Below are 243,793 nucleotides of genomic sequence, written 5' to 3' on the forward strand. Positions count from 1 at the left end.
TGTCTGTGAGGAGTTTGCACATTCTCCCCGTGTCTGCGTGGGTTTCGCCCCCACAACCCAAAGATGTGCAGGTTAGGTGGATTGGCCACTCTAAATTGCCCCTTAATTGGAAAAAATAATTGGGTACTCTAAATTTATTAAAAAAAAGAAATCCAGTTGTTGGGTTTGTACAAAAATTCCCAGATGATCGGGGGAGGGCACCCCTGTGCGATCTATCCCATTCACCATTAACAAGGTGGCAGAATGGGCTCTAAGACAAAATAGTGCAGGACGTGGTGAAGATACACAGCATATGTTAGATTGGAAATCAGCCGGATACGATATGAATAGGTTTGAGAGATGGTGGTGGCCTAGGTTTAATGTAACATGCCAACCCCCCTGTTTGATCCTTCCCAATTATACTGGAGTCCCAAAAGGAAGTATATGCGTTAAGAATCATAAAACATATGGGACCCACTCAGTAGGCACGGGTCAGTGTGATCAGACCTTGAATTGGCAACCCCCTATGTTCCACCTTACAGCTAAAGGATTATTCATCTTCGATTGGTCAGGAGTTGAAAATCTAACTAGTGGAGGCTCCTGGGAAGGGGATCCAATTGGAATAATGATGACTGATAGTAAAGGAAACCTGACACAAATAATGGCACATATTTTATTACCAGAAAATTGGGAAGGCTCCTGCTATTTGGGATATGTAGCCCCTTATGTGCATCACGTTCAGCAATTGCAGGACCATCCCCATCACAGGACGACACAGAATATTGTGACATGGGCACAAATGCTGGGAATAATGATACCATTGTTAGGAATAGCCACTAATGCACACGAACTACGTGAACTACAAGACATCCTTGAGCAGGTAGCTAATGATACTGCAGAAGCTGTTAACCAGATAGAAACTGAGATGGTTGCTATAAGAGCAGTTACCCTGCAGAATAGAATGGCCCTTGATTTCTTGTTAGCTGAAAAGGGAGGCACTTGTGCCCTGATTGGAAGTGACTGTTGCACGTACATCCCTGATAACTCAGGGAAAATTGATAATCTAGTGGATCACATTCATGGAGAGGTAACAAGATTGCATGAAAATGAGGGATGGGACTTTGGCTTTGGGTGGTTAGGATCATTAGGACAGAAGATTGTGTTCTGGATTATAATCGGCATTATAATTTTAATTGTCATATGGTTGCTGTTTAAATGGTGCACCGGGTATTGTACAAACATGGGAACAGCCCTAGCTGCATTGCCTCTTTGGCAACAGCCTCATAACATGCAGGGAACTGTCATACGGCCGTCCCCCTTACATTATAAACCACCCTTCTCTATGGAGGACACGATAATGTACTAAAAGGTGTTGATCAAAAGTTCAATAAAGAGGGAACTGTGGAAGAGAAATTAATGAGTTACCCACTTAGAAGCATGCTGGGAAATGCTTGACTATAGTTTAACACTGCTTTTGAACGAAAATAAGTACGTCAGGTAACGTAACCAAATATTGCTTAATATTTTGGACTCGCCTTTATTATGATAAGTTGTTCTTCTGAAGGACAACAAAACCTGTCCCTCTACATATTTTTGTATCATCAAACTTAGCAACAATGTCCTCAGTCCTCAGTTCCTTCTTCCAGATCATTAATGTATAATTGCAACAGGATGTTTTGTGAGAACAGTTGAGATGGTGTAATCTCTTCCAGCATTTTGCCAACCTTCTGCGGATTATGGCAGCCTACAAGAGACTGCAGTAACACTGAAATCTCTAAAATCTGGGGATTGCTCTAATCTCCATTATAATGCTTAAATAAATTACATTGTCAGAATGAGTTGGTAGGGAATGATAGGGTGGGGGGGGGGGGGGGGGGGGGGGAGGGACCTGACCTGCAGTTCCTGACCAGCTACAGTCCACTCTAGTAAAAGTTATCACCAAGTTTTGCAATTTGTGAAGTGTTTTAACTTTGTACTCACTACAATTAACAAGGTAGTGAACCAGTTCATTCATTCTGGAATACCAGCCCTTGACCTCCAGTTGACCGTCCCTTCTCCTGTTATCGAAGTCTATCTTTTTTTTTCCATATTGCTTTGCATAACTTGCTGCTGAAAAGTTGTTCCTTAACCCTTGCTCGCAATTGCCACTTTGCATGGTCAGCTGTATCCGTTTTTAGTTCTGATTAGCCAATATAGCGCATATATTAATCTTTATCATTGTCACAAGTAGACTTACATTAACACTGCAATGAAGTTACTGTGAAAATCCCCTAGTCGCCACACTCCGGCGCCTGTTTGGGTACACAGAGGGAAAATTCAGAATGTCCAATTCACCTAACAAGCACGTCTTTCGGGACTTGTGGGAGGAAACCAGAGCACCCGGAGAAAACCCACGCAGACATGGGGAGAATGTGCAAACTCCGCAGACAGTGAGCCAAGCGGGAATCAAAACTGGGACCCTGGTGCTGTGTTGCGCGCCGCCCCTAATCTGTCCCTGATTAGTTAATGGTGCATGATCAATGTCTGATTTGTCTTCAGGGTGATGGTCATCTTTTTGTCACTTCCAGCGCCTATTTGGGTCACTGAAACGTCATTCACTTGTGGGAGCATCTTTTTCCTCTCGTGGAAGTTACAATAGTGACAAGGCACCACAAGGTAATTTAAATTAAGAGAATGTTTGGTGTTACTTCCCAGCCCTGACAAGTTCAGCTGGCCTCAATACTAAAACTCACAGAAATTACAAAATCTGTTGTCCATTTTTTCTTTAAAGGCATAGCTTTAGCCCTCAAACTACAAATTCAATTTAATTTTACATGACAAAAGAATACAGCATAAATGTCCAAGCTCTACAACATTTGTGTTCACAATTAAATATGTATCCTCTAATCAAGCCATAAAATGTAATAATGATTCTCTTCAACAGTTGGCTTGTGGTAAGACCATAAAACGTCACCCTACTTTGGCCTCCAGCAATATGGCATGCATCATTTGTCAAGTAGAAATGTACTTAAAGCTCGAGACTCGCATACCCCTTACATACTCAGCTAATTTATTCATACACTTTAGTTTCTTGAAGATTGAACATAACTAAAACTATTAAAATAATTCAACCTGGACTACCTATGCGCGTACGGCAAAATGCTTGCATTCATTGAGACAAGGTGCTCACTGAGGTCAATTTTCACTCAGTGGATATTACCTCCAGGTGAGGTTGATTCTGAATCCACACAACCAATTGTTCATCTAAGACAAGTGGTAAGGTCTCTTCATTATACTCAGCATGACATCCATCCTCAGGACAAAGCCACCTCTAGATTTAAGGAGTGCTTTTAAAGAGGGGAAAAGAGATAGAGGGCAAAAATCCTGAAATGTTAACTCTGTTTTTCTTTCCACATATGCTACCCGGCCTGCTGAATATTTCCAGCAAGTTTTTATTTTGAGTTCCAGAATCTGCAGTATTTTGTGCTTTTGTAAGGGAGATAGTGAGGTGGGGAGGTTTACAGAGGAATTCTGAAGATTAGGGAAGGTGAAGAAATGGCCACCAACGATGGAACAATAAAATGGGGGAATGCTCAACAGACCAGAATTAGAGGGGCACAATTATCCCGGAAATATGTGAGCTGGGGGAGATTAGAGATAGGAAGGGGTGAGGATGTGCATGGATTTGAAACCAGGGTGAATAAAATTCCATCAATCTCCGTTTTGACATTTTCAATTGATTTAGCTTAAACAGAGGGTGACATGGTGGTACAGTGGTTAGCACTACTGCCCCACTGTGCCGTGGATTTAGGTTCAACCCCAGCCCCAGTTCACTGTCCATGTGGAGTTTGCACATTCTCCCCGTGTCGGCATGGGTCTCACCCTCACAACCCAAAGATATGCAGGGTAGGTGGATTGGCCATGTAAACTTGCCCCTTAATATGGGGAAAAGAAGAATTGGGTACTCTAATTTTTTTTTTTAAGATTTAGCTTCAACAGCATTTAGGCGGAAAGCACAGAGATTCAGATTTCCACCAACTCTTGTGTGAGGAAATGGTTTCTGAAATTACTCCCAAATATCCAGCTCTAATTCTATGGGTTGTCCCCCTTTTTGCTCTGGGAATTTCCCGCCAGAGGAATTAGCGTTGTTCCATCTAGCCTCTCAAATCCTTTAAACATCTTAAACACTTCAATTAGATTACCCTTAATTTTCTATATTAAAGAGAATACAAGCCTACTACAAGCAACTTATCCTCAAAAATTAACCCTTTTAAGTCAGGTCCCACCTCCTCCCTTTGGTACCACCATCATTCAGTCCCCACTATCAACAATTTGGACTTTTCTAAACTGGATCACCCTTTACAAACATCATAGTTAAAAGAAAGTAGGGTTGGAGGTCGGGTACTCTGCGACAAATAGATCACTTCCTGAAACCTCAGAGCCTCCAAGTACAAGCCAGGTGTGTATTAGAATGCTTATCACTTGCCTGGATAGCACAGTGGTTAGTACTGTTGTTTCACAACGCCAGGGTCCCAGGTTCGATTCCCTGCTTGGGTCACTGTCTGTCCAGAGTCTGCACGTTCTCCCCATGTCTGCGTGGGTTTGCTCTGGTTTCCTCCCATAAGTCCCAAAAGATGTGCTTGTTAGGTAATTTGGACATTCTGAATTCTCCCTCTGTGTACCTGAACAGGCGCAGGAGTGTGATGACTAGGGGCTTTTCACAGTAACTTTATTGCAGTGTTAATGTAATCCTACTTGTGACTATAAAGATTACTATTATTATTATTATTATTACAGCTTCAGAAGCACTGAAGGAGGTGCGCCCCAACCATGGCAACAGTACCCCGCCACAGCAACAGCTGTCACCAGAATGGTAAAAGCCACAATGTTGTGGGAACAAGATTGCTTTCAAATGATACATCCTGACTTGGACATACATCATTGCTTCTTCATTATCACTGTGCCAGAATCCTTGGATTCCCTATCAGCATGGTGAGAATTTCCTTGTCACAAAGACTTCAGGAATTCAAGAAGCCCTCCTACAATATCTCAGGACAACTCAGGACAGGTAATGAATGTAGCCTTGTTCATTTCACCCACAACCCAAGGACAAAAAACAGCGAAATGAGGGTATCACAAGCAAAAGAAAAAGCCCTACACCTGGAGTGACCACTAGATGGCGGTATTGTGATAATATTGTAAAGTAGTCTGTGGTGTGAATTTGTCATGATATTAGCATAACGTGCAAATGATACATCAATTCTGTGGTAACTCAGTGATGTGTTTCAACATGGATTGTGTCACTACATGAGTGCTTGATAATGATCTGTAAAGGCTGTCTGAGACTTTTGAAGTAGAATGTTCCTTGAAAACAGTCCAAGCCAACCTTGACTGCATAACGTCAGTTTTCTGGAGGATGCATCTCGTAATTAATTAAACAGCTCTCTAATTGTCTGAATTTGGGTTTTTTGTGTCTGAAACAGTGTATTTGCTGTTAAAATCATAATGTAATCATACCAGGCACCATTTACTGAATCATATCACGAATGCAATGCTGAAATTCTTCAAATGTGTGAGATTGTTAAAAGAGACACCATCAACAGTTCTGCCACCAAATTATATTTTTTTTAATATTCGTTCATGGGACGTGTGAGTCACAGACTTGGCCAGCATTTCTTCCCCAACCCTTATTGCCCTTGAGAGGGCAATTTTTGCATTCCTTTAGATTTGTGGTGCCTTCCTGACCCTGTGCTATTTTTGTCTGACCTCTTTGTAGGTCAGAAAGCCTTGGGTCGCAACCATTATGTCCACCTCTTCTGAAGTCCAGGTTGCTATTCCCAAAAGGAAATTTGAATTTCCTCCCCACTCCCGGCTGTTTTTGTGTGCTCATGTGAGTTTTGGATGTCCTAAAAGAAAAATTGCCTCCTTCTAGAATTAATGACCACTAGGGCAAGTCTGCTCAGAAATCAGAAACATTCTGACAGCAATGTTTGATATTTTTTGATAACGTCAGAAGTCACTATTCGATGTGTTTCAACTGCAGTGATGTCCTAAAAAAGATAAATTGACCATTACATTGACCAGCAATTAAGTGTTGAGATGCTTTTCTATTGGAAGAAAGTGCCTCAAAACTGTAGAAAAATATGCAGTAAAACTCTCCCCTCATGTTTTAGACTGTGATTTAAAATTTACCTTTGTAAAAACTTGTCCTGCTGTTGAAAGTTTAAAAAAAATCTAACAACCAGCTCCACTCCATTTATTGACAGACAATTTGCTTTGAAATGCAAAAGACACTCCTTGGTTTTTCAGTTTAATCATTTGTTTTGATAGTTGTGGCCATTAATGAATAGATCACTGAGTTTCAAAAGCAACTACTGGCCTGAGCACAGAAGCTGGCCTATTGATTGTTCGAGGGTGTCAGAGCATGGTTTGATTGACAGTTTTAGGAGGTTGTAATAACATTATCAGTCTTCGATATGGTTTAAGAAGAGATATTTGCTTGTTTTCAATGTTTAATCATCACTTATGGGGATGTACAATTTGTTTGGTGGAAATAAAGTTTTTATTTCACTAAAAATGGCCCTGTATACGAATGACAGGTTTTTCTTAGATTCATGGAGGCTTTTTTTTCAACTGCCTTAAAATAATTCATATTGCTATTCCATGGGTCCTGAGGATAGGGTACTAGGAGTGGCTAGGGAGGATATATAGGGATCATGCTTTAGCATGGGGGCATGAAGGGAGCATGGGAGATATGAGGCAGCATGGAGGAAGCAAAGGAATGGGTGCGCGTTGGTGGTGTGGACGTTGGGTGTGAGATTTAGATGGAAATAAAATGATGTTTGAAGCTTGACTGCTGTTCTTGAGAGCCATGGTAGGCCTTATAACCAACCCACCTCCACACCCACATTCCTCCTGCACTACATGATGGCTTGCAAAACCCGGCCCGTCCCCACATCTCTGAGTCAAAAGTATGGCAATAATGGGTCACAGTTCCTGAGCCCAAGACAAAAATCCTCACGGTTTTACAATTAGTTCACTTCATAATTAAATAACTGGAAAATTCATGGTATAAAGCAATAAACTCATTCACCATGTCTTGAAATGAAATGAAAATTGCTTATTGTCACGCGTAGGCTTCAATGAAGTTACTGTGAAAAGCCCCTAGACGCCACATTCCGGTGAGGCTGGTATGGGAATCAAACCGTGCTGCTGGCCTGCTTGGTCTGCTTTAAAAGCCAGTGATTTAGCGCAGTGAGCTAAACCAGCCCCTTATGAGAATTGATAGCAGATAGTACCTAAAAATTCCATATAGTTAAAGCTGCAAAGTTCAGTTGTGTAGTTCCTGTATTTCTGTCCCTATGGCTACCATTTTGCCCCAAAATGACATCCACATCATATATACTAAAAGGACTGGCCATGTCAGATGCCATTCTAGCAGGTCATGAGCACAGGAATTGGGTGCATACGTGGAAAGCACGCAGAGTTGGCAATCCGTGACATCAGTCAGTTTGACTCTTGTACTGCATTTTCAACCTCAAATTCCGAAGGACATGCTTGTTAGGTGAATTGGACATTCTGAATTCTCCTTCAGTGTACTCGAACAGGCGCTGTAGTGTGGCGACTAGGGGATTTTCACAGTAACTTCTTTGCACTGTAAATGTAAGCATCCTTGTGACACCAATAATAATAATAATACTCACTTATTGTCACAAGTAGACTTCAATGAAGTTACTGTGAAAAGCCCCTAGTCGCCACATTCCAGCACCTGTTCGGGGATTGAACCCATGCTGCTGTCTTGTCCTGCATTACAAGTCAGCTGTTTAGTCCACTGTGCTAAACCAGCAATTGTCATTATTGATTGCTGTCTCTTAACCCGATGCATTCAGAGCAGGAAGGATCAGCTACAAGCTCAATTTAAAAGAATCATCAATTACTTCCAGGTTAATTGTTGATTGATTTCCATTGGCTGTAATTAAGATAGTACACGTGTTTGGAGGTTTACACCATTACTTTAAGTTTTTAGCACATGGTGAAGACTTGCGGCGGGATTCTCCCTTCTGGGGACTAAGACCCATGCCCGCCGGAAGACGGGCAAGAATCACTTTGGATTTTTTCCTTGAAGGTTCCACGAGGCTAGCAGGGCCCCGGCGTGCGTCCCGCAGCTCTGGCTCCTGGCGGGACCCTGCTAGCCAGAGCACGCGGCCGCGCATGATCGGCAGCCTCAAGCGGGTCCGTGCATGCGTGCAGCTGCCCACCTTGGCGCAGGTGCCGCCGACATGGCGGAGCCACAAAACGGGCCCGCGCGGAGGAAGGTAGGTCCCTCCCAGATCGCGATGGTCCGTCGATCGGTGGCCCCCGATCGCGGGCATGGCCACCGCCGAGGCCCCCCTTGGAGTCAGATACCCCCATCAGGTCCACCACCGCGGGTCCCAGCTCCCGCCAGGTGGTACCACATGTAAACCACGCTGGCAGGACTTTGGCCGGTCAATCGCAGAGAATCGCTGCGGGGGACTGTTTCAATGGCCCCCGAGCAGAGTCGCGTCGACTGCGCTCGCAGGACTGGCGGGTCCGCGGAGAATCGCGGAAGCACCGTCGCGCTAGATTTCCGGCATGAACGGCTATTTTCCGCCCTGCTCCGGGCTCGATTCCGACCTGGAGGGTCGGAGAATCTCATCAGGATCTCCAGGGAATAACTGTCCTTTTTCTGCCTCAGTGAGGAACAATATGCCTGGCATCACCGTTTGACAAAAGAGGTGCTCCAAGAAATCTGCTATCCCTGCTGGAGACAGACTTGCTGCCTCACTGGATGATGAGGATGGCATTGCCATTGGCTGTGACGGTGACTGTGGTCATGAACTTCTTTGCGTAAGACTCCTTCCTGATTGATGAAAGTGACATCTCCAATATCTCCCAGTTTGCCAGAAGGAAGTTGGAAGAGTGAGCATGCAGTTTCACCAGGATAACAGGTCTCCCATGGTGCAGGGTGCCATTGTTTGCACACATGTCACATTGCAGGTACTGCATTTAAATTCTGAAATGTATCACAGCTGCAAATGGTTTCACTGCCTCAATGTGTCCAGCTAGTATGCAAGTAAACTCAGGATCATGCAGGTCAATGTCTAATATTCTGCGCCAGTCGATGGTATCATCTGCCTTTGGGTCATTCTGATTAATCAGACAGTGCCTCTGCTGTCCTTGTCCTTCTAGAATAATTTCAAATCATAGAACTCTTACAATGCAGAAGGAGGCCATTTGATCCATCAAGTCTGCACTGACCCTTCGAAAGAGCACCCTAACCTATCCCCCGCCCTATTCCCGTAACCCCACCTAACCTACGCTTTTTTGCAACATTAAAGGGCAATTTAGCATGGCCAATCCACTTAAACTGCGCATCTTTGGAATGTGGGAAGAAACCAGAACACCCGGAGGAAACCCACGCAAACATGGGGAGAACATGCAGACACCACACAATCACCCAAGACTGGAATTGAATCCGGATCCCTGGTGCTGTGAGGCAGTAGTACTAACCAGGTAGGTAGCTGACATTGAAGAAATCTGCGTACGTTACTGCAATGCATCTTGTATACAATAAGGACTACCATTATGTGCTGGTGGAGGTGGGAGTGTGGTGGATTGGTTGTCAATAAAGTTGGTTCCTTTGTCTTGGATGGTGCAGAGCTTCTTTAGTGTTGTAGCTGCACTCATCCAGGCCAATAGGGTACTCAAAATGCAAGGAGATTTGATGAGTGTTCCATTAAATTTTATCTTGTGTCTTGGGCAGCACGGTAGCACAGTGGGTAGTACTGTTGTTTCACAGCACCAGGGTCCCAGGTTCGATTTCTGGCTTGGATCACTGTCTGTACGGAGTCTGCACGTTCCCCCTGTGTGGGTTTCCTCCGGGTGCTCCAGTTTCCTCCCACAAGTCCTGAAAGATGTGCTTGTTAATTGAATTGGACATTCTGAATTCTACCTCTGTATACCCGAACAGGCACCGGAATGTGGCGACTAAGGGCTTTTCACAGCAACTTCATTGCACTGTTAATGTAAGCCTACTTGTGAAAATAAAGATTATTATTAAAGATGGTGGACAGATGTGGAGCCTCGGCCCCTGAAAGCACAGCTGCCAATCCTGTGCTCAAAGTATGGGAGGACACACAAGAAGAAAAAAATCAGAGGAAGAATCTGCGCCAGGAGGGGTGGGGTACTGGGGGGGGGGGGGGGGGGGGGGGGGGGGGGGTACCAGATATTAGTGCTGTTGAACTGCTGAACCTGACAGGCATTGGAAGTGGAATGGCAGGGATAATATTTAGATGCCAGAATGATCATTTCCAATTTGTGGTGTTGAGAGAACAGTAAGTTAATGCAGTCAGCAGGGACAGGAACGATGGGCAAATGGGCTCCTGGACAAAATTTCAGTAATGTTGAAGTTTACAGACAGTAGAAGCTTTTTCCTCAGGTCCATTGCTTCTTTTGCCAGTTACCTTAAATCTGTGCCCTCTTATTCGTTATCCTTCCAACAGAAACAGTTTCTCCCTGTCTAGGTTTCTCCCTGCCTCACGGTAGCATGGTGGTTAGCATCAATGCTTCACAGCTCCAGGGTCCCAGGTTCGATTCCCGGCTGGGTCACTGTCTGTGTGGAGTCTGCACGTCCTCCCCGTGTGTGCGTGGGTTTCCTCCGGGTGCTCCGGTTTCCTCCCACAGTCCAAAGATGTGCGGGTTAGGTGGATTGGCCATGCTAAATTGCCCGTAGTGTAAGGTTAATGGGGGGGTTGTTGGGTTACGGGTATACGGATTATGTGGGTTTAAGTAGGGTGATCATTGCTCGGCACAACATCGAGGGCCGAAGGGCCTGTTCTGTGCTGTACTGTTCTATGTTCTAGTCTGCCCAAACCCCTCATGATATTGAACACCTCTATCAAAGCTCCTTGTAACATTCTTTCCACCAAGTAGAACAGTCTCAACTTCTCCAGTCAATGTACAAACTGAACTTACTTATCTCCAAGACATTTTTTGTGAATATTTTTTGCATTCCCTTGAATGCCTTCTCACCCTTCCTGTGGTGTCCAGGGCTGGATACAATATCTCAGTTGAGGCTGTGAACCAGTGTTCTATACAAGTTTAACATAGCCTCCTTACCTTTCTACCCTGACCTGTTAATAAAGCCTGGGATACTATATGCTTTATTAATCGTGCTTTCAACCTGCCCTGCCACCTTCAATGACGTAGGCCCAGATTTTTCCAGGTCCCTTTCCTCCTGCACTGCTTTTAGAATTACATATTTTATGTTAAATTGTCTCTCCACATTCTTCCTGCCAACATGAATCACTTTATCCTTCTCTGTGTCAGGCAGCACAGTGGCGAGGTGGTTAGCACTGCTGCCTCACGGTGCCAAGGTCCCAGGCTCGATGTCGGATCTGGGTCACTGCCCATGTGGAGTTTACACATTCTCCCCGTGTTTGCGTGGGTTTCGCTCCCGCAACCCAAAGATGTGCAGGGTAGGTGGATTGGCCACACTAAATTGCCCCTTAATTAAACTAAATGAAATGGGTACTCTTAAAAAAAAACCTTCTCTGAGTCAAATTCCATCTGCTAATTGTCTGCCTATTCCACCAAGTTCTCTATATCCACCACATCAAAAGTGTTATCCTCATGAACCTTCTCTGTTACTTCATCAAAAAACAGGTTAGTTGGATATGATTTGCTCTTTGAAGGTTTTCTTCGTGGTTTGTCTGAGATACAGAAGCGACACGACAGAACGGGAAATAGGCAATCCTTGTGACGGGCGATGGTGGGGCACGAGGACAGTGTGGTGGAAATTATATCAGAAGATCAGCTTAGGGATTTATAAGAAGGATGCAAAAAATTGAGCTTAACTTGAGACACAGGCTAGTGAAGAGAATGGAGTTGTACGGAATTCTTGTCTTGGCTCTCGTACTTCACTTTGCTCTCTGCTTGCAAACTGAGCGGTTGATTTTTAAAATACTTCCTTTGTTTGGAGTATAAACATTTTGGTTTCCTGGAAGCAGTTGGCCTTGGAGAATTACATGCTGGCAAAACAGCCTGGATCCATCTACCCATGGCCTCTGTCACTGATCCCACCAAAGCTCATTGTGTTGGGAGGGAGGATTAGCTGATCTCTGACTTCAACCTGCAAAGCAATTCCAGAAATGTTGTTCTGTGACAAGGGCCTGGGTGTATTATTTTACCGGTGAGCTTGCACTGTTCTGATGAACACTTGGCAAAGCTATAACCCGAGAATGACAAAACAGTGATACAGTCTCAAAGCTGCCAGCTTTTTATTTGTAAACGTTCTTCAGGGAAAATTCCATAAGTCTCTGCTCAGGTAAATTGGATTGTCTGGCACAGCAAGTATTGGAAAACAAAGCAGGAATAAATCGAAAGAAAATTTACATTTTTATTTCCCCCTTTTACTAAACTATGTACAATACAGACCTAGCACGAGGCTGTACATAGAACTACCTTTCTTCGTGCTTTATTGTGATGAGAGATAAACATTGTAGTGATTTCACCAATCATGTGTTCTCAGTTCTCTCAAAGGTTGCACAGGAGTCAAGTTCTTAGTTTTCTCCCTTAATCTCTGAAAGTGTTTGTTGTTCTGTCCTGAATTCTGTTGATTTTTCTGAGCTTCCCATTTCATCGGCTACAAAGGTGAGTTGTAGAGATCTGTGCAATTTTTATACTTAATAGTGAATATTCTTGCTTGTGGATCACATACAAAGTTTCAGTACTTTCTCTTCCCCTTGTACTAGACTTTCGCAGTCAACTTGGTAATTCCTGGACCATGATGTCAATGGCTGGAGGAAGTCTAGTTTTAATCATTTTGACCTGGACTCGAAACGTTCGCTCTTTTCTCTCCCTACAGATGCTGCCAGACCTGCTGAGATTTTCCAGCATTTTCTCTTTGGTTTTATCTAGTTTTAATCAATGTTCTGTATCTGAATATAATCTCCTGCTCCACTGTCTAATCTGAATTTTATTTTGGGCTGCATTTTTTGGCCATGCTGCCTTAACATCGCCATGGACAGGACGGGGACCATGCAAAGGTCCATTGACCTCGGGCAGGAATTTCCACTTGCCGGCCAAAAAAATCCCGCCCTTTATATCTGTTGACCATAATTTCTGCACTCCAATAGTTTGCATTTGATCGAGTAATTTCTCCCAAGAATGGCACTTCATTGTCTTTTTCATCTTCAACTTCTTGAACGGTGGATGACCTCAGTTATTTCTCCTTTAAGCTTTTGATGTTCGGAGCATTTGCTGAGGCATACCAATTTAAAATGGAATAGCGTTCTGCATTTTTGGCTGGGCATTCTTTGCGCAAATGCAACCTTTTTCTGGCTCAGGGAGGACAGTGAATAATAGTATGGGGCTACCTTCATGTTTGCCTTGTTTTGAATTAGGTACTCTGCTACTTCTGTGAGCTTCAAATAGAAATCTACCAGCTGCGTTTCTCCATGAGTTTATTTCTTGCCTCGAATATCGACTGGAGAAAATCTGATAAAGCCTCTACTCAGATTCCTACAGCACAACTTTGAATGAATTAATGTTTCAGGACTCCATATTCACAAATATCAAATAAACAAATAAATTATTGATGATGGAATCTACACACTCTCCTGCTCTTTGAGTGTGTCTATTGAGCTTTGCCCTCTCTGTAATGGTGTATCTTTGAGGTTTTGATGACAGGATGCAGAAAGTAGGCTGGAATGGATCTTTTTCAAGTTGGCAAGATGTGATGAGTGGTTTGCAGTAGGGATCAGTGCTGGGGCCTCAGCTGTTTACAACTTACATAAATGACTTGAATGACGAGATGGATGGGACAGTCACCAAATTTGCTGATGACACAAAGGTAAGGAAGTAAGTTGTGCAGAAAACATAAGGACACCACAAATAGATAGGTTAAGTGTTGGCAAAGATCTGGCAAATGGAATATAATATGGAAAATATGGAATTGTCCATTTTGGCAGGAAGAATAAAAGAGCAGCATATTACCTAATGGTCAGAGATTGCAGAGCTTAGTCCATGAATCACAAAAAGCTTGGGAATTTTCACAGTAACTTCATTGCAGTGTTAATGTAAGCCTACTTGTGACACTAATAAAGATTATTATAGTGTGACGGTACAGCAAGTAATTAGGAAAGCTAATAGAATTCAACCATTTATTGCGAGGCGAATTGAATACAAAAGTGGTAAGGTTATGCTTCAGTTCTACAGGGCTCTAAGAGACCACATCTGAAGTATTGTGTACATTACTGATCACCTTATTTAAGTAAAGAGGTAGTTCAGAATAGGTTTACCAGACTAATACTTGGAATGGGTGGGTTGTTTTATGAGGAAGGGTAGGCATGGAAGAGTAAGAAATGACTTGATTGAAACATACAAGATCCTGAGGTGTCTTGACAGGGTTGATGTGGAGAGGATGTCTCCTCTTGTGGGAAGATCTAGAACTAGGGGATCAATGTTAAAAATAAATGGCCGCCCATTTAAAATGGAGATGAGGCAAATATTATTCCCTCAGAGGGTTATGAGCCTTTGGAACCTCCTTCCTGAAAAGGTGGTGCAAGCAAAGTCAGTGAATATTCTTCAGGCAGAGATGGATATATTCTTGATAAGCAAGCCAGTAAGCAAAGGATAACTGGGTAGATGGAATGCAGATTTGAGGTTAGTATCAAATCAGCCATGATCTTATTAAATGGCAGAACAGACTGGAAGTGCCAAATTACCTACTCATGCTCCTTATTTGTAAATCTCCAATTAATGCCCCCCCCCCCCCCCCCCCCCCCCCCCCCCCCCCCCCCCCCCCCCCCCCCACCCCTGCTGTGGCGTTCCAGGATCCAGGTTGCAGACGGCCTCTGTCCTGAACTCCGGAGTCAGCCCCAGGCATTGTTCGGATGAGTGCCAACATGTGCATGTCACATTGTTCCAAATGTGTTTTGCACCGGCATGTTTCCCACCAGAATCATGGAGAATCTATCATGGACCCTCGGGACTTCATCTGCATCCCATTAATAGGATGCAACTCAGGTTCAAGCCATCCTCTGATGGGTTTTCTGAACCATCATGGCAGGCACAAGTGGAAGATCCTCCTGTAAATTCACACCTGCGTGAAACTGATTTCTGACCCTCCCGCCTTATTCTCCCACTGTGCTCACCAGCAAACAAGTCAGCGAGCTCTCGGCAGAATTCTGCCCAATGTGATTGGGTCAATCTCTCATCTTGAATCTGATTTTCCCCTGATGTGAAGATGTTACACTTTGGAATGTGAGGAAATGGTCAATCATCAAGGGACAAGCGCTCAGAGAATTCTGTAAGCACATTTGATGAATATCAGCTCCGGTAGAGATTCCTTGTAACCGATAAGTAAACACAATTCCTCGAGCATGGAGAAGTTATAGTAGTTCACACAGCTTCCTGGGAAGGCTTGCAGCCATGTATGAGCTATAACACAGGCATTTCATGAATACTTGGCAAAACCAAAGACAATTTTGTGTGATCATTTCAACCTCAGCAGGATATTTAAGGAACCTTTCCTTTTCATAATGCAGGTGAATGACCTCACATGTGGGAGGATGCTCAAGGTCAAATTGTTTCCTGGCCAAATTGCTTAGATTGGGCAACACGGTAGCACAAGTGGCTAGCACTGTGGCTTCATAGCGCCAGTGTCCCAGGTTCAATTCCCCGCTGGGTCACTGTCTATGCGGAGTCTGCACATTCTCCCCATGTCTGCATGGGTTTCCTCCAGGTGCTCCGGTTTCCTCCCACAGTCCAAAGACGTGCATGTAAGGAGGATTGGCCATGCTAAATTGCCCTGAGAGTCCAAAAAGGTTAGATGGGGTTATTGGGTTACGGGGATAGGGTGGAAGTGAGGGTTTAAGTGGGTCGGTGCAGACCCGATAGGCCGAATGGCCTCCTTATGCACTATATGTTCTATAATTTGCGGTCGTGAAATTAAAGCCAAAAGGAAAAGAAGAGAAAAGATGGCTGGTTAGAAAGCATGAGAAAGTCGGAATGTTTTGAAACATAATTGTTCCAAAAAAGACAATTGTCTGAGGCCATCTAACACAGTCAAACTGCGAGGAGAAATGGTCAATGATCTGAAAGCTTAACTTGGAATATAAATTCATTCACAGGTTAGTCGTGGACATTGTATTTGGTTGGATTTGAGAGCTCCTGTCTTATTATAAAGCAGTCTGGGTGATATCATAAAACCATGTAAATGTACAAATGGAGAAATGGTGTGTGTGTGTTTTTCTTTTCAACATTTAAAAGTAGATTAGGGTTGCCAACTCTGGTTGGATGTATTGCTGGAGGTTTGATCACATAACGTCTCCAATGGCCTTGACCCATCATTGGTTGCCGAACAAACCCATTCGCACAGGACAGGACCTCTCTGTACTTTAATTGGAAAGTGGACAGGCTCTTCATTATCTGATTGAATGACCCTCGACTGTCAAAATTCCAATATCTCCAATATTTTTAACTAATCAATGGAAGTTTCCAAAGAAAATGAAGGGAGCATCCAATTTATTTAAGTCCTCAATTATTTTTCTACCATATTTCTCACTGCAGTGTCTTGGAAGTGAATCGTTAATTCCCAAAGACCCCAGGGCAATCCAAGAGGATTGACAACCCTCATGTAAATTCTGTAAATATGCAAGAAAATAACTGAGCTCCAGCTTCAGTTTTTTTTAATAATGCTCTTCAAGTCAGTTCTACCAGTAGGACTAATGCATGAAAATAGAAACAGCATGATCAAGACTTTGTTTTGGTTTCTTTGGTGAACCACAGCATGTAAAAAAGTAACAAAAGATTTTCAGTATTTCAGTCACAAATACTCAAACATTCACATTATACACTATACAAGTTAAAATATAAATACAATATTGTTCGGTGTGCATTGTAAAGATTAAAAATCATAGAGTAATTTTTTTTGCTGCTTATAAAGAGAAAGAGAAGACTGGAGTTGGTGGAGTAAGCAGCATATTTTCTTTTAGAAATGAATTTATTGTAATAAAAAAAAATTGCTGCTGACCAGACTGGTTCTCATTTTTAGAAGAGGTCTTTGTTCTTACTGCACCGTAACCACGGGATTATTCAATTGATTTCTGTCCCCTCGAAATCTCTCCATGATTGAATTTAAATCAGTGAGATTTGATTACTCTCATTATAGTTTGTAAATGACTTTTACGCAAACTTGCCACATATATCGAGAAATCTGAATGAAAATCAGACCTTGAGAATAAAAAATACATTGTCTTAAAATTCGAATCAAAATGGCATACTGAGATCTATTCCCACAGTGCAAATTGTAAAAGCCTGTGGCACTTGACAGATTCCCAAGGGTTAACAGCAGAAATGTTACAAAAATATATAGTTCTGTTTGTCTCTATCCCGTCCTTTCAAAGCAAATAAAAAAATCCCAAGAATTAAACTAAGTTGCCATACGTTATCGCCAACATATGCTATACAGCTGCCACATTCAGACATAAACATTCATTTAAAAAATGCACTAAGATGGTTATATATACAAAAATTAATTTATTTTTTTGTTTTTTTTTACAAACAAAAGTAGGTTTATATTCACCCTTAGAAAAAGGCAGCTCCATATTGTAGTGTGGTTAGTGAGGGCTGCAAAAAGCTGCCATGTCTGACAAAGTTAATACATTAGCACTTTGACCTCAGAAAGAACCAAATGGCTTTGGAAAGGTCATGTAGCGTCCTTTTGCACTTGCTATTCTGATTGCTTGTATCCAGGTGAGTTAAAGAGCAGCTTCACAATGCAGTCTCTGGGCTTGATCCCACCTTGCATCCTTAGAAATACAATACACAGGAGTCTTGTAGCTGCAGAAGTGAAAGATCGATTGAGGAACGTAGTGTTGAATGTTTTTTGAATCAGACAATTAATCATCCAGGCTCTGCAAAAACAGTTTCCACTCACATTAATGCGCCATAACCTTTTCCATTCTCTGGTTACGTAAAACTGCTTATTATAGAGATCAAAATAGTGTATTTGGAGCAGCAATCAAAATGGTGTTCATGCAGCCACCAGATTACTACAAAGCAGCATGTTAACACCTTCTTTTCCTTCATACACATACTTGCAACAACGTAAAATGTGGCAAGAAAGTAAATTAAAATATCCACTAGGGGGCACTGAAAGAACAGTGAATCATTTGATCATATACCTGAAATGAATGCAATAAATAGTGAAATGTGTTTTGTTTTTAATTTTAAAAATATATTTCAAAATTAGCTCGACAAGATGAATAGGTATGACTGACATGTCAATCTATATTGGTTGGCAGGAATTGCTGAAAGAAACGTAACTACTTGCACATGCTGTAATAAACAGAAAACTAATGACATTGAAAGGTGGTGAAAAAGGTGCAAAAACACTCTAAAAATACTTTTTAGTGTTAAAATTCTCCTGCAAACGGATGTGTAGTAAATGCACATATAAATAAAATGTTTGTCCTATATTTGCAAGACAACAGCGGCAAGGAGATTTGTTGAACTGTAAAATGCTGAATATTGGAGCTATGAAATGGATGAAGATACAACAGGGCTTCAGTTTCCTTCAGCGTAAACTTAGTCAGCTCACTTTGAAATGAATGCTTTGCATTTCTTTTAACCATCACATTTTTTAAGACACTGCTGTTTGATCTTTCCCTATGTGTTTTTTAAAGAAACACTCCCCACCCCATTGTGTTACTATAGGCACTGTTTGGCTCGAATTGCAAGGAACAGTTTCCCACCATTCAGTGGTGTGGTCAGTGCCCTGAATGGAATTTCCTGATCCAGCGATGGTGGTGTCTGATGGGGTCTTGTGAGCTTTTCATTCCTTTTCGGTACAATCCGTGAATATACCTTCGAGAGTTTCTTTGATATGTGGAAGCTATCAAGCAGAAGAGAGAAAATAGAAAATTAATATGCGGTTATGTAAAACTGACCATAGAACTTGAACTTCAAACAGCTGGGGTTAAAATCCAGAAAAATCAAGAGGTTAAAGCGCCACCTGTGCAAGCTATGATCAAGTCCCATGTGCAGTCCTTGACTTGTACAGAGCTCACGAGATAGTTGGGATGCTGTGGTTGGCTTTGGCGCCTTTAAACAATGGAACAGAAAAACAGTCAAAGGGATTTCAGCTGAGGAACGGGATTGTGAGGAGGGTGATTTCAGCTGAGGAACAGGGTTATGATGAGGGTGATATCAGCTGTGGAATGGGGTTGTGAGGAGGGAGATTTCAGCTGAGGAATGGGGTTGTGAGGAGGGAGATTTCAGCTGTGGAACGGGGTTGTGAGGAGGGTGATTTCAGAATGTGGAACGGGGTTGTGAGGAGGGAGATTTCAGCTGAGGAACAGGGTTGTGAGGAGCGTGATTTCAGCTGAGGAACAGGATTGTGAGGAGGTTGATATCAGCTGTGGAATGGGGTTGTGAGGAGGGAGATTTCAGCTGAGGAACAGGGTTGAGGGGGTGATTTCAGCTGTGGAATGGGGTTGTGAGGAGGGAGATTTCAGCTGAGGAACAGGGTTGAGGGGGTGATTTCAGCTGTGGAATGGGGTTGTGAGAAGGGTGATTTCAGTTGAGGAATGGGGTTGCGAGGAGGGTGATTTCAGTTGAGGAATGGGGTTACGAGGAGGGTGATTTCAGTTGAGGAATGGGGTCGTGAGGAGGTTGATTTCAGGTGAGGAACGGGGTTGTGAGGCGGTTGATATCAGCTGAGGAATGGGGTCGCAAGGAGGGTGATTCCAACTGAGGAACAGGGTTGTGAGGGGGTGATTTCAGTTGAGGAACGGGGTTGTGAGGCGGGTGATATCAGCTGTGGAATGGGGTTGTGAGGAGGTTGATTAGCCAATGTGAATAGCCAATGTTGTTCCTTTGTAGATAAGCCAATGTTGTTCCGTTGTTTAAGAAGGGTTGCAAGGAAAATCCAGGTAATTACAGGCCAGTGAGCCTTGCGTCTGTGGTAGGAAAATTATTGGAGGGGGTGCGTCAAGACAGCATTTACTCCCACTTGGAAATAAGTGGGCATATTAACGAGAGGCAACATGGTTTTGTGAAGGGGAGGTTGTGTCTCACTAACTTAATCGAGTTTTTCGAGAAGATGATTGATGAGAGTAGGGCTGTGGATGTTGTCTACATGCTCTTCAGTAAGGCCTTTGACAAGGTCACTCATGGCAAGCTGGTAGAGAAGGTGAAGTCGCACGGGATCAGAGGTGAACCGGCAAGATGGATACAGAACTGGCTCGGTCAGAGAAGACAGGGGGTAGTAGTGGAAGGAGGCCTTTCTAAATGGAGGGCTGTGACTAGTGGTGTTTCTCATTGATCAGTGCTGGGACCTTTGCTGTTTGTAATATATTTATATAAATGATTTGGCGGAAAATGCAACTAGTTTGATTAGTACATTTGCGGATGACACAAAGGTTGATCGAATTGCGGATAGCGATGAGGACCGTCAGAGGATACAGCAGGATACAGATCGGTTGGCGACATGGGCGGAGAGATGACAGATGGAGTTTCATCTGGACAAATGTGGGGTAATGAATTTTGGAAGGTCTAATACAAATGGGAAACACACAGTAAATAGCAGAACCCTTAAGGGTATTGACAGGCAGAGGGATTTGGATGTACAGGTCCATAGGTCACTGAAAGGGGCAATACAGGTGGAGAAGGTAGTCAAGAAGGCAAACTACATGCTTGCCTTCATTGGCCGGGGCACTGAATTTAAGAATTGGCAAGTCATGTTGCAGCTTTATAGAACCTTAGTTCGGCCGCACTTGGAGTATAGTGTTCAATTCTGGTCACTACACTGCCAGAAGAATGTGAAGGCTTTGGAGGGGGTACAGAAAAGATTTACCAGGATGTTGCCTGGTAAGGAGGGCATTAGCTATGAGGAGAGGTTGGAGAAACTTGGTTTGTTCTCACTGGAATGACGTAAGTTGACGGGCGACCTGTTAGAAGTCTACAAGATTATGAGGGGCATGGACAGAGTGGCTAGTCACAAGCTTTTTCCCAGGGTTGAAGAGTCAAGTACTAGGGGGCATAGATTAAGGTGCGAGGGGCAAGATTTAAAGGGGTTGTACGAGGCAGGTATTTTACCCAGAGGGTGGTGGGAGCCTGGAACTCGCTGCCGGGGGAGGTAGTGGAAGCAGATACACTAGTGACATTTAAGGGGCATCTTGTCAAATACAGGAACAGAATGGGAAGAGGCATATGGTCCCCGGACGGGTAGAGGGTTTTAGTTCAGACGGGTAGCATGGTTGATGCAGTCTTGGAGGGCTGAAGGGCCTATTCCTGTGCTGTAATTTTCTTTGTTCTTTGTTACTTATTTCAGCTGAGGAACGGAGTTGTGAGGAGTTTGATGTCAGCTGTGGAACGGGACTGTGAGGAGAGTGATTTCAGTTGGGGAACGCCATGTGGAGAGGGCAGTGAGGGCATGGTGGGAAGTGTTTAAACTGCAAGAGTATTTTTAAAGTTTTTTTGCGGCAGGATTCAGGCCTCAGATAATCGTACATGAGGTCTACTGAAATGAGATTCATGCCTGTCGTTGCTGCCGAGAGACGTGGAAAATTGGGAAACACGATCTCTCTGAAGAGAATCCCATTTCCCTATTCTCTCTAGAATTTCCGCCCAGATTGCCGATCCCGCACACGGCTAGTCTGGGTTTAAAATCACCCCATGATTAATTAATATTAGACTTTTTTTGTATTTCCCAATCTTCACTGAGTCACTTTCGTCAAGTTAAATGCAAATAATCCACACATTTAAAAGACCTTTACTGAAATATTTCAACCAACTTCTATCGATGCATTAGAGAATATTTTTTGTTGTTTCAACATTTTGACCGACCACAATGCTTAGTTAGGCTTTTTAAAAATAATTAAATACAATATTATTGTTGAAGTATTTTTGGTTCCCTTATGCCAAATTAGATTATCAATGAGTCTTACTTAGGTCAAATTATTCATGGAAGCCCCCCAGAGATAATCATTCAACTATTCTTCTCCATGGTTAATCTTCCAAACCAGCATTTAATTTTTTAATAAACTTTATTGTGTCATGAGAATGTCACTTTAAGAAATGTTTGGCTGCTCATGTTACTGCAGTGATGTCAGAATGTGGGTGGAGCTGAGCTCTGGTTCTGCTTTTTAGTTTCACTTTGAGAAAAGCTTGGGTGTGTCTGTCTTTTTGGTTTCATTTTTCAGTGTATTGCAGCTGAAGTCAGACAAAGCAGCTGTACTGTTTGAGCTCCCTGCCATGAAGGACTATCTCTTGATCATTTGGTGAATTCAGAATTATAAATGTTTTCAGTAGTGAATGTAAACCCTGATGTGCTTCTGTTTAAAGGTTTGTTAAGTCTTCTGGGTGTTAAAAGAACAGCATACAGATTACTGAGTGTTGTATTCTTTGAAGGGTATATTTGATTTACTGGTTGCTAAGATGTTCATTGTTTGTTTTAGAAAGGTTAACTTGAGTTCATAGAATAAATATTGTTTTGCTTTAAAAAAATACTTTTCCATTTCTGCTGTACCACACCTGTCGAGTGGGCCATGTGCTCCCCATACCACAATCTATTAAAAGTTGTGGGTCAGGTGAACTTCATGATACTTTTTGGGGTTCTCTAAACCCTGGCCCATAGCAATTGTCACAAATAGGCTTACATTAACACTGCACTAAAGTTACTGTGAAAAGCCCCTAGTCGCCACATTCTGGCACCTGTTCGGGTACACAGAGAGAGAATTCAGAATATGCAATTCACCCAACAACACATCTTTCGGGACTCGTGGGAGAAAACCGGAGCACCCAGAGGAAACCCACGCAGACACGGGGAGAACGTGCAAACTCCGCACAGACACAGTGACCCAAGCCAGGAATCGAACCTGGGACCCTAGAGCTGTGAAGCAACAGTGCTATCCACTGTGCTACCGTGCCACATTTGCAACTCTAACAGCTAAAATGAATGCAGTGAAAGGAAAATTAGGGTGAGGTGTAGCTGATCTGGTCTTCCGTCAGCCCTGAGTATTCCATTCGTGCATGGCTTGAAAAATCATCTTTGTATTCGGCAATAATTTATTTTCTGCCAGGTCAGACAAAATAAAATCTCCTTGTGTGAACTAATAACACAACAGCAGAAGGAGATTTAACAATCCTCAAAGAACTGGCAACTTCCACATATTTAAATATTGAAAATTCCATCTACCAAGGTGGCATATTTGGTACATGAATTACTTGCCATTTCAAGACCTGAGCCCAAATCAAAGCATCAACTGACAAGTGTGGTATTGGCTGTTATGTGAACTGGTTGCTCAGTATTAGACATCTGGGATAAGAAGAACATTACCTCAGTGGAGGAAATCTATCTAGTCATAAGCTGTTAAAACACATTTTTATTTTCAACTGGACCCAAAGCAGAACTAACCACTGCCCTGTACAAGTAATGCTCCAGAAGACCTCACTGCAGAAGGGCATGCAGCTGTAAACGGGAGGAATTGATAAATATAAAAATAGTTGGTGTACTCAAAGCTGACACTGTTCCAGAAAACTAACAGTCAAATGTAGGCTGATGAAGCATCTTTTCTGGAAATGCTTGCAAGTATTTGTTCAAATATTTCAAACATGACATAGACCTTATCACCTTTTCTATCTTTCCTTCTCTCTGTCCCTCACCTTCTCCCAACTCGCACAACATTGACAAAACTTACGTGTTAAGCAGGCAACTTTTGGTTTATCCCAGTATCCATTGGTTCGACACTTAATGATTGGAAAGTGGCGTTGGATAAAGCCAGCACTGCAGTGGTATCTGATCATAGAATTTATTTCATATCGAGGCTTCATCTTTCCGAACGTTCTAGCATTTTTCACAACCGGAGGTTGGCCGCAGGCAACTAAACACAAGAAAAATGGATGTTAACTTCATTGAAGGTGACTTACTTACATGTGGAAATGTGCTTCTTATTGTGCAAAGTAATGGCAATCTCTTTCTAGTCTATTCGATCCAAGAATTACTCGCAGACTGGTGTATTAAATTTCAATTCTAAACATCATGGACAGACATAGGTTCATGTCATGTTCTGCTCAATTCATGATTAGAACTGCTTCAGCTCTGGAGTAGCCTAACAAAGGTTGTGGCATCTGCCAGAGATACAATCAGAGGAGATTTTCATGTGCGACAGTCCTTTCAGCTCCAAGATGTGAGGCCAAGCAGATGAGAAGCACAGAACAAGTGAAGAGGGTATTCAATAGAGTGCATACCTCTGCCATGCTGTGTTAACTCAACATTAAAATCCATTATAACATTTATGCACTTCTAGCTGATCTTTTATCCCATAAAACATTTCAGTAGAATTGGCAATCAGGACTATTCACAGATATATCACAGATTTTGTAAGAGAACAAATGAGTGGACTTCGTCACTGCTGTTTCTTTATTACAATCATACAGCTCTACCTTGAGCCTTTACCTTGAAACACACAGGTCAAAATTATTCAGAGTAAAAACAAAAAATGAACACAAAAATGTCACCGTTCATACTCTCAATCATTAATTCCAACTTCAAAATGACCATACATGTCAAGGGAGGACAGGGCCAGTTCAGCTGCAATGCCCTCCACAGTTGAATAACCCACTAACCCTCTGCTGAGGCTCAAAACATGGGAATAATCAATTGGTTGAAGTACTGAAACGACTGCCAGTGTCCCAGGGAACTGTGCTATATCGAGGGAATGAAGAGAAAGGAGTTGAATCTTGTGAGGGAGCGAGGATGGAGTATCGAGTGCAAAAATATTTGAGACATAATAAGACATAATAATAGGATCAATTTTCCACTTTTGCATTCCAAGGGCACACCCAAATTGCACAGCAGGAAATTATGCACACCTGCTAATCCATGAATTCCATCCATTAGAAAACAAAGCTTGCAGTTCACTGGTGAGTGTTTTGACTACACATAGCCAGTGCAGAAGCAGGGAATGTAGCTTCATACCGCTTTCTCCTGTTATCCCCAGCTTTAGTCCACTGGTGAGGCTTTACGGACATATTCAAGGGAGAAGTGAGAATTAGAAAGGGGTGGGGTCAATCACATACAGTAAGTGCCAGACCTCACCTGTGCCTTTTTTGCATGTGTATGTGAGGTGGTAGTTACATGGAACATCATTCCACTGGCCATCCTCATGCCAGATCATAACGACACAGTCTTCTCCAGAATGAAAGAAACTGTCGGGCTGGTGTGGGCGCCAGTTTTCATATTGCTGTATGAGAAACAGAAATGGCAGACATTGAGCAGACTCATCTGGTTTATCCATAGCTATACTCCTCTCAGGGTCAGATTGACTGTGCAACAGGGTGTTCAGAACTGACATGACATTTTCAGCATTGTGGTACAGAAGAACTAAAGCTTCAAAGCCCAGAAAGTACAATTAGGCATTTTTATTCCATGTTTTTGGGCATGATTTAACAGGACAAAACAGAGTCCCCTTTTGGTGCATTTAGCAGGGTGTTTCTTGGTGCTGCAGTGCCGCTATTTAATTACACCGCTATTTAATAAAACTTTGCTGATTTTTGTCCTCAGCAATGAATGGCCGAATGAGGCCGCACTTATCTCATTTTCTTTGCTGACGAGCTCAGTTCACCAGTGTAGGAAGAGCAGCTGCGGATCAAGGCACCAAATTTAAATGCCGCCCCAATCTTTTGACCCCCCCTCAGTCACCCCACCGTGGCCTCCGGACCCCCCACCGCACCAAACTTACCTCTTAGGGGTCCTCGAGCCCCCACCCCCACCTCACCCCACATCTTAAGGACAAGGCATCCTTGGTCCTGATTCCTGGCACGGGCAACCTGGCGCCAGGCACCTTGGCACTGCTAGCCTGGCAGTGCCAAGGGACCAGGCTGGATGTACCAAGGTAGCTAGGTGCTAGCAGGAGTGCCGTTATGCTTGGTCCGCGTTTGTGCAAACCAGTGCTTAATGGCACCCTGGCAAAGTCTCCAAGGTGAGGACGTTAATCCCAGACCTCAGGAGAATACGGCGCAGACAAATTTAAATGCGCCATTAGTATCATTTACGTATGTTAATCTGGATCTGGCCCAGCGAGGGTGAAATCCAGATCGCAATGTCTTGCAAGATCTTGTTAAGTCTCACGAGGCATTTTGAGCATCTGCAATCTCGCGAGAGGCCTCTCACGGGATTCAATGGCCTTGTCTTTTCACCAAGTAGGGCACAAAGAGGCCATTAAATCATGCCCATTGTTCCTATGATGTTGATATTGGTGTCATACATATGCCTAATGTTGGTGCAATGGTGTGTAAATTATAATAAACTGTTGCACTCAAAGCAGAATTTAAGTGTAAGGAGATGAGGTAATGCCAACATAATAGTATTTTGTTCGGAAAGATAGTGTCATTTCATTCAGAATTAAAATATGGATTGTAAGAAAAGGTTTAATAAATTGAACCATTCTGGATTCAATGGGCGTGTCCTAACCAAATGGGAACAGAGTACCATAACAAGCACGTTTAGCCGGGTGTTCCCGGAGCTCTCAGCGCCATCTGCCAGGACTCTGGTTATATTCGGGGCCTCAACAGAAAACACCTCGAAAAGGCTGCAGTTAGTCCCTGTTCCTGCACTGAGGTGCTCCTCTTCTCAGAATTCCAGTGCAGGAGAATGCCGGCCCGATCTCTCAGCCCCACCTCCCATGACGTGACCCGTGAACCCCCCTGAAGTCCCAACTCACCTATGAGGGGATCCTTGGGCCCCCCTGCACCCACACAGTGTACCCTGGGCACGATGCCCAGTGCAGGAAAAATACCAGCCTGACATCTTGGCAGTGCCAAACTGACACCCAGGTGTCAATGACAGAGTGCCAGGCTGGCACTGTCAAGGTGCCACCCTGCCCAGAAGGCAAGGACCTGAGGGCCTCGAATCCCTTGGGAGAACCCCACAAGTGCTGCCCCTCTGGTGCCCGTTTGTGGCGACCAGCACTGAACACAGCTCGCCCAAGGTCTTTAAGGCGAGGTGTTTAGATCGCATGTCTCAGGCAGGTCATGGAAATGTATATTAGTGTAAAACCAGCTGTCTCCCTCTAATATGCAGATTTGCAATACAGTGATCCTACCCACAATAGGCAGGACTCGTGACATCTCGCAAAATCACTTGAGATCTTGGGAGGCATGCAGCGAGATTCTCCCGAATCCCCACGATGGCCCGACGCCGGCGTAAAAAATAGCGCGAACCACTCCCGCATCGGGCCGACTGGACGTTGTGGAATCCTCTGCACGTCCGGGGGCTAGGCCGGCGCGAGTTAGCACATGCGCAGAACCGTCGGCGTGATTCCGCGCATGTGCAGACCGGCTGGCGTTTTCTAGCGCATGCGCAGGGGGTGTCTTCTCTGCGCCGTCCACGACGGAGCACTACAGTGGCCGTCGTGGAAGGAAGAAGTGTCCCCATGGCACAGGCCCGCCCGTAGATCGGTGGGTCCCGATCGCGGGCCAGGCCACCATGGAACCCTCCCCGCGCCCCCCCCCCTCCCCCCTCCAAGGACCGCACCAGATGGCCTACCAGCCTGCCCCCTCTGTGTGGGACCATGTCCAATCCACGCCAGTCGCTAGGCCCATCGGGACCTGGAGAATTGCCGGGGGGTGGCCGCTGCCCCCGACTGGCGTGGCGTGATCCTCGCCCCCGCCCAAAAACCAGCGCCGGAGAATACGGCAGCCGGTGTCGAAGCAGTGGGGCGGGTTTCACGCCGCCCCCAGGGATTCTCCGACCCGGCAGAGGGTTGGGGAATCCCGCCCCTGGTGAGCCGTGTAGATACCGGAAGAGGGATCTCCTTTTTGTTATGCATTTTGAGTATGGCCGGAGTGTGGAGGCTAGGGGCTTTTCACAGTAACTTAATTGCTGTGTTAATGTAAGCCTACCTGTGACACTAATAAAGATTATTTTTTTTGCAATTAAAGGGCAATTTAGCTTGGCCAATCCACCTACCCTGCATGTCTTTGGGTTGTGGGGGTGAGACCACGCAGTCACGCGGTGAATGTGCAAACTCCGCACGGACAGTGGCCCAGGGCCAGGATCGAACCTGGGACCTCAGTGATGAGAGGCACCAGAGCTAACCACTGTGCCACCATGCCGCCTAAAAGAGAGATCTTGGGCAGCACGGTGGCACAGTAGTTAACATTGCTGCCTCACAGCGCCGAGGTCCCAGGTTCGATCCCTCCTCTGGGTCACTGTCTGTATGGAGTTTGCACATTCTCCCCGTGTTTGCGTGGGTTTCGCCCCCACAACCCAAAGACATGAAGGGTAGGTGGATTGGTCATGCTAAATTTCCCTTTAATTGGAAAAATTAAATTGGGTACTCTACAATTATATTACAAAAAATGAAAAAAAGAAAAATAAAGGGAGATCTCCTGCCATCTATTGACCTTGCCGCATTACCTTTTGGACGCAACGTAGCCGGTAAATCATGTCCAATGTCTAATTGTTCCAAGAGCCTGCATTGCAGACATTCAGAGCACGACTGCCACATGCTCTTGTGCTATAAGGTTTAATACCTCACAGGTCCTGTGCTGTAATGTCTCAGCATCTGTTCCTAGCTTTAAGAATACAAAGCCTGATGCCCCAAGTTCTTGTACGATAATGATTTGGGGCCTGATTTACATCCTGTGAAATAAGATTCAGTGCACATCTCAGACATTTTAGCATAGGATTCAGTTTCTAACTGCCCTCTATCCTTAAGCAAGTGATCGCATTTTTTAGGAATGCTTTCCCTCATGTGATTTCAATGGATGTCTGCCATTGCCAAGAACCAGCTTTCTTGTTTCTGAGTTGCACATAGGCCCTTCAAAAGAAACAGAATATATTTTATGAAATTCATGAAGTTCTAAAAATAAAATGCTATTTGGACAACTCCAAAATATCATTGCACATTGGGTGTTGGTTAAGAGACTCCGTTTTTACCTTTGTACGTGGTACAATATTATAAGAGAACTGATAAAACAGACAAAATGCAAATCTGCCAAGAAGTAATAATTCACTCCATGAGCAATTTGGTCTGAATTTTATTCCTTTGGCTTGCTTCAGCATGAATGTCTGTTTTCTCATTTTGCGATCAAACAAATAATGCTGAATGTGATGCTAAATAAATATTCTCAATTTGGTCTCTCAACTTCCGCGCTTTCTCGCCAAAATTCAAGTTTCGATCCTTACCATAAAGAGGCTGACTTTCAAAAAAATATTTGCAGTTCAAAATATATTTTCAGTTCATAAATTATCAATAAATGTATTCATTTAAATCAGGGCTGAAAAGGACATCAGTTGGATATTCTTGGACCCCTCCCCCCCATCAAAAAACAAGTCGCATTGATTTACACCCTAGCATCATGTTATGTGCCCTATCTGCATTTCAAGGTAAAATTTAAATAAGTGTTTAAATTAAAATAGAAAATGCTGAGAATTTGCAAGTCATCAGTTCAGCAAAAATCAAAAGAGAAGTTAACAGTTTGGTCAAAACCTGATCTAATATTTCCAGCGGCTTTTTCATTTAACTTTGAATAAAACCTCTTTATATTTTGGTTCGGTCCCCTATCTTGCAAAAGTTGGACACAACGTCGGTTGTGAGGCGGCACGGTGGCACCGTGGTTACCACTGTTGCTTCACAGAACCAGGGAAGTAGGTTAAATTCCGACCTCAGGTGACCGCCTGTGTGAAGTTTGTACATTCTCCCTGTGTGTGCATGGGTTTTCTCCGGGTGCTCTGGATTGGCCTTGCTAAATTGCTCCTCAATGTCCTTCACCATCAAAATCCTACGGTCGCCATAGGCCAGAATCAAAATTGGACCAGCACATAAATTCTGTGGCTGCAGGAACAGGTGAGAGGCCGGATATTCTATTTTAACTCGCCTCCTGGTTCCACAAAGCATCTTTTCCACTTCCAAACCACAAGTCAGGATTCACAAGTAATAGAACACTCTCTATTTTCCCTGGATGAGTGCAACACCAACAACACTCAAGCAACTAGTAGACTACTTGCTGGCACCCATCTTAAACGTTCTCTCCCGCCACCACTGGCCCACCGTGGCTGCAGTGTGCACCATATACAAGACGCACTGCAGCAACCCACAAAACCTCTCCAAGTGTACCCTCCAAATTCGCAATCTCTACCACCAAGAAGAACGTGGGCGGTGGGCACATTGGAACACCATCTCTTGTAAATTTCCCTTCAACTCACACTATGCTGACTTGGAAATATATCAGCATTCTTTCACTGTCACTCGGTGCCTAACTAACATACCTACATCATACTGTTAACAGTCGATTAAGAAGGGCAATTAGGGATGGACAAGAGATTCTGGCCTTGCCAAAAATGCCCACATCCCAAGAATAAAAGGAATAACAAACATATGGGCCTGGATTCTTCCCTACCCGGCGGGGCGGGGTGTCCTGGCGTGATGGAGTGGCGTGAACCACTCCGGCGTCGGGCGGCCCCAAAGGTGCGGATGTCTCTGCAAATTTAGAGGCCAAGCCCTCACATTGAGGGACTAGGCCTGCGCCGGAGTGGTTGGCGCTCCACCGGCTGGCGTGGACGGCCTTTGGCGCCATGCCATCCGGGGCCGAAAGGACTTCGCCGGCCGACGTAAGTCCACGCATGCGCCGGAGCGTCAGCGGCTGGTGACGTCATCCCCACGCCTGCGCAGGGGAGGGGGTCACTTCCGCCACCGCCATGGTGAAGACCATGGTGAACGTGGAAGGAAAAGAGTGCCCCCACGGCACAGGCCCGCCCGCCGATCGGTGGGCCCCGATGGCGGGCCAGGCCACCGTGGGGGCACCCCCCCCCCGGGGCCAGATCGCACCGTGCCCCCCCCAGGACCCCGGAGCCCGCCCGCGCTGCCAGTCCCGCCGGTCAGATAGGTGTTTTGATTCCCGCCGGCGGGAGAGGCTTGACAGCGGCGGGACTTTGGCCCATCGCGGGCCCCCGGGGGGGGCGCCGACCGGAGAATTCGGGACACGGCGAGGGCGGGTTTGTCGCCGGCCCCCGGCGATTCTCCGACCTGGCAGGGGGTCGGAGAACCCCGCCCATGAAAACGGTTATGATTGGGGTTGAAAATGAATGAGTCTTCATATTGATTATGAAGTATAAGTAATATTCTAGATTGAGTATTTAAATTAATCAAACACGTTGTTAAAATATCCTTCATTACCTATTTAACCTCTGCTTCCACTGTAAGGGGCTGGTTTAGCACAAGGCCAAATCACTTGTTTTGAAAGGAAATCAAGGCAGGCCAGCAGCACGGTTCAATTCCCATACCAGCCTCCCTGAACAGGCACCGGAATGTGACGACTAGAGGCTTTTCACAGTAATTTCATTTGAAGCCTACTTGTGACAATAAGTGATTTTCATTTCATTTCATTTTCATCCCAACTTGATTTCTATGTAGGAGAAGATATACTGACATTGGAAGCAATCCAGAGAAGGTTCACTCAGTTGATACCAGGTATGGAGGGATTTTCTTTTGAGGAGAGGTAGGGTGGTTTGGGCCTATACTCACTGGAGTTTAGAAGAATGAGAGGTGACGTTATTGAGACATATAGGGTTGGATTCTCTGTCAGCCCACGCCGATATCATAGAATCACGCTGAGGACCCTGGTTCGATCCCGGCCCGGGTCACTGTCTGTGTGGAGTTTGCACATTCTCCCCGTATCTGTGTGGGTTTCACCCCCCACAACCCAAAGATGTGCAGGATAGGTGGATTGGCCAAGCTAAATAGCTCCTTAATTGGAAAAAAATAATTGGGTACTCTAAATTTACTTTTAAAAATCACAGAATCATAGAATTAAAGTGCAGAAGTCAGCCATTTAGCCCATCGAGTGCACCTTCCCTTGGAAAGAGCCCCCTACTTAAGCCCATGCCTTCATCCGGTAACCCAGTAACACCACCTAAACTTCTAGACAATAAAGGGAAATTTAGCATGACCAATCCACCTAACATGCACATCTTTGGACTGTGGAAGGAAACCGGAGCACCCAGAGAAAACCCAAGCAGACACGGAGAGGATGTGCAAACTCCTGAGGTCGGAATTGAACCCAGGACCCTGGAACTGTGATGTAGCAATGCTAACCACTGAGCCACCGTGCTGCCTATTGGGGTCCACGATAGGGCAGAGAATCGTGGGTTCGGCACTGATCCAAACACAATATTCCGATCCCCTGCTGGCATCAGGATCGGGGTCCACATCTGCGCGCCGTCGGGGGGGAATACAAATGAGTGCAACTAGGTCTTAATGACCCATTTGCATCCATTTAGTGGGCCCAGCACCCTATGATCTGGCCCTCCGTGATTCTCTGGTCCCCGGCGCTAGGAATAACGTGGACGCGGATCACTTGTGGTCTCTATCAGCATGACCCTGGCATGGTGGACCTCGTGCGGGGGCCCAGGAGCTAATTCCTTAGGAGATTTGGCCCAGAGACCACCCAAGGACCACCCTCCCCTCCCCACAATGCACTGCCCCTTCGATACCAGACCCCTCCCCACAGACTCCCTTTAGAGGAAGAAACCCCAGGGATCTCATGAATAGGAAGACCCCCACTACCCTTCCAGGGACCCCTGTAAAAGGGAGAACCCCCAGGGACACTTGCAATAGGGAGACCCCGCCAGCACCCCTAACTAAGGGGTTAGTTAGACCCCTTAACTAAAGGGAACCCCCTCCCCTCTTCGCGCCGCTCTGCCTTTCGGGTGTAAGGAGGCCAGTAGATCATGCCCAAAATGTGAAATGATCTTTTTTCTATCACAATTTGTTTTATTGATTTGCAGCAGCTCATTATTTTAACTAGCTTACAAAAAAATAATTTAAAATGTACATCGTGTGTAGAAAAAATTTTTAAATGACGACACCAGCATTGAGATATTCTGGTAATATTTCAAACATGGGTTCTGAATGGTCTTGGCAATGCTGCTTTGTGTGGCCGTTGCTAGACTGTACTAAGTGCCAGAACACTGAATCAGACTGGAACGCCTTGTCGAAATTGGGCCAAATCTGATAAAGCAACTCATTAAAATGTTATTTCAGCCAAGTTGCTTAAATTAAGCATGATTGTGCCGTTTGAATCACTTATGTAGATAAAATGTAGGATTCACTGCATAACAGTAACTTCCCTTCACTTTTTACTTTTCAAGACGACATGGTGGCACAGTGGTTAGCACTGCGGCCTGACAGAGCCAGGGACGCGGGTTCAATTCCAGCCATGGGTGACTGACTGAAAGTTTGCACTTTCTTCCCATGCCTGTGTGGGTTTCCTCCGGGTGCTCTGGTTTCCTCCCACAGTACAAAAATATACAGGTTTGGTGAATTGGTCATGCTAAATTGGCCCTTAGTGTCTAAAAGGTTAGGTTGGGCTGCGGGGATATGGTGGGGGCAAGTGCCTAGGTAGCGTGTTCCTTCAGGGGGTTGGTTCAGACTTGACAGGCCGAATGGCCTCCTTCTGCACTGTAGGGATTCTATGATTCCCCTAAGTATGTTTCTTACACAAAATATATTTCATGGAATGTACTGTACCTTAAAAGTATCCCTTTACAATGTTTATCCCATGAACTGTAGTACAAAATATATTAATACTGTTGTACATAAAATAATTTTCTTTGCCAGTAATGAACCTCATCATCAAAATAGAGACAAAACCATGAGCCACAGGCCAACAACGTTGACTGTTTTTCTCTTCGCAGATGCTGTTGGACCTGCTGAGTACATATTACCAACATTTCTTTGCTTTTATTTGTCATCTCCAGCATTGGCAGTATTTAGCTTGAATCAATGCTGGCTGTAAAATACACGTCGAGTGTTTTCATAATATGCGTAAGGCTTCAAAAATGTTAACAGTTTGAAAATTACTGTAGCATTTTCCCCTCTTAAAGGCTTAAACGTTTGAAATTTTTTTTTAAAAAATGGAATTAGTAGTCATTGCAAACTACTGCATATTCACACCAAACGTTACTGACAGCTTTTGAAATGCTTCATCTACCTTGTTCTATTCATCCAAATTGGGAAGTAGATATACAACATGAAAATGTCAAAGCTACAACAATTACATGTATAATATTTAACTTCTAACTTGAAGCCTTAGGAAAAAAGGCAAGTAATGTCTACAACCATAACATCTGAAAAGCTATCAAAACAGATTATATCTCCTCATGAGCCTTGCTATTTCCTAAACTGACGCAAACTGTGAAATAAGGCCAAACTAAACCATTTGACGAAGATAAATTGGGTGACGTGTCCATATTTGACCACTGCTCATGATAACGCAAGACTTCCACTGTGAATTAGCAGCAAAGCCAACTTGCAGAATGATTTCAAAAGCTGTACTGTCGCTGGTTTACAAACATTTATAATGCTAGATATGTTTAAGGGGAATCTAGATAAGTATGCGAGAGAAAAGGATAGAACAATATGTCACAGGGTGAGATATGTAATAGGGTTGTGTGGAACATAAACACTGGCATAGACCTATGGTAGCATAGTGGTTAGCACAATTGCTTCACAGCTCCAGGGTCCCAGGTTAGATTCCCGGCTTGTGTCACTGTCTGTGCGGAGCTCTCCCCGTGTCTGCATGGGTTTCCTCCGGGTGCTCCGGTTTCCTCCCACAGTCCAAAGATGTGCAGGTTAGGTGGATTGGCCATGCTAAATTGCCCTTAGTGTCCAAAATTGCCCATTGTGTCAGGTGGGGTTACTGGGTTATGGGAATAGAGTGGAGGTGTGGGCTTGGGTAGGGTGCTCTTTCCAAGAGCCGGTGCAGACTCGATTGGCCGAATGGCCTCCTTCTGCACTGTAAATTCTATGATCTATGACCTGTTGGGCCAAATGTCTAGTTTCCGTGTTGTACATTCTAAATACTTCTCTGGACGGGATTTTCCGACCCTGCTGAAAGTAAAAGGACCTTTGGCTGGGCCACCAATTCTCCCATGGCGGGTCCCACTACAGCAGGAGTGGAAAATCCTGGCCTATGCAATGTCACAGCAGTAATGTACAAAGGAAATACTACATTATACAGATTTAATTTTAGCTTTTATACTCTGGGTTTTGGATCACACTAGCAACATGAGTCATTAACATATATGTAAGATGTCAAGTTACATGTGGCATGGATGAATTTCCGACACATCGTTTAGTCACCATATGAATGAAATGAGTGCCATAAAGTTGTCAAAAGGGATGTGTATTTAAGACAATAAGATCATAAGACATAGGAGAAGAATTAGGCCACTTAGCCCATCGAGTCTGCTCTGCCATTCAATTATGGCTGATATTTTTCTCATCCCCATTCTCCTGCCTTCTCCCCATCACCCTTGATCCCCTTATCAATCAAGAACCTATCTAGTTCTGTCTCAAAGACACTCAGTGATTTAAAGTGTAGAGTATGGGTGTCTAATGGTAAATCAAAAAGGTTAAGTTTTATCTTTGAGGGCACCTTGAGCCACCTATCCCGCTTTTTGAAAATCTGGGCGTGATTTTTCGGATCCATTTGTTACGAGCGCATGTCGCATTATGGTCGCTGAATCTCGCGAGAGAGCCATTGAGGGATTTGTGCCAACGAGATCTCGGATTGAGGTCTCCCCCACCAGTCACCTGGCCCCCCTCCCCCACCGATGACATGATCAGGTTCATGAATCTGCATGCATTTTAATATCATTAGAGGGCTTTACGCCGTACCTTCCAGCCCCGTGTAATGCGTTCTCCCCCGGAGGCGTGCCAAAAATGGAAACCAGTTATGATGACCACGCTGGGGTTGGGAAGGTGCCTTGGGGCCCCTGGGTTGTGGGCTGAGGCTGGGAAGTGCCCCCTGGCAACCTGGCAGTGCCCCAGGGGCAATCAGAGGGGGCAAACCCTTTTCCATTGAGGGAGGGATCTTCACATTATATGTGGTGGTAGGGAGAAGGGCGTACACTGGCAAACACACGGGGTGCAGAGAGAGGGGAAGACTGCCGCCCAATACTCCAATGATGGGGGTGGGGTGGGGGGCCCAAAGCTTATGGAGAGGGTCCTCTATGACCATGGGATGAGGGGTTTGCAGTGTGGAAGGGAGTTAATTTATCTTGTACAACAGGGTGCTCTTTAAAGTTGGTGCCCCGATCTCTGTGTAGCCGAGCTTCCCGGCTCTATCAGGCCTCACGTTGGCAGAATGACGGCGCAAACGCCACCCCCGGTTTTTGTTGACAGAGTGTCAGAAGATCTTGTCAGAAAACCTGGGTGTGTTTCTGGAGAGAAACATGCCTGTTTTCAGTCATTGTTTTGGAAAATTCTATCCTCTATTTCGAAAGCACCAAAAGATTCAAACACATTCAATTGTACCAATCATTCAGTAACAACTGTTGCAGACTGCAACAATGTTGGAAGAAAAACAGCTGAAGGTGTTTGGGCCGAGGGCACTACCCCGAGCAGCTCCTGCAGAGATGACTTAAATAGTCCCCAGCACATCTTGGGTACTCCCCAAATCCAATGTTGGGGAGCGAGGAAGTTATGGGTCAATGTCTCAGCCCCAGGACATCACCACACAAAATCCTCAAGGTAGCTTTGACAAAGAGTCATCGGACTCGAAACGTTAGCTCTTTTCTCTCCCTACAAATACTGCCAGACTTGCTGAGATTTTCCAGCATTTTCCCTTTCGCCTCAAGGTAGTGTCCTGGACCAACAATCTTCAGCTGCTTCATCTGTCATGGTTGCGTCAGATGCCTATAAAATCTATGAGGAAAATGGGAACTTTAATTACTTAAAAAAAGGCACAAGTCAGGAGTGTGATGGGATACTCTCCAATTGCCTTGATCAGTGCATTCCAACAACACTCATGAAGCTTTACCACATTCAGGACAGGATAGTCTGCTTGGTCAGAACCCCATCAACTACCTTAAGCATTCAATCCCTCAACCACTGGAGCACCATTACTACAGTGCACCATCTATTAGATGTACTGCACAAACTCACCAATACTCCTTCAGCAGCACCTTCCAAATCCATGAGCTCTATCACATTGAATACCTAGGGCAGCACATGCATGGGAAATCATTGCCCACAAATTCCCCCCCCCCCCCAACCCCCCCCCCCAAGAATCACACCATCCTGACTTGGAAATCTATTGGCATTCCGACCGGCTGGACAGACCCAGCAAAGGTGGCAGCAGAGTGGGTTGTAGTCTCAAGAGAGCTGGTCTGGAAGTGCTTAATGTTGACTCTGGACTCTGTGAGGTCTCATAGTATCAAGTCAAACATGGGCAAGGAAGCCTCTTGCTGTACTATCTACTGCCCCCCCCCCCCCCTCCCCTCCAACTTAATAAACATCCCAAAGAGATTTTACTAATGACAGCTTTTAGCGTTGATGTTACAAAAACGAAAAAAAGAACAGGAAAATGGCAAGTTGACCGAAGTGTGTTTTGGGAGAAAACTGGTCCTTACAACTTTAAAAGGTTTAGTACTAAATGTGAAACATCCCCAGGTTGTTTCATGGACCAAATTAATTCACAACACAGGTTCACACCAAAATGGATTACACGACACACAGTGTGGGTGGGGAAGAGGCACTCAAACCTCCCAACATCAGTGTGTTTGGCAATCAGGATCTGATTTACTAGTTATACTGCTGCTTTTGATTTACTGTGGACCTGAAACTTCTTGTACCATTGGAAGACTGGCAGTATAACAGCAACCACAACCTAGCGGGCTGCAGTTAATCCATCAAAGTGTGCTGCAAATTTTTTAATGATCTAGCGTCCAGACTGAGAAGTTTATAAACGTCCAGATTGAGAAGTTTCCTTTCTCTTTTAGCACCTGACTTGGCACAACCACATATCTTGTGGCCATTGAACAGGCTGGGAGTAAATTGATTCACACCTAATGATAAATAAAGTGAAAATCTGATATCATCTGGCGACTGGAACTTCAGAAAAATATGTGAAGTGGGCCATCCTAATGTCACCAGTTGCAGTTTTCATAAAGGCTGTGCCAATTATTCAGTCACTAAGGATCGAGTTCTATCTGCGTCTGGTCTCGGCTGTCATCCATAGATTTTCATAACTTCATAAAATATGTATTGTTTTCAGGAGAGAGCAGTGAGTGTTTCAAGTGTATTCTTTAATTATGTATAAATTATATTTTTATATGAAATAAGAATAATTAGAAATGTTCAACTTTTAACAGCGTGGTTTGGCGAAGGGGCCTGTGAACCAATTGTGGATTCCCCAAAGATTTTCTTTCAGGAATTATTTTTTTCTTCTACGTTTCTTCGAATGAAGACAGATAATTGTTTAGTGATACACAGAAAAAAATGGAGAGAAACTGAATCTTAAGTGAATTCCAAGTTAGTGAAAAAATCCAAGTGTATTTTGTAATTAAACGTAAAAGATTGTTCTGGGTAACAGCAGAAAGCTACAGGAAACAGTCTAATTTAAATTGCTATGAACAACAGCGTGGTGTAGTTGATAGGAGGCCATAGCAGCAGTGATGTGACAGAGACAGCTCCCGCTGTTATAATGAGAATCATGCCAATAAATATCGCTACCATTAACACCTGTCCTTACTTGGGAATGAACATTAATTAGGGGCAATCTATTTTTTCTGTTCGGCACCAGGATCCTATCGCAATTTAATTGTGCACTCCTGTCCTTCACTGTGAGTAATATTCACTAGGGAGGCCATGTCAATGCAGATTGCCTGCTTTCCAGTCAGATGTTGACAGATTCAAGTGGCAGAGCTGTCAATTGTTGGAACGTGGCTGTCTCCATTGAAAGAAATGCATGAATTCTCAGCTGGTCTGGCGGACAATAACCTGGCTACATAGGATGATCCATCAGAGGAGGTGAAAACAGAATAGGTTGACTGCAAATGCAACTAAAATGACACTGAAAATAGCTATGGTGAAACCTTCTTTCCTCATTCACCCATCAAAGAGCGGGAAGGGAAAAAGTAACCAGGACCGTCACCTAAAAAAACAAATCAATATTTAACTTTTGTGCAAATTTTTTGTTTCTTAACTAATTCTCGACAATCAGGGCCATTATATCTCAGACAGAAGATGCTACATGCCTGATTAGCTCTTGACCTCCCTGGGGTCTCCTTGACACATTGGAGGTATTTATCACCTCCACGGAATACACTGAAATTTGATTTTGTTGAAAGCAATTCTATTGTTCACTGTGATTGTGGAAGGAAAGAGGTTGCCTTCCCCAAATATTTTGCTTTGTGAGTGATCTGCCTACAATTAAGACTGAACATGACCCTTTGTGATATAGGGTTGATTTCTATCTCAAAATGTACAATTTAAAGGCTATGATACACATTCCCTGACTCCTCCTTAGAGAACTCATAAAATGAACTGTACAGAAAACTCATTGTTGTCTGGAGCGTGACTCCAATTTTGGGATGCACAAGTGATTCCATATTTTGTTTCATTTATTTTTTTACTTTGCTGCATTTCTGACTTGTAAATGAGATTATTGTGGTGATTTTGAGGTTTCTTTGTTCTATACAAGCGCCATCTAAGCTTTTTTTTCAGTGCAGCATTGCTGATGGGTTCCACCAGGTGGAGCCATTTACCAACCCCTCCCCGTGTTTGCTGGAACCTGCAGCCAGAAAACCTTACACCATTTAGGTCATTTCAGATTGTGAACTAACAATAAGAAGAATCATTATTAGTGTCACCAAAGGGAGGTGGTGAAACTTTCTCTTGTTTTTAAATTAATAATAATCTTTATTGTCACAATAGGCTTACACTACCAATGCAACAGAGTTACTGTCAAAATCCCCTAATCGCCACATCCCGGCGCTTGTTCGGGTATTTATAGAACAGAACATGCATACAGTGCAGAAGGAGGCCATTTGGCCCATCGGGTCTGCACCGACCCGTAACCCAATAACCCCTCTGAACTTTTTGGGTCACTAAGGGCAATTTATCATGGCCAATCCACCTAACCTGCACGTCTTTGGACTGTGGGAGGAAACCGGGTACACGAAGAGAGAATTCAGAATGTCCAATTCACCTAACAAACACGTCTTTCGGGACTTGTGGGAGGAAACCAGAGCACCTGGAGGAAACTCACGCAGATACAGGGAGAACATGCAGACTCCACACAATGACCCAAGCAGGAATCGAACCCAGGACCCTGGCACTGTGAAGCAACAGTGTTAACCACTGTGTTACCGTGACGCTCTACCAGCATACCAGGGAATAATTACTCCATGAAAAATGGGTGTTGTGGATTTATACACGCTGATAGCTGATGCTTCTCAACTACCTGATGTCTAAACATTTAGAAGAATGAGAGGGGATCTTATAGGAATTTATAAAATTCCAGCAGAATTAAACAGGGTAGATTCAGAAAGAATGTTCCCGATGGTGGGGGAGTTCAGAACTAGGGGTCGTACTTTGAGAAGAAACATTTTAGGACTGAGGTGAGGAGAAATTTCTTCACCCTGAGAATGGCAAATCTATGGAATTCACTACCACAGAAAGTAGTTGAGGTGAAAACATTGTGTAATTTCAAGAAGAAATTAGCTCTTGGGGCTAAAAGGATCAAGGAATATGGGGGGAAGGCGGGATTCAGGATATTGAACTTGATGATCATAATCAATGCAAAAGTCACATCAAATTTGGAATTTATTGCAGTGATTTATTTACTGACAAATATGCTTTGAACAAAACGCAGGTTCTTAGTTGAAACTGCCAGGTTAGAAATTAACATGTGATTTGTTGAAGAATGGTCAGTATTCCAATGGGTTATTTTTATCTGTCTGGGAAATATTTTTAGCCAGACAGGTTCAGTTCCTAGAACAGACTGAAATGAAAGAGTATGATACACATATCGAATGATCCTGGGCCTTTTGGGTTCATGCATAATCTGCAATATCTGTTCTTTGCAGACTTTTGTGTTCTCAGCCAGGCAATAGCTGGACTGCTGGGTTCCAAAGGGCTCTAGTTTCTGGGTGTGATTAGTGATTGGGAGCACAAGAGGGAGAGTGAGGTGAACTCAGCTATGATGCTCTCATTGGGTAACGGGTTTGCTGACTCTCACCGTCAAGGTCCAGGTGTGAAGAATGGCTGCTTAAGCCAAATGCCAGAAACCTGTTGGAACCCCAAGTCAGATATCTGTAGGCAGGCACAGGGAACACAGCTGATGACATCTTGTCACATCAAGTACATTTTTGCGAGCACATTCAATTGTCTGAGAAGCAGGGTTAAGAAGATAATGCTGTTTGACAAGGTCATGTTGTACTTGGAGAACAAATCACCAAATGTGTGTTTGAACAATTATGATATCATGGATCTGGCCATGAGGAACAGCAGAACTAACTGAGCTACTGCTGTCCAGCAGCCTGGACATTGTTTGCCTTTACTATACTTCCTTAACAATCAGTGTTCATCGGATGGTTATAATACTCCTCTCTGGTTAGGCTGGTAAAAACCCGACAAGATGTGACACTGAACTGCACAGTTCCAAAACTGCTGTCCTTTGCTGGGAAGCTGCAGAGTGCCGGCTCCATAAACCCACCCCTGCTAAAATAATTTGTGTTGGGTAAGGACCGGATTGGGGCACCTCTGCAATAGCTAAAATTGTGCAGAGCCTATGACATAGGAAATGGTCCTAGGGCAGCATGGTTGCACAGTGGTTAGTACTGCTGCCTCACACCGCCACGGACCCGGGTTCAATTCCTGCCTTGGAGGAATTTTCTGCGTGAAGTTTGCACGTTCTCCCTGTGTTTGTGAGGGTTTCCTCCCACAGTTCAAAGATGTGCAGGTTAGGTGGGTTGGCCATGCTAAATTGCCCCTTAGTGTCCAAAGATGTGCAGGGTAGGGAGGGTTATGGGGTTACAGGGATACAGTGGAGGCAGTAAACCTACGTAGGGTGCTCTTTCAGAGGGTCGGTGCAGACCCCAAGGGCTGAATGGTCTCTTTCTGTGCTGTAGTGGTTCTATGGTTCTAAGATGCTTCACAGGATCATTGTGAAACAAATTTGATAGTGAGCCACATAAAGAGAAAAAAGGAAAGATGGCCAAAAGCTTGGACAAAGAGACATGTTTTTAGGGGTGTCTTAAAGGAGGAAAGGGATGTTAAGAGGCAGAGAGATTGAGAAAGCAATATGCAAAGCTTAGGGCCTCAACAGTTGGAAGCAAAAGGCCAAGAATTGGGGGTTGGAATTGGGGGGGGTTCTCAGATGTTTGTAGCGCTGGAGGATGTTACAGAAATGGTTAGGGGTCAGGCCACGGAGTGGATTTGCAAACAAGGATAATAATTTTAAAATCTAGGCATTACTTAACCAGGAGCCAATACAAGTCTTGAGGTGATGGGTGAAGGGAATTGATGTGAATTTGGATACCAACAGCAGTGTTTTGGAGAACCTTGTTTATATAGCCAGGATGCTTTGCAATAGTCAAATCTAGATGTTAGGGGTGACACGGTAGCACAGTGGTTAGCACTGCTGCCTCATGGCGCTGAGGATTCGGGTTTGATCCCAGCCCCGGGTCACTGTCCATGTGGAGTTTGCACATTCTCCCCGTGTCTGTGTGGGTCTCACCCCCACAACCCAAAGATGTGCAGGATAGGTGGATTGGTCACGCTAAATTGCCCCTTAATTGTGAAAAAAAAAGAATTGGGTACATCAAATTTAAAACATTGTTAAAGTCTAGATGTTACAAAGACACGGAGGATAAACCTTAGGCATGAGGAGAGGCTGGAGAAATTGGGACTCTTCACTTAAACAAAGAAAGTCGAGGAGATCCCTTTTTGTGTTCAAAATTACTACTCTGTTTTAAAGATAAATAGGAATAAACAATTTCCACTGATCAGGCAGTAACCAGGGGGGTATAAATTTTAGATCATTCCCCAAGGGAATGAAAGGGGGGTTAAGATGATTATCATTATGTGGTTGTAGAAATACTGATGGAAGCAAAATCAACATTAACTTTTAAAATGGAAGTAGATACATGTTTCAAAAAAAAAATTAATAATAATAATCTTTATTGTCACAAGTAGGCTTACATTAACACTGCAATGAAGTTACTGTGAAAATCTCCTAGATGCCACATTCTGCCGCCTGTTCAGGTATAGAGTGGGAGAATTTAGAATGTCCAATTCAGCTCACAGCACTTTCGGGACTTATGGAAGGAAACCGGAGCACCCAGAGGAAACCCACGTAGACACGCGGAGAACGTGCAGACTTCACACAGACAGTAATCCAAGATGGGAATTGAACCTGGGACCCTGGAACTGTGAAGTAACAGTGCTAACGGGCTGCCCAATTGCGAGTGTGCAGGAGCAGGGGCTGATGGAGTGGGAATTAAATCAAGTCATTACTCCAACGATCCGGACAGCTAAATCGAATGGTCTCCTGCTGTCTTGGAACAAACTATTATACAGTTTACGTCATAATTGTGGCACCGAATAATATTATTTAAAAAAGAGTTAGAAACTGTGCTGAAAACCAAGGATGTTAAACGATTTCTGCTAGCGTAAAAACACTCTTTTTATCGCCCCCCCCCAACCACTGACTCAATCACGTAATACAAATCAGAGGATCTCTTGACTAATTTTCCATGCAGTCATCATTACACAATGCTCAAACTGGCCAACCACACTAGACCAATTATGCTGCATCGAAAGCAAACATATCGTCAAGGAGGTTTTTCTTCTCTGAGAGAACCAACTGAGAACCTCTCCCACTGGGTTTCGTCTCAGAGTGGGTAAACCTGTCTGTCACATATGCCAGGGTTCTGTGCAATGCCGAGGGAATTCAGTGTCTCAATTTACACTTGCAGTATTGGTGATCTAAACGATTTTACCACATGTGAGTCACCCCTGCATAAAAGCTCAATTGTATCGGCGACTGCTTCTGGAGCACATTGTACACCTCGGCAGCAGGCCCTGGGAATGGCTCAGTGCAGAAAATCTATAAATATCTCTGCCAGATCACTAATAGTATTTGGCAGAGAGGACTGAACGTTTTTTTGGGTTGCACTCAGAAACAGGCTTGAAAGGAAAGTGGCATTTTTTTACACTGAAATACCTTATATAGTCAAACAATGCTGATAATTCAAACAGCGCAATGTGTAAAGTCAGCCTTTCATATGGATGTGCAAAGATTTTTTAAGGAAAAGAATTATGTTCTAAACGTATGTCCGCCAAGTTGTTAATAATGGGAACTGTTTGATGTTTTACCCTGCCACAGGAAACTCCTTTTTAAGTAACATGTTAAAGTGTCAACGGTGGAGTTTCTTTTGGCTCTTCATTACTCGGTTAAGCTATAATTCTTAGTGTCTATCTATTTTGGTATAGTAGTTTGAATTCAAATTCAAGGATGAACAGCGATGAAGACCATTCTGATTCACAACATTGTTGTACTAATCACAATGATGCAGCTTAGCAACTCGGCATGAACACAAAATATTGTTCAAACTCAGCCCCCCTACACGAGTTAAGAACATTATTTAGCCAATTTATTTTCAGAGGTAGGGTGTCACTTTACACATGTTAAGAGTGCTGTGTGAATTCCTTCCCCCCCCCCCCCTATAATAGTTTTCTTGTTTTTTTAAATCCTTGATAGTCTGGGGATGTGAAGGTAGCGACAGCCTCATGCTGGGCATATGGCCCTCAGACGTTAGCAAGGATGTCGAGCCGTTGTGGATATATATCTGATTAATTTCTGGTACTGTAATATATTATATGGCTGTAGTGAGAATGGGACATGTTATTATTAACATTGAAGCATGCATGTCTGCCTAAACCATTGTCATCAATTAGACATAAATATGGGCTCTTATTTTTGCTTATGTACTCAAACCAGTCTATAGTAATTTCAGTTCTTCAAAGCATGCAGTAAAGAAGTAATGAAATAATGACTACCACAAGTCATAACTACCTTTACTAGGATGTGTACCAGTTCTTGACAGTGGCACGGTGGCACAGTGGTTAGCACTGCTACCTCACACGCCAGAGACCCGGGTTCAATTCCAGCTTTGGGTGACTATCTGTGTGGAGTTTGCACATCCTCCCTGTGTCTGCGTGGGTTTCCTCTGGGTGCTCCGGTTTCCTCCGGCAGTCCAAAAATGTGCAGGTTAGGTGGATTAGCTATGATAAATGGTCCCTTAGTATCCAAAGATGTGAACGTTAGGTGGGGTTATGGGGAGAGGGTAGAGGAGTGGGCCTTGGAAGGGTGTTCTTTCAGAGAGTCGGTGTAGACTTGATAGGCCGAATGGCCTCCATCTGCACTGTAGGGATTCTATGAACAGACGCCCATTTTTTAATGTGGTTTTACAATTCCTTCTCTGGATGACTCAAATTTCTGTTCAAAGTACAATCCAAACCAGAGTTGGAGTTTACATGAACTCTCTTTCTGAGTTACTATCGTTTCACAATTACACTTTATTATATTACCATGCAAATGTATTATGTAATCTTAAGCAATTATTTTATGCGCTTATATTATTGAAGACACTCACCCATCTGTGGAAAAAATCTGACAGTGCAGTTTTCATAACAATCATGTAGTTAACAGTACTAACATTTGTCTAGAACCTTGTGGTTAGCCCACACTGCCTGCTCACAGATCCCTTAGGGGTTTCTCATTTGAAAGATATGAAAGTGAAGAAATCTTTTAAAGACTGACCAGAGGGCTCCCATCGGTCCAACGGAAATCATGTTCAAACATTTTGTCATTTAGGCCAATCCATTGGTAGTCCTGGCCAATACCTATGGGGCAGATAGAATAAGGAAGGATGTATTTAATAGCAATTCCACGTATGGCAATGATTAATCTTGCAAAATCAGGAAGTCTATATATATATATATTGCATTTCCTGCTCTGTAGATTTTAAACAAAAATCTAAATGACTGAAGTCTTTCATCCAATCTTTCTGGCATTTCTATCTTAATACATGTGAACTTCTTTCTTCATAGTTTATTCTCTTACCTCTTTTCCTCCCCTCCTCTTCTTCTGATGGTAAAACGTTCTTACTATCACCACAATTGCAGTAGTTCAGTTATTTCACATTACTGGTCATCAGAACCATTCTAAATCTATTACTGAGGTACTTTTACCAGGGCCTTGTTACCTCCTTTATCCAGGTCCTGGGTATCAGGGCCGTGTTAACTCTACAATTCCGGCACTGTTATCAGGATTGTGCCAACTCTGGTTTTTTTGGTACTGTAATCCGTGTTGTGCTAAAGTTAGAACGTAGAACACACAGTGCAGAAGGAGGCCATTTGGCCCATCAAGTTGTTAGTTAATTTTTAGAACATTTTTTGAGGTGCATTGTCCACCCTTATTCACAAAAAAATCACTCCTGACTTCTGTCAGCTGCAGGCATTGAGAAAATTAAAATAAGTATGTGCTTGGGATTGGATTTTAAAAGGAAATGAATCAAATACATGTGACGCCCTCTCACAGGTATTTGGCACACCATTAGCCTGATTGACATATCCATTCACAAAAGGTTTACCTATTGGGAACTAAAATTACACTTGTTGAGAATTTTATCCGTGCATTAACTTAAGCACTGAATGAAGGGTTTTCAGTGGAATTTCAAGGCCTATATATTTACAGTGAAGTAGATATATAGACTCTCAAAACCATAGACTGGTTAATCGTACCAAACAAAATCTATTCTGGTCCATGGGTGATTTGAGTCTCTGGGACTTTAGATATGCACACCTCAATCGGTTTGAGTTTCATTATGTCTCCACTGGGCTGCCAGAAGCATATGTGGAAGTGTGATGGTCCCCTTCTGGAGGGGGTAAAGATCATTGACATGCTCCAGCTGGTCCCACCTCCTGCTGGCTAACAATGAAGTTCCACTGACAGCAGTCATGAGGAAGGCAGTGACCCAGAGTCTGTGTCATGCTGATAAAAGGAGAGGTGTGCTGGCAAGCCACCTCTGAAAGAACAGGGCTAAAATATCTTCACAGATCTTGTACGTGTCAAGACAATTTTGCATGCTATTTTCTTTTTTTTTAGTACTTTCACGTTTGAGCTTTATCAGGGTGTGGCCATGAATCTATTTCTTCGTTGCATGGTGGATCCATAATATTAGGAGTTGGTTCTTGTTGTTCTTACTAATAACATCGAATTACTTTACTCAAAAGGAAAAAAAGAGAAAGAATCCTCTTTTAGCTAAAGATAGAAATACTGCAAATGCTCAGTAGGTCGGTTTGAAAGATATTGGATACGATTGGCCATTATAACTGGCCAGAACATTAACTTTCTCTTCCTGAACTGTTTGCATTTTCCCTTTCTTCTCCTTCAGATTTTCAGCATTTAAGAATTATCCTTTCTTAGTTTTGCTTTCTGCTCTAATACACAGCTGAGTCCTGCTGATGCGTAACAACCAGATTTAATTGTTTCCCTTTTCCATTTGATGCATGGATACAGAACCCACATTCATGATTTCACTCTTTGCAGTCAGGCTCAATATGCTAACTCTGTTACTGGGTGAAAACACACTCAGTTCTCCTGTGCATATCTTTTTTTTGGAAAAATCCATTTCAAAATTGTCATGGTACATACGGTTCACAAAAAGTTGCTCCTCATGGGTGAGGATACTGGACAAGTGGGCACCCTGCAGCCGGCATTCCTTCTCCGCGTCTTCCCAAGCTCGTCGGTGGCCAAAGTATTTGTAGCAGTGTCCTTGGAATTTGTGCCAGCCAAAGTCGCAGACCTCCGTATCTGACAATCAAAGCAAAATCCCACCAATCAACAGCAATACATTTCCAGACTGTTTCAATAACCCAAAGTGCAACAAATACTTTTCAGAAGATACAAATCACTGAAGTACTGAGGGGCAATGTACATAATGAAATAAATTAAGTTGAGTTATTTAAATGTCCCACAGTCCGACCTGGCAGAGTTAAAATGTGACAGAAAAAAATACATTTTCTGTCGTAAGGAGCAATCTCATGAGTCTGTAAAGCCTTGTAACATGGAAAGGTGAAAACCAATAGGGTAACAGTTGCTTCTGAAGTCCAGTATGGTTCGTTTCTACAAGGGGGGGGAGGAAAGAAGAGGTGGGTGTGTAGTGGTAATGGCGCCAGATGAGTAATTCAGACATCCATGGTGATGTTCTGGATTTAAATCTCCACCACAGCAGATGATAGAATTTGAATTTAATAAAAATCTGGATTTAAAAGCCATTGTCATAAAAACCTATCTAGTTCACGAAATGTCCTTATCTAGCCTGGCCTACATGACTCCAAACTCACAGCAATTCAAGCAAACCATTCAGTTCAAGGGCAATTAGGGATGGGCAACAAATGCTGGCCCTACCAGCAGCACCCACATCCCATGAAAGAATTTTTAAAAACTTTTATTTCGTAAAAGGCTTGCATGATACACAAGTTACTGTTTCTTTCATTGAATTACTTTCAACTTTAACCAAAACTGGTAAAATACTGATTTTAAGAATATATGAATTGCATATGAAATTGTGCTGCTTCAACTTTTGTGACTAAATGCTTAACATATTCATATCCATTCTTTAAGCTAGATTAAATAGACTGCTAACCTGTTTAGTTATGAATGAATATTCACATTGTATCATTACAAGGAGAACCAGTTTTAGGTCAAAACTGAGACGGTTGATTAAAGATGCAATGAGCTTCATCTTACTTATGAGGAATGTGCTGCTCTGAGTACAGTATTTGTGTCTGCAAAGCTTCAAACAGCACAAGTATTCGGTCACCAACATCAATTTCAATGATACATTTGGAGAGATACGTCTAAACTGGGCCACCAAGGAGGCCAAGAGCGGAGCAGCAGCGGCCCGGACCGAAGCGGGGCCGAACCTGCAGAGAGGAGGGAATGGAGGAGCGACCAACGACCCTGCCACCCCCACCAGGAGAGCGCGGGGTGCGACGAGCGGCGGCCCAGACCAAGCAGCGGGGACAGAGCAGCAGGGACAGAGCAGCAGGGACCGACACCCCCAACCGGCAGTGACCACCACGAGGCAAGAACAAAGAGGCCTCTCTCTCTCTCTCTCTCTCTCTCTCGACCCTGGGTGAGTGAGGGAAAAGGAAGGAAAAATAACTTTTGCAAAAACAAAACTCTGAAAAGAAAACTTTTAGAGAGAGGGGGGATATTATTTTTTCTCTTTTTGCACTCTTTTTTTCTCACCCAAAACAAGCCCACCTGAGAAGAGTTTTATAAAAGAGAAAAAATAAAGTGGTAAAGGAAAGAAGGGAGGAAAGAAGAAAAAGGGAAGAAACAAAAAAAAATATAGGGTGCGGAAAAGGGGGGAAAAGAAAAACAAGGGGAGAAGAAAAGAAGAAAGGGAAGGGGGAGAAAAAATGCCAGAAGGCAGCCAAAGCAGAGGGAGAAGGGGCACCAAAGGCAGACGGGGCAATGGGTGAGCCAGTTCAGACGAGCAAATCAGCGCACAAAGTGGCAGAACGGAAGTATCGCCGTATCAAAAAGAGCTGGACAGACAGGCGCACTCGCCCCTGGGGCCAGGGGGGAGCTGGAACTGGAAGGCAGCCTTTGCCGAGGCGCTGAGGGAGCATCAGCAGGTAAACAAGGCAGAGGCGAAGACAGACATAGAGGCCGCAGTGCAGGCAGCAGTGGCCAGGGCCATGTCACGGGTGCAGCAGGCCCTGGCCAGACTTGAGGAGAAAGTGGATGCCCAATGGGAGAAACTGGAAGCCCAGGGGGCGACCATTAAGGAGCTGGAGAAAGCAGTGACTGCATGAGCGACCGGGTCACGGCCCTGGAGAGGGAGGTGATGAGACTGGGCGCAACACAGGGGAACCTGAAGGGCAGAGTAGACGACCAGGAAAACCGCTCGAGAAGGCAAAATGTCAGGATAGTGGGCCTGCCAGAGGGGATCGAGGGTAGAAACCCCACAGCATACGCGGCCGAGATGCTGGGCAACATAGTGGGGAGGAAAACTTTCCCAACCCACCAGAAATGGACAGAGCACATCGGTCGCTGCGCCCGAAGCCCAAGGCAAGAGACCACCCAAGAGCAGTCATAGCTAAACTGCACCGGTACCAAGATAGGGAAACGATCCTGCGCTGGGCCAGGAATAATAGAGCCTGCAAATGGGAAGGACACGCCATCAGAATTTATGAGGATGTTGGGGCAGATATAGCCAGGAGATGGGCAGAGTTCAATAGAGCGAAAACAGCTCTTCACAGGAGCAACGTGTGTTTTGGTATGCTGTACCCAGCGAAACTCTGGTTCACATACCAAGAAAGAGAATACTTCTTTACAGCCCCCGCTGAGGCAAACAAGTTTGTCGAGGAGCACGGGCTGGAAAACCACCACCAGGAAAGCAGTGCACCAACTCCGCCAGGCGCATGGGATCCTGTACGAACACGGAGACAAAGCCAGCCGCCTGTTTGCACACCAGCTGAGAAAGCAGGCAGCCACCAGAGAAATTGCACAAATCAGGGGTACCAGAGGCACGAAGAAACGGAACCAGAAAAGATTAACAAAACCTTCAAGGCCTTCTACCAAGAGCTGTACACCTCAGAGCCCCCAAGGGGGGAGTCTGGGATGAAACGGTTCCTTGATGGACTGGACAGTCCAGTCGTTGGAGAAGGCAAAAAACGGGGCCTGGAAGCACCACTAGCACTGGGAGAGATCATTGTCAGCATTAGCTCCATGCAGGCGGGTAAGGCGCCGGGACCAGACGGATTCCCGGCAGACTTCTACAAAACATTTGCAACAGCGCTGGCCCCGCACCTGCGGGAGATGTTCACAGACTCGCTAGCTAGGGGCACACTGCCACCCACGCTAGCACAGGTCTCAATCTCGCTGATACCTAAGAAAGACAAAGACCCAACGGAATGTGGGTCATACAGACCCATCTCACTGCTGAACGCAGACGCCAAAATACTGGCCAAAATCCTAGTCAAAAGGCTAGAAGACTGTGTACCTGAGGTGGTCACAGAGGACCAGACGGGCTTCGTCAAAGGTAGACAGCTTACCTCGAACATCAGGCGCCTGCTAACCGTGATAATGACCCCCTCCGGGGAGAGAACACAAGAGGTGATCGTCTCCCTGGACGCAGAAAAGGCCTTTGACAGAGTCGAATGGAAAACCTCATAGAGGTACTGGAGCGGTTCGGGGTTGGAACAGGGTTCACCTCCTGGGTAAAGCTCCTATACAACGCTCCCATGGCGAGCATACGGGCCAACAACACCAACTCCCAATACTTCCAACATAACAGGGGCACCAGACAAGGATGCCCACTGTCCCCGCTGCTGTTCACCCGAGCGATCGAACCACTAGCAATCGCGCTCAGAGCAGCAAAAAGCTGGAGGGGGATCCGAAATGGAGGCAGAGAGCACAGAGTCTCACTCTATGCGGGTGACCTGCTCCTCTACATTTCGGACCCACAGAGGAGCATGGACGGAATCATTACGCTCCTGAAAGAGTTTGGAGCCTTCTCGGGCTACAAACTCAACATGAGCAAAAGCGAGATCTTCCCAGTACACCCGCAAGTGGGGGGGGCAGCACTAAAAGGGCTGCCGTTTAAACAAGCCCGACACAAATTCCGCTACCTGGGGATCCAAATAGCCCATGACTGGAAAGGGATCCACAAATGGAACCTCACCAGTCTGACGGAGGAAGTAAAAAAGGACCTGCAAAGATGGAACACACTCCCACTCTCCCTTGCGGGGAGAGTCCAGACGATCAAAATAAACATACTGCGGCAGCACGGTGGCGCAGTGGGTTAGCCCTGCAGCCTCACGGCGCCGAGGTCCCAGGTTCGATCCCGGCTCTGGGTCACTGTCCGTGTGGAGTTTGCACATTCTCCCCGTGTTTGCGTGGGTCTCGCCCCCACAACCCAAAAGGTGTGCAGGCTAGGTGGATTGGCCACACTAAATTGCCCCTTAATTGGAAAAAATGATTTGGGTACTCTAAATTTAAAAAAAAAGAAAAACAAATTTTAAATAAAAGAAATGAACGTATTGCCCAGGTTCCTCTTCCTGTTTAGATCCATTCCGATCTACATCCCCAAGGCCTTTTTCAAAGTGCTGGACAAACTAATCATGGAGTTCGTATGGGGGGGTAAAAATGCTAGGATCCCAAAGAAGGTCCTACAAAAAACAAAATCCAGTGGGGGGCTAGCCCTCCCAAACCTACAATTCTACTACTGGGCGGCAACAGCCAAGCGAGTAAGGGGATGGATCCAGGAGCCAGAGGACGATTGGGTGCGTGTGGAGGAGGCCTCCTGCATGGGGACCTCCCTCCGGGCCCTCGCCATGGCAGCACTCCCATCCCCACCCAAAAAACACTCCAGCAGCCCAGTGGTAACAACCACCCTCCAATCCTGGAACCAACTGCGGCAGCAATTTGGCCTGACCAAAATGTCGGACAAAGCTCCCATCTGCAACAACCATAGGTTCACACCAGCACTGACTGACGCCACCTTCAAAAGGTGGGGGCAGGACGGAGGGACACTGACAGTCAGGGACCTATACATGGACGGCAGGATCGCAACACTGGACGAACTGGCAGAGAAATTTCAGCTAGCCAGGGGGAACGAGCTAAGGTGTCTGCAGCTTAAAAACTTCCTACGAAAGGAGACAAGAACGTACCCACAACCGCCGCGTCAGACACTACTGGAAGAACTAATGGACGCAAGCATACTAGACAAAGGAAACTGTAGTGACATTTATGACCGACTGATAGAAAGGGCTGACACCGTACTGGATGCGACAAGAAAGAAATGGGAGGAAATGAAAATGAAAATCGCTTATTGTCACAAGTAGGCTTCAATGAAGTTACTGTGAAAAGCCCCTAGACGCCACATTCCGGCACCTGTCCGGGGAGGCTGGTACGGGATTCGAACTGTGCTGCTGGCCTGCTTGGTCTGCTTTAAAAGCCAGCGATTTAGCCCAATGAGCTAAACCAGCACCTGGGGATTGAGATAGGGTGGGGACTCTGGAGCGAAGCACTGCATAGGGTCAACTCCACCTCCACGTGTGCAAGGCTCAGCCTGACGCAACTAAAAGTGGTACATAGAGCCCACTTAATAAGAACCCGTATGAGTAGGTTTTTCCCGGAGGTGGAGGATAGATGTGAGCGGTGCCAAGTAGGCCCGGCCAACCACGCCCACATGTTCTGGTCTTGCCCCAGACTTGTGGAGTACTGGACAGCCTTCTTCGAGGCTATGTCCAAAGTGGTGGGGGTGAGGGTGGAGCCATGCCCGAAAGTGGCGGTCTTCGGGGTCTCGGACCAGCCAGATCTATTCCTGGGGAGGATGGCGGACGCCCTTGCCTTTGCATCCCTGATCGCCCGCCGTAGAATCCTGTTTGGCTGGCGGTCAGCAGCATCACCCAGAGCTGCAGACTGGCTGTCCGACCTCTCGGAATCTCTCCAAATGGAGAAAATCAAATTCGCCATCCGAGGGTCGGACGACGGCTTCCACAGAACGTGGGAGCCATTCATGCAACTGTTCCGGGACCTGTTTGTGGCCAACGAGCAAGAGGAAGAATAGCCAGGTAGCCAAAAATCAGTAAAAGTAGTCAAGAATCAGGGGAAAGTAGCCAAGGCATGAAAAGGAGAGATAGACCGGGAGGGAGGGGGGGGGGGGGGCAGCTAAACCTGAGGAAAGAAAGGTGAACCACGGGGGAGGGGGGGGGGAGAGGGAGGCGGGGGGAGACAGCTAAACCTGAGGAAAGAAAGGCGAACCGTGGAGCGGGGGGGGGGGAACAAGAGAGGAGAACCAGCGAGGTGGGGGGGGGGACAGGGAAATGGGAGCCGGAAGGAAGGCACAGGATACCAAAACGTGCATGACATCTCCAGGAGCGGGAAATGAGGAAAATAAAGACAGAGGACGGGAGGAGCAGCAGAAGCGGAGGCGAGCGCGAGACGGCAGCGAGATCCGTCCAGGAGAAGCAGGCGACAACAACACAAAACACAGCCAAGTATCGCACACTGTAATTACCTCCCCGGCACCCAAATGTATATTTGCCTCCCCAATCCACCCCCCCCCCCCACCCCCCCCCCCCCCCCACCCCCCCCCCCCCCCCCCCCCCCACCCCTGCCCCGCAAACAGTCACCTACTTACGTGGTGTCAATAATTTTTGCCAGGTGTACAGAGCTGCCTCTGTCGAGCTGGTGCACAATACCCTACCAGTTATTCTATTTCATTTTTTATTGTATTTTTTTTTACTACGTATTATTTTCTTCACTTTGGTATGTTGGGGTGTGCCCTTCTCTTCTATATATGTGTGTGTGTATATATATATATATATGTTTCTTATCTTGTGGACATAACGGTAATTACACCTTGTTCAAAAACCCAATAAAAAAACATTTATTTTTTAAAAACTGGGCCACCAAGGAGAATCATGGGCCCAAGCAGTGCGGCCCAAATGCAATTTAATTTTAACTGTGACATTTATTTTGTTAAGCAAAGATATTAAGAGATACGGAGTTAAGCCACAGATCAGCCATGATCTCGTGAAATGGCTGGACAGGTTTGAGATGTTGAATGGCCTACTCTTGTTTCTCTGTTCTTAATAAAAAAGATAAGGAGATATTTGCAGGGAAAACATCCGAGTTGTCAGTTTCAAATAGGTCTTGGCAGGCATGGCAATATTTGCACAGTTCTTTTCTTCTGAAACTTCTTCAGTGGCTACTGCGGGAAAGTCATTGCGCAGACAGACATCTGATAAGGAAAGGACCAGGGTCAAAGGTGGTGCCTCCTTTGGTCACATCTGCCACTGAAACTCATCTGTTCAGATTCATGCGTAAAAAACATCTGACGAGAAATTGCTGAGGACACGGGGCACCCAAACTGCAGAATGAACCAATACAAAGTAAGAGAGAAAATTGGGTTTGTTAACACCTCCAACGCCTGTGCCTCCAGCTATACTTCAATAGAGAATACATACAATATATCAATGACAAGACAGAGTGCAGCTCAGTCTATTTCTTTTGTGTCATGAAATAATTAAATGTATGCTGAACTTCAACAACCCTACATGAGAAAAACCGGAAACTCTCCCTGGGACAATAACGCAATAACGAATTAACAGCCAACTAGTTAAAGCAATTCGCACTCCTTGTATATAAGGAGATATATATATCCTTATAACTCGGTATAACTTGAGTTATATCGAGTTTCATATAACTCAATGGTTTTCTAGGTCATGCTTGAGCACCAAGTAAAAACCAGCCATATATTTGTATTAAAGTTTTGCAAAATGTTTCATAATAAAATAGTAATAATCCTAACACAACAAAATAGACTGAACATAGTGCAGAAAGAGAATATACAATAGCAATTAACTAGACGTTACTCCATCCGCCTCAGTCTTCCCATACCCTCCAAACGGAGCACTCATTTCCCCCCCCCCCCCCCCCCCCCCCGGCCATGGATCGCTGCTGCTGCTGACGTTTTAACTTTCCCCAAGAAGTCAACGGATGGTATTATGCCCCCGCTCAACAGCGGCAGCTCTGTACACTTGGCAAAATTATTTACACACATAAGTAGGCATCTGTTTGTGGTGTTGTCTCTTGATTCTCCCGGACGGAGTTTCCTGCCGTTGTCGTCTTGTGCGCACTTTGACTTCTGCGGCCCTCCCGCCTTCCCCGTTTTCTCTGTTCTTGTGGATGCCAAGTTTGTTAACGTTTCCCCCCCCTCCCCCCTGTGGTTCGCGTTTCCTTCCTCTTAGATTTAGCTGTCCCTCCCTCCCCTCTCCCGGTCTATCTCTACCTCTCATGCTTTGGCTACTTTCCCCTGTTTCTTGGCCAGCCACGTAAATGAGCTATTAAGAAAGAAATGCTCCTGACTGATGAGAATTCCATGTGGTGAGACTGTTACCTGTTCATTGCTATAATAGCAGAGTAGATTTTCTCTTCAGTAATTAGCAGTTTCTAACTCAGCAGAACTCCGGGAGGCATTCACCTATCATCACCCCAATTACAAGCAGGTGCCCCAGCTGTTAAAAATGGCCGAGTACACAGCAGAGCGTCGAGGGCCTGTAATTGAACAATGACCACTTCCTGAGGGGCTTCTGCTTGCCTATGCAAATCAGCATCTTTCTTGGACTGGAAGATTTTATTTGCAATTTTAAAGTACAACATTTTATAGAGGCAATAAATGCACCATCCACCACACCAATTATGGGTTTATGTTTAATATCAGCCTTTGGAATCCTCAGTTACCAATGTGAGTGAAGACATTATTCATACCAGGTTAAAGTCAACTCAGACAGGGCAGCATGGTGACGCAGTGGTAGCACTGCAGTCTCATGGCGCCGAGGTCTCAGGTTCGATCCTGGCTCTGGGTCACTGTCCATTTGGAGTTTGCACATTCTTCCCGTGTTTGCGTGGGTTTTGGCCCACAACCCAAAGATGTGCAAGGTAGATGAATTGAACATGCTAAATTTCCCCTTAATTGGAAAAAATGAATTGGGTACTCTAAATTTTAAAAAATAAAGAAAAAAAAGTCAACTCAGACAGTTCAGTGCAGAGCAAAGTCTACCCTTTCCACCACCAGCTGAGCACATGTTGAAGTTTACTCTGCTTTCAGACCTATGTCAAGAGCTGTAATACTAGCTGTAATATAAAAGAAGCTCTCAAAGCAGGAGGATTTTAATGACAGCAATTTAAGGGGCAACAAAGTGGCGAGTGGTTAGCACTGCTGCCTCACGGCACTGAGGATCTGGGTTCGATCCCGGTCCCGGGTCACTGTCTGTATGGCGTTTCCACATTCTCCCCATGTTTGCATGGGTCTTACTTCCACAACCCATAGATATGCATGGTAGGTGGATTAGCCACGCTAAATTGCCCCATACATGGGGGGAAAAATTAATTCCACTTTTGGAAGCAACAGTAAGTTTGAATTATAAACAACAGAAGTACCCCAGATCTTTAACAAGTAGTGCAGTGAAGGATACAGTGCACACCCTTAGCCCCCTCACACAACTGCATAAAGTAATTAAAACATATAATGGGCAGGATCTTCCAGCATTGCTGGTGCCACCTGGCACTGTGGCACTGCCAGCATGGCACCCTTACAGTGCCAGCCTGGCACCCTGGCAGTGCCACCTGCATACCAGCCGGCATTGCCATGGGAGGCACTGCTAATTTGCAGAGGCACTACCAGGATGCCAGGCTGGGACTGCCAAGGTGCCAAGCTGGTATTTTTTTGCAAGGCAGTGATTGGGCCGGGGTATGCCTTGCACAAGTGTGGAGGGGAAGCGGAGGGCCTGAGGACCCCTTATACTGAGTTGGGGATTTGGGGGTTGCATTGGGGGCTCGAGATATTAAAAATGGCGTCCCAATCTATCGCTGCACTGAGGAGTTCCGGCAAGCAGAACTCCTCAGTATAGAAAACAGGGCTAAGTGCTGCCTCGCTGGGGAGTTCCCCGCTGAGGATCCCAATCAATCCAGGCGGCCGTTAGATAGCAGGGTGTTTCTCGGTGCTCCGAGGCTGAGAGACACCCGGTTAATCTTGAGCTTTGGGAACCTGTCCTCATTCTGGTAGATCACGTCCAATATTTCAACACTGGCAAAGTGGTTGTTGTCAAATGAAAAAAAAATTTTAATTAATAAAATAAATGGTAGCAGAAATAATTCTAAAGGCTTGTTTCTGCCAATAAAATGCTCCCATCAGTTTCTCCTCAAAGGCCAAGAATTCCTAATTTTTTTATAGCTCGATTTTATGCATATCGCTTTCAATGTAAAATATTTGAGGAACATTTTTCTGCTGCCCAAATAAAATATTTCCCAATGTGTTTGAAACTGTTTTGCCCTTTTATCTCGAATCACACAGTAATTCCTAAGAACAGATCATTCTCCCCTCCCCAACAGTCGTTTCAGATTTATTGCCAGACAACGTTTAGAGACGTCTTCATCATCTCACAGGAAGGAAGTGGAGTGTAACAATAAAGCCTGTGGTAACTCTGAGAAACCAGACGCCATGTCTAAAGCGGGCATGCTACCAACTACGCACTGGGGAAGAGAGGCAGGCTAAAGATGCCTGCGAGAATTCTGAAAAAACTTTTAGGCTATGGTGTTCTTGTTTGCTAACATGCAAAAATAAATAGATTAGACAGGAATTAAAACATGTGGGAAGGGAATTTTCAGAATGTAATGTCATCCAGACCAAATGCAGCTTCCAGATTAAACTCATATTCCATACAAAAAGAATGAGAGATATTAGCCCCAACATTAAGGGAGTGGAGATATTCCCTTTTGTGCTGTAAAACTGCAAACCTACTTCTAAAGATTGGGCTTTAAATTTTGTTTAACGGCAGCACACAGTTAATTTACTGTTATATTACTGAAAAATGCTATACTGAACTTAGATTCATAGATCCATAAACATTTGCAGCATGGAAGGAGGACATTTAGCCCATCATGTCCATGTCGGCCAACAAAGATCTGATTTACACTAATCCTGTTTTCAGGCGCATGATCCAGGAGGTTGTGGCAGCACAAATGAATATCTGAATACTTCTTCAATGTTATGAGAGTTCCTGCCTCAACCACCCTTTCAAACAGTGAATCTTAGTCTCTCACCACACTCTGGGTTAAAAATTTACTCCTCAATTCCCCTCTTAGCCTTCTACCTCTCATCATGGGCGAAGTTCTCCGAACCCCAACAGGGTCAGAGAATCGTCTGGGGCCGCCGAAAATCCGGCCCCCGCCGTGGCAAAGATTCTCCGCCACCCGGGAGGTGGCGGCGGCCGGAATCACGCCACTCCGATCGGCGAGGCCCCTGCGGCGATTCTCTGGCCCACGATGGGCCGAAGTCCCGTCGCTGGGAGGCCTCTCCCGCCGCCGAGGTTTGAACCACCTCTGGTGGGCGGCGGGATCAGCGGCGCGAGCAGGCCCCGGGATCCTGGGGGGGGGCGGGGAGCGATCGGACCCCGGGGGGTGCCCCCACGGTGGCCAGGCCCGCGATCGGGACCCCCCGCTCAGACTCCAGGCCAGTGCCCTGGGTACACTCTTTCTCTTCCGCGGCCGCCACGGCCTCCGCCATGGCGGAAGCGGAAGAGAAACCCACATCGCACATGCGCTAGTGGTGATGTCAGCAGCAGCTGGCCGCTGACGTCACCGCCGGCGCATGCGCCGACCGGCGAAAACCTTTCGGCCAGCCCCGCTGCCGGGTGCGCCAGTTTTTTGTGCCAGTCTTCTGGTGCCAACCGCTCCGGCGCGGGGCTAGCCCCCAAAGGTGCGGAGAATTCCCCACCTTTGGGGAGGCCCGACCCCGGAGTGGTTGGCGCCACTCCCCTATGCCAGGACCCCCTGTCACGCCGGGTAGGGGAGAATCCCGCCCCATAAATCTATGCCCCCTGGTTATTGACCCTTCTACTTATGGAAAAGGTGCTTTCCTATCTATTCCATCTATGCCCCTCATAATCTTTTATACGCTATCATGTCCCCTCTAAACCTTCGCTGCTCCAAGGAAAACAGCCCCAGCCTACCCAATGTTTCCACATAGCTCAGGGCCTCCAGCCCAGGCAACATCCTGGTGAATCTCCTCTGCACCTTCTCCAGTGTATTAACATACTTCCAGAACTGCATCCAGTATTCAAATTGTGGCCGAACCAGCTTTTTCTTTTAAAAGAGTTCCAGCATGACCTCCCTGCTTTTGTACTCTATGCCTCGGTTAATAAACGCAAGTATCCCATATGCCTTCTTTACCACCCATATACCTGTTCTGGCACCTTCAGCGATCTGCTTTCACAACACAAATCAATCTTTCCAATACCTGTGATTTCCCTGGTTTTTAAATAAAATTGCCTTTATGCTGGTGGACTGATAATGGTATATTTGGTGAATAAATGATATTGTTTGAATTTGATCAGAACTCAGCACTCGGCAGTCACATTTGTTAAGAGTCAACAACAACTTATATTAATATAGGTCTTTGGACATTGCAAAATGTCCCAAGTCACTTTGTGAGCACCAATGTAAATAAGCCGTCTCCAAGTACTGTTGGGCTGAAATTAGTGCTCGTGCCCAACACTGTGATTGGCTGCCCACCAAGAGTGGCGGTCAACTGGAGGGCTAGCCGCTCAGCAGCCTCAGCAGTGGTGACCCTACTGGGATTCTGGTCAAGATGCCCGTACGCCACCTTCCTCACCACTGCCAAGGTGACATGACAATGGAAAGATGATGTACACACAACCCCCTGTCATTTTCCTTACCTCCCACCTCCCAGCCTGTTCCAGAGGGCTCGTTAAATCCAGCCCACGGTCTCAGACATATGTCGATGTTTGTCACCACTGGAAAACACTTTTTCATCAGGTGGTATGTTTTTGGAACGTGCCTGACTGTTTCTGTGGGGTCAGTTTTGTTTACTTACTACTAGTCCATTGCCACCCTGACACCGGAAGTTCACTCCCAACAGGCACATGCACAGCAAAATTAGTTTTGGATAATTATGGTGCTGGTGCTCTCGGCTCCTTCAAAAAGCTGATCTTAGTACGCCTGTCCTCCCAGCTGATGCGGAGAATCCGTTTCAGACAGCATTTACGGTACCTTTCCAGGGCATTGAGGTGCCTCTATACATAATCCACGTTTCTGAGCCATAAAGAAGAATTGGGAGGATGATTACTTTGTACTCCAGGATCTTGGTGTCAGCATGGATGTCACGGTCATCAAAGACTCTAATCCTTAGGTATCGGAGGGAGGCACGTGCGGATTGGATATGATGCTCCATCTCCGCATCAATGTCAGCCTTAGATGAGAGGTCATTCCCCAGATAGGGGAAACATTCCACTTTTGTTAGGATTTCCTCATTGAGGTTGATGGAGGAAGAGACTGGATGTTGCCCTGGCGCAGGTTATCAATGGACTCACTATTCACCTGATGAGTATAGTATTGGGAGCAAGAGATTTGCAACATCCCAAAGTCAATGCCTCATCAATGCCTCTGAACTCAATATCCACCCTCTTCACCAATGTACAATACACAGTATGTGCTACAGTAACTCATCAAGTGTTCCAAGACAGCACCTCCATGTCCTGTGACCAGCAAGACAACGAATGTCATGGGATCACATGCACCTTCAGGTTCCTTCCAAGTCACACAATACTTCTTCAGGTCAAAATTCTGGAATTCCTTACCTAGCATCATGGCAACCCCCATCATCACATGTCCACCGCTGTTTAGTTAGAACTACAGGAGATGAGCAATAAATGACCATTTTCCAACTCCCAGAAAAGTTTATTTAAGAAATAACCGATAAAACGGTATAAAAAAAGATTAATAACTATCAACAACTTCTAATGGCCTGTTTGCAGCACCAACAGGCACATTTCCAAATATTTATTTTTGGATGTCTTTGCCCTAGTTGTTGCAACGTGGATGTGAGTCATTTATACAATACACAATCTCGAACACAGGTTTAAGAGGTTTAACACAGGCTAGTCAAAAAAGACCAGGCTCCATCTATTTCACCTTTGCCATCCTGGTGCTTGCTTACTACAATAATAATGGGAGTTGTTGACTAATCACAGCAATCAATCTTTATCAAATATCCTCCAACAGAACCAGAAATAATACAAGGAAAACACAAAGGGTGGAGAGCTATGAGAGCGTAGCCCCAAAGTCACCTTTTCCCTACCAAGCAAGTTGCACTCACCACGCGTCATGTCTCAAGTGGGAATGGGTGGCGTAGTGGTAATGTCACTGGATGAGTAATGAGAATGAGAGAGGACAGGGGTTCAAATCCTACCATGGTAGCTTGTGGAATTTAATTGATGAAAAATCTGGAATTGGAAGCTAGACTATTGTGATCATTGTTGTGAAAACCCACCTGGTTCACTAATGTCCTTCAAGGAAGGAAATCTGCCTTCCGTACCCGCTCTGGCCTACATGTGATTCCACAGCAATTTGGTTGACTCTGAAATGTCCACTGATATAGTGTGGCAAGCCACATAGTTCAAGGAGAATTAGGGATGGGCAATAAATGCTGGCCTTGCCAACGATGCCCACGTCCCAAAAAATAATGAGGTAACAAGATATACTCACATACTCCACCCCAAAATACAATTTTAAAAGATGTATCTCAGTTTCATTTGAATGAATCAGTACTTGTACCATCTCCCAAGGGAGTCTGTTCCATGTTTGAACACTTACTTATTGAAATAATTTCCACAGATTTCAACAAAAATGAATGATTCTGTATGACTAATTTGGCAAAACATTTATTACTTGGGTTCTTCATTTTTAAACATAAAAATGGTGCAACTCTTCCTGTCATTTCTCAAAAATAGCAAATGATTAATTCATTAGGGCAGAGCGACCAGTTCTTTCAGGTTCGCTTTAAAGGATTTTTAAAATGACAGCGAGCTGCGTGCTTGAATATGTAGACTGTTCTATTTAAAGATTGAACGATTGTAGAACATCACCCAAGGTTTTTCATTGGGATTCAAAATCTTCCCCGTTGCAAAGTGAAAGAAGACAAAAATATTTAACAATGCAAATCTCACCGAGTTTTACCCATTTGGTTCCTTCATTATTGGAAAAAGATAATGGAAAGGAATCCACTCATTATATACAAGAATAAGAGGGAAAGTTCTCCTTCTTTGAAGAAAGTGAGATGCAGCTGTGAGAAAACCTTTGCTTAATCAAGATGTCAGTTTGTTGGCAGTGGGTCCTCAGCACACAGCTGTATTGTTAATGAAAGTTAGTGTGATTTGATGTTCTGTGAACATTAATAAAGTTTGGTCAGCCCTGTCTCACACACACAAGCTTGTTTAGGTAATGCCAGAAGGTCGCCAAGGCCACCATTTAATTTAAGATGAACTGACAGACCATGTGGGTCCAATCAAGCCAGGCAGGAAACTCATTATGATAGTTGAAACAGACAATTAGTTAAAAGTAACCAATTACTTGTAACAACTGCATATAAGAATGAATTTTATATAGGTAAAAATAAGGCTGGTGAATAAAGCTTATTTCAAGGAATAGCGGGTAAGGTGATATAGTCTTCCAAGCTTAATCATGTAAAGACAGGCACAAATTAACTGTTTCCCTGAAGTTCTTGGGTTGACACCATGTCATCAATGTCCAAACATAGATTTACCAATAATGTCACAGAAGAAAGGAACTACGTGCAATGTAGTGTCTCGCCTCAGTCATTTATTTTTCTGTTTCACGGTTTAGGAGTTTATTGCTGGGCAGATTTAACATGCACATCAGGGATGCCCTTTCTTTAAGCACAAGACTGTATGGTTGGCTGCTAATGAAAGACTAAGCACAAAGGGGAGAGCAGCCCCTCCCACCACTCCCAACTGGCTTACTCACTCTTCCAACTTCTTCCATCGAGCAGGAGATATAAAAGTCTGAGAGCACGCACTAACAGATTTTAAAACAGCTTCTTCCCCGCAGTTACCAGACTAAATGACCCTCTTATGGACTGATGGACTGATCTGATCTCTTGACACATCTTCACCCGATGCCTGTGTCTATGTATTTGTATTTACATTGTGTACTTCATGTTGCCCTATTGTGTATTTTCTTTTCATGTACGGAATGATCTGTTGGAGCTGCAAGCAGAACAATATTTTTCACTGTACCTCGGAACATGTGACAATAAACCAATCCAATCTAATCTGACCTATAGTCCTCAGGGTTTGTGACAATATTTACATTTTTAAAAATATTTTATTCAAGGCGTTTTTATACAAACAAACAGAAGAACAACCAAACAACTCCATAAACAACCAACACCCACTCTCCCCCGCTACCCTGACTCCACCCCCTTCTCACATCCACCTTTCCCATTTTAACCCCCTTACTCCCCGCTGACCCCTCAATCCTTCTTAAAGAAATCAATAAACGGCTTCCACCTCAGGGTGAACACATCCGGCGACCCCTCAAGATGAACTTATCCTTCTCCAACCGCAAGGATTCTGCTTGGTCACTCACCCACGCCTCCGCTTTCAGTGGCTCTGAGTCCCGCTACCTAAGCAACAGGCTATCAAGAAGGAAAAGGCCAAAATATTGGCGTCTCGCATCCTCTGGACTCCCGGGTCTTCCGACACCTCAAATATTGCCACCTCTGAACTCAGGACCACCTCCACACACAGCATCTCGGACATCACATCCGCAAACCCCTACCAGAACTCCCTCAACCTTGGACACGCCCAGAACATGTGTACAAGATTTGCTGGCCTCCCCCTTGCACCCCCCCAACACCTACCCTCCACCCTCTTTAAGAACCTACTACCCATTGTAACCATCATATGCGCCCGATCTACCACTTTGAACTGGATGAGGATAAGCCTCACATGCAACGAGGGTGCTTTCACATTCTGCAAGTCCTCTGCCGACGTCTCATCATAGAATTTCATCATAGAATTTACAGTGCAGAAGGAGGCCATTCGGCCCATCGAGTCTGCACTGGCTCTTGGAAAGAGCACCCTACCCAAGGTCAGCACCTCCACCCTATCCCCATAACCCAGTAACCCCACCCAACACTAAGGGCAATTTATCATGGCCAATCCACCTAACCTGCACATCTTTGGACTGTGGGAGGAAACCGGAGCACCCGGAGGAAACCCACGCACACACGGGGAGGATGTGCAGACTCCGCACAGACAGTGACCCAATCAAGAATCGAACCTGGGACCCTGGAGCTGTGAAGCGTTTGTGCTATCCACAATGCTACCGTCTCGGTCCCCACCTCCCCGCCCCCCCAGTTCCTCATCCCACTTACGCTTAATGTCCCCAACCAGGGCTCCCTCCCACTCCATCAACTCCTTATAGATATCCGCACGTTCTTCATGTCTGTGTGGGTTTCCTCAGGGTGCTCCGATTTCCTCCCACAAGTCCCGAAAGACATGGAGCGGGATTCTGCGGGAATCGGCGGAGCGGGCAACAACGGCGCAAAGGAGTAGTGTGAACCACTCTGGCGTCGGGCTGCCTCAAAGGTGCGGAATCCTCCACACCTTCACAGTCTAGGCCGGCGTCGTAGTCGTTTACGCCTCGCTGGACGGCGGGGAAGAGGCTTGGCGCCACGTCAACCGGTGCCGAAGGGCATCTGCCAGCCGGCGTGTGTTGGCACATGCACGGGAGTGCCAGCGTGTGCTGGCGTCATCCCAGCACATGCGCAGGGGGGGGGGTTCAACTCCGCGTCGGCCATCGCGGAGGACCACAGCGGCCGAAGTGGAAGAGTAGAGTGCCCCCAGGCACAGGACCGTCGACGAATCAGTGAGCCCCAATCGTGGGCCAGATGCCCCCACGCACTCCCGAGGACCCCGGAGACCTCCGACCCCTGCGCGCAGTCAGGTCCCGCTGGCAAATACCTGGTGTAATATATGCCGTTGGGACTGGACGAAAATGGGCGGCCACTCGGCACATCGGGGGCCGGAGAATCACCGGGGGGGGGGGCGCTGTTAGCGCCCGCGACCGGCGCGGCGCGATTCCCACCCCCGCCAAAACCCCGGCGCCGGAGAATTCTTCCTCAATGTACCCCAACAGGTGCTGGAATGTGGCGAGTAGAGGCTTTTCACAGTTACTTCATTGTAGTGTTAATGTAAGCCTACTTATGACAATAAAGATTATTATTATTATAACCTCCTCCCCTGTCTCGTACCTCGACAGCACCTTGTCTTGTAACGCCAGGAGTGGCAAACCAGGAAAGGAAGGCACCTCTCTCCTTACAAAGTCTCGAACCTGCAGGTATCTAAAGCCATTCCCCCTGGGCATCTTGTACTCTTCCTCCAGGTCCTCCTTTGTAAATTTAGTCCCTATAAATAGATTGTAAAATCTCTCAATCCTTTCCTGTCGCCTCTCCCGAAACCTCGCATCCAGCCCCGTTGGCTCAAACCTATGGTTATCGCAGATTGGTGCCCAAACCGAGGCACCCTCCAACCCCAAGTGCTGCCACACCCTCAGGGTCGACACCACCACTGGGGTCACAGGGTACCTGGCTGGCGAGAACGGTAGAGGCATCGACAACAATGCCCTTCAACCTGATGCCCTCTACGATGTCGCCTCCATCCAACCCCATGCCTATCCCTCTCTCACAGCCTATTTCCTAACCAGAGCGATACTCGCCGCCCAGTAGTAATTCATCATATTTGGCAGCTCCAGCCACCCCCTCGCCCCTACTCCAAGAAAGCCTTCCTAACCCACCCTACACGAATCTGGCAATCAGTGTATTAACCTTCTTAAAAAACACCTAAGGGCGAAGATCTGGAGGTTCTGAAACTCAAACAGAAATCTTGGCAGCACCATCATTTTTATTGTCTGCACCCGCCGCGCCAGCGCCAGCACATCCCACCTCCTTAAATCTGCTTTCATCCGCTCCACCAACCGAGCCAGGTTCAACTTATGCAACTGGGTCCAACTCCGCATCACCATTAGATACCCAAGTACCTAAATATCGTCCCCACCACCCTAAACGGCAACTCTCCTAACCTCCTTTCCTGTCCTCTAGTCTCAATGGGGAACACCTCCTCTTCCCGATATTCAACTTGTCTCCCGCGAACTTGCTAAATTCCTCCAATATCCCCATTTTGGCTCCTATACTGCTCAACGGGTCTAAAATATACTGCAACAGGTCATTCGCATACAATGAGACCCTGCGCTCGCTGCCTCCTGCGTGATCCCTCTCCAGCCCCTCAACGCCCGAAGCACCTTTGCCAGCAGCTTTATCAACAAAGAGAATCATAGAATCATAGAATTTACAGTGCAAAAGAAGGCCATTTGGCCCATCCAGTCTGCACCGGCACTTTGAAAGAGCATCCTACCCAATCCCACACCTCCACCCTATCCCCATAACCCAGTAACCCGACCCAACACTAAGGGCAATTTTGGCCACTAAGGGCAATTTTAGCATGACCAATCAGCTCACCTGCACATCTTTGGACAGTGGGAGGAAACCAGAGCACCCGGCGGAAACCCACGCACACACGGGGAGAACGTGCAGACCCCGCACAGTGAACCAAGCCGGGAATCAAACCTGGGACCCTGGAGCTGCGAAGCAATTGTGCTAACCACCATGCCACCGTGATGCCCAAGAAGAGCAATGGGGAGGACAGGCACCCCAGCCTCATCCTACAATGCAGCCCAAAGTACCCCAAACTCACTTGGTTCGATGCACACACATGACCGGTGCCTTATACAACAACCGGACCCAATCGATAAATCCCTGCCACATCCCAAATCGCCCTGCACCTCCAGCAGATACTCCCACTCCACCCGATCAAACGCCTTCTCCGCATCCATCGCCACCACTACCCCCAGCTCCTGCCCCTCTGAAGGCATCACGATTATATTAAGCAACCTCCTCACTCATGTTCGGCGAAACCCGTTCGATCTTCGCCTACACCCCCGGGATGCAGTCCATGATTCGTATGGCCAAGACCTTCGCCAACAGCTTGCAACTGCATTCAGTAGTGATAGCGAGTGGTATGACCTGCACTGCTCTGAGTCCTACTCCTACTTTAAAATCAGGGAGACGGAACCCTGCGACAATGTGGGGGTTTGGGGGGGGGGGGGGGTTTGCTTCAGTATATGCCCTCACCAGCAGCGGCCCCAGGTCTACCCCAAGCCTTTTATAGAACTCCACTGGAAACCTGTCCAGCCTGGGGCCATCCTGCCTGTATCGCCCCCATACTCTCCATCACCTCCCTCAACCCAATTGAGGCCCCCAATCCCTGAACCAGCCCCTCCTCCACTTTGGGAAATTCCAACCCATCCAGAAACTGCCGCATCCCCTCCCCCCTGGCCAGGGGCTATAACTCATATAACTTTCTATAAAACGAATCAAACACCCCATTCACCCCCTCCGGTTCCATCACCAACTTGCCCTTATCATCCCTCAGTCTGCGAATCTCCCTCGTCACCTCCCGCTTTCTGAACTGATGGGCCATCATCCTGCTCGCCTTCTCCACGTACTCATACACTGCCCCTCTGGCCCTCTCCGTAACTGCCTTACCACCTTTCCCGTAGACACTAACCCAAACTCCATCTGGAGCCTCTGCCTCTCCTTCAACAGCCCTGCCTTTGGCGCCTTTGATTATCTCCTGTCTACCCTCAAAATCTCATCCACCAGTCTTGCCAACTCTTCCTGCTTTCTCCCTAGCGCCCGAATTGAAATAACCTCCCCACTAGACACCGCCTTCAGTGCCTCCCACAGTGTGTAACAATCATGCCTGAGTTGGGCACAACCCTTATTTCTTTACTCATATCCATTACCACAATCTTTGGCTGTTGCATTATGAAATTCATTGTTATTTGATCTCCCCTGGCCTCCATCCTATCACAGACCTTCCCCTTTGTTCTTCCCAGTGGCTTAAAAATGCTTATATTTCTATCTTTCTTCAGTTCTGTTGAAAGACCATTGAACTGAAAAGTTAACTCTTCACAGATGCTGCCAGCCCGCTGAGTTTTCACAGCATTTTGTGTTCTTTTTTCAGATTCCTAGCATATGTAACATTTTGCTCCCATGAAGCAATTAGGATTGGGAATGCACCAGCGACCAGAATTAAAGCAGCATGGATATCTGAGATATCCTCATGGGGGTTGGAGGAGATTAGAGAGATAGGAAAGGGTGGATTTGAAGATGAGAATTTTAAAATCAAGACGTTGCTTCATTAATGGCTAATGAAGGTTGCCGATTGCAGGGATGATATGGCAAACAGGACTTGCTGCAAGATAAGAAATGGGCAGCAAAGTTTTGGAACCAAAAGAAAATATGCTGGAAAATCTTAGCAGGTCTGGCAGCATCTGTAAGGAGAGAAAAGAGCTCACGTTTCAAGTCCAGATGACCCTTTGTCAAAGCCCTTTTTTCCAGAGTTTTGGATGACTTCATGTTTGCGGAGTGATTAATGTGGGATATCAGTTCTGAGTGTGTTGGAATAGTCAACTCTAAAGGTAACGACGACAAGGGTGAGGGTTCAGGAGCAGATAAGCTGAGACGGGGTGAAGTCGAGCAATGTTATGGAGGTGGCGCGATTATGAGGTCTCAGGATCAAATGTGACACCAAGGTTGCGAACAGATTGGCTTAATTTCTGACTGTTACCGGTGGGAGGAATGGAGTTGGTAGTTAGGGAACAGAATCTGGGGCAGTGGCAGAAATCAATGCTTTCATTCTTCCCAATATTTAATTGGAGGAAATGTCTGCTCATCCAGCACCGCACGTCAGAAACGTAATTTGTTAATTTAGCAACAGTGGAGGAGTCAAGAGAGGTGGTGGTGACGTAGAGCTGGATGTCATCATCACATGCGTGAAAACTAGCGCTGCGCTTTGTTATGGTGTCACCAAAGGGTAGCACATAAATGAAAAATAGAGAGGGCCAACGATTGATTCTTTGGGAACACCTGGTGTCACATATCAGCAACGCACTTTGAAGTATAAGAGTAACAATTTTACCAAAAAAACTATTAACACAATTTAACACATCAATGTGAGTTGCAGGTAGAGTTATTAATATTTTGATCACATTGCTAACTCAAGAGTTATCTTCCCCTTTAAGATAAGTGAACCAACATATTGTAATGTCTTTACACAGCACTGCCATAAAAGGATTTCTACATATTTAAAACTCCTACAGTTCTGAATCACATGTGACTAACAGATTTAGCATGTATTTCCGAGATAAGCATCTGCAGACACAATTCAAATTTGGAAATCTACAGTTCTTCTGAACCATAACCTCCAAAGCTCTTTTATCACAATCTATGTGGCACTGAGGATAGATTCAGTTGTATTTTGTGATGACTTCCACTCCTGTGGTCGTATCCTTGCATCAGACAGCTACGTCTGTGCTTTGAAATACATTTTTGTCTGATGTGGTGGAAATCTGGCATGTAATGCTTTGCCCAGGAAGTTCTGCTGGGTCCTAATGTCTGAGCTTTTTTACATACCAAGGCTCCAGGCAATAAACAGAGTCTACAGTCTCAAGCCTGATTTATGGCTGAGAAAACAGAAACTTCTCAGGTGAGAAGTTACTTTAAAAAAAATGGACCAGGAAGCACAGATTATCCGATGAATATAAAACATATTCCGTGTGGAGTTGGCACATTCTCCCCGTGTCTGTGTGGGCTCACCCCCACAACCCATGAATTGGCCATGCTAAATTGCCCCTTTATTGGGAAAAAAATTGGACACTCTAAATTTATTTTAAAATATATAAAACATATATACAGGCATATTTATTTTGCAGCCATATCCGTAGATACCATTCAGATCACTCTTTGACTAAGAAGTGCACTTATACAATGTGACACGGGATCCTCCCCTCACTCGACGTGCTTCCCCTCCAGGGACTACCCATGGGAAGATGGAAATCCTGATGCATCACTGTATCCATGATTTCATTAGATTAATGGATGCTTAACCCTCTGAAAATATGGAAAATTGTATTTTTAAAAACATGTGTAGCAGTGAGTGTGGAGCACACAATTCTGAACACAAGGGTTCAAAAAGATGAACCCACACAGATGGGTTTCCTCAAAAGCAAGAGGCTCTCAGTTATACTTTTTTTAAAGTATCAAACACATTTCCTGTCTGCAGATGTTATGCTTTATCAGTCTGTGTGTTGGCTGCATAGCCACTCTCACTGAACTCAGTTGTGTTGTCTGCTGTACGTGGGATAATTCGGCTCATTGTTTACATTTTAAGGCCTAAATCTATAACCACTTTCTAATATAAGTACGAGAGGGGATTTTTGAGCATAAGCCATTACTTTGCATTGCCACATGTCTGTTGGCACCACAACATAACTACACTGAAGAGAATGACTTCAACTGCTGCCTGCAAATTTGGCACAGGTTCATTTAACAGCTCACATATTGCTGAATAATCCAGCTGCAGCTAGCAAAGAATGCAGAGACTTAACCATAGTATGGTGTTCAGATCTCAGTTAACATTGCAGAAACATTAAGATTCAAATATAAAATGCCATGGCCTCAAACGTAGTTTATTGGCTTTATCTTTTTGTGAGATTTTGTAGGCAATCGTAAAAGGCCTCATCCAAGGCCTCATCCAGTGTAAGCCGAGACAGCTAGTGTCAGTAGACAATTTGATTGTGGGGCAAATCACTGCGAGTAGGTCACTAACATCAATAGAGCCAACTTGCTCATACAGCAAGTTCCAACAAACAACAATAGTTAGATCAGGTAAGGATGGAAAACATCCTCCCCTATAAGATATTTTTTTTTTAATTTTCTTGGATGTGAGTTTCTCTGGCAAAACCAGCATTTGTTACCCATACCTAATTGCCCTTGAGAAGGATGTAACGCTTCAGTAGATACGCACATAGTGCTGTTAGGGAAGACGGCACAGTACTTCGCACTGCTGCCTCACAGCGCCAGGGACCCGGGTTCAATTCCAGCCTTGGGTGACTGTGTGGAATTTGCATGTTCTCCATGTGGATTTCCTCTCAGTGCTCCGGTTTTCTCCCACAGTCCAACGATGTGCAGGTTAGATGGATTGACAAAGCTAAATTGGCCCTTAGTGTCCAAAGATGCGCAGGTTAGTTGGGGTTACAGGGATAAGGCGGAGGAATGGATCTAGATAGGGTGCTCTTTCAGAGGGTCAGTGCAGAAGCAATGGGCTGAATGGCCTCCTTCTGCACTGGAGGGATTCTATGGATTTCCAGGATTTTGACCCAGTGACCATGAAGGAATGGTGATATACCTTCAAGTCAGAATGGTGTGCTCCTTTGAGGGGAACCTACAGGTTGGGGTGTTCCTACTTGTATGCTGCCCTTGTACTTCTAGGTATTAGAGGTCGTAGATTTGGAAGGTACGGCCAAAAGGGGTTTGACAAATTGCTACAGTGTATCTTCGATGTTGTGCACATTGCTGCAACAGTGTGGTGCAGTGTGGTGGAGGAAATCAATGTTCAAGGTGGCAGATAGGTTTTTTCAGAAATCCAGCAATTTCATGGCCACCATTACTGATACCAACATTTTATTTGAGATTTTATTTAATTAATTGAATTTAAATTTCTCAGTTGCTGTGGCGGGACTCATGTCTCTAAATATTTGTCAGGCCTCTGGATAACTAATTCAGTAACACAACAGTTATTCCACTATACCCTCTCTTTTATAATGACTAAATCATCTTCATATTTTGGTGATATTGATTCAGAAATAAATATTTACCATAGTGAATTGACTTAAGATGTTGACCCGTGACTGAGACAAATTGGATTCCAGGATCTTTACTGATGTTTTTGGAATGGCATTCCATGATTCTGTCCATTTATGATTGGAATCACTGGCTTTGGGTGACTGAATAAGTCAAATGTATAGGGGGAGATGGTGGCATAGTGGTATTGGCACTGGACCAGTGTTTCTTTACCTTACCTGGTCTGGCCTACAAGTGACTCCAGGTCCACAGCAATGTGATTGATTCTTGACTGCCCCTTCAAGGGAAATTAGGAATGGCGAAAAATGCTGGCCCAGCCAGCTACGCCCCACATCCCATGAATTTATTGAAAAAAGACTCTCTCACATGGAATTCCAGGATTTTTGATGACTTTCAGAGGATCACAGACCATCGTCTATTCCACTTTCTGCAAATGTCACTCGAGAACAATCAGGAGCAGGAAACCAATCTGATTATTTATCCTTCCAAGTTTCGGTGCACTGAGGCAATGATAGAACCCAAGCAAAACACACTTGAGATCAGTCAATTCAGTAGAGCTTGAGGATCAAATTTGGGGCCTTCTGAGTATGTATGATGCAGGTCTGGTTGTGTTGTAATTCACCGACTGACCACTAGGAGTCTCATTAGTATATAAGTGAATGTTAGAATCAGGTGACCAGAGACTGACTGGAGAACTGGAAGAGAGGTTGATTGTGCTTGTTAATACTGTTATTCATCTGGTGTTTTGTATATAGTTGACCCACAGTTAACGTTAATAAATTGTTTATAGCTTCAGCTACAAGTGTTCTTGTAATATAAATTAGGACATCCGACAAGAATAATACAAGTTCCACAGTTCTTCAAAAACTAAGCTATTGGAGAAACTGAATGGATACTCTCTGGACCAGGGATCAGGCTTTATCTAAGGCACATATTGTACAATTGCGATGATGACTTAATGATGTGTACCTACCTCAGGCTTAAAGTGGTATGTTCCTCATTGTAAAACATATGGCGGGCTAATTTTGCTTGCTTGCTTGCCAAGCGCTTATGCAGGATGTTGCAATTTGCGTTAAAGACATGCCATGGTGTAAAAAAAATCATGATGAAAATGAAGAGTAAATTGATGTTTAGCAGTGGTTTCCCCACCCCAATTATTACAATATAATAATATTGTTATTAATCATCAACACTTCCCTAAAGTAGAAGGATAATGGATTAATTTGGCAGATGTGATGAATTCTGGTCCGTTGACTTCACTTCAGCAGTGCAAGCAATGATATATTTTAACTAGTATATCTTTGGGCTTACCTTGTTCACACAGAGCACCGCCATAGCTTGGCAAACAAATACAACTGAAACAATTGGCACCATCAATGCATGTGGCTCCATTACGGCAAGGGTTAGATTGGCATTCATCAATATCTGCAGGAAATAATGCATTTCATCGGTTAGTGGTTAATTAAACCAAGCATTGCTTTCACAATTGCTATCTTGTTGTGCCTGCCAGAACTAAAGCAGCCAGTAATTAAAGCAAACTATTTGATTTGCCACGCTTCTTCAAAGAGCAAACCAGGAAGTGGCTTCTTTGAAGGTTTAGCCTAATTTCCAAAAAAATTGAAAGCAGCCTTAATTAATCAAGCTGGCATTCCAGTTCAAAGCTTTACTGAATCGTCCTGTGTCTTCATATAAACAAACAGTAGCACTTGAAGTATCTTAAAAATTAGTGCCATGACCGACTGATAGAATTCTAAAGATTGAAGGTTCAGGAGCGGAATGTTACTTTGGTAGGATTTAATGGCCCTGCCGAAGTCAGTGGACATTTGATTGGCCCGCCACATTTTACGGCTCCACTCCTGCCGCGATGGGGAGGAACATTCCCCTGCAGGTTTATTTGGGTCAATTCTGAAATGCAAAGCAAATACAATAACTAACAAAGTTCAGAGTACCAGAAACAAATTTGAGACAACCAGGGCTTCATTTGGATATTTGACACTCCCATGGAAAGAACACTTCACAGACAGCCTCCAAATACCATTATTGAAAGGATATCTTCAGCAAACAATCACGATCTTGGTACAGAAATAGATCCAGATCTCAATTTGTTTTTTATTCATTTGAATTGGATCTTTTTACATAAATAGAGCAAATATATAGCTGTCCTCATAGAGTTATAGGCCCATGGAGTTTCATGCCTCAGTCCATGTCAGCATGGGGGGGATTTAAAATTGGCAGACAGGGCCTGATTCCATGTTCCTGCCCTTATTTCCATCATGTGGGATTTTAATAGTCCATGATACAGGTGCAGGTAGGCCACACACGGCAATCCTGTCCTTGCCTACTCCAGTGTGGAAGTGACATTTCAGATCCCCATCTATTCTCATGGAGTTGGGCATGTTTTAGTCGGCGATGTGGTTCATGGCACCTCAGAAGAGTTCATGAACCACAGGGGAAGCCGACCCCAATGGTGAATCAAAACAATCCAGTCCCCTGCTCTTTCATTCTTTCACTGACGGGCTTTGAAATGCAACACAAAAAAAAATATTTCAGTTTATAAAGGCTAAGGAGGCCTGAGAAGGTAAGTTAAGCTGCACTTAGTAACCAACATAAAGTAAAAGCTGCAATGCAGCTTACAGCTCAAAGGTCCCAACCGGGACTACCAATCATACTGGTCCTAGTTGGGCCAGCTTTGAGAAAGTGAATTTACAAGCCCTAGCTGGCGGGCCTCTACCCATTAGTGGGGGAGCTCATTTTCCACGAGTCCCAAGGTGAGCTCAATTGCGGTGTCCCCGTAGGTCTTGTGACTGCTTTTACAGTTTCAACAGTTATCTGCTGTAATGTAAGTCAGATGTATTTGAACTGCAGTGTTTGATTATTGTGCTCTGCCCTGCACTGGTAAGGTGACCATTATATCTCCACCATTATCTAATTGCCTACATGTATTACAGTATTTTTCACGATGGAGGAAGTCCAATAATGTATCTAAAATTGTAGAAATTGTACAGGTGAAATTCTATAGCCATGTTTGGACTGAGATTGAAATGTTCAGTGATCTTCAAAAAGAAAATGATCCTGCTGTTGATAATTGAAAAAAAAACTCAGCTCCTGCTACATTCCATTGATTAACAGAAAAACTGTTTCGAAATGGAAAAAAAAGCAGCTTTTTTACCTTAAAAAATGGTCATCTCCTTTTCAGTTTTCATAGACTCCATTGTTGATATTACCCAGGATTTGGTTTGATAGCTGGAGTTTTATGAATGTTTGGCTGAGTTTCAAATGGCCTATAATTCCTTATCCTAGTGCGCGTTGGGGCGGGTGGGCTGTGTTTCTATTTTGATTGTCAGTTTTAAAATTATCTGTCTACGGTGTTGTAAGTGGATGTCTGTTTATTTTCATAACAGATTGATCACTTGAGGAAATTTACATTTTTGAATGGGTTTTATGGATGAGAGGTATTTTCAGAAGGAAGTGTATTTTAATGTGACAGCTCTGTTAGATTGTTAGGTTTGTTTGAATGTCCATTTCGAAGTTATCCTGAGACTCCCATGCTAGATGTTGGGTGAATGGCTATGGAGGCTACATGGGGAGCACGGATGGTGTGGGGGCATGAGTGGCAAGGGGATATGGAAGTTGCATGTCGGGTAGTCCAGGCATGTGGAGTGTGTGGGAGCAGACTGGTGAGGGTTTGTTGGCCTGCCGGTCATCATTAAAATTGGGCTTCTATCCTGGAAAACAGGGGCAGACATTCCTGTCTGCCGGTCTGGGCATCCACCCACCTCCCTAGAATGAAAATATAATGGTAAGAGCCTCTTTAAAGGAGACAGATCTGCCAAATTGGAAAGGTTCTCCACTATACCTTCCCATGTGCTCCATGCATATTAAGGCCATAGAGTAATTACAGGACACGAGGAAGCCATTCAGCTTACTGAGTCTATGGGAGCCTTCTTTAGAACAATACAATCAGACCCATTACCCCCTCAATCCCTGGAGTTTTATTTCCTTCAAATGCCCATCCAATTTCCTTTTGAAATCATTCATCAGCTCCACTTCCATCATCCTTGTCGGCAGCTTTGACCATTATCATTCTGTAGGTAAAAAAAGTACTTCCTCACAGCCTCCCCTGCATCTCTTAATCTGTGTCCCCTGGACCTGTAACAGCACCTAATGGAAAGAATATCTGAAATACAACTTGGCTGGATTCTCCGTCGGCACGATCCTCCATTTCTCTGGCAGCGTACTCACGTCCCCGGATCTCTCAACGATGTGGGGGTGCCCACAATGGGAAACCCAATTGGCTGGCTGCCGGGACGGAGACACCACTGCCGGTGGGGACCCACGCACCAGAAAATGGGTGTGACGAGGCAGAGAACCCGCCCATCTATATTTTATAGAAAAACTGTGAGGTGGCAATAGCGGAATGTCCTCTGCCCTCTCACTCACAGTCCATTGCTTCCTGCAGGGGTGGTAGCACCTTAAAAAATGCTATTCTTAGTTCTTCCAGATGATAGTGCTGTTATGTTTTAAGATTATTTATGTGGCCCTGTTATTTGTGTTTGCTTCCAGACTGGTTGCCCAGCCTCTCAGTCAGTTGCTGGTTGCCAGTGCCTCTGACTATCTATCAGCAATGTAATAATACACTGATCGGCAAATTAAAGAAAATTCAATTAGACACCCAATACTAAATTCATTCGGAAAGAACAGCAGGCTGTTATTGCATTGTTGCGGAGATATTAATATTAATGTGATTTTTCTACATATAGTGACCTAGTAGTCTTCAAAGTGTGACTTGCCATTTTGGTGAAAGGGCAGCATGGAGAATCTATCCCTTTCCAAATTGGCTGCCATACACATTTATGGAATATTCCGGATTGGACTAATTATAACATTTTGAATATTTCCAAAATGGTATTAGGGGGCCTCACGGTAGCATGGGGGCCTCACGGTAGCATGGTGGTTAGCATCAATGCTTCACAGCTCCAGGGTCCCAGGTTCGATTCCCGGCTGGGTCACTGTCTTTGTGGAGTCTGCACGTCCTACCCGTGTGCGCGTGGGTTTCCTCCGGGTGCTCCGGTTTCCTCCCACAGTCCAAAGATGTGCGGGTTAGGTGGATTGGCCAGGCTAAATTGCCCATAGTGTAAGGTTAATGGGGGGATTGTTGGGTTACGGGTATACCGGTTACGTGGGTTAAGTAGAGTGATCATTGCTCGGCACAACATCGAGGGCCGAAGGGCCTGTTCTGTGCTGTACTGTTCTATGTTCTATGTGCTATGTATTCCGGTCTGTGCTGAGCAGCCTGCCTTGAGTGGGCTATAAAATGGCTGGTTACAAACTTTGGGTGACTGCATCAGTGTAACGGAGGTGGTTGCCTCTGGGGAAATGTATAGCGAAAGGTGGGGAAGAGAGCAGCAAAAGTTTGTTATAATTCCTAAGTGCATGCAAGTGCGATCTATTGGCCTGTGAATTTCCTCCGCTGCACCTCGACACATGAGACATATTTTGCCATTCCTCGTGCCTCACACCGCTCTGACAAAAAGATAGAAAATGAGAGGTCTGGCATCACTGTGTCATTGGTGTACAATCTGCATTTTAAGGATGTACTCAATGACCTGACATCACTTCCTGTGACAGCAATCAATGGCAAGGTGACACCTTGGCTGATTGCCCACCCTCATCTATCACCGATTCATCAGGACTTGGGTTGAAACAAAAAATCCTGCTTAAACATAAGGGGTGTATTTGTGAGGATTGTCATCACGATAGTGAGCACTGCATTAATGGCTGGAGGAACAGAATTCTAAATTCATCAAAACATATATTTTTGAACAGACCAGCAGGTTTATATATCTTTTGAAACCAAAGAGAAAATGTTGGAAAATCTCAGCAGGTCTCGCAGCATCTGTAGGGAGAGAAAAGAGCTAACATTTCAAGTCCAGATGACCTTTTGTCAAAATATATTTTTTGAGATGTGTTCAATTGGCTCCCATGATCAAGGTTTGTAGCATCTGTTATTAAACCTGCATCTAGCTCAGCGTTTGAATGCTCGCAATTTCAGATAACATTAGCAGAGCGTGCACAAAGTGTACTGGAGAAGTTCCTCGTGTTTTGTTGGAAACAGAATCAGATTGCTGGCGTTATGTGTGGCAGCCCATCTACTGAAACTCTGATTATAGCATGACATTCCTATAATACTGGCATTCCAAGACTTAATCTAAATCATTTCCAGTAAAAATAGTTGAAAGCATTGTGTACCACTCAACAAACACAGTGTCTATTTATGCTCTTACCTATGTCACAGTTCTCCCCAGTGTATCCTGGCAAACAGGTGCAAATATAACTATTTCCTCGTGGGTAACAACTGCCTCCATTTTGGCAAGGGTATTCTTCACATAGGTGAACTTCTGGTATCATAACTGAAAGCATGAAGGGCAGGATAAGCAAGGTTACTTTTCAGCCTCAGTATTTCCTTCTTGTTGCAGATGGGGCTGAGAAAAATCATAATGTGAATAATCACAGCCATATGCCACCGTTCGTTCCAATGCTATGGCTTGGATGGAATTCAATTCACTGAACTTTTTACAAGATAGTTTCTTAATTTCTACTTCACTTATTGGAGTTGCACTTCTGCAAATCAGTACCGCATTTCCTTCCCTTAGAAGGAGAGCCAGCCTTCAAACTGGAGAAAAAGCTTCAGCCAACCTATCATTGAAGGGTTAACATCTTCACATACTGTTTGACAATGTTTCAGAACTTCAGAGCATTTTCTCTCATAAATGACTGTCTTTTTTTGTGTATTTAGATAGTTATTAATAACAGATGTCTCTTAAAAATAGCTTGAGTGCTCATGTGTAATGGCAAGTGTGCTGGCGCAGAAACTCCAACAGTGGGCACGAGTGATTTTATGGGTCCGAATGCCTCAGCTACTATTTTACTCTTGCCAAGGCATAAAAAGTTCTGTCCTCAGAACTCAAAAGTCAGAAAGTTTGAGCAGAAGTGAAAGAAAATACATTTGAGAAGAGCAGAAGGTTAAGGATTGAATGCTTTGGTACCGGCAGCAATGGGAATCGTGGCAGGTTGTGGCTCCAATTTGACAGGAGCCAAAAACAATCTGTTTCCCGACTGCGGGTTAAACTGTTTAAATTCTGTCCTTTGGGCTTTCGAGGAAGGTTAAAGGTGGATAAATTTTCCCGAAAAACAATATTGTGAACCTCATTTGCATGAATGTATATCTTAGGTATGCTCATTACAGGGCCATCTCCCCGGAATTACGTTTGCCCTCCAAATTGAGTTGTGCACCAACAAGAATTTGGAACATTTAGATTTACGCCTGTATATAAGATTAATTTTTTCCAATTAAGGGGCAATTTAACGTGTTCAATCTGCCTACCTTGTGCATCTTTGGGTTGTAGGGGCGAAACCCACGCAAACACGGGGAGAATGTGTAAACTCCACACGGACAGTGACCCAGAGCAGGGATCGAACCTGGGACCTCGACGCCTGTATATAAGTGACACGTGCTTTGCGAATTTGAAGTCTGGAGGTGCTGCTTTTGCTTTCTTGGGGAATGCGCACAACTTCACTCAGGTCTAGTGATAAATGCTTCACCAAAGCTGGGCATGGGAGCCAGGCGAAGGCTGAAAGGGCAAGGTAGAGTGGAGCAAAGGCTGGACAGGAGAAACAGCTAAGTGAGGAAGGCTGCCATTCAGTCTGTGCCATTTGCCATCTACTCTTACAGAGCAATGGATGAAAAGAGGAAGGGAGATGATTGCCTGCAAGAGGAACAGCTGGTGGACGGCAGCCAACTCGCGACTCTAGATGGCATAGTACCCTTGCATGATATTTCTGTTGGCAGGCGCGTACAGGAGTCAAAAGCACACCCACCGACAATTGAAAGAGCAATTAAGCCCATTCAGCATGCAATTCGCCCTAATTTCACGTTGCAAGTGTGCTTCTACGCTTGGCGCACAGGCTATCGATCAGGAGGCATTCACATTTTTTTTACCATTCCCGATCCAGGGTGGAATAAAATCTTTGGGATGAAATAAAATAAAATGATTGAGGGCTGAAGTGTTATGTATCATGCTGCCAGTTGCTTGATTCTGCATGATGGAGAGTTTGCAACATTCGCTTGATACAAATATAATTGGAACAATGCTGCAGCTCCCTGAGGCATCTGTTAGCCTTCCGGAAACCCATTGGAAAAGCCGTCCACCCCCTTCTCACTGTCCCCAGCAGGGCCTATTAATTAGCCAATCAGGGCGAAGTCACGCTCATGGGGCCGATTGTGGCTGGAAGTGCATTTCGCACCCACTTCCAGGTCCACCGACTGCACGCACCTGGCAGGTGAAAAATTCAAGCCATTATCTAGGAGGGGAGGGGGGCATCATAGAGGACAGGATCAATGATGTCAACAGTGGGGTCCTGAAGGGTGAACTGAGGGTACTGGTAATAGGAGGAAACAGTCCCAGTCAGTGGCAGGTATAGGGTGGGGGATTGGTAGGTGAAGGTCTCATGGAAGGTCAGGGAGCTGGACTAGGCAGGTGACTCGAATAATGGGAGGGGGCAGGGTCAGCACGGGCATGGGGACCCATGTCAGGTCAGGATGGGGAGTGAAGGCATGTGGAGATGGATAGTAATAGGGTCCAGAATAATGGGGAGATATTCAGGGTAACAGAAGGGAGAGGAATGGTGATATTTGGGTGGAAGAACATTAGTGGGTGGCAAGGGGAGGGTCGAAATTGGTGGACTGATTTTGGAAGATGATGCACACCATTTTTCACATTTGATCTTGGCTAGCACTGTTAGTCAGCCAGTGAGATCCCTCGATCTCGGAGGAAGGTTTTTTGGGTGGGTGGGAGTGCAAAGTCAGCACAAATAGCTGACTAAAGATCCACCCCAAAAATGATGAAACAACTTGATGTTAACCATGCTCAATTGTGTTCTCCTCATATGGTAACAGGTTTGTTCACAACTCATGGATCTCATAACATAGAGATTCCAGCAAGGTTATAGAGCTGCTGTTCATTCTGTACCATTTACCATCAGCTGCTATCAGAGGCAGGGATGAAGGGTAGGAGGGAAGTGGATGCCTCCAAGGGGCACAGCTAGCAGCCAACTCGCAGCTCCACACCTCCATTCTCCCGAGTGAATGATCATGCCGACAAGGACTCATGTAGTTAGGCTTTCTATGCTACCAAGGCAATGGACTTTTAGTAGAGTCCTGAGGGGGCAGCACGGTGGCACAGCATTGCTGCCTACGGCGCTGAGGACCCGGGTTCGAATCCCGGCCCTGGGTCACTGTCCGTGTGGAGTTTGCACATTCTGCGTGGGTTTCACCCCCACACCCCAAAGATGTTCAGGATAGGTGGATTGACCACGCTAAATTGCCCCTTAATTGGAAAAAATAATTGGGTACTCTAAAAAAAAAATTTTTAAGAGAGTCCTGAGGGAGGCAACCAGAAGTGTGTCAGAGGGAGGCTTCTTGCACATAGCTCTCATCGCCCTGATCAAAGAGAAATGTGTCCATACAGGAGGAATGTCCATCTCTATCCTCCAGGATATCTTTCACCTGGAAGGCATGAAGTGTGGATGTTATATCTAGATGGAGGCCGGATGCTGACTTTGAAATGGAGGAAAAGCTGGAAAGGATACACTTACTAAATATATCGCTCCAATTCATTCATAGATCCACTGAGGCATCATTGATGCTTGTTGTAGGCAACTCTGCCTTGGAAATGGCTCTCATCCAGATAAGGAGGAGGGCCCATCACAGGTTGGCACAGGGCCAGAAGGAGCAACGTCCTGAGTAACAAGAGGCAGCGTGGCCTCAAGAAGTCAAGATGTTATTGAAAAGGGTCCACTGCAACGATGAGCATTGGCTCAACCACGGGTATACCATGGGTATATTGCAGGCTCTTATATAGAAATGAGCTAAAGGCAAAATCGGAGGTGCCTTTGTATGTCCTGGGATGTGGTTGATCAAATTTGGCAGCTTCTCCAGTGTGAACTGTGGCCACAAGGACTCTGGAGAAGTAGTGTGGAGCCCCTGGCCTGCAGTGTGTCAATGACTGCTTGGCTGCTGCTTAAAGATGATACCAGGGCCTTCTACCTCATGAGCTAACAATGGGGCAGGCGATTTCACCACAACATTTAATGTGCTCCTCGCAGATGCACAATTAGTGAGTTGAACAGTGCAAGATTGCACATGTTCATCCATCCCGCCACCTAATGGGAATTATTCCAACTTCCCTGCGTGCCATGGGATTTAAACCCCAGAATGGAAGATTCCACCCCAAGTAAGGAAATACTTGGAAGAAAAAGTATCTATAATCAGGAATGTTAAATTATATTCAAACTCTTGAGTCTCTTTGGTGGCAATGATTTATATTGCAACAGGTTAGGTAGTTGAAAGATGTTAGGTGAATATAACAAAGCAGAAAAGATGACAACAGATGACTTATTGAAATATCCTTAAATCCTGGAACTAATAGGTTGAAAAAACTGAATTGCTTGCTCCGTAATGATGTGATAAGGGCAATGAGTGGACCTCAGCGTATGGAGGGATTGACAATTAATTTCCTTAACAGAGTTTTAAGAATTGAGACAAAAAAACGGAATGAGGGCAAATGAGAGTGATATCAGGCAGAGAGAAAGAAAGAGAGGGGGAAGATAAATTGGACTGGGGGGGGGAAGAGACAGAAAGGAAAAGTCAGAAAAAATCCTAATTTCTGAGAACAATCTGCGACCAGGAGAAATGAGTCTCCACAGTTTATACTGTTTATTTTGGGGCCAAAAGGGTTAATTAGCATTGTATTAGGAATTATCAGAACATTTAAAAAGTCCGTTTTTGATTACAAGACTTGTTTTGATGTGAGTTTAATGGAAAATTAATTTGCAAACCAACTCTGTTTTAAAAACAGGGATGCTGAGGAGGAGATGTTGATGGCGTGAAACAATGAGTGGTGTAAAAACATTTTAAAATAAATTTAGAGTACCTAATTCATTTTCTTCCAATTAAGAGGCAATTTAGCGTGGCCAATCCAGCACACCTTTGGGTTGTGGGGGCAAAACCCATGCAAACACTGGGAGAATGTGCAAACTCCACATGGACAGTGACCCAGGGCCGGGATCGAACCTGAGACCTCGGTGCCGTGAGGCAGCAGTGCAAACTACTGTACCGACGTCCTGGCCTGAGACGGGTGTAAATTAACCAGCAAGTTTTGAGACGGCACATTTCTTCGTCCACTGGACCTGCTGATATACACACTAAAAATGGCACCAGCAACACATTGTTATTTTTAAAGCAAGATCCAGCCCATTATTATAGTTGTGCCATATTAAATTGCGGCCAAGTAAGACAATAAACAGTAATTCTAAGCTGAGTCATGTTTAGTTCCGTGAACAGTCAATACTGCATTCCTGAAAGCTTTATTGTTATAATTAGGTGAACAATCATCTTATCCTCGAATAAGTAGGAGTAGTATAACCTTCAGGTGAGGGATAGGGCAGGGAAGTTGGTGGTGGCTCCGGAGCTGATTAACAAGGTTTTTGAGGAGTTTTATGAGAGTTTGTAAAGTTCAGAGTCACCCCGCGGAGACCGTGAGATGCAGGAATTTCTAGAAGGGTTGGAGTACCCGAGGCTAGGGGAGGGGGACAGGGCTACATTAGAAGGAGCAATAGTGGAGCAGGAGCACTGCCATTAGGTATTTCCAGCACACTGTTCAGGGAGCGGAGCCCCTTGTTTTCACGATGGCCTGGGTCCAATCTGCCTTGTGCGATTATAGTGTGGATACTCTGGCCCTGTCCCCATCGGGAATCCCCTTTGCAAATTATCTCCTTGGAGTGGTGGGAATTTGGAAAGTCAATAAAAAACATTTATATAAAAAATAAAAAAAATAGTGGAGCAGGAGATAAAGGATGTGATTGGGAGGATGCAGTCGGGGAAGATGGCAGGGCCGGATGGGTTTCCGGTGGAATATTATTAAAATTTCAAGGATAAGTTGGCACGCCTGATGGTGGGGATGTTTGAAGAAGCGATAGGGAAGGGGGTGCTGCCACAAACCTCGGGGCATGCATTGATTTCACTGTTGCTAAAGAAAGATAAGGATCCGATGGAGTGTGGGTTGTATAGGCCCATATCACTTCTGAATGTGGACGCAAAAGTATTGGCGAAGGTACTGGCGGGTAGGCTGGAGGAGTGCCACCCTGATAGGCGAGGATTAGATGGGATTCGTGAAAGGGAGGCAGCTGTTTTCGAACATTAGGAGAGTTTTGAACGTTCTTATGGCACTGGCGGAAGGGAAGGAAACAGAGGTGCTGGTGGCATTGGACACCGAGAAGGCGTTTGACCAGGTAGAATGTGGGTACCTGATGGCAGTTCTGGAGCGGTTTGGGATTGGACCAAGATTTGTGAACTGGGTAAAGCTATTATATAAGGAGCCGAAGGCGAGTGTCCGCACAAACAATATCAGTTCGAGCTACTTTTGTCTCCACTGTGGGACGAGGCAGGGATGTCCTATGTCCCCCCTGCTGTTTGCACTTGCGTTTAGCCGTTGGCCATCGCATTAAGACGTTCGGGAGCATGGAAAGGAATAGTGCGGGGGGGGGGGGGGGGGGATAGAGCATAGGGTGTCCTTATATGCCGATGACTTGCTGCTGTATGTGTCGGAACTGAGCGCGTCGATAGGAGGAATATTGGAGCTACTGCGAGTATTTGGGTCTTTCACAGGGTACAAGCTAAACCTGGACAAGAGTGAGTATTTCGTGGTGTCTCGGCCGGGGGTGGGGGGGCTGCCATTCCGTAGGGCAGGGATTCACTTTAGTTATCTGGGGGTGCAGGTTGCCTGCGAGTGAGGGAGGCTTCGCAGGTACAACATCACTAGTTTGGTGGGGAGAGTGAAAGCCGATCTGGCAAAGTGGGATGGTCTCCCTCTGTCACTGGCGAGTCGGGTACAGGCGGTTAAAATGAATGTGTTGCCGCGATTTCTGTTTATTTTTCAATGCCTACCAATTTTCCTCCCAAAGGCTTTTTTCAGGGAGAGTGAGGGAAGTATGACCTCGTTCATATGGGAAGGGAAGGTGGCCAGAGTGAGAAAGGTGCAGCTACAGAGGGGAAGACAGGCAGGGGGTTTGGGTCTCCCGAACCTAATGTACTACTACTGGATGGCGAATGTGGAGAAGGTGCGGAGCTGGGTCAGAGGGGTTGATTCCCAGTGGGTCAGATTGGAGGACAGTTTGTGCAGGGGGTCAGGACTGAAAGCACTAACAACAGCGTCGCTCCCGATAGCTCCGGGGGAGTACTCAGGGAGTCCGGTAATAATAGCTTCACTGAAAATCTGGAGGCAGTTTTGCCAACACTTCGGGTTGGGAGCAAGGTCAAGGGAAATGCCGATTCTGGGGAACCACAGATTTGAGCCAGGGAAGTGGGATGGAAGTTTTCGGAAATGGGAAGAGAAGGGGATTAAGTGGCTAAAAGATTTGTTTCTTAGGGGTCGGTTTGCAGGATTGAGGGAGCTGGAAGCAAAGTATGGGCTGGTGCAGGAAAAGTGTTTAGATACATGCAGGTTCGAGATTTTGCAAGGAAGGAGATACAGAGCTTCCTGGAGGAACTGGCCTTCACATTGCTGGAGGAGGTGCTGACGACAAGGGGACTGGAGAAGAGGGTAGTGTCAGCGGTGTACGGAGCTATTTTGGAAGAGGATAAGGCACCACTGGAAAGGATCAAAGCAAATTGGGAGGAAGAGTTGGGAGAGATTATAGAGGAGGGGGTCTGGTGTGAGGTGCTCCGGACAGTAAATGCCTCCACCTCATGTGCGAGGTTGGGGCTGATACAGCTGAAGGTGGTATATAGAGCGCACCTCACAAGGGCAAGGATGAGCCGATTCTTTGAAGGAGTAGAAGATGTGTGTGAGCGTTGCGGGGGGGGGGGGGGGGGGGGGGGGGGGGCTAATCACGTTCATATGTGTTGGTCCTGTCCAAAGCTAGGGGACTACTGGAACAAGGTTTTTAGGGTAATTTCCAAGGTGGTGCATGTGAAACTGGACCCGTGTCCCTGGGAGGCCATATTCAGGATGTCGGACCAGCCAGGGTTGGAAACGGGTGCGGAGGCAGATATCGTAGCCTTCGCCTCGTTGATCGCCAGAAGGCGGAGCCTGCTGGGATGGAGAGCAGCCTCTCCACCTTGTGCCCTGGCGTGGCGGGGGGGGACCTGTTGGAATACTTGACCCTTGAGAAGGTTAAGTTTGAACTGAGGGGAAGGACGGAGGGGTTCTACAGGTCATGGGCATTATTCATTATGCACTTTCAAGAACTGGATAACATCGAACATTAGTTGGGGGGGCGGGGTGGGAGGGTTGGGGGAGGGGTGCTGTGTATATTAAGGATGACTATGAGTAATCCCTGATTCCTTTTTGTCATTTGTTTATGTAAACATGCGGGCTGATGATTGGGGGTTGGTGGGAGGATGGGATCGTTCTTATAAGGGGATTGACATATCTGTAGGTGATTATTGTTTATTGTTGGTGTGTGTAAATCCGGGAGAAAATGTGAAAAAGGAGGAGAATAAAAATATTTTTTAAAAAGGAGTAGTATAATAACGTTATTATTAGCTTTTCATCTGTTTGGTTCAGTTCAAATCTGTTCTGTACTTGTTGCAGTTTCCTTTGGATCGGGGAAACTAAATGCAGATGAGGTCATCACTTTGCTGCGTATTTTGAACTGTTCACAAGTGCAATCTCCAGCTTCCTCTTACTTGCCATATTAACTCTCTGTCCTAGTTTGACCTCCGTGCCTTTGGTCTTCTACTCTGTTGCAGTCAAGCTCAATATAATATTTTATGTACTTTTCATCTTCCATATCCTCTTTTACTTGTTCTGTTCTGTTTTAAATGCTGTTCCTCTGTAATATCTTCCAATCCTCAAGAAGAATCTTAGATTTGACTGATGTCTTATTATCAACACAGATGCTATCAGGGCAGCACGGTGATGCAGTGGGTTAGCACTGCAGCCTCACGGCGCCAAGGTTCCAGGTTCGATCCCGGGTCTGGGTCACTGTCGGTGTGGAATTTGCACATTCTCCCCGTGTCTGCATGGGTTTCGCCCCCACAACCCAAAGATGTGCAAGCTAGGTGGATTGGTCACACTAAATTGGCCCTTAATTGGGAAAAAGAATGAATTGGGTTCTCTAAATTTATTTTAAAAACACATGCTATCTGAGCATTTCAATTTTTTTGAGACATGGATATCTTCTTGGCGAGGTAATAGTTAAATGTGTCCTTGGAATTTGATCAGTTTATGTAGGGCAACTTAAAAGTAAAATTAGGGCTCATAAGTAAAAAAAAACTAGTAACAACCTTAAAGCTAAAACTATTATTCCTACAAGACAGACCTAATTAATAGGGTTCTCTATGGTTTTCATCAATGTCGCACCTAAGCTATATTAGGTGCACTTATGTGGAGCAAGAACAATTCTACTTGCACTCTCGTTTTGTTTTATTTCATCTGACAGAGTCTTCCAGACAAGCACTAAAATTTCTCCATTGAAGGGAATAAGAGTTTGAATGTACAATCACTCTTAAAGCAGAGCCTTGCCTACTGGGAGCACTTAACAAGAAAATATGGGTGGAATTCCCATTTTCCGTCAATTTCCTAATCCCGTGCTCCCGGTGGGCAAGGCTCTGCATCAGGAATGCTCATTCGGAAAGTGTCCCTTAATGTAAAAGCATTCGGAAATATAAATTACCAAAAGGTTTGTGATTTTTACACTAAATATTCTCAACCTTGTTTTTTTCTTTGCATCACCATTTGACATTAAAAATCTGATGGCAGTAGTCGAACTGATATTTCGTACCTGGTATATGAACAGTCTCACCATCCTCTGGCTCACCGGTAATTGTTGGTTCACTCATGTTACTCCGTTCCCAAGACTCAATTTCAGAGGTGGTCCTCGAGTGAGGTGTCGATGCCACAATTGTTTCAGTAGTTTTGTTGTCAGTTTGTACCAAATCAAAGATAATTTTACGTGAATCATCAGTACTCTTTACCAATATTTGAGGTGTTTGTGTGGATCTCCAGTCTTCTGGTCTGTCAAGTGGTGATGATAAAGGAATGTCTGTGTGAATGTCAGAGTCATTTGTTCGCGATTGTGCTACAGAAGGTGAAGTAGATATTGAAGGGGAAGATTTGAATTCTTCCAATTCTGTATTCATCTGAACAGGTGCTATTGTTACATCTTGGAGATCTTGCTTAACAAATACGTTCAGCTCCTGTGAAGTGCTCTCATGTAAAGAGGACAATACTGTTGTGACTCTGACAGGTTCTATGATATCCTCTGTAACCTTTTGTTCTGTGGATGGCCATAAAGGTGTAGCACTGACTACAGTCTCTTTAGAAATTTCAACATATTTATTTTGTGCTGGTGAAGCTTCTACTTCTCCAAGTGAGGTGGGGTGTGGATCTGGCGACATTATAGTTCCTGTAACATGTTCTGAAGCATATCCTTCAACAAAATCTGCAGGAATTTTACCCACTATGCTTGGATACGGAGTTGTCTGAGGCACAGGTGATACTTTTTCTTGCATTTTGATGGGAACTGAATGTGTTGAAGAACTTTCTACTGGATGTAATTTTAAACTGAGGTCTAACAAAGATGTTGCATTCAGCACAATGTCCTCAGTCCTGTTGCCCAATGTCTTTGAAAACTCTTTGTGACTAATGGTTGGTTTTACAATTATCTGACTTGTTCCAATCTCTTCCTTTGTGGAAACACTGTCAAAGGTCGATGGCGAAGACAAACTTTCCAGTTCTTGTAATTTAATTTCCTGTGTTGTTCGTTCTGTCGCCTCAATTGTCACCATTTCATCATCGTGCATTTTTTCAGACAACTCTATAGGTATACCTTCTTTTCCATGTGAAGTAAGTTGCGCAGATGAGGGAGTAAAGTTATTAGTAAATGTGTCAGTATGTTCTGTAGGCAACTTTGTCAAAATCAGAGCATGGTCTTCAGAAGAATACACAGAAGCTGCTTTGGTTGGTAAATTTACTGTGTTAGTAGTTGTAAAACCGGGTTGCAATGAAGTATGTGTAGAAGGGGCAACCGTATCCACGAAGTGGGTAAATGGCTTATCTTCAGTACTTACAAGATCATTGCCAGAAAATTCCCCTTCTATTAAACTGGATACTGGTGAGCCTTCAATGTCCTTACGTTCTGTCATAGGATGGCTGTATTCTTCACTCACATGGGCCTTTGAATCAGTGACCATTTGATTTGTAATTAAATTTTCTGAAAATGTGCTTGAATCTCCAAAATCCTTTAAAGAAGTCCGCACAGTGAATGTGTATATATCACCCTCTTCTCTACCTCGAATGATTTGTGACACATGCTTCTTTGCGTCTACAGAGGGTGAAATAGGTACAGTTTCTAGAGATACGTCTGCAACATGTTGAGGTAAAATTGTAGTCAAAGATAATGGTAATATGTCCTTCTCCAATTGTGGTTGAGAGGCCCCTTTTCCAATTTTGTCCAAGGGAACTGTTGTGCCAACTGTGCTAATCATTCCTTTTTGTTCTGGTGTTACTGTGATTAAAGGTGAAGAGAAATCTCCAGATCCAGCAACATCTGTCTCTATCTTACTCAAGACATCAGTGGCAATGTACTTCACTGCCTCTGTGTGACCAATTTCTAATCTTTTTGTAGCATTATGAGTTGGCAAATGAGATGGAGACACCTCATCAATTGTCACTTTTCCACTTTCTATTTCTTCTGTCACATCTGGTATCTTGTCAACATCAATTATAAGGTCTGATACTGTAGTAGTTCCAAATTTCTGTTCTTCTATAATACTGATTCCGTTCTTCTTACTGCTAACAAATATAACACTAATATTTTGATGCACTATAGAACTGTCTGTTATTTTATCTTCTGGCAGTTGGTCATCTACCCCATCAAGGACAATGGCTGATGTTCCTAGTGTCTTGTCATAAGGTTGTGCAGTTCCCCCTTGAATTCCTTTCAGCTCTGCTTTAACTGTTTTGAGCAATGTTTGAAATGATTTATGATCCGTTCGACTGCTTGCAGTACTGGAAATTATTTGTTGTGTATAATTAATTTTGTCACCTGCTTGGATGCTTGGCCTGCCAGCCAATTTGGGTTGAAATTTATCCTTCCCTCTTTCCGTTGAAACAGGAGTTTCCGTAGTTACTGGCAAGATTTCCTTCCCATGCGTGCTACTAACAAATACTTCAAGTTCTTTCGCCGAGTACACTTCACTAGTCCGGGCAGAAGCAACAGTAGATAACTCCATGCCAAACTTAATCTGTATTAATTTGCCAGAACTTTCTTCTTCTGTAAAAGGAACACCTGTTTGTTTGCTGCCTTCAGTAGAATACACAAATGGCTCCCTGGGAGTTGGTGACTGCCTGTGATATTCTCCAGATGATTTTGATTGTAGTTCACCAGTAACCTCAATTTTCTCTGGTGCTTCTGATGTGGACACCTCAGATCTTTCCTGATGAAAAGTCACAGTGATTGGTTGAAGTTCCCCTTCTTGTTGGGATCCTATTGTATGAATATCTTCATCAGAGCTTTCCGGCTGAATTAATGAAGTAGTTGTGTCCAATCCTGCTTCCGCAGTCTCTTCACTTATCTGCATGATGCTGTCACTTGTCCCCTCACTTGAGACTTCTTCACTTTCACTGCCTCCACCATCTCCACGAGAAACAGATAGCGAAGTATAATCTTGCTCAACTTGTTTGCCAGAACTCTCTTCATCAGCAATCGTAGGATGTGTGTGTGCAACCTTCGCTGTTTTTGTTGTTTCCTCAACTCCTGGAGAAATTCCTGAAGGCATCAAAGCCCCTTTTCCAGGCAGCCCATCCATCTCAGTGACTGGTTTGGCTGATTCTGTTGTGAATTCAGGAAATTTTTGTTCAGTTGCTGGTGTACCAGTAATATGGGGAACTCCAACATCTATTGCTTTTGTAGAGATTGAAATTAATGTATCAACAGTTTCCTTCTCACCAAACAAAACTGTTAGTGTAGATTTGTCGGTCGGCTTTGTATATACTTTTTCTAAGGATTTGTCTGTTTCTGATTTTATCTCTGATAAGCCAGATGTAGATATTCCAGCCTCTCCATGATGAGGTACTGTGGCATCAGGGTGGAGAGTTTCCCTATCCAAAGATGTTTTGCTCGTCACTGGGACAACATGGCTGCTCATTTGTAAAGTAGAAGAATCTTGAACTACATGCACACGTTGCTCAATGGTAAACATTCCTTCACCTGAAGTCCCCATATCTGCAAATGGTGTTTGTTTCTCAATATCTTTTACTTTTTTTGTGGTTTCTTCAGTTGCAGGAGATTTTTCAACAAGCTCCATATCCTTTTGTGATAGATCTTCAAACTGGGTGAGCACTTTTGTTGTTTCAGATGTGGATTTTTGAGGCTTTTGTTGAATTGCTGGTGTAACAGTGACATGGGGAATTTTCACATCCATTGAACTTGTTGCCACTGAAGCTAATGTTTCAATAGTTTCCTTCTCACCAACCAAAACTGTGGCTGAAGATTGGTCTGTCGTTTGTGTGTGTACTTTTACAATCATTTTTCCTGTCTTTGATTTTGTCACTGGTAATCCAGATGATGATATTCCATCTTCTCTGTCCACCGCATCTGTGGTATCAGGGTGGAGAGTTTCTCCATCCAACGATGCTTTGCTCGTCACTAGAACAACATGGCTGCTTCTTTCTAAAGTAGAAGAATCTAGAAGTCCTTGAGTAACGTGCTTGACAATAAATATTTCTTGACCTGAACTCTCCATATCTGGAAATTGTGTTTGCTTCTCAATATCTTTTTCTGTTTCTGCAGTTACCTCAATCGTTGGAAATTTTTCAACCTTTCCTGGCCATTCTTCAATCCCTGTGATCAGTCTTGTTGCTTTTGATGTTGTTGGTGTAACAGCGACATGGGGAAGTCTCGCAACTGTTGCCTTTGTCGTGACTGAAACAAACGAATCAACAGTTTTGTCCTGACCAGAAAATATTGTAGCTGAAGATTTCTCTGTTGATTGTGTCGGTGCTTTTACCACCATGGTCTCTTTTTCTGCCCTTGTGTTTGGTGATCCAGATGTGGACGTTGCAGACTCTCCATCACGTGCAGCTGTAACATCTGTATGACTAGGTTTCCCATCCAGTGAGACTTTGCTTGTCTTTGGAAGTACGTGGCTGCTCGTTTCTAAAGAAGACACGTCTGGAATTGGTCGGGCTGCTTCTTTAGTAAATATTTCTTCACCTGAACTCTCCATTTCTGTTAAAAGTGATGGTTTCCACAACTCTTTCAATGGTTTTGTGGTTTTCTCAATTGTTGGATATAACTCAGAAGAGCTCACCACCGTTTTTCCTGGCAGTTCTGTGATCTCTGTGATTACTTTGGTTGCTGCTGGTGAAGACGCTTGATCAGTTGCTGGCGTAACAGTGACACTTGCGTCCATTGCCTTTGTTATGACTATAATGAGCGAATCAGCAGTTTCCTTCTCATCAACCAAAACTGCAGTTGAAGGTTTGTCAGCCGGTTGTGCATGTAATGTTACCAACACTTTTTCTGTTGCTGCTTTTGTCTCTGGTAATGCAGAGGTGGATAATTCAGCCTCTCCATCACGTGCAGCTGTAACATCTGTATGCAGAGGTTTCCTATCCAGTGAGAGTTTGCTTGTGCCAGGTGGCATATGACTGCTTGTCCCCAAAGTCAGAACATCTGGAATTGACCTAATTGGTTCTTTGGTGGGCACTTTTACAGTCAATTTTTCTGTTGCCACTTTTGTCTCTGGTACTCCAGATGTGGATATTCCACCCTCTCCATCACCTTTGACTGTAACATCTGTATGTAGAGTTTTCCTATCCAGTGAGATTGTGCTCGTCACTGGAGCTACATGGCTGCGCAAAGTCGAAACGTCTAGAGTTGGCATGCCGGGTACTTTTATGGTAAATATTCCTTCACCTGAACTCTCTATATCTGAAAATGGTGTTTGCTTTTCAATATCTTTTTCTGATTTTGTGCTTTCTTCAGTTGCTGGAGATTTCTCAACTGTCTCCATATTCTTACCTGGCAGCTCTTCTGTTGCTTCTGATGTGGATCCCTGTGTCTTTTGTTGAATTGCTGATGTAACAGTGACATGGGGAACTCGCACATCCACTGAACTTGTTGCCAATGAAGCTAATGTTTCAGTAGTTTCCTTTTCACCAACCAAAACTGTTGCTGGTAATTTGTCTGTTGGCTGTGTGTGTCCTTCAGCAATCAGTGTTCCCATCTCCAATTTTGTCACTGCTAATCCAGATGTGGATATTCCAGCCTTTCTGTCACGTGCAACTGTGGTATCGATGTGGAGAGTTTCCCCATCCAAAGATGTTTTGCTCGTCACTGGGACAATATGGCTGCTAATTTCTAAAGTAGAAACATCTGGAACTACTTGCTCACGCTGGGTGATCGCAAACATTCCTTCACCTGAACTCTCTGTTTCTGAAAATGGTGCTTGTTTCTCAATATCTTTTTCCATTTCTGTGGGTTTCTCGATTGCTGGATATTTCTCAGAATATTTCCCCACCGTTCTTCCAGATAACTCTTCAATCTCTGTGATCACCTTTGTTGACTCAGTGACTTGTGGATCTCTTATATCCATTGTTTTTGTTGGGACTGAAACTAAGGAATCAACAGTTTCCTTCTTATCTGCTAATATTGTCATTGAAGATTTGCCTGCTGATTGAGTAGGTGCTAGAACAACAACTGTTTCTCTTTCTGTTTTTGTCTCTGGGGATCCAGATGTGGATGTTTCAGACTTTCCATCCAGTGCAGCTTTAACGTCTGTTTGACGAGGTTTCCCATCCAGTGAGACTTTGCTCGTTTCTAAAGTAAACACACCTGGAATTGGTCGGGCTGTTTCTTTGGTAAACATTTCTTCACCTGAACTCTCCATTTCTGTAAAAAGTGATGGTTTCTGCAACTCTTTCTCTGGTTTTGTGGTTTTCTCAATTGCTGGATATTTCTCAGAAGGCTTCCCCACCATTTTTCCTGACAACTCTTCAATCTCTGTGATCTCTTTTGTTGCTTCCGATGTGAATTCTTTAGACTTTTGTTCAATTGCCGGTGTAACCGTGTCATGGGAATCTCTTGCGCCCATTGCATTTGTTGCGACTAAAACTAATGACTCCTTCTCTTTAACCAAACCTGTAGCCAAAGGTTTTTCAGCCGGTTGTATATCTACTGTTACCAACAATTTTTCTGTTGCTACTTTTGTCTCTGGTACATCAGACGTGGATATTCCAGCCTCTCCATCACATACAGCTGTAACATCTGTATGAAGAGATTTCCGATCCAGTGAGATTGTGCTCGTCAATGGAATTTCATGGCTGCTCATTGTCGAAAAGTCTAGAGTTGGCCTGACTGGTGCTTTGATGGTAAATATTCCTTCACCTGAACTCTCTATATCTGAAAATGGTGTTTGTTTCTCAATATCTTTTTCTGATTTTGTTGTTTCCTCAGTTGCTGGAGATTTCTCAACTGTCTCCATATCTTTTCTTGGCAGCTCTTCAAATTCTGTGATCACTTTTGTTCCTTCTGATGTGGATCCTTGTGTCTTTTGTTGAATTGCTGGTGTAACAGTGACATGGGGAACTCTCACAACCACTGAACTTGTTGTCATTTTCTTCTCACCAACCAAAACTGTTGCTGGTAATTTGTCTGCTGGCTGCGTGTGTCCTTCTGCAATCAATGTTCCCATCTCCGATTTTGTCACTGCTAATCCAGATGTGGATATTCTAGCCTTTCTGTCATGTGCAGATGTGGTATCGATGTGGAGAGTTTCCCCATCCAAAGAGGTTTTGCTTGTCACTGGAAGAACATGGCTGCTCATTTCTAAAGTAGAAACATCTGGAACTACTTGCTCACGTTGGGTGATCACAAATATTCCTTCACCTGAACTCTCTATATCTGAAAATGGTGTTTGTCTCCCAATATCTTTTTCCATTTCTGCGATTTTCTCAATTGCTGGATATTTCTCAGAAGACTTCCCCACCGTTCTTCCAGATAGCTCTTCAATCTCTGTGATCACCTTTGTTGACTCAGTGACTTGGGTAACTCTTATAGCCATTGTTTCTGTTGGGACTGAAACTAAGGAATCAACAGTTTCCTTCTCATCTGCAAATATTGTCGTTGAAGATTTCTCTGCTGATTGTGTAGGTGCTATAACAACAATTGTTTCTCTTTCTGCTTTTGGCTCTGGTGATTCAGATGTGGATGTTGTAGGCTCTCCATCGCGTGCAGCTGTAACATCTGTATGTCGAGGTATTCCATCCAGTGAAACTTTGCTAGTTTCGGGATCGACATGGCTGCTCGTTTCTAAAGTAAACACACCTGGAATTGGTCGGGCTGCTTCTCTGGTAAACATTTCTTCACCTGAACTCTCCATTTCTGTAAAAAGTGATGGTTTTTGCAACTCTTTCAATGGCTTTGTGGTTTTCTCAATTGCTGGATATTTCTCAGAAGGCTTCCCCACTGTTTTTCCGGATAGTTCTTCAATCTCTGTGATCACATTTGTTGCTTCTGATGTGGATTCTATAGACTTTTGTTCAGTTGCCGGTGTACCCGTGACATGGGAATCTCTTGCATCCATTGCCTTTGTTGTGAGTAAAACTAATGAATCAACCACACCTGTAGCTGAAGGTTTTTCAGCCAGTTGTGTAACTAATGCCATCAACAGTTTTTCTGTTTCTGCTTTTGTCTCTGGTACTCCAGGCGTGGATATTCCACCCTCTCCATCACGTGCAGCTGTAACATCTGTTTGAAGAGATTTCCTATCCAGTGAGATTGTGCTTGTCACTGGAATTACATGGCTGCTCAATGTTGAAAGGTCTACAGTTGGCCTGACGGGTACTTTGATGGTAAATATTCCTTCACCTGAACTCTCTATATCTGAAAATTGTGTTTGTTTCTCAATATCTTTTTCTGATTTTGTGGTTTCCTCAGTTGCTGGAGATTTCTCAACAGTCTCCATATCCTTTCCTGGCAGCTCTTCAAACTCTGTGATCACTTTTGTTGCTTCTGATATGGATCCTTGTGTTTTTTGTTGAATTGCGGTGACATGGGGAACTCTCACATCCACTGAACTTGTTGTCATTTCCTTCTCACCAACCAAAACTGTTGGTGGTAATTTGACTGCCGACTGTGTGTGTATCAATGTTCCCGTCTCCGATTGTGACACTGCTAATCCAGATGTGGATATTCCAGCCTCTCTGTCACGTGCAACTGTGACATCGATGTGCAGAGTTTCCCCATCCAAAGATGTTTTACTCGTCACTGGGACAACATGGCTGCTCATTTCTGAAGTAGAATCATCCAGAACTACTTGCTCATGCTGGGTGACCGTAAACATTCCTTCACCTGAACTCTCTATATCGGAAAATGGTGTTTGTTTCTGAAAATCTCTTTCCATTTCTGTGGTTTTCTCAATTGCTGGATATCTCTCAGAAGGCTTCCCTAATGTTTTTCCTGATAGCTTTTCAATCTCTGTGATCACATTTGTTGCTTGTGATGTGGATCCTTGTGTCTTTTGCTGAATTGCTGGTGTAACAGTGACATGGGGAACTCCCACATCCACTGAACTTGTTACCACTGAAGCTAAAGTTTCAATAGTTTCCTTCTCACCAACCAAAACTGTTGCTGGTAATTTGTCTGCTGGCTGCGTGTGTCCTTCTGCAATCAATTTTCCCATCTCCGATTTTGTTACTGGTAATTCAGATGTGGATAGTCCAGTCTCACTGTCACGTGCAGCTGTGGCATCGATGTGGAGAGTTTCACCATCCAAAGAGGTTTTGCTTGTCACAGGAACAACATGGCTGCTCATTTCTGAAGTAGAAACATCTAGAATTACTTGCTCACGTTGGGTGACCGCAAACATTCCGTCACCTGAACTCTCTAGATCTGAAAATGGTGTTTGTCTGTCAATATCTTTTTCCATTTCTGTGGTTTTCTCAATTGCTGGATATTTCTCAGAAGGCTTCCCCACCGTTTTGCCAGAGAGCTCTTCAATCTCCGTGATCACTTTTGTTGACTCAGTGAGTTGGTCAATTGTTTTTGTTGGAACTGGAACGTAGGGATCAACAGATTCCTTCTCATCTGATACCGTTGCAGCTGATGATTTGCCTGTTGATTGTGTAGGTTCTTTTACAACAATTGTTTCTCTTTCTGGTTTTGTCTCTGGTGATTCAGATGTGGATGTTGTAGACTCTCCATCCCGTGCAGTTGCAACATCTGTATGACGAGGTTTCCCATCCAGTGAGACTTTGCTCGTTTCGGGAACTACACGGCTGCTCGTTTCCAAAGTAAACAAACCTGTAATTGGTCTGGCTACTTCTTTGGTAAACATTTCTTCACCAGAACTCTCCATTTCTGTAAAAAGTGATGGTTTCTGCAACTCTTTCTCTGGTTTTGTGGTTTTCTCAATTGCTGGATATTTCTCAGAAGGCTTCCCCACCGTTTTTCCAGATAGTTTTTCAATCTCTGTGATCACTTTTGTTGCTTCTGATGTGGAATCTTTAGACTTTTGTTCAATTGCCGGTGTAACCGGGACATGGGAATCTCTCAAGTCCATTGCCTTTGTTGTGACTAAAAGTAATGAATCAACAGGTTCCTTCTCATCAACCAAACCTGGAGTTGAAGGTTTTTCAGCCGGTTGTGTATATACCGTTAACATCAATTTTTGTGTTTCTACCTTTGTCTCTGGTAAAGCAGAGGTGAATAATCCAGCCGCTCCATCACGTACAGCTGTAACATCTGGATAAAGAGGTTTCCTATCCAGTGAGATTGTGCTTGTCACTGGAATTACATTGCTGCTCAATGTCAATAGATCTAGAGTTGGCCTGACGGGTACTTTGATGGTAAATATTCCTTCACCTGAACTCTCTATATCTGCAAATGGTGTTTGCTTCTCAATATCTTTTTCTGATTTTGTGGTTTCCTCAGTTGCTGGAGATTTCTCAACTGTCTCCATATCCTTTCCTGGCAGCTCTTCAAACTCTGTTAACACTTTTGTTGCTTCTGATGTGGATCCTTGTGTCTTTTGTTGAATTGCTGGTGTAACAGTGAAATGGGGAACTCCCACATCCACTGAACTTGTTGCCAATGAAGCTAATGTTTCAATAGTTTCCTTCTCACCAACCAAAACTGTTGCTGGTAATTTGTCTGCCGGCTGTGTGTGTCCTTCAACAATCAATTTTCCCATCTCCGATTTTGTCTCTCCTAATCCAGATGTGGATATTCCAGCCTCTCTGTCACGTGCAGCTGTGACATCGCTGTGGAGAGTTTCCCCATCCAAAGATGTTTTGCTCGTCACTGGGACAACATGGCTTCCCATTTCTAAGGTAGAAACTACTACCTGCTCACCTAGAACTACTTGCTCACGCTGGGTGACCGCAAACATTCCTTCACCTGAACTCTCTATATCTGAAAATGGTGTTTGTCTCTGAATATCTCTTTCTATTTCTGTGGTTTTCTCAATTGCTGGATATTTCTCAGAAGGCTTCCCCACCGCACCTCCTGACAGCTCTTCAATCTCTGTGATCACTTTTGTTGCTTCCGATGTGGATTCTTTAGACTTTTGTTCAGTTGCCGGTGTAATTGTGACATGGGAATCTCTTGCATCCATTGCCTTTGTTGTGAGTAAAACTAATGAATCAACAGTTTCCTTCTCATCAACCAGTTTTTCAGCCGGCTGTGTATTTAATGTTAGCAACAATTTGTCTGTTGCTGCTTTTATCTCTGATACTCTAGATGTGGGTAATCCAACCTCTCCATCACGTACAGCTGTAACATCTGTATGAAAAGACTTCCTATCCAGTGAGATTGTGCTTGTCACTGGAATTACATGGCTGCTCAAGGTTGAAAGGTCTAGAGATGGCCTGACGGGTACTTTGATGGTAAATATTCCTTCACCTGAACTCTCTATATCTGCAAATGGTGTTTGCTTCTCAATATCTTTTTCTGATTTTGTTGTTTCCTCAGTTGCTGGAGATTTCTCAACTGTCTCCATATCCTTTCCTGGCAGCTCTTCAAATTCTGTGATCACTTTTGTTGCTTCTGATGTGGATCCTTGTGTCTTCTGTTGAATTGCTGATGTAACAGTGACATGGGGAACTCGCACATCCACTGAACTTGTTACCACTGAAGCTAAAGTTTCAATAGTTTCCTTCTCACCAACCAAAACTGTTGCTGGTAATTCGTCTGCTGGCTGTGTGTGTCCTTCAACAATCAATTTTCCCATCTCCGATTTTGTCACTGCTAATCCAGATGTGGATATTCCAGCCTTTCTGTCACGTGCAACTGTGGTATCGATGTGGAGAGTTTCCCCATCCAAAGATGTTTTGCTCGTCACTGGGACAACATGGCTGCTCATTTCTAAAGTAGAAACATCTGGAACTACTTGCTCACGCTGGGTGACCACAAACATTCCTTCACCTGAACTCTCTGTATCTGAAAATGGTGTTTGTCTCCCAATATCTTTTTCCATTTCTGTGGTTTTCTTAATTGCTGGATATTTCTCAGAAGATTTCCCCACCGTTCTTCCAGATAGCTCTTCAATCTCTGTGATCACCTTTGTTGACTCAGTGACTTGGGTAACTCTTATATCCATTGTATCTGTTGTGACTGGAACTAAGGAATCAACAGTTTCCTCCTCATCTACAAATGATGTTTGTTTCTCAATACTTTTTTCTGTTTTTGTGGTTTCCTCGGTCGCTAGAGATTTCTCACCCATCTCCATATCCTTTCCTGGCAGCTCTTCAAACTCTGTGATCACTTTTGTTGCTTGTGATGTGGATCCTTGTGTCTTTTGTTGAATTGCTGGTGTAACAGTGACATGGGGAACTCGCACATCCACTGAACTTGTTACCACTGAAGCTAAAGTTTCAATAGTTTCCTTCTCACCAACCAAAACTGTTGCTGGTAATTCGTCTGCTGGCTGTGTGTGTTCAACAATCAATTTTCCCATCTCCGATTTTGTCACTGCTAATCCAGATGTGGATATTCCAGCCTTTCTGTCACGTGCAACTGTGGTATCGATGTGGAGAGTTTCCCCATCCAAAGATGTTTTGCTCGTCACTGGGACAACATGGCTGCTCATTTCTAAAGTAGAAACATCTGGAACTACTTGCTCACGCTTGGTGACCACAAACATTCCTTCACCTGAACTCTCTGTATCTGAAAATGGTGTTTGTCTCCCAATATCTTTTTCCATTTCTGTGGTTTTCTTAATTGCTGGATATTTCTCAGAAGATTTCCCCACCGTTCTTCCAGATAGCTCTTCAATCTCTGTGATCACCTTTGTTGACTCAGTGACTTGGGTAACTCTTATATCCATTGTATCTGTTGTGACTGGAACTAAGGAATCAACAGTTTCCTCCTCATCTACAAATGATGTTTGTTTCTCAATACTTTTTTCTGTTTTTGTGGTTTCCTCGGTCGCTAGAGATTTCTCACCCATCTCCATATCCTTTCCTGGCAGCTCTTCAAACTCTGTGATCACTTTTGTTGCTTGTGATGTGGATCCTTGTGTCTTTTGTTGAATTGCTGGTGTAACAGTGACATGGGGAACTCGCACATCCACTGAACTTGTTACCACTGAAGCTAAAGTTTCAATAGTTTCCTTCTCACCAACCAAAACTGTTGCTGGTAATTCGTCTGCTGGCTGTGTGTGTCCTTCAACAATCAATTTTCCCATCTCCGATTTTGTCACTGCTAATCCAGATGTGGATATTCCAGCCTTTCTGTCACGTGCAACTGTGGTATCGATGTGGAGAGTTTCCCCATCCAAAGATGTTTTGCTCGTCACTGGGACAACATGGCTGCTCATTTCTAAAGTAGAAACATCTGGAACTACTTGCTCACGCTGGGTGATCACAAACATTCCTTCACCTGAACTCTCTGTATCTGAAAATGGTGTTTGTTTCTCAATATCTTTTTCCATTTCTGTGGTTTTCTTAATTGCTAGATATTTCTCAGAAGATGTCCCCACCGTTCTTCCAGATAACTCTTCAATCTCTGTGATCACCTTTGTTGACTCAGTGACTTGGGTAACTCTTATATCCATTGTATCTGTTGTGACTGGAACTAAGGAATCAACAGTTTCCTTCTCATCTACAAATGGTGTTTGTTTCTCAATACTTTTTTCTGTTTTTGTGGTTTCCTCGGTCGCTAGAGATTTCTCACCCATCTCCATATCCTTTCCTGGCAGCTTTTCAATATCTGTGATCACTTTTGTTGCTTCTTTTATGGGTTCCTGAGATTTATGTTCAGTTGATGGTGTAACGGTGAGAGAGGAAATTCTCACATCCACTGACCCTGTTGTGACTGAAACTAATGAATCAACAGTTGCCTTCTCATCAGCAAGTGTTGTAGCTGAAAATTTGTCAGTCAGTGGTGTGTGTACTGTTCTGAATGTTTTTTCTTTTTCTGCTTCTGTCTCTGGTAATCCAGATGTGAATATTCTTGGCTCTCCATCGCGTGCAACTGTAGCATCTGTAGGAAGAGGTTTCCCGTCTAGTGATATTTCACTCATCACTGGAACCGCATAACTGCTCGGTTCAAAAGTGTAAATATCTGGAACTGGCCAACTGGGTTCTTTAATGGTAAAAATTCCTTCACCAGCACTCGCAACGTTTGAAAATGGAGTGACTTGTGGCTCTGTTTTTTGTTGGATGTCAGAACGTGCAGTGTGTACTTTTTCTGTCAGTTTTTCTGTCTTTGCAGCTGGCTTAATTGTTTCCTGTGTGAACACACCAGCCTCTCTGCCAATTCCAGGTGTAACAGTATCTCCCTGGCCTCCCTCAGTTAGAGGTGACGTAGTCATGCTGGATGCAGTTACCTTGTGGTCTGATACAGTGCCAGCCATTTCTCGATCAAAACCCTCAACAACCTTAAATGAAGTTGAAGTGGGCCAAATATCTTTGTACCCTTCAGTCAGTGTCACGGCTCGTAGGATTGATGTTTTTGCGGAGATTTCTGAACCTATTCCTGGTTTCTTCACAATAACTCTTCCCGTTGTTGTTTCCGTGGGAGCATCCGAAACTACACCACCGGTACTTTCATATCTTTCTTCAGAACTCTCAGCCTCTTCTTCCGAACTGAACGCTCCCAGTGATACGCTGTCTTGAGACTCAGTGGAATGAAATGTCTTTTCTCCCTCGTATGTTGAAGTTGAAATTCCTTTTGATGCTGAGATTTCTGTCCTTTCTGCTGGCAAGACCACTGTTTCTGTTGATGTCGCCCCTGCTTCAGATGTATGTGAATCAGTTTCCTTTGATGCTGTTGTAACAACCGAATAGTGCTTTTCTTTCAATGCTTCTGTCACTGAAATGTCCTTGTGTTTCTCTGGATCCTTTCTGGTTGATTGGGCATCGTGTGTGACTGGTGAGCTGATCCAGTGTTCTCCATCTTCCAACCCAGAATGAATTGTTACTGGGTCTTTTGTACCACCTAGAATTTCGGTATTTTCACCCGTAGAAATTATTTTCCCTCTCTCAGTCGAGATTCCTAGTTCCTGTGTTCCAGCAATTTCACTTTCAATCATTAAATGAGTCTTAGCACCATTGTGTTTTTCTGTAATATCTACATCCAGTACCCCTTTTATGGTGGGTGATACACTTTCCAGTTGGCCACCCTTTGCTTCCTCCCCATTTAGTTTTAGATATGGGGGGTCAAATTCCATCCGGCTCTTTCCATTAAAGAAGCTGAGTGATGGAGGCACATCTTCCATTGAAGCTGCTGTTGATGCGTGTGGTTCAAATACAACTCTAGTGAAATCAAAATCCCCACTGCCTTCTGTTTCGTCATTTCCTGATACAGCAATATGAATGTGTAGCATGTGAATCTTGGAACCTCTTGTCATGTCTTCAGTTGATTGATCATGTGGTAATCGAATTGATTCGATTGTAGTAATTTTGTCAGCTTCGGGTTCTTCTGGCTCAAGCTCTGAAATTAAATTGACAAAGTACATGTCAGTTATAGACATAGAAACAGGGGAATAGGCGTAAGCTATTCAGTCACTCAAGCCTATTCCGCCTCCCAATTAGCATAATTTCATTGCTGACCTGTATCTCAGCACCTTTTAGCCACCTTGATTCCAAGTCCCTCAGTACCTTTAACTCACAAAATTCTAGCAATCTCAGTTTTTAAATGTTCAATTGAATGAGCCTCAGTAAGAGAGAGACTTCTAGGTTTCCATTCTCTATAATAATGTGCTTCGGTTCTGGTTCCAAAGAATATGAATTTTTTTTCTCGGAAGCTCCGAAAATATCCCTGAAATCCTCTCCGCCAATTCTCTGGCAACGGGATTCTCTGCTCCCGCTGCCATCAATGGGACTTCCATCGAAGCAACCCCATGTTGCCGGGAAATTCACGGGCGGGGCTGTGCTGCCAGCAAGACCAGAAAGTCCCGCCACTAGAGAATGGCTGGAGAATTCCGACCGTGACCTCCATAATGAAACTTTATTTCAAATACAGCACCGAGAACTCCAATTAATCTCTCGGTGTTTTGTCACTTCCAGTTCACAGATTTGAAAAGACAGGCACATACACACTTATTTTGTGATACTGGTTGAGGAAAAATAGTTATTAGATTTAACCAGTGAACAGAATTATTAGAGGTTGGAAATGCAATACAAAAACAGAAAATGCAGGATACATTTAACAGTTTAGTCAGCAACTATGGAGAAAATAGATATTGCCTGGAAGGAGGTGAGGATAAAGGCCGGCGGTCATGAGAAATTGGTGAGTTGGCACCATGACCAATAGCGGACAACTCCCCACCTTCACTCGTATTACGTGCTGGACGCGGTCCACGGTGGAACTTCCTGCCCCACCTCCACTTGAGTCCCTTAAGTGCACAATAAATACCCACTTAAGGGCTTCTTCCCACCTTCGGTGCAGTCTTCCCAGTTCCAGGTGGGCTTACAACACACAGCCTGCATGCCTGGTAAAACTGTGTGGGCTACATTTCAGTTTGAAGAGGTCTCCCTTCATTTGCTCTAGTCCTCACGTGATCGAGGGCATGGACAATGGGATGGGGTGGAGTGGGCATTGACCCCAATGTCCCCCCGCCCCATCAGCACATTTTCTGTGCGGTGGGAAGGCAGGGATTGGTTCCATCTGCAGCCACAGCTTCCACTGTGGCATTGCCAAGAGCCAGTCAGAATGATCAGGTGTTGGGGTTTGTGGCTCTGGCTGGCTTCCCACAGGTGAGCTTTATATACTGTAATGATCAGGACCACTTAGATCACCCAAGAGTATACATCAACTGCATGGGCTTCCAGTCCAGCAATGGAATGCAACAATAAATAATATCTTTTTGCAGGTGTCCACAAAATTCCAGGAAGTTATCATGATACTTTCCTCCTGAAATGGTCCACCCTCCCTGATCTCTCCTCACCTCAGAGCCGACTAACTAGCTGGCTGCTTGGAGACATGGGGTACCCACCTAAAAGATAGTATTTGACACTCTTCATAGAATTTACAGTGCAGAAGGAGGCCATTCGACCCATCGAGTCTGCACCGGCTCTTGGAAAGAGCACCCTACCCAATGTCAACCCCCACCCTATCCCCATAACCCAATAACCCCACCCAACACTAAGGGAAATTTTGGACACTAAACCAGGTGTGGTTGCCGCCACCGTGAACAGGTCGGGAATGGCAGGCCGCTCGGCCCACCCGGGCTGGAGAATCGTGGGCCGCCGTGAAAAATGGCGGCCCGCGTTTCTCCGAGCGGCGTGTCGCAAAACCGGACACACCATTTGGGGGGGGGGGGGTGGTGGGAGAATAGCGGCAGGTGCGGGAGCGGGCCTCCCGCTATTCTCCCACCCATCGTGGTTGCGGAGAATCGCGCCCCAGGCTTTGGGATCGATGATGAAATTTGAATTCGATAAAAATCTGGAATTAGTCAAATGGTGACCATTTACCATTGTCAATGAATGCCCTTTGGGGATAGGGAATATGCCATTCTTACCTGGTCTGGCCTACATGTGAATCCAGAGCCACAGCAATATGGTTGTCTCTGAACTATCTGCTGAAATAGCCTAGTCAGCCATACAGTTCAGCGGTATGCAGGGATGGGTTACAAATGCTAGCCCAGCCAGCAATGTCTACATCCCATGAATTTTTAAAAACCCACCACCACACAAAACCTTCACCGTCACCTCCTTTCCCGCAACCTGAGAACAATCCTGCAATCAATCAAATGCCCATTTAAAGTCACCTATTGCTCAGAGTTCAATTTTGTCTCATCATTCATTGCAAGTAAAACAATCACTTGCCAGTTATGCGACTTATGTGGCTCAAAAATGAAATGTAATCTTAATGATCTAATATTGTGTAACACATATATCCATCGGCATACCTTTGTGCAAATACAAATTCTCCAGAACACAGGGACAGGAGTAGGCCATTTAATACGATCATGGCCATAGAAATTTCTTCTCATCTCAGTCCTAAGTGGCAACCCCCTTATTTTGAAATTGTGCCTCCTGGTTCTCAACTCCCCACAAAAGCAAACATCTTACCTGTATCTACCCTGACTATTCCTTTAAGTATTTTGTCCGGTTTTACATAGAAACATAGAAAGTGGGAGCAAGGGTTGTTAGGCCCTTCAAGCCTGCTCTGCTATTCATTATGATCATGGCTGATCATCCAACTCAATAGCCTAATCCCACTTTCCCTCCATATCCTTTGATCCCCTTCGTCCTAAAGTGCAATGCCTAACTGAGATCACCTCTCATTCTTCTAAACTCGAGAGAATACAGGTTCAGTTTGCTCAACCTCTTTTCATAGGACTGTCCTGCCATACCTGGAACAAGTCTGGTGAGCCTTTGTTGCACTCCCTCTATGGCAATAATATATTTTCTGTGATAAGAGGACCAAAACTGTGCGCAGTACTCCAGATGTGGTCGAAACAAGCTTCTATACTTGAAGCAAGACCTCACTACTTCTGTACTCAAATCCTCTTGTGATAAAAACAAAACTTCCATTAGCCTTCTTGAGAGCTTTTTGCATCTGCATGTTAGCCTTCAGTAACTTATGGACAAGGACACTCGGGTCTCTTTGTACAACTACACTTTCTAATTTCCTACCATTTAGAAAATACTCTGCACAACTGTTCCTTCTACCAAAATGGATGACCTCACATTTTTTTCACATTATATTTCATCTGCCAGGTTCTTGCCCAATCACCAAGTCTGTCCAAATATTCCCGTAGACACTTTACATCTTCCTCACAACACACATTTCCACCTAGCTTTGTATCATCTGTGAATTCGGAAATATTACATTTGGTCCATATCCCAATCATTGTGAACAGCTGGGTCCCAAATATTGATCCTTGTGGTACCCTGCTGGCCACAGCCTTCCAACACAAGGATGACCCATTTATTCCTACTCTCTGTTTTCAATCTGTTAGCCAATCCTCAATCCATGACAGTATATTGCTGCCTACCCCGCATGCTTTTACTTTGCTAATTAATCTCCTGTAGGGGTATTTATCGAAAGTCCAAATATACTACATCCATCCACTCTCCGTCTATCAATTTTGTTAGTGACAATTTCAAAAAACTCAACAAGTTCGTTAAACATGATTTCCCATTTGTAAATCCATGCTGACTATGCCCAATCAGATCATGATAGTCCAAATATCTACTTATCATATTCTTTTTACTCTTCCTCTTCCTAATACTCCGACATGATGCAACCTCTGTGACTTCAACAGAGGCAGAGTCAGCCTGTTCAGGTTTTTGCTCTGACGGCTGATATGGTCCCTGTTCTCTGGGTTTTAAAACCTACAAAGGTTCCACCAAAGATTACTCCACCTGCGCCTGTGCAGGGACAGGCTCAACCATCAGAACATAAGGCAGTCTTGGAAAGGCACCAGTGGGCCTGAGGCAGAGGTGGAACTGTTTCATCATTAGCCCTCTCATGGCCCACCAGAGTTTCTCTGCTAGCAATGAGAACACTCAGGGTGGCCCTGAGTGGCCGCCTCTTGGATTTCATCAATCCCATTTAATGTGCAAGGCCTTGGTGAAGGCCAGCAGGCTCTCCTCTGATAGCTTCATTTGATGTTCTACACCATTGGTCACTCTTTCCATGGACATAAAGACATCGTATCATTCATGCTTGTGACAGACTTCTTCACTCTTGCTGCAAGTGTGCTCAGTACAGCTGTAAAATCTGCCAGTGCACTGCACATTCTTTGGTGCTACTTCAGTAGTATTCTGTTCTCCCACAGCCCCAGAGAGAATGACTAGCTCTGAGAAATTATCACAATCCTCCTGGACCAGCTACTGCAGAATGTTTGATGGTCCTGTGGGAGTTTAAAGATATTAATTAGAACTGTCAATCTTTTAAGTGATCGTTATGCATATGATTGAACTTTATTCACTCCTGACATCAAGTCCACATGAGTGAGTGAATATTATACTATGTGGCCCTCTGAAAGTTAATTCTGTCACTACATAGACTCTGCTGATCATCAGAATCTCCTCCTTCACAAATGTTATTGCAAGATTGATGTCCTAAACTCTCTTCTCCTGAAAGGAGGAACAGAGGAGACTGATCAGTGAGAGCAAGGGGTTGAATGGATGGATAGAGAACATTTTTTAAAGGGGACTACGAGGGAAAGGCATAACATTGCACGTGGGTGAAGGTGAGCGAGTGTCAGTGTTGTGTGGGCAGATGTGAGGAAGTGCAGACAGCGAGGGATAGGCGCACCTGCAATGTTAAGTTGGTATCATAGATACGAAGAGTCCCTACAGAGCAGAAGGAGGTTTGCACCGACACCCCATAAAGAGCATTGTAACAGGTCCACTCCACCGCTCACCCCGCCCGATCCCCGTAATCTAACCTGCACATCCCTGGACACAAAGGGGCAATTTAGCATGGCCAATCCATCTAAGCTGCACATTTTTGGACTATGGGAGGAAACCCACACAGACACAGGTAGAAAGTGCAAACTCCACACAGACAGTCACCCGAGGTCGGAATCGAACCCTGGGTCCCTGGCACTGTGAGGCAGCAGTGCTACTAACCACTGTGCATCAATCCCGCCCCCGCCGTGTCCCGAATTCTCCGCCACCCGAGATTCGGTGGGGGCGGGAATCGCGCTGCGCCGGTCAGCGGGCCCTCCGCGGCCGTCAGCGGGCCCCCAGCTGCGATTCTCCGGCCCGTGATGGGCCAAAGTCCCGCCACTGACAAGCCTCTCCCGCCAGTGTAGATTAAACCACCTACCTTACAGGCGGGAGCAGGCAGCGTGGGCGGGCGCGGGGGTCCGGGGGGTCCGGGGTGATCTGACCCCGGGGGGTGCCCCCACGATGGCCTGGCCTGCGATCGGGGCCCACCAATCGGCGGGCGGGCCTGTGCCATGTGTGCACTCTTTTCCTTCCGCCTTCGCCATGGTCTTCACCATGGCGGAGGCGGAAGAGACCCCCCTCCCCTGCGCATGCGCCGGTATGACGTCAGGAGCCACTTGTCCTCAGGCATTTTCCCGATGGTGAGGAGAAAGCTGGAACAAGCTGGTTCCTTTCAGGAAGCTAATTAAAGGCGTCATAGGCTCATTAATTTTCAGGTACGCAGCCGTTGTTCCAGCAGATGCCTGGCTTCATACCAGCTGCATGGACGTGTGAACCGAGAATTTGGAGATGAGAGAGGTTAAAAGGTAAGCAAAGATGTTGTTTAAAGTTTGTAGATAAGTTCCGTTACAGGTAAATGGAGGCAAGAGAATGAAGAATTATACCAGTTGACTGGCTCCTCACCCTCTTGGCATCGTCTGGCACTATGTGGGCATTGGTACAGTGGGAATGGCTGTTCAGATACCATCTTGGCATCAGGAAGGGTGCAGATGGAAATGGGTTCTGCACCCTCAGCGATCAAGGCCATTGGTGATGAGGAACAGCAACCGTCACTGGAAGGGCAGAAAGCTGGGCATCAGGAGGCCAGGAGACGAGGAGATGAAGTGTGAAAGAGATACTACCCTGAGAACAGACTTACAGACAGAGGGGAAGCCACCTCTAAATGATCAGGAATAAGTGGCAAGAGAGTGGCATTCCCTAAGGGGATGGTCACGGACATCAGCGCAGACCTCCACTATATCTCGCAGGCGGCCGCACACTGGAGCATTACCCAGATGACAGTGCCCTCTTTACTGATGCTGGACAACATGTGAGAATTATAACTGATGGGGAGGGCAGCACGGTGGCCTAGTGGTTAGCACAACCGCCTCACGGCGCTGAGGTCCCAGGTTCGATCCCGGCTCTGGGTCACTGTCCGTGTGGAGTTTGCACATTCTCCCTGTGTCTGCGTGGGTTTCGCCCCCACAACCCAAAAATGTGCAGAGTAGGTGGATTGGCCATGCTAAATTGCCCCTTAATAGAAAAAAATAATTGGGTAATCTAAATTTTAAAAATAAAAAAAAAAATAACTGATGGGGCATTGAGGAATCAGAGGATACTCGGTCAGGTGGTGCCCTGTAAAACCCTCAGACCAAGTCAAATGACACTGAAGAGGGAGGTGCCCCTTCTGGGCGCGAGGCCTCCTCCAAGCACACTCCGGGCAGAGGACCTCCCTCGTCGTCCCCATGCGTAAAAGGCTCCCCTGGACCATTTGCGGTTTCTGTGCTGCAGTGGCAAGCTTTGGCGCAAACTCTCTCCCTGAGGTTGAATAGCAGCCTCAGTGATGGCTGCCAACTTGTCTCCATTCCTGCCTCCACTAACTTTAATTGGGTGGGAAACCCACCTCCATCCCAACACGAGGCTTACCTCCATGAAAATTGCAACTAAAGTTACATTTCTGGCAGATGGGTTTCTGACCCAAAAGAAATCCTGCCTCCCGTTGTTTCCCGACTCGGATGGGAAAAATCCAGCCCTCGGATTCCATACTGACCGTTTCTTATTTTATACTCTAATCTCCAGAATCGACCAAATGCTATCTTTGCAGTGTTCCTTAAAGGACTGGTGATTTAAATCAGTTATTTCATCTTAATTGCCTGGTTATCTCAGAAGTGAGATGCAAATGCAGGGACTAAGTTAAAAAGCTACTGACAGATGTACTACAATTAGTTTTGGTTTCCTGCATACTGACAGACTCGCCCTGCCCCCTCAACTCCCGACATGTCTTCAAGTTAAAATTCCGCCCAACGTTTCAGATTCTCCCAAAGCTGAAAAAATAATGAAAACAATTGAACTTTGTTATCAAAAGGCAGAGCTCTTGAGCCGATTCTCTGTATTTCCAATATTTCTGTGCAGAAACAATCCTATGAACTGAGCCTGTTTGTTCATGCCCATCCTATTCCGCCTTAGGACATTGTTGATCTGTCTAAGCCTTTACTTTCAGATCTCCCAACTAAATGGCCTGAGTACAGCTGTGACAGAAATTAGATGGTTTAAAAAAGCATCGGATCACTAGGATAAAGAAACACCTCTTTCTGAAATTATAGTTCTCAGCTCTGTAATTGCAGTGGATAATTGGCATGGTTTGTTATGCTGTGCAAAGAGTAATGGCTACAAATTGTGTTTAATTATTTATTGAAGCCCAAGTTAGTATTGGTACTTTTGGCCTTTACAACCAAAAACTTTAAAACATTTTATTTCATTATAGGTAAGTTAGCCTCGCAGACTAATAATTGTACGAATTATAACCCAATATTCTCTCGCAGTTACAGTAATTGCAACCTTTTACCAGATCCTCCTGGAGTGGGCTGCCCACTCCATCATGATTCAACACCACCACCAAACAGAGAGGTTATCATTAACCCTATCTACCAGCAATGCCTATGACCCCATATTGAGTTCTGTTGAAAGATTTCTGTTGAAAGACCTGAGTTTCTCTCTCCATGGATGCTGTTTGGCCTGTTGAATATTTTCCAGCTTATTTTCTTTTTGTACAATATTGGAGGTAGTTCTCAGTCACAATTTGTTTCTAGTTAAGGCACTTGCCAACTTCACTGCATGCATCTAATTTCCCCATGGCAGATCTTAAGTCACTGCAAGCTGGGTCAACACAATTCAATACTGCTGCTAAGTATTAAAAGTTAAGTTACAGCTTGTAAAAAGAACGAGCCAAGAGGAAGCCATTTACTCAATTAAGGCTGTTCCGCCATTGAACGAGATTGGCTGAGCTGTGACCTAACTCCATGTGCCTGCCTTTGTCCCACATCACTTCTATTAACAAAAATACATCAATCTCAGATTTATAACTTACAATTGACCCACCATTAACTGCTGCTGGAGAAGAGAGTTTCAAACTGCGAACACCCTCTATACATCAAAGTGTAGTCTTCAAAAGCTAGGCTCTAACTTTAGGTTCTATCCCCCTTGTCCTAGATTCACCAACCAGCTGACATAGTTTCTCTCTATCACCATATCTGTTTCTTTAATATCTTGAAAACTTTAATTAAATCATTCATCAAGCTTCTAAATTCCAGGGAATACAACTCTTGCTTCTGTGATCGAGCCTTGTAATTTAATTGTTGGAGTCCAGGGATCATTCTTTTTTTTTTTAAATGTATTTTAGACCAACATGTATCAAAACAGGTTACAACACAAAAACACCCCGGAAAACATACTTCCCAGCAATCAACTATACAGTCTGTACAATGTTTTCCCCCCTTTTTACCCTTTCCCCCCTTCCCCCCACCCACCCCCCGCGATGAACAGCTCCAAACATCCCCCACCTTTTCTTAAAACCCTTTGCAGAGCCCCTTAATTCATATTTTGTCTTCTCCAACCGCAGGAAGTCGTCCAGGTCACCCAACCAAGCCGCTACCCCGCGGTGGCGATGCCGACTGCCACTGCAGCAAAATTCGCTGTTGTGCAATCAGAGAGGCGAAGGCCACGACATCGGCCTTACTCCTCTCCATGAGCTCTGGCTTCCCTGAAACCCCAAATATCGCCACCAAAGTATCCGGGTCCACCTCCTCCTCCACTATCCTGGCTAAGACCGTGGAGCCCAGAATCTTCCCAATTTTTCACAACCCTAAAACATGTGCGTGTGATTCGCTGGCCCCCGTCCACACCACCCACACTCATCTGCTTTCCCCTGAAAGAACCCACTCATTCTCGCCTGAGTCATATGCACCCTGTGCACCGCCTTAAACTTTATCAGGCTCATCCTTGCACAGGAGGTCCTGTTTACCCTGCAGAGTGCCTCACTCCATACTCCCCAGTTGATCTCCCCTTCCAACTCCCCTTCCCATTTTCCTTGATCTTCACCACCCGCTCGCCTCCCTGCAACTGCCCCCCACCCCCCAGCTAGTTGCATATATCCCCAATTTTTCCCTACCCTTCCACATCCAGTAGCAGGGTGTATCCTGGCAACTAGGGAACCCCCTCTAGACTTTTCACGCAAAGTCCTTAACTTGCAGATATCTGAACTCACTCCCCACGGCAACTCTACCTTTAGCTCTTACCCTTAGCATCTCCAGACTGGCAAACTCTTCCTCCAAATACAGATCCCTCACGTTGGCCGGCCCCACCTCCCTCCACCTCCTGAATACACTATCCATCCCCTTCTCGCACATCGGCGTTAACACCTACATTTCTTCCACTCTAAAATGCCTCCTCAATGCCAGCCGGTAGGATTCCTTCCACATCTTCACTGTGGACTGCACCACCGGGCTCCCGGAATTAGGTATCATTCTAGACAATCTCCCTTCGTAACCTCAAAGGCTAATATATCCTTCCTAAGATGTGTGGCCCAGAAATTCTCACAATACTCCAGGCATGCTTTAAACAGGACTTCATACAGATGCAGCACGACTGCTAACCCCTTTTATTCTCATCCTCTATTTGTGTTTTTGAATTTTTGGGGGGCCTCGTATGACACTTTAATAACTCTTTGAACCTCTCGTGTTTCTCGCCATTCACTATTTACAAAATACTCTGCTCTGTTCTTTTGAGCATCAAAGTCTATTTTCCTGCAATCTGTTTTGCCCATTCACTTATCTCTTTGTATCTTGTTATATTTTATGATTCCAGCTTCACTGTTTACAATGGCGCCTATCTTTCTGTCATCAGCAAACTTGAGTATGTAGCTGAAATAAACACAGAAAATGCACAATAAGCTTAGCAGCTCCAACAGCATTTGCAGAGAGAGAAGTAGAGTTAATGGCCGCAATTCAGGGGCTGCATTAGCTGCGGGCACAATTCCCGTAATGGCTACTAAATCTCACGAGATGCCGAAAACGTGATTCTTGACGGTGAGATTTTGCTTTGCAATCTTCCGACGATGGAGGCCCCCCTCCAATGACCCAAATAGGATTCTGTGCAAGTAGTGTGAAAGCCTGATGTGCATGCATTACAATCGTATTAGCGGGCATCACGACACACTGTCCTCTCTTGTTCTATTTTCCCACCAGCTGGTATGACGTCCAGTTAGCGCAAATAACTATTGGTCTTAAAAAACGGGAAAGGAAACCTGGCGGCATGACCTCCAAGAGGGAGATTGGAGGTGGGCGTAACTCACCGCTATCCACCGGGGTTGGGGGGTGGAGGGAGCAGGAGGCGTAAGAAGGGTAGCTGTTGGGAGTCTGGCCTTGAGGGGTACTGTAAGTCTGTTTCCGGGGGTCTGTGAGATCGGATGGGTGGTTGTGATGCCAAGAGGTAGTGGTCTTTGAGGTTGTTGGGGGAGGGGGGGCTCTTGTTCTGTGCCATGCAGCCTGGCCAGCTCGGATGGGGGTTGGATTGGGTTCCCACATGACAATTGTTTATTAGAGCACCCTCCTTGGTTGGAATTTGTGAGGGAGGTGATTTTTATTATGGAGGGATGACATTAATGAGCTCCCTGCTAACTGCTGCTTGAGTTACCAGGGTGCCTATTAGCACAGCCTAGCACTGAGGAAGGAACCAATTCTGTCCATTTAGTAAGCTGAGATTTATGCTTGGGACACTGATGGGCCCTCAGGAGTTAACTCTTTGCACCATCAGTTCCCCACCACGTTTCATCCAAGGCTGAATTTTAGCTTTTGTTGAGAAGCCTGGCATACCTCGGGCCTTGGAAACAAGGACCAAGGGGTTCACCTCTCCGCAGTGCCCCAACTCCTCCATTAGTGGCCCCATTGGATTCTGCATCCCCCTTCCCAATGCCCACCTCATCATCCAATTGTCAACATTCAGTTGTGACCAGGAAACCCAAGATTCTCCAGAGAGAGCTTTCAGTGGTCCCAAGCGTATGGGCAGGAGTGCTAGAAACGCCATCATGGTGTCATGGTTCCAGGAGGCCTAGGATTAGGGAGGACACTCGGGTGACCGTTCTGGACTTGATCCCTCCTATGCACTCAGGGGTGTTCATGGGGGTTAACAACTCAGGGAGCTGGTGATGGGGAGTCCCTGGATGTTAGTTACCCATTCAATGCAGAAAGATGATGATGACTTGCAGTGAGGAAAGAATTGTGCTGCTCATCAGAGATACTGTGAATGTCTGACTCTTATGTGGTTCAAGGCAGCTCGCAGACTCCCTCTGGCTTGGGTCATTTCAGAGTGATGACGTGCAGAGTTAGTCATCTCTCCTGATGATGTCTTGAGGGGGCTGGGGGTTCAGTTAGAGGAATCCCTGTTTCATTACTGAGTCCTATCAGTGCAAACGAAACACCTACACTGAGATGATATCTTCACTTAGAGGGAATGCAAGCGGCACTGTAAGTTCAACTGCTTCCTTAACATTAGATGTGCCATTGCTGTCAGTGGAGATCTTGTAGCATAAATGTGGTTAACAAAAGTAAGTTATATACTGAGTGAGATCAAACATATACAATTCAGTTCTCTACATCCCTAAGTGCCTAACATCACTCCTGCTCCCACTGTGCTACTACAATGTCTTAACCCTCCTAACCTCACCACCATGTGTAGGTGTCTCTCCAAGATTCACATCTGAGATGGAGGCAGTCAGCTGTTTACCACACCCTTCTGTCTGAGATGACCTCTGGAGGGCCAGGACCTGGAGTGCCCCTACCTACTTGCGGGTGGCACAGGTGTTGTGATGCCACCCTGTTTTGTCTGCTGGGCCAGAGGCACCTCAGTCTCTGGAAAAGGTGAGTCAGATTGACCGGACACTTCCAGGGTCTCCTGCCCACCTGCGGGTAAATAGTTGCCCTCCTCTGTTCCACAAAACCCAAATTCCCTAAACCTCGGAGCTGGCTTTCTAGCTGCCATCCTCTTGGCTGGAATGTGAGCAACTGCTGTGGGGCCATTTAAATGTAGCAACCCCTTGATTGAACTGCTGAGATGATGCCGGGGCGCCGATTCGAGACACCGGCGCCACGTTATTCCTATGAAACTACATATTTGTAAGTGTCTAGAATTCTGGTTCAGATTGCGCCAATGGGGACGACGAGATTCTCTCTGTTTTTCATGCCACAAATGACACTTAACCTTTCGACACCACAGGATCCTAATGCAGAAGAGTCATATGGACTCGAAACATTAACTCTGCTTATCTGTCCACAGATGCTGCCAGACCTGCTGAGTTTATCCGGCATTTTCTGTTTTTATTTCAGATTTCTTGCAGTATTTTGCTTTCAGTTTAGCTCTCCATTCCAATAATTAAGTTGTTACCAAACACAATAAATAGTTGAGGCCCAAAGTCAGATTCCCAAGGGACACCACTAGTCACAACTTACCAGTGAGTATTACCCAGTATCCCTGCACCGCTGTCCTGACCATGGGTGCGATTCTCATCATCGAAATGTAACAAGCCATGTCCCACCAGAATCGGGATGGGACACCGTCCCCCAGGATTCCCGATGGTCTTTACGCCTTGTGAGATCTAACCAGATCACGCAAGACATCACAATCATAAAAGCTCACTTAGCTATGCTGCCGCCGGATCAAACCTGGCATCTACTGCCCTCGTCGAGGAGACCCCAGCCGAGCGCCGTTTAGCACTGTTCCCACATACAAGGACCAGATGAAACAGCACTTGAGGGGGTCTCCCAGGAACTTGGAGGCCCCTGGGTGGTCGGCAACTGGCCAGGCTGGCACCCTGACACTGCTGGTTACAACTGGGCACCTAAGCACTGCCAGCCTGGCACCCTGGCAGTGCCACCTGGGTGCCATGCTGGCACAGCCAGGGTGCCCAGGTGGCACTTGGCAAGGTGCCAGGCTGACAGTGCCAAGGTGTCAGATTGGCATTTTGCCACCGCTGGGGATAGGACCTGGAAGTATCTTGCCGGTATGTAGTGGGATGTGGAGTGTTCAAGGACCCCCCCAACAGGTGAGTTGCAGCATTGAAGGGGTCGCATTGTGTGGGGAGGGTGTTGAGAACTCATTGGAGCTCCTCAGTGTTGGATATCCGGCTAAGTGCAGCCTCGGAGGGGGGTACCCCGCCGGACTGAAAAAGAAGCAGAGTGCCGTCAGATAGCATGTCATTCCCTGTGCTTGACTCTTTGATTCACGCCCAGAACGGACTGGTTTTTTTTTAGTTAATAATAATAATCTTAATATTGTCACAAGTAGGCATACACTGCAATGAGGTTACTGTGTAAAATCCCCCAGTAGCCACACTCCAGCGCCTGTTCGAGATTACTGAGAGAGAATTCAGAATGTCCAATTCAACTAACAAGCACATCTTTCAGGACTTGTGGGAGAAAACCGAAGCATCCGGAGGAAACCCACGCAGACCCAGGGAGAACGACCCAAGTGGGAATCAAACCTACGACCTTAGCTGTGCTACTGTGCCGCTGGTAAATTGCACCCCAAGTGCACCCGCCGGAATGATTCCCGTTGGCATGAGGAACCTGATGTGCTATTCAATGGCACTTAGGAAACAATTTATTCAGGAGTGGGATTTCAGTGCCATCGAATGGCACATTGGGATTGTCGCTGGAGCTGATGTGGGCGGGACCTAATCACCCTGACAGGACCCCTCCTCATGGTTGGAGCATCATTTATAACAGGCGTCCCGATCGCAGAATGCTGATGCAGCTTCTCCTGGATTGCTGGCAAGGCCCCCCCCCCCCCCCCCCCCTCAGTCCTCTTCATTCTCCCAACCTTCAGGTCCCCAGCTTCAGCTGCCCCCCCCCCCCCCCCCCGCACCGATTACCCCTTTAGGTCCCCTCCTTGGCAGTGCCAACCTGGAAACTTGCACTTTGAGAGGTGACAAGTGGTTGAGGACCCTCCCTGCATTTGATTCCAGAGTGCTGAGAGGATCCTTCAAAGGAGATGGGGATTAGGGGGAGCTTGCTCTAAACTGGAGCGGCTCAGGTCATAGGTATTTTCTGGGATGAGGGTCGTTTGGCTGGTCTTCCTATCTTCAGCCTTAAAGTCTTTAATCTGTCTGTCAGTATGCCAAGCTCAAAGATCTGTGAAATGAAGATGAAAGTATTCCCTTTAATGTGGTGGAAACCTGTGAAGTGTTTTTTTCGCAGTCAAGTTCATTGCCCTTTAACTTTTCCAAACCTGTGTGCATGCCTAAAAGCTAAATGCTGAAAAGCTTTGAACTGAATTGTTTACATTCAATTTCACAGACCATTGCCTTTTGACAAGCTATTTGATTTGATCCAGGTGATTCAAAGGGAAGATTAAGGTTGCTTATTTATATAGTTCTACAGAAGTTCCATTAACTCAGGGGAGTAGCTGTCTTTCTTACCACAGTTTCTAGGAGGCTGTCTTTCTGTCCTCAGTACCTGGAAGCTCTTGAGAATTAACAATGCAAAGTCATTATTTGACATATCTGTCATTTCCGTACTTGCATTGACAATATCACCAGGGTCATTTTTCAATGTGCTCATATTGCTCTTACCATCTTCTTTTTCCGAAGATAATTGTAAAAGTTGTGTCATTGATTTTTCTATTCCTTGCAAGTTTCTTTTCATATCCTTTTTGTGGCTTGGTACCTTTTTTTTTGTATTATTTACATTTGCCAGGTTATGTACTTTTTTTGCATTCTTCTCTGCCTTTTTCTTTTGTTTTTTGTTGTCCCTTACCTCTTTGGTCATCTATGACTAATTTTTTTTGCCAAATGGAACTCTTGCCCATTCGGGATATAAACTAGTAATGTATCACATTAAATTTATTAATAGATTTTCCCAGTTTACTGCAGATAGTCTCTTTCTCATCCCATTGAAGTTAGCCTCACCTGAATCCAGCATCTTACTGAGTGTTATGCATTTCTCACTTTCAAACACGACATTGACCTCAAGCCCATTATGATCACTATGAGATAAATGTTCACATGTCATTCAGATGTAAACTTAGTCTGGCTAATATTCATTGCTAAATCTGACACAGCCGTTCCTCCTTTTTGGTTCTTGCAGAAACCCATCCTGAACACACTCAAGAAATTTGCTGTACTTCTGACATGAGCTCATCTACTTACCCCAATCTATATAAAAGTTAAAACATGCACCTTTGTCACATGGATAGTGATTCAGCACAGCAGATCGGCCAGCACTTACTGAATCCACACATTTTCATTCCATTGCAGTGATCGTTCAAATGTACCCCTGAGGATTTACCTGACTTTAATCATTTATCATTCAAATATATTGCCAAGGTGCTGAAAACTATGGCAGCCTATAACTTAAATTTCTCATCGTTATCCATCATTATTTTTTAAAAGGCTAAAATGAAACCAACTGAGTTCAGCTACCCCCCCCCAATTTCAGTATTCCAATTCACCAAACCTTTGGATCGAATCATGTTGTGCAATATTAATGAAGCTTGAAATCCTTTGTTAAAAAAGCAGAAAATAATATATTTTAAATGCATTAATTATTGATATTACTGATTTCGCCCTTTCACCATAACCACTGATGACTTTCACCATAATCACTACTAATCAAACATACCGACATAAATAAACACTTCTAATCCAATAACACGTATTCTCTAATTCCTCTGTGCAACAAAAAGACTATCAAAGTACAACCAAATTATACCTCGTCACCTATGCATTTTGGAAATCTAATCCTATTTGTGTTAAATCTGTGCGTTTGTTCAGTGGTTTCTGCAATTTGGATCAAATGTCTTCCGACTGACTAAATGGGCAGTGATAACTCACCAATAGTTTAAATCCTAGTCCAGGATAACATTTCTTGGCAAACTACTTGTCTATTAATCAGCATTCATCTCAACTGTGTATCAGATAATAATAACTAAACAGCAACCCTGTCATGACATGGAGCCCCCAAATGAAAGGGGTCCTACAAACCTGAACACTGGACAGATCTAGCGCACTCTAGACTATTGAGAAATATGGGTATATTGCACAACCGTAAATTCCCACCAAAATGTTTCCACACCCATTGAACTAGTGCCTGAATAATAGTTACTACAGTTAGATTATAACCAACTGGCACGGTGGCACAATGGTTAGCACTACTGCCACACAGTGCCAGGGACCCGGGTTCAATTCTGACCTCAGGTGATCTGTGAGGAGTTTGCACGTTCCGTGTGGATTTCTTCCAGGTGTTCCGGTTTCCTCCCACAGACCAAAGATGTGTGGTTTAGGTGGATTGGCCATGCTAAATTGTTCCTTAAGAGTCCAGGGATGTGCAGGTTAGGTGGGGTTGCAAGGTTAGGGCAGGAGGATGGGCCTAGGTAGGGTGTTCTTTTGGAGGGCCAGTGCAGACTCTATGGACTATGGGCCAAATAGTCTCCTTCTGCACCTTATGGATTCTATGGAAGCATTTATCCAATATCTGCAAGACAGAGTAAACTTTCTCTGGGATCTAATGGCCGACATTAAAAATACAGATGAGTATAGACGGGGGGGGGGAGGGGGGGGGGGTTGCCCATAAGAGGTGAGGGGAGGGGAGACTCGAGGACCCTGGAAAAGCTAAGTAGGGTGAAGTGGGGGTCCTGAGGCCGCAGAGGGGGTATCTAAACATCAGGGCTGCCTTTAAAAATGGCACCCCCGGAGGGCAGCCCGGGGTGTAATGGGTTAGCCCTGCTGCCTCACGGCGGCGAGGTCCCAGGTTAGATCCCAGCTCAGGGTCATTGTCCATGTGGAGTTTGCACATGCTCCCCGTGTCTGCGTGGGTTTCACCCTCACAACCCAAAAGGTGTGCAGGCTAGGTGGATTGGCCACGCTAAATTGCCCCTTAATTGGAAAAAATTAATTGGCTGTTCTAAATTTTTTTTTAAAATGGCACCCCAATAGTTTTCCTGCACGGACAAGCTCAGCTTAAATGACTTAGTGTGGCCTCAATGGGGAGCTCCTCGCCATGGCAAAAAAAACAGCAAGATGTTATTGACTAGGCATTTCAGGTAAGTATCAATCAGCTGTATAATATCCTGGACATGTTTGTTGTCACCGACAGCAATGGACAAAAGTTAGCAAATTGAATTTGATGGGATTTAAATTTAAACAAAACGCAAAGCATATGTTAACTGAGAATTCCACAAATAAACCATTTGAATATTAACTTCATACAATCTCAATGAATCACATAGAGGAAAAAATACTATTGTTTTCTATGAAGCAAATTTGTTCAGGATGGGATTTGTGGATTCATTCTTCAAACCATTCTTTGATTCACAAGGCACAGGCTTGGTTTCTCCATTCTGGAGCCTTCATGCTGCCACCAGCGGATCATCGCTACTGGTCACCACTGGCGCTAGGAGTGGGGCCTGGTATGGGAGTCTCTCTCCTTCACCATGCCAATTTATGCACGGGGGAGAGCTCACCAGATTCAGTTGGAATCTCGGGATCAGGCCGCCATTTGGAGCAGGCGGCCCAATTCTGAATTTCGACAGTGGGCTCCCCTTCCCCCACAATGCAATTCCTACCCTTCCCCCATTGACAAGTAGGAGCATCCTCCCCCGCTCCCCCCACCATAGGAATTATGTGACACCTCCCCAGAGCACACACGCATGAGGGAGACCCGATCCCCTCCACTACCCCTCCAGCCACCCCATCAGAGACCCCCATCAGAGACCCCAATCAAAAACCATCAAAAACCACCCTGCCTGAAAAATGAAGAGCAGTCCAGACAGTAGAGTGAAAAATCACTGCATTTTTACTTACCCTTCCCTACCATCTGCAGCCTCAGACAAAAGTGTTTAAAGCTCCATCTATTACAAGTGTCAGAGGTTTCCTCGAAAGCCAAGTACACTTCAAAGGGATTCAACTCCCAGCAACTCATCAATATCACTCCCATCCAGGACCCTCCATCCCTTCCTGTCCCTCGGACCCCCCATCCCTTCCTGTCCCTCGGACCCCATCTTTTCTAACCCTAGCTCTTGCCATGTGTTCATGATACCCTCTGACCTTCCCCTCCCTTGAGGTTGAACATACTGTACTCAGCAAAGGACTCAACTTCATACCTTTACGCCCCACCTCAATCAATTTCGGGTTCGACACAATGCCGAGATCTTGTTCCGCCACCTTCGTCTCCATGTTCACTTCTTTGGGCAGGAGTCCTCCCCACTTTCTACAGATCTTTTGACCCACATCCAGGATTCTCGCTTCACCTGGACCCCTCCCCCAGCCCCTTACCTGCTCTTGATCTTTTCATTGAGAACTGCCAGCATGACATTGACCATCTCAATTTCTCTGCTCCTCTCACCCACTCTAATCTGTCTTCCTCTGAACTTGCCGCACTCCGCTCTCTCAGGTCCAACCCTGACTTTGTCATTCAACCCACCGACAAGGGTGGGGCTGTTGTTGTCTGGCTTACTGACGCCAACTCTCAGACACTTCCTCCTACCTCCCCCTGGACCATGACCCCACCACCGAGCATCAAGCCATTGTTTCCAGGGCTGTCACTGACCTCATCTCCGCTAGAGATCTTCCCTCCACAGCTTCCAACCTCAATCTCCCAACCCCGCCAAGCTGCTTCTACCTCCTTCCCAAAATCCACAGACAGGACTGTCCCGATGGGCCCAACGCGTTAGCCTGCTCATCCCTACTGAACTCATTTCTTCCTATCTTGACTCCATACTCTCTCTTGTCCAATTCCTTCCTACCTACATTCGTCATTCCTCCGATGCCCTACATCATATCAACAACTTCCAGTTCCCCGGCCCCTGTGTAAAGTATCTGATAACAGTACAGGGACATTTCCCCATCAGTAAACTGTTAACAGATTTAGATTTGTTAAATGTACTGAGGTACAGTAAAAGTATTGTTCTGCATACAGTCCAGGTAGATCGCTCCATACATTAGAACATATGATAAATACATGAGGATACATAAGGAAAATACATAAATATAGGCAGTGGGTGAAGTATATGGTACATAGTGCTACAACTGTGGAGAAAAGGCATATTCACAGTAACTTCATTGCAATATAAGCCTACTTGTGGCAATAAAGACTATTATAAAATTATAAGGAAGTTCAGTTCAGTCCAGAAGATCAGTTCAGACCCTCAGAGGGTAATTCAGGAATCTGGTACTAGCTGTTTTTGAATCTATTTGTTTGTGTTCTCAAACTTTTGTATCTCCTGCCCGATGGAAGAAGTTGAAAGAGTGAATAACCAGGGTGGGAGAGGTCTTTGACTATGCTGCCCGCTTTCTCAAGGCAGCAGGAGGTGTAGACAGAGTCAATGGATGGGAGGCAGGTTTGCGAGGTGGACTGGGCAATGTTGACGATTCTCTGAAGTTTCTTGCAATCCTGGGCTGAGCAGTTGCCATACCAAGCTGTGATGCAACCATATAGTATGATATCTATGGTACATCCAGAGAAATTCGTAAGAGTTGTTGTGGGCATGCCGAATTTCCTTAATTTCCTGAGGAAGTATAGGCGCTGTTGTACTTTCTTGGTCACAGCATCTATGTGGGTGGACTAGGACAGATTGTTGGTGATGTTTACGCCTAGGAATTTGAAACTGTCCGCCATAAATCTAAATCTAAGTAGTGGTTGCTGTAAATTGTACACACCCTGTAACGTCTGTGCCCTTAACCATTCTCTCCCATAACAATATACCTGCCAAGGATGACTACAGTTATGCTACTAGGTAGGGAACTATTCAGCTCTTCTTCCAATGTGGCAATAAATTGAAATGTCCTATGTTAAACTCACTTCACACTCTGTCTGGCCTTGTACAAAATTACTAGTTTAAATTTATGATATTGCTCAGTAACACTACTTGAGGCAGGAAAAGGATAAATGGGTACAGAGGATAACTGAAGCACTTCATTTACAAAAGATATGTTCTTGTATTGTAGGAAGTTCCATTTTCTCAGGTGAATGTAAAATAACCCACAGTGTTATGTTCTTGCACAGACACAATTACTGAGTCGGCACACAAAAGAACATCTAGTTCAAGACTAGTTAATTTTATTATAATACAATAAACTGTGGGTAGGAAACTAATGCTATAAAACTGGAAGTAATACAAACAAGACTGACCACGATGGTTTCTCCTCAAGACTCTCCCAGGCTACAGTGTCATGTGCTACTACTTGCCTGACACCTAATGGTCGGAGGCTATACATATTTACACATACGCATATTAATGCATATCACTACAACAGCGCTATTCAAAGAAGAGCCTGAAGTCTTTCAATGTCAACATTTGCTTCTCAGCTATCACCGCTATCATTTGTAGGAAGTTTCTTTGCATAGATTTGCTGCTGTATTGCGATATTGCAACAGTGACTCAATTTCAAAATATATGAACAAATAGAGCAAGAGTGAGTTACTGCGGCCCTAAAAGTAGTTTGCAAGGCACTTTGGGACATGATGTGAAACATATTATGGAAATGCAAGTCATTGCTTTATTAAGTTACAACGCCCTTAAGAAAAAAATGTCTTTCTTGAATGATATTTGGAGCCAATTTTCCAACTTTACATTCCTGTAATTTTGCCTGCCCAGAGTACAGAAACAGTACCTATTAGAAATTCAGGAAATGTTATCCATGATTTTCCAACCAATTCAGTAAATGCATCAAACTTTCTAATTCTTTATTCCCAGCAGGCACGACTGGGAATGTGAAGTAAGAAACTGATCCCAGTTAAGTAATTTTTCAAAGGTTTATAGATTCTTGAAACAGCACTGACCACAGGTAAATACTTCATTACCACTACATATTGACAATATTGCAAATACCTACTGTAAATTAGCAACAAGAAAGATATGGCCACTGAGACAAATGAAGACAAGGAAAATTGAAGAAGGAGGGGGGAGAGAGACCTGATTTGATTCCAGGTTAGTGGGCTCATCAACTGTCTTTTGTAGAACTAAAATTCAGATCAAAGTCACCAATTGGAGGTCAGTTGAAAGTTCTGACCACAACTACTGCAATAGGGTATAAAAAAAGGAAAACAGTGTAAATGTAAGCCCAAGCCGAACAGCTGAGCAAGATCATATGGAAGCATGAAGCATGTTTTTACATATAGGAAATTATGAATAATAATCTACTCAGGCTCTATTTTCCATGAATCTGAAGTTGGAGAGAGGTGGCGCACTGTATGTCTTTAAGATGCTTGTCAAATGTCATCAAGCATTTACTAAATATTCTGGTGGCAGTGACAGAACACCAATGATGCACGAACCTTTATTTCTTATTAAAATTTTCAAGTTCAATTGAGCGAGTACAGATTCTGTCTATACTTCACAGAATGTCAGTGGTTCATTCGACAGCCAAAAAAAAGTAATAGATGTAATAGCGACGCAACTTCAAAAGGTGTGAATTAGGAATTGTCTCCGCATTTCTTATCTTTTACTATTTAGTTTTCTTCACCAAAAATAAAATGTTTAGTTGGATATATCAATTTCTTTGTCTGGTATTTTGATTTTCTTTCATTTGTTTCCCGTACCCTTTCTCTCTTCCTTGATGTAATTATTCAGCCGCACATATAGGGATTAATAAAATGAATGGTTTAGAATGTTTTACAGATACAATGGCGGGGATTTTCCAGTCTCACCAATGTTGGGAAGCCCTGTGGTCAGGGTAGAAATTTTTTAGAAGGCAGCCAAAAGTCCATTGGCTTTCAGCTGTAATTTCCAATCCAGCCAACGACAAAGAACGAGAACAATGAAAAGTACTGAATTAAGTAGATTAACCAATGCTGTATAATAAGATGCGATTTCAAATAAAAAGAGCAACCTTTTAATACATCAGGACAGGTTGCTCTACAAATCCACTGCTACTTATCGAAAACTTCAGGACCTTGCTGTCATCTCTGAAGAATGTTGCTCATTCTCATTATTTCAGACTAGGGGAAATAAAAACTACATGCAGCCACCCAGACAGGTCAATAGTTTAATTCCTAATCAATTGAAGAGACAAAAACGGACCCAAGATTAAATCATCTCTAATGCAAAATCAAATATGGTTAATGGTGCAAGCAATTTATACAGATCCATTTGAATTATGAGCAAATCTGAACCTGATGTTTGGATCCTTAGCCTTACAAAGGCTGGAGGAAAATGTAATGCAGTGCACAGTGGCAGCTGGGTTGAGACTGAACTTAAAGGTTGTGTTTGCTCTGTAACACGATACTGCCAATCCCTAACATCAGAAGAGCCTCCAGTGTGCAGTTCTCAATTCCCAGATAATCACATCAGCTCTTTCCACAGAGCCTCCGGCTCTGATTCAGATAGAGGAAATGGCTGGCTGGTGATTTAACCTGTCAATAAATCTCACTGTCCAAAGCAAGTTTAACCCATTCATTCCCACACGTGACAGACTCTTTCTTGTTAATGACTGTCCAGGAAGTCAGCCTATTTGATTAATTTTTACAGTGAAAAAAAACAGAAACCTATATTTGGAGTGCTCCAATTGACTCTGATAGTTTTTCTCCATGGAAATGATGGAAGAATAGTATAAAAGTATTAATAGCCTTTTAAAAAACTGTTTAATTCCGCAAGATTGGGCAAGTGTCTCACACGAGAGATTGTCAGAGAATTTGCTGATTACTGAAATTAATTTTCTTGCTTCAGGAGCATAGAAAAGCAGAAGACCAGCGAAGGCTCTGCAGTCCACCTGGCCAGTCCCAAAAGCAAATGGTTCTCAATCTCACGTTTTCCTCAAAAGTTGGTGCAATCTTTGCTTTGCAGTCAATCTTCGGTCACAGCCCTGAGAAATGTCACCTTTGAAAGCTGTCAGATGTTCAACGTTTTGGGTTACATGCCTCAGCGTGATTCAATGGCTGGACTTGGAAGCTCTGAAAATTGGGCTAAGTTGAATTATTCAGAGTTCCAAGACATTCATGAAAACTGACCAAATAAGCACACTGCTGTTGTGGGATCTTACCCGAAATGAAAAATCAATTTAAGTAGAAAAGGAATCAGAAAATATTGAAGCAGGTTAAAAAAGATTACTTTAGCTCATTAAAGTTACCATAGTATTTAGAATCATTTGCCTGCATGCACATGGATTATAAAAGGCGGTGAAGAAGATGGTGAAGAATACAATCCTGGCTCCCTAAGAATGTCATGCTTTCTATTATTTACCTGTAAAAGAAAACACATGTGATATGGGAAATTTGTGCAGTCTTTATATGCAAAATACTGAGTTGGGAAGGAAGAGAAGAGAAAGCATCCCAATCTCTGTGGCACAACTGCCAATTGCAGGATAATTGCTGAGCCTGGATTTAATCAACCAGAGTAATTGTTGCACACACTCTATCATTACAAAGCTTTCCTCAATCAATGGAAACATAATGATACATGAAGAATAACATCGGGTTATAGGTATAATTTTATAATTGTTAAATATGTCTAGAAAAGTGTTTTTTTTAAACTATCTTTATTATCACAAGTAGGCTTACATTAACACTGCAATGAAGTTACTGTGAAGAGTCCCTAGTCGCCACATTCGGGCACGATTTGTGGAGGAGTCCATCATTTTAATAAAGTTACATTTCTAGAACTTCCCAAGTTGCGGCATTCTGCCACCAACTTTCACATGCCGTTTACTTTCAAGCAAAAGGTTAAAAAAAAATGGCAACTTCAATTTACCCCACTTAAATTGTTTTTCCAGCAGCTGTTTTCTGACTCCTCTTCTTAAACTGGTGATTCATCTGGGTATGACTCCATAAACAACTTTTGTACTACCATTCATTGCACCAACTGGTAAAGCCTGTGCTGCCTCTAACACACTTATGAAAGTATCTCTATATGAATGTTAACCTACATTTTCGCTATTCATATACTGATAGACTGCTATTTTCTGGATGCACTTCTTTTTTTTTTACAAATTTAGAGAACCCAATTTTTTTTTCCAATTAAGGGGCAATTTAGCGTGGCCAATTCACCTACCCACATCTTTGGGTTGGGAGGGTGAGACCTATTCCGGCACGGGGAGAATGTGCAAACTCCACTCGAACAGTGATCTGGGGCCGTGATTGAATCCAAGTCCTCGGCGCTGTAAGGCAGCAGAGCTAACCACTGCGCCACCATGCATTTCTGTCCATGATTCAACATTTCTCTTTTCCAATTTTTTTTTAAAAGAGATAATCTACTGTTGGCGTTCAGCTCACAACTGAAAATCTTCACATGCCAGATTCATCTAAAGTTGACGGCTCTGATTAAATTTGAATTTGTGAAATTGTAAGTGGTTGTCAGGCTGGAAGTGTGCCTGGATATTTGGTTTCTTCACAAGCTTCATCAGCAGAACCACAATATTCAACTTTAGCTGTCTTCAATGTTTCTTCCTATGGTTTTCTGAGGTTTCTTAAGATAGTATACAATGTATTGGCCAATAACTTCATCAAGGAGTGAAAATGCAGTCTAGCCTACTCCTGATTCACCATGTCAAATGGCAGTCATGTGGCCTGATTCAGTCTGCTATTGCTTTCAAAGGAGATATGGCCTACAATTTTACAAAGGACATGAATTTGTTATGTGATAACACATAACCCACTTCCCTTGAGCTTCCCCTATCAATTTAAAGAGTATTCCTGAAAATAATTTTGTAACAACAGAGCTTGACTTTTAAGATTCTTGCAACGGAAACAAGGCTCATACACTGATGTCATGGATATCTTATAATGTCACACTGGTATTTTCAGATCACTTGCCATGACCCGTAAATGTCTAGCTTCATTCGGAAGTATTTAACGGAACTCAGGGTTAACGCCTCATATATGTCAATCTTGCAGCCACCAGGGGCAAAGATAAATAGCCGTTGAGCCGAAGTCATTGCAAGTTGTTAGAAATTTTAGAAACTTGCCTTTGAAAGTTGAAAGACAAGCAGGAACCTAGCTACAGGACTACTGGGAGACGCTGTGGTACAAGTAGTTGATTCTTACCCTTTTCAGAAGAACAACTATCATATTTTTTGTAAGGAAGCTGCCTTAAGGCATTGAAAGCCTTTTTTAAAAAGAAAACAAAAAATTTACTTTCTTTTTTCTCTCTCACTATGCTTATGTCAACAACAAATAAGGAACTTTGCCACTGCAGTTACATTTTGATTCGGAGCCAGCAATGGGAAATAGAGTACAATTCCAATTGTGCATCTATTGTCAGAATTAAGCACCCCCAGGTAAGATGTTCCATAGAGCAAAGATCCTTATACTCTGCCGAACAATGACTCCCATCTCCAACCATAGAAGGGCAATCCCTAATGCACTAATGCAATTATTTCCATTTTCCAAGCCGACACTCTTTGTGGTCTCTGTGGCTGCCAATTTGTTGCTGTATGGGAAATGTTGTACTGTGTATTCTAACACAGTGGAATTCGGTTAAGTCTAACCAAACAGATTTCACATAGGTCCCTTACAGTCATCAAAGAGAAACTTTCATCCTTCTTTCTGATCTAGATTTACACTAGCCTTTGACATTAAAGGACAGTGTGTGGAGCCTATTCAGCACCCAGTCCTCTATTAAAAGTAGATATTTTAAATATAAACCTCCTATATTATATAAATAAAACAATTAACATTTTCCCCAGATCATTAAAAACGATGCCCTTGCTCACAGCAAATGTTTATCTCTCCTGGTCATTTGTTTTATTTTCTACAGAATTCTTTAAAGGGTGTCCAGATTACACTGGGAAGAAAGGTGCATCTTTTCCCCCTTTCCCAGTAATTACTAACACTTTCTGTTCAATCGTCTTTTTGCTACAATTGTTTTGTGTCATTTTCCCTTTCTTTAGTTAAAAAAAGACTTTTTAAACAATGGCATGGACAACACTCCAGTATAGTTCAAAAACCAGTCAGCAAAAAGCAAAAACGAAAGACAGTCAAGCAGGTGGAAGACTGAATTAGTATTTTGCATGACATTATTTTCCTTTCTTGGAACAGGTCCAGAACCAGAACCACAAATGAACCTCAGCTTTGCCAGTCAGGTACAGATACCTCCTAGGAGTTATACTATAAATGTGAACTTCAATTTGTGGCAGTAACCAGATTGTAGTAGCACAGCTCCCTCCCCACAACCCTCACCCTGCGACCTACCTCATCATCACTCACCTACGGCCTCATGAGGTCCAGTGACAACACTTGGCTTTGGGCAGGTGGACTACTGGCAGCAGCTACCGCCTCCCTGGGTGACATTCATTAGAGCTTTCGGCCTCTAATTGGCCAGCACCTCTCAGCAGGCAGAAGTTCCACTCCTGGCATCCTTGATCCCAGGGAAGGCCTTCCACTGTCCATTTAAGTGCCCAAGTGGCATTTAATTTGGCAGGCCTTCCCTCAGAGAAGCAAAGCAGGGCAATCTCTGACTCTCCAAGTGGCAGTTGCGGCCCCCAGCGTCTCCATTCAATACTGACCAGAGGGTCATTTATCAGGAATTTTGAATAAGACCTATTTGAATTTGTTTATTGTCATGTGTGCCGATGTGAAACATCCAGGAGTGTAGTATTAATCAGGTCAGTTCATAAGAGGGTTGTTTAGGAGTCTGGTAACAGTGGGGATGAAGCTGTGTTTGAATCTGTTTGTGCGTGTTCTCAGACTTTTGTATCTCCTATCCGATGGAAAATGTTGGAAGAGTGAGTAAGCCAGGTGGAGGGGTCTTTTATTATGCTTCCCACTTTCCCCAGACAGCAGGAGGTGCAGATAGAGTAAATGGATGGGAGGCAGGTTTGTGTGATGGACTGGGCCGTGTTCACGACTCTCTGAAGGTTCTTGCGGTCTTGGGTCAAGCAGTTGCCATACCAGGCGACATATATGCCAATCATGCAGTCTATTGATTCAGTTCAATAAAGTGGTCCTAAACAAAAGAATAAAATCTGAGATTTTCAACTTGGGTTACTGCCAGTATGGAGACTGCACGTTCTCCCCTTGTCTGCGTGGGTTTCCTCTGGGTGGTCTGGTTTCCTCCCACTGTCCAAATATGTGCAGGTTAGGTGGATTGGCCGTTCTAAATTGCACTTAGTGTCCAAAAATGTTAGGTGGGGTTACGGGGATAGGATGGCAGTATGGGCTTAAGTAGGGTACTCTTTCCAAGGTCCGGTGCAGACTCGATGGGCCAAATAGCCTCCTTCTGCACAGTAAATTCTATGATTCTATTAGAACCAATGTAAAAGCTGTCTGGAAGACACTCATGAATCTGGGATAGAATTTCCATGTACAATAATGTTTGTGTACAGAAGGAGGGATACAGTCTGAGTGTGCTCCCTTGGGCAAGTGAGTTTTCACATCGGAAGAAGGCGAACACTTCCTAACAGAATAGTAAATCCATTCTGTATAAAATATATTAAACAATCTAGCACTGTTAAAGGAACTGCTGTGCTCTTTGCTGAAGGCCAAATAAAGTTGATTCAGTTGCAGAAAGAGCCTGCATGGTTTGTCCAAATGGATTGCAGATAAGCAGAGGAGTGTACACCGAGACTGATGTGTTGGCGGCCTGCCAACACCGAAAGATCAATGACAAAATATAGCTCAAATACACCAGTCAAGATAGCCAAAGAATCAACCATTAAACCCCCACAACAACCTAAAATTCAAAACATCTGAAAGCTAGGGGGATGGGGTGGCAAAGCTACCTATAGCATATGTTAATGATTTTTTAATTTGCATCCTGTTTGGCTGAATTGTCTGTTGTAAAGATGCCAGTAATGAACTAACATTGCTTAATTTATTTAAACACACACAATTGTATGAGACAAAGGCCTCATTTGCATCAAGTACAATCTATGAATAAGGGACTTTCAAAAAGTAAAAGTCAAGAACTGGATCCTTTAGACTGGTTGATTAATTTGTTGATTGATGTTTAATTGACACAGCTTCTTTTGCCTCAGGGCAATTCTTTCTGTTGGTCCTGAGATGCTGGGAAAGAGAGAAGGTTTTTGTTTCATGCTGCAATTAAAGTTTGGGGCCTCCTGTAAGACTCCATGCTACCATTACCCTCACCTCCTTCGACAGGCCATTGTGCAAGACCTAATTCATTCATATTTAAGTTTGTTTACAGTAAAGGTTAATATACTCCAGCAGAGAATGTGCCTGCAGCTGTCTACCACAGGGATTTTATAAACAAAATGGCTATCATATCTCTTTTATATTCTCTACCTGAGCTGCAAGTTAGAGCTGAATGAGCAGAAAATTCACAGTGTGTAGTCTCATATTTTGAAGAGGTCAAAGGTTAAAAACCAAGATACTAACACTACTGTAATTAAAAAAACTTGGCAAAGACATGAAGGTAAAACAATTTTTAATAAATTTGAGAATCCATTTATTTTGTATCCAAAAACTAAACTGCACTGAATAAGTCCCTTATTTAAAAACAGTAATTTGTGATTTTTTTTTGCTGAGGACCCGGGTTCGAATCCTGGCCCTGGGTCACTGTCCATGTGGAGTTTGCACATTCTCCCCGTGTCTGCGTGGGTTTCACCCCCACAACCCAAAAGATGTGCAGGGTAGGTGGATTGGCCACACTATATTGCCCCTTAATTGGAAAAAATAATTGGGTACTCTAAATTTATATTTTTAAAAATGTGACCTTTTTTCTACAGTAGCCTCTGATGTTTGTCACTCACTCTCTAAATCTTCCATCTCTTCATAACTCTTTGGTCTTTTGTGAATTTTAAATGTCGCTCTTTAGTTGCTGACCCTCCTAATGCAAAGCCTTCACAACTGGCAGCCACATCAATATAAACCTGCCAGATTTTCTAAAGCCAGGAGCTGTTTATTATTGATTGTAGTCCCAAGCTTGCTGGGTTCTAGACAGCCTTCTCCGAGGCAATGTCCAAGGTTGTGGGGGTGGGGGTGACGCCATGCCCAATAGTGGCAATCTTCGGTGTATCGGAACAGCCAGAGCTACTCATGGGGAAGGGGGCTAACGCCCTTGTTTTCGCTTCCCTAATCGCACGCCAGTGAATCATGGTCAGTTGGCAATCGGCAGCACCACCCAAAGCTGCAGACTGGCTCGCTGATCTCTCAGAATTTCTCCACCTGGAGAAGATTAAGTACGCCATCCGAGGGTCAGAGGGAGGCTTCCTGGATATTTGGGGGCAGTTCGTCGGACTGTTCCAAAACCTGTTCGTGCCAGCAACGAGGAGTAAGCCAGGGAAAAAAAAGATGAAGAACCAAAGGACTGCGCAACCTGGGGGGGGAGGAAAATGGGGAAACCACAAGATAAAAGGAAGGGTGCTGAAACCAATGGAGGAGAAGGAAGGGGGGGATATAATAGATCAATCCAGAGGGCAGCAAAATGTATGTACAATTAGTCAAATGAAGGACAAAACAAGTCTCTCTGTAAGATAAAACAAATTAGCGCGGGCAAGAAAAATGTAATGTATATAAGCAACAACTATTTACAAATATGAGAAAAGCCAATAAAAAGATTTTCAAAAAAAAAAATTATTGAAAACAGTTGGTCTTCCTTAGTGAAAGTGCTGGTGAAATTATTATGTTACAGTATTGTCATACCTGCATGCTATTCTCTCTGCAGCAAGATCTTAATGTCACTATATTGTGCATGTACTCCAACCAAAATGGCATTGACCATCAGTATGTGGTGATATGCATTACTGTAAATACACAAGGGGTTAATGTAAATACATGTAGACTAGCCAAACACTAGAGGGAGCACCAGAGACATGACACAGACATTCAACCAATAAGTCAGTAAGATAGGACACGACCAACGGGCAAACAAGATACACACAGAGGTGACACTATCACAGGGGGGCATTACACCAACCCATATAAAAGAACACAGCACACATGATCTTCCTCTTTCCAGCGGAGACTCTCTGTGAGTACACAGGGTTGATTTGAAACACATCACACCCACCACCTAGATTGTAGCAGACTGGTTCGTCAGTTTCAGTAGCTATAGCAGGATTAACAGGAGAGTCGAATCCAAGTAGGAGAATTGTTAACAGTTTAATAAATGTGTTAAAGCTATCTCCAAGTTTGAACCTTCAGAAAGCAGCTTATGCTATGTCAAGAGCACAGCAAAACACAGTGCACATGTAGAATGGTTGGCCTCACACATTGCAGGTTTCAGGAAAACCAAATGTATATTACATAGACAAATTAAGGAGAGTCATTATTGACTCAAATTCCCAAGACTGGAGTTGCATATTTCTCTATGCTTCTTAGTATCCTCCTGATCCTTTCTCCCTCTTCAAGTACTTTTATATTTAGTGCTTCAGGTTGTGCGCTACCAATGGGTGTGGGCCAACAATTGTGTCACAAAACAAGGGAACCAGTTTCATCAAGCAAACACAGAGAGACAGTGTATAGACATCAGCCTCCCATGATCCAAACGACAGAAGAACTAAATACTGAAGTAGCTTTCCTGTAGCCTTGCTTCTGCTTTTTTTTGCATTCACGCTCTCCCTCTCTTCTTCTTTATATCTCATCACATTTCTTCTAACATCTCAAAGAAACCTGGATAGTGTCTCTGGGACTCCCACTTTCTGTGGCATGGAACTAATCTTGGCTTCTCTTGTTATAAAGGTTAAAGGTTCTCCTCTTGAACATCATTACCTAGTGATGTAGAAGATGCAGTAATAGACATGGAATTACATGAAAACGGTAGAGTTAAAATGTTTATACTTCAATGCAAGGAGTATTACAAACAAGGTATATGGGTTAAGGGCACAGGAAGACACATGGCAGCAGGATATCACTGCTGTAATGGAAACCTGGCTAGAGGGGCAAAATTGGCACCTCTATGCCCCTGGTACAGACACGATGGAGATAAAAAAAGGAGGGGGAGAAGGACAAATGGACAGCACGTTAGCACAGTGGTTAGCACTGATGTTTCACAGTGCCAAGGTCCCAGGTTCAATTCCCGGCTTGGGTCACTATCTGTGCGGAGTCTGCACGTTCTCCCCATGTCTGAGTGGGTCTCCTCTGACAAGTCGCGAAAGATGTGCTTGTTAGGTGAATTGGACATTCTGAATTCTCCCTCAGTGTACCCGAACAGGTGCCAGAGTGGGTTGACTGTAACTTCATTGCAGTGTTAATGTGACACTAATAAAGATTATTATTATTAAATGATTAAGGAATCAATTCCAGTTGTGAGAAGGGATGATATACTAAACAGGTCAACAAGTCACATGACGAGGCGTATACTACAAACACCCAAATAGTGAACGGGAGATAGAAGATCAAATATGTAGGCAAATTTCTGCCTGTAAGAACAAAAGGGCAATAATAGTAGGAGACTTTAACTCAATATCAACTGGGATTCAAAACAATAAGAGTGGAACTGAGGGAGAAAAATTCATGCAGTGAGTTCAGGAAAATCTTTTCAATCAATCACTGACAAACACAATGAGAGTAAATGCAATTCTCGACGTAGACTCGAGGACCGAAGAAAGGCAAGTGGGTGAAGTAACAGTTGGTGACAATATTGGAGATAATGATCACAATTCAGTTAGATTCAGTAATGCCATGGAAAAGGACAGAGATAAAACAGGAGATAAGATTTTAAACTGGGGGAAGGCAAATTTTGCAGAAATGAGGAGGGACTTGGCTGAGGTGGACTGGCCAGCACTGCGAGAGCATAAATCACTGGAAAACCTGTGGGAAGCACTAAAAAGCGAAATCCAAAATGTACAAAGTAGACATGTCCCCTCCAAAAATAAGAGTGGCACTGCCAAATCTAGACCCCCCCCCCCCTCCCCCTCCCCTCCTAGGTTGTCTACAGGAATACTGGGGAAGTACAAACAGAAAGAGAAAGCGTACAATAGGCACAAAGAACTAAGCACTGCAGATAGCCTAGACCAGTGTTTTTCAAACATTTTTTCCCAGGACCCACTTTTACCAATCGGCCAATCTTCAGGACCCATCCCAACCTTTGCGACCCACGCCGGCTGACCTTATTGGCTGACCTTCACAACACACCACTATTGTTTACCTTTAATGCAACAGGTGAGCGTGCTTGGTCCTCACAATCTTACTTGCTTTGACATTCAATGTTACATTTTTGTTAACAACTTCAGCTGCTGATTTAAGTTCTCGTTGCATCCTTTGAAACAAATCAAGAGGTTTGTCCTCGAACTCGCCATGCTTAATCTTCAAATGCCTTTGAAATTTTGGGGATTTTTAAACTTTCATTTGCCAGCATTTCCCTGCATATAACACACATGGGCTTTGCAGCCTGATTTACATTGGCAAAATTAACAATACCATACCTCAAGAAATCATCTTTATTCTGCTTTGTTCCCAATTTCAGTTTCTTCAGAATTGTTTGTTCACCAGGGGCCCTGGAGCTCTAGACACAGCTCACACCAGCACTGCTTTGTCCTTGCATGGGCTCTCCTGAAAAACTTTCTCCAGCAGATTCAATTGTGAGATCCTGATCTGTTTGTGTCACTTGCCCTCTATTCCTTTATGACAAATTATCCATCTTTAGTTCTTCACGCAGTCCTGTTGCTTGCTTGCTGGCAACCACAAAATGGGGGATCTCTCCTTCATGATTTTGCGCCAGATCACGTGATGTCAGTGTAAGGGATGCGTGACCTGCTCTCTGCCACCACTTCTGGTGGGAAGACTCCATCAATTTTGTAAAGAATCTGGTCCTGGGGGCAGCACGCTGATGTCAGGAGGAGGCAGTCTGCCCTGGGCTCCAGACCTGAGCACTGCTAGATTCAACCAAGGGGGCATGCATGCGTGAGATAGCCAGCATTCTTGAAAGCCAATTGCGGCTGCCGTTTTTAAAATCCGGATGTGGTCGTTGGGCACTTCTTCCTGTGATCAGGGATGCCATGCCGAACGCTCCACGGCCCTCTGTCACCCGCCCACGACGCACCCATGTGTCACGATCTTGAGTTTGAAAATTACTGGCCAAGGCGAGTATAGGAAGTGCAGGAGCTCAGTCGAAAAAAAAGATTAACAAGTAAATTTAAAGAAAATGCAGATGTTTTGGTAAATATGGTAAAAGATTAGTGGAACCTATCAGAGATGAAGAAGGGAACACGTGCATAGATGCAGAGGCTGTGGGAAGGGTTTTAAATGAACCTGTTGTCTCCATGTTTACAAGGGAAATGGATGATCCAGATATTGTAGTCCAGGAAGAACACTGTGAGATATTGGATGGGATAATCATAAGGAGAGAGATACTCCAAGGGTTGGAAGCCATAAGTTACTAGGGCCAGATCGATAAATTAGTGAGGGCAAAAATGGGGACTCGTGCCAAGCGTCAAACCTACTATAAGTCTCCCGCACCCCGCCCCCTCCCCACCCACCCCAACAAGGTTCCGCTGGCCCTAATGGAGTTCTTGCCCAGAATGGGTGAGAGCATGCTAATAGACATTTACATTCCGCTGAATGTAATTATCAGGAGGAAGCCCAAGTCACTGGCCTCCTGGGATGCTCCAGCCCTCCCAGCTGGGAGTCAAGCTGGTGTGAATTGGTGTACGTCCTGACCAGCCGGTACCTGGCACCTCGTGGTCTGAGGAGGGGGGGTCTAAGGGGCGAGTACCCTCACTACACTTGCCTCCAGGCTGCCGAGAATTCCATAGAATCCCATAGATGACCTACAGTGCAGAAGGAGGTAATTCGGCCCATCGTGTCTGCACCGACCTTTCAAAAGAGCCCTCTACTCCCCCATTCTGTCCCCACATACCCATGCATTGATCATGGTCAATCCATCTAACCTTCACATTGTTAGGCACTAAGGGGCAGTATGTTATGTGTAAAGGATAATTCCAAACAATGGCAGTGATCAATGACATCTCTTTGAATTACCTTTAGAGGATAGATTACCTCTGACTTAATTCAGGCCCATTCTAAAATGATAAGTAAGTCTCTTTCATGTAGGTCTTTCCAATTAAAATTTTGGCAGAGAATAAAATTAAAATGTAATGGTCAATAGATCAATTTCTCCAGGTATGCATGACAACACTGCTACTAATTTCAGTCCTGTTCAATATGAACTAGAAATGGCATACAGGCTAGTCCTGCATCACCGCTGCTGTTTTGGACATACAACAGATGGTGGGTCAGTTGCTGGTACTGCGTGGAAGTTAATATGAGAACAAAGAGAAGAGAAATCTGTTACGGTATATGTTACCAAAAGATTGTTGAATTTGATTTAGCTTGTACTCCATGTCGTAGAATTTCATTGAATAAGAAAATATGGAACGTTTAATCAAATTACAAAAGATATAAAATAACGAGCAAAAAAAAGGTCCCAGTAATTTTGGATATTTATCCCTCCTTAACCACAAAGATAAAGTATTCAAAATATAGATGCATAAAATTTGTGTCATCCTTTATGTCCATTTGTTATCTCAATGGTCTCTGAACAATGTCACTGTCAATGTCATACCAATCACTTCATCACCAGAGACAAATCCTTGCTATTCCACTGGAGAGTCTTTGTAATGAGCTTTCCTGGAATTCATCACTCTTGCTCAGAGTGACCCTGGGGCTCAATTTCCAACTCTAGCCACTCTTACTTTCGATCACTTTATCCCACTCTTCCCTATCTGGTCTTGTGATGTAAGCCCCACCACTGACCTGTCATCCCTTCCAGCTTCAGCACCAGGCATACTGTTTCCTGGCTTCAAGCTCCACCACCAGCTTCAGCTAACTTCTAATTTTCTTCACCTGAGGAAGGAGCAGTGCTCCGAAAGCTAGTGATTTGAAACAAACCTGTTGGACTTTAACCTGGTGTTGCAAGACTTCTTACTGTGCTCACCCCAGTCCAACGCCAGCATCTCCACATCATGGCTAATTTTCTTGAGTATATATAGCCTCATGATGTACATTTGACGTATAAGTAAATTGTAGATATGAAAACTGTACTTTTAAATTTATACTTTGTACTTTATTCGACTTAATCAGGGATAGACAGTCAAACTATACTTAATTTGATCTATATGAATTTAAGACCTAGCTTATTGAGTGCAGAAGTGTAATTAGAGTGAAACAATTAATTGTTTGGGAATAAGAACACAATAAGAATATAATAAGTAGGAGCAGGGGGAGGCCATTTGGTCCCTTAAGTCTGCCTCGCCATCCAATAAGATCATGGCTGATCTGATTGTGGTTTCAACTCGACTTTCCTCCCTGTCTCCCATAACCCTTGAGTCCTTGGCTGATCAAATGTCCATCTAATTCAGCCTTGAATATATTCAATAGCTCACTGTTCTCTGGGAAAGAGAATTCCACAAATTAATTACCTTCTGAGAGAAGAAATTCCTCCTCATCTCTCTCTTAATTGGGAGACATTTTACTATGCCCCGGAGTTTGAGATTCCCCCATGAGGGGAAACATTCTCTCAGCATCTATTGTGTCAAGTCCCCTTAGAACCTTGGTTTAGCACAGTGGGCTAAACAGCTGGCTTGTAATGCAGAACAAGGCCAGCAGCGCGGGTTCAATTCCCCACGATTATTATTATATGTTTCAGTAGGGCAGCACGGTGGCCTAGTGGTTAGCACAACCGCCTCACGGCGCTGAGGTCCCAGGTTCGATCCCAGCTCTGGGTCACTGTCCGTGTGGAGTTTGCACATTCTCCCCGTGTCTGCGTGGGTTTCGCCCCCACAACCCAAAAATGTGCAGAGTAGGTGGATTGGCCACACTAAATTGCCCCTTAATTGGAAAAAATAATTGGGTAATCTAAATTTAAAAAAAAAAAAATTATATGTTTCAGTAAAAACATCTCTCATTCTTCTAAACGCAAATGAGTGTCGGTTCTCATGTGAGTTATTATGTGTTGTTATTATTTTAACATTTTATCGTAGCTATTGATAAATTGAGAAGTTCACCAGTAAAGAAAAATAGTCTCATTCATTAAAAAACTTTCACTACATTTACATTCCTTCAACTACATCCTTATAAAACAAACATTTTGGGCTGGATTCTCCGCCGGCGGGAAGCTCCATTTTGCCAGCAGCCCGGGGGGTTTCCCGATGGCGTGAAGCTGCCCCACAATGGGAAACCCCATTGACCAGCCGGCATAATGGAGCATCTCGCCGGTGGGGTGAAACGGAAATAAGGTGCGGCTGGGCGGAGAATCCAGCCCAATTTATTGAAGGGATTAATCCTTATAAAGCCAAAGGTAGGAATTCATAGCCCCCACTTCAAACAGGCTATAACCACTTGGAGCTGTCAATCAAACAGTGAAATAGAAACTACCCTACTCTAAAAATTAAAGGATGTGAAATCAGTCATGCAAGACATTGGGCGCGATTCTCTGACCCCGCGCCGTGTCGGAGAATCACCGGGGGGGGGGGGGGCGACATGAATACTGCCCCGCCGCTCCGTCGACAGCTGCTGAATTCTCCAGCGCCCTTTTTTTGGAGGGGGCGGATATTGCGCCGCACCAGTCGGGGGCCGTTGGCACTGCCCACCTCCCCCCCCCCACCCCGGCGAATCTCCGGTCCACGATGGGCCGAACATTCGCCCATTTACGCCCAGTCCCGCCGGCGTGGATTAGACCAGGTCCGTACCGGCGGGACCTGGCTCTGAGGGCGGCCTGCGGAGTCCTTGGGTGGGCGCCGGCAGATCTGGCTCCAGGGGGGACCCCATAGTGGCCTGGCCCTCATTTGGGGCCCACCGATCTGCGGGCAGGCCTGTGCCGTGGGGGCACTCTTTCCTTCCGCGCCGGCCTGTGTAAAACTCCGCCATGGCCGGCGCGGAGAAGAAACCCCCTGCGCATGTGCAGGAATCACGCCAGTGGTTCTGGGAACATGCTGGTGCTCCTGTGCCTTTGCCAACTCGCTCCAGCCGGCGGAGGCCGTTCGGCGCCGGTTGGCGCAGAGCCAACCAGTCCAGCGCCGGCCTAGACCCCAAAGGTGCGGCTCTTTGGCACCGGTACGGCCCGCCCTGCCGGATAGCGGAGAATCCCGGCCATTGTCTTTTTTAAAACACTCCACATTTTCAAAGGCAGCTTGACAATTGCTTTTCGAAGGCCTTTTTGTCACTTTTGACAGTTGCTTCTCATAGTTCATTTTGACACTTTTGACAGTTCCAACAAGGTTAACAGTTAATGAGTTTATGGATTTTTTATGCACACTCATACCTACTTTTAACAATCCCAAGGGGCATTTTACCTGTCACAAGGGACATTTCACCTCCATGGGGCACTTGACTATTCCCAAAGGTGTCCCAGGATCATATCCAATGGGGTACCGCTACCTTGACAAAAATATATCTCACTTTTCCAAAAGACTCCACAAACTTCAGACCAGTTCTTGGCAGGTTTCATCTGCACACATTGCGTTTCATACGATGAGGGTTAGGGTTAGGAAGGGGGGGGGGGGGGGGGGGGGGGGGGGCAGGAGTTGGCATTAAGTTTCCATCGGAGATATAAAGGGTCACGAGGAGGGGAAGGCGAACATGAGTTGGCATAGGGGCTATAATGAGCCTTGGTGGAGTAGGAAGAAGGGCATGAGGTGGCATAGACGTTATGAGGGGCCATGGAGATCGGGTGAGAAGCATGAGGTTATCATGGATGAGACAAGGGGAGTTTGTGTTGGGAGGGGACTGATGGGGGGTGAAGTATGAAGGCTATTTTATGTTTTATTTCTTTTTTCAAACATCAACACAGTTCCATCGCACAGAGACAGGCATCCCGCCCATCCCACCTCCACATATGGCAGTATCCAGACTCGTTCTGGAGTTGGCTCCAGAGAAGCTCATCACTCCGGAACAAAGCATTCCAAATTCCAAGGCACTTTATGCCAGTTCCGGTTTGTGAAGCGAGGAAAATCCAGGCTAGAGTCTCACTTCCCAAAGATTTCTCCCATGCCTCAGCGGTAAATGAGCCCAGAGTAAATCAAATGCATCACAAACCATTCTGAGTGAAATCAATTCAGCTGGAGGCAGCAATATGATTGCAGTAATAGATCATTAAGAACAGTAGGAGAACAACAAACGAGCCACGTTTGTTGGTCATTAATACTATTGCATGCCTTTCTGCTGGAACTACATGTGCGTAGCTGTTAAACAATTTCCCCAGAATTGAAAACCTGTCAAAATTAGCATCTGGTCTCATACATGAAGGACAGTCACTTGACAAAATATTGGAGGGTGGCCAACATCTGTACATTACATTATAAAATATGGGGCCGGATTCTCCCCTACACGGAGGGGCGGGCCGCACCGGCGCCGAGGTGTGGTGTGAACCACTCCGGCGTCGGGCCGCCCAGAAGGTGCGGAATCCTCCGCACCTTCAGGGGTTAGGCTGGTGCCGGCTGCTGCCGGCGGGGTAAGCAAACCGCGCTGGCGCCGTGTCATCCGGCGCCAAAGGGCCTCCGCCGGTCAGCGCGAGTTGGCGCATGCGCGGGAGAACCAGTGTGTGCTTGCGTCATCCCAGCGCATGCGCAGGTGGGTTCTTCTCTGCACCAGCCATGGCGGAGGTTAACAGCAGTCGGCGCAGAGGGAAAGAGTGCCCCCACGGCACAGGCCCGCCCGCAGATCAGTGGGCGCCAGTCCCGGGCCAGGCCACCATGGGGGCACCACCATGGTGGGGCCAGATCCCTCCACGCCTCCCCAAGGACTCTACAGGCCGCTCATAGAGCCAGGTCCCGCCGGTACGGACTTGGTTTGATTTATGCTGGCGGGACCAGCCGAAAACCGACGGCCGCTCAGCCCATTGCTGGCTGGAGAATCGCCGGGGGGGTCACTGCTAGTGGCCGCTGACCGGCGCAACGCGATTCCCGCCCCCGTCAAAACCCTGGCGCTGGAGAATTCGGCAGCCAGCGTCGGGGCAGCGGGGTGGGATTCACGCCACCTCCCGGTAATTCTCCGACCCGGCCCCGGGGGGGGGGGTCGTCGGAGAATCCCACCCAAGGACTGTGAATTTTCAATTGCTTCACTCAGTTCCCAAACTGACACATTGAGTAAATATCTGTATAGCTAATTTCATTTGCTGAAATCAGGGCCATTCTTCAGATAAAACATCTACTTAAAATAGGTAAATAAAGGACTTTATCATTTGAGAAGAGCACAAACAAGAAAAATGAAATAGCCATATTCTATTAAATTGTGGCTTTGATGGTACTGTTGGGAATTTAAAGTATCCAATTCATTTTTTTCCCAATTCATGGGCAATTTAGCGTGGCCAATCCACAATCCACCTATCCTGCACACCTTTTGGGTTGTGGGGAGGTGACACCCTCACAGACACGGGGAGCATGTGCAAACTCCACACGGACAGTGACCCAGAGCCAGGGTCGAACCCAGATGCTCAGCACCATGAGACAGCAGTCGAATCTTATATTTATTCATTTTTTTACATTATTCCTGTGGATCTGGGTTTAGCAAGTTTTCCTAAATCCTAAATAAATGTTGGCATATTAAACAGCCAATGCCAATGTCGATACATAACATTGCCTTCTAAATTGCCACAGGGTGACTCTTGCAAGTGCTCATTCTCTAGTGTGTAAATCTGATCCTAACTTCCTTGAACTGAAAGTCTGCTGGACTGTGCTCATGCATTTTACATTTTGAGTTTTTGACCAGGCTGTAGCCTCCATGTCAGGGTATGGGCCAGCTGACAAAATTTAACAAACTGCAATCTGTGTTGAGTTTCTGTCTCAAATGAAAGCTGTTACAATCCCCCCCCCCCCCCCCCCCCCCTCCTAGCCAGCCCGTTTGGGGAAAACTTTGTTGCACAACTGCTTTTAAGAACATGTAAGCTTATCTCAAGGTGGGTGGGCACATTTTATGGCAACCAGTCAAACACTGTGCAGCGGAAGCTGTATAAATCCCCAGTGATATTTCTCCAACGTGGAGGGCTGGATTTGTTTTTTAAGAATTCAGCTCCTCTGCTCACATAATCTCCAGACTGCTCTTGTTCCTGGCACCCACCAGGAGCACCTGTAATGGGAGATGTTGCACAGATGAACACCTGTTCTCCAGAGGGACTACGACTAAGGAACAGTTTAAAGGAATCTAAGCCAGGTCTGTGACACATGGATGAGAGAATAGGCATCCTGGGAAATAACAAACGCAAAAGAAACAAGAAATCTCTTTTATTACTGGTATGACCTTACATATGGAAATCAGACTAAACAAGTAACATTTTTGCTAATTGCAAAACCAAGTTTCACCCAACTCTGACCTCTTTTTAAACTGCTAACTTCCTGTGACTTCGACTGAATTTCCAAAGTTTCAACAAGATTATATCTGGGTTTTCAGACACCAGCTAAATAAAATAGATTTGTGGGTCAACAATAACTTTACTGTCTATTCATTGCTCGCTATTTCTGAACCCATCAGAACTGCCTCCAGGTCAATGAATGCATCAATACGTTTGAGCGGCGTAATCTCAAAGATCAGCTTTCATGATACACCAAATACACAAGTTTATATAAAATCCGTTCATTCGACAGCCATTTCTAAGTATCACAGATTTAGAAGTTTGCAAAACATTTCTCTAAAACAATACTGAGATGTTAGAGCTCTACCACACGGATCGATAAATGAGGTGGAAATTGTAGGTTGTAAACAGTAATTTCCTTATGGTCCTCTGACCATAAAAGATGCAATAGTATTTGAGGGTTTAATGGAGTGCATATGCATAGTCACACCTGTGGTGGTATATTACAGCTGTTTGTTGTCTTGGGTCAAAGATCTATAAGTTATACAAGCGCCAGAGGCTGAAGGGAAACTTTTAAGGCCTTTCAGATGAAAGACCATTTGGAACAAAGGAACAAATCACCAGGATGAAGATTTTCTACTCATTCTACAAGCACTAATAAGGTTCTTAAAGTAGGATTATCAGTCTTATTGATGCAGTTTTTTGATACGTGACATCCTTTGTGTCACATAAAAGTGATCATTTGCAGATGGTGTATTTGTGACAGAAGTGATTCCTTTTTTTTCCCATCCCAAATAGTAAAGTTCATTAAAAAAACTTGAGTGCCTTTGGCTCTAGAAGGAGACATTTTGCGCTAAGGCAGAAAGTAATTGATCTTCTCTTGAAACAAGCTGGATAAGATTTGCTGCATTTTAAAAGGACTCATGCCAGCCCGGAGATGCTTTGAATTCAACTCAAGTACCTGAAGGGGAAAAGGGTGGAATTCCCACAATAGTGGCCAGATCGTTGAAGAGGTCATCATGACATAGCCTGGCAGGTAGACAACCCACATATGGTTCCACTACCAGAAAGAGGGTGGAGGCACTTCTGTCTTCACGCCTCTGTCCTGATTAAGCCTGATTAAGGAAGGATCGTGGGCAATTAATTTCCACTCAGGGGCCTTATCTCACCACCCTTAGAGCAGGGCTCACCATACGGGCAGCCTGAAATGCAAACCACAGGCTCTGAGGGAGTGTATTACTCATTGTCAGGCACTCTATCCCTGATCGAGGGCCATGGCATCAGAAATGAAGCAGGGCCTGTTGAGAGCCACCCCTTGCATCGGGCAACACAGTGGGTAGCACTGTTGCTTCACAGATCAAGGGTCCCAGGTTCGATTCTCGGCTTGGGTCACTGTCTGTGGGGAGTCTGCACGTTCTCCCCGTGTCTGCGTGGGTTTCCTCTGGGTGATCTGGTTTCCTCCCACAAGTCCTGAAAGACGTGCTGTGAGATGAATTGGACATTCTGAATTCTCCCTCTGTGTACCCGAACAGGCGTTGGAATGTGGCGACTAACGGCTTTGCACAGTAACTTCATTGCAGTGTTAATGTAAGCCTACTTATGACAATAATAAAGATTATTATTCACAACCCCTCTCTTGCAACTCCTATCCCACCTTCATACACCTGTGCCCCATGTCCTCACTGATCTCAGACCTTAGAAGAGTGTAGTCGGCAGCTATCGCTACTCCCTCTGTGACACTCGCTGCAATGAGGAACTGCCAGCCACTGATTGATTGGTGGCTATCGGGGGAATGGGGTTTATATCCCCACGTCCTTGATTCGGGGAAGGCCTGCCGTTGGCCACCAAACTGCTTCACTGGCACTTAATATGGCGGCCGTCCCCAAAGGAGGTGATGCAGGGTTCTCGCCAGCTCTACAGCTGGTGGGCAGGACACTGTAGCCTGAACTAGTTACTGCCCCTAGGCTCCAAAGCAATAATTTTTATCAACCTGATCATTTCCTCATACTACCTTGAAAACTCTGATCAAGTGACCTCTTAATCTTCTAAATAGCAGGGAATACAACCCTGTTTTGTGTAATCATGGGTTAACCCTTGGTGCCAGATATCTACCCTGCACCCCCTCAAAGCCAATGTTAGGCTGTGGTGCCCAGAACTACTCACATTATCGCAAGCATGCTCCAACTGGTAACTAGCTTTCTTTTTAACTAAATTTGTTTCATACTGAAATAAAAATAATAATAATAGTAACAATAATAATTGCTTATTGTCACAAATAGGCTTCAATAAAGTTACTGCGAAACGAAAGTGCTGGAAAATCTCAGCAGGCCAGGCAGCATCCGTGGAGAAAGAAACACGAGTTAACCTTTTGAGTGCAATATGGATATTCTAATTCCTTTCGTTCCAATGAAGAGTCATTTTTGGAATGTTACTTCATTTTCTCTCTCCACAGATGCTGCTAGACTCACTGAGTTTTTACAGCACCCCCCCCCCCCCCCCCCCCCCAACACAGCCAGGGCACCCCCAGGCCCAATCCCCAGCATGAGCACAATGCCTGCCTGGCACCCTGACAGTGCTCTTTCCCGCCTGTCAGTGCCAGCTGGGCATCTTGGCAGTGCCAGGCTGCCATCCAGATGGCACTGCCAGGGTGCCAGTTCCAGGTGGCAGCTCTCCCGGCAGAGTCGTGCCCCATTTGAATGGGACACGGATGATAGATCGTGCCCTAAATATTTTTCTGGTAATTTTGAGTCAATCAATACAAGCACTAACTTTTTATCTTGCTACATCTTACATTCTTCAACTCAAAAAATGTTTTAGAAGATTGTTTAAATTCAGTGTTTTATGAGCAGGAAGTCTGAACCATAATGTGAGTGCAGTCTGATATTTTCTTCATTTTCTGGACAAACACAAACAGTTAAACTGTTTAGGAGATTCATAATATGCACAGTTACAAAATGTTGCACACCGATTTTGTCTTCTATTCATGCCTGCTTATTATTGAAGTCTACATGGATAGCTGCACTATCATTACTTTACCTGTCAAATTATACTTGCAAAAACTGCAACAACTTCCACCTTGAAAAATTGCAGGACAGATGCTTTGGCACCAAAGAATAGGTACCGTGTGAAAAGTATCTGAAAGTGAGTGAAGGAGTGAGCCCAAGCCTCTAAACATCAGCTTTAGTACAGATAGACTGACACCAATAAATGATAAATCAGAACTCTGTCGAGGAGGTTAGTAGGCTGTTTGACACTCACCCTCAAACCATCAAGCCAACATTGTCAGAGGAACCGAGAATAAAATATCTGAAAAAAAATCTTCATTTTCATAAAGGGAACCTATCATATTACTATCAGATATCACCATAGGCCAATATGCGAAGAAAGCTCTCACTGATTAAGAGTTGCTCAATGCCAACAGGGATTTCAGTGATGAACTGTATCTGACAGATTTGTACAGAAAGAAATCCAAACAAGAATATTAATTATATCAGTAACGATGCAACCACCTGGTGCTGTGAAGTTATTTAATGGCATCCACCACTATAATGTCGCTATTGATGTATGTGTTAAGGGCACAGGGAAGGATTAGACTAAAGTCACTATTGTTCCACAGGTGGTCCAACATTGTTCTTTTGTTATCAAAGTAAGCAAGCCTGTTGTATTTGCAAGAAGCAATGCTCAAAAGTCCTTGGGGAAGGCAGGATGTGAGAGCAGCTTTATTTCAGAGCCCACACAGTCATTTCAATGGGGCTAAGTGCTATTTCTTCATATGTAATTATACAGTAATTAGTCCAAACACAATGTGGGTTTGTTACTGGAGTTCTAGATGCTGAAAGGCATTTGTCACTTGTGAGCGAGTGATTTTGAAGTCCTGGGATGCACATAGTGAACTAATTTTGAGGTGGTAAAGTTGACAAAGGCAAAGAAGCAGCAACTGCTGCAAACTTCACAAAGAACTCAAAAACGCTTCAAATATTATTCCCAATTTGAAAAATTGGTCCACTATGTTCCACAAAACAACTTGGAAATTCATGAGAGGCCAGAATATCCCAACATCCATTGTTACATTTTGGACATGCACTAATATATATTTGAAGTCTGGAGAGTCTGTAGTTAACCAAACGCCACCTTCATATCCAAGTTATTTGATGATGCTGCGGTAATACCACAGAATATTTGCCTCCCTGCAGAGTCTGGTCAAATTTGACGGAGATCAGAATATGTTGTTAGGTTGACAATATTGACATTTCTAAATTGTGTTCCTCTGGGAGCGAAACAAAGGCCCATTGTTGAAGTGATGCAGTTAACTCCCACCAGGGCTTAATTTGAACTTAAAATTAAATGAAAACTGATTGCATGAATTGAGCTAACACATCAGGAGGATTGGCAATGAGGCAGAAGATAGACCTGGAATTTCTCCAGGGGGTTAATAATCGCCTCCAGTCACATTGACCATCAGTAATTAGTTTAGATTAGGGTAAAAGTTGATATATTTAACAAAAGAAATATTAATGACTGCTGGTCCATTCCTTTTTATTAGCAACTTGAATTAAAACTGCAGGAGGTTTGTTGCGGTCTGGCCTGCAGTGGGGATTTTTATTCCAACACCTGGGCTGAATTATCCATAAAGCTGTGAGATGTCCAGCAGCAGCACTTACTTAATACCACTGTTTTGCTTGTCAGAGTTGAGCACTTCAAAGCAATTGCCACTGAGCTCCTGGATACTGTTCCTTTTGTTGCTCTGAGCCCTAGAAAAAACGTCCACTTCTTTTAGTCGATTAACTAGAGGAGTCATGTGGAAATTTACACTAATTCCAACTTCCTCAAGCATGAAAATGCAGCTACACTCCAGTGGAAGGCAAACCCAGGGCACAAAAGTAGTTACTCAATCCGCTGACCCACGCAGCCCCTAAAGCAATCACTGGATTCCTGCACAGTCCCCCTTTTCTACAATGGTTGTCTTACACTCTAAGATGCCATCTGTTGAATGAAACATGTTAAGGTTTTACTGCAGGGTCAACGTTTGCTATTAAATTAATTTACGAGGCTCACTTTGGAGAGGTTGTACAGGGAGGCAGGGATGTGTTCTTAGCCTCTCAATCTCTCTTTAGCCAAAAATGCAAAATTAACGCAGCAGTGGATTTAGAATGGCAATGAAGAGTGTCCAGTTCTTCCTGTGCTTGTTTTATTACTGCTGCAAACCTTCCTGCTAACCTCGTCCTCCCTTTTCCTGCTGATCACCTCTACCTGCAAGGGGCTGAGGTTTATGTTTCTAACAAGGAATACTAGATACATGCAAGTTAATGTTAGGTAATTTGGACATTCTGAATTCTCCCTCTGTGTACCCGAATAGGTGCCGGAATGTGGAGACTAGGGGTTTTTCACAGTAACTTCATTGCAGTGTTAACGTAAGCCTACTTGTAACATTAAAGATTATTAATGTTGCTCATTGAACAGCCTGTTTCAAAAAGTGGTCCTTTCTGAATTTGTTTTCCATGCTTAAAATGGAGACAAAATAATCTGATTTGGGTATGATGTCCAGTACTTATGTAATGAGCACCACAACATTGGGATTTTCAGTTTTGCTGGCACTTTGGACAGCTACCTTAAATTAATGTTAGTCCTTTTGAATCTGTTAAAAAAGGGCCTTGTGCATTTTAAGGAACATTTCCAGAAATTTGAATGTGCATACACTGAGCCTTCACTGTTTACAATTACACAATTAGAGGCCACTACGCAGAGCCCACAGGAGCACAACCCGCTCGGAAAGAGATCAGGAACAGGAAGGCACAGGTTCAAAGCGATTTGCAAAAGAAACAAATGTGATGTGAGAAGAAACTTTTTCACTCAGCGATTGGCTCAGATCTGAAATGCACTCCCTGGAAGTGTGGTGGAGGCGGGTTCAATCAAGGCATTGAAGAGGGCATTAGATGATTGTTTGAATAAAACCAATGCACAAGGGTACGGGCAATGGCAGGGAACTTGCACTAAGTAATGATACTTGTTTGTAGAGAGCGAATGCAGACACGATTGGCCAAATGGACTCCTCCAGAATCAATTCTGTGATTCTGTGTAAGCAGCTGTCAGGGAGTGGGGAGTGGAATGATAGTTGGGGGATAGGGTTGCCCAGACAGAGAAGGCCCAATGACCATTGAGCATAATAATAATAATAAAAATATTTATTGTTGTCACAAGCAGGCTTATATTAACACTGCAATGAAGTTACTGTGAAAATCACCGAGTCACCACACTCCGTTACCTGTTTGGGTACATAGAGGAGGGAGAATTCAGAATGTCCAAATCACCCAACAACCATGTTAACCAACAGTTGTCCACAGTGGTTTTAAAATGTAGCCAGGATGATCAAAGAAGTAAAATATCTGTAAGCTTTCATCTTGAGTGGCAGCAGCCAGCAGGTGTCTTTGGCAAAGGAGCCTCAAACAGGCATTAAGACTTTGACTGTGCTAATTTCCAGCAAGCAGCCAGGATGCCTAGTGAGCACCCCGAACCAACTGACCCTTTGCTGCCATTTTACACCAGAAAAATGGGCACAATGAGTACAAGAGTTGGCAGGTCATGTTACAGTTGTATAAGACTTTGTTTCGGCCACATTTGAAACACTGCGTACAGTTCTGGTTGCCACATTACCAAAAGGAAGTGGATGCTTTGGACAGGATGCAGAGGAGGCTTACCAGGATGTTGCCTGGTATGGAGGGCACTAGCTATGAAGAGAGATTGAGTTCATTAAGATTATTTTCATTAGAAAGACGGAGGTTGAGGAGGGACCTCATTGAGGTCTACAAAATCATGAGAGGTATAGACAGGGTGGATAGCAAGAAGCTTTTTCCCCAGAGTGGGGGACTCAATTACTAGGGGTCACGAGTTCAAGGTGAGAGGGGAAAAGTTTAAGGGAGATATGCGTGGAAAGTTCTTTACGCTGAGGGTGGTGGCTACCTGGAACGCATTGCCAGCGGAAGTGGTAGAGGCGGGCACGATAGCGTCATTTAAGATGTATTTAGATATACATGAATGGGCAGTGAGCAGAGGGCTAAAGTTCCTTAGAAAATAGGCGACAGTTTGAGATAGAGGATCTGGATAGGTGCAGGCTTGCAGGGCCAAAGGGCCTGTTCCTGTGCTGTAATTTTTCTTTGTTCTTCTTTGTTTGTCATCAAATTTACCAGGCAAAAATGTTAGGCACTAGCATCACATTTCCAGGTGTAATTTCCCTTCTATTTTTGCATATGTTTTTAAAAATCTGAACTCAATATATGCCGGAATATACTCAAGGCAGTAAATAACTTGGAAAATTTGTAATAGCCACCCACCATATCATATCATAGATGGTGCATGTGGATATCATATGGATAGTGCATGATATTTTATTCTGTTTTAGATAGTAAAGCAACAGAATTCAGGCACACACAACTATATATAGCAGGCCAGGATGTTTAATTAGGTTGCTGGGGATCTCGACACTTCAGAGCTGTTTGTGGATATCAAAAGTCAGTCGACTACCTCACCTCAGCAAGCATGTTCCAACAACCCTGGTTCAACAAGTGATATAACCTCATTAGCAAGTTTGCCTCACATTGCTCAACAGGGATCTAAAGTAGCTCCAAAGGATTTATGTGTCTCTCTAATGACAAAGTCACATGTATGGTATTATAAAAGTAGGTCAGTTGGAGGGAAATAGTTAGAGAGCAGTCTACTGGGGCGGGGGCGGGGGGGGGGGGGGGGGGGGGGGGGGGGGTGGTTTCCTTATGGCAACGGGTTGCATGAAGAGAAAAGGACTGATCAAGGCAAAAATACAAGTGTTGTACATAGGACGGACGATTTATAATGAGAAGCTTTATTCTAGGAGAACAGAGCAGATTTCATTTTTTTAATAATTTAGAGTACCCAATTATTTTTTTCCAATTAAAGGGCAATTTAGTGTGGTCAATCCACCTACTCTGCACATCTTTTGGGTTGTGGGGGTGAGGCCCACGCAGACACAGGGAGAATGTGCAAACTCCACACGGACAGTGACCTGGGGCCGGGATTGAACCCAGGTCCTCAGTGTCATGAGGCAGCAGCACGAACCACTGGGCCACCTTGCCGCCCTACAGAGTACATTTCAGATATGTACATAATACCTAAAGCTTCTGCAGCATTTTCTCCAGGTATCTGAATCTTTCATTGCATTTTTAAAAATAGAATCCCTACAGTGCAGAAGGAGGCCATTCAGCCCATTAAATTTACGCCAGCCCTTGGAAACAGCAGCCTACTTAAGCTTAAGCCCATGCCTCTACCCTCTCACCGGAACCCAATAACCCCACCTAACCTGTTTTGGACACTTTGGGGTAATTTAGCACGGCCAATCCACCTAAACTACACATCTTCGGACTGTGGGAGGAAACCGGAGCACCCGAAGGAAACCCATGCAGGCATGGGGAGAAAGTGCAAACTCCACACAGACAGTCACCCAAAGCTGGAATTGAACCCGTGTTCCTGGAGCTGTGAGGCAGCAGTGATGACCAACATGTGCCACCATGCCGCCCTTGCTGCCTAGAAATTAATTTTCAATATTATTCAAGATATATCATTGACACCATTAAGAATGGTTGACAGAATTTATCACAGGTAACAAATGGCAGAAATTAAATAGTTAAAATATTTCAAAGGCTTTGTTCAGTCTCTGCCACAGATTAAGTTGTTACTTCTTTTCAATGAATTCATCTCAAGTACAACTCAACCACGTCAGTAAAGCCTTTCAGACAGTTTTTTTTTGTAATGTTGAAAATCTGATGCAACGTGTCTCGCTTCTTGGGCGGGGAGGAGAAACAGTTACTCAGCAACTCATTAAGGGAAATATAACTATCAGAAATTTTCTGTAGCTGTAATCAAAGCCTGTCTCGTTGGGATGTTTTAGTTTGCGATTAGTTCATATCAACAAATGACTGTCATTAAGTAAAAGAAATAAGCCATCTGTTTGAGAATGAACATATGGAACTAGCCAGTGTCTAGGACACAGGTTTGGAATTTTTGGCCAAGTTGAGTCTGGAGAGTCCAGTGGAAAGCATAACATCTGTATCCTGGGATGTATACTTCTGCATGCAGACACACACCATTTACTGACTCACTGTGAAAACTGGGAAAGTGTTGTGCTTGAATCATGGTCAAAACAGGTGGCCAGCCAGGCTGAAAGAAATTATCTAGGCGGGATGCACTTCATTCCTAATTTTCTCCACAGAGTCATAAACATTAATTTGCAAGTTCTAGGCACACAATTTAGCCTTCATTATGCAGCCTCTTAAGAGATGTTCTGTCGGCTGATTTATATTTTCTCTCTTTTTAAAGCTACTTCCTTACCTTGCAGAATGTGTTCTTATCCGCACATTTGTGTGTGCGATATCTTTTCACCACCACACCACATGCCCTCCCACCCTGATTCACTAACAAAGATTCTGTACAAAATGCTGTTGTATTATTGTGTCTTGACTTAACAGGGTTTTAGTTTGGTGTCAGATATATTCAGTTCCTGCAATAATGGAAACATAAGAAAATCAGGGAAGCATTTACTGCTAAAATAGTTGCAGGCTTATGCTTTGGTATAACCAGTTAATCCAGTTACCAAATATTCCACAGTCTTCAGTTGTCCATCCCTTTCTTTGTTTAAAGGGATTATTTAACAGAACAGAATGCATTTTTCTTGTGCACTTTTGATCTTTCGTTTTAAGTAGTGCTTCCTTACACAGTTGAAACATCTCAACAAAAGCAACTGGAGTTTCTGTGATTAGCTCCTACAAAAAAGTGCTGAATAAATATTTGATTCAGGAAGGGAATGAAGGTTACAGAGATAAAGATCAAGACAGAACTTTGATTGCTATTTGGAATACAATAGTCCCTATTGCTGCTGGGATCACAAAAATGTCACTCCTGAAAAATAAGTGGCGAGGATTGAATAATGAGATAATGTTATACTGTTATGTTATTTGCAAAGTGTTAGGAACTAATTATGTGGATATGTATCCTGAGATGCCACATTCACTGTCGCACTGCAATCATGTGCCAAGTAGCAATCTATCAGTCCACCAACTTCATGGAGAACTGAAATAAGTAGATTCGACAAAGCTTTTTTTAATGTTGTTATTTCTAATTTACGGGAACCTGAAGACAGCAGAGAGGAAGGAGAGGTATATTTCGGGGCAGATAAACTCACTCCCCCTCGCCTGGATAAACTCCCCCCTATATTTCTGCAGATTAGATTTGAACTTATCCCCACTTGAGGGGAAATATGCTGTAAATGGCAAAACTCTTAGGAATATAGAAATTCAGAGAGATCTGGGAGTGCAGGTCCACAGATCTTGAAAATGGCAACACGAGTGGACAAGGTAGTCAAGAAAGCATTCGGTATGTTTGTCTTCATTGGACGGGGCATTAAGTATAAAAGCTGGCAAGTAATGCTGCAGTTAGGGGCTAGTTTAGCACAGTGGGCTAAACAGCTGGCTTGGAATGCAGAACAAGGCAGCAGCGCGGGTTCAATTCCAGTAGCGGCCTCCCCGAACAGGTGCCGAAATGTGGTGACTAGGGGCTTTTCACAGTAACTTCATTGAAGCCTACTTGTGACAAAAAGCGATTATTTATTTATATAGAACCTTGATAAGGCCACATTTGGGATATTGCACATGATTCTGGTCGCTGCACTACCAGAAAGATATGGAGGCTTTAGAGAGTGTCCAGAGGAGGTTTCCCAAGATGTTGCCTGGTCTGGAGGGTGTTAGCTATGCGGTGAGGCTGGATAGACTCGGACTGTTTTCATTAGAACGACGGAGGTTGAGGGGTGACCTGATAGAGGTTTGCAAGATTATGAAGGGCATGGAGAGAGTGGATGGGCAGGCACTCTTTCCAGGGTGGAGGGAGCATTCACCAGGGGGCACAGGTTTAAGGTCCGTGGGCAAAGCTTGGAGGGGATATGCAGGGCAGGTTTTTTTACATTGAGGGTGGTGAGTGCCTGGAGCGCGTTGCCTGGGGAGGTTGTGGAAGCAGATACATTAACGCCGTTGAAAAGGCATCTTGACAAATACATGGATAGGATGGGTATAGAAGGATATGGCACAAGGAATTGCTGAGGGTTTTGGCCAAGGTTGGTTTCATGACCTGTACAGGCTTGGATTGCCGAAGGGCCTGTTCCTGCGCTGCATTGTTCTTTGTTCTTTGAAGCGCAGGCCATATTCTCTAATGCTGGTCAAGGTGAAATGCTGCTCCTGACCTGCTTTTTCCAGTTCCTTTAAAATCCTAAGGACAGCAATCGTGTCATCTTTTTTCTCTTTTCCAGTCAAGAATATGCCCCAAATTTTCAAATGATACCAAAACAAGAGGTGAAGTGAATTGTGTAGAAGATCATCTGAAACTGCAAAGGAATCATGATAAAACAGGATTTTGGGGTGAATAAGTGACAGATACAATTCAATACAGATACGCGTGAGGTGATGCATTTTGGTGATTGAAAAACAGCAGGGGCAGAATTTTATGTGTGGCAAGTTTCCTGGTCCACCATCCGAAGAGTTGGTGGGACAGGTTGCTGGCCGCCTCACAGCCATTTAATGATCCAAAGAGCAGTCATTGGCTGCAGGCGAGACTTCTACATTTCACGTGGGAGAAAATACCACCTCAGAGGGCTGCCAGCCAATCTGACTGGCCTGCAGATCTGTAGACCTTGGAGTGTCATCGGAAGCATGGCCACTGGAAGCATGGCCATTGGAGCATCACTGGAAACATGACCACTGGAGTGTCACTGGAAGCATGGCCACTGGACAGTCAGCAGGAGCATGACACTTCTGGAACTGTAAGTTCCTCACTATTGGTTTCCACACTATAGTAAAGATATATGTAAAGAGGGAACAAATGTAGGTTCATAGGAGGATGAGGACATTTTAAAAATGGAACAACCTGGAAAATTGGGGCTGGGATTTTCCAGCCCACCACCCCATAGCATGCTTCCAGTGGTATAGCAACTTGCCATTGGCCACTGGTGAGACCTTCAGGTACTGCCGAAGTCTCCGGCATTTTGTAAGGGTCGCCCTCACCACCAGGGAATCCACCACAGGCGGGTGGGGCGGTTGCATTTAGCAGAACCATAAATCCTGCAGCTGGAAGGACTGGAAAATCCCACCCTGGGTCTTTTTTTCATTTGGATATCACAGATTGTTGGATAGTACAATAGAAATGTTTAAAATTAGGAATGGGTGCAGTAGGTTAGATGGAAGTAGATGATTTAAAATAACTGAGGATCAAAAAAGAGGATCTTCTGAGAAACGCAAGAGGTTTACAACGGGGGGCAGGAAAAACCTCTTTACACACAGATTTCTGAGCAATGGAATTCATTTCCAGAATTAATAGTAATAATAATAATCTTTATTAACACTGCAATAAAGTTACTGCGAAAATCCCCTAGTCGCTACTTCCGGTGCCTGTTCGGGTACACTGAGGGAGAATTTAGAATGTCCAATTCACCTAACAAGCACGTCTTTCGGGACTTGTGGGAGGAAACCAGAGCACCCGGAGAAAACCCACGCAGACACGGGGAGAACGTGCAGACTCCACACAGACAGTGACCCAAGCTGGGAATCGAACCTGGGACCCTGGTGCTGTGAAACAACAGTGCTAACCACTGTGCTACTTTACCACCACAGTTGAGACTGAAGCTTTGCCCACATTCAAGATTGGATTGGATGGGTGGCTCTGGAAGGGATGTGGACCAGATTTGCTAGATGTGAAAATCCGGAAACTACAAAAACAAAAGTCAAAGCTGTGCACAATGACCAATAGTAAAAATACTTCATGACTTCTATAAAATAGTCAGAACAGATAGCTAGTGAGCAATTAAGAATATGACATGTTCCAGGTGGTTTGAATCACAATCGCAAACTTTCTCACTCTTGCAGCTTATAATATCATGCAAAACTCTCAAAACTTTTCCTCTATTACAATATACTACCAGCCTGCTGCTATCCTCTGAACAGAAGATGTTAATTAATATTCTGATAACATACAGTAATAATAAGTCTCAGATTTTCTTCCTGTCACATGCTGGTGTCCAACTGGCAAAACTTGGCAATGGTGGAGGAAAACATTGGCATAAGTGGTAATTGGAAGGTAGTTCATTGCAACAAACAAAGAACTTTGTTGGATGGGTGTTACAAAACTGCTGTGTTGTTATGTTTTATGGCTTCATCTGAACTCGCAGATTGTAACTTTCTCCGAGGCAACTGTTACTCTACTTCTAATACGCTATTGTTACTAGCTGCTCTATTTGGATGCTCCTGTTGCTTCAGAGCAGAAACTGACCTACTTTGAACATCAAATAAAATAAACTTACTGAGTCCATTTATAAAGTGTATTGACAATTCAAAATGAAAATTAATTGTATGCAATTACCATCCTAAACCTATGCAAGAAGTGATGATTAAAGTCCAAAGTAAAAGGATGTGCAAATCATTGTGGAACATTGCAATTTTACAATTGATTTATAATAATGTTAAATGTCTTCAACACTGCAGGAATTAATCAGCGTGCACCTTCTTATGTTGCTTCACCAATGACCTTCCTTAAATCATAAAGTCAGAAGTGAGGATGTTTGCTGATGGTTGCCGTGTCCCATTCCATTTACAACTCCTCAGATTATAAAGCAGTCCATGTCCATTTTAGGGTAACCCGGACAAAGGTTTGGGCTGATAAGTGGCTGGTAGCATTCATGTCACAATGGTCATCTCCAGCAAAAGAGTACTTGACCACCTCCCTTTGATATACAGACTCGAAACATTAGCTCCTTTTTCTCTCCACAGATGCTGTCTCACCTGCTGACATTGTCCAAAATTCTCTGTTTTTGATTCAGATTCCAGCATCTGCAATAATTTGCTTTTATCCCTTTGATATTTAATGTCATTACCATCATCAAATTCCCTCACCTTTACTATTGACCAGAATCTTAACTGGACAAGCCATTCAAATACTGTGGCTACAGGACAGGTTATACTCTGGGTATTCTGGGGGGAATGACTGTGTAACTTACCAAAGCTTTTCCACTATCTACAAGGCACAAAGCAGGAGTGTGATGGAATACTCTCCAACTGGGTGAATGCAGTTCCAATACTCAAGAAGCACTCCGTTTGAACTTCACTCAGCCAGGACAAAACAGTCTGCCATCCCCTCAACCATGACAATATGGCTGCAGTGTGTATCATCTAAAGGATCACTGCAGCAACTTACCAACAGTACCTTCAAGAACACATGAATCTACTACCTAGAAGGATAAAGACAGCTGGTGCAGAGGAATACCATCATCTGAAAATTCTTCTTCAAGTTACACACCATTGTGACTTTGAAAAATACTGCCATTCCTACAGTGTTGCTGGGTCAAATCCTGGAACTCCCTCCTTAAGAACATCGTGAGAATACATTTACCACATGGACTTCAATTGTTCAAAAATACATATATTTCTGTCAGTTTTTATAAGTGGATATGAAGAGGTTGAGAGCGTATTGAATCAGTTAAGACACAAGAGTTGATTTTCAACATGCCACCTGATGGGAAGCTGGCATTGCAGATTGGGTAGCCATTATAGAAACTGTCCTATTGAAGTAAAATAAGTTAAAATTGGACAGTTTCTATAACAGATGACTTACCCAGGATGGCAGTTTGACACCTGGAAGAGAGTTTGAGATTATACCCAATGGCCTGGATTCTCCGCCCTGCGATGCAGGATCACGATCGGATGGAGAATCAGGCGTCCTGCTGAAATCGAGGATCATGTCAGGTGCTGAATCGACTGCTGTGCCCCAGCCCCCGCTGGCGGTGGGATCAGGGTTTACACCCACACACCAGCAAGGGAATGTAAATCCTAATGGTCCATTTGCATCCACTTAGGGGGCCGGACACCAGGGGCGGGATTCTCTGATCCTGAGGCTAAGTATTGACGCTGTCGGAAAAGCTGTCGCGTTTCTCGAAGGCATCAACACGGCCCCAGGATCAGCAATTCTCACCCCTACAGGGGGCCAGCAGGGCGCTGGAGCGGTTTACGCTGCTCCAGTTGCTGATCCAGCCGTGGAATGGGCGCGGGGGGATGCGTGCACGTGGAATGGGTCCGGCACGAACCCGCGCATGCACAGTCCCACTGGCGCGATTTCCACACGTGTTCGTGTCTCCCTTGTCCGTGCCGGCCCCAACCCAACATGGCGCAGGAGTATCGCCGCTAGCAATGAAGAAAGGAGGCCGAGAGACAGAGAGGCCGGCCCACCGATAGGCGGATCACGATCCCGGGCCAGGCCATATCGGAGGCACCGCGCTGATCACGCCAGTGCCAATGGTGCCGATTCTCCGCTCTGCAGAGAATCGTGTCCCGGCATTGGGGCGGCGTGGCGCGATTTGCGCGGCCCGCCGCTGTTTCTCCGACCCGGCGCGGGGGTCAGAGAATCCCGTCCCAGGTTTTTGCGAATGGATTTGAACTTTGTGCAGTCATCTGCAAACATGCCCGCCTCCGACCTTATGATGGTAGGGAGGTCATTGATGAAGCATCTGAAGATGGTTGAGCCTAGGACACAACCCTGAGCAACTCATGCAGTGATGTCCTGGAGCCAGCACCGGCCCTAGGGTTGCTGGCGCCCTGGGCAAGCTGAACTTCGGCGCCCTTGGGGGAGGGGGGGGGGGCCGAGAGGGAGGGGGGGCGGGGCCGAGAGGGGGGGCGGGGCCGAGGGGGGCGGGGCCGAGGGGGGGCGGACCCGGGGGGGGGGGGACCCGGGGGGTGGAACCGGGGGCGGGGGGGAGCGGACACGAGGGGGGGGGCGGGGGGGAGCAGACCGAGGGGGGGAGCGGACCGAGCGGGGGGGGGGGGCGGACCCGAGGGGGGGGCGGGGCGGGGGGGGGCGGACCCGAGGGGGGGGCGGGGGGACGGACCCGAGGCGGGGGGGGGAGCGGACAGAGGGGGCGGACTGGCGGGGGGGGGGCGGACAGAGGGGGGGGTGGACAGAGGGGGAGGCAGACAGAGGGGGGGGGCGGACAGAGGGGGGGGTGGACAGAGGGGGGGGCGGACAGAGGGGGGGGCGGACAGGGGGGGGGCCGCCCTGGGGGAGTGCGGCCGCCCTGGGGGAGTGCGGCCGCCCTGGGGGAGTGCGGCCGCCGCGCATGCGCTGGTTGGCACCGGCCCAACTGCGCATGCGCGGGACCCGAGTCTCTGGCGCCCCCTAGCACATGGCGCCCCGGGCGACTGCCCGAGTTGCCGGTGCCTTGAGCCGGCCCTGCCTGGAGCGGAGATGATTGACCTCCAACCACCACAACATTTTTCCTTTGTGCCGGTATGACTCCAACCAATGGAGAGTTTTCCCCCTGATTCCCATTGACTCCAGTTTAGCTAGGGCTCCTTGATGCCATATTCGGTCAAATGCTGCCTTGATGTCACTCTAACCTCACCTCTGGCATTCAGCTCTTCTGTCCATGTTTGAACCAAGGCTGTAATGGGGTCACGAGCTGAGTGACCCTGGTGAAACCCAAACTGAGCATTGGTGAGGAGGTTATTACTGAGCAAGTACCCCTTGGTAGCACTGTTATGGCTCCTTCCATCACTTTGCTGATGATGGACAGTAGAATCCATAGAATTCATAGAATGCCAACATTGCAGAAGGATTCGCCCCATCGAATCTGTAGTGGCCCTTGGAAAGAGCACCCTACTTAAGCCCACTTCTCCACCCTATTCCCGTAACCCAGTAACCCCACCAAACCTTTTGGACACTGAGGGGCAATTTAGTATGGCCAATCCAGCTAGCCTGAACAGCTTTGGGCTGTGGGAGGAAACTGGAGCACCCGGAGGAAACCCACGCAGACACGGGGATAAAGTGCAAAACTCCGCACAATCACCCAAGGCCAGAATTGAATCTGAATCCCTGGAGATATGAGGCAGCAGTGCTAACCACTGTGCTACCTGTAGACTGATAGAGCAGTAATTGGCTGGGTTGGATCTGTCCTGTTTCTTACAGGACATACCTGGATAATTTTCTACATTGCCAAGTCCATGCCAGTGTTGTAGCTGTACTGGAACATCTTGGCTAGGGATGCGGCCAGTATTGGAGCACAAGTTTTCAGTACTATTGCCGGGATGTTGTCAGGGCCTACAGCCTTTGCAGTATCAAGTGCCTTCAGACATTCCTTGATATCACGTGGAGTGAATCGTATTGACTGAAGACTGACGTTTGTGATGCTCGGGACCTCCGGAGGAGACCGAGATGGATCATCCACTCGGCACTTCTGGTTGAGGATTGTTGCGAATGCCTCAACTTGTCTTTTGCACATATGTGCTGGGCTCATCCATCATTGAGGATGTGGATATTTGTGGAGCCTCCTCCTCCTCCTCCAGTGAGTTGTTTAATTGTCCACCACCATTCACGGCTGGATGTGGCAGCACTGCAGAGCTTAGATCTGATGCGTTGATTGTGGAATTGCTTAGCTCTATCTATTACTTGCTGCTTATGCTGTTTGGCACACAAGTAGTCCTGTGTTATAGCTTCAGTAGGTTGACACCTCATTTTTCGGTATGCCTGATGTTGCTCCTGACATGCTTTCCTGAACTCTTCATTGAACCAGGGCTGATCCCCTAGTTCATTGTGCCGCAGAGGAAAAGTTCTGTACTAGCAATCCTATAGGAACTATCCTCAAGTCCTTTAATGCCTTTAATGCATTTTCCCTATTTTCACTAGTCTGGAAAGCAATTTAAGAAACTGAAAAAGTTGTTTGGTGGGTCATGCGGAGGCTGCAGCTAAAAGAGTTTTTTATTAAACTCTCTGGGCGGGATTTTCCCGCAACTGGCCGGATTCTCCCGCAACTGGCGCATGCGCAGAACCACAGGCGGATTTCCTGCGCATTCGCAAGGTCTTTCATCTCCGCGCTGGTGGAGCCCTACAGAAGCTGGCGCGGAGGGAAAGAGTGTCCCCATGGCACAGGCCCGCACGCAGATCGGTGGGCCCGATTGCGGGCCAGGCCACCGTGGGGGGACTCCCCCCCCCCGGGGCCGGATCCCCCCCCCCCCCCCCCCCCCCCCGAGTACTCTAGTAGATGGCCTACCAGCCAGGTCATGACGTGATGGGCCATATCCATTTCACGCCGGTGGGACTGGCCGAAAACGGGCGGCCAATCGGCCCATCAGGGCCCAGGTAATTGCCGGGAAGGGGGGCGCTGCCAACAGCCCCCGACAAGCACGGCGTGAACCCTGCCCAAAAACCGGCGCCAGAGAATCCGGCAGCCGACGTTGGAGGGGCTGGGCGGGATTTAGCCCCCCCCCCCCGGCAATTCTCCGACTCGGCAGGGGGGGGTCGGAGAATCTCGCCCCCAGCCTTTCTAATTCTCTTTCCTCCTTGAAGAAGCATATCCAGAGAGTTGTTTGGAGGGTATGGCTTTGCCTGGCAGCATAAGCATTGGAATATAGGATTTAGTAGCTGGAGTCGGCCATTCGGCTCTTTGAGCCTTTGCTCCGCCATTCAGGAAGTCTATTAAATTTGTCTATTAAAAAGTTGTCTATTAAAAACAGCGCCGAGGTCCCAAGTTCGATCCCGGTTCTGGGTCACTGTCCGTGTGGAGTTTGCACATTCATTCTCCCCGTGTTTGCGTGGGTTTCGGCCCCACACCCCATCGAAGTGCAGAGTAGGTGGATTGGCCACACTAAATTGCCCCTTAATTGGAATAATGAATTGGGCACTCTAAATTTATATTAAAAAAAATAAAAATCTGTCTGACACTGCCTTGAATAAATCCAAAGACCAAGGACAGGGGGCGGGATTCTCTGATCCTGAGGCTAAATGTTGACACCATCGTAAATGCCGTCAGGATCAGTGATGCTGCGCCCCACAGTGATTCATGCAGGTCCAGCTGCTGATACCATGTCAAATGGGTGCCGCGGGTCTGCGCATGCTCGCTATGGCCGGCGTGAATTGGGCATGTGCACTATTTTCCTTCTCCGCGCCGGCACCAACGCAACATGGCGGACAGCTTCAGGGGCCCGACGCGAAATTAAATAGGCCCCCACCAGGAGAAGCCGGCCTGCCGATCGGTATGCCCTAATCGCGGACCAAGCCACCATGGAGGCTTCCCCTGGGGTCGGATCCCCCCTCCCTCCCCCACCAGGCCACTCCTCGCAGTATGAACGCTGAGGTCCCGCCGGGTAGGACCACATGTGAACGGCGCCAGCGGGACTCGGCCTATTTTGGCAGCCACTCGGTGCAACGCGTGCGGAGAATCGCCTGGGGGGGCAGCCCGACCGCGCCGGCGCCAATGGTGGCGATTCTCTGAAGACCAGTGAATTGGCGGACCGGCTTCGGAGCTGCGTCGCGTGAATCATGCCCCCCGCCCCTTTCTATCAGTAAGTTGATACTCGTAGTGACTTTCATTAATTCAATTGTTACAGCCTTTCCTGGTCGAATTGAATTTTTAAATTAAAAATGGAACAGTCTGAATTGAAATAGTAAGTTAACAAAGTGATCTCGATAAAAAAAAAGTGAGGCCCATATGTGTGTGCATTTTAAAGTCAACAAAGGTACTCACAAGCTATTCATCAATGTCTGCCCATGTTGCTTTTACTTCCTGACATGAGACATCTTTTAGACATCTTTTTATCTCTTCGCTAAATACTTATTACAGAGAAAATAAAGTTCCTGAATCATATGTGCAGAATATTTATGTCATATCGTTTGTTCGTGTATATTTTGTCACAGTATTTAGTTTATTCAATAAATAAGCACCCCATGAACTAGAAAGCTACTTCTAATGTAAACCTTTTTTAAGTAAGAGTAAAGCAGATTTATTTTTTTAACATATCAGTGTAAGCAATAATTGTGTGCAGCAGATGGCAACCGTGTTTTACACCTGCATTTTTATTGCAGACCTCCTTTGAAATCCAGTGCAGCTGGAATTACATAAAAACAGATGCTGATGTGCAAGTTGGACCAGGCAATTGCTTTCCAGTTACAATCAGATCACTGGATATATTTTCAGGGCTGGGTAAAGTATATGCAGGCCAGTGACTGCAAAACTGTTTCCTATGGTCTGTGGGGAGGACTGAGCTGCTAAGGCTCACATAGGGTAGGTAACACGGCCAGCTTTGCCCTCAATGGGTAAGACTTGTCTTTATTTATGCTGCTGTTGGTGACTGTGCTGCGGATAGAAGTGTTCAGAGAGCAGGTTCTTTTGATGGCGCGCAAGGCATTGTTCATCTTTCTGCACTACTACTGACAGCAGGATTAGGATAGTTTGGTGAGGGCCACGAAGAATCCAGCACGCGTTTGTACAGTCAAACAGAAAGTAACTTTATTTACAAGTATATGTACACAGTGCCAGAGGTCACTACTGGTTCCCTCTCAAGCCGATGCCACACTGGCCAACTCTATTTATGCAGCTGCACTGCTAATGATTGGCCCGCATTGCCCCCACCCCATTGGAGGAGCTCATATTCCCCAAGGAACATGGGGTAACCAATTGTCCCCAGCCAATAGAATCCAGGCAAGTTATAACATCTGAAAGCACAAAATGTGCTTTATTTGCATCAACATTGAACACTCACATGTGCCTTTGATTTCTGAAAATGTTTTCCCGACTCAGAAGTTTAAATTACAAGACAAGATTATCCCAAGTAGGTTTGTATTCCATGGGATTGAGAAGACGGAGTGTGATTTGATCGAAGTTTCCATGATATTCAGATGAACAGGTAGGGTAGGCAGAGAGAATTTATTTGCATTAGTGGGAAAGCTAAGAATTATACAGTGTAAATTTTGAGCTGGACTTTTCAAGAATGAAATAATAATAATAATCTTTTATTGTCGCAAGTATGAAGTTACTGTGAAAAGCCCCTAGTCGCCACAGTCCGGCGCCTGTTCGTGTAAGCCAGTACGGGAATTGAACCCGTGCTGCTGGCTTTGTTCTGCATTACAAACCAGCTGTCTAGCCCACTGAGTTCTAGATTCTCCTACAAGGGGAAACATGCTGTCCACATCCATCCTATCAAGATCCCTCATAATCTTAAACCTTTCAATCAAGTGGCCTCTTACTCTTCTAAACTCCAGAGACACAAGCCTCGCCTGTCCAACTGTCCAAGTGGCAAATAACATTTGTGTCACACACGTGCCAGGCAAAGACCATCTCCAACAAGAGAGAATCTAACATTGCCCCTCGAAATTCAATGACATTACCATCACTGAATTCCCCACTGTCAACATCTTGGGGGGTGTACTATTGAGCAGAAATTGAACTGGACTAGCCATATAAATACTATGGCTGCAAGAGCAGACCGAAACTAGGAGGTCAACTTATCACCTCCCGACTCGCCAAAGCCTCTCCACCTTCTATAAGACACAAGTCAGGAGTGTAATGTAATATTCCCGCCTTGCCTGGATGAGTGCAGCTTCAACAATATATTCAAGAAGCACAATGGCAGCAGAGTGTGCCATCTACAAGATGCACTGCAGGAGCTCACCAAGCCACCATGGACAGTACCTTCCAAACCCATTACCACCTAGAAGGACAAGTGCAGCGGTCAAGTGGGAACACCACCAGCTGGAAGTTCCCATCCAATACAATCCTGAGTTGGAAATAAATCTCCATTCCTTCACTGTCACTGAGTCACAATCCTGGAACTCCCTCTCTACCAATAGCGGTTCAGCGAGGCAGCTCAACACCACCTTCTCAAGAGTAATTAGGGAAATGCTGGCCTAGTCAGTGATGCTCACATTCCATGGAATGAATAAAAAATGCAAAAGACTGAAAGCTTTGCAACGATGTTCAGGCAAAAGTGTCACGTGGAGGACATCCGGTGATGTCATGTAAGAGCAAGATGTACGAAAGGTGATTCCAGCCCATGTCTTTGTTTTGTGATCCCTTTTGCCTGTTTTTCAGGGGGGGGGGTTTGGTTTAAAACCCAGCTGGCTGAACTAAATAACGGTTACTCAACGGAGCTGTGTCAAAAGTCTCATCAAAAAAGCCCACTTGGAAGAAACCCCAGGACGATAGCCCGGCAAGGGAATCTGAAAGAGAGGAAATGGCGGAGGCGGCCAGTTAGACACGCTGCCTGTGGTGCTGGCCCAGGAACTAGAAACGTTTGGGAAGCAGATGGACAGGCAGTTTGAGCGGCAAGGCAAAGAGTCTAGAAGCTTGAGAGCAGTCCAGACAGGGGCAGTGGGAAGAGTTATAGCTGTAATAGTCACCTTGCAGTTTTGGATGTCCATTCCTCAAGAGCAGCTGTGTCTGCATCTGGTTCCCAAAGATCCACTATCTGCTGCCCATTCAGAGCTTTCCAGTAGTGGTTTGTGATTGTGATTGACAGCTTGCAAAAACTATCTGCAGCTTTGATCCATTCAGATCCTTTCACGCTTCAGTGGCCTAAGTGGTGAAACCCCAATGTTTGCAAAGATTGACCACATCAAGAGAGGTAAACCACAGTGAAGCTGCTCCCCACTGCCCCTGTCTGGACTGCTCATTAAGACCCATTTGCATTTATTTACATCCACCTGCCAGCGGGCATCGTGGACCTTGTTCGCATTTGGATCAGCACCCTCCGTCCCATCGGGGAACACATTCCAGGCATCCCGGAAATGAGAATCCCACCCCATTTCTTTGAAACACTGGAGCAGGCAGAGGCCTTCATTAAAGAGAAGGGATTGGGGCCGGTCTGAGGAGGACTGATGGAGACTTTCTATATGAAAGGGATGGGTTTGTTGAAGATGTTATAGTATAGTATGTTAAGTCTCTTCTTACTTTTTATTTGGAAAAGGTGTGATTGATAGACTACTTGGAGAGGACGAGGAGTATAGGAAGGACGCGAAGGTCTGGGGAGGACAGGCCAGGAGTGTGGTGATATGCATCACTGTAGATACACAAGGGGTTAATGTAGATGCACTAGGACTGAGTAAACACTAGAGGGAGCACCAGAGACAATCATGACACACAGACGTTTAACCAATAGCTCAGTAAGATAGGACACGACCAATGGGTAGTCAAGACACACCCAGAGGTGACACCACCACAAGGGGGCTACCCATATAAAAGGACAGGGCACACATGCTCTTTCTCTTTCCATAGGCGACACTCAGAGAGATAGGGCCAGATCAGGAAGCATCACACCCACCGCATGGATTAGAGCAGACTGTTAAGTGAGATTGAGTTACTATAGCAAGATCAGCAGGAGAGTCAAACTCAAGTAGGAGAATTGTCAACTGTTCAATAAATGTGTTAAACCTATCTCCAAGCCTGAACCTTCCTTTGTCAGAGTATACATCAAGGAAGCAGCTTATGCTACATGAAGAAGCATAACACAACATGGTACAGGTGAATGCTTGTTGAATCTCTATAGTTCAACTCAACAAATCCGTGACTACCAGCAACATTACCCAGGCAAGATGTTCGAGATTCCGGTTCCACAGCAGCTCAGGTACCACGGCAATCTCAGTGCAAACTGGCGTGCGTTCAGGCAGACATTCAAGATCCACCTGGTAGCGTCCGACTTAGATGGTGTGGTGGGTGCAGAGAAAATAAAGCTTCTGCTCACAATTGCCGGTGCAAGTGCAGCAGAAATCTTCAAGACCTTCAAGTACTCCAAAGGACAAGACAAGAGAGACTTCCAGGCAGTCCTGGAAATGTTTCAAACATACTGCGAAGAAAACAAAAGAGAGAACAGTAAAAGAGGCGCCAATACACACCATGAGGCGAAGGTACGCCTGCAAATGCAGAAAACGGCAGATTTGATTGGCAGCCATCTTGGGAAAGGAGCCGCACATGCGCAGTTCCCCAAAAGAAGCATACCAGCAATACAGTGTTTTGCACATGCGCAAGCAGTTGCACAAAGAGCGCACAGAAAAGAAAGGTCCGTTTGTGCATGCGTGAAACAGTTGCGAAAACGGCACAAAGTAAAGGAACAACGATCTGCACATGCGCAATCCATTGCTATGCACTACATCACAAGCGTCATGACCTCAGAGGCCCCAGACCATGCCCACTTAAAGGGGAAATGTCCCAAAACAAAACAAAAAAAATTAAAGCCAGAAAACACAATTCTTTCACCAGGAACGACAGCACAATGCCTGAACTTCAACCAGTCACTGAAAGTAACCTCCACAGAACCCTGCAACAAGCAGTTAGCACCGCCCAAAGAAATGATTTGGTCCTTGAAGACTGTGACTCAAACATTGATTACTTCTTTGGACATCGCGAGCACAATGACAGCTCCGACACAAAAAGTGATGATATGGTCCTTGAAGACTACAACTCGGAAGATGATTTCATCATTGGACGTGGCAACCTCAGTACCAAATCCGAACCGCACGAGATGTGTTGTACAGTGAAGAATCCAACACAGACATGGACGGGTTCTTCGCAATTCAGGATCCTCAGCCCAGCACAGACGACATCCTAACCCAGAAGTACAGGATTCTGCTGCGGCCTGATGCCAAGAGACAGAGAGCGGTACAAGCCCACAGAGAGCGGCCTGACGCCAAGAGTAAGAGAGAGGTGCGTCTCCACACAGAGAACACAGAAAGACTCCACAGCGAGACCACTGCACAACTCCGTTGAGAGCGCACAGATTGACTCCACAGCAAGACCAGTGCATGACTCCACACAGGGAATGATGCCAGATTCCACAAGGAGAGCGGTACAAGCTTCCACAGTGAGCTCGTTGGCAGACTCCACGATGGAAGCAACAGAAGACTCCAGAGCGCAGTCCTTACATGAATAAGACCATGAAGGTCTAGCAGCCTTATCTGAGCAACCAGCAGCAGATGCTCAAGTGCACAGCAAGAAGACTATGACAGTCTACCACGCTCAAGTGAACATCAAGAAGAATATGACAGTCTACCACGTTTACGTGAACAACAAAGCGACTCTAACAGTCCACCCAGATTATTTGAGCCACCAGAAAAAGACTCTGACAGTCTACCCAGCTCATCTAACCAACAGGAAGATACTGAAGGTCTACCCACTGTATGTGCGACAAGTGACAAAGGCTTCACAATTCCCAGACAAGATGTGCGACATCTCAACGAGACTGACAGACATCAGCTAGTACGTACAGAGGCATTCGACAATCAAAGTGAGGCTACTAGTGACTCCAGTGACACCACGTTAATTCAAACCTAATCTACTTGAGCCTCTCCACAAGAAAATGCATTCCTGAACATTTTGACTCCGGAAGGGGAGCATCAAGACACCTCAGATGATTCAAGTGACACCTCAGATGATTCAAGTGAACCTGAAATGGCTCCGGACGGGGAGTGTCAAGAAACTAAAGCTGATTCAGGTGAACCAGAAAGGACTGCAGACGGGGAGCATCGACAAGCCAAAGATGATTCTAGTGAACCAGACACGACTCCAGACGGGGAGTGCCGAGGAATCAGAGACGGCACGCTCAATGAAACAGCAGATGCCACAAAGGACACTGACGCAAGTAACTTTGTGAAGGACTCGAATTCTTCGCTCGTTGTGGTCATTGAGTGCAACAAACTCAACAACAAAATCTAGGAAAACAACAACAAAGACAACAACAAGAAGCGTGCCAAAGGCACCAACGTCAACAACAAGCACGACAAAAACAACAACACTGGAACAATGACTGGTACGACATGGTACAACTCTGCAAATGTAGGACAATGTAACAGCACGGCTTCTAACACTGGCAAGAGTACAGCCATACCATGGCATGACAGCAAATCTCACCGATTCAAGTGTGCTCCACTATAAACAAGCACCAGATTTCAAGGCAGCTGACATATGGCATCAATATCGCAACACAGGTGACATACTGCATCGCTACCACAAGCATAGAAAAAAAGAGTCCAAATCAGACAACAAAGTGATTTGACCACTTCTTGGTTCCTTAAGCACAGGGACACTGACGGCGTTCACAAGGGAATGACAACATCAAAATGGATACTTCCATCACAAAACAAGAAAGCCACTCAACCATATTAATTCATGAACTTTGGACTCATACATATTATTTGGTATTGTATAATCATCACGGTCATCGTGATTTGTACGTGTCATCACTTATCTACCTATTTTGTTCAATTTTCTTTAACACTGTACAGAAAATATGTAACACGAAAAAAGGGGGGGATGTGGTGATATGCATCACTGTAGATACACAAAGGGTTAATGTAGATACACTAGGACTGAGTAAACACTAGAGGGAGCACCAGACACATCATGACACACAGACATTCAACCAATAGGTCAGTAGGATAGGACACGACCAATCGGCAGTCAAGACACACCCAGAGGTGACACTATCACAAGGGGGCTACCCATATAAAGGACAGGGCACACATGCTCTTTCTCTTTCCATAGGCGACACTAAGAGAGACAGGGGCAGATCAGGAAGCATCTCACTGGATTAGAGTAGACTGGTTAGTTAGATTGAGTTACTAAAGTTAGATTAGCAGGAGAGTCGAACTCAAGGAGGAGAATTGTCAACTGTTCAATAAATATGTTAAACCTATCTCCAAGTCTGAACCTTCCTTTGTCAGAGTATACATCAAGGAAGCAGCTTATGGCAGCACGGTGGCCTAGTAGTTAGCACAACCGCCTCTCGGCGCTGAGGTCCCAGGTTCGATCCCGGCTCGGGGTCACTGTCTGTGTGGAGTTTGCACATTCTCCCCGTGTCTGCGTGGGTTTCGCCCCCACAACCCAAAAATGTGCAGAGTAGGTGGATTGGCCACGCTAAATTGCCCCTTAATTGGAAAAAAATAATTGGCTAATCTAAATTTTAAAAAAAAAGAAGAAAAAAAAAGGAAGCAGCTTATGCCACATGAAGAAGCATAACACAACAAGGAGGATTATGTTCTGTTGTTTGTTGGTTTTTGGGACAGGGACCTTCGGCGGTGGCCACCTCACTAGTAATAAGGAGTGGAGTGGGGGGAAGGCTGTTACACATTGGGCCAGTTTTGGTGAGGCACAATGAGTCTCGTTGTTTGTCTGTTTGGTAGCAGGAAGGGGCTTGCTGAGGCGGCAGGTAATCTGCAAGCTCGAGGTTGGGGTGGTGGAGATATTGGGTGGGGGGCGGGGAAGGTGGTGGAGTGCAGTAGAGGGGTGGAAAGTGAACAGTGGCCGGGGCATTTTCTTTGTCTCATAATTGGGGTGGGGCCAGAGGCCATTTTGGAGGGGCCTGGAACCTAGGAATTTGCAATGAAGGGATGATTCATCAGGGTGGTAATGGCTGACTCGAAGGTAGGGAGGGCGGTGAGAGGCCCCCGACAAGGTTAGTCACCTGGAATGTACAGGGCCTGGGTGGGCCTGTGAAAAGAGTGAGAGTCTTCTCTCATTGAAAAGGCTTGGGGCTGGTGTGGTTTTTTTACAGGAGACTCACTTGCAGGTGCAGGACAAGTCTAGGCCGCTGCGGAAGGCCAGGGCGAGCCAAGTTTTTCACTCAGGCTTTGATAGCAGGGCCTGGGGTGGTGGCGATTTTAATCGACAAATGGGTCCGCTTCCAGGTGGAGAAGGTCCTGGGGTCGGTACATAATGGTTGCATGCACACTGTGGGGGAAATTTGGTAGTCTTAGGAAACGTGTACGCCACGAATTGGGATGATGTAACTTTTATACGGTGATTGTTTACTGCAATACAGGATTTGGACACTCACCAACTGATTCTGGGGGGTATTTAAACTGTGTATAAGACCCAAAGTTGGATCACTCCAAGCCAAAGTCATTGGCCCCTTCAGAGAAAGCAAAGGTGCTTGGCATGTTCATGGAGGAGAGAGGAGGTATGGACCCTTGGCGCTTTATGCACCTTGGGGGTAAGGAGTTCTTGTCTTTTTCCCCGGTACACAAGGTGTGCTCGAAGATAGATTACTTTGTCTTCTCTCCGGGGTGAAAAAAGCGGAATATCGGCAGTGGTCATTTCTGACCATGCTCTGGATTTGGTAATCTGGGACTGGATTCTCCGCCATTGGGATGCTCCATTTTGCCAGCAGCCCGGGGGGGGGGGGTTCCCGACGGCATGGGGCTGCCCCATAATGGGAGACTCATTAGAACACTTTAGAACATACAGTGCAAAAGGAGGCCATTCGGCCCATCGAGTCTGCACCGACCCACTTAAGCTATCACTTCCACCCTTTCCCCGGAACCCAATAACCCCATCTAACCTTTTTGGTCACGAAGGCCAATTTATCATGGCCAATCTAACTAACCTGTACGTCTTTGGACTGTGGTAGGAAACCGGAGGACCCGGAGGAAACCCACGCTGACACGGGGAGAACATGCAGACTCCGCACAGACAGTGACCCAGCAGGGAATCGAACCTGGGACCCTGGCGCTGTGAAGCCACAGTGCTAACCACTTGTGCTATCATGCTGCCCTCCATTAACCAGCCGGCGAAACAGAGCATCCCGCCGGCGTGCTGAACCAGAAGTCTGGCACGGCGGGACGGAGAATCCAGTCCCTAGTGTTGGGACTTATGTCCTGGCCTTCGCCCCACTGGTTGCTGGGAGGTGAATCCTGTTGGGTTCGGGGCTGGTGACGCCTCCTCGTGCCTCCGAGTTGCTCGGCAACTTTATGGAAGTTTTGCATTTGGGAAGGTCAAATACACCGTGCTGGGATCAATTGAAGAGTTCTACCGGAAATAGCCGCCATTTATATTACATTTCACTGGTCACTGTTAACTGTTAGAAGGGATTACAAACTGTTGTTTGCATTTTTTGTACTTTTTGGTATAAAATGACAAAAGTTTAATAAAAATATGTATTTTAACAAAATACATATTTTTTCGAAGTATCAAGTGGATGGTCATCTCAAGGCTTCTCCTGAGCTTCCCCTCATCGCTGAAGTCAGTTTTCAGCCAATTTGATTCATTCCAAATGATATCACAGATCGCTGAACACAGACTGTGAACCCCAACAAAATCCTAGCTGTAGTACTGAGAATATGCTCCAGACCTAGCCGTGACTCCTAGCCAAGTTGTTCCAATACAGATACAACTATAGCATTCACCAGACAATGTGGAAAATTACCTAGGTATGTCCCACCCACAGGACAAACCTAATCTGATTAATTACCGCCTCATCAGTTTACTCTCAATCATTAATGAAGTGATGCAACATAACGACAAGAGTAGGTCAGATGTTAGCAGTTCTCTGGGGAGTAATTTACCTTCTGATTCACCAAAGGCTCCCTCCGAGGAAAACACAGGAGTGTGATGGAATAATCTGCACTTGTCTGGGTCACTGCAGCTCCAATACCATCCAAGCCAAAGCATCCTCCTTGATTGTCCCCCACTCCCTCCACCACCAATACACCCCGGCTGTAGCGTGTAACCCATAATCAAAATTGTTATTCAATACGGAAAATGGTGAGGTCCAAATGCAAACCCTGGCTGCATACCACTGGTTGCATCCTGCCAATTAGAGTATGTGCCCATGATCCCAGCTCTCTGTCTCTTACCACTCAGCCAAATTCTTAACCAGATCAATAATTTGCCTTTAATTCCACAAACATCTGTTTTAGCTAACAGTCATCTATCAAATGCCGTCTGGAAGTCCATATGAATAATATCCATAGACATTCCTCTGCCCAGTGCTTCAGTCGTTCTTTCAAAAATTCAATCAGGTTTGTCAGGCATGACCTATCTTTTACAAATTCATGCTGCCTCTCTCAGCTTGGCTGAAATTTTTAGGATGTTCAGCCACTTTTTCTCTTCTTAATTACATGCTTTAAATATCCTGGAAATTTATGTTAAGCTAACTGGTCTGCAATTTCCTGATTTCCCTGTCTCACCATCCTTAAATAGTGGAATGTGGGCACAATTTTCATAATGGGTCAAGATTACAAGATAATTGAATTTTACAGAGTTCAGCAGTTTTGCTGAGGATGAAACCAGACCACGGGCGAGATTCTCCATCCTCCACTTCGCAAGGAGCACACTCATGCTCACCGGATTTTCCAATGGAGTTGGGATGGGCACAATGGGAAACCCCATTGGCCGGTGCCGGGACGGAGGATCCTGCTACCGGTGTGGGCGTGCCGCATCCGAAAACACGGGTTTGGCGGGAGAGAGAATCTCGCCCCACACTTGAGTTTGTTCCTCATCCCACACTTAGTGATATACATGACAGACTTGCTTACATCTCTTTTCATAGCTAGTTTTTGCCTGTAACAGGTCACTAACCTGTCGCCAGAGGCTATAGCTTAAGGGGCACCGTTCCACATCAAGCACGGCTGACCAGGAGTGTTTCCCACTCTTACCACCTGCCATTGATACTCAACCTATTTGGTCACATTAATGAGCACACCTTCCTCGGCCATCAGGTCCTGGTGTGGGATTCGAACCCAGAACTTCTAGTTTAGAGGCAGGGACGCTACCCACTGCACTACATATCACACGTACAAAAGCAAAAAATCTGAAATAAAAACATAAAATATTGGAAGACTCCGCTGATCATGCAGCATCTGTAGTGAGTGCAACAGAGTTACCATTTAAAGAGTTAACATTCTGGGTGGGATTCTCTGTTGTGTGTATGGATCGCTACTGCCGCCAGCAAAGATGGAGAATTTGGCGCTCTGCCAAATCTCCATCCACGCAGCGGGAACGGAGAATCCCACTGACGTGAGGGGGCGGAGAAGTCTCTAACCTTTCATCAGAACTAGGCCACTGACTTGAAACCCTCGCTCTTTCTCCCTCCACAGATGCTGCCAAACATGCTGAGTATTTCCAGGTAAAGAAAAGAGAAACTACTTCGGATTTTATGAATTAGCCCTCCCATTGTGGAGTTCCACCTCCCAGGAGCATTTATTGGAATTTGAACATAATAAACACTGATAACGTTTAAATCCATGCTTTTGTGTGATGAAGCTCTAAGTTGGGATCACAAATGCATCAGAAATAAATATTGGATCATGTCATCCGGGGTCTGGTTCAGTCAAACATAAAATAATAAATCTGCACCATTAAAAGGATTAAATTTTCAAAACTTGGATGTGCTAACAGGTTAATGGCCTTCAACAGATGTAGCCAAAATACTGCATGAACCTGCACCCCATGAAAGTCCTTGGTGAATGCTTTGAATTGTAATGAGTTGACAGATCGCTCCCATGGGAACCTCAAATGGATAATTCACCCACAGGTTATCTCTTCCACGATTTTATCCTGAATTAATATATCCTGTCATAGTTCCAATACAAATTCCGGCTTCATGGTGACTTGATCCAAATTACAATTTTCCTCTTCACAGAACAATAAAATTCTGAATCCCTTTCATCAGTATAAATTTAGATGAAAAGGATGCATTTGCACATAATCTTTTAGCTCTTCCGTTAAAGTTAGAACTTATTTCTAAAATTAAACTTCAAGGGGCACAACCTGTGGAAGTCTACACTTCAGTTATCAGCAGTGCCTTTTCTGTGAAATATTGACTGCGAGAGAATGCAACAGGTCTGGATCATTTACCCTCCATGTTTTGATTTGATTTGGGTTTCATTATTGTTAAGACCCCTCAAGAGTCTGATTTTAAAAAAACCAACATGCTGAATAATCCCGTGCAGGGCAGCAACTTTTGAGAAATCAGTTGTTTTTGCAAAAGTTTCCTACAATCATTCAATGTCACATTCCAAGGACTGGGACAACTCTTGAATTATCTGAACTTCCAATTAGCAAAGTACAATTGATTTTACATTAATGTTAAACAGAACAGAGCACTTTGGATACCAAATGCTCTGATTAGAGGAATTCAATATCGAGTTTTGTTTCATGGGAAGGCCTGTGCCAGCCGATAGTGCTTGTTGGATCGAAGAATTAAATTACAGACCACATATGGAGCACAAACAAGTGATGGTGTAATATAAACATTCAGTAAAAGCCATGATTCATTAGGTGAAACTTGAAACCATCTCACAGATTTAAGTGATGTTAATTACTGTATATTAAAACAACTCAATGTATTTTTGCCAAGTCCTTGATGCAGGCAAATTATAAGTTCAAGCAATGTTTACACTTCTGTTGCTTTTGTAGCAACCCATTTTATATTATGTATGGTCGTATGGGACTAAATTGTGAGAATAATGATAAAATTCAGTAAATGAATGATATGCAGCTACATACAATTTGGTCATTCAGTAGCACACTTAAAGCAGGTTTAAGCCCCTCTAAGTCCACCACACTTACAAGTTGATGCCTGTGGGAATACCATGAGCCTGGCTGCCCATTAGCCCAATGGTATAAGACTGCCTGCCTTTCCAGAGAAATGCTTTCTACATCCCATCCCTTTCAACATTATTACAAAATGGGTCCGTTTTTGAATAAACTTTCCACATTGTCTGTGGTCAGGATCTATTTGATTAATTCTCTGTGTATCATCTATCATTAATAATCAGCATTCAGGTAACTGAGGAACAAAATGGTCACTGCAGAGAGTAAATCTTGTAAGATTCGTGTAAAAGAAAGTCGATGTTGATTTTCACTGACATCGCAATGAAGAAATGAAAGCCAAAGAATACCTTAAAGCCGGTGACACAATCAGCAAGATATTAAAGCAGACAGTGATTACAATAAAACAAAGGATCTGGTGGAATCAAAGCCGTATATACTGTATATACTGTATATACAATATAGTAGTGGTTACTGAGCCACGGCTGCAGAAAAATCTGAACTTGGAATTAAACATTGCGGGGTATAACGGGCAAGATTCTCCCAAAACGGGAGAAATCGTAAAGCTGCCGTAAAACCCGGGCGGGTTTTACGGCAGCGCGCCCCTTCCCGACCGGGGACCGATTCTGGTCCCCGGTCGGGGCTAGCAGCCCGACGCCGTAGGCTCCGGCAAGACGGGCTTAACGAAAATCGTTAAGCCCGCTTGCCGGAGTTAGCGCCGGCTGACGCGTCATATGACGTCAGCCGCGCATGTGCAGTTTGGAAGACTCCAACCCGCGCATGCGCGGATGACGTCATCGCGTTTTTGCGCGGAACCCGCGCATGCGCGGGCCGGGTTGCCCCTCAGCCGCCCCGCGAATGGATACTGCGGGGCAGCGGAAGGACAAGTAGTGCGCGGGCATCGGGCCCGCTGCCCGCGATCGGTGCCCACCGATCGCGGGTCCATGGCACCCTTGGCACGGCCGTGGTACGGCCGTGCCAATTGGTGCCATGGTTATTAATAGCGAGTTTGTGACGCCGTTTTTACGAACGGCAAGACCAGGTGTGTTTGCCGTTCGTAAAAACGGCGGAAAGGGCTGGGACTTCGGCCCATCTAACAGCTGAGAATCGCTGCCGGCCGTAAAAAAACGGCGGCAGCGATTCGGGTCGGAACTTCGGCGGGGGGGTGGGAGAATAGCGGGAGGGCGGCAAAAATGTCGGGAAGGCCCTACCGCTATTCTCCCACCCGTCGTGGGGGGCGGAGAATTTCGCCCAACATGTTTTTAAAAGGTGGAGAGGAAAAATGAGTGATGTAATTGTGCTTATTGGCAATAACATAATGGCAGTAGATAAAGAGTGATGCAGACATCAGAAAAGCAGTGAATAAAGATAAAAAGTAAAAAATATCAATCGCACTAATAGGGGTAGGCGATAAATAGTAGACGGGAAGTAGGGAGGAAGAAATATGAAAACAAATCAGAAAAATTAGTATATACAGAATTATAAAGATGGGAGATTTAAAATACTCTGGCATGAAATGGCCAGAAGAGGTAAGTCAAGGACATAAGGGATTGGAGTTCCTGCAGGACTTAGTGCAGCATAAAATACAAAATAGACTAGTTGGACAGAATGGTCGGTTTCCGTGTTGTATATTCTATGTAATCTGTGATGTACCAGTATAAATCTAGGCAGTAATTTTGAAATGCCACTGGAAAGATTTAAAAAACAAATAAATCTAGGTAGGTTTCTCAACTGGAGGTGCACTGAAAATTCATTGAAATAAACAGAATTGGTCATAATCTATTTTTTGGGATGAGTAAAATTGCTTTAGTAATGATAGTTGCCCCTACAAAACATAAGTTATGCAGTCATTGTAATATCACAATTTGAAAGGCAACTTGTATATTATTCCGAAAAGGTAGATTTAATGTAACATTTGAAATGGAATATTTTGTTCTTGTGGAATGGACCATAGCCTCAGAACCTAACTTAAAGAAATGGATTAATAAGAGTCCATTGGCAAATATGAAACTTAAATATATTTTACAGTAATGACCTAGTTAGCCTTCAGTAAGACATTGGCCATGAAATTGCTCAACGCCTCCAGTCGGCTCCTGCCATAATGCTAGCAGAGATTCTCTGTGATAGCTGTAAACATTGCTACACCCAATTATGCTGGGTCACTGGCACATTGCAATAGCGTAATCCACCCCAAACAAAGCCACCAAATGCAAAGAGGCCAGGACTTAAAACATTGGAATCCGCAAGTTTGGAGTACCCAAATTCTCAACCCCTCAAAAGGCTGATGCACCATCAGAAGGAAAGGTGTACAGACATTGAGTTTAGCGGTACTAGGGTATTGATTCAAGATTTGAGTCACAACAAAGAAAGAACTCTCTTATAAATTGCTAGTTTCAACCTCCGTACTATTTATTCTCTTTTTAGGGAGTGGACCAGCTAATCCCACAGTTGGACTTTCTGGCCTGTGGGGCAATTTGCATCAGCAATATACCTGGCTAGGCCACTGTTTGTTGCCTATCTTTAATTGCCCTTGAATTAAGTTGCTAGCTGGGCCATTTCAGAGGCAAAAGATTCAGGCTGGTTTCACACATAGGTCAGACTGGGTAAAAATGGCAAGTTTCCTTCCATAAAGGGCATTAATGAACCAGATGTGTTTTTAACAACAATCAATGCTAGTTTCATGTTCAACATTATTGAGCCTAGTTTTTAATTCCAGATTTTATTAATCAAATTTAAATCCCACCAGCTATTATGATGGGATCTGAACCTGTATCCCCAGAACGTTAGCTTGGGCCTCTGAATTTCTAGTCCAGTGACATTACCGCCACACCACCATCTCCCACTTCAAATTATAGGGCCACCCACAGTCCTTACATTCTCCAATGAGATCAGTGTTAGAGGTCGTTAGCTGGCATGATCTCTCTGCGAGTGCTGATCTCAGCATAAGGAATGACAGAACTTACACTCATATAGCATCTCTTACATCCTCAGGACATTCCAAAACACTGCACAGCTCATCAATTACTTTTGAAGTGTTGTCTCTGCTGTTGTTAAATAAACGCTGCAGCCAATTTGCATGTAAGAAAATCCCCTGTTCCGCAATTAGATGAGTGACTAGCGAAAGCATTCTGTTTTGTGATGGAATGAATTATTTGCTTTTCTTCAGAGTAAAACATAAATAGTTTACATTCATCTGAACAGCCAAAGTCCTGGGTTTTTTCCAGAAAAATGTTACCTCTAACAATCAAACATTTGTTCAGCCCTGAACTGAAGTGTCAGTGTCATTTATCTACTCAGTCGTTTCATCAAGCTTGAATTCATCATCTACAGCCTTAAGTGTACTACCATTGAGTTAAGTTAGTACCAGCAACATGACTTTAACATTGTTCTTTTACAAGATGGAACGCTGTTAATTAAAATAAACCCAAGACTATCTTGTTTATCAGTAGCGCCTTTTAGAAAAGTTTTGAAATCCACATGAAAAAGATAATTCCAATGAATTGCTTCCATCACTCTGCCAACAAGCCACTCATTTACTGCAATATATCTACTGTGACAATTGTATTTATATATTTAAGAAGGAACAATGCAAAAGCCACAGCATTCAGATAGTAGAGTATAAAAACAATTTCACAGCTTGCCATACTGACGTATAATGGCTATGGTAAAATTGGATTTCAACACTCTTAGGTTTCTACCTATTTTGAATATCAACCACCACCATAGTAATTCTAGGATAAGAGGTTGAGATACAGCAAAATCACAATGCCACCAATCACTAGTAAAATGTTAACAATTGACCCTTAATAGACACAATAGTTTTCCCCAACTACAGCAAATATATATTTGAATGACTATGTTTTTAAAAAGCAAATAAAAATAACTTACCTTGATCAGGTGATGTTTTCTCCACTGTAGTATTCGCAATTAACTTTTCTTCAATAACCAGAGGCTTCTGCTGTTCCTCGGTATCTACTGGAGTTGGGGAAGCTCTTGTTGATGATGAAACAGTGGAAATTGTTGAATCTTCCACAGCCTTTTCAGTAGGTTTAGTATATGCAAGAGAAGGTTTAAAGGTTGTTGATACCAATTTTGTTTTGGATGATTGTGTGGTGAAATATTCATAATCGATGTCCGGTTGTGACATTTTGCTAATCATATCAACCTCCGAGATACCTGGAGGCTGTGTAACTGATTCACCAATAATGACAGTCTCTTCGGCTGTAGTCTCACCAGGCTCATTTTCATTAATAATTGGAGTCGCACTTGTTTTTAAACGCTTGGGTTTCGCAGAAGTTAACATTTCAGGTTCAGTCATAGAAACACCAATACCAGGTCTAATTTCAGCAGTAGGAGCCATGACTGTTGACATTTTAGGTGTAGTTGAAGTTATGTTAATCTGAGCTGTGGTGATGGGTACAGTGGTTGCTGTTTTGATATCAGTAAGTCCTACGGTTTGATAGCTTGTTATGTTTTCTTTGTGTATAGCTGTGGGCTCTTCCATGGTGTATGAACCCTCTGCCTTTTCTGCTGATATGGATGGGGAAGTAAGAACTGATTCATTCTGGAAAGTGGAAATTCCTTCTTCCAATTGAGGCATTTCAGTAATTTTAGACATTTCAGTAATTATTACAGAGCTTACTTTATCAGGACTCCTCTCAACATCATCTGAAGTGGGATATTTTACAGAAATGGTTGTTTCAACCTTAGGGATTAAAGTGGTCGCCTGTATAAAGGTAGGGTGGTAGGGTGTTGCTTTCTCTGGTTCATCCTCAACCTTAGTGGGTAATGTTGATGTTGGTGGGGTGGTTGAATGTAATTCAGTGCCTGGAGCTTCAGTGCTCACACGCTCAATGGTAATCTTTTCAACGGTGCTCACTTCTAGTTTTTCATGGGGGCTTGCCACTGTGAAACCTTTGGTAGGTGACATTGTATTCGAGACAGTAACTAAGGGCACAACTCTTGTTCCCACATAATCTATATGCATTAGTCCTACAGGGTGAGTTTCATTTACAGGCACCAATTTCTGTGGCGTTATCACTGTAGTAATATGACCGTCACTTTTTGCTTCTGATGTTTGTATGGTGGCAATCATATCAGATGTCAGATTTTTCTCCCTAGTTGATGTCAATGGCGTCTCAAATGTTATTTTATCATCAAGTACGGTGAAGTGGATTTTTTGACTTTCTTCGATAACTTTTGTTTGAGAACTCAGAACAGTGGTGGTTGGCTCTGGTGCAGTAGAAGGTGTGAACTCATTCTGTGGTAACTGAGTTGCCATATCGACTTTTCTGTCAGGTTCAACAGTAGAAATATCTGGTTCTACTTTAGAGCTTGTAATAGTATGCTCTTTTCCCAAAAGACTTGTGCCATATTCTGGTTCATTTTCCTTGTCTGCATCTGTTTGATGACTTACAGAAGCTACCCTATCAATATATTTTGTGTCACTTTCTGATTCTCTAGCTGCATCTGAGACTGTCTGAATTTCCTGAATCAAAGGACCTTCAGTTATGGTTGGTTCTCCAAGTTCACTGAACTCATATGTCCTGCTCCCATGTAAATCTTTAGTTAAGGGAACCCCCAAGGATAATATAGCAGAAACAGTAGTTTCCTCTATCTGGCCAGGCAATGTCGACCTTGACACAGCCTGAACGGCCTTAGTTTGATTAGTAGTCAAATCTTTGGGGCCTTCACCTATGTATTTTGGTGATGAAACTTTCACAGTGCTTTCTGGTGTGCTACCTATATGGTGCAAAGTGGACGGTAAAGTAAATTGTTGAGGTTCTAAGGGAACTGCATGGACTGTTGATCTTTCAATTAACTTAGTTGCCTCAGTATAAATAGCCTTAGTGCCCATGTCTTCAAAACCTTTACTGGACACTATTTCTGAAGAAAAGGGCTCGACTTCCAAACTTGGCTCTGCCTGATATCTTTTACTGGTGTGTGGTAATGAAATGGAAGATTTTTCAAATTCAGCAAAGCTTGCTTTTGTAGGTACAGAGTCAGTTGGTTTTAGCTTAGAAAAAGATGGTGCTAAAATAGTTGCTGCTTCAATTTTAATTGTCTCCAATTCAATTGTTATTGCTCTGATAGTCCCTGGGGCTACAACAGTACCAGTTACAGGTGCAACAGTTGATGGACTGATTTCTGGTACTATTGTTTCTGAGGTAACTTTTTCAAAATGCTTGGCTTCTTTCTCTTCAGTTGTTACAGATTGGATTGTAATGGTGCCGATATCTTGTGTGGAGGTACCCACCTCTTTCTTGATGTCCTGCTCTTTCTTCAGTTCAAAATTAAGGTCATCAGTTACCACTGGGGTCAAATCTGTTCCAGTATCACGTTTAGCAGACACTGCTTCATGTACCATCGAAACTGGTACCACTGATGACATAATGGATTTCTCATCACCTTTACCTTCTATTTTTTCATAATCTGCAATCTTCACTTCATTCCGCTGTGTCAAAGTTGTTTCACTGATGCTAGCTCCTGTAGTAGTAGCAGTTACACTTATTTTCTCAGGCTCTTTTTCAGGTTCTAGCTTTTGTCCCTCAGCCTCTGAATGAGATACGAAAACACCAACGATTTGTGTTCCTTCAGTTAGTTGCAGTTTACCAGTGGTTGGCGAAGATATGGTTCCCACTGACAACATTGTCCTGTCATCCTCTCCCTCCACTGACTGAGTAATCTCACTGACATGCTCCACTGTTCTTTTTAAGGCGTCAATTGTTGTTTGTGTTGTGCCACTGGTGGGTTCCTTGATCTCTTGTTGTCTGCTAGTTTCAGAGTCTTTTTCTGAACTTTCCATTCTCACAGTGCTGGCAGCCATAGATAATTTCAGTTTTTCATCTTCTACCGTTACAAGATCCATTTCTACTAACAACGTGCTGTGCGTGCCAGGTTGAACTTTTTCTTTCTTTTGGGCAGGAGTACTTGTGCTTTGAATTTCTTTTGTAATTGATGGTCTGGAGGAGGCAGTTAAAACCATTATGTCCTTTTTCAGATCCTCATCGTGTCCAACTGGAGGTTGCACCCTGTGTTCAGCTGCTGGAATCTCAGTACTTGTACTATGTTCCATTGATGTTTTTACAGTGGCTTCATCACTAGGTCTTGCTTTAATACTTGGGACCACGCTGTGGTTTTGAGTGACGACATCGTCCACAAGTTTATCAACATCAATTTTGACAAGATGAATCCCACTCGTTACGACAGCACTTGTTCTTGGCTCAAAGGCTAAATGGGTCTTCTGACCTCCTTCTTGAAAAGGCTTTGAATCAAGACGCCTGCTTTGATTGTAATCTTCAACAGTGAATGTGACAGGTAGTTGTACCTTCTGAACTGTCAAGTTAGTTGCAGCTTGATGTACTTTTTTGGGGCCTGAAACTATTTGTGGTGTTGGTTTCTTTACAGGCCTACCTGCGAACACATTTAAATAAAAGTTGGAATTTTGTCAGATTGCTTACAACATATCACCTTGGGATTATAGTCAATAATACACAAGACTAACAGTAAAAAAAATGACAAAAACAATTATGTTTTCCTTTTAGATCCACAAATGTATTGTAGAAATTCCTCATTTGTTGTGGCAAGCTCCCATGAAATCTTCACCAGAATCCAAACACAGTGTTGAGGCTGAAATTCCTGTCAGAATGGTGAAGGTGGAAACTCAAGAAGTGCTCTTAGTGACATGGGCTACTTAGATACCATGCAAATTTGGTTTCCTCCTCAGATCCACATACTCTGGCAGTGTCAACATTGGAGGGGTACAGTAGCACAGCAGTTATTTTACTGGACTAATATTCTTGAGACCTGGATTAATGGTCCAGAGACTGAAGTTAAAATCCCACCATGGCAGCTGGGCAATTAAAAATGGATTTAATTAAATAAACCGACTATCGGAAAAAGTAGGAACATAGGAAATAGGAGTAGAAGTAGGTGATTCAGACCCTTGGACCTGACCCGTCATTCAACTCGATCATTGCTGACCTTCTACCTCAATGGCATTTTCCGGCAATATCCCCACATCCCTTGATGTGTTCACCATCTAGAAATCTAGCAAACTCTGTCTTGATCATACTCAATGACTGAGCCTCCACAGCCCGAAGATTTGCCACCCTCTCAGTGAAGAAATTCTTCCTCATCTCAGTCCTAATCTCAGTCTTATTCTAAGATTGATTCCCAACCAGAGGAAACATTCTGACTGCATCTGTCTTGTTGAGCCCTGTAAAAAAAATGGTATGTTTCAATGAGCTCTCATTCTTCTAAACTCTAGAGAATACAAGCCCAGTCTCCTCAATCTCGTCTCACAGAACAATCTCGCCTTTCCAGGGTTGGGTCCAGTACATCTCTATTACACTTCTTCGGTAGTAAGGTTTTTGTCTCCGGAGACAAAAACTATGCACAATACTCCAGGTGCACTCTCACCAAGGCACAATTGCAGTAAGATGTCTTTATTTATATGGGTGGCACGGTAGCACAGCGGCTAGCACCGTTGCTTCACAGCTCCAGGGTCCCAGGTTCAATTCCCAGCTTGGGTCACTGTCTGTGCAGAGTCCGCACGTTTTCCCCGTGTCTGCGTGGGTTTCTCCGGGTGCTCCGGTTACCTCCCACAGTCCAAAGATGTGCAAGTTAGGTAGATTGGCCATGCTAAATTGCCCTTAGTGTCCAAAAAGGTTAGGTGGGGTTACTGGGGCAGGCTGGAGGTGTGTGCTTAAGCAGGGAGCAGTTTCCAAGGGCTGGTGACGACTCAATGGACCGAAAGGCCTCCTTCTACACTGTAAATTCTATGATTCCTGAACTGAGATCCTTTTACCCTAAAGGCCAGAATAATTTGCCTTTCTAATGACTTGCTGCACCTGCATGTTATCTTTCAGTGACTCATGAATAAGGATATCCAGGTCCCTTTGGGCATGAATTCGTCCCAATCTCTCACCATTTACAAAATAGTCTGCATTTCTGTTTTTCCTGCCAAAGTGGATAATTTCACATTTTTCCACGCTATGTTCCATCTGCTATGTTCCTGCCCATTCAGATAGCCTGTCTAAATTCCCTTAAAGCCTCTTTGCATCCTCTTCACAACTCATATTCCCACCTGGTTTTGTGACATCAACAAACTTTGAAACGTTACATTTGGTCACCACATCCAAATCAAGATTGTGAATAACTGGGGGTGAAGCACTGATACTTGCACTACCACACTAATCGCAACCTGGTGAACCATTTATTTATTTTCCCTGTTTTATGTCCGTTAACCAATTCTCAAATCATCCAAATATTACACCCCATCCCATGCGCTCTAGCCTTGCTGCAGTACCGAGAAACACTCCGCCATTCAACGGCAAATTGCCATTTTCTGGCCTCTGGAGGTTTCTCCCCGCTGAGGCCATACTTGAGTAATTTCCTGCTGGCCAGCCCAGCAGGAAAGAACCCCTCAGATCGAGGGCACCATTTTGTCTGGCTTCCCCAATCTCTCACCCCCCCCCCCCCTCCCCCCGGCTTTCAGCACCTCCCTCCCCCCATTTTCACCCCAACTTTGGGGAGGCAACCGGGAATACTCCCTCATCCTGCCTCCATCTGTAAGGCCCCCGTGCTTGATCCCTGGCAGTGCCAACCTGACACCCAGGCATCCTGGCACTGCCACCCTGAAATTGCCCCTGCCAGCCTGGCATGCAAGGGGGTCTCTAATGGCCTAGGAGACCCCCAGGTACCATTACAACTGGTCAATGTTTGTGGAAACCAGTACTAAACAGCACCCTGGTGAAGTCTCCCAGGTGTGGCTTTTAGGTCCCAGGTGAAGCCACAGTTAAACACTCTTTAAACACACCCAAAATCGGTCACAGATTTAATTCCACTGAGCCGCGCTGCAGTCTCCCAATCTATTGCGGCCAACTTGCCCCTTATACCTTTGTAGTTTCCTTTGTTTCGTTTTAAACCCTTAATTTTGCATTGAACTACTTCACTTTCAAATGTTATGTAAACCTCTTTCATATTATGGTTACTATTCCCTAAAGACTCCTTTACAATAAGATTACTAATTAATCCTTTCTCATCGCATAGTGCTAGATCTAAAATAGCCCACTCCCTAGTTGATTCCTCAACAAACTGTTCCAGAATCTCACCTTGTATACACTCCAGAAATTCATCTTCCACAGCATTATTACTAATTTGGTTTACCCAGTCTCTATCTAGATTGAGGTCCCCCACGATTACTGTATTATCCTTGTTATGTGCACCTCCAATTTCCTGATTTATATCATACCCTACATTATCACCACCGTTGTTATCCTGTAAATAACTCCCATCAATGTTTGCTGCTCCTTGCTGTTGCTAAGCTCCACCTATACGGGTCTGCATCTTGATCTTACAATCTACAATCCTCTCTTACAAATGTACTGATGTTGTTCTTTGATAACAGAACTCCCTCACCTCCTTAACCTTCTTGCCTAGCCTTCCTAAATGTTGAATACCCTTGAACAATCAGTTCTCAACTTTGATCACCTTGCAGGCATTTCTCCCTAATGGCAATTCGATCATATCCATCCACATCGATTTAAGCTGTTAATTTACCCACCTTGTTGCAAATGTTGTGTGCATTCAGACAGAGTGCCTTTAATTTTGCCTTTTCAACATTTTTTTTCATATTGTGACCCAATTTGATGCAGCCCTTTGTTTCAGCTGCCTTCCAATTTGGCTTACTACTTCCCACCATTACCAGCTTTGTTTCTCTCCAATCTGAATTCCCTTTCTGGTTTCCATCCTCCTGCCAAGCTAGTTTAAACCGTTTCCAACAGCAGTAGCAAATCTCCAAGAGAGGATATTGGTCCTGCTCCTTTAAGGTTTAACCCCTTTGCATTGTACAGGCCCAAAATGTCCAAGAACTTTCCCAGTGCCTCAGAAATCTAAATCCCTACCTCCTGCACCATCTCTCCAGCCACACTTTCATTTGCTCTATCTTCCTGTCTCCATGCTCACCAGCACATGGTACTGGGTGTAATCCTGAGATTACTGCCTTTGAAGCAGTCCTGCTTTTTAATCTCCTTCCTCGGGCTCTAAAATCTGTTTTCAGGGCCTCATCCATCTTTCAACCCATGCCGTTTGTACCGATGTGGGCCGTGACTTCTGGCTGTTCACCCACCCCCGAGTTTGCAGCTGCCTTGCGAATGTCCCGAACGGCAGGACTGTGAGTGGTCCATGCCATCGGGAATTCGGCCGGTCGGGGGCGGAGAATAGCGAGGAGGGCCTCTGGCAATGGTCTCCAGTGGTGGATAATCGGCACGGCGTACTCCCCGAGTACACCGCATTTGGGGGGGGGGGGGGGGGGGGGGGGGGGGGGGACAGAGAATCGCTGAACCGGCGCCGGCCCCGATTTCATGTGCGAAACTCCGCCTGTCGCCCAATGTGATTTTGGCGTCAGGGTGCGGAGAATCCAGCCCAACGACTTCCAACAACGGTCTAGAATATCAGGGAGAAGAAAAGGAAGTGTATCTGTTGTATTCATGGTACAGATTTGAAATGAAATGAAAATCGCTTATTGTCACGAGTAGGCTTCAATGAAGTTACTGTGAAAAGCCCCTAGTCGCCACATTCCGGCGCCTGTCCGGGGAGGCTTGGCTTATTAGCCAAGTTCATTAGTGGTTAGCAAGTAAGTATACAAAACCAACAAGTCCCAAGGACTCCAACTGTCTATTAAACAAATATATAGGGTTTCCATTTCACGTAGACAGTGTTTGCTGCAACGTTTCACCAGCATATTGCGAATAATCAGAATACATTCACCTCCCAAATTATTTTTGAATCTGTTAAATCTTACTTTTTCTCTTTACCTTTTCATAACCTTCATTTCGAATCGGTCTGCAAGCAAAGGAGTTCATTATGGAGCACTGCAATCCTGAATATAACGTGCTTATTATTTTTAAAGGTGCTTGGCAATCAGGAAGAGTGGAATCCATTCTAATAACCTAGGTCCTCGTCACACTAAAAGGTTGGCTAATAGACGGCAGCAAGGCAAAAGGAACAAATCTTTAACTTATTTTTATCCAGAAGGAATAAGATTTTGCGAGCTGGGGTTATTTTGAAACGTGCTTCAGAATGCAACTTTTGGTTGAATAATTGTAAATCTTTCCAGCACTACAGTGAGACTTTACCAGCTCTGAGAGTATAGTGAAGTAAATTTTGCCTTAATGTGTTTCATATAAAAGCATGGAGAGGAATGACACATGAACATTCCCTGAATGATAATGAATAGTTCTCGTTTTTAGAAATACTTTAAAACGTACAGAAGACCAAGAGTTGGCTTATTTGCATTCATATTTAAACCTACCATTTCCTGACTTTTTTAGACTGGCTACAAATCTACTAAAAACCATAATTCAAGTCAGACGAAGCTGCTTTTGGCACAGAATAGCAACTCATGATCAGGCACAAGTCAAAATGAATCATTTGTCACAAAAAGAAACATTTTTCTACCACCTCAGAATAATATTGTATATTTTCATAATATTACACTTTGTAGGTGTTGAATTAAGATGGTTGCTTTTTAATTTTCTTCTAATAATTTAGCCGTAATGTGTGAACAACTCCTAACTTTAAAAAGCTGGTTGAGCTCAGTAGGCTAGACAGCTGGTTTGTGAGGCAGAACAAGGCCAGCAGCTTGGGTTCAGTTCCCATACCAGCTGAGAATTCTGAATTCTCACTACATGTGGCAATTAGAGGCTTTTCACAGTAACTTCATTGCAGTGTTAATGTAAGCCTACTTGCAACAATAAAGGTTATTTATTTATTTATTTAACTACAGAAGGAGGCATGTTTTGAAGGCTAAGTGGGCATTTCAGGTAACCACAGTCTCAGCAGGATTGCACAATTAATAGAAGCATTTGGTGAGATCTATTGGCCGCATTAAGCCCATAAGGCGGAGCGGCTCAACGCGACCGGTACATGCCAGGTGATCCCTCTTCTCAGATCTACCCGGCTCGCCTTACCTCACGGGATATAACAGGAGACGTCGCAAATCTGCATATTAGAGCGACAGTTAGTCTAACTCTAATATGCACTCTCATGATCTACCCAAGGCATGGTACCTACTGCCCTTGGAGATCGTGGGCAAGTGCCATTCAGTGCTGGTCTCTCCAAATGAGGACCAGACAGAACAGCACTCGTGGGGGTCTCCCAAGGATCGGAGGCCCCTAGGTGCTTGCCTCTGGGCAGGGTGGCACCCTGGCACTGCTGGTGCCACCGTTGAACTTTGGCACCGTCAGCCTGGCACCTTGGCAGTGCCAGCTTAGCACTGTCAAGGTGCCCAGGTGACATTTCCATCTGGCATGGGGCACTGCCAAGTGCTAGGCAAGCAATGTCAGGATGCCAGGCTGGCATGTTTTCCGCAACTGAGATCAGACCTGGGGTGCGTGAAGACCCCCCTTATCTGTGTGCTGGGGCTTGGGAGAGGGGTTGGGGCCACATCAGGGGTCGTGATATCAGGGGACCATTTAAAAATGGTATCCCAATCTCTCCCTGCACTGAGGAGATCCGGCGAGCAGAGCTCCTCTGTTCAAAAAATGGGACTCAGTGTGGCCTCGGTCGTGCGGTCCACGCTAAGGTACCCACCTATCCGAGTGGCTGTTCGATAGCGTGGTGTTACTCGGCACACCGAATGCTGCTAAACACCCGGCTAATCACACGCTATGGGCTTCTGTTCAGGTAGGTCGCGCCCATAGATACAAAAGCACACCAATAAGATAAGAGGGCGCGATTCTCCGCAAATGCGGAGAGTCGTGAAGGCTGCCGTGAAACTGGCCGTGTTTCACGGCAGCCTCCGCGCCCCCTCCCGGGACCCGATTCTGCTCCCCGGTCGGGGCTAGCAGCGGGGCCCCGTGAACCTCGGCATAGCAGGCTTAGCGAACTTCGCTAAGCCCGCGCGCCAAGGTTAACGGCGGCTGACGCAAACGATGACGTCAGCCGCGCATGCGCGGATTGGACGGCTCCAATCCGCGCATGCGCGGATGACGTCATCGCGCATATGCGTGAAACCCGCGCATGCGCGGGCCGGTATGCCCCTCAGCTGCCCCGCGGACTGATCCAGCAGGGCGGCGGAGGAACAAAGAGTGCGCGGGGTTCGGACCCGCTGCCCAGCACCGATCGCGGGCCCATGCCACCCTTGGCACGGCCGTGGTGCGGCCGTGCCAATCGGTGGCATGGTTCTCCAGAACGGCACTTTGCGGCCGTTTTCACAAACTGTGAGAGCAGGTGTGTTGGAGTTCGTGAAAACGGCCGTAAAGGCCTGGGAAATCGGCCCATCGGCTAGGGGAGAATCGCTGCTCGCCGTAAAAAATGGCGAGCAGCGATTCGTGTCATGGGGCGGCCGTGGGGGGGGGAGAATAGCGGGAGGTCGGGAAAAATGTCGGGAAGGCCCTCCCACTATTCTCCGACCCGTCGTGGGGGGCGGAGAATCGCGCCCAGAGACTTTCCAGTTTCAAGCATGCTGCATTTAAGCTTCTTTCCACATCTCATTCAGATCAGGGGCAAAATTCTCCGACCCCCAGCAGGGTCGGAGAATCGCCTGGGGGCGCCTAAAATCCCGCCCCTGCCGTGGCAGAGATTCTCCGCCACCGGGAAGTGGCGGGGGCAGGAATCTCACCCCGCCGATCGGAGAAGCCCCTGCGGCGATTCTCCGGCCCGGATGGGCCGAAGTCCCGCCGCTGGGAGGCCTCTCCCGCCACCGAGGTTGAAACCACCTCTGGAACGGCAGGCTCAGTGGCGCGAGCAGGCCCCCGGGGTCCTGGGGGGGGCGGGGGGGCGATCGAACCCCGGGGGGTGCCCCCACGGTGGCCTGGCCCGCGATCGGGGCCCCCCGCTCAGACTGCGGGCCAGTGCCCTGGCTGCACTCTTTCTCCTTCCGCGCCGCCACGGCCTCCGCCATGGCAGAAGCGGAAGAGAACCCTGCATCGCGCATGCGCCGGCAGTGACGTCACTGCCGGCGCATGCGCGGACCGGCGAAAGCCTTTTGGCCAGTCCCGCACCGGGGGCGCCGGTTTTTTGCGCCAGTTTTCTGGTGCTAACCGCTCCGGCGCGGGGCTGGCCCCCAAAGGTGGGGAGAATTCCCCACCTTTGGGAAGGCGCGACCCCTGAGTGGTTGGCGCCACTCCCCTACTCCGGCACCCTCCGTCACGCTTGGTAGGGGAGAATGCCGCCCCAGGAATGCCAACTGACTCATTAAGTACCAATATGCAAGAGGAAAAATTACAATTAGCTAATATGACTAACTTTATACCAGATGTATAAAGTTGCATGTCTGCTCATCCAAGTTGATCATCTCAAATTATTATGAAAAACATCACAACCAATGGAAACACTTCACCATAGTTTTACATAGTTCAAAATGTTCTTTCTAACCAAAGCTTTTGGAGTAACACAATCTGGACTTTTGCTGTTCAGAGACTTTTACAGTTGAAATACTAGATCATATAAAAATTTCAAATACCCACCGTTATGATTTATTGAAAACCTTCTGAAAAAGAGGTCTGCTCCTACACTCTGAATCTTGTCCTATCCTCACTGCAAATACCAGTTCTCACTGGCAACAACTGATCTTTGAATTCTTGTGGCTATTTTCACCTCAAGGCATGCTTTGTGCTCACACTATTTGCTTAAAATAATCTGCACCTTTCTCAATGAGTCTCACCTCATCAAAAAAAAATAACTTCACTAAAATTAAAGGTAGGCCTTTGATCCATTTTCAGAGCATGGAGGGAGAAATATTGTGCCACAGCAGAGATTAACTTCTCGGGGCCAAAGGAAACAGCAAAGTGAATTAAATAGTGGGGTGTTTCTTGGCGCTGCAGCTGCCAAGAAAGACCCCGCTAAACACGCCCAAAACAGGGCATAGATTTTTTTTTCCGTTGAATCGTGCCTGACTGTCAGCAAAATCTTGTCGAGGAGTCAGAGGATGTTATGAATTTCTCCGGACAGCCAGCCTTTGACAGGGTCTTCCATCACACTTCCAAATTGACTGAGTCAACAGTCTTGGTCAGATCGATGAAGGCCATGTCGGGCTTCTGGCATTCGTCTTGAATTTGCAGAGCAGTGAAAAAAATGTCTGCTGTTCCATAGTTTGGTCAGAAGCCACACTGGCTTTCCAGAAGGATTTCTTCAGAGACTCAGAGATGGCGGCTAGTGAAGATTTGGGCGATGATCTTCACAGTGATGGAGAGTGAGGAGGGCGAAGCCTTCTTTGGACTCTTCATTGGCATCACAGGTTGGGGCATAGGCAATCATGACCATTGCCTTCTGGTTCTTGGGAAGTAGTAGGCAGAGGATCATGAGGCGCTTGTTAATGCTGACAGGGAACTCCAAGAGTCGGTTGATGAGTTAATTCTTGATGGTGAACCCGATTCCATGTGTCCTGGGCTGATCCTTGGGTTTTCTTTTCCAGGCGAAGGTATAGCCACCGCTATCTTCCCTCAGCTGCCCTTTGCCTGCTCTTCAGCTCTCTTGCAGGGCAACAAAGTCAATGTTGAAGTGCCTGAGTTCACGGGCAACAAGGGCAGTTCTCCACTCTGGTCGATTGTTTTGCTTGAAATCAAAACCAAGTTACGAAATCAGTTTAGCTTGGATTTTCTTTCTTCTTTTAATATAAATTAAGAGTACCCAATTCATTTTTTCCAATTAAGGGGCAATTTAGCGTGGCCAATCCACTTACCCTGCACATGTTTTTGTGTTGTGGGTGAGACCCACACAGACACGGGGAGAATGTGCAAACTCCACACAGACTGTGACCCAGGGCCGGGATCGAACCAGGGACCTTGGCGCCATGAGGTAGCAGTGCTAACCACTGCGCCACCATATTTCCCTAGCTTTGATTTTCTGACGGCAGGTATATCAACCTCCTGGATGTGGTTTTCCAGCCAGGTTGGGGATGGAACAGGTTATTATTAGGGCACCTTTCCTAGCCCTTTCCCCATGCAGGATGAGCAGAGTGGATCCTAAAAAGAGTTGCTCAGTCGTGAAGAAAGCTGCTGAAACGCTCTCCTGTTCCTATTTCAAGAGTAAGGTGACTGAATCAAACTCCACAGCCTATGTGCCGGTCAGATGCTAGGACATTCAGAACTCATGGTCCTGTCCCCGTCACTTCCCACCAATCGCTGCAGGGTTGAATGTTTTCTGGGGGGGGGATGTTGGTTTCCTCCAGGTAGACACCTGGTGCGGGACATGAATGTTGGTTTGCTGTTGCACATCAGCAGACGCACGGCCCTTGACAGTGGCCAGGGAACCTCGAAAACTGGGGCTCTCCCTACTCCTTCAGTCATAGCAGCTGTTGATTACCATACGAGTATCTTCTGCCTTATCGCCTTTGAGGACTTGTTTTGGATTGCAGTTTGTCTGGTTCCTCTGCTCCGACCTAACCATCATTGGTTACCCACTAGGAGTTTACAATTCCCGATGGCATTGCTCTCAGGATCAACGGAATGTTCGAGCCTCTCCACCATGGCATGGTAGCAATCCAAAGAAAGGAATTTTCTTACTCACCTTAATGTGGTCTCTCCCATACTCAAATTTACCATTGAAATGGGGCAGTCTAGGGCAACACGGTGGCACAGTGGGTTAGCCCTGCTGCCTCACGGCACCAAGGTCCCAGGTTCAATCCCGGCTCTGGGTCACTGTCCGTGTGGTGTTTGTACATTGTCCCTGTGTTTGCATGGGTTTTGCCCCACATCCCAAAGATGTGCAGGCTAGGCGGATTAGCCATGCTAAATTGCCCCTTAATTGGATAAAATGAATTTGGTACTCTAAATTTATTTTTAAAAAAAGAAATGGGGCAATCTAATGAGCTCCCTTTCATCGACATGCTGGTTGGATAAATCTGCTCATGGGTTCTCGACCATTGACTGACACAAGCATACTGTAACCAGTCAATATACATGTTGAGTTTCCTACAGCCCCACATAATGCACAATTGGCTCGAAAGGCTATTTCGTGAATAAGGCCTGAGCCATTTGCTCACCATGCAAGCTTGACATCGAAATAGCTATCCTGGGCAATAAAGCCCACACCAATCAGATTATTGCTCGCTGTGTGTGTACTGTGCATTAGAACAAATGGTCCTGAGGCCACTAATTTCAGACCTGATCTTACCTCATATCTCAAAAATTTGAACGACAGATGAAGCTAGCCATTTCAGACTGCTACTATGCAATAACAGCACGAGCGGTGTTTTCCATTAACAGGATGCTACCACACAAGTGAATAACATGGATTTTAAATTTCAACGCCGGTGCGATGCCAGATATGCAAGTCATAAGTCCTAATGATTGGCAGCAGATCATATTAAACAGGACATCCCTTCAGCTATTCACAGTAGGCAGAGTACTGATCGTACACAACCAACCCGTGCTTGCAAAACTCAGGACACAGGGCAGGATTTTCTGTGTGTCCCCGCGACGTATTTCGTGGCAGCGGAGGGGCCCACTATTTGCAGATCCTGACGCTCTCAACGGTGTTTCCCAGTCCATGCATCCTCTGTCGCCGTCAGATCCATGGCTTGGATTTGTTGTTGGTGGGACCAGAAGATCCCGCTGCTGAGAACAGCCGGAAAATTCCAATCATAATGCCTAGCATTCGATATGATCCTGTGATTGGGCAGCACTTTCTAAACAATCCCAAGTATGCAAAAAATTACACTAACAACAAATTTATGGTGATCATTCAAGTTTGTAACGTAGCTCACATATCATTGTCAGAAGCTACATATGTTCATATGGTCAATTGATAGTACAAAACTTGAGAATTGCTGAAAAAAGAGATGTACTGTCAAAGCTTTTCACCTTGCACTGATCAGGACAGATTTGCAAAAATGCTAAATTTCAAAGGGAACAACAATTTATACTGCATGAAAACAGGTTGCTGAGGATTAGCAAATGGACTCTAATTGGCAGCAAGAGTGGTCTCTCCTCTGCAGGTAAAATGAATATTTCCAGGTATTGCACCTTTTTTGAATATACAAAAGCATTGGGGCCATTAGCTCCATGGTGCATTCGCCATGGCAATAGCTCTGCCAAATAGGGCCTACCTGTTATTCAATCAGTACCCTATTCCCATGCATTTCAAATCATTGTTCGCTTTGAGATTTGGTATTCTTGCACCTGTCCTGATGAGCGCCTGATGAAAAGCATGGACAGCATGTTTATTTTTTCAAAGAAACAGAAGTTATTTACTACCAAATGACTAAATGTCTCTGACTGGTTTAATGTAAATATGATAAAATTAATACAAAAGGTCTACCAAGGTTTATAAAGCTGGGTAGGAAGCTGCAGCCAATCATCTTAAATATTAAATTTTCCAGGTCATATTCATTATTCAGGTCAGACATCAAAGAGTTATTTTTAAAAAAGAAAAAGGGAGGGCAGCACGATGGTGCAGAGGGTTAGCCCTGCTGCCTCACGGCGCTGAGGTCCCAGGTTCGATCCCGGCTCTGGGTCACTGTCCGTGTGGAGTTTGCACATTCTCCCCGTGTTTGCGTGGGTTTCGCCCCCACAACCCAAAGATGTGCAGGTTAGGTGGATTGGCCACGCTAAATTGCCCCCTAATTGGAAAAAATTAATTGGGTACTCTAAATTTTAAAAAAAAAAATTTTTTTTAAAGGAAAAAGGTTTTATGTACATGGTTAAGCAGTTTATTCCAATTATCTTTCAAGCGTACATTTAGTTTGCCATTGAGATGCTGCGCATAATAGGCCTGTACACAGCATCATCAACGTAGTGCAGCTTAGAGTCCTCGGGTGTGAAGTCCCCAGAGAACCCAAGCAGAAAATCTGAGCTCATTTCCAAGGAGCAAGTAGTCTGGGAACTTTTTAAACTTTCATTTCGTTTTGTTTTTACTATGAGCACAGAGCCAACAGGAAAAATCTGCTCACATTAACTGCAATCAGATGTGAGTGAGGGAACCAGTTCTGGGGGCCATCTTCCAACCCTATGCTGCAAACTAGATGGTTGGAAAATCCTGCGCAGCTCGTGTCTGAATTTCCAGTGTGTGCTCTCAGGGGCAAGGTCCCCTGCTAGGATTGTGAAGGCATAAACTCAACCTTAGTATATCTGCTTTCAATTATTCTGAACTCTGCTTTACCAGGCTGAGGAATGAAGAAAGAGCGATAATTTTCTGAGGGTCTGCCGACCTGAAATCAATTGAATATCTCGTCCACATAATTTTACATGCACTATCACAATATCCTCAAAGTGACTGTCAGGTTATACCTTCCAAATCATTTATGAACAAGTCAGCAATCTCAGTAACGGACTGGGTGGAGCCAAATTTCCTCAGTATTTCCACTCGATTCCTGCTGTACTTTGCGCAGAAGCCCTGCAGAATCACCTAGAAAATGGCTATGAATCAGATACGCTGGAGCCTGACCAGAGCTGGGAAATCCTAATTCTCTGTGTATGGGACAGAGCCTCAAATTAACATTCACAAGGAGCATCAACGTCAGAAGGAATAGGGATTCCCCTTGCTGAGAGTTCCTAATTCCCAAGGCAAATAAGAGGCTCGGCATGAGAGCATTTGAAGTGGGGGATGGGGGTGGGGGGGGGGGGGGGGGGGGGGTGGAGGAAGTGCCCAGACAAGGCTTTTCCCTTCGAAGCAGAAGTAGGTTTTACGGTCATCCCTCCCCACCCTGCCTCCACAGCAGTGCTGCGTGCAGACTGCAGGGGGTGCCAGTCAGTACAGGAGCCTGTGACGGAATGAGGAAGGATGGCACACAAGATGCAACCATGGTAACATGACAGCTGTCAGCATCATGCAAATAATGTGCCTCCACTAACCACACAAACATTGGCAGGCTCAATGCTGGGGCAGGGGACCTCCATAACAAATTCTGGGGGGCTGCAATTTTAATTATTTTGCAGAATGTTTACTCTGCAGTCAAATTTCCACATTCCTTAGAGGTAAAAGGATTTGGACAAGATATTTAACTGCAGGGCAGGATGGAATAGGTAACTTAAAAACATATTCATGAATGGATCATGAAACAACTTGAAGATGGCGCATTGAGTCCATGAGATAAATATCCCTAAAATTAGAGTGTGAGGACATTCAGAGTGTGTGCAGTGCACAGCTGTAAAGTACAGGTTTGTTATGACGATTGTCTAGAACTGCTTTTCCTGCAGGGTTTTAACTTATTACACGGAGGCCACGTAAATCGTTTTTCTCTGTGTGCTTAGTAGGTCAATCTCCAACTTCTGCTGATTATTCCCAGATACAGCTGCTTTTCATTATTCTAACCTCCCCCACCCGCAGCAGCACCAACCCCTCCTCGCCCTCCCCCCACCCCCCCTCCCTACCCCCGCCACCACCCTTGTATCCTCAGTGGTATCTTCTAGTAGCAGTCAGTGACGTAAGACGTGAGACAGATTTTCCCAATAAAAAAAGCATGAATCTATTAACTCTCCACATCCAATTATCTCACCAACATCTGTTTACATGAAAAGCTTTTTTGCATTTTTCTTCAACTTTTCATTAATCAAACTGGGGCAGGGACATTTTGAAAGAAGCACTGTCAGCCTATTTTAAAAACTGTGCACTTTTCTCACAAATTCAGTAAGAAACAAACACACTATGAGCTCTGTCTCGCGCAAATTAAAAGTAAGTTGCTGATCTAATCTAGAGTAACCAGAAAGTATGAAACAAGATGTGCAACGTATGTGGGTATATTTTATGTTAAGAATCCAGCTGTCACTCTTCCTCTCCTGACTCGGGGACAGTTCCATTAGTATTGGTGCATTGCCTAACTCGTCACATTTTTTCACATGGAAGCCAGCGAACTATTTCACTGCGTGGAGGCACAACAAACCAACTCAATTCTGCCATACCCAACACCCATTCACAAACACTCCCAACAAGTATTGTCAAAGGATAATGGTCAGGAGCCGGACACTTGACTATTTTCCATCCCATCTCACCACACCCTACACACAATTAGTCAATAAGACACAAACCAGTAATCAACTCCGGGGCACTCCTGTTCCTTCTGGTTCATTATGGCCTTATCAATTTGAAAAGAGTTACATTTTCAAATGAAATTGGAAGTTTATATGAGGTAGACAAGGAAAATCTGTCCTTGACAGCTGTTGGTACAAGGACTGGGCGATATATACTTAGCCTCTGGGCAAGAAATGCAGAGGTAATGGGCGGGATTCTCCGATCCCGTGCCAGGTCGGAGAATCGCCGGGGTGGGGGCGCGAATCCCGCAACGCCGGGATGCCGATTATCCGGTCACCGGAGAATTGGCAATGGTACCGGTGCAGTCGCCACAGCGCCAGTAAGGGGCCGCTGAACACGGCCCACCAACGCCACCCCCCCCCCCCCGCCGACTCTCCGCGCTCAACAAGCTGTGTGCCTGCCGAGTTCGGTTGAGTCCCGCCAGCGTCGTTCCGGCTGCGGGGGCCGTCCTGGTGTGCGGGGGGGTTGATCCGACTCTGTGGGGGGGGGGGCCTCCGCGGTGGCCAGGCCCGCGAGCGGGTGCCACCGATCGGCGGGCGGGCTAAATCCTGGGGGGGTGCCTATGTTTCTCCATGCCGGGCCCCTGTAGGGCTCCTCCATGTTGCGTGGGGGCCTAAGCGGAGACGGCAACCCACGCGCATTCGTGGACCCGCGCCGCCCATGCTGGGGCCCATATCACAGCTGGAGCTGCGTGAAGCACTCCAGTGCCATGCTGGCCCCCTGTGGGTTGGGGGGTCATTGCTCCTAGCAGCCAGATGACTCGTCGTAAAACGCTGCGGCATTTACGATGGTGTCAACACCTACCCCCATTATCGGACAATCCCGCCTAATGTGAGGAAGAACCTTTTTATGTAGTGAGTGGAAATGACCTGGCCATAAGAAGGGGAGATTAAGAATGATTTCTAAAGGAAATTGGATGGACAAATTGAGGGAAATAAGGTTGCAGGGTCACTGGTCTAGAGCAGGGGAATGGATCTAATTGGATTGTTCCACAGAGAGCTAGCATGGATTCAAAGGGCTGAATTAATTTTTTCAACGTTATAATGGCTTGTTTCACAGCAATATTGCCCTGATAAATTGTGCAGAGTGCCCATTCAGTTGCTGCGTGACATTGAAGGGTGAAATTAAGAAAACAAAATTTAAAAATATTTAGACGTTTCCGTTAATTTTCATAAAAACGAAACATTCATATAGTTAATTCCTAATATCCGACAGACTGTAGAGTCTGAATGAACTTTGCAGCGATACATTAAAAAAATGACATAATTCAGAATAACAGGAAGAACATGTGTTCCACAGACGCTGGTCAGAGTAGAAGTACCTGTCTACTTGAAAGGATTCATTGGAAATGTGCTTTTCGGTTCCAACTTAACAAATTCAATCTTTACATGAAAGCAGATCAACCATTTTAATTTACGACAGTGAATGTTAAAATAAATATGGCGCTTACATCCTTTTGCTCTTTCTTCCAGAGGGATGCTGAAGCAGCAAAGTGACAAATCCTGCATTAAACGCAAATGCCAAAGAACTAGTCACAGTAACTTGGGATGCGATTTACCCACCACGTTATGTCCAGAGCCGATCCCGTTAATAATAATCTTTACTGTCACAAGTAGGCTTACAGTGCAATGAAGTTACTGTGAAAAGCCCCAAGTCGCCACATTCCAGCGCCTGTTCGGGTACACAAAGAGAGAATTCCGAAAGTCCAAATTAGCTAACAGCACGTCTTTCAGGGACAGTGGGAGGAAACCGGAGCACCCGGAGGAAGCCCACGCAGACACGGGGAGAACGTGCAGACTCCGCACAGACAGTGACCCAAGCTGGGAATCGAACCTGGGACCCTGGTGCTGTGAAGCCACAGTGATAACCACTGTGCTACCGTGCTGCCCACGTTATGGCAGATGCATAACGGGAGGGGCCAAAAACGGGTTTTGGGTCTGGCGCCAAGTTGCGTGATGCACCAAACCCAATACGCCCGACGTGATCTGGATCACACCAAGCAGCATATTTAACTGAGTCATTTACAAAAAGCAGCCCATTCGCGGCCTGAGTCTCCCGGTATTCACCAGCCCCGCTATCGAGGCCACATGCCGCTGTGAATTAGTACTGGGGCCTGATCCGGTGCATATAGATCATAGATCATAGAATTTACAGTGCCAAAGGAGGCCATTCGGCCCATCACATCTGCACCGGCTCCTGGAAAGAGCACCCTACCCAAGGTTAACACCTCCACCCCAATCCCCATAACCCAGTAACTCCACCCAACACTAAGGGCAATTTTGGACACTAAGGGCAATTTATCATGGCCAATCCACCTAATCTGCACATCTTTGGACTGTGGGAGGAAACCGGAGCACCCGGAGGAAACCCACGCACACACGGGGAGGATGTGCAGACTCCGCACAGACAGTGACCCAAGCCGGAATCGAACCTGGGACCTTGGAGCTGTGAAGCGATTGTGCTATCCACAATGCTACCGTGCTGCCGTATCTGCCGTATCTGGGAGCAACTGGCGAAACGCTTGAAAGCCTTAAATCAGACTCTACGTCAGGCTGAACGTGAATCACCCAACATACTCCGCCAGGCGTGATCTGGATTTCGCCCTCACTGGGCGAGATCCTGATCTGCCTATTCAAATGAGCCTAATGACTCAATTAAATACCCACACGCCAGATTCCCAAGCGCCTGTACTCAACAGCCTCAACTGCGAAATCTCACCAGGGCACCATTTATTACTGGTCTGTACAAATTTGAATCCTTGGCAGTGCCCGCAGGGGTGTAATTTGGCACTGCCTGAGTGCCACAGGAAGTGCCTGAGTGCAAGGTTGGTGCTGCCAAGCGGCACTGCCAAAGGGTGGGGACTGGGGGGAGCTACGCCCATTAAAGGGGGGTGAAAGGGAGTTATGAGCGTGGCAGGGGGTTGTGGTGATATGCCTATGAGCTGTATCATAGATGGATGCTGTGTGACCTCCAAGCAGCGGGATGCGTGCAGACACACTATGCGGTCTCAAGACAAATATCATGTGGCCAGTGACTCCCATGTAAGGGGAGACACATCCCGCCATCTTCAGAAGAAGATTGAGAGGATAACAAGACATACAAGTGACTGGTCGGTGCTAGGTGCAGATTCCAGAGGAGTAATAAGCAGGCTTTATGATAACGTGCACTGTAACAAATTGCTATCTTACCACCCAAGTCTCAATAAGAGATTCTGGTTTGGATAAATTGAGATGTTTGGTGGATTCCTTCACAAGGTATAAAGGACCAAACAACAGGGGTGAGGGTGGGTGAGCATGAAAAGTGGGTTTGGACTGAAAGCTGAGGGGGAGGTCCGTAAAGGTGGAGAACCCTCAGCGGCCCCATAGCAGGGTGTGCCCACTTGGGGGATTTGGGGGCGGGGATGTCCCGATATCGTCATGTCTGCATGGTGTGTGTGGGAGAGGGGGGGGGGGGGGGGGGGAATGCGGACTTTTAGTGATGGGGGGGGAGGTTGCCCCTCTGGGGTCAAGGATTAGGAGACTTGCCCATATCTTCAGAGGGTTGCAATGTCCATGTGTGTGGTGTTTGAAGATCTTTGAGATCTGGGCACTCTTCAGAAACGGGGCTCCCATCTCTGAGGAGCCAGTCATGCTGGTGACTTTAGTTCCCCACTGCTGAAAAAAATTCCAAGGGCGAGATTTACCGGCTACATCCCGCCAGAATCTGGACGGGACACGGCCGATCAATATCGGGAAAAGACTCTCCCAGGATTTCCATCGGTCTGTATTCATCGCGAGATCGAACCAGATTTTGTGCTCTTGATCCCGCACACATAAGGCGGGGTACAGACTCACATAGTTAATAGAGCTTAAAAGCTCACCGTGCGGGCTGCACAGTGGCGCACTGTTTAGCACTGTTGCCTCACGCCGCCGAGGATCCGGGTTCAATCCCAGCCCTGGGTCACTGTCCGTGTGGAGTTTGTACATTCTCCCCGCGTCTGCATGGGTCTGACCCCCCCATAACGCAAAGATGTGCAGAGTAGGTGGGTTGGCCACACTAAATTACCCCTTAATTGAAAAAAATATATAATTGATACTCTAAATCGAAAAAATGTTTTAAAAAAAAGCTCAATTAGCTATGCTGACAACAGATCTAACCAGCTCCCAGAATCGAATCCCCTCACCAAGGAGACCTAATCCGGGTGCCATTTAGCACTGGTCCCCACAAATGCTACAAGCGACGGGAATAACCCTGCTGATCCTGCCCAGAACGGACTCTGGTTTATTTGGGTTTGATCATGCTCCAAGTTTCAGTGAAAGACTCCCCAAGCTCCAGAAAAATGACTAAGGGTGCACTCCAATGGTCATGCTGCTCTGGAAAAGCAGCTCGCCACAGCGTGGCAGATAAAGGCTGGGAGACTCCGCTCCTGGGATCTACCTGGCTCGCAACGCCACACGAGATCCAACGCGATCTCGCAAGAAGTTGCAATGTAAATCCCGCCCACACTTTTTGGCAAATCGGCAGATGAGAGCGAGGCAGCTAGCCTCGCTCTATTGTGCAGATTCCCGAGGTACCAGTTGGCACCAGCAGTGCCAGGGCACCACCCTGCCCAAAGGGCTTGCAGCTGGGCACCTCTGATCCCCGTCAAGACCCCCACGAGTGCCATTCTGTCTGGTCCCCGTTTGTGGAGACCAGTACCAATCGGCGTTTGCCCTAGGCCCCCGAGCAAAGGGATTGAATCCGAAGCCTCAGGTACCTCAGGGGTAAGGCTGTCTCGCACTATTGTGCAGATTTTCCAAAAACTTATCCTGCCCATTTTGGGCAGGATTCCCCTTGCAATGTCTTGCGAGATTGTGTTGAATCTCACAAGGAATTGCGGAGCCGGGCATATACTGGGAGCGGGGTCTCACAGCTTTCACCAGCCACTCTGCTTTTCTAGGGCAGCATTGCTGGAAGATTGCGCACCTAGTCATTTTTTGGAAGCATTGCGTCCTTGGTGGACAAGCTCTTCAAAATTTCTTTTGGCAAGAAAGTTCAAAGAAGAAGCCAACCTGAAACTTTAACTGGTAGTCTTTGCCAGTTTTTTAAAATAACGTTGGCTTCAGGGAAAGTATTTTAAAAGATCCTTTTGCTTGAGGAGATAAGACATTTTATATTTTTTGTCACAATGTCACGCATAAAAACGCAATAATGGATGTCAATGTGATTTATGTTTATTTTTAACATTCTTTCATGGGATGTGAGCATTGCTGGCAATGTCACCATTTGCTGCCCATCTCTAATTTTCCTTGAGAAGGTGGTGATGAGCCACCTTCTTGAACTGCTGTAGTTCATCTGGTGTAGGTACACCCACAGTGCTGCTGGGAGGGAGTTCCAGGATTTTGACCCAGTGGCAGTGAAGGAATGGCGATATAATTCCAAGCCAGGCTGGTGTGTGACTTGGAGAGGAACTTGCAGGTGGTGATGTTCCCAGGTTCGCAGGTCTTGGGGCGTCGTGGCATGGTTGCGGCGGTTCAACCGGGACTTAGGATTCATGTTGCATTACATTCATCCCCCACCATCTGGCCTGGGCTTGTGAAATTCTACCAACTGTCCTGGCTTGAGACAATTCACATCTCTTTAACCTGGGGTTACCCCTATCTCTGGATCTGTAAAGACTTAATTACCTAAAAATGCTCGCAAACTAAGCATTGTCTGGCATTTTTGAATTTGTCTATATATATGTTTCTGGAACATACCTCTCCATTCACCTGAGGAAGGAGCAGTGCTCCGAAAACTAGTGTTTGAAACAAACCTGTTGGACTTTAGGACTTTAACCTGGTGTTGTAAGACTTCCTACTGTGCTCACCCCAGTCCAACGCTGGCATCTCCACATCATTTCTCTTTCTAAGTGACAGGGGTCATTGGTGTGGAAGGTGCTGACCTGATAGCAATCCCTTGCAGTGGGTTATTATTCCACAAGTGGCGTAAGCCTCGGGTACATCAGCCCAGCAGCCAAGTTTTGTATGTTAGTATGCGTGACGGAAAGTGAATGGATAATGGGAAAAATCACAGTCAACCTGATCAGACACCTGCAGATTACTGAATCGTACATCACAGCTGGAGCCCCTTCAGCCCATTGTACGTCTACGAGCTATTTTAAAGAACTTTCCAATTATTTTCTCCTCATTCACAGGGTGTGGGTGTCACTGGCAAGTTCAGCATTTGTTTTCCATCCTTTAAGAAGGTGGTGTTTTAAGTCATATGGTTTATAGATTTTCATTGCAGTTTTGATATGATGGCTTGCTTAAACATTGCAAAGAGCAGGTAAAAGTAAATCAGACTGTTGTGGGTCTGAAGTCACATACCGGCCAGATCGAGATGGCATGTTTCCTTCCTTAAAGGACAAGAATAAATCAGTGGGCTTTTATGGCAATCAAGCAGTTTCATTACTGATGCTAGCTTTTTATTCCAGATTTATATAATTAGCTGATTTTAAATTCCCCAGCTGTCCCAGTGGGATTTGAACTCAAATCTCTGGATTATTAGTCCAGGACTCTGGATACTAGTTCATTAAAATAGCTACTATACGACTGCACCTGTTTATTTCAATTGGTCCCATTCCCTGGCTCTTCGCCATCGACTTGCAAACTCTTCCCCCTCATGTAGCTATTCAATTCCCTTTTAAAAGTTCCCACGGTGATGTGTCATGTGCACAATGAAACATTAATCTTTAATTTCATTGGCTGCTGTGATGCCTTGGATTGTTTTTAAATAGAAAAAAACCATTTAGATCTGCAAAGACCTTGGCCTGAATTTTCCGGCCCTGCCATGGTGGGGGATGTGGCGGCCCAGCCTAAAGTCCATTGACTTTTAGCAGGACAGGCAATCTCAGTGAGGGTGGGACTGGAAAATCCTGCTCTGCAGAAATCATCTGACCAGCATATGGGTCATATTTCCAGAAGCCTCTGAAAGATCTTACAAGGGGGCATGTTTGGGCAGTTCCCCTGATGGGACTTGGCACTTGCCATTGTCCGAACACTCTGCAAAACTTCGGGCATGATCTACCGTGGCCTTGTCACGCCTGACTCAGGACACGACAAGGATGGTAAATCCCGACGACGCACGTTACGCCTCCCGAGATCAAACGAGATCTTGCAAGGTGTTGCAATCTGGATCTCGCCTTCACTGGGTGTGATCCAGATTTGAATATTCAAGTGAGTACTTTGGCTCATTTGAGCATGTCTGTGCCAGAGCTACCCTAAGCCAGGATCTAATGCCCTCGTATCGGAGACTGCCCCCGGCGCCAATTAGCACTGGTTTCCTCAAACGTGGACCAGGCATAGCGTCACTTGGGGTGAGGGTCTCCCATGAGGTCGGAGGTCCCTGGGTAGTCAGACTCTGGGAAGGGTCATACCCTGGCACTCATGATGTCACCCAGGGACTGCCAGAATGGCATTCTGGCAATGCAACCAGGCAGCCTGGCAGTGCCATCTAATCATGCCACGGTGCCCGGGTGACATCTTGGCCATGCCAGGGATCGCACCGAGGGGTGCCCTGTCATTTTGAGGTGGGGTGCAGCGGTGCTCAAGGACCCCTTCCCACCCGTTGGTAATCTGGGCATAGTGGGGGTTCGGAGGCTGCGGTGGAGGGTCGTGGTCTCCTCCTGCATTGGAGACCTGAGTTTGTTAGTGCAGGAAATTGGTCTAAGTGGGGCCTCGGCAGGGTGTTCCTCACCGGGGCCCAAAAGCGAAGAGTGCCATTTAACAGCAGGGTTGTTCTCAGCCATGCAAGCACCAGGAAACACTGTGCCCAAAATGGGGCTTTTTTTTCCTATTAAATTGTGCCCATAAGGACAACAGGCCACCAGATGTCCTGACTTTAGAATTGACCAGGAACAAAGAAGGACGAATGAAACTCATTCTGCAAGGAGGGCACTAATAACATCTATCTGTTCTTATGGCATCTTGATGGCTTTAATAATGGGAGATCAAAACTTCATCAATATGGACTGTCCCTTGACAATAGCCAGCTATCACCTGCTCGAACTCGCAAAAAGCTTTGATTATAAGCTTATTTATTTGTTACAGCAAAAGAAATGTCTGAGGAATGCACAAGTAACATCTGAAAGACTGCAGAATGTAACATTGCCCCTCTCTCACTCTGCTGTTCTCATGTTTGGGACTCTAACTCTTTTCCATTTTGCAACACCTCACAGAGATAGAGAATTTTAATAGAAAAGAACTCCCAAGTGTCATAGCATTCAGTTTGAAAAAGGCAGATTACAGCTTAGAAGAGACTGGGTGAGATCTTCCGGCTGTTCGCGCCACTGGGATCTTCCAGTCCCACTGACAGTACACCCCCCGCCGCAGTTTTCCCAGTGGCATTTGGTGGATTCAGTGGGGAATTCCATTGACAGTGGTGGGACCTTCCGGATAATGGCAGGCCACCTCCTGCTGCTGAGAAAAATGCCACTGGGAGGCCAGTGAATTTCCCCCACTGTCACCAGAAAAGCAACCAGCTTACATTAGCCACACCACTACTGGAATTTCAAGACCACCAATGGAACATTGGAACATATATTTCTTTTTTGTCATGGACTTTGATTCTTATCAATTCCACCTCCTCCACCCTATAGCTTGCTCTGTCTTGCATGTTGTGTGTGTATGTGTGAGCATTGGGATATGTTTTTTTTACTTATTTAATAAGTCTTATACTTTTACCTGAGTGAGCTTTTAACAATGCAACTATCCCCTTACTTGTTAATTCTACGAAATCTGGCTGTTTATTTTTCATATAGCTTTAATACAGTCAAGCACATATTGAATTGAAAAATCATAACCTTCTAAAAATTTTAATTCTGTTACAACCAACCTCAGGAATGGAAAACGGGGAATTTATTCACCCCTCTGGACCTGGTTGTAGCAATGTTCTTAAATCTGCTACCACCACTCTTTTAAGCAATGCTTTGCAGGTAATAATACCTCATTACAGGCAAAATATCACAGGCAAGGTAGGCCAAATATCCTACTTTTTATGATTCCAAGATTTTGAACTTCTCTGTTAAATTTCCCCTTAATCTTCTCTGCTCGAAGGAAAACAGTCCTAGCTTTTCTGGTCTCTCGACATTACAAAAATCTTTCATTCCTACTCTACTAAATTTCCTCTGCACCCTCTACAAGGCATTGGAACCCTTCCAAAATTGCAATGCCCAGAGTTAGTCATGGTACTCCTGCTAAGGCATAACCAGTTAATGATAGTTGGTTTTGGTCCTCCATATCATGGGGGTCTCAAATCAGTTGTGGTCTCCCAGCTGCTACCTAAACTTTGACGAATCAATTCATTGCAGACAAGGAATCAAATCTAGGATTTTTCTGGTCTGCATGACGAAGATCACACTTGGGAATACATTTTCCAATTGAATTTTCATAAAGTTCCTGGCCACAGATGACGGCAGAGAAAAAGTATTTAGTACAAGCAGCCTTATCTCCAAATGATTTTTTAAAAATCTCTTTATCTCCAAACGAATTAACATTCCTTTAGCAATCAAATTCTCAGTCAGATCTGTTTTAATTGATTCCTCTGTGTGTATATGTCCCTGTGAGCACAAGGGAAAGGGACAAAGAATGACGAGGCAGCTTGACAAGCAGTCTTGACATCCTTCCAAAATTGTGATGCCCAGGCTTGAACACAGTACTCAGGCATTATCAGTGATTTATGAAGTTTTAACACATAGTCCAGCTCTAACAATAGGAAGGAAAGCATGAAAAGCAGAACAAATGGAGAGCAAGATAGGAGATAGAAATAAGGTGAAAGGCCAGAGAGAGAAAAGGCCAGAAAGGTGAGAGAAATGTGACAGGAGGACAAGACATGAGGAGATAATAGAGGAAAACAGAAGAGTGACAAAAGTGTAGAGAAAAGAAAACAGCATTGAGAAACATGGACAAATTTTCAAGGCATTGACGGAGACTGACAGACCAAGTGAAATTAATTTATTGTTTCTGACGTCTGAATCAAATAAAGTGATCTCAAAGAAGAAGGCGTAACTCCTTCGGCAGGACAGAAATGAGTAGGAAGCTACTCTGCCAGCTCTTCATCGCCTGCAGTTATTTCCACAAATTCCCAGTGAACGTTGAGAGTAAGAAAGATATCTGCCAAATTTAGGCATGCATATTAAGAAGGAATAAGAATACATTTGTCATAGATTTGGATTTCCAAAAAGCGTCGATAAGGTACCACACAAAAGGCTACTTAATAAGTTCAGAGCCCATGGTGTTGGGGGTAGTACATTAACATGGATAAAGTATTAGATAACTGATAGAAGACAGAGAGTTTGGATAAGAGGGGCATTTTCAGAATGGCAACCTGTAACTGGTCGAGTGCCACTGGGATCAGTGCTGGAGCCACAATTCTTTGCAATATATATTAATCAATTGGATGAGGGAAGTAAATGTACTATTGCCAAGTTTGCGGATGACACAAAAATAGGCGGGAAGGCAAGTGGTGAGGATGATATAAAAAGGGAGATCGACTGGTTAGGTGAGTGGGCAAAAACTTCTCAGATCAATATAATGTTGGAAAATGTGAAATTATGCACTTTGGTAGGAAGAATAAAGGAGCTGAATATTATTTAAATGGAGAAAGACCGCAGAAAGCTGCGACACAGAGGGATTTGGGACCCTTGTGCATAAATCACAAAAAACTAGCATGCAAGTTCTGCAGGTAATAGGGAAGGCAGATGGAATGTTGGCTTTTATTTCAAAAGGAATGGAATGTAGAAATAGGGAAATCTTGCTAGAACAATACACGGCAGTTGTTGAACCAAACCTGGAATACTGTACTGTGAACAGTTTTGGTCCCCTGTCTAAGAAAAGATATACTGGCATTGGAGGCAGTCCAGAGAAGGTTCACTAAGTTGTTCCTGGGTATGGAGGGATTTTCTTATCAGGAGAGGTTAAGTAGGTTGGGCATGTACTCAATGGAAGAATGAGAGATGACCTTATTGAGACATTTAGCATTCACAGGTGGCTTGACAAGGTAGATGCTGAGAGGTTATTTCCCTTGTGGGAGAGCCTAGGACGAGAGGGCATAATCTCAGATTAAGGGGTCACCTATTTAAGACAGAGATGAGGAGGAATTTCTTCTCTCAGAGGGTAGTATATCTGTGGAATTCTTTACTGCAGAGAGCTGTAGAGGCTGGATCATTAAGTATGCTTAATGCTGAGATAGGCTGATTTTTAACCAGTAAAGGAATCAAGGGTTAAGGGGATAAGGCAGTAAAGTGGAGTTGAGGATTATCAGATGAGATCAGTCATGATCTCATTGAATGGCAGAGTAAACTCGATGGGCCAAACGGCCTACATCTATGCCGACATCTTATGGTCATATTATGGTCTGTCACTTTCTTCTTTGCAGTATATGCATTCCCATAAATCAACTAGACACTCACTGGCATCAATTTTGTCAGCTCCGTAATAAAAAGTCTTCATATCGTCTGCCTCCTTTGGAAGTAAAGGACCTCACATACTGCAACATTCTCTGCAGGTAAGCTTCCTGATACAAAAGGGAGCTTTACGCCAGGTGTGCAAGTGTTTTGCAGTTGGAAGTTCTACCCTACTGAAGTTGCTCCATGGTAGGAGCTGGGAAGAGAACTGTCCCCTTTGTACTGGAGTAAAGATTTCACGTGAACTCCCTTCAACAGTCATATCGCAGAACGTGAGACCACAGTCACTTCAAAAAAATCATAACACCCGGACCACCATTTACTAAAAGCAGCAGGGGGAGCTAAGAGACAATTCAATATACATACATCAACAATGCTATAGGAGATTATTTATTTCACATTTTTTCCCCATTTTATTGCCCTTTATGCTTCATAGCATCTGAGAGGTAATAGAAATCACAATGCAGAAGGAGGCCATACAGCCCATCAAGTCTGCACTGACCCTCCAAAAAGGTCATTTTTACAAAATTGTACTCGTAACGTGGAGTCGCACCCACCAGGTTGGGATATCAGGAGCTGATGGGACAGAAATCTGATATGGCTTATTGAACTTCAGGTCCATATTTTCATTATGCATTCTCAACAGGTGACGGTGAATTTATAAAATCTACCCTCCTATTCCATTAGCAATATTAGTGCAAATTTCCAGATATTTATTTACCTCGGAAGCAGTAGGCGTCAAACTTTGATGTAGGATCTGGGAATCCAGTTCTGTTGACATATTGATACTTGGTCCTCACTCCAACAAGGCCCCCTCCGCACTGACTCCTGGCATAGACAATTGGATAACGTACACTGCCATCTGCCAGCCAGCCATAGTCGCAGCGATCCAGACCTTGCTTCCATGCAGCGTGTAACTGGCCAGTTGTTGCTAACTGTGCATTCCTACGTCTGCACTCCCGCTGTGATTGAGCAAACGTCAACTTTCCTGGTGCTGACACATGGAACACAAACCCTATCGAACAAGAGGAGAAAGATCAGTCTGAGTTCTCATCCTAAGAAATCACACAACTGAACAAATCGGTATGTAAACTGCCAAGTTACCAAAGTATTGTATCCCCTTTCCTAAACTATTTTCAATAGTTTACTGATACATCTTTTGTTTCCCTCTTTCCCTCTTCTGGTTTTATGTTTGTCCTTAGTAATACTTGAAGGCTAAAACAAAAAGAAAATTTGTACTTTTCTCTCTTTACCTTTATTGTTTCTGTACCTACACTTAAAAGGGAAAGGTTAATATATCTGAATCTTGAGATCAAAAGTGGGACCTTCTTGCCTGCGTAACTCAGTACGACCACCTTGCCGTGAGTTTGCTCATTGTGTCTTCATGGAGCATATTTCTCATTTTCTCATCAATATTCAGGAGCCACATCCAAAGAAATCTCGTTCATTTATTTTAATATCATTTTTTAATACCAATCATTGGGGCAGATTTTCCAACTCCTGCATCTAGTTCAATGGATCACTTGGATGCAGTGCAGGGAAGAAAAACAAATTGGACAATGAGGAGTCTCTGGGGTGCACAACCCTCCCTGCCTATGCAGAGCCCAAGGAATCCTATATGGCTAGGCTAGGCTCAAGAAGAGGAAAAGTCTGCTCAATATCTGTTTGAAGTATTCACTCATATCTACTTTTTTTTTTGCCCTTTGTTAACTGTCCACCATCATAGTCCTCTCAAGATGATGCACCAATGACTTTCCAAAACAGTCACCTCTGCCTTGTAGTTGGTTGGTAGCAATGTGCTTAAAGAGGAGCACTGTATTAGTAAAGAGATAATAGATTGTCTCTTCAGGCTGTGATGCTTTAATCAGAATATTCTAACAAAGGGCCAGTATCCAAGACATTAACCTATAACCGCCTCTATACACGGGTTTCCCGACAACATGGGTTGGCTACAATGGGAAATCCCATGGACAAGTGGCGGGAGTATAGAACCCTGCCACCAGCAAACGGCGCCGCGCCAAGGAGCACGGGATTGGGGGACTGGAGAATTCAGCCATATACCGAACATTTTTTGTTTCTGGTTCAGATTGTAAACATTATCATAGAATCATAGAATTTACAGTGCATAAGGAGGCCATTCAGCCCATCAAGTCTGTGCCAGCCCTTACAAAGAGCATCCTACTCAAGCCCACGTCTTTACCCTATCCCCGTAACCCAGTATCCCCACTTAACCTTTTTGGACACACAGGGCAAATTAGCATGGCCAATCCACCTAACCCGCACATCTTTGGACTATGGGAGGAAACAAGAGCACCCGGAGGAAACCCATGCAGACACGGGGAGAATGTGCAGACTCTGCACACTCAGTGACCCAAGCTGGGAATTGAACCTGGGACCCTGGAACAGTGAAGCAACTGTGCTAACCCTTAAAAGACACTAACAGTGTATTTTTGTGTGCTTGGGGGAAATCTTTGTTCTGTCAGCCTGTCATGTTCAATTCCCTCTTCTCTTCCCCCCACCATGAGGTAATGCACCTCACCTCCAAATGAATCCCCAAACAACAAATAAGCTGCAAACTAAACAAAGGGATGCGGACTTCCAACTCAACACATTGGTTTTGTTTGAAATAAGATAAATCCGACATTTCTATAATGGACTGCTGAAAAGGCCAATTAGAAGCCTGGGAGATAAATTTTTTTAAATGTCCCAGCTAGTGACTCAAGTGGATGACTGAAAGTCCTTGACAGCCCTGGAACTCACATTCACTTCCCTCTTGCTATATGCTGGGTTGTTACTTTGTTCAACCCGTAACATCAGAGCCCACAAAGCATAACACAAATCCTGTAAAAAAAACTTCTGCTGGAATAACATTTGATTTATGGAAGAGGAGTCAGGTCTACTTGTAACTAGATCTTAAGGAGGCAGAATACAACAAAGAGACTCAAATAATAAAACTTAAAACAAATGCATAAAGTAACCTGCTGTGAGAGAGACAAATTTCAAACTTTGAAGCCATAACTAATTAATGATAACAATCTTGTTATTCCAATCATCAAAGGAGTCAAATATTTCAAGAAAATCTGTCATCCAATTCAGACAGAAAATATATCCGTTCAAATAAGGTCCCAGCTGCATGACCTAATTATTTTCACCAATAGTACCAATTACTACTGAACCATGCACCTTATTTATTAGAAGTGATTACCGTCATTTAACTTTAAGAAGCTCAACTTTAATCCTTCTCACCTACAGGGAAAATATAATCCTTTCATTTTATTTTATTTTTAATTTTCCGCCTTGCTTTGGACTCTGCCGCATGCCACCCGTCCCACAGCTACCTCTGGTACATCAAATAAGTGACATATTCTTTAGAGGTGAGGTTGGACAGTGATAACTGGATGTTCAATTTGTAAGGTGCTCACAGGCAAGCCCGATCTCGTTCTCTTGCCTTATGTACACACACTTTGCGGCAGGTCTCGTCGGATTGTGATCAGGAACAAAAAACCTTGGCTAAATTTTTTCGATGCCATCTTTAGCTCAACTGTAAAAACTGGGGCGAGAATAGCACAGAGTAGGGATCAACCCAAAAACCTTCTAAAGCCCTAACAAGCATTTTAATGTATAAATGACCTGCTGGAACATGCTGTGCACTATTTCCTCACAGGCCTGAACAATAAATATTGACTGTAGGGATAAATTTTCACTCATTGAATCGGTTTTTTTAAACACTTAACATTAATACACTTGAAAACATGCTGATTTGAGCCAACATAAAAAAACATTATTGATCCATAGGCATTTCTCACATTTGAAGCTTATGTTCAGTTGCAGCAGCATTGTCAGCAGTTCACAATGCAGAATAACAAACAGTTGACCTTATTCTTTCATTGTTCACATGCTGTTATCAGCAGGAGGACTGATGTTTTGCAAGTTATTTAATGAACCTTTCCTTAATTTGTGTGCGAAGGATTCATTAAAATTTGAGTTTGGTTTGGCAAAGGTAGAGTTCTCAAAACCTTAGAAGAAATTACATTTTTTGGAGGGGGGCGGTTTTAGAAGTTCGTAAAACATTGCAGACTCAATTAAATAAAGGTAAGCAGGTTCGTGAAATCCGGAAGCTCATTGGTGAAAAAAATAAACCTTTCAGTGTATATAGCCGGATTTAATGCATGCCCTTTCCCACTTAACACATACTACCATTACGAAGCATTTTGTCCTTGTTTTGATGGCAAACATCTAAGATGGCAAATGTGAAATTTAGTCAGGCAGCCCCACATCTGTTGAAACATCTCTGAAACTCCTTACCTCTGCCCCACTAAGCTAATATGGTGAATGAAAACAGAAACCATGACAATGTTTTAACTTGCTGCCAACAATGGGCTGTATGTTGACTCTGGCTGAGAGAGATCCTTTTCCTTATCTAAAGATGTAAATCGTATTCCCCCACAATCATCAGCAAATGACTGAAAGAATCTCAAGTATTCTCCTGCTGTGTACATATTGCACCACTTTATGTGGTCATTGGCATGAAGAATGTCTGGCTTTCTCCACCGATGTGTCAGTGAGGTTATCCAGTGAGTTATTGAGCGTATACAGAACAAGAAGCTCACAGGTTTGGTCGTCACAGCATGCTGTGTCAGGTTTATTGATCTGGAGGAAGATAAGGGTGCTACAATTTGACATGGGCCTCCTGACTTAGGGAGAGGAAGATCAACCAAGATTGTTGCCCCTGATCAGTGAAAGCAGCCCTTGCTAAAAACATGTGTGCATGTGAGGCTAAAGTAAGACATGACCTTGTGGTCAAACATCTTGCAAACCTTCATTGTTAAAAGCTCACATTTGACTGGCTTGTCTGAGTATTGCAGGGCCTAAGCATCAGTGGGATCAGGAATCAACCAGAGATCTTTATGACATTTGTCACTACTCAATTAAACATTGGCATTGTGGATAAGGTGGAGGAAAATCTTTTTTTATATAAATTTAAAGTACCCAATTAATTTTACCAATTAAGGGGCAATTTAGCGTGGCCAATCCACCTAGCCTGCACATCTTTGGGTTGCGGGGCGAAACACACGCAAACATGGGGAGAATGTGAAAACTCCACACGGACAGTGACCCAGGGCTGGGATCGAACCCGGGTCCTCAGCGCCGTAGGCAACAATGCTATGAGGAAGAAAACCTTTTCGTGAAATGTTATTCGTTTAAAGAAGTAAATTTGAATCAAAAGGCTCGTTACTTCAGGCATTCTGGTTCCAACTTTCCAATTAACACAGCTGACCAGCGATGAGCAAACCCAATAACAGTAATATTTCTTTTATTATAATAAGTTTCAAGTTTTGAAATGTTCACTTCATGGGGACGAAGGATCTGGAAAATAATCATACCTTTTCTTTCACATTATGATTCTTGTTTATATTTATTATAGCTGCAATAAAGAAGCTAATAATGTGTTCAGTTTCAGGGAATTGGAGATTTAACTCCAACTAAAAGAGAAGATGCCATTTGAAACCTGCATCATGACAGGTCCAAGTGATATGAAGCCCTTCCTTCTGCACAAACTGTAATGAGTATAAAACACAGCTCACAAGGTGTGTTTACAAGATTCAAAAATAAAGTGTTCTCTTGCCGTTCTCACAATCTCCCGGTAAGACTTTATCTTTTAAATATTACTATAATCCATCATCAGTTGCAATTGGCAACCAAACGGATTCCAACACAGTGATCATGAGGTAAAGCTAATACCTAGATTGCTGGTTTTAATTTATTTTCAGCTTGATGCAAATCGAGTGCTTGATTCCAAATGACAAGTGGCACAAGTGATTCTGCTGATTCAGCACTTTGGGAAGAATAAGTACCCAAAATCAATAGCAAGCAATTGATACTCGAGCTTGATCAATGGCCACATCAGAAGGAAGCTTAATGAATGGCTCAGATTATAAAAACAGAAAACCGTGATTATCCATACGAAGTACTTCGCTGTTCCTATTTACTTTAACTATCAGTCATTCACTAAATCTATCTGACATTTGGACAATATATATCAGAGACTACTGCTTCACTGGTCCCATTTCATGGAGATTCAATGAAACCAGAATAGAAGTGCCTGGATCAGTGAAGAATGGAGTGAGAATGAAAGAGGAAAGAGCAGAAAAGCAGTACCACTGGCTAAAAACAAAACCATATGCCTATTTCGAGAACATAAATGTAACAAATCCTCTCAGTAGATTGAAACTCACAAGAGTGAGGCGAGCAAACAGATTATGGTTGCCTGAAATGAGCAAGCTGAACAAGCTGGTGCCACAGCTCACCGACATTATTTAAAAGATGTCCGAGGCTCAAATGGGCAAATGCGCTTTGTATTACCAAGGAGGTAATACTCCCCTGTTTAAATGTAATACTTAGTGAATGTTGAAGATTTCATCTTTCAACTGAACAATTATCTTACGGCCGTGTAAGACTGTTAAGGGGCTGGTTTAGCACAGTGGGCTAAATAACTGGCTTTTAAAGCAGACCAAGGCAGGTCAGCAGCACGGGTTCAATTCCTGTACCAGCCTCCCCAAAAAGGCACCGGAATGTGGCTACTAGGGGCTTTTCACAATAATTTCATTTGAAGCGTACCTGCGACAATAAGCAATTTTCATTTTCATAAATTAGATGCAAAAATTCCCATTCATATTTTCAACTAGAGGGTTAGCCCAGAAAATGATGACAACACTCCAAAAGAAGTTTGTTGGGCCCAGTTAAATTTCTATCCTGTTGACAGCACAGAACCTTACTGTACGTTTATGAAGTTTTGTGTTCAATTTTCCGACAATAGGGCAACATTATTGATGAAAACATCTGACCATCGCAAATACTTCTTACCATTTGTGTCACCCACGTAACAGTAAACATCATATTTTTCATTGGTGTCTCGTATTCCATACGTTCTGACACCTGGTTGCCCCCTTTTATCTCCATAACAGCCAGGTCTTGGCTTGGTGATTGGGTATCTAAGAAGCAAAAATCAGAAATCACTGCATTATAGCATTATAAATAAGTCAGTGAATAACTGGTGAACAATTTTAAGCAATAGAACACAAAGGATATCAGACTTCTTTCCCTTTGTTGTCTGAATGTGTGTGGTACTGGGAAAAGCCACATTATTGCCCGACGCGATGGTAGTGGAAGGCTTTATCAAATAACAGTTGCTTCAGAGAGCATTAGAAGTTCACCATATAGTTTTGGAGATCAGGTGTAAGATTCCCTTCCCTGAGGGATGAAACAGTTAGCTTTTTACAACAATGCAACAACTGACAAGGTAATTCTTTTGGCACTAGCCTACAAATTGACCGATTAATTCAAATTCCGCAGGTCGCAATGGTTGAGATCTGGACTCGAGGGGTGGCATTTTCCTCGTCCCACGGAGGTGTAGCTGGAGGTGGGACCGAGGTTAAAATTATGCTTCCTCTAAATCCCCCACTGCCAGGTTCAGTGACCTGCAGTTCCAGGGGTAGTACAAGAGAACTACCCAGGCCTGGCCCTCTGCACTCCTGGGGGCTGCACTTGCCTCTGTGCCTCTGGCGCGTTCTGACACCAGGGGTGGGATTCTCCAATAATGGGCTATGTCCCCACTCCAGAGTCAAATTGCGGGAGTTTCACTCTGGACTTTCTTGAAGAATGTTACTTGTCACTTGTCAATTCAAGCTTGGATATTAACTAGGTTTTGTTGCATTTCAACACGGACTGTTTCTATTCAAAGAAAAACAGGGAGCATTCTTTCATTCTTTCAATATTCTGTTGTTTATACATGAAACAACAGCATCAACAATAAATGGCTTCATCCATCATCATGTTGCCATTCCTTGGACATTATTAAGTACAAGATGCCATTCCTTTACATATATAATAACAGTGCCTCCACTTTGAGTTATTAGATTGGATATAAAGCACTTAAATGAAATCAGATATTCATTTATTTTTCCACTTTGTGTTTGCAGTACCTGTATGTATGTCCCTACACCTGCAGTGAGCCTCATTTAGGTGGGAATTGTGAGCTGCTCCTGAATCTATTGACCCCAATTCTCCCCTGCTAAATATTCACAGCCAGTTTCTTTCGTCTGGTATCACAACATCAATACCACCATTAAATCAGTCCCATCAAAGCTACTGAATGAAGATGTTTGCATTGAAATGGAGAATGACAATTCCAACACGGCACTGTGCGCCTATCATAAAACTCTTTGTGTCCTCAATCTGCATTTGGTGAGAAAATAAATGACCTACCAGCAGCACTCTTCCAAAACCAGATTTTGTTGTAACACTAATTTAAAAGCTCCTTGAGGCACCTTCTAATCCCAAAGCAGACATTTGCATAGGAGTATTGGCAGAATCATCAAAGCAGTAGCTAACATTGCTTTTGATATACATCTCTTAACGGAGAAATAACGGGCCGATTTGATGTATTAGAAACAACCTATCATTTGAATACCTCGAAATGCAACGGGGCAGTAAAAGTTTCTGCACCACTATAAAGGCAAATTATGTAGCTCCAGCTCAAAGCGTACAAGCAGATAGCAGAGCTTTCATAATCAGGGTTCCAATGTCACAAGTCCTTTTTTTAAATTAAGGGGCAATTTAGCGTGGCCAATCCACCTATTCTGCACATCGTTGGTTTGTGGGGGCGAAACCCACGCAGACACGGGGAGAGTGTACTAACTCCACACAAACAGTGACCCAGAGCCGGGATCGAACCTGGGACCTCGGCGCATGAGGCAGCAGGGGTAACCCACTGTGCCACCTTGCTGCCCCTGCACATGTTCTTAACGACAGCATGGGAAAATGGCCAAAGGCACTTCACAGAATAGTTAGTGCACAGAAAATGTTCATTCGGCTCATTGTGGCCATGCTAGCCCTCTGCAAGAGGAAGTCAGCTGGTTCCATTCCCGAACCTTTCTCTGCTCATCCAATTCCATTCAGGTTTGAAACTGCCTCCACAACACTCTCAGGCAGTGCATTCCAGTTTTTCACCTTGCACTGTGTAAAATTGTTTCTCCTCATGTCACCAGTGGTTCTTTTGACACTCACCTTAAATCTGTGTCTCTGGTTCTTGACCCTTCCATCAATTAAAACAGTTTCCCTCTGTCTACTCTCTCTAGGCCCCTGATAATTTTGAACACCTCTATCGAATCTCCTCTCGACGGAGAATAACTCCAGTATCTTCAATATATTCATGTAACTGAAGTCCCTCATCCCTGGAGTCAGTCTCGTAAAACCCTACTGCACCATCTCTAAAGTTTTCACATCCTTCCTTAAGTGTGGTGCCCAGGGCGGCATGGTAATGCAGTGGTTAGCACAGCTGCCTCACAGCGCCGAGGACCCTGGTTGGATCCGGCCCCGGGTCACTGTCCTGTGGAGTTTGCACATTCTCCCCATGCAGGGTAGGTGGACTGGCCATGCTAAATTGCCCCTGAATTGGAAAAAAAGAATTGGATACTCTAAATTTATTTTTAAAAAGTATGGTGCCCAGAATGGAGGTTAAACCAGTTTTCTAGGGCTTCATCCTAATTTCCTTGCTTTTGTACTTTGTGCCTCTATTTAGGAGGTCCAGCGTTCTGTGTGTCTTTTTAACCATTTTTCTTGTCTGCCCTGCTACGGTCAACAATTCTGCCACATTCATCCAACCTCTCTGCTCCTCTACCATCCTTAGAATTGCACCCTTTACTTAATATTGCTTATCCTCGTTCTTCCTAACACTTCATCCTATATCGCTAAAGTGTTGCTTTTTAAATTTTGCAGCGACACATTTGTTTTACCCGCAGTAATCAATCGCTTACCTGACACTTTGATCGGAAAGCCAGCCAGCATCGCACTGATCGAACCCATCTTCATACGAGGCCTGGATCTGCTCGGGGGTCGCAATCGTGGCACTGTTTTCCTGGCATACTTGTTTAGCCAATTCAAAGTCCAGTGAATACCTGCTGGCTGCTGCCCGATAATGGAATATAACACCTGAGGGTGGAAAGGCACTACTCAGTAAATGCACAAAAGGCATGGGTGGATTTGTTTCCTGGGGTATGCAAGCAGTGTTGCCTACAATCCTGTAATCTCATTGAAATAGATCTTCGTCACAGTGAGCTAAGATGACAAATTGATTAACTTTCCTCTTCTTTAGAGGAAATATTACTTTCTTGGGCGCAAATCAGTGGAGACCAGTTCTGATAGATGTCCACAAGCATTGCATTTACATATCCCTGTATCCTATCCAGATTGGGGAAATGGCAGTAGTATAAGGTGTCATTCGCATTATGGAAGCCAGACAGTAGAAGGAACAACGAAAGTGAATTGAGAGGCTCCACGTATTGAAAGATTTGAGAATATGCCATCAGCAGCTCCCAGACACCATTATTTCAAAGCAGGCAAGGAAGCCCAGCAAGGCTGTCGACCATTTGTCTGGCGTTTTTGGACAGCAAATTAAAACACCTTTAGCAGTTTACAACAGAGAAAGATTATTGGTCATAATTCATAAAGTGGGTCAATGGCTCGGTTGGTAAGGCCCTGCAGAATAAGTAACTGATGCTATGGTGCACCGACCCCTGTTCAATTCCTGTGCGCTGAGTCAGCTGAATTTAGCCTTGCGGTGCAGTACGGGAGCAATAATTAGCCTCAACACGTCTGGACAAAGAAGAGGAAAATTCAGCACATCACACCATGACTTGCTGAAACATGCAGGCGTGGGAAAAAGGATTGACTTTGTCAGTGGTGATCATCTATGTCATTCTTGGGTGCCCTACATTTGAAGATAATTTTGATGGATCAGTGAAGTGGCTGTAATGATCAAATCGAACGTGTGTCAGTGCTTACAGAAACAAGGAGAGGTAAGGGATTGAGGTGGAGAAATGCATAGAACATTTGCGATTAATTTTTGACATCCACCCAGAAATGTAAAACAAACTGTTCCAACCCTTTGGAAACACTGCAATATTTAATAAATAATTATAATAACTGTGCAAAGCGATAATAAGTTTTGTAGGCCAACCTAGGTTGTTTCAACTACAATTGAGCGACCTTAAAAATGGTCTAACTGCTACAGTCACTAAGTACATCTCATGGTTTACTTTTTGAATGTGTTTTAATCCCTTTAGCACTACATTCCTTTTGAGAAAGAATGTTTTCTTAGCCACTCCTGAGATGGCTTCAAATAAACAGGGGCAGGTTTATATTCATGGTTTGACAATCCCCAGAATCAGTGTAGACTGATTCTGATGTGTGTTCATCAGTTCCATTCACTGATCATCAAGGATTACTGAGGGTGTTGCCCGAGATGTCAGTAACCTATACCTACCCCACTTTGCAACTTGAACAAGGCCATACAAGGCAGGATTTTCCTCTGCAACAATGGTGATTCTCTCACAGGGAATGTGAAAAATTAATTGGGATATTGTTATGCTGGATCCCATCAATGTTTTAATCAATATATCTTTCACCAGAAGTGACAGCAGACAAAAAAAAACATCCACCTACTCACATCATATTTGTCATAATTATTGCCGTAGTAACACTTGAAGATTTTGAACATATGTCCACTGTTCTTAAGCAAAGCAGAAGGGATTGACAAATTTAATTGACCACAACAGGGAGGAAAACTGATGCAGGCCATTGATGCACTCATTTATTGCAGCAGATTTTATTTCAGTTGTTGCTGCAAGCTACCTGCTCTTTGTTCCTCTGACAGTACAATAGCTCATTATACACCCTTCCTTCCTTTGCTCCACCATTTGTTGTTGTATTTTCAGTTACCTTCAACATTGCATTCTGGATTTCTCTCCTAGCTTCTTTACTTGTTCACCTTCCCATCTTCCTTCGACTGCTCTCTAAAACCCACTTCTTTGACTACTTGCTCACTGTTCCTAATATTTCTCTCTTTGACTGTATAACTGCAAGTTGTTACTGCAATGAGAAAGAATCCCTGACTATGCCATGTAATAATTATTGTGTAAATACTGGGATGACTGCTTACATTTCCTTCCTTCCTTTCAGTTAACCATTTCTCACAGATTAGAATTATATCTTAAAGAATGAGGCAAATTTGATTTTCTTCTTCTCCCAAACTGAAATAAAACAATTTCCAATTTGGCTGTTTAAATCATCTTTAAACTTTTCTACCTTTGCCGTCAGCAGAACTCATTCCCAGAGAAACCATGCACTCAAGAGGAGGAAACATTTAATGATGGTAACCATATAAAGAAGGGATGTCTTGCATTTATATCGCACCTTAACACATCTCTTAGAAATGTTTCAAAGCACTTCATGTGTCATGATTTGTATTGAAGTGTATAGCTGCTATTAAGATGATAAGAAAGGTGATTATTTCCTTGTGCCCAGCAAGGCCAAAATACTTTTGGTGGTATTGGCTAAGGGAGGATATTCAGAGTTAGGAGGATTCTATGCTCTTCTTTGATTATTTTAATGGGAATTAAGTATCACAATAAGCAGACAAGACATTTGGCCACTGTCTCATCAAAAGAATCTTAACAATATGGTCTCTGTCAACACTACAGTGCAGTGTCAGTCATCTCATGTGCTCATATCTTGGATTAAGTTGATAAAAGATAAAATTGGGACAAATGTTACAATCTTGTACTTCCAGGTAAATGTCACTTTTGATTAAAGTAGAAACTTCTAAATCTAAAAGAAATACAATGAAGCTTGACCAGTTGTAGAAGCTTGTTTTCTATAGGAATCTGTCTACATGTGCCTCTGTAATGGAACATTTGCTGTCAATACAAACAAGATGTTAATCTGATAATTGGTCATTTGACAGATTTCAATCTCACTGCAATAGGTAATCCATTTGCTGAATATTACTTGGCATATAGAAACTTACCAGTAACATCTAATGAGACAGTGTCTTGCTCATCTTCAATACCGATCATTACCTCACAGCGGTAAAGACCAGTATCGCTTGCTCGCAGTCGGCAAATGGTTAGCGTTGCATCACTCAGGCTCTCAGGATGTTTGGGCACTGCCACTCTACCATCATAGTCAGCAGCAATTTTTATTACACCATTCTGTGCCACCAGAATTAACGTTTCTTTCTTGATCCTTCCATCTTTTCCTTCCTCTATTTTTGTCCACTTTATACGAGGAAACTCCTGGAAAGAATGGTTGGATGGGGAGGGTGTGGCCAGCATTGAATAGTGGCATGGAAGAGACACAAAGCTGGAAAGGGAGCCTTTTACATGGGAGCTCCTCTTAATCTTTATTCTCATCATCTTCCCACTGTCATGTGCTGAGGATGAAGAAAAAAGAGTTACCAGTAGTAAATTAGGGACAAGTTAAATTTTAAAAAAATGGTTCCTCTCAAAGAAGAATACTTTTTCAAGCAGAAGTCTCCCATCCTCACCATTTCCTTCACTCTTTTGGAAAGGTTTATTATTTTTTAATTTCTGCCATTTGGAGCTTGTGAATGAATTGGATGCCGGAGCTGCCAACTCCCCAGGTTAAAACGGCTGATTTAGGACCTTTTGCATGCCAGGAAGAGCTGGGCAACCCTCTCAGAACCCTCTAGAAGGCCTCTGGCTTTCTGCAGCTCCAATCACCAGCATTGACTCCCTCCCCCCCACCCCATATTCCAATTATTGCCGGGGTTACCATTTTCAGGAATCCCCAGCTGAACCTTCCTACTGCTCGTGTCTATCTGCCCACCGACCACACTGTCCACTTTCCCAGCTGTCACACAGGAGGCAAGGCTATAGGATGTTATGAAGTTCTACAGTCCGCATCTCCATTCAGATTCTTTAGTCATTTACTGGCTTTGTCCTGCCCTCCGCACAGCCCTCCCACCATCCCCCCACCCCCACACTTCCAACAGAAACTCTATCAAGCAGGAATAGCGAGCCCTTAATGTTTAATTTACTTTTACTAGACTGTGAAATATCTAAAATCGCTCCACCCAAGTTCCTCAATATTAAAATTATGTAGCTTTCCAACAACTGATTTATTCTAGTCAATACAACAAGTTTTCTGAAATGGCAGAATTACCCACAAGTAGTGCAATCTTGTAATACTTAACAGGCCGGTTATTTTAAAGTATGTTAGGGCAATAAAGTGACTCTAGTTGCACAATAATATTTTTAATTTAATACACTGTCCGACAGTGCAGACATGTAGGACAAAGCAAGAGTACACTGAAGTAATGCAGTCTTACCTGAGTGCACTGATGATACTATTATCCATGTGGAGCATATCCACAGGATATGTATTAAATGTAATATCATTTTGACCTAAAAGGGAAAGCAAATATATTGTCCATCAGATTGCACAGAATTCTCTTTTAAATAACAAACAATATAACAGGATAACATTTTACATCATATGAATTCAAGAAAAATGCTGTCTGCTACATGATCTGCTGCTGCATACAAGCAAACAGGTTGTCTGAGGACTTGCTTTCGAGGAACAAAGGACTGAAAGGGGTTAGCACTCACACTACACTGCCAACTTTCAAGATTGCAAGCAGTAAAATAAGCGCAGAAGTATTTGATAATAGAAGGCAAGTATCTGAACCATAAAGTGCAAGATAAATCAGAACCTGATAGAAATGGGAGGCTGTTGAAAACACTTGGAAGGTACTTTATGAAATTGCTACTCATTTAGTCCTTCTGTAGATCATAGAATTTACAGTGCAGAAGGAGGCCATTCGGCCCATCGAGTCTGCACCGGCTCCTGGAAAGAGCACCCTACCCAAGGTTAACACCTCCACCCTATCCCCATAACCCCACCCAACACTAAGGGACACTAAGGGCAATTTATCATGGCCGATCCACCTAACCTGCACATCTTTGGACTGTGGGAGGAAACCGGAACACCCGGAGGAAACCCACGCACACACGGGAAGGATGTGCAGACTCCGCACGGACAGTGACCCAAGCCGGAATCGAACCTGGGACCCTGGAGCTGTGAAGCGATTGTGCTGTCCACAATGCTACCATGCTGTAGTGTGAGCTAATGCAGAATGTATGTTTTTGTGGGTCCCCCAACCTAGTCTAGTGATTCCTCCTACAGTCACAATGGATTTGAATGCTGAAGGTTCATTGGACAAAAAACACACTCCCTGCTGTCAACTGAATGCAACAGGTTTCCAGTGTAGATCCCTGATGGCAGCAGTGCAACATCATACGAGGGCAAAGTCCCAGTGACCACAGAAATGATAGGATATCTAGGTAGGAAATGTTCAATCAATTAATTCACAAATCTTGGAAAAAAAGAGCAAGTGACATTAAATTTGTATGTTTGACATTTAATTGAGAAGCAATTTGTTCAGATTTCTACCAAAAGGAAGATGATAAAAGGCAATTAATAGATTTGACCCTCAGGTAATCTATACTTAGTCTTAGTACTCTGAACACAAACATCAAGAAATAAAGAAAATTGTGTAAACTTTCTGTATATTCCAAGTAAGCTTTCAATTCCAATCCAATCAAGCTCACACTGAGCAGAAAACACACCCAAATTTCTGCTGACTATTTTCAATGACGTACTGAAAGGTCTGGCATACTAGTTGAAAAATGCAGCCCATAGTTCCATAATCAAAAAACATAATCAGAATTGGCTGGACTTTAAATTTAAACTTTAAAGTGAAATTATATTTCATCTGCATCTGGGAGATTGATTGGATGGAAATCAAGCAAGGTCCCTGACCAGTATATATTTTCCCAACCCATTTTGCCTCTGTACATTGAACTCTAACTATCTGATATGCCCCAGTGTGCAAACAAGCAAGCCTGGCTCAGTGGGTTTATCCAGCAAATAGCTAAGCTGTACAAGAAGACCACAAGTTCACTTGCAGCAGGCCCATGGGAGCACCATCATCTACAAGTTCCCTTCTAAATCACGCACCATCCTGACTTGGAAATATATCACCGTTCCTTCACTGCCACTGGGTCAAAAACATAGAACATAGAACATTACAGCGCAGTACAGGCCCTTCGGCCCTCGATGTTGCGCCGACCGGTGAAACCCCTCTAAAGCCCATCTACACTATTCCCTTGTCATCCATATGCCTATCCAATGACCATTTGAATGCGTTTAGTGTTGGTGAGTCCACTACTGTTGCAGGCAGGGCATTCCACGCCCTTACTATTCTCTGAGTAAAGAATCTACCTCTGACATCTGTCCTATATCTATCTCCCCTCAATTTAAAGCTATGTCCCCTCGTCCTGCACATCACCATCTGAGGAAAAAGGCTCTCACTGTCCACCCTATCTAATCCTCTGATCATCTTGTATGCCTCAATTAAGTCACCTCTTAACCTTCTTCTCTCTAATGAAAACAGCCTTAAGTCCCTCAGCCTTTCCTCATAAGATCTTCCCTCCATACCGGGCAACATCCTGGTAAATCTCCTCTGCACCCTTTCCAATGCTTCCACATCCTTCCTATAATGCGGCGACCAGAACTGCACGCAATACTCCAAATGCGGCCGCACCAGAGTTTTGTACAACTGCAACATGACCTCATGGCTCTGAAACTCAATCCCTCTACCAATAAAAGCTAACACACCGTATGCCTTCTTAACAACCACCTCAACCTGGGTGGCAACTTTCAGGGATCTATGAAAAATCTGGAACTCTCTTCCTAACAGCACTGTGGGTTTACCTACACCACATGGACCGCAGTGGTTCAAGAAAGTGGCTCACCATCACCTTCTCAAGGGCAATTAGAGATGGGAAATAAATTCTGGTCTTGCCAGGATACCCACACCACGAGAATTCATTTTTAAAAATCTACATGGAGTTAGATAATCTCATAGTGTTAAAAATGGCCTGTTCCCCTACTGGATGTTAAAATTCTACTAAGTGGTTTGTATTCTCCAGGTAATAGTTAGCAGCATTTTCTACTGCCAAAGTTTAAATATTGAAACTTGGGAACAATTTGCTGAAGGGATCTTAGATCAAATAACAAGGCACGAAAGACAACAGTGAGATGCAAGAGACAGAATTGCATTTCTTGCTTGGTTCTTTAAATATTTTGATTTTATTTTTTACCGAGATTGCTATCTGAGACCAACTGCTACTCAGACAAACCAGCTGCAGGATTTCATCAGGATAAAAAGTTCCCCATTCCCACTTAAGCACAGGACAACCCATAACTCAATCTGAAAACCGTGATCTGAAAATCTCCAAGAGGCAAGAAGGAAAGGAAGAACTAAGCCACTGATGACTTGAAATGATCAATTATATCAGTTTTCCTAAAGTACTATAAGGCAAAGCTAGCAGAAATTCTCAAGACCATGGGCCAAGGTGAATAGGAAACCCACGTCTGCAGGAAACCTCCAGGAATGGGACAAGTATGTAAAGCAGACCAGCAAAGTAGGAGACGTTAAAACTTATACTGCATAATGAGGTAATTGTGTTTTTACTGTAGCAATGTTGAACCAGGTGTTATATGCATGTCATAAGTTTTTTTTTCCCAAGCTTTTTGAGCTTGAACTTTGAGGATCACCATATGGCTAGGACAATAAGCAACTTTACATGGCAGTCTAAGCACGAAACGTGAGACTCAAAAGTAAAGACATTTTCTAGGTTGTAGAAAAAAGGACTATACATAGAATGATGCAATACATAACTAGAAAGGCATAAACGATTTTAACAGACGAGTTCCTTGAATAGCATTTATTTAAAGAAACAAGTCTTTTATTCATGTAAACCTAATAGAACAATTAAGTGTTGACCACGTGGTTGTTTAAATAAAAACATGAGCACCTTAAACGCAGAAAGGAAGAGTATGACAGGGTTTGGCTATATCATCAAAAGCCACATTCCAGGAAAGGCAGGCAGAATTATAGGCTTTCTCGGTTACTTCATTTCTGACACAAGCCAACAACAACTTGCATTTGTATAGTGCCTTCAGTGTTGCAATGGATCTGGGCAGCATGGTAGCTCAGTGGGTTAGCCCTGCTGCCTCACGGAGCCGAGGTCCCAGGTTCAATCCTGGCTCTGGGTCACTGTCCGTGTGGAGTTTGCACATTCTCCCCTTGTTTGCACCTCCACAACCCAAAGATGTGCAGGGTAAGTGGATTGGCCACGCTAAATTGCCCCTTAATTGGAAAATATGAATTGGGTACTCTAAATTTATTTATTTTTTATTTTTTAATGTTGCAATGGATCTTAAGCTTCTGAACAAATTGGGATTGGACACCGGCCCACAAATACAGTTGACGAGGTGCATTTTGAGACTGTGCTTGAAAGTGCAGAAGACTTTCGGAGGGGAAGTGGGAATGTTGACAAAAAGGAGATAAAATGACAGAACGCCAGATTAAAGAATTCGAACTGGAATATAGGGTGAAAGGTAAATTAAAAATAGCATGAAGGAAAGAAACAAGGAATAATTTTTTGTTCAAATTTTCCACATCTGCAGTATTTTTTTAAGGAAACGAGGAAAGAACCACGGCTAGATTCTCCGACAGCGTGATCCTCCGTTTCACCAGCAGCACACTCAGGCCTGCGGATCTCCCGATGACGTGGGGGTGCCCACAATGGGAAACCCCATTGGTCAGATGCGGGGACAGAGAATCCTCCTGACAGCGGGGGCGCACCGCACCAGGAAATGGGTGCGTCGGGACAGAGAATCCCGCCCCATAAATCTCATCTAGTAACCTGATCATGTGAAATCTGCATATACCTTGAGTTCTATCTTTATATGTTACGAATGTCGGAAATGCATCCATAGCGAGAAGATCATTAAGATTCCTGGGGCTGGATTCCATGTGCAAGAGTCTACCTGCTGCTGACGGGCTTTTAAAAAAGCTTGCCCTGCAGCGATAACATACTAATGGCAGGCTAGACAGGCCGAGGGTGAGACCTCACCCCTCAGTGGGACGTAATCTGATTTCCAACAGTGCTAGAACTGAGTCGTAGCCCCTGCTGGGACTCCAATAGGCCCGCAAAGTGCTTCAGTAGATCCTTGGGTCAAGCAAGTCCTGGGCATTTAGGTCAGGCAGGGATCAGACAGCTAAAGGTTGACTCCTCATTCTGCCTGTCTACCTGATCAATCACTTTATGGCTTGGCCAGTGTGACATACGAGTCAATGTCTTGGTAACAATAGCCCATTATTTTTTTTAAGTGGCAAGTCACGCCCACCCACTCACTGTTTATGGGGATGGGGTCAGGGATGGGCAAGAAGGTGGCAGACTAGCCACCTCTTGTATTTTTATGTGCCCTCCTGTAAGCACCGCAGAAAACATGCCTGACAGGAGACCGTAAAATCCAACCCCAGAGTTCTTGAATTACTTGAAGAATAAACTTAAATATTTTTAAATGGTTCCCATACTAAAACCAAAGGGAAGCAACCTGCTTTACCACATGGGTATTGCTCGTCTTATAGCATTAATAATCTCTGACAGGAGTTTAGATATTTTTTTTTTAACTCTCCTGTCAGAACTTGCAATGGGGCTTAAAGAGATCAACTGAGATGTTCCTCTTAATGTGTAGCTTACCTGCTTCAAACTATAAAATCTGAGAATTCTTTCAAAATGGAACTAATTCAAAGCACACTGTTAGAATCTGTGTGGCACCATTCCCGGTATGTCATGCATGTCATTGTATCACATTAGAGCAGCTGGATCATTTTACATGGAGTCAAAGAAGAAGTATTTAACCACACATCTTTGGCTTCTTCAACCCCTGGCACCTACTCTCTGACCCCATTCTGTATTTAAAGACATGGGTGTGGCCGGGCTTGTACACTGTGCACACGGGTTTACAATTTTTTACCTCAGTGGGTGACAAAATTAACACCACTCCTCATCCCACCTGTCAGCATCACTTATGTTTGTTGCCCCAGTGATTAAACAGCTTTGGCGGCTGAAAGTGCTCACAATAGGTTTGCACTTGCAGATCGAGAAGGTGGATAGAGGAGAGGGAATTGTCTTTGAGTCTTGATGAGAGAACCTTTGTGAAAGGAAGAAATGTTTGGAGAAGGAATTCTATTTTCAAACGGAGAGGTGGCTGAATGGGACAAAGTTTGAAGAAGTACTGACATTGATGTTTTGTTGAATGTGGATAAATCCAAATGTCACTTAACCTTTCCTCTTTTGATGAAAGATCAATTAATTGTGGTGCTTGTCATAATATACACACAGGTATATGATGGTGCACAGACAGGCAGTGATTGACACACAGGATGACCAGTGAAAACACAGAACACAGCAGCCAATCACCAGACAGGACACGACCACTATAAAGCCAGAGGGCGCTAGTTTTCCTGCTCTCTCGGGATCCAGCCTCTGAGACAGTCAGAGCTCGTGAGCAGCAACTAGAAGATACACCATATGGTAGTAAGATAGTCTGGTCAGGTTAGCCTTAGGTCTCCAGTCAAGTCAGCATAGTGTCAACCCAGTTAAAGCATGTATAATAGTTAAGAGTTCAATAAAATCAAGTTGCATTTCTTCAAGTGTTGGAAGCCTGTCTCTCTCACCACTGCAGTAAATGCAGTCCTCGCAGACCCAGCTTACCCAAGACATCAGTGCTAAGGTAAACCAGAAAGCAACAATTTTTATGTAAAACATCATATTTTCCAGGCTAATGTGCTTGTGGACCTCTTTTGATACCTATGCCATGATAGATATGAAGTTGGGTGTCATTTAGAAGTGCATACCATTTGGAATTTGCTGCCTAGACCCTGATTAAGAGTGTGAAAGTTACCTGGAGATATGTGCTCCAACAATCCAACCAGGGTAGGCCCGATTCTTCTACCAAGCTAATAATCAGTGATGATAGTGGTTCTGATGCTTCCAATATTGTCACAAAGGGAAGCAAACTGTTTTACCTCACTCTTCTCACAGCATTAACAATCTCCGACAGGAGTTTAGACACTAAATCTGACACAAGGTCATCAGCCTGAAACAAGAAATCTGTTTCTCATACTTGCTGAGTATTTCCAGCATTTTCTGCTTTTATAATGGTAGCAAACTCAGCACCTCAATTTGATACACAACCATCTCCATAATTATAATTAACTGTAAGGTAGTCTACCTGCTGCACAATGGGTTTATTCTAAAGGTGTACTTAGACCTGATTTTGTTTCCCAGATACTCAAAGGCCCCAAACTAGTAAGGTCCCATATGTAATTCTAAAATTAATCTCAGCCACATGTCCTGGCATGTCTTCATATGTGTTTGTATGAAAACTCATCTTTGATCATCCATAAACTTAGAGGTTACACTTACTGGTGTCAAATATGGTTGTCCTCTGTAGGAAACTGGGATATGTTGAATTGTTTGTGTGTGAAACTGCGCTGAGACTAGCTCACAGTAAGAACTTAGCTCCTGAAAATCTTCTATTGAGGGTGCCATTTTATCAATTTTAGACAGAGTAGGAAAGATGAGCATGAGGACACGGAAATATCAGAGTAGTGGTGATTGATCAAAACGCTCAGTACAGCTGCAAAGAGAGTGTGGGGCTATACAAAGAATAAAAAAGAAACAGTAATCTGACCTTGAACCTTTACCATAATGCAATAGGAAGTTGGTTTGTGGCAACATAACATGCCAATGTTTTGGAAACTCATTGATGAGTGTGAAAGGCCAATAACTAATGCAAAAGATTCTTTTTTACACAGATGAATGAATCTCGAAGGACAATAATTAGATGTCCTATTTAGTCTAAAGGCGTGCGAAAAGCATTCCAGAGTCCTTTGCATGATGCAGACAATTAAATGACTACCAGCTGTGATTAGACATTCTTTTTTATTTTTTATTGCAATTACTACCATATTTTGTGGAAATTACCAGAAACATCTATAACTGTAATAAATAATAACTGTAATAAATGCATCAACCTCCCGTTGTTTAAATGGAACTTTAATAGCTGTTGATACACAGTATTTCAAATGTTTAAGCCTTGGGTCTCAGCAGGCTAGTGCAGACTGTAGGTTGTCGTTGCAACAGCCTAGAATACAGCATTGACAGGCATCTCATAATTCGTTCTCAGCTGGAAAAGTGAATAAAACTGGAAGACTTTGGAAATGGAAACAGATGAAAAAGAACATATCTAATTGCCAAAACCAAGATTTATTTTACTTCTCGGGAAAACCTGAGCTGAAAACGTTTACCATTGCACAAAACTTGAAATGATGGAAAATAATATGGAAGGTATATTGTGGTTTCTGCTGTTGAATCACTGAGTATGCAACAGGCATATCCGATTGTGTGAAACACTTGAAGATGGTTAGACAAGACGACAAAGGAGATTTCCCTTTCTGAACATGGCGTTTTTACCCAAAGTCTCCATGTGGCAAACTCTTACTCTCCCTTGGTCCATCCAAAGCAATTGGCAAAGAGGATGTTATGTCTCTTCTTATTGAAAGGAGGAGGAAATCAGAGGCCCACTCTTAACAGCTGATTAAAGACAATGTATTCTGCTGTCCTAATGGCTCGGTCAGTTTATCCAGTGAGTGCTCCTTGGTTAGGATTGCGATTGGTATTGTGGTTGCTGGGCTACGTTTAGGGCAGGGATGAGTCATTTAGTACATTTAGCCACAGCCCCTTGTTTAGTGAGAGGAGAATCTGTCAGTCCTGAATATTTTTGGGCTTGATCGTACGAGGCGTCGCGATCTGGATCTCGCCCTCACTGAGCGGCATCCAAATTTTTCCATTTAAGTGAGCAGTTAGCCACACTGAAATATGTCTGTGCTGGAGTCTCCCAAGGCCCGGTATCAAGTGTCTGTGCCTGGGAGACCTCGCCATGGTGCCGATGGTCCACACAAAAGTGGTCCAGGCATAACGCCACCTGAAGGGGAGTCCCAGGTCAGCGGAGGCCCACGGGTGGTCGGACTCTGGGCAGGGTGATACACTCGCACTCCTGCTGTCACCTGGGCACATTGGCACTGCCAGTCTGGCACCTTGGCATTGCCAGGCTGGCAGGGGCACTGACAGAGTCCCAGACTGGCAGTGCCAAGGTACCCGGCGTTGTGTTCCATGGTTCCCCCGATGATGAAGACATACACAGAATATATATGTGTTCAGTCAGAATGCTGATTTATTGTCAAACACGTGGAAAGACGACTAACAAACTTATACACAAAGTTACTTAAATTCCTCGGGAGCTACACTAAGTGCGACTGTCCTACTGTACGTCCTACTATCAACTGATGAGCTCAGCTCAGCTCAGCTCTTCAGTGCAGGAAATTAAGTTAAGTGTGGCCTCACTGAAGCTAGAAAAAAAGAGTCCCGTTTGATAGCGGCACCAAGAAACACCCCGCTTAATGTGCCCAAAACAAGACTCTTGTTTTTTTCCCATTAAAGCATGCCCTTTATGTTTGTAAGCATTGGTGAGGAAACAATCGTGTTGCATTATGAATCTCCATTCCTCCCTCTCCCAACCCCACCATCATGATCAAATAGAACTGCTAAGTCTCCCTATTGAGGGTCACACGTAAATGGCCATTTTGTAAAATATGGAAGGGTGACTAGTCCATGCAGATTGTACCCCGGCAAAGAGTCAACATTCTAAGAAAGGTATTTGGTTTAGGAGTAGGTATTCAGCCCCTCAGCCAATTCTACTAATCAATTAAATTATGATTGATGTGTACTTCAACCACATTTACCTGCCTTTGCTTGATATCTCTTGACACCCTGATCTTACAGACATTTTAGCAATCTCAAATTTGAAAGGTTCAATGGTTCCTGCCTTTTCAGGGAGAGTCCCAAATCTGAACTATCCATTGTGTGGGACATGATGCTTCATGGGGCTGGTTTAGCACAGGGCTAAAGAGCTGGCTTTTAAAGCAGACCAAGGCAGCCAGCAGCACAGTTCAATTCCCGTACCAGCCTCCCCGAACAGGCGCCGGAATGTGGTGACTAGGGGCTTTTCACAGTAACTTCATTTGAAGCCTGCTCGTGACAATAAGCTCCTAAATGACCAAGCTCTAATTATTCGGGGATGGATTTAACCGTCCTCCACTGATGGGTTAGTCAACAGAGTTTATGGAGGTTGGAATGGGAAAGATCATCAGAACAGCTAGGAGCACATTGGAATAGTCAAGTCCAGAAGTCAAATGAGCTGAGATAGAGGCAAAGTCAGGCGATGTTATGGAAGTGGAAATAGGTGGTCTTAATGATGGCATGAATATGAGGTCAAAGGTTAATCTTGGAATCAGATGTGAAACCAAGGGTGTGAACAGACTGGTTTAATCACAGAATTGTTGTCAGGGAGAGGGATGGAGTCAGCAATTGGGGAATTATGTTTGGAGCTCGAACCGAAAACAATGGCTTCAGTCTCCCTATTATTTCATTGGAGGACATTTCTGTTCATTCAGTGGAGAATGTTAGATAAGCAGTCTGGTCATTTAGCAACAATGGAGGAATCGAGAGAGGTGGTGATGAGGTGGAACTGGGTGTCACCTGTGTGCATGCGAAAATCAATGCTATACATTTGGATCACCAAGAGCAGCGTAAATAAATTGGGGGTTCGTTTTAAGCTCAGTTTTTAAAGACATTAAAAATTGGAATATTAGTAGCTTCCATGCTTTGCTGGACAACTAAATACTACAAAGCAGAGCTGTTTAAACAACTCAGCATGTGAATGCATTGCGATATCTGACATATAGGGGAGGCAGTTGTTTAGTGGTATTATCACTGGATTAGCAATCCAGAGACCCAGGGTAATACTCAGCGGACCCAAGTTCAAATGCCACCATGGCAGATAGTGAAATTGAAATTATTTTTTTTTTAATTTGCAATTGTCTCTTGTCGTAAAAATCTACCTAGTTCACTAATATCCCCAAGGGCAGGAAATCTACCACCCTTACTCGATCTGGCGTACATATGACTCCAGACCCAGAGCAATGTGGTTGACTCTTAAAAATGCCCCCTCAAAAGGCTGGGCAAGCCAAGTGAAATTAATGATGGGCAATAAATGCTGGCCCAGCTAGCGACATTCTCATCCCATTAATGAATTTTTAAAATACCACAATTGATTGGGGATTTTGCATATACATTCAGTATTTCAATTGGGTTAGGGTGAGTTCCCCTCCACTGGTAGCTAGCTCATATAGTTCTGTATTCAAAAAATGGTACACATCAGAACCAGGGAACTGAAATAGGTTATTGTCAAAAAAATAGATGGGAACTTAAGAGATAATTGCGTGACAGGTTGTGCTCTATACATTTGGTAAGAACCTTTGAGGACTATTAATTTTGGTGTCCCCCATGGATTTGAGGTGCCCTGTTCTTATTAATGAAATGAGTGGTGGGAATGGGAGTACAGTCAGTAAATTGACAGAGGGCACCAAAGTTATTTTCCAGACATCAAGTTGTATGGGGAAAGATTTGATGACCCAGCTGGTCTTTTCCCACCTGTCAATTTTGTACGTTCAATACTGATCCATACAAGTCAGAAAGATCCTTTATTTGCTCCCCATTCTGTGCTGGATGATGCCATCTGTGACACTGTTGGTGAATAGTTTGTTTTATTATACCTAAAGCTAGGGAATGGGGTGTGGAAGTGGCAGGGGTTGTAGAATAAAATCACCCATAGTTCCTGCTCCTCACGTTTTCCCACACGACCCTAATGAAAAGTGCAAACATTGTTGTCAAGCAAAGTTGGAATAAACTCCACAATCAAATTACCTCCCAACGTTTACTAGCAAAGGCTTTCATTTACCGGTATAAACCAATTATTCAATGGTTGAGAAAAGGTTCTAATTTTATCATTATAGCACTCAATGTTCATGGGTCAGCCGAAATGCACAATTTTGAAGTTCAAGATACAGATATGGATATGTTTGGGAGTACGCTGGTAGCAGGAAAGAAGATTGTGTACAGGTAAAGGTTACGGATCATCAAAAGGAAGAATCAGAAATGGGAACTTAGAGTTAGCAGTTTGGGAAAGGTTCCAAAGATATCTCCACTCATTGGAAAGCTGAAGAGAAACATGGCTACGAAATAGCAAGGAAAGGTGAAGAGCAAGGTACCCAATGTGAATGCATGGGTCAATAGATAAATAGCAAAAGTAGCCCAGCACTCAACTCTCTCTCTTTGATTGCTCCTGAAGTGAGGCTGGTGTGGCATGAAGTGATTGCAAGGAGGGTGGCCCTGTTTTCCACTCCAGGACACCGGTCTTCTAATTCAAAAGTTGTGCATGTCTGGAAGAAAAGTGAAGAGAGATTGGAGGCTGTTTCTGACAGCCAGCTTCAATGGTTGTGCCAACTGTATGCTCCATCTGAGCTGCAGCTGCCCTTGCAGCAGATGGCATTATTTCACTTCTGCCTCTATGTTGGCATAGAGTTTGTGAAGATGATTTGCCCTTGGTCACTTCCAGGTAGATGCAACTACGGTTGGTGGCATCTTTACAAACACAGCTATTAGGCTATGCTGGCTTCTGATCGAAGTGACATGCAAAGAAAAACAATGAGCTGGGGTGTTTCTGAATATTATGCCACTTTAGTTAGCCAGGCCTTTACAGATTACTGTATCAAGAACTTGAAATGATAGTCTATCTTGAGCAGAGGAATTTCTGAATACTCCTAATCTTTACTAAGGCGAGGTACATGTGCCTCTATTCATAGCTGAGAATGCAAGGGAACCAGTGTGTTGACACAGATATTGTGCCAAACAGACAGTGGTACCGTGGGTACAATGTTTTGGTATGTGATCAGTTGACCAAGGCTAGAAATTAGCTTCAGATGCTGATAAAGAGGAAAAAACAACAAGACACCTGATATTGATGGTTTTCAGGTGATACCAGCTAGATCCCAAATGTCGGATAGGGACAAATTGGGCCAAGGGCCAGTAAAACAGCTGGCCATCTTAAATCCACGTGAAGAATGGCCACTCTGTTGAGAGGTCATGCAGCATCTAAGGAATTATATCAAAGCATGAGTCTGGAGTGTTTAAAACTAAAGGGAAGAAAAGGGGAAACATAAGTTTTCAAAATGAGCAATTTGCACAAAATAGCTTGGAACTCCTGAGGTTTCACAACAGTCTAGGATGCATTAAACAACGCTGTGTGCGTTAGCATTGACTGAGGAAAGGATTCAAAAGTTAAATTCTATTAAACTGGATAATAATCTAGATTCGTCACCACCTGGGAAAGATCGGAGGACAGTGGGATCATGTTTTCTTGTACCTCCTAGATCATAATATTGAAATACGGGCAGCACGGTAGCACAGTGGATAGCACTGTTGCTTCACAGCTCCAGGATCCGAGGTTCAATTCCCGGTTGGGTCACTGTCTGTGTGGAGTCTGCACGTTCTCCCTGTGTCTGCGTGGGTTTCCTCCGGGTGCTCCGATTTCCTCCAACAAGTCCCGAAAGACGTGCTGGGAGGTGAATTAGACATTCTGAATTCTTCTGTGTACCCGAACAGGCGCCAGAATGTGGAAACTCGGGGCTTTTCACAGCAACTTCATTGCAGTGTTAATGTAAGCCTACTTGTGACAATAAAGATTATTATAAAAGAAATAATAGTGACAGGCGAGCACAGAAGCATTTGGGAACCAATGGAATTGATTTCCGGGGTTCAATTCCCGGCTTGGGTCACTGTCTGTGTGGAGTCTGCACATCCTCCTCGTGTGTGCGTGGGTTTCCTCCGGGTGCTCCGGTTTCCTCCCATGGTCACAAAGATGTGCAGGTCAGGTGGATTGGCCATGATAAATTGCCCTTAGTGTCCAAAATTGCCCTTAGTGTTGGGTGGGGTTACTGGGTTATGGGGATAGGGTGGAGGTGTTGACCTTGGGCAGGGTGCTCTTTCCAAGAGCCAGTGCAGACTCGATGGGCCGAATGGCCTCCTTCTGCACTGTAAATTCTATGATAATCTATGATAATTTCCATCAACCTTTTCTGTTTATAAAAATGGAAGCTGTGACATTGCCATCTGCATTGGCTGAGAACAAGAAGCCAATTAATAACACTTTCATTACACATCTGTGGTCTTTACTCATGTCAATGGACACTACCCAATCACTGGTGCCCAGCATTGGATGGCATCCAGCAAATATAAAGTATATAGTAATATTCCTACTGTAGGTCATCATATTATTGTAACAGAAATCCATATGCTCACACGCCCTGCCAGCATTAGCCATTGGCTACCCTAACCCTAACTAATTCTGTGCCAAAACACAGACAAGGAAGTACCAATCCCGCAGCCACTGGTCTTTCAGCTTCTGCATATCTGCTGATCCCTGTCAGTTTGAATATTCATGATTAGAAAAAAAAATTGTTGTTGACCTGCGTATAACTTTGTTTAACCGTGGGGTGCCCTCACTGTTTGCAAACTCTTGTTGGGCTGACGGGCAGATTTTATTGACAGGGACCATCTTGTTGTTGCAGCATTTTTCCACCTTCACAAATGCTGACAGGCACAGTAGTCTTCCTTCCCTTGTTCTGCATTGAGGACCTTTTGGACCACACATTGTCTGGCTCCTCCCACTCGCCTTGCGCTATGGGTGGCCTTACCAGGAGCAAGGAGTGCCCGGTGGCACAACTCAAGGGATGGCAGGAATGCCACATCAAGGTGGCAGCCCACAGATGTGAAGAGATGGCATTATTTCTAAAATGATATGTGTGTCATGTATGCACATCTGTACTGAAATAAAACCTGGCATTACTGCAGTTAATGGTGCTTCGTGGAATTGGCACTTCAGTTCAACTCACAAGGTGTAAGATCAAGATCGTGTGATTTGATTATGGAAGTTCAATAAACGAGTAAATTCTGTTGAAATCAAAATAAACTTAACCCCACCATGAACATATGTAAAATAACACAGGTAGAATTTGCTTTAAGCCATCACTTGTGGTTTGTGGCAACATCTGAACCCAAGGCTGCCTCTCTGCTGGGCCGATATACAGTGTGCTAAATAGAACACAAGGCAGACACTGTACATGTTCATGTACAATTACAAAAGCTTGCCTCCGTGCAGAGTGTATTGAACTTTGCATTGAATAGTGAGTTACACGTTCTGCCGGGTTAACAGCTGGGCTTTGTTACGATGAAATCTGTAATCACTTACCTGAAACCAGATCCCGAAACCAATGTTGGGATTTCTGACTCTTTTCTTCCTCAGTCACCGCCAAAAAGGCGATTACACGCCTGTCCCAGACCTAGCTCTCTTGTTCTCTTGTAGATGGGGAGGGAGGGAGGTCCACTGGGATGCGCCACCAGCTTCTTCATCAAATGTTTGGCGTTGCCAACCGCATTAGCAAAGCTGCCTGGAACAGACACAATTGATTGAAACGTTATCGATGAGACACCGCGGTGTGTGTGATGTATGACTCGGGGCCGGCGCTGTCGCTTCCTTTTTGGAAGAAAGCACCAAGCTGGGGCGGGGGAGGGGGTATTGTCCATCAGTGATTTGGGGCGCGGGTATCACTTTGAACATTGATGAGAAGATTTGTTTAAGAAAGCGGAACATGGGAAGCTCAATTCAATCACACATGGTTCCGCCAAGCGCTCAGCTCCTTTAGATCAAAGATTTTGTAACGGTCAATTAAATTTCTTTCATTCCCCCTCCACCCCCTCCCAAAGTAGCCACCCCGGCCTTCCCTCTCCCCCCCCCCCCCCCCCCAAGCCCCTTCCCAAAGCCTTCTCGCCTCCCAAAGCCCCCTCCCCAAGCCCCATCCCAAAGCCTCCTCCCTAAGCCCTTCCGAAAGCCTTCTGGCTTCCCAAAGCCCCCTCCCCAGCCCCTTCCCAAAGCCTTCTCGCCTCCCAAAGCCCCCTCCCCAAGCCCCATCCCAAAGCCTCCTCCCTAAGCCCTTCCGAAAGCCTTCTGGCTTCCCAAAGCCCCCTCCCCAAGCCCCTTCCCAAAGCCTCCTCGCCTCCCAAAGCCCCCTCCCCAAGCCCCATCCCAAAGCCTCCTCCCTAAGCCCTTCCGAAAGCCTTCTGGCTTCCCAAAGCCCCCTCCCCAAGCCCCTTCCCAAAGCCTTCTCGCCTCCCAAAGCTCCCTTGCCAAGCCCCATTCCAAAGCCTCCTCCCTAAGCCCTTCCGAAAGCCTTCTGGCTTCCCAAAGCCCCCAAGCCCGTCCCAAAGCCCCCTCCCCAAGCCCTTCCCAAAGCCTTCCCGCCTCTCAAAGCCCCCTCTCTTCCCCAAGCCCCCTCTCTTCCCCAAGCCCTCTCCTCCCCAAACCACCTCCCAAAGCCCTCTCCATCTCAAAGCCTTCCCCTGCCTTCTGCTTTACTCCCAAAGCCCCCTCTCAAAGCGTCCTCCCTCCTCAAGCCCCCTCCCAAAGCATCCTCCCTTCCCAAAGCATCCTCCCTTCCTAAGCCCCCTTCCCAAAGCATCCTCCCTTCCCAAGCCCCCTTCCCAAAGCATCCTCCCTCCCCAAGCCCCCTCCCAAAGCGTCCTCCCCAAGCCCCCTCCCCAAGCCCCCTCCCTCCCCAAGCCCCCTCCCTCCCCAAGCATCCTCCCTCCCCAAGCCCCCTCCCCCCCAAGCCCCCTCCCCAAGCATCCTCCCTCCCCAAGCCCCCTCCCAAAGCCCCCTCCCACCCCAAGCCCCCTCCCTCCCCAAGCCCCCTCCCCAAGCATCCTCCCTCCCCAAGCCCCCTCCCACCCCAAGCCCCCTCTCAAAGCCCCCTCCCTCCCCAAGCCCCCTCCCCAAGCATCCTCCCTCCCCAAGCCCCCTCCCAAAGCCCACTCCCTCCCCAAGCCGCCTTCCCGCCCCCACACAGCAGAGCAGCGGAGAGGGTCTCGGGTCACCAGTGTCAGCAGCAAAGCACCAGGCTGGGCTGTGTGACATGAGTTTTTTTTTTGTTTAGCCCGTTTATTCCCCGTCCTCGGAGTTACTCACACTTCTCTAACATGTGCCACTTTTAGCCTTGACAATAAAATATTTCGTTTAAAATCGCTTTAAAATAAGGAAAACGAAGTTATCCCGTCGCGCCGAGCTGCTGGAAAAATCTGTGACAGGACCGCTGCGTCTTCTTTTCTATATTTTAATGGATATTTCAAATGGAGAAAAAGTACAATTGATAATTCCTATAATTTTTTAAGCCAATAATTTTTTTATGGATGTATATTAATTTCCACAGTGCGGGTGCCGGGTTGTCCATGAGGGGGCGCCACAACCCACCAGAACCCGCCCCCCAAGCAGCTCCCAGCCACAGTCTGAGAGGCGAGTTATGAAGAGCCTGTCACACACAGCACCGGGCTCCTGTCAACCCTGCACTGATGCAACGAATGGCACCGATGGAAACCTCGCAGAAAGAATCTTGGGAGGCTTCTAGTTACGACGTTGCACAAAGAAATTACTTTTCGTTTTCACAAGCCCCTCAAAAGCTGAGATTTCTTACTGAAAGTCCTGTGTCTATTGGTGGCCGTTCTGTGCTCTTTTAATGTTGATTTGCATTCTAATGGGGTATTTTACCCGTTTCTCGCCGATCGCTCCAGTGTTGTGCAGATGCCAGAAAGACAACGTACCAGAGAATGAGAGGCAGCTTTAAGGAGCTGGACATGGTTCAGATAATTAATACATTTTTCAGATGTTACACACATATGCAAGGGACAACTGAAGATCAATGCAAATTTGGGGAGCATCGTGTTCCCCACTCCTCCCCCCCCCCCCACCCAAAACAAAATGTCAAAATGTATCATTTCCAACCCCCGATCCATAGATGAGAATTTGTTTCAGTTGGGTTGGGTCGATAACTTTCCTAACTGAGTCACGTTTCCTTTTTCAACCCGGTGGCCTGCTCAATACGCAAAGGTTCTGTCTGGAAAAGTTTCGCGCGAGATAATACTAAATAATGTTTTATTGTACAACTTGAAACCGAGCCCAGTATCCAGCTGCAATTGCACATTTAATGAGCTCTGGTAGGCAATATTGGATTCAAATTTAAGGTGGGGTGGGAGATCAAATAAATCTACCCAACAATCTTTTGTCCATTCAACCGCACCCGACTTTGAACAAAATGGATTTATTTGAAACGGATTTTTTTCCCGTTATAATTTCCGTTGTTACCAGGAGCCGCCTGTGCATAGTCATTTACCAAGTGGGCAGAAATGTACTGAATAAAGAGTGTTTTATTCTCCCATCCCATGCTTGCCTTTCTGAGATTTGATTTACCCAAGGTAAACAATGGAGAAGTAATGAAAGCGATGTTTCTGACTATCATCAAAAGCATTTGCTGGTTGCTGCAAAGGTCCGTTTGCTCCAGTGACTCTCCCTCTTCTCTCTCTCGGAGAGCTTCTGCTAAAGACTCTCTACCGGACTGGAAGTTCCCTGCATTTATCACATTGCAATTTGCATTAATCCACCCACCCACCCCCGCCTCCCCGAATGACTGAACAGAACCAACGCTATCGAGGAACTGTCCTCGCCTTCCCCTCTATCAGACCGCACAAGAAATGGGCTAGGATTGAAACTTTAAACTCCACAATCAGCGCTCTTTTTTCCCCCGTTTATCTTCCTTTGCCCTTTTATTTTCGCATTATTTTACAAATGTTTAAATGTGTCCTGGACAATACCTCACATCTCCGCCCACCGCAAACCACAACCACACGCACGCCACATACATGCATGCAAACTTAAATTCACACACACTCAACCGCATAGACCCACACCGCTTAACATGCAGAGACACCCGCAACATACATCCACTCAGGCATTCGCGCGCGCATATTCACACCGCACACATAACGCACACACTTGCATCCACACCACACACTCTCTCACTCACATACAACATAGTCGCCCAGACATTCACGCAAGATACTGACGCGGAACATACATGTCTCCACACACAGCACACTCTCCCACTCGCACACACCCTCACGCTCATTCACAGTCTGCAGACACGATCGCATTCACACACAATACGCGCTCTTCTCTCCTTCATCCTTTCATTGAATCTCAGTTTTCTAGCATGTGCTTGCCCCGTCTCTTTCCTCCATCGGCCTCATTTCCTCACAGCCTCCTGTACGATTTCCCTTCTATTCTTTCCTTGCTCGCATCTCTTTTGCTCAATTCTCCTTTTAATCATTATCTCCCATCCCACTCCGCCTACCCCACCCCCATGAAAGTCTCCGTCAAACCCATTTCAACTTTTACAGCAATTTAACCCACTTCTACCCCATGAGCAGATCCCAGCCTTACAATTCCGTTACAATACGGTTACTCTTTTGTTTTAAATCAACTTTACCTCTGAGGTCGGGTGCACAGGAAAGTCCTTTTAAAACGTGATTTATAGTCCCGCACTCAAAAAGTGGCAGTAGGTCCTGCAGCAGCCGATGAGTGAGAAATGATTAGAGCGTGGACCCTAGGCTGGACTCCACTTCACCGGTCACTCTTTAAACACTTGTCCCGGCGCACAGTGTTTAATCTTTGGGCACCAGTGCCTGCTCTCAGCCGGAGGGGAGAAAGAAGCACAAATCTAAATTGCTGCAAGTTCAAATGCGGGATTTGACACCTATCATTACTCCGTCAGCACTGCAGAGGAGGGGCCCCCACGTCTTTGGGGCTGGATTGCTGGAAAAAAAATCATTTGAATCTCTGATGAATTACAAAGAGCCAATTGATGAAAAGACTCCCACGACCACCTTAACCCTTAAAAGGGCATTGTCCACTATATACGGTCTGTTTAAACCAGCCGGCCACGTATGAAGAGATCTCTTTGAGATATCTGATCTCTGATGGAGTACATCTGGCCTATCGTTGCTTCAAAGATGAGTTTTAATGAGGCTTGTTCAAAAAAAACGACACCATTTATAGCCAATGGTGAGACGTGATAGGGCTGAGTGCCCGCGAATGACTGGGAAGTGCAGGTACCACAGGAAGCGATTGCTAGTTCTCAGTGTAATGGTTTCATTGAACATCTTGTGTGAGTTAATGGCATTTAGATATCAACCTCCGGTCCCCATCCCCTCGGTTTCCATTTCCATCAAAGGTTGGGGGGGGGGGGGGGGGGGTCAGGTATTAGGCGGATGGGAACCGGCTACAGCCGAGTTATTGTCAAACTGTTTGCTAAACATAGCAAATTAAGATCTGATCAGCGTAACAGCTTGGTAAATAAAGAGTTAACCGCTCAAATCAGGATTGAATGTCCCGGCAGAAAACCAGACGCTCAATCTATTTAGTAAAACGATAAGACAAACTCGGGGCAAGCTAGCGATTAAAAGGGGTTCTTAAACATGGATTTTCCTCAGAGTTTCTGGAAGCCAAATCAAATTGTCTGGCAAACTGCGAAACGATTGAGACTCATTTAAAAAAAACAAGGAGCCTGCAGCTTTAAATGTGACATTTCACTTTTATGATATACACCAACCAGTGAGGAGTAACTGTCCGAGCTGATTTATACTGAAAAAACTAAACCAATCAGCATTTAAAATAAATAAGATCTGATTTGGATGCTGCATAAGCGGGCAGTCGATTCAGCATTCCCCCCTTTTTTGGAGAGGGGGTCCCGTTGCCGCCCACCTCGCCTTTATCTCAGTGAGAATCATTAGATACCATTCAAAGCTGCGGAAAATCATCTCGGTCCCCATAACCAGTGCGGAAGTTCGTGTGCAGTCATTCAAGCTGCGAGGCACAACGATGTATATTCCCCGGGGTTAATGTGAGGTGTATGCCCTTCCCAATCGGGCACTGACCCCGATAGAAATCCGGCGGCGGTGTCCACCTCCCCGACCCCGACTGCTGATGTGCTCCGGAAATGTAAAAACCCGAGATTTGGGAAAGAGCATGATATTTTTTTCCAACAAAATTAGAGGAGTTCTTCCCAAACATAGAGAACCGGCAGTGCAGCATCATTAACACCAGCATCCGTGTGAACACAAAGGATTTCACTAAAATCCTCACGGTGGGGTTGAGCCTGAGAGCCAGACAACACACAGAAAGGAATCACAGTAACTAGCGGCTTCCAGGGTGGCAACCCAACTGGAACCATTTCGGAAACGTTAAGTGGACTAGCCTTTAACTTTGTGACTCCCATTGTAATATAGCGCTGCATTTTATAG

At 44.8% G+C, this 243,793-nt stretch overlaps 1 protein-coding gene across 3 annotated transcripts; it reads right to left on the minus strand.

Annotated features, from left to right (window-relative positions):
* Positions 1-16,652: 16,652 nt before the first annotated feature.
* Positions 16,653-242,431, minus strand: LOC119970550 (versican core protein-like). 3 transcript variants are annotated; one of them, XM_038805361.1, is made up of 17 exons: positions 241,981-242,431; positions 237,858-238,056; positions 223,057-223,132; positions 221,734-222,138; positions 218,684-218,858; positions 215,733-215,860; positions 209,590-209,883; positions 179,381-182,905; positions 87,860-103,015; positions 78,301-78,426; positions 73,328-73,441; positions 47,500-47,658; positions 45,604-45,686; positions 25,085-25,229; positions 23,685-23,867; positions 18,738-18,877; positions 16,653-17,823 (listed from the first exon to the last, which is right to left on the minus strand). In XM_038805361.1, the coding sequence occupies exons 3-16, from the start codon at positions 223,124-223,126 to the stop codon at positions 18,753-18,755; spliced, it is 20,688 nt and encodes a 6,895-aa protein (XP_038661289.1). In that variant the 5' UTR covers positions 223,127-223,132; positions 237,858-238,056; positions 241,981-242,431; the 3' UTR covers positions 16,653-17,823; positions 18,738-18,752. The 3 variants fall into 3 exon arrangements, with proteins under 3 accessions (XP_038661289.1, XP_038661288.1, XP_038661287.1); XM_038805360.1 differs by having other exon boundaries at positions 16,653-17,897; XM_038805359.1 differs by having other exon boundaries at positions 16,654-18,877.
* Positions 242,432-243,793: the final 1,362 nt, after the last annotated feature.

Source organism: Scyliorhinus canicula, chromosome 8, assembly GCF_902713615.1.
Source record: "Scyliorhinus canicula chromosome 8, sScyCan1.1, whole genome shotgun sequence".
NCBI lineage: Eukaryota > Metazoa > Chordata > Chondrichthyes > Carcharhiniformes > Scyliorhinidae > Scyliorhinus > Scyliorhinus canicula.

Excerpts from the sequence above, each read along its gene's own strand:
- LOC119970550 (XM_038805361.1), bottom strand. The coding sequence starts at position 223,126 with ATGATATTACATTTAATACATATCCTGTGGATATGCTCCACATGGATA. Across the intron at positions 209,884-215,732 it reads TTACGTGGGTGACACAAATG|GGTTTGTGTTCCATGTGTCA; the intron begins GTAAGAAGTATT and ends CTTGTTCGATAG. Across the intron at positions 73,442-78,300 it reads TGGGGAGAACTGTGACATAG|ATATTGATGAATGCCAATCT; the intron begins GTAAGAGCATAA and ends TATTTCCTGCAG.